The sequence below is a fragment of the Clavelina lepadiformis genome, chromosome 5, assembly GCF_947623445.1.
Source record: "Clavelina lepadiformis chromosome 5, kaClaLepa1.1, whole genome shotgun sequence".
Classification (NCBI taxonomy): Eukaryota; Metazoa; Chordata; class Ascidiacea; order Aplousobranchia; family Clavelinidae; genus Clavelina; species Clavelina lepadiformis.
Genome location: NC_135244.1, coordinates 9,017,995 through 9,289,917, shown reverse-complemented (window position 1 = coordinate 9,289,917; position 271,923 = coordinate 9,017,995). Strand labels below are relative to the sequence as shown.

At 36.5% G+C, this 271,923-nt stretch overlaps 19 protein-coding genes across 31 annotated transcripts; 4 read left to right on the top strand and 15 right to left on the bottom strand.

The window, feature by feature from the left end:
- Window positions 1-3,238: 3,238 nt before the first annotated feature.
- On the bottom strand, window positions 3,239-10,126 carry LOC143459546 (coadhesin-like). Its single transcript, XM_076956758.1, has 15 exons — window positions 10,046-10,126; window positions 7,752-7,985; window positions 7,440-7,601; window positions 7,106-7,261; window positions 6,529-6,684; window positions 6,200-6,355; window positions 5,884-6,049; window positions 5,521-5,712; window positions 5,278-5,414; window positions 4,946-5,162; window positions 4,611-4,819; window positions 4,372-4,530; window positions 4,163-4,244; window positions 3,773-3,907; window positions 3,239-3,663 (listed from the first exon to the last, which is right to left on the bottom strand). Exons 1-15 carry the CDS (start codon window positions 10,124-10,126, stop codon window positions 3,446-3,448), a joined length of 2,460 nt encoding a protein of 819 aa, XP_076812873.1. The 3' UTR covers window positions 3,239-3,445.
- Window positions 10,127-12,843: 2,717 nt separating this feature from the next.
- On the bottom strand, window positions 12,844-61,647 carry LOC143459480 (uncharacterized). Its single transcript, XM_076956662.1, has 151 exons — window positions 61,504-61,647; window positions 61,246-61,398; window positions 60,874-61,023; window positions 60,500-60,630; window positions 60,180-60,349; window positions 59,850-60,016; window positions 59,536-59,743; window positions 59,129-59,399; window positions 58,637-58,851; window positions 58,342-58,541; window positions 58,022-58,202; window positions 57,733-57,931; window positions 57,115-57,266; window positions 56,774-56,986; window positions 56,435-56,597; window positions 56,172-56,320; window positions 55,802-56,029; window positions 55,613-55,706; window positions 55,464-55,496; window positions 55,157-55,287; window positions 54,717-54,968; window positions 54,351-54,525; window positions 54,087-54,226; window positions 53,762-53,932; window positions 53,393-53,548; window positions 53,139-53,291; window positions 52,615-52,770; window positions 52,370-52,525; window positions 52,109-52,282; window positions 51,694-51,849; window positions 51,445-51,600; window positions 51,165-51,320; window positions 50,762-50,917; window positions 50,467-50,622; window positions 50,189-50,341; window positions 49,792-49,950; window positions 49,502-49,657; window positions 49,216-49,374; window positions 48,678-48,833; window positions 47,390-47,545; window positions 47,092-47,247; window positions 46,777-46,932; window positions 46,467-46,622; window positions 46,232-46,387; window positions 45,827-45,982; window positions 45,496-45,651; window positions 45,264-45,422; window positions 45,034-45,189; window positions 44,595-44,750; window positions 44,207-44,362; window positions 43,832-43,978; window positions 43,469-43,627; window positions 43,184-43,339; window positions 42,907-43,068; window positions 42,080-42,238; window positions 41,853-42,011; window positions 41,584-41,739; window positions 41,223-41,378; window positions 40,946-41,101; window positions 40,472-40,627; window positions 40,228-40,383; window positions 39,700-39,858; window positions 39,449-39,604; window positions 39,166-39,321; window positions 38,915-39,064; window positions 38,658-38,813; window positions 38,347-38,496; window positions 38,109-38,264; window positions 37,876-38,028; window positions 37,625-37,780; window positions 37,269-37,418; window positions 36,998-37,153; window positions 36,749-36,904; window positions 36,514-36,669; window positions 36,238-36,393; window positions 35,827-35,970; window positions 35,594-35,752; window positions 35,352-35,507; window positions 35,127-35,273; window positions 34,841-34,996; window positions 34,568-34,708; window positions 34,344-34,499; window positions 34,037-34,183; window positions 33,772-33,927; window positions 33,539-33,694; window positions 33,262-33,420; window positions 32,974-33,129; window positions 32,663-32,818; window positions 32,407-32,562; window positions 32,018-32,176; window positions 31,733-31,888; window positions 31,409-31,564; window positions 31,156-31,311; window positions 30,876-31,031; window positions 30,524-30,679; window positions 30,098-30,409; window positions 29,835-29,990; window positions 29,524-29,679; window positions 29,276-29,431; window positions 28,934-29,089; window positions 28,681-28,836; window positions 28,443-28,595; window positions 28,155-28,310; window positions 27,883-28,038; window positions 27,475-27,633; window positions 26,882-27,037; window positions 26,640-26,795; window positions 26,398-26,553; window positions 26,170-26,325; window positions 25,905-26,060; window positions 25,674-25,817; window positions 25,399-25,554; window positions 25,108-25,263; window positions 24,785-24,940; window positions 24,248-24,403; window positions 24,013-24,168; window positions 23,785-23,940; window positions 23,296-23,451; window positions 22,992-23,147; window positions 22,610-22,756; window positions 22,235-22,390; window positions 21,972-22,127; window positions 21,510-21,659; window positions 21,239-21,394; window positions 20,790-20,945; window positions 20,482-20,643; window positions 20,205-20,360; window positions 19,932-20,087; window positions 19,702-19,857; window positions 19,437-19,592; window positions 19,143-19,289; window positions 18,852-19,007; window positions 18,493-18,648; window positions 18,232-18,390; window positions 17,970-18,125; window positions 17,456-17,611; window positions 17,232-17,387; window positions 16,942-17,097; window positions 16,716-16,874; window positions 16,488-16,643; window positions 16,262-16,420; window positions 16,028-16,183; window positions 15,752-15,914; window positions 15,434-15,625; window positions 15,002-15,138; window positions 14,661-14,877; window positions 14,239-14,450; window positions 13,959-14,123; window positions 13,726-13,807; window positions 13,489-13,623; window positions 12,844-13,381 (listed from the first exon to the last, which is right to left on the bottom strand). Exons 1-151 carry the CDS (start codon window positions 61,512-61,514, stop codon window positions 13,149-13,151), a joined length of 24,009 nt encoding a protein of 8,002 aa, XP_076812777.1. The 5' UTR covers window positions 61,515-61,647; the 3' UTR covers window positions 12,844-13,148.
- Window positions 61,648-62,277: 630 nt separating this feature from the next.
- On the bottom strand, window positions 62,278-66,967 carry LOC143459545 (uncharacterized). Its single transcript, XM_076956757.1, has 8 exons — window positions 66,610-66,967; window positions 64,555-64,683; window positions 63,954-64,424; window positions 63,394-63,504; window positions 63,273-63,298; window positions 63,113-63,175; window positions 62,478-62,608; window positions 62,278-62,398 (listed from the first exon to the last, which is right to left on the bottom strand). Exons 2-8 carry the CDS (start codon window positions 64,676-64,678, stop codon window positions 62,278-62,280), a joined length of 1,047 nt encoding a protein of 348 aa, XP_076812872.1. The 5' UTR covers window positions 64,679-64,683; window positions 66,610-66,967.
- Window positions 66,968-72,659: 5,692 nt separating this feature from the next.
- Window positions 72,660-82,454, bottom strand: LOC143458562 (protein KRI1 homolog). Its single transcript, XM_076955340.1, has 14 exons — window positions 82,318-82,454; window positions 81,951-82,147; window positions 81,412-81,503; window positions 81,007-81,157; window positions 80,685-80,824; window positions 79,796-79,916; window positions 78,859-79,008; window positions 78,599-78,715; window positions 78,028-78,142; window positions 77,903-77,961; window positions 77,548-77,662; window positions 77,306-77,436; window positions 73,794-73,960; window positions 72,660-73,638 (listed from the first exon to the last, which is right to left on the bottom strand). The coding sequence occupies exons 1-14, from the start codon at window positions 82,391-82,393 to the stop codon at window positions 73,314-73,316; spliced, it is 1,956 nt and encodes a 651-aa protein (XP_076811455.1). The 5' UTR covers window positions 82,394-82,454; the 3' UTR covers window positions 72,660-73,313.
- Window positions 82,444-88,998, bottom strand: LOC143458561 (elongator complex protein 1-like). The gene is made up of 2 exons (XM_076955339.1): window positions 84,878-88,998; window positions 82,444-83,369 (listed from the first exon to the last, which is right to left on the bottom strand). The coding sequence occupies exons 1-2, from the start codon at window positions 88,307-88,309 to the stop codon at window positions 82,827-82,829; spliced, it is 3,975 nt and encodes a 1,324-aa protein (XP_076811454.1). The 5' UTR covers window positions 88,310-88,998; the 3' UTR covers window positions 82,444-82,826.
- Window positions 88,999-94,355: 5,357 nt separating this feature from the next.
- On the bottom strand, window positions 94,356-148,531 carry LOC143459460 (uncharacterized). Its single transcript, XM_076956633.1, has 105 exons — window positions 148,432-148,531; window positions 148,241-148,333; window positions 147,846-148,155; window positions 147,570-147,676; window positions 147,193-147,369; window positions 146,798-147,010; window positions 146,135-146,370; window positions 145,685-145,855; window positions 145,341-145,508; window positions 145,066-145,264; window positions 144,275-144,568; window positions 143,941-144,104; window positions 143,541-143,717; window positions 143,036-143,159; window positions 142,807-142,930; window positions 142,429-142,618; window positions 142,131-142,212; window positions 141,786-141,938; window positions 141,611-141,701; window positions 141,296-141,410; window positions 141,061-141,160; window positions 140,777-140,972; window positions 140,376-140,606; window positions 140,096-140,204; window positions 139,799-139,937; window positions 139,422-139,624; window positions 139,096-139,269; window positions 138,423-138,770; window positions 137,923-138,165; window positions 131,963-132,088; window positions 130,714-130,958; window positions 128,348-128,583; window positions 128,196-128,275; window positions 127,545-128,057; window positions 126,679-127,439; window positions 126,041-126,477; window positions 125,617-125,906; window positions 125,206-125,396; window positions 124,871-124,982; window positions 124,591-124,737; window positions 124,355-124,473; window positions 124,082-124,178; window positions 123,726-123,933; window positions 123,321-123,509; window positions 123,102-123,198; window positions 122,909-123,009; window positions 122,693-122,779; window positions 122,101-122,262; window positions 121,814-121,981; window positions 121,572-121,678; window positions 121,137-121,397; window positions 120,739-120,948; window positions 120,471-120,607; window positions 117,404-120,261; window positions 116,996-117,292; window positions 115,848-116,753; window positions 115,316-115,545; window positions 115,079-115,209; window positions 114,740-114,994; window positions 114,228-114,617; window positions 113,896-114,065; window positions 112,933-113,721; window positions 112,582-112,704; window positions 112,192-112,459; window positions 111,851-112,086; window positions 111,504-111,774; window positions 111,319-111,404; window positions 111,007-111,214; window positions 109,515-110,913; window positions 109,323-109,444; window positions 108,803-109,229; window positions 108,417-108,651; window positions 108,149-108,298; window positions 107,945-108,068; window positions 107,618-107,784; window positions 107,397-107,535; window positions 107,162-107,269; window positions 106,365-107,072; window positions 106,180-106,289; window positions 105,705-105,817; window positions 105,554-105,637; window positions 105,321-105,469; window positions 105,058-105,194; window positions 104,596-104,913; window positions 104,223-104,375; window positions 103,917-104,143; window positions 103,574-103,843; window positions 103,220-103,460; window positions 102,778-102,923; window positions 102,069-102,219; window positions 101,724-101,948; window positions 101,355-101,465; window positions 101,026-101,138; window positions 100,730-100,868; window positions 100,442-100,580; window positions 100,141-100,277; window positions 97,127-97,249; window positions 96,864-96,959; window positions 96,411-96,605; window positions 96,101-96,269; window positions 95,770-95,954; window positions 95,450-95,662; window positions 95,230-95,357; window positions 95,007-95,131; window positions 94,356-94,871 (listed from the first exon to the last, which is right to left on the bottom strand). The coding sequence occupies exons 1-105, from the start codon at window positions 148,514-148,516 to the stop codon at window positions 94,535-94,537; spliced, it is 25,428 nt and encodes an 8,475-aa protein (XP_076812748.1). The 5' UTR covers window positions 148,517-148,531; the 3' UTR covers window positions 94,356-94,534.
- LOC143459461 (uncharacterized) lies at window positions 132,103-135,837 on the bottom strand. Its single transcript, XM_076956634.1, has 2 exons — window positions 135,307-135,837; window positions 132,103-135,165 (listed from the first exon to the last, which is right to left on the bottom strand). The coding sequence occupies exons 1-2, from the start codon at window positions 135,790-135,792 to the stop codon at window positions 133,240-133,242; spliced, it is 2,412 nt and encodes an 803-aa protein (XP_076812749.1). The 5' UTR covers window positions 135,793-135,837; the 3' UTR covers window positions 132,103-133,239.
- A 219-nt stretch (window positions 148,532-148,750) lies between the features above and the next one.
- LOC143459457 (uncharacterized) lies at window positions 148,751-161,927 on the bottom strand. 2 transcript variants are annotated; one of them, XM_076956629.1, is made up of 17 exons: window positions 160,947-161,927; window positions 158,280-158,513; window positions 157,698-157,817; window positions 157,492-157,626; window positions 156,514-156,629; window positions 156,195-156,316; window positions 155,892-156,029; window positions 155,721-155,790; window positions 155,551-155,618; window positions 155,189-155,385; window positions 153,579-153,717; window positions 152,521-153,505; window positions 151,940-152,090; window positions 150,341-150,488; window positions 150,073-150,166; window positions 149,684-149,833; window positions 148,751-149,518 (listed from the first exon to the last, which is right to left on the bottom strand). In XM_076956629.1, exons 1-17 carry the CDS (start codon window positions 161,067-161,069, stop codon window positions 149,275-149,277), a joined length of 3,234 nt encoding a protein of 1,077 aa, XP_076812744.1. In that variant the 5' UTR covers window positions 161,070-161,927; the 3' UTR covers window positions 148,751-149,274. The 2 variants fall into 2 exon arrangements, with proteins under 2 accessions (XP_076812744.1, XP_076812743.1); XM_076956628.1 differs by having other exon boundaries at window positions 148,752-149,518; window positions 155,721-155,793; window positions 160,947-161,926.
- A 1,826-nt stretch (window positions 161,928-163,753) lies between these two features.
- Window positions 163,754-168,824, bottom strand: LOC143459459 (somatostatin receptor type 2-like). 2 transcript variants are annotated; one of them, XM_076956630.1, is made up of 10 exons: window positions 168,679-168,824; window positions 168,241-168,376; window positions 167,773-167,925; window positions 167,359-167,582; window positions 167,069-167,147; window positions 166,709-166,744; window positions 166,447-166,613; window positions 166,078-166,270; window positions 165,851-165,985; window positions 163,754-165,119 (listed from the first exon to the last, which is right to left on the bottom strand). In XM_076956630.1, the coding sequence occupies exons 1-10, from the start codon at window positions 168,740-168,742 to the stop codon at window positions 164,972-164,974; spliced, it is 1,335 nt and encodes a 444-aa protein (XP_076812745.1). In that variant the 5' UTR covers window positions 168,743-168,824; the 3' UTR covers window positions 163,754-164,971. The 2 variants fall into 2 exon arrangements, with proteins under 2 accessions (XP_076812745.1, XP_076812746.1); XM_076956631.1 differs by having other exon boundaries at window positions 167,069-167,132.
- A 2,747-nt stretch (window positions 168,825-171,571) lies between these two features.
- On the top strand, window positions 171,572-172,944 carry LOC143459899 (uncharacterized). The gene is made up of 4 exons (XM_076957215.1): window positions 171,572-171,715; window positions 172,035-172,090; window positions 172,293-172,487; window positions 172,635-172,944. The coding sequence occupies exons 1-4, from the start codon at window positions 171,650-171,652 to the stop codon at window positions 172,747-172,749; spliced, it is 432 nt and encodes a 143-aa protein (XP_076813330.1). The 5' UTR covers window positions 171,572-171,649; the 3' UTR covers window positions 172,750-172,944.
- Window positions 172,945-178,124: 5,180 nt separating this feature from the next.
- On the bottom strand, window positions 178,125-182,728 carry LOC143460309 (ADP-dependent glucokinase-like). The gene is made up of 6 exons (XM_076957767.1): window positions 182,480-182,728; window positions 182,081-182,321; window positions 180,875-181,071; window positions 180,315-180,448; window positions 179,645-179,799; window positions 178,125-179,377 (listed from the first exon to the last, which is right to left on the bottom strand). The coding sequence occupies exons 1-6, from the start codon at window positions 182,671-182,673 to the stop codon at window positions 178,805-178,807; spliced, it is 1,494 nt and encodes a 497-aa protein (XP_076813882.1). The 5' UTR covers window positions 182,674-182,728; the 3' UTR covers window positions 178,125-178,804.
- A 17,829-nt stretch (window positions 182,729-200,557) lies between these two features.
- LOC143458791 (uncharacterized) lies at window positions 200,558-214,568 on the top strand. 2 transcript variants are annotated; one of them, XM_076955659.1, is made up of 31 exons: window positions 200,558-200,717; window positions 203,218-203,391; window positions 203,528-203,652; window positions 203,757-203,922; window positions 204,670-204,978; window positions 205,207-205,342; window positions 205,512-205,648; window positions 205,800-205,927; window positions 206,045-206,158; window positions 206,367-206,442; window positions 206,609-206,759; window positions 206,836-207,074; window positions 207,218-207,318; window positions 207,466-207,580; window positions 207,660-207,844; window positions 208,304-208,566; window positions 208,737-208,944; window positions 209,032-209,152; window positions 209,269-209,450; window positions 209,559-209,718; window positions 209,874-210,065; window positions 210,201-210,334; window positions 210,425-210,518; window positions 210,645-210,844; window positions 210,916-211,092; window positions 211,176-211,417; window positions 212,671-212,867; window positions 212,963-213,159; window positions 213,258-213,351; window positions 213,590-213,752; window positions 214,117-214,568. In XM_076955659.1, the coding sequence occupies exons 2-31, from the start codon at window positions 203,235-203,237 to the stop codon at window positions 214,211-214,213; spliced, it is 4,860 nt and encodes a 1,619-aa protein (XP_076811774.1). In that variant the 5' UTR covers window positions 200,558-200,717; window positions 203,218-203,234; the 3' UTR covers window positions 214,214-214,568. The 2 variants fall into 2 exon arrangements, with proteins under 2 accessions (XP_076811774.1, XP_076811775.1); XM_076955660.1 differs by lacking the exon at window positions 204,670-204,978 and adding an exon at window positions 204,417-204,470.
- An 897-nt stretch (window positions 214,569-215,465) lies between these two features.
- On the bottom strand, window positions 215,466-220,494 carry LOC143458792 (eukaryotic translation initiation factor 2A-like). The gene is made up of 12 exons (XM_076955661.1): window positions 220,350-220,494; window positions 220,017-220,086; window positions 218,468-218,542; window positions 218,085-218,203; window positions 217,785-217,967; window positions 217,506-217,699; window positions 217,254-217,395; window positions 217,005-217,168; window positions 216,715-216,919; window positions 216,284-216,477; window positions 215,914-216,153; window positions 215,466-215,775 (listed from the first exon to the last, which is right to left on the bottom strand). Exons 1-12 carry the CDS (start codon window positions 220,366-220,368, stop codon window positions 215,650-215,652), a joined length of 1,731 nt encoding a protein of 576 aa, XP_076811776.1. The 5' UTR covers window positions 220,369-220,494; the 3' UTR covers window positions 215,466-215,649.
- A 3,081-nt stretch (window positions 220,495-223,575) lies between these two features.
- Window positions 223,576-238,264, bottom strand: LOC143460093 (uncharacterized). Of its 4 annotated transcripts, XM_076957478.1 has the most exons (11): window positions 236,621-238,007; window positions 236,421-236,499; window positions 235,006-235,117; window positions 232,517-232,613; window positions 229,290-229,413; window positions 229,152-229,218; window positions 228,468-228,606; window positions 228,066-228,098; window positions 227,294-227,409; window positions 225,922-226,023; window positions 223,576-224,216 (listed from the first exon to the last, which is right to left on the bottom strand). In XM_076957478.1, the coding sequence occupies exons 1-11, from the start codon at window positions 236,742-236,744 to the stop codon at window positions 224,157-224,159; spliced, it is 1,053 nt and encodes a 350-aa protein (XP_076813593.1). In that variant the 5' UTR covers window positions 236,745-238,007; the 3' UTR covers window positions 223,576-224,156. The 4 variants fall into 4 exon arrangements, with proteins under 4 accessions (XP_076813593.1, XP_076813594.1, XP_076813595.1 ...); XM_076957479.1 differs by lacking the exon at window positions 228,066-228,098 and having other exon boundaries at window positions 236,621-238,264; XM_076957480.1 differs by lacking the exons at window positions 236,421-236,499; window positions 236,621-238,007 and adding an exon at window positions 235,238-235,800.
- A 1,148-nt stretch (window positions 238,265-239,412) lies between these two features.
- LOC143459199 (structural maintenance of chromosomes protein 2-like) lies at window positions 239,413-255,462 on the top strand. 2 transcript variants are annotated; one of them, XM_076956235.1, is made up of 24 exons: window positions 239,413-239,635; window positions 246,921-247,058; window positions 247,337-247,486; window positions 247,998-248,132; window positions 248,303-248,509; window positions 249,037-249,108; window positions 249,257-249,406; window positions 249,544-249,666; window positions 249,870-249,980; window positions 250,057-250,216; window positions 250,291-250,408; window positions 251,174-251,259; window positions 251,329-251,477; window positions 251,608-251,754; window positions 251,845-252,006; window positions 252,090-252,270; window positions 252,336-252,529; window positions 252,595-252,738; window positions 252,829-253,023; window positions 253,134-253,334; window positions 253,405-253,521; window positions 253,628-253,788; window positions 254,958-255,105; window positions 255,194-255,462. In XM_076956235.1, exons 1-24 carry the CDS (start codon window positions 239,468-239,470, stop codon window positions 255,356-255,358), a joined length of 3,582 nt encoding a protein of 1,193 aa, XP_076812350.1. In that variant the 5' UTR covers window positions 239,413-239,467; the 3' UTR covers window positions 255,359-255,462. The 2 variants fall into 2 exon arrangements, with proteins under 2 accessions (XP_076812350.1, XP_076812351.1); XM_076956236.1 differs by lacking the exon at window positions 239,413-239,635 and adding an exon at window positions 244,721-244,848.
- Window positions 242,738-246,609, bottom strand: LOC143459201 (uncharacterized). Of its 4 annotated transcripts, none has more exons than XM_076956239.1 (4): window positions 246,045-246,609; window positions 245,718-245,835; window positions 245,372-245,664; window positions 242,738-243,994 (listed from the first exon to the last, which is right to left on the bottom strand). In XM_076956239.1, the coding sequence occupies exons 1-4, from the start codon at window positions 246,469-246,471 to the stop codon at window positions 243,891-243,893; spliced, it is 942 nt and encodes a 313-aa protein (XP_076812354.1). In that variant the 5' UTR covers window positions 246,472-246,609; the 3' UTR covers window positions 242,738-243,890. The 4 variants fall into 4 exon arrangements, with proteins under 4 accessions (XP_076812354.1, XP_076812356.1, XP_076812352.1 ...); XM_076956241.1 differs by having other exon boundaries at window positions 245,372-245,646; window positions 246,045-246,605; XM_076956237.1 differs by having other exon boundaries at window positions 245,718-245,910; window positions 246,045-246,604.
- LOC143459202 (EEF1A lysine methyltransferase 2-like) lies at window positions 255,180-256,811 on the bottom strand. Of its 3 annotated transcripts, none has more exons than XM_076956243.1 (4): window positions 256,330-256,811; window positions 256,092-256,227; window positions 255,806-255,940; window positions 255,180-255,742 (listed from the first exon to the last, which is right to left on the bottom strand). In XM_076956243.1, exons 1-4 carry the CDS (start codon window positions 256,462-256,464, stop codon window positions 255,489-255,491), a joined length of 660 nt encoding a protein of 219 aa, XP_076812358.1. In that variant the 5' UTR covers window positions 256,465-256,811; the 3' UTR covers window positions 255,180-255,488. The 3 variants fall into 3 exon arrangements, with proteins under 3 accessions (XP_076812358.1, XP_076812359.1, XP_076812357.1); XM_076956244.1 differs by having other exon boundaries at window positions 255,180-255,712; window positions 256,330-256,810; XM_076956242.1 differs by having other exon boundaries at window positions 255,180-255,940; window positions 256,330-256,808.
- Window positions 256,812-260,573: 3,762 nt separating this feature from the next.
- Window positions 260,574-263,484, top strand: LOC143459037 (metal cation symporter ZIP14-like). The gene has a single exon (XM_076955997.1). The coding sequence runs from the start codon at window positions 260,592-260,594 to the stop codon at window positions 262,122-262,124; it is 1,533 nt and encodes a 510-aa protein (XP_076812112.1). The 5' UTR covers window positions 260,574-260,591; the 3' UTR covers window positions 262,125-263,484.
- Window positions 263,485-264,925: 1,441 nt separating this feature from the next.
- LOC143459038 (26S proteasome non-ATPase regulatory subunit 14) lies at window positions 264,926-266,441 on the bottom strand. Its single transcript, XM_076955998.1, has one exon. The coding sequence runs from the start codon at window positions 266,364-266,366 to the stop codon at window positions 265,431-265,433; it is 936 nt and encodes a 311-aa protein (XP_076812113.1). The 5' UTR covers window positions 266,367-266,441; the 3' UTR covers window positions 264,926-265,430.
- Between the last annotated feature and the right edge of the window lie 5,482 nt (window positions 266,442-271,923).

Here is a 271,923-nt window from a genome sequence, read left to right as displayed (position 1 = left end):
GGCCAAAACCAAACTGTGCAGGTGTCAACGGGCCGTACAAATTTTCCATTTGCACTTCCGTTTCCTTCACTTTTCATACTGTTGTTAAAATTGGCGAATCAGGGCGTTCTTATCAGATTATCTCCAAATTTAGCTAGGCCTACATGGATTAATCCTAAGAAAAATAGCAACAATTCATAACGAAAGCACCAAGTACTTTTATTGACAGCACAACATTAATGTGATATTTGATGTTGTTTCGTGCTAGAAAGTTTCGGAAGGTCAGGTGGTAGGTTGGATGAGGCGAGAACCATAAAATCTTGCAAGTGGTCATCAGTAAGTTGTGTTCTCAACTTGCTCTTGGCGAGCTTCATTGACAAAAATAGTTGTTCGACTGTATTTGTTATTGTTCTAATTTAATATTGGATTAAATTAGTTGTTTTGAAAATAGTGGTACGTGTTGACAATCTGTGGTGGCTAAGTGGTACGAGAACATAAAAAGGTTGGGAACCCCTGCCCTACGTTATCTGAAGAAAGCACAAAACGTATTTTACGGACTATAAGAATATATGGCGAAGGTTAACGCTGGTGTGTTGTTCGGTTGCTGACTCCTGACTCAGAAGGCTGCTGCTTCAGTTGTATGCTAGCTTCGCTCATATATTGAAAAGAAAAAGACACGACCTTCTTAGTTCAAGGCTTTAATCGAACTCACGTCTTGTGCGCAAGCAGTGCAGAAAGGAATGGATTGGAAAAAAACGGACGCGCAACAAAACAATTACCACGTGCGGGGGAGTATTCTGAGTGCGCCATATAATGAGCATTTTTGTTTAATGAACTTTATACGGTAACCCATACTCCTTAAAATACGTTGCGCTCTATAGCCCGGTGCGCCTATTGTATGAACAAAAAACTATACAAAGCAATTTATTGACAGTGCGCCTTATAATCGGGTGCGCCTTATGGTCCGTAAAATACGGAAATAACTACAATTTGCAAAAATGCTGCGGGCCGGATGATTTTGCTTGGCGGGCCGGATCCGGCCCGCGGGCCGTACGTTGCCGACCCCTGATCTAGGGTGTGCAGCTGCCATGGACCACAGACCGATGTTCGACGGAAAGGCCCTAAATTCAAGTCTGGCTTTAAGCATGATTTCCTGCTCATCAGAAAGTTTGACCAAGTGCAATGAGCATATTGTGCAGATCTGAATTCAATTCGGATTCGCACAAATGTTAAAATTTATTTTCTGTTTTCTCACAAATATAAATCTTTTTCGGTTTGGCACATCCCTAATAGTTTGGTACCTCCAGCAATTTTAAGAACTATTAGTCTTGTTAATCAGTCTTTTGTTAATCTCAATCTCATGACATCAATCTTATCTGTGATGTCATGAGATTGCAGAATATTGTGAATAATAAAAATATTGTGAGAAAAAAGGGGAATCCCTGTTGGTTGGCGTCAGTCAGACGCCAGATCAAAACATCAGAACTACATTCCAGTCTTTAACAAAATTATAATATCTCTATATATACTCGGCTAATCAACTCTAACCAGACAAGCATATGTAAAAAGCCCACCCTGACCCTCCGTGTGACCCATTCTTGCTTGTGCTACAAAGTTTTAACTTGTTTTGAAAACAAGTTTTGGATTAGTTTAGCCATCCAAATATGACATTGCATTGAATTGTTGCAAGAATCAATGCGATCGACCGAAAGAGGAATTTCTACCAAATCCAAAATTGTTAATTTTATTAAAATTGATAAAGTGTGAGCCAAATAGTGAACAAAAACGGAGATAGCCCAATTCAGTTGTGCAATTTTGCATTAGGTGTAAAAATTGGGTTGATTTGAAAGGAGTTAACCTGACATCCGTTTACGAGACATCTATCAGAGTACCTTTTGGAAATGGACTCGAGAAGCACCGATTCGTGCGAACTGCGAACCGATTCTTGGAATTTCAATGAACTCCGCCAATCGGTTGTTAACAAGCGTATGTACAAGCTTATTTTATATCGGTCCCGGGTCAATATGGCATGCTGCTAATGATAGAACCTGATGTTAAAATATATGAATCTCACTACTGCCTATAACGTGTATTAAGGTTCTTTGGTCTCCTTTCCTGCAACAGAATTCAACCGTCTGTGGCGCCAACAAAGGTAGAATGAGTAAGAAACACATCATGATCAGCGATGTTGCCGCGACATGGCTATCAGTGGTTTGATTTCTTTGTTCGCAGCCAAACAAAATACACAAAAAAGATGAAATCGCAGCCAAAGGAATAAAAAAGCAAAACCAGCATAAACTAAGCCGCAGATGGAGGTGCTGGATATTGCGATCCCCGAACTTGCCAAGAGGCAATCTGCCAATTTATTTACTATGTGAGCTACGCACCAACTAACTTCTTCACATTATTGCCTTAAGTCTACATTTGCTTTTTTCAAATTTTATGTGACGTTTAAAAATTGTTATTTCGTAACTTACTAGTCGTAGATTGTATGTTCGTATTGTGTTTATCAGTTACCGTCAAAAGTGAAATCATATCGCTTTCGCTTATATAATTATAGGCCTACGAAAACAAACCACCATCCGCCGCTTCTCTCTGTCATGTCTTCTTATGACCTGGCCACATCAAGATGAAGTTAACTGTTCAATTGTTTACCATCCCGCAATAGCTTAAAACTTTTTCTCGGATAAATTTTAGATGAACTTGGTTTTATAGGAGGGCTAGATTTTTCGGCATGGATTTTTCAGAGTAGATTCACCAGATTAAGCTGGTAAAAGTTTTTAGCAAATTGCATAATAATTTTTGTGCAGTGTTTTTAGAAACACGTCTTTCAGTTTTGCAAACACTCTAAACTAGTTGTGAGTGGTGACTACAACACAGCCAGCTTTACTTATTTGTTTGAATAACTAAAGCTTAAAATTTTGCAGACATTTTACTTCAAAGATGACTTATAACTTATATTAGGAATAAGCTTTGTAAACAAAGCTAAAACTATCTACCACATACACAGATGCTTGCAATTTTCAGGTCAAGTAAATAAATGCATGTCCATGAGAAAAACTGAACAGAAATAGTTCCTTCCTCGATGCTTTTCTGGGCAAACCGTACTTTGTTGGATTGAACATCTTTAACCGAGTTTTAAACTATACAGTACAAAGAAAATATTCTTATGTCGATTTAAGTTGTCAGCTTAATTTTCTTGCTAAAATTCATAAAACCAGTTTGTAGGCTACTTCAACTGCCTGATGTCAAACATGTATAATTCATTAAACATGTGTATTTCACCATGAAAACACCACTGAAAACCGGCACTATATCCGAAAGCGTTCGGTTTCTTTATAAGTTCACATGATACCCTATCAATTCATTACCAAAACATTTCAACATATACGTTAAACAGGCATATGTAGAAGTTGTTCAAGTACATGCGATAAAAATTGTCATCGTCAGTGATAGAAGGGCGGACTTAACCATTACGACTGAGGTAGCAAGCAGTGGAACTGATGCTGTCAACCTGACCAAGGAGGGAAGCAAAATCGTTAACGATGAACACGTTTTGAATGTCTGGATCCGTCGCAATCATATCAAGGTCTTGGATAGCAGCGCCCTTGACACCAACTGCTATCACCTTGGCTTTATTTCTTAAAAGTTGAGCACCACTAAATACGCTATCTTGAGAACGTCCTGAAAAAAATATCTTCACTAAAAATTTGGCAACAGAATGCTAGTAATACACGGGCAAATTTCATAATTGAGTTTGTAAGTCGTTTGACTCCGTGGTACCATGACGTACCATCTGTAATTAATATAGCAATAGCTGGCACCCCCGGTCTCTTTCCTGCTGTAGCGCTTAGAGCATTATTTGCGGCGTACGTGATTGCCTGACCCGTACGAGTTCCTTGTCCTCTGTATGGCACTCGTCGAACGGCTGACAGCAAACAAAAAAGTGGTTGTATAATTTTGAAACTGCACAATATCATTAAACGTCAAATCATTTTAATGCAGTATTTATTCAAACATTCCGGCCCTAAATTTAGTGTATCACAACTATTATTTGCCAAATGGTTTTGGATGCTTTATTAAAAGAATGTTTTCAATGTATGGACCCATACCTACAGACGATAAGTTACAACTACTATAGTCATAAAGGTCATAAAGTTTATAAATCGAATTTATAACCCACCTTCTAAAACGTCTTCGGTGTTATTATATTCTCCTAACTGAAATCTTTCATCAACTACCGCGTTGTAACGGATATACCCGATCTATGTAACAAGAAAAAAAAACTATTCGATATTCTGTATAGTGAATCAACAAAAATCAACAAAAATCAACAGCTTAGGAATCGTTTTTTAGCTAAGTAACATTAGTTACTACAATGAACATATTTACTTGAGTTGTATCGTTTCCAACTTTGAAGACTTCGATTAAACTTATAACAAAGTTTTTCACAATTTCGAAATTCTTTGTTCCAATACTTGACGATCCATCCACGATAAATAACACATCCATAACAGTGCTTGATGAGCAAAGTGTGATATTTTGGCTTCCCTGGAAAAGAAAACATATGAATTTTGATTTATCGTTTAATGAAGCTATTTTTTTCTTCGTATGCTTTTAATACCACATACCTGGCAAAGCCTAATTTGAGAAGCAACCTTGTTAAGATTTTGGTTTAGAGAAGAAAAATCTTCGACAATGGTTGCGAAATCAAGTTTGGGTTCCGAAGCAATTTGACTAATTTGATTAGAGTCCACTCGACCTATTCCGAGCACAACGATAAAGGTGTTGTCTTGCTTCAGCAGTTGAGATGGTGTCACAATATCGTCAAAAGATTTTCCTGCGCAAAGGATGTATCAGATGAATTTTTCGTCGTATTTTTGCAATATAATTACTCTCTATATTACTTGTGTCATGAACTCAACAAGAGTAAAACTATACTGCATACCTACCACAACAATCTTACCGTCCGTAATAACTACCACAACCTTGGCAACACCCCTTCTTCTTCCTGTTTCGGGAAGGAATAGGTTTTCTCTCGTGTAGTTGAGTGCTTTTCCGGTTAGGGTACCAGATCCGTCATACGGAATGTTTTCAATGGCGTTAATAACGTCTTCTGTAGTCGGATTATCTTTCAAATTCCACAGATGATCGACATGTCGATTGTAACGGATTGCGCCGAACTAATATAAATTTGGCGATTATAACAAGACGTTTGGCATTTTTATTCTTGCATTTGAAAATACACATTAAGCAAATATACATCTACTACATTTCGTTTATAAAAATTGTGCTCACTTTGGTAGCATTCATTCCTACTCTAAACTGCTGAACCAATGAAACGAGAAAGCGTTGGATTATTTTAAAGTTGTTACTTCTGATGCTGGAAGAACTATCGATAACAAAGACGACGTCGACCAAGTCAGTGCATTTTGCTGAATTGTGCAAAAGACACAAGCTTCACATGACTTTCTTATGAATGGCGATAAATCTATTAAATTATGACCATAAAATGACTGTTTTTTGAATGTTGACCTATACCTTGGCAGTCTGGCGGTTCTCCATCCCATAGTGCGGTAGTACTATTTTTTTCCAAACATTCCAACTCTGAGCTCCCAACATTAAGGTAACCTGGCTGGCATGTGAAAATGCAGATAGAACCGACTTTGGTCTCGTTCGAACACGCAACAGAACCGAATTGAAATCCTATTTCCTGCTGATTCGGTAAGCACTCTATCACGCAAAACAAAATAAATTGTTTATGAAAATAAAAAACTTTCTAGGTAATGCAGATGTGCAATTTAAAGCAGGTTTTGCAAGAACGAGCATCTAGCTTCCAACATTTAGCCAATTACAGCCTAGTTAACTAATATAGTTCTTGCTGCTGGTAGATTCTGATCTGACCTAAGCATGGTTTAGTTCCACACGGAATTATCTCAGATGTTGAACCTTGGCAACCAGTGCCATCGGAATTGTCATGACGGCATGTTCTATTTCGACTTTGAATTCCACCATTACACGTTGCTGAACATGGGCTATACAGTCCCCATGAGGAAAATTGAGGACATGGCTGTCGGTGGAAAACAGATTGATATGACACTAATAACAAGAATATGACGTACGAAGGAAATAAACCAAACAGGTTGGTGTATAATGAAACATTTCCATCTTGTTTTGTGTTATTTCTAAAACAACTCTATATAAATGAAATGCACCTAACCTTCGTATTACATGTTGAATTTTCAACAGAATTTCCTAAACAGCCACCGTCTCCAATTGATCCATTAATACATTGCCTTAATCTGCTTAGAATTCCATCATCACAAGAAACTGAGCAAGAGGTCCAACTGCTCCAGTCTCCCCATGTTGAGCAATTCTATTCAATAAAAGTAAATATCTAGTATACTGGAGTTGTTGATGGGGATATATAACTTATATATAATTTGCTTGTAATGTCATTATACATACCAACATTCATCGCCACGTAAGCGTTACCACTACATTTTTATAATATTTTGAAATGTACAATGTATTTTGTTAAATCAATACCTTTGTATTGCAATCTTGTTCTTCAAAATCGTTTCCTTCACAACCCACATTCCCAACTTCCCCATCGATGCATTGCCTGCTGTGGGTACGTTTGCCTGATCCACAAGAAAGTGAACATTCCGTCCAAGTCGACCAATAACTCCATCCAGGACATTCCTTGGAAAATGATATGCTATGGCAGGCGTTTTTTCACTTACAAGCCCCAAATTAGTTCAAGTTATGCCACCTTGAGCATATCCGTTTGGTTTTATTTTTAAGACGCGTTTCATTATAGCGCATCGTTTTCTTGCTGTTATCTATTTGTGCTGGGGAAGATAAAGGCCATATGCTTTTTTATATCGTTGTTTACAACATAATAAACCACAAGCTCAGGCATAGCTAACCGACACAAAAAAAACGCAAAACCCGAAGGACTTTGTTCGGGGTGTTTATTAAACGGAAAATTTCTAATGTTATAAGCTGAACTTTCTAAAAACAGAGTCATAAATATCACCACAAAGAAGCTCATGAAACGTCAAAACACTAACTGCATGTTGTATGTTAAAACACTTGATGCCATTTGCCCATTTATTGCTACCTGGGTGTTACATTCTGAAGGTTCTTGGGCACTTCCTTCGCAACCAAGCTCACCAGTGTCACCATTCACACACGACCTTTCTCGTACAACAAATCCTCCGCCACAAGTAACGGAACACAATTTATTTTCGCTCCACTGAGCCCAGTACGTGCAAGGCTAGAAAAAGTGGTTATGTGAAATGGATGACCATGGTAATAAAGAATTAATTACTCACTTCAATACCAATGCTCCCAACTTTTTTCTAACTCAAACTTTGAACTTTTATAAAATAAACTTTGTTTGTACTCAACAATCTTGATAAATGAACATTTAGATAAAACATAAAAATGCCAACCTGTTTATTGCAAGCAAGGGAATCGGTCTCATTGCCGGTACAACCAACGTCACCTGAGGAACCGTTCAAACAAGTTCTTGACCTTATTTTTAACCCACCGGAACACGTAGCAGTACAATCGGACCATTGTTGCCAGGTTGACCACGATTTGCAAGGGCCATTCTAAAAAGTGAAATTACGACGTGTACAATATACAAACTAGAGTGACGTAAAAGTTTTGACTGAAATAAAGCTCTTTACGAGTTTCTCACGGCATCTTTGGTTTGTAAATTATTTGGAAATGCATTGAAGTACGACTGATAGTATTCTTACTTCACTTTCACAAGTTTCTAGTTGAGCGGGGCTGCCCTGACACCCTTTGTCTCCGACGGTTCCATTTATACATTTTCTCACGTGGGACCTCACTCCAACGCCGCAAGTTGCACTGCAAACGCTCCATGACGACCACTCCCCCCAAGATGAACATTCCTGGAAAGAAAGAGATAGATTAAAAATCCAATAAAATATTAATAACTTATAAATCTGATAAACGTGACAAGGGTATAACTCTTATAGCTACTAAACCAAAAATGCCTATTTTTGATCATGAAATTAAAATAAACAAACCAGAATTTGATTATAAAACTCAATATTCGAAACCAAACTTAATGATATTGATATATTGTATTGTACTAATATTGATATAAAACTTTAATAATTGATAAGAAATTTAATTAAATGTTCCAACTGTAGACCAAGTAAGTTGTTAATAATATTTGGTTAAAATATTGAGGTTAATGCCTGAAAAATAAAAAGGTTAAAAATAAAAATACAAAAGGTTAACCTGCAATACACGTTTGGTTAAAGAATAAAAAGATATTGTAATATTATATAGTTTAAATTAAATAAGTATAGTCACAAATTTAGGGTAGGCTTAACTAAGCGCAAGTTAGTTTTAATAAAAAAGTTAAGATAATTATAAATGTAAAAAGTTTCCTCTTCTAAAAAACGAAAAAAATGTTAGCAAAATCATATTGAGTTGCTGTAAGAAATAATAAGAATGGTTAATCAAATAAATATTTAAATAGTACAAAATAAACACTGTTGGTAGAGATAAGATAATAAGATAACAAAGATTAAAAGATAATTATAAATGTAAAAAGTTTCCTCTTCTAAAAAAGGAAAAAAATGTTAGCAAAATCATAATGAGTTGCTGTAAGAAATAATAAGAATGGTTAATCAAATAAATATTTAAATAGTACAAAATAAACACTGTTGGTAGAGATAAGATAATAAGATAACAAAGATTAAAAGATAATTATAAATGTAAAAAGTTTCCTCTTCTAAAAAAGGAAAAAAATGTTAGCAAAATAATAATGAGTTGCTGTAAGAAATAATAAGAATGGTTAATCAAATAAATATTTAAATAGTACAAAATAAACACTGTTGGTTTGCAAAGAAAAACATTACTTGATAATATAGCCTAAACACGTTAGTACAATAAATGCTAAAAATATCCGTATAGAAGTTGAACGTTAATTTAAAAGTGATTAGGTACTGTATGTCTACCAGCAAATGGCAATTAATGATACACTTAGCCAACTGGAAAAAACTGCGACTGCAAAATTATAAATAGGCTAAAAGTAGGATATCTATTAGGTTGCATTTTTACCGCATACTAATATACATCATCAGCGTATATAAAACTTACTGTATGCTTACAAAATATAAAATGAAAAATATTTAATTTAGTCGTTTATAATATCGTTAGTATAGTTGAAATAAAACATATGTGTAATACGTTATATTAAAGTCGCTACCACTATCATTCAAACATCGTAAAGCAAATAAATATGTTAGCTGCTCAAGATTAGCAAATATAACATAGCATGCTGTGAAAACAAAGGTATTAAAGAACATACGTATATAATTCCTAATTCATATATAAAAAAGAATATGGCGAAGCGGTCCAAAATACCTGTAAAATAACCTATGTATTAACAATTTTGTAACCAAAACGTCAAAAACGTTTGATTTTATATGGACCAATAAACTTTATTTGTAACTTGTTTGTAGTTAAAATTAAACCACAAAATATAAACACGATTTATAAAACACACACAAATTCTTGTTCCTATAAACTAAATTATGTGAAATACAAATAAGATGTATGTATGAAAATATGCTATTCTTCTTATAAATCTTTAAGCAGTAATACTTAACACAGCCGTTTTGAGTTTTATTTTTTTGACACCAAACCTTCTCATGTGACGCACCTGTAGTTAGAAGTAGGGATGGGCCGATACGAACCCAAACCCGAATAGATTCGCCGAATATCGCTTTTATATAAGATTCGGGAGAACATGAATACCAACAATGGCGAACCCGAACACAATATTACTTATAAATTTACTGACTTTCGTAAAAAATGATGATCTAGTTTCCCGAAAATGCTAAACTAGAGTCAGCAGTACTTACAATGAAGGTCGTTTTCCTAACGATTTTGCTTTTTCGATCGTTTTTTAAACACTATTTTTCGAAAGAAAGCGATTTGTTTATCGATTACATCATTTTAGAAGCGAGACTTGATAACTTTTGGAGGAAATTTTATTGTTTCGTTCTAATACGAATAGATTCCGGATTCGTTCGGGTCGACCTTCACGATATTCGGGTTCGCACGAACCCGAATAATCTTCCTCACGGCACATCCCTATTTAGAAGCCTTCATCTATAATTCGGAAACTGTTCGTTGCTAAAATGGCTGACTAAGTAAATACAATACTTATTGGGGCAATTTGGTTTGTTCCCAATTATCGCTAAACCTTCAGGAAGATTTCAATTCATCTAGAAGTATACCAACTTTTAATACGAATTTTTCGAGTAGGTAGAAAAAAATGACAACTAATTTTTGTATTTGCTCGTCCACAAAACTGAATACATTAGAAAGTCAATTACTTCTAACAAGCATATAAACAATGCAAACCCCAGAGGCGTCATCGATAAAACAATAAAATGTTGTGATGAGCAAAATAAACTTTCCCGTCAATGTAAGGGGAGTTGACGTAAACCACAACAATCAAAGTAACGCCCATAGGCAGTAGGCACAATACTTGTTGGTGTTACACGATGTTCAGCAAATGTCTTTCTATTACAAATTATAAGATTTATGTTGCATTGTTTCGTTTAAAACCACTTGTCTACTAAAAACCATCAAAATAATTATTCTTTGTCATTTTGGGTGGTTTCATCTGTTAGCAGTATAGAGTTTAGTTGTTTTTTTTATTGAAAAAAGCTAAACACATGCGATACCTCACAAACCCATGTCAAACGATCTTATATATTTAAGGTAATAGCGATTAGTTGGTAACGACTATGTTAAGTTCAGTGTTTTGACTATCTAAATCACGTAGGTGTTCATGTGTTTAGAAGAAACGACATCATGAAAAACCTATGTTATAATATACCGTTATCATTATAAAGCATTATAAGGGTTAAACTTACATACACTTTTGATAATATTCGATTAAAAAAATGTCCCAAACGATGACTTATGAAGTTTCAAGCACGGTAACTTAGTTTAACTTGTTTGACCATCCGCAACGCAAACTTTAGATTTTAAAAAGAAAAAAGTTGATCAAGGATTTAGAGCAGGGGTGTCCAACCCGTGACCCGCGGGAAAGTTCTGAGTGGCCCGAGCGGTATATTTGTCGAAATGACTTGTTTTATATTATCAACAGAATCGCCTACGTGATTCATGGCGAACTTACATTCTGAGAAATTGGCATTTATTGTTTGTTTACTAATTTCTGACAGCCATATGGAAAACTCGCTTCGCATTGCTACATCGTCCATCTCACCGAATATTGCCAAACTTGTTAGAGAAAAACAGTGCCAAACTTCACATTGAAATGTCGATGTGTAGTAAAAACTTTGTTGAATTTACTATATCTTGGTATGTTTATTGTTCTTATAATTGTAAAAGAGGATAACACGTATTTCTAATATTAGAATTTTGGTGTGAGGGTTTTAAGTAGAAATTAGCAGTAAACACTCAAGTGGCCTGCGCAATCATTCGTAAATCGCATGTGGCCCTTTGGCCAAAAAGGTTGGACACCCCTGATTTAGAGTCACTACTGACATACCTTATAATTAGAGGGTAAAGATAAACAAGAACTATAGAATTCAAATACATAACTTAACTAAATGCAGCCACGAATTCTTGTTATCGAATGAAAAAAAGTTAGTGAGACGTAAGAATTGCACTAGGAGCTGGAACTCACTGCAAACTCGAGACAATACATAGCCTATATACAATTGGATTTAGCTTTAGAGAAAAGCTTTCTGAGGTGAAAAGTGCGTTTCGAGATTTACCCTTGTGGCTTTCAGCACCGGACGCCCTTAATACAGTGTAATTAAGATTATTTTACTTAAAACTTTGCAGCACCCGACTGAAGGAATTAATTATTTGTGTTTGTTTGTACCCTTTCTCGTGGTTAAATTGATTTTGAAAATGAAAAATTATAGAATTTGATTCATAAGTTAATTTACAAGGTTGTCACTTGAAACTTGAGATTTTTAATTTATAGTTACATATTTTAATGCGATTACCATCAACTAGTTATAAGTTAATACTAATAACAAAGCTAGTTATAATAGTAGGTTATAAGTTAAATAACGGCCGCTTTCGAAAGAGCTTCTTGCCGAATGGGACCAGTTGATGCACGTCTAAATTTAACCCATTTTGCTGATTGATTTTAAAACAGCAGAATCTTATCTTGTGTGTGCCGACTGCTTAGTGCTCAGCTGACATGATTCATCATTATAAGAAACTCAGAATGACAAAACAACCTAACTTCAATGTTACAACACGGCAACCTAAACCTAACCTTCTAATCTAAATCTTACACCGATAAAACCTTAAATAGCTAAAATCAACATTTTGCATATACCCATTCTCCCAACCTAACGATGAAATAATCTTAATTCTCCCATACGATGAAATAATCACTCTTAAAGTGTTATGGAGTATATAGAGTCTACTGTATAACTATATACTATATAGTTATATACCATCGCGACCTAACTCACTTTTGCACGTGGTAACAGCGATTTCGTTTGGAATGTAAAAACGCAGATCCATCAATGATTTGGATGTGATTATTAAACCTTTGCCTTTACTTCAGTAAGTAGACGTATATTATGTTACAAATGTAAGCCAAAGTCAAAATCGAGTATCGAAGAATTACTTTGTCATACCGCCATGCGTTTGCATGAGAATTCATTCATTAGGTGGTAAGTATAGCACTTTACCCGATTTTGTCAATGAACTCAATTAAACTATGTTCAGCATTACATTATGCTTTCGCATCTCATACGACCAGGAATACAGGATTCGGTATTGTGTTAAAAGTTGATTACATACATATGAGGTTAAAATTTTATTTTAGCAATATTATTTCAAGAAATAATTGGGCATAGGCTTGGCAAAAACATTGATTATACACAAGTTGTCATGGATATGGTTGAATGCAAAGCTCGCGTCTCTAATCGAATGTTTTACAATCACAAAGTGAAAAAAATCATGATGACTAAATAATATTTCATGATTGCGTTTTAAAGCAGGTTAAAAAATGTACAAAATGAACGGCGGCAATTAGCGCAAGTTGCGAAGCAGTATTAAAGCTGAGGTTAAATTAAGCAAACTTAATCACGTTCATTCCATAAAAACAATCAAGGTGAGTCAGCGAATCCTTCACGACCCAAGAAGCAGACTGTCGCGCTAATCATATCGATTAATCCTAGAAGAGCGTCGAAATCGGAAACGTTGAACACATTCTGATCATCCGGGTCAGTTGCAATGACTTGCAGCTCTTCGATGTCAGCACCTTGAACGCCAATTGCGATTACCTGTGCGGCACGTTGCAAAGCCTCGGACCCTGCTACCACATTGTCCTGTGCACGACCTTCAAAACACAAATTAAAATTACGATGTTTATTCTCATTATAACGTCGCGTAAAATAGTCTGCTTAAATTGTTCCGCCTAATATTACTAAGAATTGCTTCACTCACCATCAGTAATTACGATAGCAACAGCCGGTACACCTGGACGCCTGCCGGCACTTGCCCTCAATGCGTTATTTGCCGCAAAAGTGATTGCTGCGCCCGTGCGCGTGCCAGAGCCTTCATAAGGCACTTCTTCAACAGCTGCAGCATAAATAGTTTTGAGATCAAGGTAATACGAAAACTTATTATTTTAAAATTTCACTTTCAGTTTACTGTCATTTCTGTTTTTTGGAATAAATATACCTGCAATGACACTTTGGGCGGTGTTGTAGGTATTGAGTTGGAATCTTTCATCGACATTTCCATTATAACGTATGTATCCGATCTGCATCATAAAAAGTAAATTAATTACATCAATTATTTCCCGATTGAACTGTTAAAGCAAATAAAATTTACTTCATATAAACATATAGATCTATTTACTTTAAGAACACCCAATTTCGGTATAACCATTTTGTATAGCTTTTTTGTTGTACCTGTGTCATGTCTTCTCCAACTTGGAAGCTTTCAATAACTCTAGTTACGAATTGTGTTACTAAATTAAAGTTTTCCCGGCCAATACTAGAAGAACCATCAACAATGAAAATAACATCGATCACCGGTTCATCAGGACAGGTCGTTATGGTAATATTTTGTTCAACCTGACAGCATAAGAGAAAATCAGACACTAAGAAAACTTATCGAACACATTTTTAAAGCGCATTTAGGCTGTTTAGTCATCTTGACCAGATGTAGTTAGTTTCAGAGTAACTTTACCTCCTGACAGAGTCGGATCTGCTGTGTGATGGTTCTTACAATGCGATTAAGAGAGTCAAAATCTGTTACAGTCGTGGCAAAGTCACTGTCTGGATCTGAAGCAATTTCGTTAATTTGATTGATATCGACTCTTCCAATACCGACAGCAACCACTAGAGTATTGTCTTCCTTTAATAATCGAGAAGGTATGACGACATCATCAAAAGCGATACCTGTAAGACAAATGAAATAGGAATTGGAATATGGAAAATTTGATTTTGTTCAAACACAAGAATCAACACAGCACTAATTTTTTCATAATTCTATATAATAATAATGCCATTTGCATTTCACTTCATTTCCAACTTAAACTAACCATTAAAAGAGTCGTAGCAGTTGCTATGATCTATGATATAAGTTACATATGGTATTATGTTGTATACCGTCTGTAAGAACAACCACAATCTTGGCGACTCCTCGGCGTCTTCCGGTTCCAGGCAAAAAGAGATTTTCCCTGGTATAGTTCAAAGCCTGTCCCGTAAGAGTTCCAGCTCCATCGTATCTAACATTTTGAATCGCAATAACCAGTTCATCTTGTGTCGGATAATCGTTCAAATTCCAAAGATGATCGACAAAACGATTGTAACGGATGGCGCCAAACTAAATTGCAAAGAAGAAAGAAATTTTCAACTATAAGGGTATGATTCATATAAGTTATAATTTAATTATTTCATACGGGTTAAAATTGACAAACATTGAATCATTTATAAAAGTGCGTCTCTACCTGCGCGGCATCTGGTCCTACTCTAAAACTCCTGACAAGTGAAACCAAGAAACGTTGTATGGTTACGAAGTTGTCCGCACCGATACTAGAAGAGCTGTCGATAACAAAAACGGCGTCGACCTGATCTGTGCATTTTTCTGTAGAAAACAAGCACGTTTGCAGTTGATACTGATCAATTTTCAAATATCAGTCATTAGCCCAAATGAGATCTTAAACTTTATGTTGAAATTCTTGGAGGTTAGAACTTCTAGTTCCGAATGAGGCATGTTAACAAACATCTTGAATTTCACTTTAGAATGGTAAAAGTGAAAACAGAAATGTTTGCCTACATTTTTCGTATCTATGGCAAATTTGAAGTATGTTTTGCAGATATTATCTAATAGGAAAAGTAATAACGCATTGCAAACCCAATAACAAAATTAATTCACTTACCTTGGCATACAGGAGGTTCCTGGTTCCAAACAGCAGTTCCTGTTCGTCTTTCTTGGCAAGTTATTGTGGAGCGACCAACTATCTGATAATTCGGTCGGCACGAGAACGTGCAACTAGATCCAACATTGTTGTTATCCGAGCATACGACGAAGCCAAACTGAAATCCTGTTTGTTCGTAGTCCGGCGAACATCCTGGAACGAATACAAACAAAATTAAAGCAAACGTTGTTGAATAACAATAACTAGTAATACATTTCCATACTTCATGGCGAATTTAAAAATTCAATCAGCAAGTTATAATCCAATAAGAAGTCTTACGTAGGCATGGGTTTGTTGCGCACACTATCGTCTCCGATGATGTGCCGGGGCAACCGGTGCCGTTTTCATTAAAGAGACAATTTCTTCTTCGAGTCTGAGTACCGCGATTACAAGTTGCAGTGCACGGGCTGTATGGTCCCCATTCTGACCAACGAGCACACGGCTGAAAAACATTAACAATTGTTATGATATCTACCCTAAATCTATACTGCTTTAACCAAATTAAGAAAAGTTTTGGTATCTATACACGCAATGTCAAATGGTGCTTTTAAATACCTCGGTGTTACAGCTACCGAAATCGTCAACGTTTCCATCACAGCCAATGACTCCTGGTACGCCGTTGACGCACTCTCTCGATCTTGACCTCAATCCACCATCACATGATGCTTGACATTCGCTCCAAGAACGCCATTGACTCCAGAAAGGACAATTCTGCAAATTTCAATAAAAGCGTACCTTAACAACAGCAGCTTTTTTCGACCAATGCAAGTATATCGGTTTTGTATTTACCTGCGAATTACAAAGATCAGATTCCGATTCAACGCCTGCACAAACATCCGTTCGTCTCCTTGTATCTCTTATGCAAGTACGTCGTCGCGATCGACGTCCATTACCACAAGTTGAAGAGCAAACCGTCCAACTTTCCCAAGTGTCAAAGAACGGACATAGCTGTTATAAATTTTCTTGTAAATTTTGCGTACAACCAGCTGATACAATCATTAACTTCTTAACATACGAAATCATTGCAAACTCCAACTTCGACAGAATCACCGTCGCAGCCTATTTGTCCCACTTCTCCATTGACACACCCTCGTGTTCTGCTGTAGCTACCGCTACCGCATGATAATGAACAGCCAGTCCACGAAGTCCAGTCAGACCACGATGGACAAGTCTGTAAACAACTTTGATTTAGGATACTGCTCAACATTTGCAAAAAGAGCAAGTATATCGGTTTTGTATTTACCTGCGAATTACAAAGATCAGATTCCGATTCAACGCCTGCACAAACATCCGTTTGTCTCCTTGTATCTCTTATGCAAGTACGACGTCGCGATCGACGTCCATTACCACAAGTTGAAGAGCAAACTGTCCAACTTTCCCAAGTGTCAAAGAACGGACATAGCTGTTATAAATTTTCTTGTAAATTTTGCGTACAACCAGCTGATACAATCATTAACTTCTTAACATACGAAATCATTGCAAACTCCAACTTCGACAGAATCACCGTCGCAGCCTATTTGTCCCACTTCTCCATTGACACACCCTCGTGTTCTGCTGTAGCTACCGCTACCGCATGATAATGAACAGTCAGTCCACGAAGTCCAGTCAGACCACGATGGACAAGTCTGTAAACAACTTTGATTTAGGATACTGCTCAACATTTGCAAAAAGATTGAGCAACGTCGCCAAATAGTCACTATGATTATAATCAGCGTTTGAGGTATGCTCGTTGGTGTAGTTTGGCAATTTTTTAATATACCTGGGTGTTGCAATCTTGTTGCTCCCGAGTGACTCCTTCGCAACCAAATTGACCAACCTCCCCGTTTATACACTGTCGGGTATGGGTTCGTCTTCCACTATTACATGTTGCAGAGCAAACTGTCCAGGGAGTCCAGTCACCCCACCGGGGACAGTTCTTCAAAAAAATTAGCAAGTAAGTGGGGTTGTGAAGGAAACTGGCAAATTTAAATCTTAACAACCAACCTGAGAATTACAAATGACATCCTCAACTTCAGGGCCTTGACACCCAATGTCTCCCACTTCTCCATTAAAGCAAACACGTCTTCTTGAAGACCTTCCGCCACCACAAGTAACTCCGCACGGCGTAAACTGGCTCCATGGTCCAAAGAATGGGCAATCCTGTTTTTTTATCATTTTTTAGTAAAATGTTATGCTGTACATTTTCGTATTGCATTGTTAATTTTTGGGAACTGTCCATGGGAGAACAAAAAATAAAATACTAACCATTACAACGAAACAAAATAACAACTAACAAGTCAAGCAGCAAACAATACGCGCTAAAAAGTAGCAAAGTCCAAAAGGCTTAAAACGTGGAAGAATAATGTAACCAAATAATATAGATGAATGGTGGTTAGTACGGCCACTAAATCAAACATACAAGAAGCAAGTTGAAAAAAATTATAAGTATACATGTGCTTATATAAAATTATTCTTGTGAACAAAACTGTATTTTAAAATTACTTGTGATAAAATTTACCTCAGTATTGCAATCTTGACTTTGCTCTGTTCCGCCAATACAGCCATTCTGTCCAGGTTCGCCGTTATTGCACCTCCTTGTTCGTGTCCTTCTACCGCCGCCACAGGTGTCAGAACAACCTCCCCAGGTTCCCCATTCCGTCCACGATGGACACAGCTAAGAAAAAACGTTCCATTATGTCAAATCATTACATCACAGAAGCAATTTAAAACTGTTGCTGTAAATACAGAAATCTAAAATTAATGAACTCCGATTTACTCACTCCTACAGCACAACTTCCGACTTCACTAGCAGGACCATCGTCGCATCCAGGAACACCAATTGTCCCGCCAATGCATGTCCTTTCACGAACCTGTACGCCGTTTCCGCAACTTGCTGAGCAGTCACCAAACGGGCCCCAAGTTGACCAACGTGGGCAGTTCTAAATGTTTATTTGATTTAAAAGTGTGTTTTTCGACCAGCGTATCCGACCAAGTTTGTATCATAAATATAATAGCAAACACAAACTGTAAGACAAATGTACCTGAGTCTGGCAACTATCTGTTTCAGATGCTTCACCAGTGCAACCGTCTTCTCCTTGAATACCATCAACACAGAAACGTTGTCTTCTCCTGAAGCCTCCGCCACATGTTACTGAACAGCTTGAGTATATTCCCCATGGTGACCATCGCGGGCAGTTCTGTGAAATGATTGCATTTGAAATTACTTTTCATGATGAGTAAAGGAGTTAACGATAAATTTAGTGTTGCTATTTGCTCGTAGTCAATAAAAACATGCAACGTTTGCTTAAAATCATCACGTGTAATAGCTTCCACTGCTTATGTCGCTTCACGTCGCACATTCAATCAAAACCGTTCAGAATATTACATCGAAATCACTTACTTGTGAATTGCAGTCATCACTTTCTCGAATTGGACCAATGCAACCAATCTGACCAACTTCACCTCCAATGCATTGTCTTGTATGTGACCTTACTCCACCACCGCAGGAAACACTGCAAGATCCAAATCCTCCCCAAGGTGACCAGAATGGACAAGACTGGATGAAGCAAAAAAAGGCATTTCACAGCATGTTGTATGACTTTTTTTAAATGTCTAAGATTGTGGATAAACCTCATGAACAATCCAGTTATTAACATTTACCCTGAACTCTCAACAAACAAATAAAATTTACTTGGAAGTTGCATCCTCTTTGTGCACTGTCTTGCCCAATACACGTTCCTTGTTCGCCGTCGCATTCACGTATTCTGGTTTGATTACCACCAGCACATGACACACTGCAAGTTGACCATGGTCCCCAAGGTCCCCAGGTTTGGCATGGCTAGTTGAACATGTATTTTGTTAGTTTACATATGACTTTGTTAATGGAAAATGTTTGAAAAGCCATTTGGAGAATTATTTAAGTTAAGCGTCTGGTTAAAGCAATCACAAGTTATAGCAAACAAAATTACTATTATAACCCACTTACATCTATATTGCAAGGTTCAGTTTCCTCAAGTGGTCCGAAGCATCCAGCGAATCCAGCTGCACCAAACAAGCAAGTTCTTCTGTGCGACCTCCTTCCACCGCCACAAGTGTGAGAGCATGAAGTCCAAGCGCCCCATCCAGCCCAAGTGGGACAATTCTAAAGAGTGGCATCATTACAATTTAAATGTGACATGTATATTCCATTATTCCTACTTTGTTTCTTATTTTCTACAAAAATCATTCAGGATTTCAGCAGAGGTTGGTACCTGAGTATTACAACTTGAGCTTTCACGAATATTTCCTTCACAGCCTGGATCACCAGCTTCTCCGTTGATACAGAAACGTTCTCGCACTGTGCTGCCACCAGCACACGATTCAGAACATCGTCCGTACTTACCCCATGTTGACCAGTAAGCGCATGGCTGTATACATAAATGCAATGTAAAAGACAAAAAAGTCAACCTTTATCTAACCATAAATGAAGTGCTGAATATACCTCGAGCTGGCAAGAAGCCTCTTCTTCAGGATATCCTACGCAACCAAGCTCACCGGCTTCGCCACCGATGCAAACTCGGGTGTGACTGTAGACACCAGGACCGCAGGTTGCACTGCAATCAGTCCAAGATCCCCAAGCTGACCAGGTTGGGCATACCTGAGCAAGAAATGAAATGAATTGCTATTTTTCGATTAAAACGCTAATAGTTAAAAAATAAAACTAAAGGCTGTGATTTTGTCTAATACGCAACAGTACATGTGGTAATTTACTTACTTGTTCATTACAAGTACCGTCTTCTCTTGTATCGCCAATACAACCTTCGTCACCAACCGTGCCATAGGAACATCTTCTGGTTCTATAGAAAGTTCCAGACCCACATGATTTTGTACAAGATGTCCATGGACTCCATTCATCAAAGAATGGACATGCCTAGCAACATCAAAATTTTTAGGAAGGGTTAACATAACGCATATTTCACTTGACAGTGTAACAACTAACAGTATTTTCTTGCACGAAATATCCCTTGTATAATAAATGTAAACTGCCATGCCTGTTCAAAGCAAGCCGTAACAGAAACGGTTTCGCCTTCGCAACCGTCGTCTCCTGGTGAACCATTTAAGCAAGTTCTAGACCTTTGTCTGCTACCACCAGCGCATGTCACACTGCAATCTGTCCACGAACTCCAGCTGGACCAGCTTGGGCACAGACCCTCCTGTAAAAACACGAGAAGCCTCAGATTGAATTAAATGAGCCAGATTGGACTCTACATGACAAATTAAGATAACAAAACACATAACTAGCCAGTTACAAATATAAGCTGGTATAAAATTGTCAAAAAAACAACGTAAGGTGATTGACCTCACTACTACAGGGTTCTTGTTCTCTTGAACCTCCAATACAACCAACGATTCCGATCGGTCCTCCTTGGCAGCTTCTTATTCGACTCCTGACGCCAGTTCCGCAACTTGCACTGCATGAGCTCCAGACTGACCATTCACTCCATGATGGGCATATCTACAAAATGTTTTTGCATAAACGGCTTGCTTTTGTCTGCTAGGTCTGTTGTTAAAACGGAATAGACAGCCATGTAACTCTTGGATCACGGTGTTTGAAAGTTGTTTGAAAAGGTACATTAAACGAATGTTTGTTCATTAAAAAGGCATAGGTCTAGTTTATGTTAGTTTTCATTCGCGAGCAACAAACAGTTGGACTAAAGTTTTGCCAGGCACTGATAAAACACAAATAAATGGAAATGCTAGCAATTATATTGTATATTTATCAGCAAATTCGTAAAGATAATGACTCACCTCATTTCTGCAAGACCCTGTGATAGTAAGGGCTCCTTCGCAGCCTGGATCACCTCGCTCACCATTGATACAGATTCTCTCTCGCGTTCGAGATCCTCCACCGCAAGTGACGTCACACTGAGTCCATAATCCCCAGTCCGACAAATACGGACAGCTCTGTGTGAAAATAATAATTTTAAGCGCATATAGCAACGTGCAAAATTTGATTGACCTTCAAATAGAATTATACTCAACCAAAGCGTTCCTTCAAAATTTGTGGTGTAAATTATACCTTTTCGTTGCAAATATCTTCTTGGTCAGGCAAATTTTCGCAGAGGTTTGAAAGAGGGCCTGTGCAAATCCTTGAACGCAATCGTTTGCCAACATCGCAGGTTCTTGAGCAATCGCTCCATGGCGACCACTCAAATTCAATGATGCAATCCTTAAATAAAAGTGATAATGTGAAGTATGTGTTCTATTTTCTTCATTACTGTAGCTTATAACCAGATATAGTAATGTAATTGCAAAGAACATACTGCGGGGAAAAATAAGCTTGCTTTTAAATACTACAAAGTAACAATGTAACAAAACAATGGCAGTTAAAAACGTATTTTATTAGTTTTTATTAAACGTATTGCATAGTTGCTGACCACTTTCCAATACACTCAAATCAACCCTCTTCCCAGTGTTGATCAAAATTAAATAAAAAAAAAATTTCAAAGTAACAAGATAAATACAAAACGCTTTCACTCACGGGTCCATCACAGGGCGCGCTTTCCTCGGCGTTGCCTTCACAGCCTGGTTGGCCGGGTTCCGCATTGATGCATTCTCTGGTATGGGTTCGAATTCCAGAGCCGCATGCTGCCGTGCAAGGAGTCCATGGTCCCCAAACACTCCAATAAGCACATGGCTGCACAATAAATAAAAATTTATTTCTTACAGACAAGCTCAAAAGTCTAAACTCTAAACAAAGCTCTAAATTATTTTATTACCATATAAATGTTGAAAAAATCTCACCCCTTCCACGCAGGATTGCTCCTCTTCCACGTTACCTATGCAACCAGCATCACCGGGTTCGCCATTAAGACATACTCTAACGTGGGATTGTTTGCCTACGCCGCATGTTTCGCTGCACGAAGACCAAACACCCCAATCGGACCAGGTCGGGCAAGCCTAAGCGACAAATAGAAAGCATATAAACGTTTTAATTTTTACAGAAGGGTGTTTTTGAGGGTTTAAAACATTTCAAAAATATTTTAACAAAAAAAAAACATATTTTTATGTATAAATTTACTGAATATGGAACAGTTTTTAAATTAACAATAAAAATCGGAATGATAAATCTTACTTGCGTCATCAAATTTACGGTTTTATGCAGCAGCCAACACTGACCTGTGTATTACATTCTTCGCTTCTGTCGTAATCTCCTTCACAAGATCCAACGCTTCCAACACAAACCCTCTCTTGAGAACGTATTCCTCCTCCACATGACCTTGAACAACGTGACCAGCTGCCCCATGTTGACCACGTGGAACAAGCCTGCGTAATAATTTGAGAGAAAAATTTTTGGTTAGTATACCTCTATCAAATATTGGTATGTAAATCTTTAAAAGTGTTTTAACTCTCTATGTTTCACCATTTTTTTTTTATAATCAATCTTTAAATCGCGAGAACTTACGAACAAACGCTATACCATTTGTTCATCAATAACTTACTCTTCATATATATTTTCTGTTACAAAAATTTTATTATTAAGTTTTTAAAAAGAACAAACCTCATCATTGCAATCTTCCTCTTCGGCAAAAGATCCTGAACATCCACCGATTCCAGCTCTTCCATATAAGCAGATTCGAGTTCTTGACCTCGTTCCTCCACCACATTCCCTTGAACATTGAACCCATGCTGCCCAGCTCGACCAGAACTCGCAAGTCTAAAAATTAGCAGCACTTGTTAAAGCATCTTGTTAACTCAGTATAATAAGAAATATAAAGGTTTCCAGGTTTGGTGTTCAATCTCTAAGTAATGTTGTTCACAAATTTTTTCTTGAACTCTTAACCTTAATGTTTTGCTTTACTTACGTTTCCGTTGCAATAATTCTCTTCGCTTGAATGTCCATAGCAGCCGAAATCGCCAGGTTCTCCACCGATACAGGTCCTATCTCGGGTCTGCTCACCTCCACCACATGTAACACTGCACGGTGTGTATTCTGACCATTCAGTCCAGGTTGGGCAGGGCTAGGAAGAAAGAAATTCTTGATCAAATTAGTTGCAACATTTCTTTGCGAGCTTGAGTGAAAAATGTGCATATGCATAAACTATAAGTCCACCGTACTTTGGAATAGAGCAAAATGTGAAGTGAAAAAAAAAACACTACCAGTTAACCTAAATGTTGAGATACTGGAACTGCTCTCAAACAAGATTAAATGTAATTTTTTTTGCCTCCTTTTTCCTAGAATACTTAAGACACCTACAGGATAGCAGATATTTTCTGAAAAAAACTTTCGAGTGGGAACATAACTGTGTCGATACCGAAGCAAACAAAAACAACAAAATGTGACGATACTATACCTGGGTAGCACAGCGAACGACCTCTTGGTTGGATCCGGGGCAATCATCACTTCCATCCACATTATTGATACAACGTCTTGTGCGGATGCTACTACCACCGCCACATGAACGATCGCAGCCAGAGAATTCAGAAAATTCTGACCAGAACGCGCAGTTCTGCAAGAAAGTAAAATTCCAAACCAAATGCTTACAGAAATAATGAGGAATAGGAAAACATCACCAACTTACACCAGTTACACATGTCTGTCGCTCCAATACAGGTCCAGTACAGCCGTCGTCTCCAGGTTCACCGTTGTTACATTCCCGGATGCGAGTTGCGGTTCCTCGTCCACACGTTACCGAGCAGGTGGTCCAGGATGACCACACATTCCAAGAAGCACAGGTCTAAAAAAGTGCTCAGGTGTCGTTGATAGAATGCAAAAATAGCAAGGATCGGTCTGTTAAGTTTAAATATCCGTGCTACCTGTGCATTACATGCTTCCATATCGCCAAAAGAACCACCGCATAAGAATGAACGCTGGCGACCAGAAAAGCAAGCTCGATTGCGACGACGTGTTCCTCCTCCACAAGTCCTGGAGCAAACTTCCCAGTTGGTCCAATCGTCAAATCGCGGACAACGCTAAAAGTACCAAAGTGGTTAAAGACAAAGATATACGTTACTGATGGGAGCAATACCCAAGTTTTCGTAAAATCTTATAAAAACAAAATACGTTCATATTTACACACATTTGCAATATTGCATAACGTCTATACGCTTATTATATAGATATAAAACTTAATGACATGTTTTAATTTGTAAGATTGCTTTAAAGATACATGTTTAACTTAATATAGATATTAGATAGGTACCAAAAGTGTATAATACATTTTGTACAATATAAATTAATAGTTCAACATAACTGCAGAATCAGCTTCAAGTAAAATATATTTTCCAAATAGGTACATAACATCAGAAAACTTGATGTCCAAGCCACTATTTTTATGCTTTAAAACACAATACCAAGGTGTTGCAACTTTCCACTTCCTCGTCGTCATCTTCACATCCGGGAACTCCACTGTCACCTCCGATGCACTGACGAGAGCGTGATCTGAGCCCACTTCCACAAGAAGACGAACAAGCACCAAATGCAGACCAAGAACTCCAATATGGACAAATCTGATAAAGAGGAAATTATTATTAATATTAATTACAACTGCCCTTACTGTTAAATTAAGTATGGCGGTTTTTCTATGAAAATTGGCATCAGCTGTATAGCAAAAATGACAAAAACTGCCAATGTTGCCTAACCAGAAATCGTACTTCGGTGTTATGAATGAAATTACCTCTCCGCCACAGAAATCTTCTTCTCTAGAGGGTCCAATGCATCCTCGCTGCCCAATTTCACCTCCAACACATATCCTACTATGGACTCTTGTGCCGCCATCACAGGAAGCCGAGCAACCAGACCAATTACTCCATTCCGACCAGACTTCACAAGCCTATGACGATGGAAGTATTTTATAAATAAGTAAATTGATTGAATTGTTATTGCAAAAATATTCGCTCCACCATCAATTCACAAAATAACTCATTTTAGGTACTTCCATTTACCATATTGTTGATAATTAATTTACCTGCTCGTTGCAGTTTTCCAAATTGAAATCATTTCCATTACAGCCAGGATCACCAGTTACGCCGTTAATACATGACCGGCTTCTAGACCGAACTCCACCCTCACAAGATAGTGAGCATGTTGTCCAAGTTGTCCAATCGTTGAAGAACTCGCATTCCTAAAATGTGAAAATTGCTGTATTGTATTATTAAAGTAATGTAAAGAACAGTTGAAACATATAATTAATCAGCGTTATATTTTACCTATAACAAAATGACTATATAAAATGGAACTTACACCAACGAAGCAGGATTCAAAAGCAATCGCGTCTCCTTCACATTCTCCCTCTAAATTGCACGTCCTTGAGTGGCTTCTGATGCCTCTACCACATGTCGTACTGCAACCAGTCCAAGAATCCCAAGAGCTCCACACGGCACAGACCTAACCAAATGTAGAATTCCAGTTGCGTAAATGATGTTTGTTTCGAATTTCAAAGCATGGGAGAATGATTGGAATGTGTTGTAGCACCTGCTCATTGCAAGCTTCACTCTCACGAGTTTCGCCAACACAGCCGACAAATCCAACTGCTCCATTCAAGCATGCTCTCGTTCGGCTTCTGAAACCTCCGCCGCACGGTATAGAACATCTTGTCCAGCTTCCCCACTCCTCCCAGATTGGACATGGCTAAAAATCCAATTAATATCGGCAATTAGGTGTACAGGTTTGTTAATAGTTATTGATATTTGAATTGGTTTACAAAAATATATGAAATTACACGAAAAGCATTTGTTACCTCAGTATTGCAAACTCTATCTTCTTGCGTTGCTTCATGGCATCCCAGTTGGCCAATGAAACCATCTACGCAGAAGCGCAGTCTGATTGATATACCGACACCGCAGGAACTGCTGCATTGAGACCATCTTCCCCAGTTGGTGAATTGAGGACAAGGCTGCAAAACGTAAGGCGTAAATAAAAGGACTTGTGTTTGGAAAAGGGGAAAATCTATCTGAATTATGCTTACTTGGTCAAAGCAATTTTCTTGGTCCGTTGTACTTCCACTACAACCTCTATCTCCAGGCTCTCCAAACATGCAGAATCTTTCACGAGAACGGGTACCACTACCGCATGAAACTGAGCATGTCGTGAAGTTACCATAATCACTCCAACGAGGGCACGGCTGTATTAAAAACCAACATTAGTAAGTTAAAACTTAGAAAATTTTTTTTTGTAATTGATTACACAAAAGTGATTACTGTATCTTACATTATTTCCGCAGAACTGCACTTCGTTGTCTGAACCTTCGCATCCTGCATCACCAGGCAATCCGTTAAAGCAACGACGAATACGGACTCTGTTGCCACCACCACAGCTTACTCCACATTCGCTCCACACTGACCAGTCGCCCCAGAAAGCGCAATCCTGATGTATAAATACAAACTGATTAATCTGCAGATTAATGTTAACATATAACAGAAGTTAATATTTTGACTTAAAGTCAAACTCACGCCCTGTTCGCAGAATTCGGTAATGACACTTGCTCCCGAACATGCTCCTTGACCGGTAATGCCGTTAATGCAAGCTCGGGTCCTGGACCTCTCTCCTCTGCCGCATTCTTCACTGCACGGTGACCAATTGCTCCAGAATCCCCAGAAATCGCAATCCTTTACAAAAAAGTTGTCACCTGAATCTCTTGCACGTTGGGATTTATAAACTTTAAAGTAAATAAATTCATACATTTCATTTTAGCATCTAAGTTAAATAAAAGGATCAAAACCAGTGATTCCCAAACTGTGTGCCGCCACAGATTCTCAGGTGAGTCGCGAATCTTTTTGGAATTTTGGAAAAGAACTGCATAAATATTTAAAATAAGGCATGCAGACAAGCATATGCGACTTAAAAGCTTTCTAGCTGCTTCAATAGCTGAGAAATAAGCACATGTGACGATGAAACCAATTATGGCATTGTCGATAGAGTAGGGTAATTTTTTATAGCAACATTTCTTCTCTTGTAAGTGTGCCGCGAGCGTTTTCTAATTTTTCTAGTGTGCCACAAGCTGAAAAAGTTTGGGAACCACTGATCAAAGCAGTAATGTACTTACAAAGTCGTTACAAACTCGCTGTTCCCTAAGTCCACCTTCGTGGCATCCAGTTTCACCAATGACGCCATTAATGCAAATCCGGTCACGGTATTGCACCGACCCACCACATCGTGCTCCACATTCACCCCATTGTTGCCAAAAAGTCCATGAAGGACAGTCCTAAACCATCAAACCGGTTAGCAATGAAGACTACAACTGCTTAGTAATTTAAACCTTAACTTGTATAGAGTATATATTATTTCTGAGACTTAAAATGTATACAGTTGTAGGCTAATAACTTTCAACAATATGAACTGCTCAGTGTTAATTAGTTGACTATTCACACAAATAACATTTGCTGTTCTATTGTGTCACATCAAAATTTTATCATCTGAAGCAGATGCAACATCACATCCAGCGAATACGTACCCTTTCAGCGCACGATTCCACTTCTTCTGTTGTTCCAATACAACCAAGCTGACCTCTAAATCCGTTTACACATATTCTAGAACGTGATCTTTGACCGGTGCCGCAAGTTCTTGAACAAGATCTCCATGGCTGCCATGGTAGGAAGTATGGACAGGCCTGTTATCAAGACATATTCTTTAAATTGTTTGACTAGAACATTTAAAGCAAAACCTTAATAACTTACATTAGTGTATGTTACACGAGTCACATCATTAATTTCAGTTGGTTTATACCTCTCCATTACAGAACTCTTGTTCAGTAATAGGACCTTGGCATCCAACATCTCCGGCGTCTCCATCAATACAACTTCTGGTTCGTGAACGAAGGCCTCCTCCGCATGAACGACTACACACGGTGAAATTTCCGTAATCACTCCAGCGTGGGCAAGCCTGCAGTAATCGATGGACAAAGATGTTAAAGAAAATGTAACGATGTCGAACGCAAAAGTTGTAATATTTCAAAAGTCAAATTGTTGTTTAAAAGAGATATAGTGATATACGTTCAAAGTTAACTCATCATACCTGAGGTTGGCAAGACCTTATTTCGCGATTTGGACCTTCACAATCTTCCTCACTTACTCCATTAACACAAACACGGACGTGTGACTGTGTTCCACCACCACACGTCACACTGCATGAAGACCAAGTAGTCCACTCATCATAGAAAGGACAGTTCTACGAAAAATGGTTGATGTGTGATAGCACCCTATTCACAACACTGAAAACACCTTGTTTTGAATTTCATTTAAAATTAACTTACGCCAACAATGCATCTTTTTGTTTCTTCTTCAGGACCATCGCAACCGGCATTGCCTGCTACACCATTAACGCACACACGAACATGTGAACGGCTACCTAAGCCACATGTAGCGCTGCATGCAGTCCACACGCTCCACGAAGTGTAGAATGGACAATCCTGTGAGCATAATCGAATTTGTAAACACGTAACTAGTTAATAAAAAGTTAAGGTAACAAAAAGGTAAAGGGGAAAAAATGACTAATGCTTTATTTACCTGGGTATTGCATGTGACGTGTTCACAAGTCGAGCCTCTGCATCCAAGCATTCCAGGAACGCCATTTACGCACCTTCGGTTCCTACGAGATAAACCAGTGCCACAAGACACGGTACAGGTAGAAAATTCGGACCACTCAGACCAAGTCGGGCATCGCTGGTAAACAAATTAAAAAATATTTGCTAACGAATTGTTACAGGATCAAATCGCAGCTGGTAAATCACAAAAGTGCATTTCCATGACACTGGACACCATGAAATCAAAGTGGAAATATACAAAATATTGGATATTATGAATGATGTTAGTGTTTTACGATCGTGCCTAGATATGACATGTATGTACCTTGGTATTACATGTGACGAAATCATCAAGTCGCTCACTACAATCCAGCACACCCTCAATCCTGTTCAAGCATTCACGTGAGCGAGTTTGACTTCCACCTCCGCAGGTGACAGAGCAGGGCCCAAACAAGGTCCAATCAGACACAATTGGACATGGCTAATGTGAAAGAAAATACATTTTTTAAGTATAATGCCAAGCCTAGACAAAAACACCTTCTACATAAAACTGGGTTGAAAAATCATATTCACCCGATCATAACATCCTCTGCTTTGGGATGGAGGGCCAAAACATCCTGGAGAACCAGGGAAACCGTTGATGCATTCACGACTTCTGTTTGAGCGGCCATAATTGCAAAGAACATCGCAACTTGACCAAGATTCCCATGATGCCCAGAATACACAAAGCTAAGCAAAAGTTAAAAATTTTAAAACATATTATTTTGTTCTGTTGTACGCTCATCACAGTAGCTTATATGTAGGTTAAGTATGTGCAATTGTATAATAATAACAAGCAATGTCAAGCGATTGTAACTGAATAGTAAGTAATTAGTCTCACTCACGTCCAAATTACAAGGCTGGGTGTCGAGTGAATCACCCTCGCAACCTTCTCCTCCTGCTGGACCATTAATGCAACGACGGAAACGACGTTGGATGCCACCTCCACAGCTCAGGGAACATTCCTCGAACAGGGACCACGGAGACCAGAACGCACAGTTCTGCATTTAAAAGTAATTTTTCACTATTCAAGAAATGGCGAAAAAGCGGATTATATTTAATAAGATCAAAATTCGTTGAGTTTCAACTAAGCTGTGTTAAAATTTACCCCTTCAATGCACTCTCCACTGTCCGACGTTTCTCCAATGCAGTCTCCTTCGCCGATTTCTCCATCCAAGCATCCTCTAGTGCGACTATAAGACCCGATCCCGCATGTTACAGAGCACTGGCTCCAATGAGACCAAGCGTCAAACCTTGGACATCGTTGATCGTTGCACCCATCTGCCATGATAACACGTCCCATACAACCTTCGTCGCCGGGAAGTCCGTTGCTGCACACACGTGATCGATAACGCCGTCCACCCCCACATGTACGTGTACATGTTGTCCAAGGTTGCCAGATATCCCAAACTGGACATGGCTTTAAAACAATAAGAATCGTGAACAAAACACTGTAGTATACATAAATATATTTTACATCTTCAAAGTCTTAAATTAAAAATTGTTTTGATAGATTTTATATAAACCAGCTTACATTATTTGCACACTCTCTTGATTCTTCTATATCTCCCACGCAACCTGTATCACCGATATCACCGTTAATACATCTTCTTCTGAATACTTGAACACCTCCGCCACAGGTGGCTGAGCAGTCGCTGAAAACGGTCCATATTGACCAAGATGGACATACCTGACGTAATGCAAAATATCAACGATCGTCACATTCAATTAAAAAGTAAACATGAGTTACCAAAAGCGTTGGCCTTTTTAATCTATAGTTAATTCTGTTGATATCGCATTCTTGGTATTGCTAATATTATATCACTGTGAAAATTTATGCTACATTTCAATGCTTACTCAAGATATCATGTAGCCAGTAAACTTACATGATCATTGCAGAAACCATTGTTTAGACTTCTGCCAACACATCCAGATTCTCCAATTTCACCAAATAGACAGAATCTAGATCTTGAACGGACTCCGCCTCCACATGGTGAGCTGCATTCGGTCCAGTTACCCCAAGCTGACCAACGCGGACATTGCTATCAAATTAACAACATAGTTTCGTTAATTTTTATTGACTGCAACTACCATATAAAGCAAAATACTTCGAAACGTGATTGAAATCATTGGCTATTTAAAATTTTTTTTGGTTAATTTTCTTACATTGATATTACATGCCCTGATGGAAGTGTCACCTTCCTCACAACCAATATCGCCAGGTAATCCATTTACACACTGACGTGTCTGCCGTTGTGTACCTCTACCACATGATAAACTGCAGCTGGACCAAGTTGACCAATCGCCCCAGAAAGCACAATTCTGAGAGATAATGAAATCGAAAAATTACGACTTAAGCAAAGCGCATGTTTTTACATAAGCCATTACAGTACTCAGTTCGTATTATTTCAGAACTTACGCCTCTTGTGCAAGCGATTGACACTGAAGAATCTCCTTCACATCCTCTCTGACCTTCCTCTCCGTTGAGACAGATTCTGCTGCGGGAAGTAACTCCCCTGCCGCAGGTGACAGTGCATTCAGACCATAGAGTCCAGTCGTCCCAAATAGGACAAGACTAATTGGTATAAAAAAAATACACATAGTAGTCACAGATACCAAAAAATATGTCTCCATAAAATGTGAAATGTACTGTTAAAAATGAATATTAAAAATAAGATGTTAATATACTTTAGGATTTATCAACAAGTTTGCCTATTGCAGTTTGCTTAAAAATATATCTTACATCAGTGTTGCAGTCACCAAAATCTTGGGCATCTCCACTACAAGATAATCCACTCAGAGAGACATCTTGACATGAACGAGATCTGTACCTGGTGCCGCCACCACAAGTAGCAGTACAATCTCCCCATTGTCCCCAGCCAGCCCATGAAGGGCATACCTAATAAAATTTTTAAATGTTTGAAAAGGAATAATTTTAACAGCTATTTGCAGATATAGTGATTTTTGGACAAAATTAGGTCATAATATCTTGGTAATGATTACAGTGTGATACGCAAAATATACATACCTGATCGTTACATGTTTGAATTCCAGAGTCTGCGCCAAATTCACAACCATTGTCTCCAATTTCTCCATTTAAGCAAATTCGTGATCTACTCTGGGCACCTCCTCCACACGGTACATTGCACCGAGTCCAAGATAGCCAGAGTGACCAGGAAGGACAGGTCTATGTAGCGAAGACAATATATAAATAAGTAGTCACGTAATCATTTACACCATTCACATTCTAGTATTTTTATTAATGGCAGACAATTAAATTATCTACAACAACCGCAGAAAAATAATTTCAACTGTAGATAGAAGGACCAACTCCTGGCAAAATCTGATGTTGAACAGTCATGTATTGTTAAATTACATTACATTATAAGCCTATTGTCTAACGTTTATGTCACGCACCTGTCCATTGCAGTATTCCTCTCCAATGCTCGCTCCTCTGCATCCGCGGTCTCCTAATTGGCCATTGATGCAAATACGATCACGCGTACGTTTTCCGCCGCTGCATGACTGAGAACATGCTGACCAGTCCGTCCATTGCGACCATTCCGAACATGCCTAAGATATGAACGGTCAAGTTTGTCTCATTTACAATAGCGGTACCACGGAAGGCTGCGAAATCTTAGAAATGTTTTGAAAAAAAAGAATGTAAAATAACCTGGTTGTTGCAAGTCGCCTCTTCTCGTGTATTTCCTGTGCATTCGCCATCTCCTACTTCTCCATTTATGCAGTTTCGGTGGCGCGTAGTTATTCCTCCGCCACATACTTCACTACAACCGGCCCACGGACTATACTCCGAAAAGAATGGACAAACCTGTACATTATATTTCGATTTTAAATCAATACCTTTTACATAAGCGAGGTTTTCGGACAATTTTGACAAACACAAAGAGGGACCAGATTCAAAAAATAAAAAACAAAGTCTGTCAATATCTTATAAACTCCACAAGTATCAAACAGAAGTCTTACTCCGGCAACGCAGGATACTGTTTGCTCATCCAAACCTTCGCAACCAGATTCACCAACGTCACCATTAATGCACCTCCTAAAGTGTGTCCTGAAGCCATTTCCACAACTAACAGAACAACCGGACCATGATCCCCAGCCACTCCAGTAAGGACATTCCTACAAAATGAAACTCTGTGGTTATATGTTGAATAATAAAATATTAAGTAATAAGGAATAAAAGACATTTCAACTGGAATATTACATTTCTGTGTATTTACAGGTTAAATTTCGTAGCAGCAAGATACATACATTGCTATTGCATGAGCGTGATTGGAAAGGATCACCTTCGTGGCAACCAATATCACCAGAAATGCCGTTGATACATCTTCTCTCTCTAGTGCTACTTCCACCTCCACAAGTAACACCGCAAGGTGTCCAAGTAGTCCAACCGTCCCAGATTGGACATGGCTACAAGAGCAAGAAATAGTTAAATTTGTGATGAGGAGTATTTAACTATTTATATTATGTGGAATTGTGGATGTAGATCTAGATATCGTTGATACTTTGATAGCTCATCTGCAATTACCTGACGATTGCAGTCCCTACTTTCACCTTCAGGACCCAAGCAATCTCCTTGACCTACAAATCCGAGGGAACATTCCCTTACTCTGCGTCGAGATCCTCCCCCACAAGTTGCTGAACACACTGTCCAAGGAGTCCAAGGTTCCCAGAAAGCACAGGACTAAAAACATAGTCAAATTTATAAGCAATCCATCAAAATTACAACAGGTTCGAAAATAACTTATTTCAATTACTCACCCTGCCATCGCAAACTTCTGTTTGGAATCTAACGCCAAGACATCCTCTTTGTCCAAAGCGTCCATTAATGCATATCCGCGACTGCGTGCGCACTCCACTACCACATGTTGCATTGCAACTTGACCACGAACCCCAGTGAGACCAGAATGGACAAGCCTATTGTGAAACAACAATTGCTTAAAGAATGAGAAAATATAGCTTCTTCTAACTTAACTAAATAAACTTTAACTTTTAACCGAAAATTCTTTTGTTTTTCCGAAATTACCTGTGCTTCACACGATTCTTGCTCCAGAGAGCGACCTTCACATCCACCTTCATCTACTGAGCATGTTCGACTTCTTGCACGCACTCCACCGTTACATGTTACACTGCACGCTCCCCAATTACTCCATAAAGACCAAGTAGCACACTCCTATGATAAAAAGTGATACTCTTTGTCAATAACTGTCCATAACTAGTTTTTGTTAAGTATCAACAACAAATGGAGCAAATGGATAACATAAAACTATCTAAAAGTTCTTGAAAGATAGCTGTGTCTTTCAATTGGCTTGTATGGTTACAAAATAATTCACCTCTTCATTGCAAGGTCTGGTTTCCGATTCTTCACCTTCGCATCCTCTTTCTCCTGCTTCTCCGTTTATGCAGGTTCTGAAGTGTACTCGAGATCCACCTCCGCAATCGGCTGAACAAGGACCGAAATCGTTCCAAGCAGTCCAATATGGACAAGCCTAAAAAGTATGTGCATTCAAATATCTCATGTTCTTATCACTTGCTTGTTGTTACTCCTCCAAATTACTTGTTCATTGCACGGTTCCTCATTAAATATTGGTCCGCTGCACGAACCAGATGTGCAAGTTCGCTCCTGTCTTCTGATTCCACCACCACAGGTAGCACTGCAACTGCTCCATGGAGCCCAGTCAGATAACACCGGGCAAGGCTATAACACATTTTGTAAAGATTTTTAGGTTGAGTCGCTTATATTTGCTCTTCAATGTTTTACGCATACGGCAAGCCTCAAAGATTACAGATTGCTTCAAGATTTAAAAATTATAAAAAACACAAGACTTACCTCAGGGAAGCATTCATCAACTTGTGATTCTGGTCCTTCGCAGCCTTCGTCACCGGGTTGCCCATTAATGCATATACGACTTCGATTGTAAAAACCAACGTTACAAGAAACACTACATCTACCCCACGAACCCCAATGACTGTAGTAAGCACAGTTCTAGAAAAAAGAACCATGGTCAAAATCAATAACCCCTTTCGATAAATGCATCTTGAAAGCTGGATTAATTTTACCTGATCCATATAGTATTAAAACAACACGAAAAAAGGCAAATTTTAGACTAACTTACTCCTTCTACACAAGCATTTTCTTCCTCAGAAACGCCAACGCAGCCTCCATTTGGTTCAGAGCAGAACCTAACTCTTGTTCGTGTGCCAAGACCGCATGATATTGAACACGATGACCATGGAGCCCACGGACCATATTGCGGGCAAACCTACACAGAAAACGTTAAGCGAAATGCCTAAACTCGTTGTTCCGGCCTATATCTCTGACTTACAAGACGATTTCATACCTCACTATTGCATTGTCGTATCTCAGCCTTTGGTCCGCGGCATCCCAGTACACCTTGAATACCCCGCTCGCATGTTCTTGATCTCCTTTGGTTACCTCCGCCGCAAGTTCTACTACAACCAGTCCAGCTGGTCCATGCAGACCATGAAGGACAGACCTGTTTGTTTATGAAGTACAGTAACATGAAACATAATAATGTATTCAAAGCAATACAAGAAATCCCTTCAGATTAAAATCACCAACCTGTGTGTTACAACGAATGATGTCAATATCGTCACCAGGGCAACCATCTTCGCCAGGTATTCCATCGATACAAGTTCGATTTCTCGATTGAGTTCCACTTGTTCCGCAAGATGCCGAACATTGAGTGTAAGGTGACCATTCGGACCATCTAGGACAAGGCTGTAAAAGCAAGTATACTTTTTTAAAAGTTATTTAAATAAACAACAAACTGTTAATTAGAACCCAATACTGACCCGACGATTGCAAGGGGACTCTTCATCGAGGTGTCCAACGCAAGCACCGAACACAGAACATGTTCGTGAACGAGTTCTAAGACCGCCACCACATGTTGCACTACAGACCGACCAGGGTACCCAAGGACCGATCTCAGGGCATGGCTTTGATAAAAAAAAAGCAAAGTTAGCTTGCTTGTTACTATTTTTAACGTTTATTGTGCATAAAATGTTTTATACAAAGCAATAGGAAACCCGTTTTACATAGGCTTGAAGTTGCTTAAAAATAACCGTTTTTGAGTACAATGTGTTTACACTGTATTTGCATAATGCATTTGTTTTTAAACTAACTTATAACAAGAATGTGGATATAAATATGACATTTTAACTTGAATTTGAATACGCTTTCGATTTAACAACTCCTGTATTTACTGATTCATTGCAGCTTCGTTCTTCTCGGTCAGATCCATTGCAACCTTCTTGTCCAGGTCGTCCATTGACACAAACTCGGGTATGTCTTTGATATCCACCGCCACACGTTCTACTGCAAGAGGTCCATGGAGTCCAATCTTGCCAGAACGGGCATTCCTACATAAAAGTAAACCAAAGCACGATAAACCGAATTCATTGGAGAATATCTACATCACAATAGATTTAATATTTGAACAATGGAAATTACGTAAAAAATATATATGTTTGCAAAATTACCTGATCCGTACATCTGACCCTTTCGGTATTCCTGCCAGTGCAACCTGACTGACCTTCTACACCATTAACACAATTACGGAAACGCTCGCGTTCACCGCCACCACAAGAAAGACTGCAAGAGGACCAGGTAGTCCATGACGACCACGAAGGGCATGCCTGAGAATATATTATAATAAGAAGTAATCCAAAATTAAAAGGTAGATACATGAAAAAGTTAAGTATATACTATATATACCTGTCCTTGGCAGTATTCTTGTACGGTAACTGGTCCGTTACAACCGATATCATTCGGTTCGCCGTTGAAGCAAGTTCTTGAATGAGATCGAAGACCACCACCACAGCTTGCACTGCACTCTGTCCAGTTGCCCCAGGATGACCAACTTGGACACGGCTACATTACGGACAAACAAAAGTTTACAATCTGGACAAAAATCGTTAAAACGCTAAATGGATGTTTCTAGTTTGCATTTCAAACTATACCCACCCGCACTTGACAGGGCCTAGTTTCCGTTGTTCTTCCTTCACATCCATCACCGCCAGCTTGGCCGTTGATGCAGCGACGGGTTATTGTCTGAGTGCCTCCATCGCATGAACGAGAGCAAGAACTGAAGTCAGACCATTCAGACCAGAATGCACAATTCTGGACGAATTGAAGTCGTAGAAGTGTTCAATACATTAATGGAATATTGCCGTCAAATCAAAGTTGTAGGCGAAATTATTAAAAAAAATGAAATAATATGATTATGATTACTTACTCCTGCGGTACAGTCTTCTGATTCAGTGCTCGATCCTTCACAATCGTTATTGTCACCATTGACGCAAGTCCTGCTACGAGATCTGCCGCCACGTCCACAAGTGACGCTGCAAGTCGACCAGTTTTCCCATTCGCTCCAGTATGTGCATAACTAAATCGTACACCTTGATGCTAAAGTTGTCTTTCAGCAGAATAAGTTTACTATGAAATTATCTACTGTGTATAAACAAACGATGGAAAAAGGTGTATAAAAAGCATGATATCAGTTGATAAATCTGAATGAGTGCTTTCTTAAATTCACGACGGTTATTTATCAGAGCAAAAGTTGAAAAGTATCAGGTGTTTTCCAAAACTTACAAATGAGTTGCAAGATTCTTGTTCGGCTGGTACACCATCACAACCATCTTGACCAGGATGTCCATATGAACAGGTTCGTTCTCGTCTACGTGTTCCGCCACCGCAAGGTGCAGTGCATGGAAGCCATTGACTCCAGTCATCCCAGAATGGGCATATCTTCAGAATAGTTTTACCAATAAACTTATTATCAAAAGAGAAAAACGGAAACAAAACTATTCAGATAAATTTTGTTATTTGAAAAAGTTTCCCACCTGATCGTTACAGCCCCTAGATATGACAGGGTCTCCTATACAGCTTGGACTGTCACCTTCGCCGACACATATACGTCTTCTGTTAGTGACGCCACCTCCGCATGTGAGAGAACAGTCTGACCAAGCTCCCCATGTTGACCAAGCATCGCATACCTTTCAGTAAAGTTTATAGTTGATGTCAATGTGCATTTCGATATTATTTGACTCTTACCGAATCGATTATAGTACAACACCTGCGAGTTGCAGAAATCATCTTGCTCTGTTTCTCCTGCGCATCCGATAACACCTGGAAATCCGTTGACACAAGACCGGGACCTTTGACGAATTCCTCCACCACAAATGACTGAACACTGATTCCAAGAACTCCAGGCACTCCAAGATGGGCAGACCTATAAATGCAATATATCGTTAAAATTTAATCACACTCGAGTGAAGATGGACAAGACATTTCCATAATGGTACATAAATTACTTGGTTGTTGCAGGTATCGACTTCTGACGCATCTCCTGAACAAGGGAAAAGTTCGTCATTGACGCAAACACGATCCCTTGTTCGAACACCGCTATTGCATGTTTCTGAGCAACTCGTCCAAGGTGACCAGTCACTCCAGTATGCACAAAACTGCGGATATCACAACAAAATAACTCTTGTAAAACTTTTTTGGTTAGATCAAACAAACTTTTTCTGTGGATCTATTTCGAGACTACAAGAAAAGATTTGCGACTCCCATTGAAAAATACTGCATTTATAATCATATGTCAATAATTCATGTTAAAACATACGCCTCTGATGCAATCTTCAGAAAAGCTTGCCGGTCCTTCACATCCTGGTTGTCCAATTATCCCATTGGTGCAGATTCTACCTCTGTTACGAGTACCACGGCCACAACTTTCGCTGCATTGACCCCACGTTCCCCATTCCGACCAAGTGGGACAATTCTGTTGTAAATATATCAATGTATTAGGATCAGAAAAAAATATTGAACGATTGTAAATCATACTGTGCACAATCAATAAGGAACTAAATCATTACAACATACATCTGTTGCACAATTTCTTCTTTCTTCACGTTCCCCGTCGCATCCAAAACCAACCTCTGAAACACATTCTCGTGTCCTTGTGGAATACCCTCCACCACAACTGTGTGAACAAGTTGACCACTCTCCGAAGTCAGTCCACGATGGGCAAAGCTGTAAGTAAGTTTATGGTTTCACAACTAAGAATATATTTATCATACAGTCAATAATTTGTTTAGATTAAATCTCCTTAATACAAAAATAATTTATATTACCTCTGTTGAGCAGGTCTCAGTATTAGAAGAAGGATCTTCGCATCCAAAATCTCCAACATCTCCATTGATGCAAGTTCTTCTGCGAGTGCGCAATCCAGCACCGCAACTTAAGCTGCAAGCTCCCCAACTACTCCAGTCCGAATAATATGGACAAGCCTGCATTTTTTCATTGTGCACTTTTATAATACAAGCAGTGCCACTATGATTTATAGTAAATTCTGCGTTTAAATCGTTCAACTAAAACTAATTGTTTATAATTCATCCAGAATAAACGTCTTATTACTTCAGGATTACAGTATTCTTCTTCCTCAGGCGTTCCAAGACATCCCTCATCTCCAGGTTCACCGTTAATGCAAAGCCGAGATCTAGATTGAACGCCTCCGTTGCATGGAGCGCTGCATTCGCCCCAAAGAGTCCAGAAAGACCAGAACGGGCATTCCTGAATATCATACATATGTATCATGCTGCTACCGAAATTGCACCATTGCAAACAATCGATAAATATAAATTTTACGTGGTGTGTAAATTCCTTACCAACAGAATACATCTTTCAACTTCTCTATTATCTCCAGGACATCCTGGAGATCCAGCAACTCCGTTAGTGCAGCGCCTCCAGCGGCTCCTTGTGGCATTTCCACCGCAAGATGCACTGCAGCTGGTCCAGACAGTCCAGTCGGTCCAGAAGGCGCATCTCTGTGAAAAATCAATGGACATCTTTTCTGAAACTTTACATTCAAATGAAATTTAAGCTGAAATATTAGTTACTTTAACGTTACGATAGACGTGAATTTGTCCGATAATAATCTAAATTTTCCACCAATATCTTTAACCAAACTTAAAATTTATAAACTCGTTCAAAAAAACACAAAAATCCAATTTTGGTTAATCTTCATTAAGTTTAAACAGTTATCTTTACGGAAAGACCTCGAGTTGCAAACAAGTGATGTAGAGAACAGAGAAAAGTGTTCAACGTAACGATGAGCACTTGAACGTTTATTCAAGTACGCACAAGTTCAAAGTCAAGATAATACAACATGAAAATAAAAAAGACGCCACACTTACTCCTCTAACGCAGTCTTCTGCTTCACTCACTGCACCGTTACAGCCATCTTGTCCGACGGTGCCATCCAAGCAATTTCGAACGTGAGTTCGTCTGCCTTTGCCACATGACACAGAGCATTGAGACCATGGTGTCCAGTCATCGAATCTTGGGCACACCTATTTCGGTACATACATTTTTTAATACATACGATTGAACAGAAAATTTTACCTTTAACTTTTATTGACTTTTTATTTGCATTGTTACCTGAGTATTGCATTCAATTGTATCCTGAAGGCTTTCAGCGCATCCCGCCTGTCCAGCGTAACCACCGATACATTCTCTAGTTCGTCTTGCAAGTCCAGTACCACATGAGGCGCTACAGGCCGAAAATTCAGTCCATGGATCCAAGATTGGACAATCCTGTATAAATAAAATAGTTAGCAAAATAGTTAAAATTAAACTTTACTATAGTAAAATTAAAATTAACATGAGAAAAGAAGGTTTTAAAAATAAACACAACACTTTCGTGTAAAGTGAGTTTTATATTATGCAGTAGTTTGTACAGTAGTTATGAAGTTAATATTATGAAATATAGCATTTTATTATTGTAATAATAAATACAAAAAGAGAAATTAACGGAACAAAAGAAAACGTTGTTGACGTAAAGTTTCTGACAAATATAACATATTAGATAAAAACCAAAGGAAGCGATAATTTTATCCACACAATGATACTGACTTCAATATTGCAGAAGACATCCTCAACACCTGACCCTTCACATCCACTCTCGCCGGCATTTCCATTTACACAAAGCCGTGCTCGCATGCGAGAACCGCCGCCACATGTCACGGTGCATGCTCCGAATTCACTCCACGGCGACCAATATGGGCATGCCTAAAATAGATTCGACTGACTTCATTAACAACGTAATCTAAATTTGGCTATAAACGCACTATTCCTAATTATACAACATTGGCATCAACTGATAAGCGATATAACAGACAACTGGACTCACATCCGCTCCACAAAATTCTTCCTCTTCTGCCGATCCAACACATCCGATTTCATTTTGTTCTCCGTCGATGCAAATTCTGGAGTGAGAACGAGTTCCTCCACCACATGTCGAACTACATGGCGTCCACTGGCTCCATGCAGACCAAGATGGGCATGGCTGTTAATGACATGAAAATTAATCAACTGCTTGATCACAATTACATGTAAAGCGAAAAGCTGCTCAGAAAACTGTAAGCTTATACTTTTATGCTAGTGTTTTAAACAGGTATACCGAAACCTAAAATTGATTAATAAATTCTATTCAGGGTTTTCAACTTTTACTTTGTATTAGATAAAATTAAGAGTTACAAAATGATGTAGACCTCGTTACTGCATGTCCTGGACTCAGTGGCTTCGCCAGGACAGTCTCGTGAGCCAGGCGAGCCGTTAACGCATCTTCTCACTCGTGATTGTTCACCACCAGAGCAGGTTTTGCTGCATTCTCCCCACTGTGACCACTCATCCCAGAAAGAGCAATCCTTTCAATAACAAGCGCAGGATATTGTACAACAGTTAATATATTTACCACTAAATTATCCGATTAGGAAGAAATTGAATGATTTACAACCTAATAAAAAAGAGAATTAAATACCCCTTGGACGCAAGTCTGCCGATCTTGAGAAGGTCCCTCGCATTGATTACGGATTCCTGATAATCCACCAAAGCATGTGCGAATTCGGTTTCGGTCACCCACACCGCAGGATGAACTGCACACCGTCCACGTTCCCCAAGTGGTCCACGTTGCACAGGTCTGCGTAATACTCATAACTTAATACTAATTCCAGTAACAGGAGCAAGTTAGAAAGGTTCAATACGAACATGGTTATTGCACTGTTGGGCTTGGTCGATATTTCCAACACATTCAAGTCGGAATCCTGCCACGGCGTGATCACATATTCTTCTTCTGTTTCTAATACCTCCACCACAAGATCGTGAACAATCAGCCCAGTTAAGCCAAGATGACCAGGACGGACAAGCCTTAATCATATTAAGTCATGAATATGCATTAAACGTTTTAATGCTGTAGGTCTATACCGTGTTTCTTCAAAAATAAGAAAGGGCTTATATTATATTTCGCTTAAAAATATGACACTAGGGCTTGTTTTAGGGGATGTCTTTCATTTTCATTTATTAAAAACAAAGTTGAGAATTATGTTTATTCAAAAATGAACATATCATCGTCCTCTGTAATGTCTTGGATGTCACTAGATTCCAAAGTTACAACGAAGTTTTTATTTTATTGTATTTCCTGCCGAATTTTGGCACCTACTCTTTCGTTTTGAGCAATAAAGGTTCGCGCTATCGACTAGGTCTTATTTTAAAGGTAGGGCTTATATTAAAATCCTTCTCGAAACTCAGGCTAGGTCTTATTTTCGGAGAAACACGGTATATAAAAGCATGTGAATTTATTATAATACTGCAAACACTTGCATTTATTTATGTAACTTGTAACTTCTGGTATTTCAAAAACTAATTATTGTTCCTATACTCTGTTTTGTGTAAATACTTTGAGATGTTAAACGAGATGTTAAATGTTAAAGTTTTGGAAACAGAAAACGCAAAGCCGAAACTAGAAATACAGCAATTCAATAATGGCGGAGCTCTTTGTAAGATATCTGCATGAGCAGAAACTTAATGAAACTTACAAATTGGTTACAGACGGTTGTATCTTCCAAATCCTGGCCACAGGCATTGTTGTCTTGGCCATCTGGAATATTCAAACAGAATCTTCTTCTATTCCTTAAACCTCCACCACATGGCAGCGAACAAAGACTCCATGGACTCCAAGACGATACAAATGGGCAAGCCTGAAAAATATTTGAGCGACTGTTTGAATTTTCAAAGCTTTTGAAATAATGAGGAATGAAATGACGGATAGTAAGTATTATTAAACCCAAAACACTTTTCAAGGCCAATTCTTACGAGGGCATTGCAAAAATCTTGTTCGAAAGATACTCCTTGGCATCGACCCTGGCCCAACTCTCCATTATCACAGCGGCGGCTTCGAACACGTAACCCCCCACCACACGATTGTGAGCAGGTACTCCAGGAACTCCATTCCGCAAATCTTGGGCATGGCTGCAACAAAAGGATGAAAAAGCTTAAAAAAAGTTTTTATAATAACCTCAGACATAGCACTTGGATTTGGTAGGCAAAACCTTGGGTTGGCATTAGTTAACTAAACAAATCTCTAAACGGGCTACTCACTCCGCCACCACAGGTTTCGCTTTGTTCATTTTCATCATCGCATCCATCATCGCCATCTATTCCATTCACACAATAGCGCAGGCGACGTCGAAGACCTTCCTCGTCGCAGGAAGTCGAACAAGAAGACCATTCTCCCCATTCCGAATAGAACGGGCAGTTCTGTGACAAGTTGTAGCCAAAACAGAATTAATAAATAATTTTAATTCCATGTCTAACGTCAACCAAACATTCAGAAAACTAGACTGAAAGCAACTTAATTATCTTTTGGCAAAGAAATTTTGTTAAAAAATAATTAGAAAAACGAAAAATGTTTATGTCAAGTAAAAATCACGTATTTCATAAATATAGTTTAAGAACACTTACTCCACGGATGCAGGAGATCACTTGATTCATGAATTGAGGATCGCAAGCACCAGGGATGCTACACGAGCGACTTCTACTCCGTGTGCCTCTGCCACAAGATACAGTGCATTGCGTGAATCGTGACCATTCACCCCAGGTCGGACATTCCTGTGTATAATTTAAATGTATGGCAAAATGTATTTGTATAAGACAAAAAATTATACCAAACGTACTAACAAGTAGGCTTAACAAGCTGAATTGATCCATAGTTTTGTTAAGTTATCCATCGGTTGATAGCAAACTGTCAATGGGTTTTTATGTCTAGTCGCGTTCGAGCGTTGAGCAGATACTTAGATCATGTGTATTTTCTTTTTAAATGTATCAAAAATATCATACGGGAGTTTGACAGTCCCTTGTCTCTTCATAATCTCCATTACATCCTGCAAGTCCAATTGTTCCTCCTTGGCAGGATCGAGACCGTGAAGAAAATCCTCCACCGCAAGATACCGAACATATTGACCACGTAGCCCATTCCGCCCAGCTGGGACAAGCCTGTGTTGTAATTAGGAGCAAATATTGTAAAAAGTGGATATACATATACGATTGCTATAATTGCATAACAGAAGTGAAACTAAAATGTAAAAGCATTAGTTTATTCTTAAAACGTGAAAAAATTTTCAGATGCTTCAGTATGTGTGATAATATCTAAACCATTCTGAATCAACAACACCTAAAGTGCACATTAACAATATTTACGATCACGATAAAACCGGACTTTTCTTACTTCATCGTTGCAAACGACCGATTCTGCTTGTGATCCTTCGCATCCAGGATCTCCAGCATCTCCATTGAGGCAAACTCGGGTTCTTAACCGTACTCCTCCATCACAAGTGGCGCTGCAGCGTCTGAAAGCATTCCAATTGCTCCACAAAGCACAGCTCTGTTTAAGTATTTTCAAACAGAGTATTTTAGTCAACAATACAGAGTATTTTAGGTACATCAACTGTATTGCTTTAACAAACGCGAGCTGTAACTCTGGTCAGTTTCAAATAGTCATTCCTCTATTACTTTTTCTCATTTTTTTGAGCTTCCTTAAAATTATACTTATAAAGAAAGATAACTAGTTCTTGACTGTAAATAACATTCGTGCAGGTTTCAATTTTACATTAAAATAAGAATTCTACTTTTTCTATTTTACAGATTGAATATTTGAAGTTATTCACCGGAGAGCCACAAGCTCTGTATTCGGACGATGAACCAAAACAACCATCTGAAGGCTCATCATTCAAAAGACAGGTTCTACCTCGAGTTTGAGTTCCACCTCCGCAACTTTGAGAGCAACTTGTCCATTCATTCCATGATGACCAAGATGGACATGCCTGTATTTTTAAGAATGAGGGCTAAGTACAAGCAAAAACATCTTTGCAAGCAAGCTAAGGTGTTGCAAAATTACTCCAGCACTGCAGGGTTCTGTTTCCAGCAATTCTCCATCATCACATCCATCTTCACCGAAGAGTCCGTACAAGCAGCGTCGTACATGGGATCGACTACCAACGCCACAAGTGACGCTACAACCGGTCCAACCACTCCAGTCCGAGAATATTGGGCATGGCTTAAGAGTAACAGAGAAATTGACAAAGCAACCAGTCACACTTGTACATTAAAAATTTGTTGTAGTTGTTTACCTCAACGTTGCAAACATCTGTTTCAGAAACAGACCCTCTGCATCCGACATCACCCGGTTCACCATTTATACAGGTTCGTGTGTGTGTTCTTTCACCTGTTCCACATGATCGACTGCATTCGCTCCATTGGGTCCAGTTGTCCCAGAATGGACAAGACTGAAAAAATGATTCATAATTTTTATACGATAGGTACTACTTGTTTAATTGTATTGAACTTGATATATAACATGATTGCACTTTAGACTAAAGGCCTATATACAATGAATCATATTGATAGGATCTGTGCTTAAAAGAACTAGGTCAAAAGTTTTAAATTCATTGCTTATCTTACCTGTAAAGCGCACTCAACAGTCTGGACATAATCACCGGTGCAGCCTTCATCACCGCGGGCACCGTTGTTGCAATTACGAGTTCGATGTTGTCGGCCTCCTCCACAATTTCTATCACATGGAGTCCAGGTACCCCATTCTGCCCAGGTCGCGCATAACTACAACACACATTTCTTGCTCATACCATACTTGGGGTGTTAACAATCTACACTAGCAGATACACAGAAAAACTTCTTCCCGTACAGAAATAGGTTAAACAAGCATTTTCCAATCTGGCATTGTATTTTGTAAACACTTTTTACTGTTTAAATGGTTCAGCACCAACACTCATTTGTGTTTCTCTGAGAATTTCGTTAAGATTCTGACAGTCTTTAATGCTATTTTTTGTATGCAAAAATATTTTTTACCTCTTCCAAGCAGGAACCGCTTTCAATTGTTTCTCCGACGCAACTTCCCTCACCAATTTCTCCGTACAGGCAAGTTCTCTGGTGAGTTCTACTTCCAGTGCCACATGTTTCCGAACAAGAAGACCACTGTCCCCATCTTGACCAGGTAGGGCAGCGCTGGAAATAAGTCGAAAAAAGGTTAAACTCGAAGCCAAAAAAATACGAGCCTCACACCTTTAAACAAATAACCGCTTACCTGTTCATTACAAATTTCTTCACGGCGTCCCTCGCCATCGCAAGCTGGTGGTTGATCGGGAGATCTTTGACAAGTTCTTTCAAAAACTCGAATACCTCCTCCACAACTTGCACTGCAAGGTGTTGTTTCGGACCAGGTAGTCCAAGAAGGACAGTCCTGTGGGCAACCAAACAAGAAGATAACTTCAAGAAGTTTACGAATCAATCAGAAATATCTTTTTAAGAAATACTTTATATATTTTTGATTTTAAAGGCATTGTCAGCTTATTATTCCAGGGAAATACAAAAAAACGTAAGACGTTTTTACTTACATCAGCATTACAGCTGCCTGCATTAACAGTTAAACCTTCGCAGCCTTCATCACCAATATCGCCGTTAACACAAAAGCGGGTACGAGTTCGTGAACCACCGTCACAAGATTCAGAACATGATGACCACAAACCCCAATCCGACCAGTATGGACAGACCTGTTGCGATAAATGATAGTTGAAAGTTATGCAAAATCCAACTATCTCTTATTAATTTTAAAAACACATTGAACTTGAAAATTGTTATTTCAAAAATAGTTTGAGCTGTTATAACGCACAAGAAATTGTTTCAGATTATTGTATCATGTAAATACTCACTGAACCAAAGCATGTCCCTTCTTCGACAGCTGGCCCTTTGCATTCGGTACTTGGTTGTCCGTTTAGCGTGCAAACCCTAGCACGGCTCTGCCTTCCCAGACCACAAGTAACTGAGCAAGTTGACCACTGCGACCATTCACTGTATGCTGCACATTCCTGGAAAATTTACATCATTAAGTGAAATTCTGTTGCGAAAAAATTTTTCATAAGTATAGAGTCAACACAGATGAAAAAGCAGTTACAGATCAAAATAATAAGAAAAATATTGATCCGATAGATAATTTTAATATTTCAGTACCTCTCCCACACAGGAGATTGTATCATCTGGTAAGCCAAGACATCCCTCATCACCGGGATATCCTCCTACGCAAGTCCTGTTCCTAATTTGATGCCCGGCACCGCATGCAGTACTACACTCACTGTATGGACTCCACAAACTCCATGTAGGACAATCCTAATGAAGTCGCAATAACACAAAAATATCTTAAATTTTTATTAAAAGAGTGTAGAAAGCAACCCTGGATCAACACTTCAAACAGCGGTCAGTATAAAGGAAATTAACGACCACAGGGTCAGTGAGCTACACTACAAGCTAAATAAAAAAAATGAAATCAACCAGAATCGGTTTGCACAGTTGAAACAGAAATATATTTCATCTATATATACTTATAGGCATAATCAGTCTGTCGGAATAAATAAAATAACATAAAAACACGATCATAACCGAAGATATAAAAATTAAAATTGATAAACCAACAAAATAAAACTATAAATAAATAAAATAAACTACACTATTCTCCGTTGGTTAACTAAAAAGCTGTGTCCTGCTCGAAGAAAGGTGGTGAATAAGTCGCGGTAAAATTATTTTATTGATACTAAGGCTCGCTTGAGTAAGGCTTAGCATAATAATCAAATGCATTAACCTTCGGTTCTTCAACAAAAGCAACTTTAAAACACTGAGCAATATCGGGTTTATTTTTCATGCAAGCTTCATATACCATGGCGGAGTATTTCACTATGGCCATTTGTCATTATTGCTATCGATAGTAACCAATTTAAATTTATTCCATACAGCTCTATGGCTAGTCCATCTTTTGGAGAAACTATTCATAGTTTGGCCGACGTATTGAGCAGGGAATGTACAATAGGTGGCCACATAAATACCAAAATGTTTGCAATCAAGGTTCTGTTTGAGTTTAATCGTGGTCTTGTTATCAGTAACGATTTTGTTTCAAACGGACACCACGCTTGCTATGTATACCACACAGCAATGTTCCCTCTAAGCTGCGCGCGTGAGCAACTGCGCACGGCTGACACGGTCTCTGCGCACAAGAAAAAATTCACAAACCTGAATTGAAAATAAAATAAACACATAATAATGGCCACAGTGAGCAAGTCCCCAGATCGCACATTTATTGTACGATCCTGGCCGGCCGGTAGTAGAACCGGTGTCTTTGAGTGTCAGCGTTCGTTAAATGGTAAGGATGTTACCTAATCAGAATTTCTAAAATAGTTTTGTAGTCATGCTTCCAAGTACAGCCCATTTTTTTACATTTTCTCATTAAAACAAACTCCAGTGTAATTACCTGAAGATTACATGGTATGATAACGATGTCATCATCACCGCATTCAGATAAGCCCTCTAGGCCATTAATGCACGTCCTGTTACGACTTCGAACACCTCCAGAGCATGAAATGCTACACGACGTCCAAGAAGACCAACTTGACCAAAACGGACAAGCCTATATAAACGGTTTACAAAAAATGCATTAAAATAACGCGTTACAAATTGCAATGTTCATTCTATAGCAAATGGTATTTTTAGTAGCTGAATGCAAAATTTGTCTTAAACCTTATCTATTTGATATTTTAAAAGCTTCGTTTACTCGGTTACAATCATTTGCATCTCTAAATTAATTTTGATAAGATAATAGCCTTATCTGCTTTTGTGAAAACCCATCAGTGAGAACCAGTGCCTTATGGGCAAGCCAACCCTGCCAACACTGAATGTAAATATTCTTTGACATTTGACAAAAATTTAACAAAAGAAAAAATAACAAAACTGGTTATTGTCACAATTAATTATACATTTCGAGTCCAACATAAATAGAGAAATAAAGTTACCCTCAATGTGCATGCGTCAAATTCTCTATTGTTTCCATGGCAACCGATATCGCCAACATTCCCATTGTTGCAGGATCGAATACGAGTTCTTGTTGCACCTCCCCCACAACTTGCACTGCATGCACCCCAGTTACCCCATTGGGTCCATGTTGGACAAGGCTGAAAGTTACAAAAACAAAACAAACAATAAATATACCCCAATGTCATTGCTACAGCGTGAAACATACACCTCATTTTAAAATAGTTTATTGCAAAGCCAATAGGAAACTATTTGTCTTTGACTTACATCAAAGTTGCATTCCTCGGTGATGGACACTTCACCGATACAACCAGGTTGACCAACAAAACCATTTTGACATGAGCGCCTTTGCCGTCTTATTCCAGTTCCGCAAGAAGCACTGCAGTCAGTCCAAGAAGACCATGACGTAAACATTGGGCAAACCTTTAAAGAACGCAGAAAAAATTGCTAACGATATGAACAATATTATACTATTATCTATTTTCTTTTCAGCGGTGGTATGAATATGATAAGCATTGTAAAGTGCTTTTACATTGTAAAAACTACTTGATACTTACATCTGTATTGCAAATTATCGATTCTTCTGATGAGCCCAAGCAACCGTCATCTACACCTGCTTCTCCGTTGAAGCACTCTCTTGACCTTATACTGATGCCTACACCACAAGTTGCTGAGCAATCATTATATGGTGACCATTCACCCCAAGATGGACATTTCTGAAAGCGAAACGGTACAAATTTATGCCTGCTAACATACGCAGCAGTAGGAAGTAAAATATAAACTAGCTCTATATAAAATGCACAAATATATATAACAAACATATAACTCTAATATATAAGGCAAGAATACCAGAAACTTTAACGTCACAATAAACTAGAATGACATTTTAGACAATAATATAATTTAAAGGAAATTTTACAAGTATACAAGATCTAGTTTACATTATAGTCTTACATGCAGGTTGCAGCTACTGCTTTCTCGGTCTGGACCTAGTCCAGAGCAGTCTGCACCATCCGGTCGACAAACTCTTGTTCGAAACACAGTCCCTCCACCACAGCTCACAGAACAAGCGCTATACTCAGACCATGCGCCGTAGTTTGGACATTCCTATAGAAATAAACAGTTATAAAATAGAAATTGGTTACATTACAAACTGAATCAATAAGTATTCATCATATTATCGAGGCCAAGTCCAATTAATAACATTTCATTTCTAATTCAATTTAACTTACCGGCTGCGTGCAAGAAATTGTTTCCGAGTCAGATCCAAAACAGCCACCAAGTCCACTGGGTCCAGTCCTACATACGCGAGTGCGAGTTACACTGCCATCACCACAAGTTACTGAGCATTCATCAAATTGTGACCATGCTGACCATGTTGGACAGGCCTGCAATAAAAGCGAAACTTGAGTTGAACAATGCGCATGAAATGGGTCATTTTACAACGGTTTGAACACTAATAAGCCTTGAAATATTACATTGCAATATTTAGCTGCAGCGCAAAATTTTAAACACATTTCGCTATACTTCGAAATCACAGGTCGCAGTTTCCGTGCTCGGACCGTCGCATCCTGAAACGCCTTCTCTGGCATTTAGACAAATTCGCCGTCTTGTTTGTGATCCAGTACCGCAAGTGACAACGCAGCCAGTCCATTCTCCCCAAGCAGACCACGACGGGCAGGCCTATTAGAAAAAATACAAAATACAGTAAAGCACATATTTACAAAATGAACAAAAATATCGTTTTTTTTTTAACTATTTTAACGTAAGTCATGAAAACATTTCTTTTTCGACGCCATAATTTTTTGGTTTTATTTCTTTTGGTCGTTGAAATATTAAGCAACATTGTGTAAGTTTAAGAAAATTCTTTCTAATGCCATTTGATTACATAAAAGAAAGCTGAACGAGCAATTAAGAAAAGTTTTAGCACCTGTCCGTTGCAATACTCTTCTTGTTCCGGAAGTCCTCTGCAGCCTCCTTGCCCAATCTCACCGCCGAGACAAACCCTGTTCCTAGTTCGTAAACCGCCGTCGCAAGAATTGGTGCAATCACTCCATTGTGTCCACGATGACCAGGATGGACATGTCTGTAGGTGTTCAGACATTAACATAAACCTCACAAAATAGCAATATTTAACAAACATGTTAAGCAAAATGAATGAAAATTCATTAAGGTTGACAATGAAGTAGATGTCCACGTGTAATACTTACGTTTGAGTTGCAAACTTCAAGATTTTCCGATTCTCCGTCACAATCATTTTGCTCGTCATCGCTGTTGAGGCAGATTCTAAATTGTGATCGGAACCCGCCTCCACAAGTGACTGAACATGAGGACCAGCTATTCCATGACGACCAGATAGAACACTCCTGATAAAGGGTTAACGAATTATACTACATTAGTCTTTATCAACACAAAAAACCGTTAGTCCAATACAAACTTTACAAAAATATCTAACGCACCCTTAAGTTACACAGATCTTCTTGAAAAGATGATCCTAAACAATCGTTTGCTTCTTCTTCGTCTCTTAAGCACTGTCTTGTTCTGAGACGTGTGCCAGCTCCACAGGAGAAGCTGCATGCTCCCCACTGAGACCAATCGGTCCAAGAACTGCAAGGCTGTTAAAAAAAACAATAACCATTACATACATTTACTGATATCATGTATGTCAATTTTAACGTGAGGAGAAGTTAATAATTCAACAGTATTTCACTCCCTTCTGTTGAAATGAACCCATTTTTTCATACCACGATTTTCCTTACAACCCACTGAGATAGTACTTTATATTTCACGACCCTCCAACAGATCAAGAAAAAAACACTAACGCAAGCAATGCAGAAGAAACCTTGCAACATAAGAGAATTTGATTCATCATACCCTGATATTGCAAGGCACCAAACGTGTGGCAGCTCCCACGCACCCAGGATCGCCAGCACTTCCTCCAACACACGTCCGAGTTTGTCGAACAGTTCCACCACCGCAACGTTCGCTGCATTCAGGGTCGTCATCAATGGGCGGTTGGGGCCAAGGCGTCCAGGTCGGGCATAAAGTCTAGTTAAAACAAAAAATAATAAAATATATAATTCTGCATCGCAATGCTTTTGAAAGGGTAAGTGACAAAAGATTAGGCTAATATACCCTCAAAACGCAAGTTTCATTTTCAAACCGGGCTCCGATGCATTGAACTGTACCAGGAGGTGTTACAATACATTCACGGGCTCGCGTTCTAAATCCTTGCGAGCATGTAGTGCTGCAAACAGTCCATGAGCTCCAAGATGTCCAATATTCGCACAACTGTAATATAAGTGATAAATCAAAAGTATAGATAAAAGTGTTTTACAATAGATTATAGCAACATGATTCAGTATCGAACAATAACTTACAAAGTCATTACAAGAGTTGGTTTCAAAACTCAATCCTCGACAACCCGGGCCTCCGGCTTGTCCGTATATGCAAGTTCTCATTCTTGTCGTTCTACCGCCTCCACAGGACATCGAACAGTCAGTCCACGGCGTCCAGTCGTCATAGAAGGCGCAAGGCTATTAATTTGTCAATAGGTATATCTTGCTCAGGAAGGTTTATCTTTGTGTGATCTAATTCTTCTTTATCATCAATAACCGCCTTGGCAACATGCAGCTCTTTCACATGCAAGGCGTACAGTGTCGTATTAATTTGAAACGACTTGCTTGAGTTATGCATACGCTAGATGGAAAGAAATCGGTTTTGGGTTAGTAAAGCTGGTTAGTTTGAAGCTTTGTTAAATATCCGCTCAGCTGGTGTGGAGAAGTAAGTAAGTAAATCTGAAAGAATTTTTTTTTATTTTAAAAATTGTTAGTGAGATGGCTAAAGAGAAAAGAACTGTGCATTTCGTGCATCGCCGGTTGGTTAGTCTTCTTCTTCTCCTAACCTCAGTATTGCAGATGCGGCTTTCTGCAGCATCACCTAAACAACTGGCATCATCATCAGCATTGAGACAAGAGCGTCTCCTGCTAGAAGTGCCACCACCACAAGTTTGGGAGCAATCACTCCAAGAGTTCCAAGGTGACCAAATGGGGCAAAACTGTAAAATTCGGCTGTTAATAGTAGACATCTTCGGTTGGGCACCTACAAATTATCGGATTTTCCAACTGTAGCCATTACTGGCTTATTTTGTGTGCGGACCTGTATATTGCACGGCTCGTCTTCTGCTGACAATCCAGGACAACCCGGTTCACCAGGGTTGCCGCCTATACATGTTCGCAATCGTCTTCTAAAACCTCCACCGCATGAAACATCACAGTTTCCCCAATTTGACCAGTTCGACCAAGTGGCACAGACCTGTCAGTTTCAACAAAAGCTTTGAACATAGCGATCTATAATCTGTCGCTATGAATAAATAAAGAAGGAGCATGGTGGATGTTTTGGACGACTTGAGATGAAACTCTAATTTCTATTCTTCCGATCTTCAGTTAATCCTCATGAAATACTTACCTGTGCTTTCCTGCAAAGGTTGTTATACACTAATTATTGAAATAATACGTAATACTGTACCTGAGCGTTGCAGTTGCGTGTTTCTTCAACAGCTCCTATACAACCAATTTGACCGATCGATCCGTACAGACAAGTTCGAGTTCGCATTTGTGAGCCAGTTCCGCATGAAGTTGTGCAATCTGAATAAGTGCTCCACTCGGACCAAGTTGGACAGCGGTTGGTATTGCATACCTATTAACATTATAGACTAATTAAAACACCAGAAATTTACATTGCTTTTGCCATTTGTCTTTCCACTGTACTCATGCAGAAAGCGTTGGACAGAATCATTGTGAAGCGTTTAGTAATTGCAATTAAGTAGTTTACGATATTGGAGGTACTATACTTCTGTTTCAGACGAAGCTCCTTCGCAATTATTAATATTTCTTCCAAATCCCCCCACACATTCTCTTCTTCGAGTTCGAATGTTTTGAGTTCCGCAAGTTCCGGAACAATCGCCCCAACTACTCCAGTCAGCCCAGGATGCTGCATAAAAATAACGCTTGTATTCAACACACTAATACTGATATAGATTACAATGTTTCAATTTGTAAACTTTCTTTTTTGGCGTTTTTTAAAGCAATTTGACTTTTAATAAACAAATTTTTACCTTGTCCGCAAGCAAACAGGGCGATATTATCAACAATGCTTAACAAAGCACCGAACTCGTCGATGAACAAAGCGTTCATTGAGTCGGGGTCACTTGCAATTGCGTTAATTTGATCCTCATCAATTCTATTGGTGACGGCAATAGCGATGACACGAACACCCTGGGCTTTGAGAAGCTGAAAAGAGACAGGATGTATTGTGGTAAAACCATGGGAATTTCTGGTTATTTGAAGTCAAAGTCTGTTAAATCTAAGCGAAATTGGTATATTTTCACACATCGGCGATGACAGCAGAATATACTTTCGATTAGAATTGAATAGCTAATTGGTATAACAATTATTTTGCAAGTTGCGATGCAATGTCTTACCTCAACAGTTACTTCTGGATTATCTTGAGCTCTTCCATCGGTTAAAACGATTGCCAAATCAGGAACGTCTGGGCGATTACCTTCTCCTTCCGAAAACGTAGTTATTGATGCGTACTCAAGAGCCTGGCCTGTTAAGGTTCCTTCACCATTGTAAATTATGTTGCCAATTCTAAAGAGCAAATCACGTGTCGAGGTCGAGTCAAGGAATGTCCATAGAGGAATAACGTCGCGGTTGTAGCGCAGAGCAGAAATCTGCAGTAAAAATATAAGAAAGCAATTAGCAACTGTTCAAATTTTCAAATTTTTCTGGTTAAAGTTGCTTAGTAGCTTAAATTTTATAACAAAGGACAGCCTATTTAAAAGTTTCAATATAATTGAAAATTAAAATTTCACAGGATTAAATAAAAGACAATTTTGTACAATGCGTTTAAGTTCCTTACTCTAGTTGCATCTAGTCCAACATTTAGTCGGGATATGACTCTTCGCAGAAAATCGCGGACTATCTCAAAATTGTCTGCTCCAATACTGCTACTGGAATCAATGATTATGGCAACATCCAACAAGGTGCAGTCTAAATAAATAGAGCCATTAACTCATTAGTTATGCGAAAAAGACTTATATCGCTTTCGAAAGTTAAAAATCATGCTTTTAGTATTGGTTTAATGTAACGAAAAAGCGAAGTTGTAAAATTTTTGCTTTTACAATAGCCTACAGTACGGTATGCATGTTTATTTCAAATTTACTTACTTTCACGGATCCCGTCTGGCGGATTAACAAAATCTTTAAAAGAAAATAAAGCGGTTATTAAGTATAGTAAGTCGTAGAAAGTGATTAACTCGATAAGCAAGCACCTTGACAACAAAAGTTACGTGAAAAATTTTTAAAAAAGAATTTACCACAAGAAATGGTTTCACAAATTCGGCTTTCCTCCGCATTACCCTCACAAAGAACAGCGCTGGAGTCACCATCAATGCACACCCTGCTCCTCCTCTGTAAAAATATACGTTGCAAATGGTAAAACTATACAAATACTGCATATACATACTTAATAATAACAAAAGTACTTAGTCAGCTAGTATCATTACCGTTACTCCGCCGTCACAGGAAGCGCTGCAGGAAGTCCATTGTGACCAGTCTCGCCACACTGGACAAACATTTGCAACACAACTAACAGCATCTTGGGACGCTCCTTCGCAGCCCTCTGCTCCAGCTAATCCTCCATCACAAATACGTAATCGCTGCTGTGAGCCAGAACCACATGTAACGCTACAGTCTCCAACAACAACCCATTGTGTCCATGACGCACACGAAGGCTGCATAGCAAAGAAGATTGTTGATTAATTATTGACGGACGATGATGTACGAAGACAAGTACGTTTGGCTTGTGTGTGACATCGACTTTGATAAAACAATATAGTTATTTTAGCGGTGTGCAGAGATTTTTATAATACTTACAAGGGCTCCACAATCTCGATTTTCTATAGATGGTCCACTGCAACCTATTACGCCAAATGCACCGTTTACGCAGGTTCTTGTACGGGACATTGTACCAGAGCCACACGTAGCGCTGCATACTCCCCATGTACTCCATTCGCTTTCATATGCTAAGGCAAAGCAAGACTGATTAACAACAAAATATTGTTTGGTTGTGATGGTAAAAATTGTTTATGAGTTGTACATATTCAAGTACACGTGAAACTGATATTATTAAAACTTACGACATTCCTCTGAGTTGCAGGCTCGTGTATTGTCTGTTGTGCCAATGCAGCCAGCTTGTCCAACATTACCGTTTTCGCAACCTCGGTTTCGAGCTTGGTTACCTCCACCACAACTAACGGGACAATTAGACCAGCTGGACCATCCTTGCCAACTTGGACAAGGCTAAAAAACCAATATATATTTGTTTTCCTACCTTTTTTTTCATGACTACAGAGAAGGAACACAAATTAAAAAATACGTAGTTGATACAACCTAAACTATATTAGTAATGCAAACTGAATTTGTAAATATCTTCATTCAAGCGGCAAATCAATATTTCACTCGTCATAAAATCCTACCCTTTCGTTACAAGAACTTTCTTCCAGAGACACGCCGTCGCAACCTATGTCCCCTTGAACACCATTTCTGCATTCTCTTTCTCTTGTCTGAACACCACCTTCACAAGTGGCTGAGCAGGCTGTATATAGAGACCATTCACCCCAAGATGGGCACGCTTGTGTTTGACAAGTTATCGTCTCAGACATCGCGCCTATACAGCCACCTTGGCCAGCCTGGAATGTTATAGGTCAAGTGTAAGTGACATAAGAAATATGTATTATTATCTTTAGGTTTGAAATGTGAAACTAATTTAAAGTATTATTATCAAGTTAATTTATACAAAAAATTGAAAAATACATACTGTTCCTCCAACACAGGTTCTGCGCCTGGTGCGAATCCCGGAACCACAACTATTTGAGCACGAAGAGTAATCGCCCCACTGATCCCAGGAAGAGCAGAGAGCCGTGTTACAATCAAATCTTTCCACTGCTTCACCGATGCATGCGCTCTCAACTGCACACAAAAATATTAAGCTTAAGTTCGATGATTGCCTGCTGACATTTTCTGATTTCCTGTGGGATGACAAATCATCAATATGTGATCGGTTCAATCACATACGTTGTCATCGCACTATGTGGTGGTTACATAGTGCGATGACCAATCACTGCGGTAACAACAACAAGCGGCTGGTACCACGTTTGTTGCATGATGATGTAATACATCTGAATTACTGTGATAATAGGGAGCGAGATGCGGCAAGTTTGGACCAAAATGACACAATAATTCTTATCTAAATCAAGTTTGATTTGTTTGCCTCTCTAATTATGGGTAGATGTGTATTCAATAAATTTCGTTAATTCTTACAATCCTTAACCAATTATTTAAGTTTCTATATCACCGGTACGCAAACCATTTTCTAGACTTTTAAGAGTCCATAAGCACGAAAAGATTAATTTATAGAACATTTCAAAATGTTTACTGGGATCTGCATTTGGAAGCACAACACAGTTTCTTGATCTAAATGTGGTTCCACCGCCGCAGGTTGCATTACAATCACTGAAATCACTCCATGAAGTCCAAGTGCTGCACGCTCTAGAGTTGCAAATACGAGATAAGGTTTGTGGACCGCGGCAACCATCATCATTGACATTGCCAAAAAGACAGGTACGTCTGCGTATCTATTCCAAAAAAATCGAAAAAATATTTTTGCTACGGTTTCCAGGAAGGAAATGGAGTTAGTAAGTCTACTGTTATCAATGTCAACATACTTGATTTCCTCCGTTACAAGGGGCATCGCAAGTGCCGTAATCGCTCCACTCTGACCACGTAGGACAAGGCACGTCGAAGCATACCGTAGATTCAACGGCCAATCCTTCACAACCCTCATCACCCGGCGATCCATTCACACAGATTCTATTCCTAACCTGTGATCCTCCGCCGCAAGTCAAACTACAGATACGCGAGTACATTTACAATAAAACTAATTAGGTTATCACACAGTTAAAACTGAAACTAGACGGACCAAGACAAAGGAAGAGATAAAAAACAAAACCACCAAAGATTGTTTGTAATTCCGCAAAGAACTCACGTGCACGGAGAATAGGAACTCCAATCGCGCCATGCTGGGCAATCACTAAGTTGGCAGTTCCTTACTTCACTTTCAGGTCCCTGACAGCCATTGTCACCAGGCACACCGAATTGACAAACACGTGAACGACGTTCAATACCAGAGCCACAGGTTGCAGAACAACCAGTCCAGAGCTCCCATGGTTGCCAAAATTCGCATTCCTGCAAAGAAGTAACAGGTACTGTAATCTACTTCAAACCTTTGTTATCAATCGAAGAGTTTCAATCAATCAATTTCAACTATATTCAATATTTACCCTTGGGTTACACCCCTCGAATAAAGTGTCATCACCAGGGCAGTCATTAGGCTCGCCATTTTGGCATACTCTCGTTCGAATAGTGGAGCCGAATCCACACGTCACAGAGCAATCGCTAACTGCACCCCATGGTCCCCAGGATGGACAAGGACCTCTGTCGCAAGACACAGTATCTTCTGAGGGTCCGGAGCATCCACCACTGCCAGCAAAACCACCTGACAAAAAAACGTAGAACATTGATTGATTCTGAGCAGTAATTCATGGAGCCAATTTAAAAAACTATAGCAGTATTACTGTCATAATACTGACATTGTATAATACCCAAAACAAGTTTTGTTGTCAAAGAAAGGTAAATCGTGTTAAAATAGATTGTATTGATAAATATGATCAAAATATTTTGATTTAATATCAGTTTGTGTACCAAACTGGCAACGGAAAATTCACTGCGATTCAAATTCAAGTAAGCGTTTTTTTCTTTAAAAAGGCCTTTACCAATACATTGTCGTCTTCGTCGTTGGGATCCTGCGCCACAGGTGCTTGTGCAATCTCCTAAAAAGCTCCATTGTCCATAATAGTCACAAGGAATCTCGGTGTTGCAAATAATAGTTTCGCTGACAGCTCCTCCACAAAGGGAATTTGGTGTGCCTTCTGGCATACACACCCTGGCTCTTTCCTGCACACCTTCCCCACATGTTACGGAACAATCTTTAAACTCGCCCCAGGCCGCCCAGTATGGACATACCGGTGTATTGCAAGAAGTAGCCTACGAAAATTCAAATATGAAAGATTTTGCAAAAGCTAGTATTAAAAATATATACTTTGCTAAAAACGATGCAAACTTCCCTAACCATAAAAATAAAAAGCAAAACGATTTCGAGTTTGTTGATTGAACCTTTTACCTCAATTGGACTTCCACGGCAACCGGCATCACCTGGAGATCCACCAACACATTGCCTTGTACGGGTTTGCTCTCCAGTTCCACACGATTCGCTGCACCGACCATAAGACGACCAGTCAGACCAAGTTTCGCAAGGACTAGGGTTGCATGTGATTGCATTGTTGGCGTCACCCTGGCAATCCACTCCCGCAAAGCCGTTTTGACAAATCCTTAAAGTTTTTAAATCGAGAAATTCAGGAAATCCAAAACCGTAAACAATTTATAGATTTAATGGAAACGTATAAAATTAAGCAAAACAGAAGCATACTGTGGTACCTCGTTCTTGACTGAATGCCTCCGCCGCAAGTTCGTGTACAGCGGCCAAAGTCACTCCACTCTGTCCACCCTGGACAAGGTGAAGTAGTGCAAGTAGCGATTTCTGATGCAGAACCAGGACATCCTAACGAGCCTGCATTTCCGTTGACGCAAATTCGCGTTCGACTCTACAAACGCAACACTTTAACGTGACCTTGCTGATTTTACCTGTTCCATTTCAGTGAGAGTTGTATTATAGGTTTGAAAATTCTTCTTTCAATTATAAGATTGTTTTTCAGTAGCAGCGGGTTGTTATTCAAACTTTGAACGCAAATCTTTAATCGGACTTACTCTAGTTGCACTGCCGCATGATGCCGTGCAATCGTCATAACTTGACCATTCTGTCCAGAATTCGCAATCTCTCACGGCGCAATCCCTTGACATGACTGCTCCGTCAAAAGAATCGCAGCCCGCCTGGCCTACTGTGCCACCATCACACGACCGTGTCCGTGTTTGAAAACCTGAAGTGAAACCAGAAAATTAAGAAAAGCGTGTGATAACTATAATTTATATCAAGTTATGGCTACAATCGTGTAACAATGATTGTAAATGTTCTTATCTTAGTTAAACGTATTCTTAGACTGCAAAGGTTTATTTTTTTGCGTCATTACCTCCTCCACAGGTGACGGGACAGTCCTCATAGGGACTCCATGGTCCCCACGTTGGACATGGTTGTGTGGAACAAGCCTCTGATTGCTGGTTTGATCCTTCGCAGTCGCCGACACTTCCGTTAACGCATGATCTGTTACGAAAACTTTGATAAGAAGCGTTCAAAGAATAATTGCATAAGAAGTGATAAACCTGCTTTAATAAATCCAGTGTATAAGATCATATAACTTTTGGTATAAAAAATTAAAATTAATTTTAAGAGTTGTTAACGTAGCAAGATTTGTGTGGATGAAAAGCCTTAAGCACATGTTATACGTTATCAGTAAAGTGTAAAATGCTATGTATTTGTCTGATATGTCCATTTGTATTTTATCACCTTTCTCTTGACATATTGCCACCACCGCAGGAGACAGAGCAATCACCAAAAGAACTCCATGGTGACCAGTAATAGTCATAACAGACAGTAAAATTACAAGAATCGACTTCAAAGCTATCTCCAACGCAGTCAACACCGGTTTCGCAAACTCTATATTTTGCATGATAGCTTGCGTTACAAATGCGGTCACAAACAACCACGGTCTAACAAAAAAATCTGCCAGATGCGTTTTAATCACCAGTACTATACTCAAACAGATTAAAAACTGGACGCGTCAAGCTGCGCTTATATACTAATAGAATGATCTTGATCGTGTATATTTGTATTGAATTAAAAAGGAAAAAGTCGAACATTAAACGCTTTCTGATAAACCTGAATCGAAATCGAGCAGCGTCTTCACACGTACTACTACAATCACCCCAATCACTCCACTCTGCCCATGCTGGGCAAAGATTTACATTGCAATCTATATCGTCCATTTCGTCGCCCGGACAATTAGAAGATTCTTCAGATCCAATGCATGTCCTTAAATTAAACTTATAAATGAGCATGGGATTTTACATTTTCATCAAAGCTCAGCAAAGTCGTAACGAGTTTTTTTCAAAATGTGTTGTTCTAACTGCTACACACCTCGACCGCATCAACAACCCGCCACCACATGTTACTGAGCAGTCAGTAATTTCAGTCCATTGAGACCACGTCGGACAATCTTCTTCGTTGCAGGTGACAATTTCGATTGCGTTGCCAGAACAGCTTTCTCCATTGGGTACGTCATCGGTACATGTTCTATTTATTTAGCGACACACCTTACTATGAGCTCGATCGCAACAAAACAATCAAGAAATCATTGAAGTTAGTTCAGAACGCAAAGTGTACCGTTAGAAACAAACCAAATCCATATTGCAAGCAATCAATCAAAGAATGCGTGTGATAACAAATCAAATCAACCAACAAACGTAACAATCAGCTAAATCTGCGTAGATTTTGCACTAGCAGCAGACTGATCACAAAAGGGGCTTCTACCGAGATGACTTGATTGACAAGACACGATACAATATCAACTACCCTACCGTGCAAAATGATGTCTCAAATAATTTTTCCATGAGGTTTCCATGAGATTTCTCTCATTCCCATACCACTAGGTTGCCCTTACGTGCAATACGTGGCATAACACCATGCTGGTAATTGATAATGTTTGCAAATGAAGAGGAATTTAAACATACAAGACTGTTAGTTGCTTTAACAGAAAACGATTAAATCATGCGTGAGTGTTGGTGACAAATTCCATCAACGCTCACCGACATTATCTCGTCAAAATATTCTAATCTTGGTTAGTCAGGCTTAAACCATATGAAGGCTTCAGTTAAACAGCTTTTGTTGGGTGCTTGTTATAATTTTAAACAATTAACCTCGTTCTAGTTCGTGTGCCACCATTGCAAGAAGCTGAACAATCGGAGTACGGTCCCCAGTTACCCCACGTCGGAACAACTTCCACTTCACATTCGCGTTCTTGACAAGAGGTGGACTGCAAAATTAAAAGATGAAGTAACGACGCAGAACGAATCCTGTGGAAATCATAACTTGTGTGCATGTATCTCACGTACTTCTCTTCCCACTCCAGGGCATGCTGCTGATCCTGGGGTTGCGTCGTAACATCCACGGAATCTGTACCAAACTCCCTGACCGCACGTTGCAGAACACTCAATCCAACCACTCCATTGTAGCCATCCTCTTCCTGTGGTATAAACATTATAACCAAATCACTGTGGAAATAAGTAAACTGAAAATCACGTCTCGCGTAACTCACGTGCTGAAAAAGTGCGAACAGGAACTGTAGGTGTTGTTGTTATTATTATAGGCCGAGGTGCTGAAAGCTGATTGCAAGTAAAGGAATCTGCGTATAATATACTTCATGTTAATCCGAAAGAAACAAAAGTTACACTTACACATCAATCTATATAGTATGAAAATAGACAAAAGCAAGCAATCAAAGTTATAGCATATAAAAGCATGCATAAACGCTTACCGAGAGGCAGGTAACATTCTTGTCGAAAAGGATCAAAACAACAACCTCTCTGGTGATTGCAGTTTGCTTCGCTCCCGCCAGGTGGACCACAAGCCTCTCTACAGCAATCATTTTGAAACGTCATTTACAAAGCTCCACAAGTGCGACGTGTTTTAAAGTCAATGCAAAAACTCAACGCATTTTAATTAATCTGCTCTGAATTATTGCAAATACTTGCCTGTTTCCTGAAATAATTTGACAGCACAAAGGACGTGGCGCAGGAACCGTTATTGGAGCCTGCAATTGTAACACGATGTTATGAAAAGTTTCATAAAACACAGTCCGGTGTCACCTCAACAAACCATTTATATTAAAAATAGCTAAGGCAGCTCACCTGTGTTACGCCTCTTGTAGGTGGAACTGAAAACAACAAAAAAGTTATTTTTTAAAGATCTTGCAAATCCAAAGAAATCTGCTGCTATGCACAAATTAGTTACGCATATTATCTAACTTACCATTTTCACAGTTTACACCAGTGAAACCCAGCGCACACACACAAATGAAACCACCGGCGCTGCTGGGTTGACACACTCCGTTGTTTAAACAAGATGACGCAGTACACGGATCTGCATGACAAAAATGAAGGTAAAAACGATAAAGATGTGCTTTCAGCGATGCAAAAGTGCGGTTTTACGGGAATATGAAGCATTCGCTATGACTTCGAATTATTATTCAGTCGTTTATGAAAAGCTGAAATTATACATTCGAGGTTTCCTATGATTTTGACTATTTTGACTGATCACTTATATAGCGACATCAATTTGCTGGGTCCGAATAACTGCTGACCTGCTTTGCCTTTTTTCAAAAGTCGGAAGTGCGTTTTAGTGACTCGGCTAACAATTAATGGAAATGAAGACATTACGAGCATTACGAGAGCTTTTAACCAAGTGTCAATAAAGCCAAGTTGATTGTATATTTCAAAAATGTAATTCTTAATATCGATAGATACTGTATATAATATAATATGCTATATATTACTTATTGTAGTTAACGTCCATGACTCGATTAAACGTACCAACAGTTCCCTGACAGATAAAATACTTTCGCAGTTGACACGAGCCATCAAACCAGCGCCCAAGAACGTCGGGAAACCTCGGTAGAATGGAGTCACGTGCGCTGATGTAGAGGCAGTCATGATCGGGGCGAACTCCGTTTGGTTCGCTTGTTCTTCCGTAAGAAAACCAATTTTGATAACCAGTTTGACCAGAACGTGGAATGTTGGATCCATCGAGCCATCTCCAGTTGCCTTCTTGGATAATGTCATTTCCTCCGACCCAGTAACCAGGAGCAAAAGCGTCCTCCCACCTTCCTGTGGGAATACGCCCGATATTTACCCTGAGGTGGCTTACGACGGCGTTCATGACGTCCTCCGAGTTTATCACCAGGAGATTGGAGTTGGCATTGGCACATATCTGCATCGCTTCAGTAAATGTTCTTCTTTCAATATAGTAACTGAAGATCTGATTTCCGTACGGAAAAGTGCGCACTAAAATATAATAAACAATCCAATTTTAAGCAATATTCTGAATTATACAAATCACGTTTTGTATACCTATGTACTTTTTGTTTGCTTGGATCAAGCTAATACAAAACTTTTTCACGAAAAATATTCTTACCGTCCATAACAGATGATAGCTCGGTGGTTTCAAAAATACCAGGAAAGATCGTAGAAAATTGGGCAATTGTTGTTGGAAGGGTTGCCAACGCAATTGTTATCAAAAGATAACATAACGCCTCCATGACCCCTATACGGAAATAAATTATACAGCTACTGTTTTCCATAAAATACAATAAATAAAACAACATTTTAGAAAAATGCTCGAACGTGACATTATTTCATCATCATCGAAGTCAAGATAAAGATAATTAGGCGCGGCGAAGTATTTCTACGCCTGTGCGTACCACCACTATCACCACACTATAGTGATACTCAACCATAACCGCAAAATGTTACTGGCAGTAACATCGCTTCAATTTGGTGCGCCGCAGTAAGTTGGCAGGGCCGCCGCATAGCTTGTCAATGAATTTTACTTCCGCAATGATTGCGATGATATTCAAAATTTTGTAATGAGAGTAGCATTAAATTTTGTTTGGGAACAATTGTATTAACGTATTCTTGGTAAACTAATGCAAAAATTTGAAAAACTAAACCGCAAAATGGTGGTACAGGTCATTGAAATCTTTAATTATTTCAAAGTAAAATATTTTGCATTACGCAAAACCACGAATAAGAGCGGACAAGCCATTAATATCTTTAAATAAAATAAACTTTTAGCGTGGTTTGCTAGAGTTATTCTGGCCTCGGGGCAAGCCAGAATTTTTCTTTAGGCTTGGATATTGCTGTGCCTGATACCGGTTCATATCAATATCGCAGTTGCGCACGTATTGCCAGGACCAAGCCTTGATTAGAGAAATGTTACTCAGCGCGTTCAGGTACATTGGTGCATTTGCGTGCTGTCGGAGACGTGATCTACAAATTACGTTTTAATGGAAAAAATAATGACTATATGGCCACCGGTACAAGGACGGTTGAGCAATATTTAGTTTTCATCCAAAGTAAATTGAGACAGCTCAGTAATATTCTCATGGGGTATCCTGTCCTGCCCCGCGGCGTGTTAATACTACCTTCAGACGACATTCATGTTGGTCATTTCTCTACAGAAGCTATTTTAGTGAAGACAAACAAATGACAAGCAAAACCAAACAAATGCGCTCGACGAAGTCAATGGAAGTTAATCTATATCTGTATGACATTAACATTTTCATGCCTATATCATATTTGCAGTAAAGATGTGCGAATTACGACCAAATTATAACTCGTACCAAAAGTCATATACAAAGCTCAAACTTATCTGCTATATATGACACTGACAGCGCAAGTCACATAGCAATAGTATTTCTGAACGAAGAGGACGCGTTTTATATCAGTAACAAAATAATGTCAGCACCAGAGGTGGGTTCAAAACAGTCTGAATAGTTCCATCAAAGCAATAAGTGCTCGTATCTTTCCTACTCTTAAGTTCTAAAATCGCTGTTGAATTCATTCCATCCATAGTAATGTTTTATTTATATCAATTTTTCATTTAGTTCTCATGTTTATCGTAGACTATTGATAAGATTATTAGCACTTTCTAAGTGAAACAATCGATTTATGACAAATCTGCTTTCACGCACAAGCATTATAATTAAACTTGGTCTTGAAAAGTCGTCAAAGCTTAGCAATTTAAAGACCAATGATCTGTATTAATGTCAGAGCGAAATTTTACGAACAAGATATGACGTTGCATCTGCCGCATAACATCCTGCGACATGCTCTAGAGCACGATAAATTTCAAATAATTATAAACACTTCTTATGTAAATTTTCAACAAACCCTTAATCAAAATTCGTAAAGTTTTTGCATTTCGCAAACTTAATACTGATACTCAATCAAACATGCAATTTTCAACAACTGAACCGCTATTGGGCAATAGGCCGAAAAATAAAAAAAAATATTTTAGTGTAGTGGAAGTTTCGTTGAGATAAGTAATGCTACAGTACTTACATCACTACGGATAAATCTCTTTCATAATATAGTTTCTTCCACACTTAAATGTATTCATATTTAGTCTGTAGCGTACGCTCCAAGCATATCAGTATAAGTTCTATGCATATATATGTTCTATCCTTACCTCGTCGTAGCGCAGGTTCGTTTTAATATTTCGTTCCGGTTCCAGTTCTTTTCTTTCAAACAACAAACACAACTTTTTGATTAAAATTATGTTATCAAGTGAAAGCAGAGTTATAAGCAAATAGCTAACGAACTGGCTCGGCGCTATGTCGCCAAATAACGAAAATCGAAAATGTGCTTGCTAAAAACGGAACACCTTTTTTTCTGGCGAGACTGGTTTGTTACCAACTCCTTTTTACAAAGGCGTAGACCTTCCTCTCAAAATGTTACGATCTCACAGCCCATGTTTATCAATAAAATCAGATAATACTGAAACTGATATTGCAAAAGCACGACTATAAGTTACAGATAACTTTTTGTTCCTATATAACTATATTTTTAGTATAAGTAAAAAAGTCTCCAAAAATACTTTTAAGCTATATTTTAGAATAATTTCTGTGCATTATAACTTAGTTAAATGAAAGTAATTTTACATTATAGACGTAGCACTTATTTACAATTAACAATATTTTGCACATGACAATGAAAGTGTTTTCAAGGTACATTTTTCGCAATATATTTTTGTAACTCATAAAAGAAAATAGAAAAACGGCCTGACTATACAACAATGACCTTAAGTATGTTTGTTTCATTTAAGTACAAGTTAATCGAATTCTGTAAACTTTGGCTGCTTTAGTTTAGTCATTAATGGTTGTTATTGTAGGTAAACAATATAACCAGCACGACTTAGTCGATCTGAAGACGCATGTATTTGCGGTGGCGTTGTTACAGCTGTGAACTTGTAAATTGGTCCCATTATTAACGAGTGGACATTTGGTATAAAATTTGAAATTAAATGAATTTTAGTGACTTTGTTAATTAAATTTGAAATCTTAACACCAAAACCTTATGAATCATAAACTGCATTTAGAGTCTGAATGACGAAGCTGATTTTATTGTAATTTAATAAGTGTTAATGAAATTAGACTCACATTAAAAGTATTTTTTGAGTGTTTAGCTGGTTTTTAAAAACCACGGTAAATTAAAATTCGTCTTTCACGACCTGTATGACAAACCGCGTTGTTTTTCCTACAGTAAAGTTGCTTGACTTAAAGTTTGACAATTTGGCATGAACGAACTCAATAACAGTTCACTTGAATCTCACAAATTTTAAAAATTATTTATATTATGTGTGCAACTTCTACTACTGTACTATTCTGCTCGTTGTTTCTTTCGCAAAGTCATTTTATTCTGTGCGGCAATTTCTGCAATTGAAAATATTGCCCCGTATTAATCTATCCTACGCGGTCGTTGGACTATGCAACTAAGTATTTCTAATAATTTGTTTTTGGATGAACTGGTTTCCACTATTATTAGTTTCAAACAAAAGGCATGACGTCTATCCTTTTTAGAAGGTCCTTTGAAAACCGTGAATTGATTGTTTTTACGAGACAGGAATTCGGCGACTTATCAACGACTTGTTGGGGCGATGTTAAAGTTATATTTTGTTGTCACACAAAAAAAATCGAGAGCAGATTGCTCAAAAATTACCATAAAAGTAAGGGGCAATTGTTAAAACAAATTGACCTGAAAACAGAAAAAAGTTGCATACTGTAGAAATGATTTTCTTATGATATTTAGTGATTAAGCAATTATTGCAAAAAATGTTACGTAAAACACCGCATATTTGGCGCTGATTAGAACTTACATTGAGGCAATCATGGCGTCACAAATAAAATCCATGTGCCTGAATGAATGTTGGGATTAGTTCGAATATAACATTTTGTGAAAGACGAAAGATATAATTGTAGTATAAACTTGCTTTTATGCACATAAGAAATATCTTGCGTGAGTTTGGTATACCCTAACGTAACTTACAGTTCGTGTATTTACGCCAGTGAAGGTAGATGCGAGGATACAGTTCACTGAGCTAAGTCTGACATTTGCCTATTGGCGTAGCCCAGCACCAGCAATTGCCAAAAAGGCACGAATGCCTGCTAATACATGTAGGCTACTGTCATATATGACATTACTATGCTGAAAATAAACATTAACCGCAATTAATCGCCTACCTGCAAAGTCGCATTCTATTCAAAACGTGTTAGCTACAGTAGACTGCTAGCGTAACTAGACTACCACATACTTATTTGCTTCGAACTCCAGCAAGAAAACGTGTTGGTCTTGCATAGTGACGTCACTATGGTTACCACAATTATAATAAGCCTCAGAATGCAATACATTTTCAATTATAGCTGCTTGAAAGTTTATGACCACTAAATATGTCAATAATTTGTTTTATCCAGTATGCTTACGAACAGTACGAGTACTGCTTGTTATCAGTAACATTAAACTGCAGCTGTTGGTCGTATTCAAAAGTTTGTGGAGACACAAAGAACAAAAAAAAAGCATAAACAAAAAAAAAGTTTTTGTGGTAAATATAACCAATTATACCGCTCAAGGCCCGCATCATGGGTTAATCTTTCTGCACAACTATACATTTAAGTCCATAAGCTATTATTTTAGACAAAGAATATGCAATCAAGTATTATATTACATAAGTAAAAAATTTCTCATACGCAAGCTGTTTTAATATTTATACGACATGTTTATTATATTCTACATACAGTAGTATAGCATAGAATTTTATTTTGCCCTATAATTTAAGGCTGAATTTTGCACGAAATTAATAAGCAAAAAGTAATGGTTATAAAAAGACAAACGTTGTGGTACAAATCATGTGTTTTTATAAGCCTAATATGAAATTCAAGGTTTGGATCATTCTTAACAGTCTGCAATTTTGTGACTCAAGTTAGACTTAACTGAACATATACAAATTAATTTATTATTAACGTATACAGAAAGTAAGGATGTATGAAAATATAGAAAGCAATGCATCAACAATAAAATCACAATACTGAAAGAGATGTCAAAACAATTGGCAGATAGATATGTGTATTTGCATATAGATCCTGTTATTGCATGTCAAAAGAAGAAAAACAAAAGAATCAAAAGAAAAACATGTAAAATATTACACGTTTTTATGTACAGCCAGTGGTCCGGTGTAAACCAACTAATCGTGAACATTTTATTTGTTTTCGTGCCGAAGTAAAATTTCAAGGTAACAAGGCAGGCAGTATATATGCACGGCAAAATTACAAGCCAAAAATTAAAATTTTTAGCTTATTTTCGTGCCAAAGGAATGCGTGTTGGTTGTAGTTTGTCATATAAACAGAAAATGATCAGGCTGTGAAATGTGCACAAGACTATGTTATATGCAATAAAATACAGCATTACTCTATTTCCTACAACACACTGTACAGTGTACACTACAAGACCACTTAAAGTTAAAAGACAAGGCATAAGCCAGCGGTTTGTCTGACCACAACCAATTTCATGGTCTTTATTACATAAAAATGAGTATAAGCAATCTTTTTTTACAGCTATTTTCAGTAATTCATAAGAATTTTACTGCAATAGGTTAATCACTAATCGTTGTCTTTCTCCATAACTTCATCTAAAAACAGGCGTATGATGTACTTTACCACAAGAAGAAGAATTTTATGCTATCGGTTATACACGCAACACAATACCGGCAGATTATACTACATTCGTTAGATATAATTTCTTTTTATTTCGATTATCGCAGTCAATATTGGCGATTTAAATTACATTACAAAATCAAATCACACAACAGCGGATAGACCCGCATGGTTTCCTTCGATTAACTTTATGATTTAAACACGCTTCCAGCGTATTTCGATTTCGGCAAGTTATTATAATTAGAATGCGGCGAGAAATTAGTTGAAACCCCTTTGATCTTATCTGGATACGCCGGTTTTTTCGAAATGTCGCTTGACCGATACGTGCCACGGGTTTTAGAACCACTCATCACGCGCGCAGATGCAATAACCCAGTAGTGATAATAACTTTATTGTTTTGTGTCAAATACCTAGCGGAGAATACGTCATCTGATTACGACATAAAGCGACTGTGCATTTCGCATTCTGCGGTTGAGTAAACCGTACGTCTATCTATTCTTGTATCCGATTTTCATCACGAAAAAATTATACCCAAGGGCGCGCCCTGATATATGTAAGGCCATGTACAGGAACGCGGTTTCCTTGATAGTTTTAATTATTTTAGGCTGGATGTTGTAAATTATAAGTTTCTTACAGTACGTTTAACCGCAAAGTTTCCGCCGCCAGGTCGTTGTTCAAAGAAAATCGTGTCACCAGTTTGAACCCTTCTCAACGCGACTATGTTTTTAGATCGTTTGAGACATGCTAATGTAGAAATTGTTTTTCTCAGACATGGCCATGTTCTCGCAAATAGGCCTCTCCTCCCTTGAACTTGTAACAGCTTATATTTCACATTTTGCGTTGTTTTCCGTACTCACGAACGTTTATGGCAAAGGTGCTAGAAATTTGGCAGAGTTTAGTTATAAATCGATGTTTTCACTAGGACTCACTTGTAAAGATCGCCGTATGCGGGCTGCTCTGACAACGCTTGGATATCCAACTATCCAAGTTAAAACCATTTTCTGTAATGTTCCAGGTGCCCTTGCCTATATAGTATATAAATACCGAAGCCTACTACTAATGCCTGGAAAAATCATTTTATATTTTTGGTTGAACAAGAACCGTTCGTCAAGTGAAGTGATAGATCAAAATGATTGATGGAATATAAGTGGATGGAAGATCACGGACAATTGTAACAAAATTCAGATTTTGCTGTTTGACTCAAACTGTTGTGCGCCTGTTTCACACAAACTATAGTGTAAATATATGAATGACCACTTTGTACACTTGTTCCACAAGTTTGGAACTTATTCAGTCCACAATATAGCTTTAATCGTTATCTCAATTTCCATACACTTTCTTGTTACATTTAATTCTATAGCGGGTAACATATCGCTGGGTCAGTTGTAACACCAATTTTTAAAGCTGCTATTCTATCGCAAATTAATTGTATGTAATCTAAATCAGTGTCGGAGTAACAGGTCTGACAAACAAAACGTTTAGAACTCTACTAGCACCACAAGTACCGATACTGAAAAAGTACCACGGTACTGCCCACCTCTGACTGCCAATGCATATCACACAAAGTTTGTCCCCCCAAAGTTTTCCAACAAACTTGGTCTCAGCTTACAGAAAACAAACTTTACAAAGCTTAAGATTCGTCTACAGAATCAAAAAGATTTCTGGGTGATCGACAAGCTGTTATAATTGACCCAAGCATAGGCATTCACCTTGTGACGAAAGTTTCTACTCTTCTGTAAGCCAATTGTACCAATAAAGATTAATTTATAGTAGCTCATATCTCCTATTTCCTCCTTGCTACCACTGAGAATCTGATTTAATTCTTTAGTAGATGCAGACCAAATTACACCGTTTTAAAAAAAATAGCTAACTGTGTAAAAAACAAACCTTGGTTAATATTTCCTTTTGGCTTATATTGTAACCGAGATGATTAGCTTAGTTTACAATGGTTGTAAAGCCGATGTATTGTCTAAAATTTCGACGTTCAATGACGTTGTGAAACATGGAAAAGTTGAGCTGTTACAATTGACCCGTGTTACCTTTGCCCCCGGTCTCCCCTGTATAAAATAGCGCAATTATTTTATGACTTGTCATAAAAGTGAAATTTAGGCAGGGCCATGTTAACCGAACCAAATTTTCGCTATAGGCGTTTTCAAGTCTTCATTACTTTTCGTTTAAAAAATTTTCTAGTTTGCTATACTCCTGATCGGCAATCATACTCCTATACTAAGCAGGCAAACGGCGTTTTAAAATCGTTGCAGCCTATAGGACTAGGGTTGGATTATCCGGATAACGGTTAACCGATTAACCGCAGTTTTTTTTTCCTATCTGATATCTGGATATAATTCTGCCGGTTAACCGGCTAAAAGAGTATCGTTGCTAATGCGTTTTACACTTTTTAGTAAGTTTGGACATTCTTTGTTACGTAGAGGCTGACTCCCGCTGAGCGCAATTAAACCTTTGTTCACACTTCTATTGTCTTATACTTTCAACTACGGTACTCGTAAAATTTACTATCACGTCACAAAGAAAGCATAATGAATGATTCTTTTAATAGAAGACTGCATTCAATTAAATTTGCGTGATTTTTCTCGTATTCGCTCGTACTGCGCGTGTACGTAGATCTACAATAAAACTGTGTAATGATTTTACAATCCATTTTTCATGCAAACCTCGTGAAATCGATTGTCTCACTTAGCAGTTATTATCCGGTTAACCGGTTAGATAAATTCCAAATATACGGATATATCCGTTATCCGGATAGTAAAAACTATTGATATCCGAACTAACCCTATATAGGACGTCTCAAAATTGTGCACCATAAATTGCGGCTATGGTCGTTTAAATATGAAAATACAATTTTTTTAGGCGTAACTCAGCGCTCTGCGCCGTTTCGGTGACGTTAGTAATGCCGGTAATTTAGGTATTGCGTTAAAAAAACTTTGAATCTCTCTCCTCAACGCAATTCTAAACATGCCACCGACCACGTTGGAGCAAACGAGCGAACAAGCGTTTGGTGGCATTACGTGTCCTTCTTTTGGGTGATCAAAATATGGTAACCTTACTTTATAGGATTAAAACAAACCACATGGCACAATAAACAAGATGTGATTTAAGGGGTAATTTAAACCTAACAACATCGGCCATAAAGTACATTTTCTTAAAACCAAAACATTGACAATCGTTATCAGATTTGGTTACCATTACTTAAACCATATTTCGCCTTTTTCAAAACTTTTTTCGGTTTTAAACCATATGCTTCCAAACGACTAGGGTCCAACTGAGCCAGTTTGTGATAGGTATCGTTTTTGATCGGTTGTGACTTTCGTTTTCGTGTTTTGCTATTTTCTGAACTTCTAAGTTCAAGAGCAGGTGTGTTGTTGCTGCGATCTGAAACCAACATTTTCAGACGTCTTTCCCGTTCACGTTTTCTTCTTCGTTGACGAGAATTGAGCTTTCTGATTATCTTAGGCCTCGCTTCATCTTCATTCGATTCCTCCTGATTCTTTGGACTAAAATTGTAAAACAAAACACTTAGCGCGATGAATGGAAATGACAAAACAGTTTTGTTAGCCTGTAATAAGTACAAGATTACATAAAACGATGCTATGGTATAGATAGCGCGACGCGTTATAAAGCTCGTGTATTTTGTCAGAACTGGACTCACTTCTTTTCTAAGTCTTCGTAAAATTTTTCAAAATATTTCTTCTTTTTTACCCGTGATTTACGACCGTACGTTTGACGAAGAAAACTTTCATCTTGATCAGAACGATGCTGTACGACACGCTTCAGTGAACACCAAGAGTTCAAGGTTCGGTTGTCCGCCAGCAAAATCTGTAAGAAATGTTGGAAATATTATTTATGAATGAATTAAACGCAAATGTAATATCACCTAAATACAAAACAATGTACTTGTAAGCTTTTACCCATATCCGGGTTTGTGTAAATAAAATTAAATAAACATATCAAATTTTGAAAGGTTTACAAACTTACACAATTTTTACAAATACAGTTTCTGTCTAAAAGTACGCGTGTTTTTGTAAAACACAAATCAGTAGACAAAGAAGCTTCCAAAGCTAAGACAGCGTCAAAACATAGATTCTCCGTCATCATAAAACCAGTTTAATCCGGTGACTTCTCCGTTGAAGTAGCCGATTGCACCTCTGCTTCGCAATTTCCTTCATGCCCCAATTTAGATTTAAAATAACTTTTGGGATCAAATTATATGCGGTCGAGTTCTTGCTACTCTTTTACAGACAATTACGTTCCCCTAAAAGCTTTTTGCATCTCGTAGATACGGACAACGTTAAACTGCCGACAATCCGACATACTGTAGCGGTCTCTACGGCTGGTACAATATTGAGTAATGACAGGAACATTATGCTTTATCAGTAACAAATAAGAAAAAAACCGTGCTGAATACATTCTAGAAACAGATAAATCTAATCTTTCAATAAACGATCGAGCTTTCAGGTACCTTGTACTTACAACCACGTATATTGAACGTAAGAAAGATTTTGCGGCTTATACGGTATGCATACATCGCATCACTAAAATTGAAAAAAAGTTTAACAATAGACATGGAATTCGAGGTTGCGATATGCTGTAATTTATCCAGAAAAACGATCTCCCTGAAAGATGAACTGGCCAAGGGAAAGGACATGAATGCTTTAGCGCTTGCTGAATCTACATCCTTGTGATGAATGATCATATCTGGTAGCAAGTACCTTCACGTTTTACTCGGCGCGAAAACAAGACAACGCATTTCTCTTTAACAGTTCTGAAATAGTATTGGACAATATTTCTTTTGAAACAGGAAACAGTGAACGCAATGTTCGGAAAATGGTTCTCAAGTTAGTAGGCTACAGTGATACGAATTTAGTGGTTACCAATAAAAATTAGGCGCACATCGTTCGTTACAACCCGTTTAACGCCGACTGTTTGCCATTTCACTTTTCGAAAAATTGTTGAATTACAAAATGATGCATTGAAGTTTTTTGGGCTCAGTGGCGGAGTGGTTAGAGCAACTGACTCTTAAATATGCGACCAGGATTCGATTTTTTGATGTACTGTTGTAATGCCTTTGGGCAAGACATGAACGACGCTTGCTCCTGTTCAGCGGTTCTGGTGAATAGTTCCAAGTTCGAGCAAAAAATGTAATAAAATAAAAAACAAAGATTGTAAAACCATGCCACAAGAAGTTGCACAAAAAATTTGTCTGCTGCAAAGAGGGACGAAGTGATACGTTGTACCATGGTCCCAAGGCGCTCAACCAACCGCAAAATTTAATCAGTTGTTCTTGGCAACATTGCTGAATTATCCAAAAAATCTTATCCAGATCCGTTTATAGTTTAACGAGAAAAGATTAATCAACAAACAAAAAACCTTGAGACCTTGCATCCGACAAAGTGCTTTCTTTGACAGCAGCGATTCCGCGTTATAGCGCTTATTCGAAATTGAAACTTGACAAAACGGCTTGATTGGGCAATTTTGCCGCGTTATTTATGTTCTTAAATGCGTTGATATAGAATTTATCGATGGTGAATTATGATTCATCAGTTTAACATGTGGTGCGTGTTTTAGATAATGCCTGAAAAACCTTACAAAATGCAGCTTGAAAAACGTTGTTTTTGACCTCCACTGCTATTAAATTTCGATGTAGGCTATTTTTCGAATATTGCTTTCATAACATCAATGATGAGCAAAATCAAATTACGGTAGAACGTCACTTCTGTGAAGTCACAGGCAAAATTCTGTCACACGAAGTTTTAAATATCACGTAATGCAAGTTTGGGTATTTGAAATACAAGTCGAACGTACTTCGGACTTGGCAAAATGACGTCATTAATTGATATAGCTACGTGGTCTTTCTGGTTGCGGACGTCGTGACAACGCTGTCTGCCTGACGATTCTTCTCAAAACTTGTAGACTTTCAGTAACTGAGTTCAGCATGTACTAACGTAAAAAATACCACAATAAGTTCAATATATTTAAACAGCTTTAAAACGCGAAATGAAATGTACTGTCATATTTACAATAGCTGCCTATTTATGATTTCCAATTATGAAACGCCGTAGGCCTATACTCGGCAATTGATATATTTTCCATGGGTATAGCCAATAAGTAGTCGTAAATAGAAAATGTGACAAACAAAAAGTAACAGAAAACGTAAAAGTACCGATGACACCAAAAATTTGGTTCGGAAGGGAGGCCATGGCCCAATGCTTGAAAGTAGGCCTAGCCATACTGCATATACGGTGAAATCTACAATAGCCTAATCTACCTTTCAGAACATAAAATCACTCAGTGGATGTGGGTTCGTGTTTTCTAACTTGGCAACAAATAAAACCTATTACACCCTGTGAGTAAGATGCAAAAAATGTTTTAACACAAAATAATTGCTCTGTAGGAAAAGATAAGAACCTACGTCCTAAGTGTAATATGCAACGATCAGCCTATATGTAATTGTAGTTCTAAGCAGGGTTTTGGAGCCGGAGCTGGAGCCCGGAGCCGGGGCCGTGCATTTTCACCGGAGCTCTTCGTGAAATTCAAATGGAGCCGGAGCTGGAGCCAGTTGTTTGAAACATAGCTCCGGCTCCGATGTATTTCATAAGATGCTATGCTACTAGTCTACTACTATTGGCTGAATTCACATAATTTAAGAGCAACCCTTCACAAAATTAAGAATTACTGGGGATTGGATAGCAGAGCAGTCACATGTTCATTGCTGCAACCGATGGTACTGACTACTGACTGACCCATTGAGATAGATATTCCAAATTGAGCGTTCATCCTTAAACGTCAGTTTGTGACGTAATGGAGCCGGAGCCGGAGCTGGAGCTAATTTATGATAAAAGAGAGCTCCGGAGCTGGAGCTGGAGCAATTTAAAATTTACGCCTGCTCCGAAGCCCTGGTTCTTCTAAGACGTTTTAGCAACAAAAAAAAAAGTAAATACAACCCAAAACTATCGTAAACGCAGGGATGACAAGTACCGGGGCCCACCGAGAATTTTCCGGTGGGCCGGAAAACCCCTGGACATAAGTTCGCCCCTGCGCCCCTGAACATAAGTTGACATCAAAATATGGTGTACGACTGCAAAAATAAACGGAAGTGTCCAAAAATGTACAACTTGTATAATATATGTATATATTATACTTTTTAAAATCTTAAGCACTTACATCAGCAGTTGAAAGACCATAATCGTTAGCTGGCACGCTTCTGTACTTGAAGCGACATGGCATATCGCCCAGGACGTCCTCAAAGTTCATGGCGTGATATTCTTCCATGTGTTGTTCAATAGGTTTATCATCTAAAACAATTTTAGCTTGGTGATATTATTATCAATTGCTCATTTAACAGCAGACAAACATAACATAAAAAAAGTCATATCAGAGCTGAAAAGCAAAAACTTTCATCTTACCAACACTGGACTTTCTAACACTCTTAGCTTCATACGATTTCCTTTTCTTTTTCTCAGCCTTTGACAGTTTCTTCTTTTCGGGTTTGAACTGGTTTGACTGGTGATCACAGTCCATCTGGTAGTAAAATCAATTGTGTAATATTAATAAACACAGAAAGGAAAGATAAACAAAGTGTCAGAGTCAATAATATCACCGCCAATTCATGCCAATTTTCACTTTCTAAACAAGAGCATATGCAGTTTTTATACACATTACCTCGTATATTTTCACTAGATTACTAACAGTAGCAAACTGGTAGCTTGCAATTAATCTTAGTTACTAGTATATCTACAGTATCTTGTAGGAAAATCTTACCACAAAATCTGGTTGCTCACAATCTGCCAAGTTTTCGATATATCCTTGGTTATATTCACCTGTAAAGGATTCAATATGTAATTTTGCACACAATGCACTCATGGATATAAGCTAAAAATGCTTACCATAGTCTTCAAAATTATCCCAGTTTGTGTCTTCGCCGAAATCATCTTCACCTATGTCAGAGAAATAGGGCTTCTCCTCTTCTTCAATTGCATAAAAATCTTCATCAAAGAGCTCCTACAAAATGCAAGATCACTTGACAATTTTCAAACATGGGTAAACTTGGCAATAACAATTCCAAGAACGCTAATCATATTTTAAAATGTCGTAACTGAGGAATAAGTGAGAAAATTAATCGTTTTTTCTACTGTAGTTAAGGTAAAACACACATCGTTTGTTTGTTGCACCAGGTGAGCGTGACTTTACTGGAGTCCTGGAGGTTTTCATGCAGGTAAAAGTTACCATTATACTGTAACTGCAACGTCACGATCAGTACACATATAATTTTATTGCTAGTTCAATAAATTTGTTTCAAAACAGCTGAAGTCTTGATGAAATATACAGTAATAACCATTGTCTCTCATGATATTTGCTAGTTTTCTTTATGTACAAAAGAACCATAGTTTAACAAATGCATAACTGTATGTTAAATTCATCCACAAGCAATATACAAGCAAAATATATCAAACTAACCTTCATTCTTTTTTCATGATGTTCAGGATTAAATTCATTCTCAATGTCGTGGTCTGTAAAGTTAATATCATTGTTCCCAGTAGCTGCTCTCAAACGATTAACCTTATCCATGATTTCCTACAATAAAATGTATGTTGAAACAATTAAAGTTTAATAAATTATGAACAAATGCATTAATTAGAAGCTATGTCATACTTAATCAATAGATATCTGAGCACTAGTGATAAAAAACTTAGCTAACGCATGTGATTAGCACTCACTTCGCGTTTCAACTGCTTAAGTCGTTTTAGTTCTTCAACTTTTCTTCTTTTTTCCTCATCTTTTCTTTGCTTTCGATCAACACGTTTTTGCTTGGTTTTCAAGCTGGTCTGTCTCACAGAATCCCCAACAGTCCTCGGATAGCTTTGTATCTGAAACAGCAACATTTTGACAACTTGCAGTTAAAGACAACAAGCCAAGGGCTCTTTCATGCTTTGTGAGTTGTGAGTGAGTGAGTTTGGCAAATTGCACCATTGGCAATTTGGCATTATCATATCAGTAATAAATCTCAATCTTAATGGGATAACCCCACACTACTTGAAAGAGAAATATAAAATTGGTTAAACCTGTAGGTGTACATCATAACAAAAGACTACACCCATCTGGCCATATTTTACATCATACCACATGAATAATGTACATCATGCATTACTATTCTGCATAGGCTTTGTTTTTAGTAGTTTTATCAAGCAAATATAAGTGGAAAGAGTAGGCCAAAGCAAGTGATCTCATAAACCAGTTCTTGGCCTGAAGGAGCCAATTTGAAGACCCCAGTTATGGAAAAAACATGCTTCTATTTGATACTAAGACAGCTTCCTCACTTTATTTCAAGGTCCTTAAAGAAAACGGTATGTATTGGCATTAGAAATGTTTTCAATGTGTGAACAATGTCATTCTTTTTTCCAAATTGGAAAACTATGTGACACATCTGTTTTGAAAGTTGTGCTGGCAATACAGTCAACTGCAATAACACAACTACCCATGCAACCATCTTTAGATTTTGATTTAGGTGACAAACAAACTTGCTCTAATTTCAGTAATAATAAGCAAAAATAATTCTGATCTTTATGACTTGTCATATGGAGAAAGCATGTTTGTGTAGGATGTCAACTTTTAAGGGGTATGGTACTGTAATAGATAAATTAACAAAAAACCTACAAACTTGCTGTCAGGTTCTTGAAAACGAAAATTATATTTGTGTTCAAAGTTTTCTTGTTTCTTCACAAACATCTCATCCTCTGTATCACTGTCCCCTTCTCGATCAGAGTCCGTTAATGAACTGCGCAGTACAATCAAGTTTTAGTCAATGATGTACAAGGGCATGACAAAATACTATACAATAAATCATCACACACCCTATGCTTCAATTTTTAACTTATGATTAAGCCCGTGCTAAAGGAAGGGTATGGATCAAAAACTACGATTTCTACGAAAGTGTTAGGCTCTTTTGGAGGCCTTCAAAACTTGTTTAAACCAATTAGAAGCTTTGTTAATGTTGTCTTTCAGCCATGCTAACATTTGGTAACAGTTGTTACAAACTAACAATGGCCTTCAGACTGTAAATAAAAATTGGCATGAAAATAGGTGAAATGTGTATTTTTAGGCCAAAAATTCTACTCTTGACATTGAACATCTGTAACAGAATTTGAAATATGTGAATTCGGTCATACTTCAGCATGAGGTGCAGAAAGTTCCCCGTGGGATCTTTCAAGTAATTGTAATTTGATAATTTCACTTCATAAAGAAAAAACTGAGTTACTGGCCTTTTTGCTAACCCATGCGTCCCCTAAAGAAGTAACATTAGGATTACTGTATACATATTTAGTATGTCAAGTAGCTTTCTAAGATGTACTAATCACATCCTAAAAATGTTTTCAGTGCTGTAAGTGAAGGCAATCACTGGAAAAACAAGCTAGCAATAACAACAGCATAAAAAATCTAGAAAATACATACCTATGCTGGTACTGAAAGTTTGGGCTTATAAGGCATTATTAAACTAATTTTCCTTTTCTTGTAAGCTTACATAAAAGTAACAAATGCACAAAACCTTTTTTCTTCTACATCAAGATATCTTCGATTCAATATATAATCTCGCAGAAATTTTTCATTCTCATCTAAATTAGGGTTTTGCCAATAACCATCCAAGTCAGACAACTTCATTTCACTGTCATCATTGTCATCTTTCACCTAGAATAAAAAGATTCTTTTTCACTATGAAATAAAAAAATGGTGATGTTGCATTCCATAATGGTCTGTTGAGTAAGCGAAGGAAATAATTGAATACCCAAATCTTAAATTAAATTTAAAAAAAAATTCTTTGAGCAGCTGTCTAATAGCAGCATATATTCTTTGGTAACTTATACAAGCACCTTTTCCTTCTTTGTTAGAAAAGCTCCTTGGTCATCCGATATATCATTTTCATCTACGGCATTTGTGAGACTCTTTTTGATGCTATCTAACTCAGCATAATAACTCCCAGGTATGACTGGCACCTTGTCTTCGTTGTCCTCTTCATAAAGTCTGCAAAATTAAAACACACAGAAATAAAAATCAATAAAAATTCTGCTATATTACCAAAAATATTATTTCAAATCTCAAATATCAATGTCAAATTTCTCAGAACCATTAACAAATTATGATTTCCTACTCCCTAACGACCAAACACTTTAGCCTGACAGATTGACAGACAATATTTTCTTCAATTAAGTACATGGCTAATTTTGAAGTTCAGTTGTGAGCACAAATGCTATTTTGATTATTTGCCACAAACTTACCCTCCACGTTCAAGAACAACTTTACGCTCCATATCTTTTAGATGTAAAGGTTTTTTCTTTTGCTCATTGTTGTCTTCATTACTGTCACAGTCCTACAATTTTACAATTCCATAAAAACCAAACGTTGTTGAAAAGTAGTGAAATATATACAAAAGTACAAATAGTGGAAGCATGATAACAGAACCTTACTTAACTAATACTTCCACATAACTTAAAGCAATGCAATGCGATGCATACCATGATTATGACAACTCTACCCAACTTGACATACTTCAAGCCAAGTTCACAAGGATCTTCAACTTCAAGATTTATGCATATATAGCAAAGGTGGGCAAACTGTGGCTCTCTGACATGTTTTTGTGGCTCTTCGAGCTGAATAGTAACATCCATTTTTGTTCATTATCCATACGTTGTTTACCGTATTTATATTGACCCTACTGATTTTATGGTGCGCTCATGTTTGTAATTTTCCGCATGTGTCTCTGTCATTGAAGAAGTTTGCCCACCCCTGATATATACTAATTTTAAAAGAGTTTGACCTCCAAATCATTTTCTGAGGATGATTCATGAAAGAATTTTTCATCTTTCTTGTACAAAATGGGATCTTTGTTTTTTATTTGCACAAGGGTACGGAAGAAGTCCTTCTCAAGTTTAGAGTTGATAGCCTCAGCTTTGTCATCTTCAGATTCTCCAGAACTGCTGTCAACTTGGTTGACATTCCCATACTTATCTTTCACTGAAACATAAAGAAGATCAATTAAATTTATTTTACTTAACACCGTTACTTCAAAACAGAACATAATCTACTTTATTAGTATATAAAAAACCAAAAAAACTAGCAAAGGTGAAGTTTTTATATGCTTGATGCACTTTATACAAACCAATTAACATTAGAATGTAACTTACATCGCTGAAATTCTTCTGCTTTGCGATATTTGTCATACTTCTTCGCAAAGTCTTTATTTATGGTAAGTTTGTCCATAATCAATCAAGAAATATTTAAAATATTGGCATGCTAAATCGGATATCAAACTAGAAGGAATATGAATTCGGTTATCATCAAGAAAACCACAACATGTCTTGATACAACATGAATTATTCATTGACACTATTCGAAAACAAAAGCATTTCCACCGTGATCTAAATTCTAAACTGTTTACCAAATAACGAGAATTGCAGAGACAGAAAGAAACAAAACAACGGCCTATATCATGTTACAAACAAAAACGAACCGTTTACAGCTATTAATATTCACTCAAATATAAAAAATATGAAAGTTTAAACATTATAAAATTTTAGTCCAAATTTGATCACAAAAAGATTATTAACTTGTAAAATCTCTCCTATAACTTAATCAAAAATAATGCTAAAAATTGCTTGAAAGAACATGCCCTCATATTTCGGAACACAAGCAATTAATTAGTAGAAGCAAAATACAAGTCCATGGAGCATTTAGGTTTTGAACTAAGCTTGGGTGGTATGGCTATTTCTAACTCAGCATGTGTCAAGTTTTCATTGAAGTTCCCAATGCGATTTGCAATAATACTGTTAACAGTAGAATGTGGACCATGTTCATTAACATCTTGGTTTGGAGGGATCCAAATTTTAGTTATTAACTGCGAATACAAATCGTGAGTTAATTTATATAGATGCTGCAAAGAATGCGCATCTTGGTCCATGTGAAAAAGTGACAAGTGGATAATTAATGAGTGCACATCATCATCCATGGAAGCAAATGCCTTAATAATTTCTCCCAATGCTTGTAGTAGACCTTGTTCTTCGAACCTGGACCCTTCCCGAAGAGAGAAACGCTTGCGCTCTTGCTTTCGCCTGCTTTTTGCAGTTCTCTGTGAAGTGCGACTGTTCACGCTACTTAGACTTGAACCAGTAACAGTGCTGCCAAAATCTGAGGCAATATCAGAGTCCAAATCACCTTCACCTTCCCCAGCCAGAAGATTCTACATGGAAATAATGCAATGTAAGCCAACAAGAGCAACTATCATGAATGTGTTTTAACTAATGACACTGTACCACAACAAACCAACTGCTAACAAAGATACCAGAAAACTAAATTTTGTCTCATTATTTTTCTACAGACAAACAGTGTGATGAGAAAAACGTTTACCTAAAAACATCACATGGAATGTAGTTTACATTATTTCTAAAGAATTGATGTAGAGCTAGGGCATAATTGAAAAAAAAATTACAGAACTATGTAACTGCAAATTATTGAATTACGGTTACACACCAACAGTCAATGCTACATAATTATGTAAGTGGTCTAAACTAGTTTATTGAAACATTTTTAACTACGTTCGATCAAAATAGAGTTATTTATCAACATATAAGTAGTATCATACTAATTACGTTTACTAACATTGCTGTGTCAGAAATGGCGCTTGTAACAAAAGTTACTGCAACTCTATCAAGATTGAACTTATACATAAGCAGGTTGGTAACACAGCCCCCAAGACATGTGGTTGGTGGAGAATATATAAAAACTATATTTTATTTGATTGAAGTAAATTGGCGAAGAAAATTGAAATTAGCTTAAAACATTGATTTTGATTATCTTTTAGTAAAACATACGTAACTAGTTTAAAATTAATTTTATATATCATACTGTATATATAATACATCAGAGTAATAGCCACTTACTGGAATCTATCAGACCAAAATGCTGGGGCAACATCCTAATGCGAAAAGGATCGCTTTGAAATGATAACAAAAGTGCAACTATGCTAGCATTATATTATCTCAACAATAACTGGAGAGATGGGGTGCGGAAGTTAAACGGAAAGTGACTTTCATAGTTACCAACGAGGCGCATCAAAATTACAAATTTTTTTTCCTTATACAGTAGTCGCCGCTTTATAAACCCGCAGTTAATAAGCACAATTCAGCACGGTCCCGATTTATTCTTGTAGTAAAATGCTCCGCTTTGTAAGTTTAAAACTAGTAAGCCCATATTCGGAGAGATTTAGAATAATTTGCATGTAAGTACATGGGTGGTGATGGTTTTGCAGTCGTGTACTATTGTAGGCTATGCATTAAATGCAACCAAGCAGCGTATTGTTTCTACAAACTCTCAATCTGGGCAGCAAACAAACGACAGTATCCCATGCAAGTGTTGCATCATAAGCTTGATTGTTGGTCCTTATTAGTCTATAATCGTACTGTGATGTACTGTACTGTTGCCGTGTGTGAAAGATTCGGAATTTTTAAGAACTACAGTAACTACTATACTAATGTGTAAACTTTGCGAAATGTGCAGCCAAAAGTGATCAAGCCAAAGGTGACCAAAAGAAAGCCAAAAGTGACATCATGCTTAATAAGTCCAAAATGGTTTGGTCCCGAAGTGGGCTTATAAAGCGGCGACTACTGTACAAAGTTATGTAACTGAAGATCCCAATTATACCCAGCTCTACATTGATGTCTAGCCAGTAAGCTTAAAAACATTCAATACCCTTTGTCTCCGTTCTTCTTTTATTTCTCTAACTTTGAATATTCTCATGCAGTGCCTCTCAAATTGTTCCTTTGACGCTGTCAGAGTGGATGATACTTCAGAAGCTGTCTCCAACAAAGCTGGAATAAGATGGCTATTTAGAAACAACTCTGATTTCTGTATTTGAATAAGACGGCAAGCTGATGACCACAGATGGCCCTTGCAAAGAATTGTGATGGCAGCTTCAATATCCTTTACTTCCTGTTCCAATATCATTGCAGCATCAAAAAACCTCCGCTTGTCAATAAGATTGTTTGCAAGTGTTCTGGCCAGTTCTTTGTATTCTTTTTCTGGATACTGTAGCGCAATGGCAGACGCAAATGCAAGCTGCCAATTGCATGACACTGTAAAGCATTTTATAGCTTTTTTATGATTTTCACTTCTCGCCAAAATTATTCCGGCTTCTTCATAGAGATGTTTAGCGATTAAATATTCAGCGTACGATAAACTTATTTCACGATGTTGTGATGTGTGCTGACCAAATAATTTCAATGCTTCTCCATAAAGATTTTGTGTTTTTATCAATCCAAGGCAGTCTGAAAAATGATCTGAGGATTTGGAGATGTTTATTAGTGCTCTATGGTATTTTTTCAAATACATATCTATTGTGTATTTCCTAAAGTTTTCCTCCATGCCTTTCAGTTTATTGAGAAACGGTACATACTCTTTTGGATCATTGTGTGACATCTGGACAACAGTAAGGGCTAAATCAAGATCATATGTGGCCAGTGCCTCCTGATATAGCACACGTCCATCTACAAGAACATGCAAGTATTTGAGAGCATCATGAATTTGGTTGTCTTCCATGCTATGGTCATCCTGTGCAACTTTAACAAGCTCTAGTGCTTTTTGAGTTTCACGTTTGTCTTTTCGTACATGGGCAGTTAGAACAGAAAGGAAAAATTTCTTATCTGCATTCTTTAGGTAAGCTAGCACAGCATTGCAGATTTTGTCAACCTTGTGTACTTTGGCAGAAAAGAGAGGCGTTGGCAGTTTATGTTTGGCAGGGTAGTGCTGGTTATACATAGTAACCGTCACATCATCATTGTGTAAATCACTTAAAAATAGATTTAAATAATCGGCAGAATTGAGGTCCTCAATAAAGTGTGGTATATCGCTGTAAAATTTTTCAGGGTTGTGATCATAAAAGAGGTTCATATTGATCCTGTGTTTTCTCATTAATTGGAATGCACATAGATATTTGGCACTGTTCAAGTATTTCTTAACAACTGAAATCACAAGTGCACGAGGATAAATAACCTCCAGGTTTCCACGCGGATGCTGCAAGATCACTTTATGTTCACTTGGTGTTACAGTAACAAGGGAAGCTCCTCTGTCAACAGAACGGACAATTTCAGTGATATGGCAGCCGCTTTGTGTATAGCTAGATCTGTCAAAATGATTTTCTATAGAAGCAACATCCTGGTTTCTACTGAAGCAAATTAATTTGTGAGTAGATGTTGTGAATATAATATACTCATCATGGATGGCAAACGATGTGCATTCGTTGCTAATTATTTTGTTATTTAAAAGAAGTCGTCTCTGAGTAGAAAGTGCAAGCAACCCAAATGTTGTAGAAGAACCGTAAGTGAAAGAACAGTACACCATTTTGTGGTATATGTCATTAAACAAAATTGGTGTATCATTGCTATCCAATAACGGGGTTGTTTCACATTGGGAAATGTTATATTTTAACACATTACCATTATTAAGCTGGACAATGACTTCAGGAGTATTGCCATTATTTACACCAACGCACGTGCCAACAATGTGTCCATCAACTTCAAAAACCTTTTCAATAGACATTTCTTCAGTTCCTTTCTTTAACAGAAAAGTAACAATACAGTCTCGATTTGATCCAGTAATAGCTGCAGTAGCAACTATCTGATCAGTACTTGTCCACAAAAGGTTATGTATGGTACGCCAATCAAATCGATCAGATGTTTTATCAATGGTATACTGCAGACTGAAATTGTATGGCTTAATTTGAGAAGAAAATCCATTGCCTCCTGCAGCCATCACTTGCACTTTATCATCACAATCGCTTTTTTCTGGAACGGATGAAAAGCAAAACAAGTTTCCTCCAGTTGTTAGGGCACACATTTCACTTGTTGTAGTGGCAGATTGCAGAAAAGAAACTTCGTTTACAAATTCATTTAAGTGAACTTGAAATGCACACATGGGTGGTGGAACAACCATGACATAAAATGGTGTTAGTTTGACTTTTGTCCCATCAATGACACCAATATATGATGAATCTGTGCTTTTTACATCATCAGCAATGCTGTGGGATATACTACTATCGTAGATGCAGGTTGCCCACTTGTAACGGTAATATTTTCCTGGTTTAGTTATGACATGAAGAAGTAATGTTTCTTCTGGATCCCAACTAGTGTAAGCAATTTTGTCATCATATATCAAATTTTGTTTCAATGCCCAGTGATAATTAGAAACAGTCCAAAGCTGTAAATAAGTCTGCTTTGATTTAACATCTGTACCTATCATCATTAAAACCGAGGAATCAGAATTCCACTCCAGCTTCTTCACATTCACCTGTTCAGTATCAAAAGGTAGAGTAAACTCACCATGTTGCAAACCGTTCAATTCAAAGAATACAACATCATGACGATGAGCTTTCCGTTGAGTGGATGCAATCAGAGAACCTGACGGTTTCCAAGTAAACGGGCTCTCAAGCCCGGCCATATCTTCACTTGTATATTGTAAGTCACATTCCTGATTCCATACTCTAAATCTCCGTTTACCTTGTTCTACACTGCTGATAGCAAAGTACTGTCCATCTCCTCTCCATGCAATCTTCACTTGATTGTCATCGTGAATAGCATCTGTTGCCTCATGTTTTCTTTCTTTTCCCGAGACATACTTCCCAGCAGATCCTTGAAACTGAGTTTCTTTGCTTCCCCAGCCAACATTTACAAATTTTCCTTCACCAAACCCCTCTGCTGACACCTCAAGTTCAGTGATCGGGTCAAAATCATGGGTCATCACAACAACACTGCCACGATTTGTGACAAAAATAACTATGTCTTGAAATGGGCTCCATGACATCGAAAACAAATCACAATCCACGCTTCCCACACATTCACATTCTCCACTGACGACATTACACAGGACAACATCTCCGTGTCTAAGAGCAATGCAAAGTTGTTCTTCACCATACATATATTGCAGTCCAACTATCTCTATTGGCTTGTCATAAGAAATTGCTTCACTCAAATTGACATGAAGGCATTTTTTGTAATCCTTTGAATTGTAACCAATAATTTGTTTTGAGTAAGCCACAAAAAATTTTGACGTTTCGTTGTCTATAGTAAACCAAATCACATCAGTGGGCAATTCAGTTTCTTCACAAAACAGAAGTTTCAAATTCTTCATTTTATCTGTTAAAAACTAAGCCAACAGAATCTAAATATAAATCTACAAACAATTACAACTTCGTAACAATATTCATAACAATTTTTATGTAACACACTACTTCAATATGAATGTAAAATTAATATCGAAACTGGTCAATCAAATGTTTTACATGAGTGTGGTATTCATGAACATGGCCTTATCACTAAAGCATTAAGTCGGTCGACAATCAGCATAAAGTTTAGTTTTTTAGCAGGTGTAACGAATGCTGCATGTACGAAAAAGCATTTTGGACTATTTTTGCTAACATTTGTGAACTTTGTAACGAGTATATACAACCAACATAAGCAAATTTTAACCTCTTCCTGAACTTCACAGTCTAGCTATGTATTAATAAGGACAACAGAAGGTAGAAAACGTAATTGAGACGTTTAAGTGTGAAAATAATGAATTATAAAGAGTTGATTACACAAGCAGGACCTTATATATTCTTACACGAGCATAATATAATAACTGCAAAACAGTAAACAGTAATTATTTTCGCTTATCAACCTTCTAAACAGTGTAATCAAAAAAGAACAGTTCGTCTTTACCAATTAGCATTGACATTGCAATAAGATATGATAATTTTCCCTTAAAATGGCTAATTGATGTTATTCTACTAATAAAAATTGCTTTATGTTTTAATGTGATAGGTTATCGCCATATCACGCAGTTATTTCTTCAAGAAGTGACTTCGCAATCACCATAATTTCTTCACCTTCGATTTCTTTGTTGTCCCTAACCAAGCCACGTAAAACATCAATTGCATTTGCAAGCCTTTTCGTACAGTCTGGAATCATCATTCGAGATTCATCCAAACATTCAATCCTTTTCTTTATATCATGTTCATCTTTTCCACATGATTTCATATCTTCTACTTGCTTCGCCAAAGTAATTATTTCTTGCTCATATGAAGTTCTTTCTTTGGAAATTCTTTTAACAACACCAGTTTGAATTTTTACTTTCTTCAAAATAGCCTCCATGATAATATCACAATTTTCAACTATGAGTTTTATAAACCAATCAGTTAGAAACTATAGCTGCTGAACAAAACATATATATATATTCATAAAATAAAGGCTATGGTACAAACAGTAATATTCAATTTGGTAAAATTATGTGCAAAAGAAAAGCAAAATGAAAGGTTCAAACCAACACTAGACCTCAAAACCGACTTGAGCGGTTGGGGAAACAGGGAAGTTCAGTTTTTATAGACAAATTGCCAAAATTTTAACATTGAAAGTATGAAGACAGTAGTGGAGTCAGGATTTTAAAATTTAAGGGTCAACAAGAACATTTCTTTGATGACAATATTCTCCCAGTGCCTCCCTCTGCACTCTATGTTCCAGTATGGTAAAATCTCTGACCTTCTGAACTAATGTCAATATCTAAGCAACGACTGAAAAATCCATTTTCCAGATTGCAGAGTTTGGCAAGAACACACTCAATATTGCTTTTCATAAGCATCAATGGTGCAGTTTGAGTGCATATTTTTGCACTTAATGACCGAGACAGAACTTTCACAAGCACTAAATTTTTAGGTCATAAACCAAAGTAGAATGTGTGGCACATGAATGTTGTCGCATGAGATTCATCCACGTGCACGCCTAAATTGTTTATTTTTACGCCAATTTATAATAAATAAACCAAGAAAAGCTGGTTTTTTGAATGCCAATGTACAATAAATAAACAAACAATTGAGGCTTCGGTGCTTGCCATCACGCCAAAATATGTGTCTTTCTGGCGCACAATATCTTGTCAAAAATTGCCGAACTTTCCAATCAGGGTCATTAAGAGACTGAATCACTCAACTTTTTGTGTAATTACTTCAAGTGCTTCTGGGCATTTTTGTACACCCGCACTTGCCAATTTTGGTTGGTTGTCATAATCAAGATTCAGAGCTGGGCAATCGTCCTTGTAAAAAGAGCATTGCTTGTGTTTATGTTTTCCTATAAAGAAAAGAGCGCAATCGTTTTGCTGCTCACGCCCCCACTCTTTTTGGAAATTAAAAAATATTTTCACTCTGGCGCATTTTCGGACACCAATTGCATTCGTATGTTACAAGCATCAAATTCGCATTGTAAAACGTGTGTCTGATTGGAGCTGTAAGTGCTTATCATTATTTGTTGTAAATGTTATAGGAAATTTGATGGAATACAATGCTAAGGAGTTCTGCTTTGGTCACAGTTGCCACGATTAATAGATGACTAGAGTATTAAGAACCTTCTAGAATTGTAGATGACAATGTTCAGCAATTTAATATTCTTTACATTCAAACATTGTTGCATGTATAATCGATAATAATTAAGAAACTTAATTACTGTAATTAATAGCGGATTAAATAATTATGTAATTTCGTAACGTACGTACGCTGTTACGAATGTTTGGTACATATTACATTAGTTCAAATATTTTATGCATACAAAACATCGATGACTATCTTTTTATCTGTATGCATTTGCTGTGTAAACGCAAGCGATATCTGCACTCACATAACCGTTTTCCAAAACCGGGCAATAGCAGATTGAAATGTGACATAATAACAGTCCTTCAATAACTACTGCCAGAACCGTAAATTAGTTACGAAAAGTATGGCAGTGACACTACTAAATTGTCAATTGACAAGTGAAATCAGACTGTATGAAACTCACTAGGCTAGAAATGTTGCTTTCACGTCTTTACTTAACCAAAATCTTTGCAGTAATTGAAAGCCAAACAAAATAATCGCGTCTCGGCCAATTCTGATAGGAAATAATTATAAACCAAAAATTAATATAACAATAGCGATTTTTTTGGTAAAATTTATACACTGGCTACCCGACCCTAGAACTGCTATAGCCTATACCAAAAATTTTCATACGGCAAAGTTTTTGTAGACTATTGTGTAACATGAAATTTTAGAAAAATCAAAACCAGTTTAAAAATCGGACATACAGACATTAGTTTTCGGAGTTACAGTTTATTAAAGCTTAGCCTAAGCTTATCCTTGTTTATCACTAACCGTGTATCCAGACGTGTAAAACACATTAAAACCGCCCGGGTTCAGAACACGTTTCAACGTCTGATTTAGTCTTTAAAACATCAAAAACTTTTCTCAAAACATCAATATGTTGTTATCACAACAAAGTTGATACAGGAAGATTTACAGGAACAGTAGCATGGGAATTCTTGTTCTTGTTTTACCATATAACTGCTACAACTTCATTCTATAGTTTCAAGTTCCAACGTTTACAAGATTCCTCACGCGGTTGGGTACATGTGGTAATTTCCCTATTAATTGTACCACTGATGACGCTCTTGCGCCATTATTTTTTATTTCATGTTGGTTGGAAAAAGGAAGCATGAACTGGTATGATTAAATTGTTTTGATTTGTTTTAAATTGAATTGAAAATATGAATCTTTAGGCCTATTAAATAGATAACAGCAACTACGCTACAGCAAAACCGTCACTATACAAACAATCATTTAAAAGGGGTGCGTCATTTATTTACATTGTACGTGTTTTAAAAAGCCACCAACAACTGCAACTATAAGCTGTTTTTCTATTTCTTTAGATTATTTAACATTGTTTACATAATCTAGTATAGCAAATATAAGCAGGTTAGCATACTCCTTTTGAACGTTGACTGCCGAGTTTTTTTTGCTTTTAATTGTCAGTTTTCATTCATCGGGGCTGCACAAAATTTCGATTCGGATGAAAACATTTCACTATACAAGCTGGCACGACATTTTTACTATCATCGGTCAAATTTAGCATGATTGTCATATCGGATCTCTCTCATTGCTAGCTGTGGTCGTTTTGAAGCGCGGATGTCTTACAAAGATGTTCTTTGGGCAAAATTGACTTGAGACATTGTTTTTTTTCTGTTATTGTGTATTGTAATATGTTATTGTAGCATGTAGTTATCGTAATCACTAGTGTATATACGCCATAGTCGGTGTATCCACTATTTATTACAAATACTGTAGTTGGAGGAAGTACAGAAGCATGATTTCCTAAAGATATTATTATATTATACTTTTCTTTGTACTGTCTATCTTTTAGTGCACTTGTGGGCCTCAATATTGTGTTCTTTTTTAGCAACAGAAACGGGATTCCGGTCCCTAGGATGGAGTTTCTTTTGTGCAGTTTTCTTTAAACACCTATTTCTTGTGCACTTAAGATATTCATTGTCATTTTAATCTAACCATGTCACTTTATATATTTATTTCGGTTATTAATATCCGTGCTTTTAATGTTAGGAAACATGTCCTCTTCATCTTCCAACAGTGTAACTTAGTTGTTTCGTTGTTTTGTGTTATTTTGTCCTTAAATTCGTTAAACTTAGGAATTATTTTGTGGGTTTGGTGGCCATGCTAACCTGCCATCTTATAGCACAGTTGCATTATTGCTATCTTGCATGTTTTAAGCAATTGGGCTTCGCCACTTTTTTCTGTTCCTTAACTGTTTGTGAGCATTTGATTTTATTGTGCTGTAACAATAACGGTTAGCAACGTAACTTTCGCTCCGCACAATAAATGGCGAAAAATAATCAATACAATACAATACAATAAAAAATATTTAAGGCCGTAATTGTTATGCGCGATTATCATGCTTGTTTTTGTTACTTTGTTGTTTTTTTTACTTTTTACCGCACAAATTACGCACGTGACACGCAACTTGCTCTACCGCACTCTAAATCTGCATAGAATCTTTTTCTAACCACCTGTGTGTATTTTACTCAAATTCAATTCAATTCTGACGAGAGATTGACGCGGTCTGAAACATATTTATATAAGTTAAGCAAATTCACAGAAAAACATTTGAGGCCTATATACCTGCATTGTGATAGTAGTAACCGCACTATTTTTTAATATAAAATTCAGAGTAATCCTATTTTCTGATGTTCAAGCTAAGCAGCTTCTGTTATGGGATATTGATGTGAAGTAAATATAAACATAAATAAATCATAACAAGTGGGTTTTTAGCTTAAAGTAAACACTTTAATGTATATATAATATCTCAGTGTATTATAAAAACCCGAACATGGGACAACTCTAGGTTTTAGTATACATTGCTCTCCTCAGTGAATTTTATGTTTTGCTTTTTATTTTACTATATTTTGTTTACAAGACATGCGATGCTCTGATTTTTTGGTCCTGCTATAAGTTATACAGTACTTTTATAGAACCGCTGCATTATTCACACCATATACGTTTTAAGCGCTTGGTGTTTTGTGGTTTTTCCTGTTCGTTGATTGTTTACGAGCTTGTTTTTCCTGTGCCATAAAATATTGGCACGATATTTGTTTTCCCAAAACTCAATGGCCAAAAATAAACGATTTGATTTTGATATAATAGACATCAAACAAAATGTTTGATTGATGTTTGTGTTATGCTAAATGGCTTGTTTGAACACACGTTCTTTGCTCCCATAAGCAAATAATTCCTAACATAGTTCAATAAAAAAGTATCAACCAAAACATTCGATATGTATAAGTTATACATAATATAGCAATAAACAAAGTTATTGGCCTGTGGGCTTATAAAGCCTACTCTTACAAAGGCTTACTTTCGTTAAGTCAAACTTTAGAACAACCAATGTCATCAACTAAGTTATGATTAACGCTACTCATTCATTTGCTGCTGCTTACAACCTATCAGCCCTAACCATCAAAGTGTAACGCTTGCACTGTCGTATAGGTACTGTCACTAGTTAATCCAACAATTTTTAACTTTTGATAAGTAGTCCGTAAGGGATTAATCATTGTAGTTGGAGGAGTGATAAAATTAGCCATATGCTGCAAAATTTCAAATACTAGGCTATCATGCACCTCTATGCGTAAATAGTTTGTTAACAATTATTTTTTTAAATAAAAGTTAGAACTAAGACTGAAGATCCCTCTCTATTTCCCAACTATACCTACAAAAGCAACATTTCTAATTTCGCTATGTAGATCCCTTGCTGCACATTTGCAAGGCTGTGCAGCCAATAGGCTAAATTCTTTTCGGTTTCGTCTTACGCCTAATGCACAAATAATCATGTCATTTGTTCTATTCATTTAATAGAGTAGTGCAAGTAGATTTCCATTAAATACGCTCCTAACAGATGGTTTTTAAAACTAAAACGTTCTATGCAATCAGAAAGTTTTTGTGTAAAGAGATAATTGGTAACCCTGTGCTCAAAATACATTTATATACATATTGTCATCATGTATTTACGTTTAATCCAGTTTCCTACCAAGTTTTCTCATTAGCTTTATCAAGGTAAAGGAAAAAACAAGCCCAAAAATAACACACGATACGGAGATTAGCACGCCGACGAGCGTTGAAAATGTTGGTGGCCTAAGTCTACGTCGTCCAAGACCCATGGAGGTGATTGGGTAGTCAGAAAACGGGCCTTCGTCGCCAAATGATCCATTGCTTTCTTGTAAGGCAAGAAGCAAAATTTCTGGCGCAAGATAATTTGATTCTCTCGTTTCCTGCACTGCCATGCCATTCAGCAAAGAATTTGAATGACAAAAGTAGTTCAAAGGGATCCACTTAGACGTCACCTTCAATCTGAATAAACTCGTAGTGTTATCTTACGCTTTGCAGCATGCAGCTGGCGATTACAGCACATGACGCGTTGGTGCAACTTAAATGGTGTGGCAATGGTATATTTGTAAGAAATATATGCCAGTTGCTACTGCTTACATGATGCCGGTGTAGCCATATCTTGGATAAGATGAAATAACTGGGTCTCTGGCAAGTGCAAAATGTCCTGGCTCAATTTTCTGAGAATCAGCCGGAAGAAAGCCACAACATTTTTCAAAGTGATTCTAAATGACAAACAGGTTATAAATAGACAATACGTTGAACCAAATTTACTCAACTAAACATTTACGGAATGTATTATTCTTTATAAAAACTTGACAACCTGGCAAAACTCATCAACTGCTTCTGTAACCCATAATGTAAGTGGTTGCTGCAATTGAGTTAACCAATCTATCATGCTTGTTGTCCCGAAACCGAGCTCAACGGAATGATATTCCTCTTCGACGACAACTGAAAGATTAGTAGCATAATCATAACCAGAAAAAAATATCTAAAATGCCTTAAACGCAGACCTAAAGTGCGTAAAATTCAACGTGCTTGACCTTTACAGCTACTCGTTGCACAAAGAACCACATTTTCCTTTGTCCCTTCACAAAACGGTCCTCCATTGCTAGGTGGCGGGCTGTCACAAGAACGGTTTCGTATTCGTATACCGTAATCGCAGTCGACTGGACAAGTAGAAAATTTGCCCCAAAGTCCCCATGATCCTCTGTTCTCCAAGCAGGCCAGTCCGTCAAAGTCGGGTAAGTATAAATCTGAAAAAAAATCTTGTTTTAATTCAAATTCTAACATTCATAAAAAGAGTTATATCCCACTAATGGCAACCAGAACTTTTTCTGCAGGCTAAAGACCACTTGATTACCTCCAACACATTCACACAGGAATGATCCCGGGGTATTGACACAATTGCTGTTTTTTCCACACGGCGATTCATTTTTGTATTTGCATTCATCTATATCTTGACACCTGCCACCTTCTTCTGATACAATCTCGAATCCTTGCTGACATAAACATGACGGGGTTGTACCCTCTTCGTCCAAATGACATCTACCAGTAAGCAAAAACGATAAGGTCAGTCAAATTTTTCTACAGTGCTGTAGCAGGCTTGTTGCTTGAAAGAAACTCTTCAGATTAGTTTAAGTCAATCTTAAAAAAAAAGTTTGATCCAGAATCTTCCTTGGATTTGGTTTTACCCGAAATCACAGGATGCGCAAAACTTCTCCAAATCAAAGTCCGACTCAATGCTAGAAATCAGTTGGCTGGTTTTTTCGCATGAAGTAAAATTTCCATCATTTATAGCGTAATATCCATTGGGACATGCACATTCGTGTCCGGGCACGTAATTTATGCACATTGCAAGACCTGTTCGAAGAGAGAAGCCTAAACGTCTCCGTATAAACTGATATATACAGAACTTCTGCCAAAGTAAACGGCAACATGTCTATATTACTACCTCAGATTAAATATCGTGTGGTCCACAAGTTCACGATGACTAAGCTCTACCTGAACAAGAGTTTAAATCCGGCTTGGAACATTCGTTTATATCTCGACAATTCTTCCCATCTTCCTTCAAAAGATATCCCAATGGGCAAGTACATCGGTGAGACCCGTCCAAATTTTCGCAGATGAACTGACATTCGCCGTTATCGTAAGAACATTCGTTGAAGTCAATACATGTTTCGCCATTAATACCAAAGCCTGTAACGTAACATAAGTGCAACGTGGCTAAATATAGTTTGAATCAGGCTTGCAAGACAGTAGCGTATAAGTAACAAGTAAGTAACGTGAGTTATTACATATAACGAGAGATATATGGCTACAACGGCAAAGCTAGATCAAATAATACACTGTGCTCATTGTATAAACTATGTCTTACTCTAATATAGGCCTACTTCGCGACCTTTCACCCAACTACAGTATTACCTTACAAATGTCCATAAATATGTCAATACCTACCTTCCTTACAATGGCATTCAAATGATCCAGGAACATTGATGCAACTCGCGTTGGGATCACAAAGTGAGTTTTGGTGTGATGCGCATTCATCAATATCTAAGGTATAAGTTGGGAGTTGCAATGGAAATTACACTGTGATAAGCTTAGCTAAATCTCAAAACTTTTTGACAAAAATCTTGAACCAGGCGAGCGTATTCAAAATTTATTTCAGTTAAGAATGTAAAAATAACATCGAGTTTTTGTAAGAAAAGGAAACAACAAACCTTCACACTTGGTTCCAAACTCCGTCAGTTTGTAGCCTTCCCAACACCTACAGAGATACGAGCCCACCAAATCTACGCATATGTGTTCACAGCCACCATTTTCCATTTCGCATTCATTAATGTCTGAGAATACACCACATGTCATGAAATAATTTATAATTTAAATGGTAATATTAAGAACAATAATAATAATAATAATAATAATAATAATAATAATAATAATAGCAATAGTATGAAAGATCGTATCGTCCATGTAGAGGTGCTTGACGCGCTCGGCATTCCAGGATTATTAAGGTGTTCTACTAATCAAGATATAGAAACACCTTAGTCCTAGACAATTATCGGGGCGAGTACAGCACAAGCAAGCACACATAAACGCAGTCGTATTGGGAAATGCCTACAAACAAGAAATCTTTAAATTTCCCAGAGAATCGAGGTAGTTTTCCGAGACCAGATCGATAAAAAAGAAAAACAAACATTGTGAAGAAGGAAGCCTAAAATAACAATAATCGACATTTAACACTAGAACGGCCGATGCGGTCAATTTGACCGTTTTGGAATTTGAAAGTGCGATATATTTCTTTACGGAAATCGCATGACTGTGAAATTTTTTAAGTTTTCCTAAGTAATAAGCAGAAATGCTCATGCCAAGTTTCAAGCGGAAAACTGCTTTCAGACAAATTTTAGAGGGTGGTTTACCTCCAACGGCCGTTAGCGGTCATTTTGACCGCTAAACAAAAATATCGTTTCTAGGCCTTTTGTTGTACTCAAACTTTGTCTTTATATTTACTAACATACAGCCCGCTTTCTCAGGCAGAAAACGCAGCGTAGCACACAGGCAATTTGCCTTTATCCTAAGTTATTCGATCATTACTTTTTGTAATAAAAGAGTTGAGAACATGCCCAGTTTGTGTTGACCTATTTTGGTTCCACAGTTGAAATGAGCTTGAGTAAAAAAAAGCATAGTCAAATTTATTACATCATGTCTGAAAGACGAAAGCGCTTCACTGCCCAACAAGCTTCTGCTATGCTCAGATCCATAGCTGCGGATGATTCTGGAGGGGAAAGGGAATTTGTTGAAGGCGACGTGTTAGATTGGGAACTCTGCTCCTCAGATGAGATGGACCACGATGAAGAAACTGAGCAACTTAGTGATACACAACAAACCATTGTTCATGAAAGTGATTCACAATCTGCTGATACTAACGTTGAATCCCATTCCACTACATTGTGTGATGGTGATTCTTGTTTGGGTGCTGCTGAAAGTTTGATCAAAAACGAGACAGCAAGAGATGGCACAAAATGAGAATTTATGGAATTCGGCGTAGAAGCACGAGGAAAGCGTGCAGCTCAGAATGTTCTAACAGAGCAATCAGGTCTATCACGCTTTGCCGTTAGAATGGCAGACTCGCCCGTTGGTGCTTTTCAAGCTCTATTTGATAACCATATGCTCAAACACATTCAACAGTGTACCAATGTGGAACATCGAAGGGTCTTAGAAAATGAAGACTGGGTGGTATCACTTTGTGAGCTGAATGCTTTTATAGCATTGCTATATGTATGAGGAGCGTATGGTGGCAAAAACTTCCCCTTTATAATTTTCGGAATAAAGAATGGGGCGTATCAGTTTTTCAACAAACCATGTCGAGAAATCGTTGTCGTGAGATTATGCGTTTTCTACGCTTCGACTTGCGCAGCACAAGGTCAGCACGCTTGCAAACTAACAAATTTGTTCTTATCTCGGATATTTGGAATAGGTTTGTAAACAATAGTATCAGTTGTTACAAACCAGCAGAAAATATTACGATTGATGAACAACTTTTTCCAGCTAAAGCTCGTTGTAGATTCACCCAGTATATACCAAACAAATCAGACAAGTTTGGCATAAAGTTCTGGCTGGCGGTTGATTCGGAATCGAAGTACATCCTAAATGCCATTCTATATCTGGGCAAAGATGAGTCACGTCCACCCACCCAAAGGCTTAGTGATAACGTTGTCATGAATCTCATGCAACCATTTATGGGTAAAGGCAGAAATGTTACAACCCACAACTTTTTCACATCGTTTTTACTTGCCTTAGTTCTCTGCATCAGTTTGTTGAACTTGGCACAGTGACAAAAAGAAACCAGAGACAATGGAATTTTATAACAAGACCAAATGTGGTGTTGACGTGGCTGATCAAATGGCCAGGCAGTATTCAGTGAAAGCAGGTACACATCGTTGGCCCGCTGCTGTTTTCTATAACATGTTGGATTTAGCAGGCATCAATGCTTATGTGCTGTATAATAAAGGAACAGGTGACAAGGTTTCAAGACGATTTTTCATTTTTAAGCTTGCTAAAGAACTACGTGAAGACTACATCGTTGAAAGATCAAGCAGCAACGCTTCGATTGCAAGACCTCAAACACTGCCGAATGCTCGTGAAAAAAGAATTGCCAAGACAAGTAAACAGTGTGAAATAGCTGCAAACAAAACAAAACCAAGAATCGATGTTTCAAATGTAACAAAACCGTATGTGGTAAGTGTACCGCTATGGAGCTTTTAGAATGTATTAGATGTGCGACAACGCAAATGTGAAAAATTTTCCAATTTTGTGACCAGATTTTTGCCCATTCCTTGAAATAAAAATCTTTTTGGTGGATAGATTGTTGGAATTATGTGACTTAAATATTAATTCAATAATTAGGTTGCAAACACGGAAAGCAATTCCTAGAAAAAACGTATTTTCGGAAAAGCGGTCAAAATGACCGCTAGCGGCCGTTGACGGCTTATCGCAACTCTGGCCGTTCTAGTGTTAATAGTAATGTGTTGGAGTTCTTTAGAGCTTTTTGAAGCTATAAATGAAATGTTTTGATTACATTTTGCATTTTTATTTAACAAAACGGTCGATGAACAAAGATAAACAAAAGAAAACATGATCAAAAGAAATTCGGGTGTAAGCAGTACATGCTATATAAAATGAGACTCTATCAATTACAGTGGCTACAAAACACGGTGTGAACGAGTGTACTTACTTGTGCATCCACCAGCTCCGTCTACCGGCTCATATCCAATACGACATTCGCAGACGAAATCTCCGTCAATGTCTTGGCAAACAGAATTATTACGGCAAAGATCGGAAGTTACCGCGCATTCATCGATGTTTTCACAACTGGGCCGTAACAATTTAAAGCTTAAAACTAATTCGGTTTGACACAATATTCTCATTCAATATAGTTGTACATTTCGTGATGTTATTATTTTTTTTAAATATCAATAATGGGTAGTCACTATATCACTGCATTATTTTATTAAAAAATAAGTAAAGAAACAGACCTTCTTTTAAAAAACGACGACTTCAGGGAATATCCATGTTTGCAACCGCAAGTTGGTCCGACGGGTTCGCCCATAGAACAAAGCGCGTTTTCAAATCCGCAATGCGTTTCGGTAGTGTGTTCGTCGCAGAGATTTTCCGCTGGTTGTAATATGTATCATAAAATAGTTCAATTCAGTATAGATACAAATCAGTATTCTTTGGCGTAAACGTAAATATGTTCACCCATTTACCGACGAAGTTTACCTAACAAATAATTCAGAATACAGTGCATCATAATTCAAGCTTACGTATACACGTTCTTCGATCGTCATCAAGTACGAAGCCCCTATTGCAAGAACACAGATAATGGCCAATCTCGTTATGGCAATTTTGTGTGCACAGATGACCAACTTCACATTCATCAACGTCAGTGCAGTTTTCTCCCACCTAACAAAATTATGTGGAAAGTGTCATCACATATACCGGATGGTAGTTACGGAGTTGTACGATCAAATGCAAGGCAGTACTGTAGGGCAAAGTTCAGTATATCAATTTCCACCCTCTTGGACTTAGAAAGATTTCAAACCGTAAAAAGAGAACTTACGAGAACGAATCCGCTTGTACACTCGCAAGAGAAGCTTCCAACAGTATTTTCACATATCACCTGGCAGTCTCCGTTGTTTTTGAGACATTCATCGTCATCAACGCAAATGGAATCTGTGAACAAATATGACATGAAGCAAAGTTTTATTACATGTCGAAAAATAAATTTGTCTCAAAGTAATACATTTTATGGCCTGAAAGGACATGTAGATTGCAAGCAGTTTCCCCAAAGGATACCAAAGCGACTAATTTACCTTTCCTACATCGGCATGTATACGTATAAAGCTGTCAGGTTAAAATAAAAATATAAGCATGAGCTTAAATACGCACTTTGCTCGACGAATCCGGCTTGGCACAAACAATAAAATCCTCCTGGCGTATTAACACATTCGGAATAAGGTTGCGCGCATACAGATGTAATTTCTTCACATTCATTGACATCTTGTTAAAATGATTTAAGTATTATTTCAAAAGCAAGTTCTCAAATACAAACTAAGTTTCATGACTAAAAATTCTTTTGCAAAGAAGAAACATCCGCTTTTGTCCGATATAAAAACTTGGTGACTTTAACAAGCCTAAAGTTAATTTAAGATTATTAACAGAATTTAAGCAAAAAGTTCCAATACAGCATTCTGTTATTACAGGGAGTATTTTGGAAACAAGCTAAGACCACCACTAACTTATATGACAAACATATACCATTGCATGTAAATCCATCGCCATCTAAAATCCAACCATCATAACACGAACAAGTGGGGACACCATCCCGCAGGAAACAGCTATGGTCGCAGTGTGTCTGATTTTCCTGAACAAGGTTATCACACGATATTGAGTAACAGTCTACTCCATCACCGGTCATTCCATCGGGACATATTCCACAGGAATAACCGGTAGAATCATCAGGATTGCTCACGCATTGCACATCTGTAGATTCAAAATTATTCGATGTCTGCTCTGTGCTATTTGTTCAACTCAAGCTTACGTGCAACAACGTGCAAAAGTAACAAGTTTAGCGATAGTTCACAAACTAAACCGATAACTTACCGGCGAAACAAACATGATAGTCACAGGGATCCAACATATATTGACATAATGTACCGTAACTCCAAGCCGAACAACTACACTTTGCATTTCGTAACCAATTTCCATCTTTCAACAGGGCGTTAGTAGATGTCGGATCGCCCATAGCATAACTCTGTGATAGACAAGCAGGATTGTTGCAACAATTAAGCTCTGCATCAAAATTTTTCTATAGGCAAGCTAAATACACAAGGTTTTCCAAGGAACACTTTTCCTGTCTGATTAACATCTTATCCCCTGGAAGTTTCTATGTGACTATTACAACGTACATAGGCCTAATATCATATCTCATGTACAGTCTCTAGGTCGAACGCCGTCGCATATGCACATATAATGATTAAAAGTTTGAAAGACACCTGCTTTGTAATGTTAGAGCCACGTACTGTATACAGCCTCCGTTATGAGACAATAATATTAAACATTCATAACTTCGGGGCAAAAAAGGCGATTAAATCTTAACAGAATTTTCTGTCTAAAAAGTTGTTTTTATACTAAAAATAAACGTCCATGGGATACAGGATAAATTCAGTGTCCACTGTCCCATGCCGAAATATCCCATAGGACAAACGCCAAGGGAATAACATTCCGAAGACCAACCCTGTATATGCATCAACTGATGCTATTAACATTGCTTTTCTATACAAAATTTTTAGAAAACATTTTTGTCCCTTACGTCTTGATAAAGGCACTGCGTTTCGTTCAAACACAAACATAACACCAACGACTGAATATAAGTCCCAACAACCGTTACCGTTGAAGGTAACAGAATGCTAGAGTTTGCATTTCCAGCATCAAGAGTGTCGCCGACAGTATCATTGCCTGCAAGTAATAGGACTTATTCTCATGTTGCATTTACATTTTAATCAAAACGAATACCAAATAGTAGTATAGATTATAGAAGATTGTTAGAAACGTTTAATCCAGCTTTGAGATATAGTTTGATCTCTTATTGTTAGAAATTACCAAAACGTTACGCAATACCAAAGTAAAATGATTTTAAACAGATAATTTTAATTTTAAAAATTACTTCTAATCAAACTTCTTTTATTTGCCTAGTCAGTTTTGTATGCCATGCGAAACAAACATAGCAACAACAAAACAAGCATCACACACACCTTCAGCAGCATCTATAAGAATCTCCAAAACTATCGGTGTTTGCAGCATTTCCGGTAGAAGTGAAATATCGGGTAATGGTTGATCATCTCCTGATTCAAGCAAACTTTTTTCACTGATTGTTTCGCCGCTCAAATCAAGGAAAAAGTCGTAAACAGAAGAACCTTTTGAGACTGATTTCGGTAAAAGTGTGCCAGCTGAATTTTCCGCAACACGCAAGTAAGGTCGCTTGAAGTTATTAGTCTAAACAAAATCAATTACCTATAAACATTATAGGTATTCAATAAGCAAATATTTTTATAAACGTATAGCATCTTCTTGAGACATAGCTAACTCTCATGTAAACATTTTCTTACCTGGACCGTACATTCCATTTGGACGACAGTTCCCAAACGAATGTACAAGCTGTCTTGACAGTATGCATTTGTCTGCAAAACACCATCCATATTCACGGATGGTGCATATTGAAGTTTGAGCAAAGTATTTACAACAGCTGTGGAAAAGTTGTTGCTTCCACTTCCATCATAAGATTTCTCGCAAACCGCTTGAAAAAAGTTGTCCGAGGTGATGTTATCACAGACGTTTTCAGACCCATAAAAAGAGTCTTCTTTTCGCTCCATAGATACCTTGGAAATAAGGTAGAGTAAGAAAAGTATACATAACTCACAATTCACAAAACATTGTTAACAGGTTACCAACCGTGCTCACAAACTGGTAGATATCCATCAACAAAGAAATGTTGCTCTCTTTTATTCCCATATTATGAGCAACAACATGCAACATCCAGGATCTTGCCAACTGATCTTCCAGTTGGCTAGTTTCTAAACGAACAAGTGGCTTGCCTGCATCTTCAGAATCTTCATAAGAAGGCAAACGGAGGCCAGTTGAGGTAATAAAGTCATTAGTGTCATCATCGTCATAATTTCCTGGTGATAAAATGATGGTATCATAGAATTGCGATGATAAAGGGTTCGATTGTAATTATAGGCCATGTAGCCCACTCACCAAGAAGCCCAGACGTTTTTCCTTTGAAGCTGTGGGGCAGTCGAAGTGAAAAGGCTAAGGAATTTTTTACATCTCTCACAGAAATTATGATCATTTCTTTCAAAGTGAAGTCTATTTCTGAGTACACAACTGTGCCGTGTACAACGTTACCGCCTGTTATATAAAAATGCTTTACACAACCGAAAAAGGCGTTGGGTTTTTACGAAACAAAAGTTAAAAATATTTTCTTAAGTATCAAACGTTTATGAAAACCAAAATTGAATTTAGCCTATTGCTTTAAGTTTGAACGAGGCTATGGGATAAGTTTAAAGTATGGTTACTTTAAGGTAAGGTTATACGATCAGCAAACTACGTAAAACACTTCAACCTTTACCCTGATACTCAAATCCAACGTTTCCAGATTGAAAGTTCTCATGCCCAGCCACAAGGCTAAGATAACCTTGCTCATCAAGCTGAACTTCAATCGGTGTTGTCATAAACTGATCTTTGAAAGCTAATCGAGTAAAAACTACCGAAACTAAATTTTCATCTAACAATCGATAATCGACTGTAGCTTGGATGATTAGCGGAACACTTTGCAGCAAAACGTAGTTTCCGGGAAGGTTCATGTGCAAGAGGGCGCCATCTAGTGTCATTAAAGTTGGATCACCACCGCCTAGAGCCAACGACGTTAAGGTGTGAATTTCAGAAGCTAAGGAGAAAAGAAGTTTTAAATTTCCGTTTTATAACAACACAAAATGCGTGATGAGCACTGTACAGAATTAGGACTAAAAAGATTAACGACTTGAGCGAAATTCCAAGTAGTTGATCTCAGAAACCCAGTTTCACAACTTACTGGCAATAGGACGTTTCTGGGTAAATAACAGACATGTTCTCACATCGCTTGACTCCTGACTACTTGGCAAAGCACAACAATCCAGCATTGGTAGCAAATCCTCATCCATGTATTGCATGCTATTTTTGTCGTTGTATCTTCAAACGCAAATGGAACAAAAATAATATAAAAAGGTTTTTCTTGTAAAGTTGTAAAAATCTGTAAAATTTCTTTCCTGTTACTGTAAATTAAGTAGTGTAGTACACTAAAATGCACTGTTTTACCGTCTGGCAAATCCTGAAAAATGCCATCGATTGCTATCAGACAGCAGGATGCCATTGAGATAACAGCAATCAACATTCCAACCGTTTGCGTCAGGTACAACTTGGGTGTAACATTTCAAGGTAAAATTTTGGACAATTTCTTTCCATTGCTAAAAAAGTAAATGAAATAGAATAATGCGATGCATAGTCAGAAGATCAATTACTGTAAGCCAACATAAACATTTCAATTATACCAGTAAAACCGATGCTTCTTCTGGTAACATGCGGGTTATAATTTTCATAAAGGCTTCGGTTTCAGACCAGTGTTGTGTAGATTTCTATACAGCGGAAACAACAAAAGCTTAATTTCGCGTCAGGTTCTTCACTGAGTGTATTACTACTTACCCATACAAGCGATTCGAGCAGAACAGCACTTTCTTTCGGAGGACACGTTTTAGAAATTTCAATGTTATTCGTCAGAACTTCCTCTGAGTTCCAACGCAAGCATGTAAAAGCTCCTAAAATGGAGATTTCACACATGTGGAAGACATATTTACAACGCGTGATGCATTAGCATATGCTCGAAGAGAGTACTGGGGTTAAAAACCTTACCCATTTGCTGATAAACTGCATGAGCTTATAAAATAACAGGCAATTTATGTATCATGGCACCACGCGATACCTTCCATGTACGTTTTTTTCTACTAACGCCAATACGATGGTATAATGAAGATGGGTGTGTTACATAATAATAAAACATACTGAAATAAAAGAAACATGTTCTAGCTACGTTCCAGGGCTTGGATAAGCTCCACGCTATTGCGAAATTGCCACAATGAGCTGTAAAACAGCTTTTGCGCACGGTAAATACCATATTTACCTGAAGCCGAAACATTAAAGAGCATAACAGGCAACTGAGTATCTTGAAGTTTGCTGATATTGAAGATTGGATGTACATTGTACAAAATCGCATCATCTAGCACGGCGTAACTGAAAAATGATAACATACAAATTCAAATAGAAAAAGGACAATGTTATTTCGATACAGATTGGTCGGCAACTTACAACTTGTTGGTTCCGAGCTCATTGGCCTTCACGATATATCCATTAAATACACTTGGCCCAAGCGAAACATCTGATTCTGCTTTTGACACGACTGAATTTACTCGGAGGTCTCCATAATTAGTAATGGAGTACGTGCGGACAAAATCAGAAGCAATTGTTACCTGGAATGACAGCGATTCACCACTGCTACCGTCCTTCCATTTTGGTGTTATTCCTTTCCACGTAATTATCACCATAAGTAGAGTCTGAAATCGTTCTGTGCTGTGCCTTCTGATTATTTGGTCTGCTTGTGCCAGTGTAGCCCTATTGACATTGCCTCCAAAGCGGTCAAAAGATTCCAAGCATACGCTGGATCCAGTCAAGGATGATAAGCTTGATCGCATCCACAGCGGCAATAAAACGGTCTCAAACTCGTCTAGAAATCTGAACTGGAATATGTGGCTTGGATTTTGGAGCAATTGAGCAGTGGAATGAGGTAGATTTGTTTGTGACATCACTGCAACTCCGTTTTCGGCTGCGTACAAGTACCGTGCACTGGCGACCCCTAGGTTACTTTTGCGAACTGGAATAGGATATGGTAACCGTAGCTCCAGAAACTTGCTGCTCTTTGATCCAGTCGCAGACGTATCTCCGCGCCGACATATTGCGCCGTCGTTGTGAGGAAACCATAACGATTCCAATGCTGGTTGATCAGAACTGAGGTCTGGTCTAAATAAAGTAATTTTTATAATTATTTTTTCATGTTAGAATTCTCAAGAACGCATATTTATAAAGACAATGAATGTTTCTCAGCTTACTCGATGTTGACATGGGTGTCCTCCTTTCCTTGCAAAATTATTCTTTCACAGCGTTTCAGGTTTCCATTTCCGTAAAACGTGGGAATATAACCTTCTTTACACGTACAGCTGCAAAAAAGCGCAAAAGAGTCGTTTGTCTTGTCAAAGAGTTAAATACAAATCGTAGGCTACTTAAACGGTTCACTTTCAAGAACAATCGAAAACAATTTAATATAGTTTCCATATCATGAAGTACTTGTAGCTGTCCAATGATATACGGTGACATATTCCTCTTCCACGAAGTTGATCGCATCTGTCGCTAATATCGGAGCAAAAGTCAATGTGTGTATTAGGGCAAGCTTCCACTACGCACGGGATACTATCAGTTGATGGACCTAAAGACGATCGTTTGCAAAACTAAATTCTAAATAACGAAGAACTTAAATAAGCGGTGACTGAAATGAAAATAATCCCGACCCGAACAGTAAGAAGCGTCTTTCTCGACGGCTGCTAACATGCAACTTCTCATTCTTTGTCTTAAACCGGTGCCACAGACAGATGAGCACTGACTGAAGTTAGACCATGAGCTCCACGCCGGTAAATCGCCACCACAAGCTGTGGAAGATGTTTTGTTGCATATGCATCTGTGATACAGATTAAAACACGGTTTTTAACGTTTTAACTCAAAAGTGTAGAAAAATTTGTTCATTCCGATGTCAGAAAAAAAACTTCTTTCTACTAACTGTACCGATGAAATGAGTTGATTTTTATCATCTAGGATTCTAGGTCATAGTAATTTTGCACCTGATTCCTGGCGTAATCTCTTCGCAAACTTCATGTTTGCATGTTTCAGACGAACAATTAGTGGCGTCGTAGCACAATTTTCCATCACCGTTAAAACCAAGTTTGCAAGCGCAAGAATAAGAGCCTACAGGTACAAAAAATTTCATAGAATTAAACTTTACATTATACATTATCAAAAGAAGAAGAAAGCTTGAGTACAATCACCTGGCGTATTTGTGCATGTTGCATGTTCATGACATTGATTTGGGTCCATTCCGCATTCATCGATATCAATACAACTTCCAGTTTGATAAAGAAAACCTTGGTCACACTCCACTACGCATAAATGGCGAAGATCGTGTGGCACAAACAAATCTGCAACAAAAGGTATATGTACTTCAATTAGGGATGATTTATCAGAAAAAATTGTACAAATTGTATAACATGTGGTAAATCCAAGCTATTCCGTCTTGTAAGCTATCGTAAAACTTACTGTTCAAGAAAGGAAACTGGCACATAGATATGTTTGCGCAATTGCCATTTTGATCAATAACCTCATCTTTTGACTGGCAGACGCACTTATATCCAACAAACAAATCCTGACAATGAGCTGAAACGGAACAATGATGCAAATTTCTCGAACATTCATCCATGACCCTGGGTCCACAGTCATAGAAGAAAGATGTGGTGGCAAGGTTGTGTTGAAGATCGATTAGCTGGTTTCCATCCTAAATTACCGAATAATTATTCAGTAACAATTTTGAGAATACCCATTTACTTAACTACTCATATAACAACACAACAAAACTACAAATTAATTTGATTTACTCTATCGCACATTCGTGCACAAATCACTTTGTGAATTCCAATAGTTTTTACCTGTGCGGAAGTAGTGAGGTCACTATATACCAGCACATAAATCGTAGTTAATTTCCAGCAAAAGTTATACATCCCAGAATTGAGCGGTAACTCAAAACCGCTTTCTAAATCACTGAGGTCCATGCTTTGAGTTCTCTCATATAACGAAAACAAAAAACTTTGACTTTGCTCTTCGGTACGGGAAGGTTCAACAACCGAGCACCCAGGTATACTTTCCATTTTATCCAGGTAGTGAGGTAGTGTAATTTTTTCCGGATTAGAGTCAAAAGACACTGGTTCATGGCAAATATGAAAACTCATTTCAACGGCGGCTTCATCTACAATAGGACCGCTGTTATATACGGTGGCTTGCAATCGGTATGGTGCATAGACCGGAACCATGGCAACATCGCTTAAGCCGAGTAGGCTGAATTCATCTATGTGTAATCTGTGCACATATACAGCGGAAAGGTTATTTTGAAGTTTGGTGGTACAAAGAAGATTTTGTATTCCAAAAATTCACATAAATTTTCCATAATACCTTGTATCTTTGGGACAATTTTCGATCAAAATGTCGTTCAACTGATATACGTTGTTTAGCATATTAACTTCATTCAAAAGTAAATATTCGTTCTGATTCGAGTTCACAAGGTGAATTGATGTCTATAAAGGCAGTGTTTGGTGAATTTACTGCAAGCATTTTACAATGTAAAGGCAATATGCTTTTGCTTACCTGAAGAGTAACTCGTTGAAAACTGGAAAAACAAAGAAAAAATAAGTCCTGCTCGCTGAAGATAATGTCTTCTAGGACGTAAGAAGCAGAGTACATTATTTGATCGGACGAATAAAGCACACCATATGCAGTAACATCTTCAAAATGCACCTGCTTCTTGAATACTGCTTCTACTGGAGCAGAAGCATCACCACTCTCAATGCGCACCACTATTACTATATAGATGACTTCCTTTAGCTTGTACCCGTTACATATTACACTGCTTAAAGTTTTATTCAAGACTCCAGACACGGCCACTTCTTTTTCAAAAATCTCTTCATAATTTTCAACCTGGCACAATCGAGTCCTGGACCTCATATCTAATAAGCGCATCAAGAATTGCAAATTGATGGTCAAAGGTTGATCATATTGAATGTTCTGCTCATTGTAAGTAAATGGAGGCACAATGATTAAGCGGCTATCCGTATCGGAATTCGAAAAAACAATGTCCAATTCACCGCCGCAAACAACATCAGTGGTCAAGGAAAAGCGATTGTTGTAATCCACCAAATCAGTAAGCGAGGTATCGGCAAACCTTACAGCAATCGTCCAGGAGACATTACGAGCAACCAAGCCCATATTCACATCGAGATTTAGAATTCCGTGGTTGGACAGCACATCACACCAATAGGATAAGGCTTGATGCCTAAATGCAACTTCTACCAAAGCGGTGTTCTTTGAATCGGTACCCAAAATGTCATCTCTGCTGTTCACTTTCGAGGGTAGTATTGAAGACGGTTCATTTACCGGTACTATGTAAATAAACTTATCCTGGGTAAAGTCGATTACGTTAAGAATAAAAACCGCTTCCTCAGGAAATAACTCAACCAAGGAAAATTCCTCTGAGCAAATGTTAATTTCAGATTTTAGAGTAAAGTTGGTGGCAAAAGCCAAGCTTAAAGGACGAGGTTTTGGATCTTTTGGTTCCATGATTACAGGATCACTAATTTTCAGTGGAGATGTTACCGAATCATATGTGGGTAAAGTCCAGAAATGTACAACGGGATTAGCAAATGAAATTACGTCATTGGGACAGGCTAAAACTTTTGACACGGTCCTCATATTGTCACTTCGCACGATATCGTTGAAAGTATTCGCTTCATCAAGGACAGCTAGTATCGAAATTTTGCCACAAATATGCCGATCGATGTTTGCTAAATGACCCGGCACAGATAAGACTCCATTCAATTGTAGCTGTGATAAAAGAAGGTTATTTATTTTTTCAAAGTCTTGAGCCGAAGCAAACTGCTCAATTGAACTTTTGATGACGAGAAACTTCTTTTCCACATCTTGCATGGACTTGATGTAAAGAGTAAGAATAATATTCTTCATATCGATGTTGTTTCGCAAAGAAAAAGCACTGTAAAACAAAATCGATAATAACAAATCCGTTCACAAACTTTTCCACATATTCAAGCCTCCAGCAGAACGTTCTTTATTTTGCAAGATTCACCTTGCTTTGTTGAAGTTCATCATCAACGAAAAGGAATAATTTGTTTGCAAATCAAGCCAAGCTGAAGATATAACATTAAACGATGTAATGGAAAGTTCCAAGTCGTTTCCTAAATCTGCATCACATTTTATTAGATTGTTGACATGAGTGGCTAGTGGTATGTAATTGTTATTAAGCAGAAGCTCTTCTTCCATTACGGCAGGAGACCCTGTTAAAAAACAAATCACAAAATATCAGCACAGAATATATGATATAAAATGACCTGACAGCACAGTTTAGCTCTTAAGTTATAGGCTTACTTAGCTTTTTTACCTTGTATGAGGAATATTAGATACAAAGGTGCGAAGTTACAGATTGATTGAGAAGGTTTGATACTTGCTTTTACAGCTATCCTGATGCTAGAAAAAAAAACAGTTAGAAACTACAAGCGTAAAGTAAATCGAATTTTTTCCGGTTTCTTGATGAGTGTTCTAGGGATTTGGATATTTCTCATGTACCTGCGATCGGAAACGTGCTTTCCTGAAAACAAGCTCACATTGATCTTAGCTTCTTCGTCTTCCAAAAGACTTAATATTGGATCATTCGAAAGGAAAAAACGAAGGGAAGCAAGAAATTTGTTATTTACATAAAAATAATCTTTAACGTTTGAACTACTTTTTGCGCTTTTGATATTAAACGTCATTAAAATTTCTTGTTCGATATCAGGATAGAGATGCATGCTAGGGAAAACTGGTTGCAATTCAAACGAAGTCACAATCATAAAGTCGTCTGCAAAAAATAATATAGGCATTGCAGATTCATTTAAAGATGTATATATGATCTGCATTACTCAAGAAACGTTTACTTTTGCAATCAAGTGTTAGAGGATGTACTGCGAGGTTGTTCATAGGCTGAACATCAATCATAGACCCTTCGGATGCCTCAACTTCGGCAATTATGAATGCCCGACCACAATAAAGGCTGTTCCAGCCGAAATTCGACTGAAAGGGCAATGTACTGGTAATGATAAGTGAACCGTCACTTTCTTGCGTGTGGTGTTCAACTTCCGGTATCATTGCCACCACTTCGGCTGACGTCACTCTGCATTAAGCCATTGGTTAGTAGGACTTAATTGGTTACTGATCTAAAATATTTTAACATGGTGCGTCATGAAATTCAGTGAGCAGATTCTTCTCTATTGCTTACATAGGAATACGTGTAATTTCCTGCAACGACAGCCAATATCTAAGCCTGAAACTGCTCCCGAAAAGAGAAGTAATCGATTTTGCCATCAAATTTTCGTCATACGCTTGATACTTGATCAATACTGACAAATGATTCTCCTCATTCTCTACGATGTCACTCATTGAGCTAATCCAGCTAACGTCAAAATCGACTAAATGAACAGCATTTGAGCAGGAAAGCAGAGCTTTGTCAATAGGTTCTAGTCGAAAAACCTCCACTTTTGTTGACCCTAAGAAGTTGTATTAATAATATACAACTTCAGTAATAGCCTATCTAGAAGATGTTAGGTGCATTTTAGAACACTTAACAAATTAAAAAAAAAGTTTCAGATCAGAGGCCTATTTTCTATACCTTCTGCTTTGATAGTAGTTACAAAGCACGGCTCGTAGTTTTCTGCGCATACATCGTCTGGTACGTACAACTGTAGTTCACAAGTTTCGAACCATTGCATCACCTGGTTTGTCGAAACTCGATCTAGAAGTGTCGTATACATAGCTTATTTAAAGTAATATGTGGTTGACGTAATTAAAAAGATATAAGCGAAGGGCGCTGATGCAAAACTAAGTATAACTAAGCTACAACAAACAATGTGCATTGAATATACACCTAACTATTTTTCTATGTACAATGCTAAAAAGTAATAAGCATTGTCACAGCAGCCAGCGATTATATTATTTCAAATGCTAACAGGAAACTACTTACCAGTATGGTTTAATCTGCATGACACTGAACTTTCGTTGGATTGGACGATATTTTGCCCTGCTTCATTGCAGCGCTGAATGTACACTTCCATGTTGTAAATAAGTTTCTCCACTTCGTGTTCAAAATTTTGTCCAAATTGAAAATCAAATACGACTGTCATCTTCGTACCGGGAATATATCGTACAGGAGAAACCACCAATTGTTGAGCGTAAAGAGCTAAATTAGTAGCAGGACAAACAATAAAAACATTCTCAGTTAAGTGAGTCGATGATGTCATTTTGCCGTCAGCGTAGACAGATGTAATGGTGGACGACATTTTCCAAGGCCTTCCGCACAAAGCGCCATCAGTGGGGAAATTGGGCAGCAATTTTGGAAAGCAACTATCAAAGTAAACGTCATTGGATGGTCTACAGCGGGTTTGTCTTTGAAGCCAGAGTGCGTTGGATGTTTCTATTCTTGATAAGGTTTCAAATTTATTCGTTATCATGAGAAGATCAACAATGGTGTGCATCTCTGTCCCATTACTTATAACACATTCATTTTGTGGATGCAGGTGAATGGATAAGTATAACTCAGGGATAACAGCTGTATTTTCGTCCGCTGGTATTTGTATGAAGTCAGTTACCACGAGATGAAAACTCGTGGATGATTCACTGGGAATTATAGAACCTCCAGACATTTGGAAAGAATCTATCTGGTTGGAAAATCGACTGACTCCATCGTCGCATGTACCGGCGTCAATGGCTTCCGTGACGTAGTTGTTGCTTTCGTCAATTTCGTCGTATTTACCTGTTTGCGGTATATCATAGTTAAGCGAGATCATGAATATAACCTCCGTGAATTTGCAAAACTTTATATGCAATATATTATTAGTAAATTATAAACTATATAGAATTATACAATCATACTACATAATGTTGCAAATGTAATATGTACACAAATGTTTATAGTATATTTTCCTACCTTTTACATTTCCACCGTTTGAATACGGGCTATCAACTTCTAAAGTGATATAAAAATGGGAAACGTTTGAAGCCGCAAGAAGAGCACAAACTTTTGATTTAAGTTCCGCCGACCACACCATCGACCCGCTTACATCCATTTTTGTATTGTAAGGCAAAGAACCTCCAATACTAAAATATAAAGGAAATAGTAACTCACATATTGACGTACGTGAATAGAACATCCCATCTAACGTTAAGATTTATTTAAGTATGAACAATGTTAAGAATGAATCGTCTTGGTTGGGTTATATAAACATTTGCATTATAATAAAATAGCTGTACAGTTGATACCTCAAAGTTTGGAAATTTCGGTTTATCTCCTCGTAATTAACCTCAATATCATCACTGGAATACTTCTTATCAAGTGATAAGAACAATCTGTACTGAATTTTGTTGGGATTTTCGGTTGTAATTTCCCAAATAGATCTTTCGCCGTATTCATACATTGTTGAGATTCCGACGGATGCTGAAAAGGGAATTGCAGAAACGTGCAAGATATTGGTTTCAAGTTCCGTTCTTAAGGCTAAAGCCACAATATCTATTGCCGGAGCGACGCCTTTGCGCGATGGAGCCAAATAGCAAGGCAAATCTAATCTTGTCCAAGTCGTTCCGAACGACGTTGCCCGAGTCAAATCATTCACAGCATCACTGTTGCCACGTAGAACTTCTACTCCCAGAGATCTGCAGAAACGCGTTAAACATTGCAAGAGCAAACGATGCCACCAAAATATAAACTGATGTAGCCTACTCAAATGTGGAAAAGCAAAGGTATTATGCAGAAATATATTTCCGTGGTTTTATACCTGACATTGATACAAGGCATTGTTGACTCGTGCACCAATACAAATCCTTCAAGTACATATCGATTGACTAAGCTGGGTTCGCTAAAACCTTCCCTAAATTTATTTGGAGGTTCTGTTACATCCAGTCTTGGTACAATGGTTGGCCACGTGCTTTGACTTTCTTCACCTATGCTATCAGCCGTAGTCACTTCATTTGGTAGAGGTTGAACTCTCTGACCGTCCCCATTGAAAGAATTGCTCAGCCACAAGCGTAAACTATGAAAGTGAGGGCAAGATAATGTTATTCTTTAAGAACCTAACCTAACACAACCTAGCACAAAATCCTTTCCAATCGCTCACCTGAAATGTTCTTCAAAGATCTTTGCCTCCTTAAGATTCTTGCAGTCATAGGATTTAGAACAGGCAACGTAAATCTCAATACGTAACGGAAAACCAAATTCATACCAAACGTAAGGTTGCATGATAAAAGCCTGCAGCAAAAAAATGTTCAAAAGTTGACAATTGTGCAAAATATTTCAAACACTTATGGCAAGTGAAGTCTAGCAATATGCAAAAAGCAGTAAATAAAATACATACATGCAGTTCAACGACGTTAAAAAGCTCGACATTGTCGCAATTGAAGCCCGTTGGAGAATCGACAGAACGGGACGCAAAGACTTGATCTTCCCCATCCAAATCCAAAGTAGCTAGACTGAGAACAGAATTAAATGCGCAGATCGTTTCATTTGCTGATTCCGGGATAACTAATTCACCGCGCACAAGGTAATCGTAGAAGTGATATCCTCCTCGAGCTGATTTTGATGATTCTGCGCATATACAAAGGTTAACACAGAAGTATTTATCTGAAATGGGACTAACTGATTAAGTAAAACGAAAAGCTAGCAGTCCACTGCAGCTCAGAGAAAATAAACAAGAAAAGAAAAAAGATCCCTGGAAAAAAGCATTTGAGAAAAAAATTGACCAGTTCTTGTATAATATGGTCACGTATAATGAGTGGCCAGGTCATAATCCCCCCACAATTCCAACCACAAATAGCATGCTATATACAAGAACCCCAATATATACTGCATGCAGCTAACAGCGCAAACTCTTTTATTAAGCAACTTACCTGGTTGTACAACCACATTATTGGAATAGAGCTCAATACCTCCTGTGGAAGCTACGTTTTGTGAAGTACTGGCAGTTGCAAACGTTTCTATGTTAAGTCCATTTTCAACATCCACAGTCTTTTCCACGTACTGTGGAACAGCTACACGCAGCTTAATTTCAAACGTAATTATTGTTCTTCCAAAACTTTCCCATGTTCTTAAAAGCAGATTGTCTGAAGAAGAACCACCTATTGTAAAATCTTCTATTAATAACAACGTGCCTGTAATCGTACAATCCAACGCCATAGGAAAGCTTGCAACATTATTGGACAATGCAAGTTCCCCGTCGATTCCGGCCACACCTAACAGTAAAAATAAACGAGGCTCGCAATTCTTCCGTTTTTCGAATAAAGGTTTTAGCTGTTGCGGATCCGGAATCCTTATCTCGGCGGTTAAAAATACAACTATTGTCCTTTGCATTTGCACGATCGATGGTGTTGCTACTGCGACGAGGTCCAAGGAAATGTCTTTGGAGTCTAGTTTCCTATCAAGGGATACTGCAGCCATCCAGTTCAGATCTTTTTCCTTTATAAATTCTGTAATAGGATATTCGGTGTTTTGTTCGAACAAGTTAAACCACCCTTCAAAACGCACAATTTGTCGAGGAATGACGAGAGGAGGCAGTTGAGTTTCAACAAATGGCAGTTGAGGAGTAGGGTGAAACCTTGTATTTAACACAGGGCTCATAACGTAATCCAAAGCCTCCAAATCAATGATGTCAAAAACACAATCTATTTGAATAGTGACAGCCTTGAAATTTGTTTGAGCATTTTCCAGAGTCACGAAAGACTTCTGAAAGATGGAAGAACTTTGTGCAATTACAGCCATCCCCACGACAAGTGGGCCGCATGAAGTGGCAGGAAGCTCTGTCAAAACAACAAAATATGACATAATCAAGCTCAAAAGAGCAATCTGTTCTTAGTCTACGATCAAAATTACCACAATGTTTATAGTAAGAGTAAGATACAATGCGATTTTTAATCGTAAATAGTATACCAGTATATAGAATCATTTCTTTCTTTTTTTCAGTTTAAAAAATCAGGAAATACTAAAAACTATAAACAGAGATTTCCAGAAATAAATTATTTTAAGAAAATTGACAACTTACTTAAACCTATAGTGATATCGCTAAGCACAATAGTATCATGCTCATGCAAGGACGCTTGCAGTGACGCTTGTTGTGCTTTGGTCAGTTCTACTTCTTTCACTTCAATTAGATCTTCTTTCTGGCCTTCAAAACTATTCTGGCCAACTACGTAATAGATAATCCCAGCATGGTACAAGTTATTAGAAAGTGACGGTAAATCGTTTCCTCTATATTCTACTTCAAGAAAATATTGCTCGCGCAGGTCCAACGTCTTGAGGTTCGATTCGGTGAGATAAGGATAATAGTCTACCCCAAAGTCTGAAATAATATTTAGAAATTGGCTTATTTCAAAGATAAAGTTTTTAAAAGCTCAGAAAATTTCATGTTAATTTTGTAACTGATACGCCATTAAAATATAACATAACTAACCGTACGATGTTCTCTTAATAACTGGACCGCGAAGAAACTGAAAGTTTTTTACAACGAATGCGCTGTTGGAACCGAACAACGAATACGAGTCTCTCTTGATCTTTTGCGTAAAATGTATGGTTATCCAGCCAGCGAAAGTTCCTTGGTTGTAATCACAATGTACAAAAAGTGGAAATTCAGCTTTTTGCCGAGTATTTTCATTCTCGCTTAAGAAAGTTGCGTTGATATTCCCTCCCATTTGAAGATTATAATGGAAACCAGTTTTCCTTCCCAGCCTGCTATGACGAGGAATTAGGCGAGCTAGAATTTGTGGCTGAGTCACACCAACCCACATTCCGTCAGGTAAGAGAGTATCGTGGCAAATGGCATCCTCACATAAGCTCAATGAAAACTGCATGCTTGAGTTACAGGATTGAGGATATGTTATTAGTACACTGGCTTCCAAATTGAAATTTATGGAACAGTTGCTTGAAATCTTTGGAAGTGCTGTGTTTGGTTTGATCTGCCGAAAATTGGTTGCAGATGGTTTACCGGGTCGGCACAGAATAAATACAGTTTGGACTTCGGTAGGGCAATTTGCAAGTTTTTGAGTAAACTGCAACACACGTTCTTGTGAAGACTTTATGTCATACAGAATGGATAATAACAACCAGCCACAAACCGGCGCAGAAGTGATGGGGAAAAAACTTCGCAGTGTCCGCTTGGGAATAGACTCACCAAGTATTTCGCTTGCGTTATATCTGTAACTAATTGTACCAAATAGAAACTGAGAACAAGGTGGTTTAAGGCACTGACTGTCAGTGATGATCAGCGTCGCAGTCACTACGACGGAATGCTTGCCTACGAGGGTACGTTGATACAGATCTAATAAACTACGGCCAGGTTCAATCCTATCAATTTCTAACTCAGTAACGATTATATTTTGATATATACCATCTGCAATAAAAGTATCATCCGAGTACAGAATATGGGTGGAAAACTTCAATGGCACGTTTCGCACTTGAAGTAAACGGTTTAGTAGGATATTGGATGGTGTCTTACAAAGTTTAACCTCAGAACTAATTTCAATTTCTTGAGCATTGTTTGTAACAGTTGCTTCTTCTATCTCTTGATATGGGCTCGAAAAGCGAGCAGTTACTAACCACTTTGAAAGCTTAAAGCAAGCAATGTCAGATATTTCGGTTGTGGTAGAAAAAAATCGCACACGCAAGGTTACGGTTTGACCGGGAAACAACTTTTCGTCCTTGAAATGCGAAGATACCACGCCACAGTTTTCTGTAGCAGAACCCAATCTCAGTATTGTTGCGGATGTTTCTGTTTTTCCGTTTACCATAGACAGTATATTAACACTGTCCAAGCGTATGTCTCCAAAGTACAAATTTACAACAAAAAACTCTTCAAGAAAATCGACTTCAATGACGTAACTTCCGGTATACAGCGCAGCAAATTCAACTTCGACTGCCAGCAAATCATTTTCAAGGTACTCGAAATAGGCTGTGGAAGTCAAGATCTGAATAACATCCGCTTGGCCAGTAACAAGATATTCGCTTGTAAATACGTTATTACTCAAATCAGATTCATTGCTACCAAAAGGTTGTACCATTCTTGCAATGAGAGAATAAGCTCCGTGCGTTGGATAAGCATTCTGTTGATCATCTTTGTCTCCAAAGTATAAATGCCCACTTAAATACGTTGTGATGCTCACTTCTTCGCAGCTACTACTTTCAATTATTTCTGCAGGTTTCCTGGAATATTCCAGAAGGCGTTCTTTGGTTATGTCATATCTTCTAACTAAGAATTGAGTACTGTCCCAACTTTCAGAAACATGGTTTGCGAATGTGGTAAAGTCTAAATTAGTACTCATGTATCTACTGTGTTCTATTCCGTTGTTATAAGAGTAGGTACGTCGTACTATAACGCTAAAATTTATGCCTTTGCTTGTTAATTCATCGGATGTAAATAGATAGTTTCCCAAATTAAAGTTCTCAATGGAATAGTCAGTTCCAGTGCAAGAGCAATGTAGCTGGTCGGGATGAATTAAAACACTCTCCAAAGCAGTCGAATCGGTACAAGTTGCGTTTAAATCAGACATATCTTTGCCAATATAAACACCGAGCCATAGATACTCCAGAGAAGAACATAAGTTGGGTTCAAGGTGTGTTAGTGCCACTTGCACATTTGTGAGAACCAGTCGATCACCCGGTTCAACCAATGATTGGTCAGTTAAATCTAAAACAGTAAAATTTGACCATGGGACGACTGCAGTGCTGTTGGTAGTGTTCACAGAAGGAACTTCATGTTGTGACGCAAAAAGCCGGATGAAAACCTCGGAACGATGAATGGCAACTGACGGTCCGTTGTTTAGTAATGTCGCATTGATCAGCACTACTGAGTCTTTCAAGCCAAACAGTTTATCAGATTTAAGCGGTCTCCATTGAAAAGTCTTGTCTAATAAGCCAATGTCACCTTTGCAGATTTTAAAAATGCCCTTTCTATCAAGGTCATTGTTCACATTCTCTATCAAACAAACTGTTCCGCCTTCCACGTTGCTACAATGTTTAATATTTCCAGTGTTATTTTTCGCCAGTTGCCCATCATCTTCAAAGATTTCCACACAAAGACTGGTGTTGAGAAAGATCGGAGAAACACGAGGAAGTACACAAATATGAGTTAGGGATCGGCAGATGTGCGTTGCAAGACTGAAGGATGCGGACACGTCGTAGACCGTCAGTCCAGCGTTGTTCACGTAAGGTTTGCCATTTCTTTTATCTCGAAATGTCAGCGTAGTATTCAAAATTGAATACGTACACGAAATCTCGTCTGTGCTGAAAGTGATCGGCTCCAAGTAACAAGAATGTCTGTGTTAAATGTATAATACATAGCGTTGTGTGAAAATGATTACATATATACAGTGTAATGCCGGGAAAAGCCTTAGATAAATTACATAGTTAATGAGCAGTAATGGTAGTAAGGTGAAAAGGTTATCTTTCAAAGTACGATATCATAGAATTGATATAGTAGTAGTAAATAATAGATAGTATTAGCTAACCATGTTTTGTTAACCCACACTGGTAAATCCTCGTTTTTAGAAATCGCAACTGCAACAACATAGAAATCATCTTTGATATCGTCGAAATAAGGTAATTCAGAAAGCTCATTGACGGTGTTATTCAGGAGAAAACTGATCTCCAGCTGAGATGACGTCTGTCATGCCACACAATTTTAACTTACATCAGAATTGGCATTCAAAGTGATACTTGCGCGAGAACTGTTATTTCCATATAATTTGAAAAACCACTTCAAAACGAAAACTCTTTTTCAAAACTTCTTAATACCTTTGCAAAAACCTGTTGTGTTGTTGACAGGCCAACTTGGATAGCAAATTGATTGCGTAATTGGTCGGAACAGGATATTACGATCGGCCGCCACGAAAGATTATCTGACCAATCGCCATTGTCAACGTCCTTGCCAGCATTTCTTCCAGGTAGCAAGAGCGAACCAATGTAGAGCTCTTTGTCACAAAAATGCGTCATCGATGGGGTAAGCTGAAAAGAGTTAACAAAAAGAGATTATAAAATCTGGTTCGTTCGTCGACATCACGATTTGATGTTTTCAATAACAAACATTATTTTGTGTCGACAGTGGACAACACGACATTGTTCAAAACAAACAGATGAAACAATTGCTTTTTCTCGGATATACATCAATGGAACTCCTCTTGTTCTGACCATACCTGCAAATACAGGTTTCCGCTCAGATTAACCCTTTCTTTTACTGCTTTGCCGGGTGAACTTGAAATGTAATCTTTTCGCAAAATATAGTCGAGAGTTGGATCAAAGACACGAGAAATTTGGTATACTCCCTGGACGATTTCCTTGGGGGTAGAAATTTCAGCCGTTGGATCTAAAACAGGCACCAGTGTGGAGGCATTGTGGATTCTATCAGCAATCAACATCATCAAGTTTATGTTGTGGGCAAGGCTATTGAAGTAAATCTACAATTAAGAAATAGATGGTTACCCGTTATGTTACATTAATTACCCGTTAGCTGTACAGATTCCTGTTGTCCTGAAAGTTCCCTGGCCAGAGATGGGAACAATCAATGAAGATTAGCCCGTTATGCACATGCGGTTAAGCCTCGGTTCCTGTATAGTAATTACTTTTCTTACATTTGCAGTGTAAATGAAGTCGGCCAACAAGGTGTAACTCAACAGTGATTCCCTTTTGACAATATCGGACTGAAAATTCCATTCCACAATCCTCAAGTCAGATGTCACTAAATCAAACAAAAAAATTGATTGCTCTGTTATCTGTGGGACTTGAAAAATTACATCTTATTTTTAACAACGAAACTCATCAAACAATCCGAACAGTGCTAGACACAAATACCACAATGCCATATATTTTTCACCTCCGCAAAGCTGGCTATCAGTAAGTAGTATTTGTGCATGCAGAGAGGTTTCAACACCTTCCCTACAACCAGCGACATTTTCTATTGTGGACGTTATGTACGCATTGTAATGGCCACAAAACTCGATCATGTACTTTGGAATTACTTTAATAGTTTTTCGTAAATCACCTGCAAATATCAACAATACGACAACTTTATATTCAATAACCAATACATGGCAACGTTGTTCGACACAATTACGACTTATAGCTAGTACAGTACAGTACAGTACAGCTCAGCCGACTTACTCGTCATTGGCCCTTGACATAAAGGCTGAGACGAAGTATCACAAAACCTGGTAGCAAATCGTATGTCTGGGTTTTGGAGATATTGCAGAATCAAAGCGCAGTCGCGGGTATCAGATAAATAATTCTCTGGCTCCCCTGCCCACCACACTTCAAGAACATTTTCTGCTCAAATCAAAGCATCAAACTAATTTGTTGAAAATGTAAGAATAAAATTTTTTCCATTAGCAGTCAAAAACACAATAAAACCGATTTCCCTGCAACTGAACCTCAACACAAATGCACCCATGTACAATTTTCATAAACACTCAACTTTAACTTTGATAAGAAATCATAATTAATCAGCCATAATTATAGCAATAAATCATAATTAATTAGTTAGATTAAGAAACGTTTGCCTTGTTTAGCTATACTATTTCACCCTGAGTGGTGGTGGCATGGCATTTTTAAAAATTTAAACAACGCGATAATCAAACCTGAATCTTATAACATTGCTTGACTTTAAGCACTCGGATATGGGCTCTCATAAAAAGAGGTATCGCACTACAAATTTTGCCCATGGGTGATATTCGTTTGGTTTCAAATAAAAACTTGCCTTCTCTAATCCAATGAGGCCTAGGGATATATGCAGTGGTTCCATCGATCCATTTCCAGTCTCCTTCTCTTTCATAATCTTGCAAACCTTGTACAAAGATGCGTCGTGTCAACGAGCCATAGGCTTATTCACAAAAATGTCCAGGTCAAAAGAGTAAAGCCACTTAATGAATAGCAATGAACTTCTACTTAACTTATACCAATGAAATATCAATACCTATCCACAAATTGTCGCTGATTCCGTAACGTGAAAACGCGGTTCCGAGAAAGCTCTGTAGTTCAGGGTCTTTCAGCACGGCTAAGCGGTAATTTACATCACTGCATAATGAATCAAAAAATAGTAATTTTTTCTTCAATAAACAAAAACTATAAAAGCACTGCACTATTCCAAACAATAGATAGAAGCCAACCTGCACGCGTATGAAGCATCCCAAAATGTGGAGTGTGACTGTAGCATGTTGTAATAATATCCGCCATAATAACTATCGAACAGTGAATTTTCTAGCCCTGTTAACGCGTACATATTGAGTACTATTGGACAAACATTATAACATTAATGCGGTTGGCGTTTAATTCACAAAAACAGTTTTCAATGATAACACAAATTACAATGAAAAAAGAAAACTCACCTGAATGAAAGGAATGAAGTGAAAGTGACTGACGACTAATTTCAACTCCAGGCTCCAGAAGATCGTGAGTCATCCGAAAAACCATCTGACCAACTTCCTCATGTTCGCTGAGGTGAGTATTCAAGAGAATATCATCGTCACGTATGACGTCAAGGCTAACGTCAATATCAAAAACATTCGTGTCTGTTGCTGAGTAGTAGAAATATTAAAGGAATCAGTTTAAAAACTGCACAGCTTTCTTAAGCTAACAATGACCATAACATCACCATAGTCACTTTATGTTTTGTCTTGGTTATTAATACCGTATTTGTATTTTAACTTTAAGATTAAGTCAAATATTATAATGATATTATAGTAAGAAAAGCTAGATAAATTACAATAAAAACAGTAAAAAATAATTAATACTTTGTTCTGTAACAGAGAGCGTTTGATGCGAAAACCAAATTCCTAGGTTGTGGGGTGCGACTTTATTGCAAATTTTATCAATAAGGTCTGGAGGTATTTGTGATGTGAAGCGATTGTTTTCAGTGAGTTCTTCATTTGAAGATTGGTCAATAAGGATTCCCGTCACGTAGCCAAACTTTTGGTCGCACAACGTTTCAGAAAAATAAATCTGAAATGGAATCCAGATATACTTTTGCTCACGGTTTTTGAAAAAAAGTTCGTAAAACTGATGACGACACGGTATTGGGATCTTAAAAGTAATGTTCCACAAAGCTTATGACCTGAGAAAGGGGGTAAAAAAATCAACACAAACTTACCCTCAAAGGAACGTTGATGATCTTAGATGTAGAAGGCAAGTGTTTGCTTACTAGAATGCTCGCCTGTCTGGTTGAGTTCACAGTAAGAAGAAAATCACTGCAAAAAGCTCATACGAGTGAAAACAGTGATAACAAAATTCCATAACTATCCAACTGTTTTCAAGAACACAATAATGATCATAAACCAGTCTATGTGTAAATATTCGAAATGGCCTAGAAACCATTATTAAGTGATAAATGTAGAGAACGTAACAAGTGTAGTCAACAAAGAACCTGTAAGTTTTGGGAGGTATTTGCCAATCAATGGATGTGTCCAACATTTTTGTCTGATGCATGTAATACACAAAGTGTATACGTGGATCTTCAATCAAGGTACTTTGGACGTTAGTAACCTGCGCAAGTATAAGACGTAAGCTTTGTGTTATTATGCAGACTTCAGCACTGTTACAAAAATGTACCCTATTGGCCTGTTGATAGAATCGCGAGTAATTTTGCAGAATTTAATTTACCTTTAGTTCAAAATTCACTTGCAAAGCATTAGCTGAGCTAAGATCGAGAGTGGGTTGACTTGGGAATCCTCGACTGCATGGAAGAATTTCCAGAAATGAAGACAAAACCTGGACATTGTAGACGTCGCTATCGCAGTGAGTTAGAACCTATATATTGCAAATTCGGTTTGTTTTATGACAGCTCTAAAGTATGCAAATGTCCCATGAATACGCAAAGAAAGAAAATTGCTGTTTTTGTATGGTTCTTTGTAAAGGTGTATGTTTAATTTTTCGCAATTACCGGTATCGTTAAAACATTATTCAATTCGTTAAATTCTTCAATGACGTCAAAAGCATCGAGCTTATATTCAAGATGAACTAGTCCACAAAAATCGGAAGCCAGCAAAGCAACCCTGCAGAGGAAGATATATGTATTAATTATCTTGGTGATGGTGATTACTATATAGTTTATTCGTTCGAAATAAAATCATATACGAAATTTCCTCCAATGCTATATCGGTAAATCTGTTATTTCTTTATATATTTGAACTTTTTTCTTTATTCTGGCTGTATTACTTAATAAATCCATAAATCACTATTATTTAAAACAATCTTTTTCATTCAGTTATATAGTACCTCAGCGACAGATGAATGTCAGTGAAGTATTCGACGAAATCCTCAACCAATCCTTCCCTATTATAATCCTTGAGAAAAGTGATTTTCCGAGAATCTATTTCGATGGACACCATTTTCTCCTTGTTAACTAAGGAAGTTGTGAGATCAGCAAAATTCCTAAGTTGGTTAGACGACGATTCCCAAAATGCAACCTAAATGCAAATAATCTATATATAACTATACAAAATCCATGGTTTAAAAATACACGATACATGTATCACAACCTTAAATTATTACACACCTTCTTTTAATGTAAAAACAAACCGCATTGAAAAGTCTTTTTTCACTTCGCAAACATAATGACGTAACACAACACCATAGATAGGTCAGTGTAAAAAATATGCACATCACAAAACAGAACCATACTTGTACCTTCAAGGTAATATTCAATGGAAGTCCAGGTTCGAGATCTATATGTCGGGGTAGTTCGTGAACTTTGCTAAATGCGAGATCCCTAGGCTGGCATTGACAAGTGATTGGTAACAGGCCAAAATCGTTATCAGGCAGAGAGTCTTCGGGATATGAGAGGTTTTTCCACATAATGGAAGGCTCGACGGAAGCAAACAAAAAGTGCGAATCGCAACATTTCGTGATACTAATAGCTTCAAAATTGAATGATACGTCTAACCTCAAAATGTGAACACCTTGCTCATACTCTTCACCTGATGAAAAAAATGGTCGGATATTTGATTACAATAGTGGTAGTGCAAGGATAATATCCACCACGTTGTAGGCTACACGAACACAATTCTACAGTGTTTGGTAAATCTTAAATCGAATAAGAAAGTTAATATACCTTCAATCAAAGTAGCGCTGCTTTGCGTTTCAGACAACAGAAAATTGGCACCAGTCTTCCATAATCCGTCTTCAGATAAATATGCTTTAAAAGAAAGAACCGACAATATCTTGTCATACGACTCGCTTGCGTTTAAGAACACTGCCAATGTTAAACCAACGTGTACGTTATCCATTCGCTGTTGGGAGTAAAGCATCGGCTGGCTTTCAGGCATCAAAAAAATCTCCTGCACAGAAATCACATCCCCAAAACACTTCGGAAAGATAGACATAGACTTAACGTTATTGGTTGGATTGATATCCAAGTAAACATGTTCGTCATGATACACATCTTGTTGTCGAAAAGTGGCATTAGTTGAAAAAGACACAAAACGTCCACACATTTCACCCATGCTGAACCGTCTTTCTGGTAAGCTTATTGCAAACATGTGATTTTGCCTGGAAAAAATACATGTACAATTTGATTATACAGCATTAATAAATTAACTATTAACATTTATCACAAAAGTTTTACACGAATTTCTACACAACAAACCATATGTAGACCACTATAGCATGTCATGTCGACCATTTTCTGTTGAATAGTTTATTCTATACTGTAAATATAAAATACAACTAATACAAATAATTTTCACCCACTCATAAAAGTCGCTGTCAACAGGTCGGTTCCAACTGACAGATTTGGACAGGTCAGCTGCATGAAGTTCTAAAATATATCCTTTGTTTTGTAAAGCGTTTGTCATTAAGAAGAACCTGTACGACACAGGTGGGTAGAGAGAAGCATCACTGACGGTGTATTCGTCAGGCAAACCTTCTACTAATATCGTCTGCAAACTTGCAGATATTTGTAGATAAAACGTCGACTTGCCAACGTCCCAAACAAATTGCTGAGTTGGTCTCTCGCACGTAGGACTGCTACTACTATTGCTCATACACCACAGACCAGGTTGGATATCGCAAGGATGAACAACAAACGCCGCACTTGGTAATACTGGGGACAGAAGGCAATCAACATGCACAACTAGGTCCTTCACAGAAGGTTTGTATCCCAGTAAAGAAGGAAGCTTCATGGTGACTGGACGCAAGGCAAATCGTAAAGTCATTTCTCTTAAAAGGTTATCTCCGTCGCAAACACACTCATCTACAGTTAAACCGAAGTCGAAAGTAACATCTATGTAGGACTGAGGCCCAATTGTACTGTTTGTAAAATACCAGATACTAGAGTCATCCGACACGTTCCAACCGCAAGTATCGTCATCAGTGAAGGCTATGACAGAATATGAATAAGAAGCGAAATCAATGGGGTATAGGCCATGGTTGAATAATTTTCCATGTGCAGTAACAAAATATGAAAATAAGGGGTTGTATTTTGGAATTTCATCATTTGCAGAAGATGTAATCTGGAAAGGTAAAACGTGTTAAACAGAAAGAATTGAAAAGTGTCTACTGTATAACGGGACAACTTACCACTGCTGATAGAAATAGAAATTAGACCACACCCTTACCTTGAAATCATCCAACTTCAGTGTGTTGCCCAGACATCTAACATAAACCTCAGTGTCCTTGCTCGATTCTAGTGGCATTCCGTTAACCACAAATGATATGACCATACGGAATGTAAGTGTGCGATCACAATACTCTGCTTTCCATGGAAAATTTTTGTTGTACAGTGTTCTTTCACTAATCAACTGACCAGATGTAGTCTCGAGGCCAACAACGAAGTCAAATGAATGAAGTTCTTCAAAGTCCAAATAGCTCGAATTGGCATTCACGTTGATCGTGCCCTTGCAGGAAATACTTGTAGAATGTTCTCCGTTTGATAATGGCAATGCAATAAGAACGCTAAAGGATGCAGATACGTTGGTTCGACCGGGTGAGAGGTATAAGTGATTTAAACCTTTTGCGTCCGTGATGTAAAACTCTTCCACGGACGAAAAAACTGGAAATGAGTCACAAAAGGTTTGTTCCAATTTCAGTGGTACTGACTGAAAATTGTTAGACTCATCTTTTTCTGCAACCTGTCATGTATGGTTATCTTATTAATTGCTGTTTTTATTTTGACTATGGACAGTACATTAGAATTTTTACCTAAAACTGATATATTCAGTCAAAAGAACTGTAGTAATTGTTTCACTCAAGCTAATATATTCTATTACCTGTCCATTAAAGCCTTTCATCAAAGATCCGATGGAACTATCCACCCAAACAGCAAAGTAACAAGTACCACGTTTGGAACCTATAGAGGAGTTGCAAATGTTTAGTGCAGCAGACGATAATGTGTCTTACTGATGAACAACGGTCAACATACCAAGGCAGCACTGGCGAAATGCATCTTTTCTATTAATGACAACCTCTCCTCGGAAATTAAGAATTTCTCCGTTACGTTCAACCGATTGCTTAAGCCGTGCAATGTCTTCAACTGATTTCTCGTATTCTACCATCACACCTTTCATAGGATCGGAGACAATGTTCTCACAAAGACAGAAGCGAAAGTCAAAATTGAGCTTGTCTTCTGCAACGCTTAGAAGCGACGGTAAAGCTAGACTGCAGAAAAAGACAGAATACAACTTCATAAGCCTTTTACAACATAGATAACACTGGTCAACAAATTTTTTTTTTTTTTTTGTTGCATGAGATTTTTTAACTGATTCTACACAATCTTGGGATGCTGATTTCAAATCTGCAATCAGTTTCTTTATGCATGCTCTAGTTTTTATGCAATCGAAAATTCAAATTTTTTCGTTTCTGGCTCATATTTAGTGTGCGCTGTCTGTATGGTACAGTACCAGTGTTTCAGATAGAAGCTTTCAGCTCTTTTAAGTTGTAGCCTATTGCTGTTTAAGGGCGTTTGAAGAAGCTAAGCAGTTTGATTATAGTGAGGTATTGCGGACAGATGCTGTAGGATAGGTTATAAGCTCCATTTTACACTCGTAAATGCAAAAATAAACCTGATTCATTTTGTTATATCAGTGTTGTGTACACGCTTTTTTCGTCAAAGATGAAATATAACATCGTTCGTGAAGCCTGCCTACAGAGCTTACTTTGGCATCCATCTTGGCGATCAAGATAAGAAATGGTCTCCACATATTGTGTGCCATAATTGCGAACAAATGCTCAGAGACTGAACAAAAGGAAAGCGGAAGAGTCTGCCTTTTTGCATTCCAATGGTGTGGCGTGATGAACCCCAAGATCACACGACTGACTGCTACTTTTGCATGGTAAATATGAAAGGTGTTGGCAGGAAGAGCCGACTAATGCTTTCTTATCCAAGTATACCATCAGCTATACGACCTGTTCCGCACTCTGATAGATTCCCTCCTCCAGTCTTTAGTGGTTTTACATTTTCTGAAGATGAAGAAACTGAATCGGAAAGGGAAGAGGTTATGGAAATGGAGTATAAAAGAACAGATACAGAATCTGAACACTCTTCTGGTGAAACCAGAGTAGCTGTTCAGCAGTTTAATCAATCAGAACTGAATGACTTAGTACGTGATTTAGATTTTTCCAAGCAAGAGGCTCAGCTCTTAGTCTCCAGACTCAAGGAAAAGCAGGTTCTAGAATAATCTGTAAAGGTTTCCTTTTTTCGAAAAAGAGAAGAACTCTTTCTTCCCTATTTTTCAGAGGAAAATATGCTGGTATATTGTAACGATATACATGGTCTTCTCGAACAACTGGGTATCTCCTCGTATGATACAGAACAATGGCGATTGTTTTTGGACAGTTCCAAGCGCAGCATCAAGTGTGTCCTTTTACACAATGGAAATGTTTATGAAGCTGTTCCAGTTGGTCACTCCACTGTCTTAAAGAAACGGCATGATGACATCAGAATTGTTATGGATTTGCTCAGATAACATGAGCACAACTGGATCATTTGTGTTAACCTCAAAATGGTTAGTTTTCTGCTAGGTCAGCAAAAAGGATACACTAAATTTCTATGTTATCTATGCATGTGGGACAGCAGAGCACGTGAAAAACATTGGACACAGAAGGAGCGGCCCTTACGTGAAACATTTCAAGTTGGCATGCCTAATGTAACACACAACCCAATCGTAAGCAGAGACAAAATTGTTTTTCCGCCCTTGCACATCAAACTAGGTCTCATAACACAGTTTGTTAAAGTTCTAAATCCTGACAACGAGTCCTTTCCTTTCATCATCTTCTTTACACTTTCCCTGCTTTATGCAAATGATAAAATTAAAGCAGCAAACTCAAAAAACGTACAAACTCAGAAGTTATTGGATTGCCATCATTCTTTTTAATGTCATTTTGCAAAAAAAAAATCGCTTATTACATGTATTTTACCAGCAAAAATGTTCTTTGTTACATTTTTTCAAACATTTGGTGCCTAATTGTCTGTAAATACAAATGCTAGTGGTAACACAATAATTTCTGGGAACCTATTTTTGTTTTGAGGTTGGTTATTCGACTATATGCAAGAACGTCATTTGACAAATCATGTAATTTTCAGAAAATTTGAATTGAGTAAATAAAAAATAAAAAATCGCAATTTGCAAAAAATCTAGACCTTGCAGAAAAAAACTAAGGTCAGATTCGGATTCAGCGCCCCCAAATTAGGTAAGAACAAGTGTTGGTAGAAATGCAACAAAAATTTTGTTGACCAGTGTAATGTTTGTCAAATGACGAACAAAACTAAACACATTACTAAACCCTTACTCTGAATGGGTGAAAACCACGGCGACTTCAAGATTAAATGTAGCCATTATGTCAGCAGAAGTCTCGCCATCTATTTGAGCAATCTCCTTAAAAATTGCTCTCAAGGTTGGTTGAAGGTCAATGTAATGTGGAAGATTGCAATTCACCCTCAACGGCTTAGTAGCGCGGTTGTTTTCGGTAATAGTGAGTTGAAACTTTGATATTTCTTTGCTTTCCCCTTGGACCAATTGGAAATGGATATAACGCTATCAGATAAAATATTTGATTTGCGTTTGTTCAGAAAGCTTATAGCATGCATATTTTGCACTAAAGGTATATAGGCCAATAGTTATTGAATGTTGTTCTACTAAGACTAGTTTTCAGGGACGGCATGCGGAGTTCTCCCTAGTGCCTAGAGCCAAACCAACCTAGAAGCCAAACTTAGCCAATAGCTGCCGTTAATTAATTCTACTAAACATTCACATTTTTACAATCAAACTTTGGTATATGATTTACCGTATTTATTTGGTGTTTAAGAACCAGAGTACTATTGGCCATTAAAAGCAGCGTGTAGCATTTTATAACAAAATCTTTCAATAGGCTTTCCGCATTTGAAATCCTATTAAGTGCGCTGTAAGTATAGCGAAGAATGTGGCACCAGCAAGGTAAATTCGTTAATGTTTCCGCCAAATTTCAATTAGCGCCGATTTATAAGAAACAAAATAAAGTAGGTTGTTTGAGCGCCAATATATCATAAACAAACATATAGAATCGACGCTTCAGTGCACGCTAAATTTTGCGTCTTCGGAGGCACGATATCTCGTTGAAAACTGCCATATTTTTCTGTTGGAGTTACAGCTATATTAAAAATACTATATAAAAAAAAATCAAAAAGACAGAATAAACAATGTGTGACAATCGGAACTCACACAAAGGCTAGCTCGGTAACCGGGGCTCAAAAGATCAGAAATCATTGCAGGGTTTAAGTCGTGCAAAGATTCTCCTCAGTCCGAGGTTAACGATTATAATTAATCGATATCAACGATTATAACGATATATGATAATTATCATGCCATACCATACCACCATAGTTTGTTATGCTTAGTCTATTCGGACTACCGACCGCTATCATGACTACTAGTTTGCGCTACTAGTGGGAACTTTGCATATAGCCCCAGACCACTTACCTTTGTTAAACAATAATTGCTAACATGACTGTTAAAATTACAATCTTGCATTTATAGTGGCGAAAATTTGTTGTGAATTGTACCTGCAACAAGCAAATTTCATTTTCAGGTATTATGATGTATCCACGCGTATCGTAAGTCAGAATATCTCGACCTTTGTCAAATCCTGTAGACAACGGAGGAGATGTTGTCCACCATTGATCGATTTCCTGAAAACGAACAATAACAATGTGGTTTTTAGAGAAGGTAAAGGGATAAGAGACGAGGTGAAAAATGCAAGAAAATTTTGGTTGAAGCAGCTATAACAAAAAACAATCCATGAGCTATATTTGACAAATTTGGAAAAAAAATTTTTTTCAACACGATGTACCAACAATTAATACAACTTGCGCGCTTCAAACATTAGTCAAAAAGTCTGACCTAAAACTTAATTTTGGCGGTCAGTGCGTAGCACAGCCCGAGAAATTCTCGCATAACCACGAATTTATTCTCCGCGAGACTTTCTCGGGAGAATAGTGTCCAATATCCTTGCTGCAAATGGCCTACCTGCGATCCGCCTGTGTTTAGTTGGCACTATACAAAATTGCTGTAAATTTTTAAGCGTTACAGGTACATATAATAAAAACGTATGCCTCCCAAAAGTTGTTGCCACATTTGCGAAAAGTTGTTCCCGTACGCAGGCTAATGTATAAAGACAACGTACAGCGTTGTCTGCATATATCCCACAATACAAGGGACTCACGTAAGCGATTTATCCGTAAGTTGAAGGATTATGTTCTTCAGTTTTATTATAAACTGCATAACATGTCAGCACAAACCAAATTGGGAAAAATTGCCTGGTAGTGTGTCTTTATTCTTTCCATATATCTCGCTCTTATATATAGACAGCACTCCATAATCAAATCCATCATGAGTTTATCATGTTTGGAACAATATAAGCTTACACAGCAGCAGCAACAAATTATGTGCCTGAATATATCCCACAACGTACACCTGAAACCTCGAAAACGACTGTAAGTTCCAGCAAAATCTAAAAAATTATGTACAGGAATTTGGCGACGGAATAGCGAAAAAGTGACAAATAGGCCTAGTATAAATATATGATAAAGGAACTTGTGCAGAACCTAAAAATGTGGATGAAAAAGCAAGCACAAGTTACATATAACCATGCATTCAGCCGAAAAAACGTAACTGCACATAACTGGATTTATCAAAAATCCCGCCATTATTAATAAAAAATACGGCTTGTACAATTTTTTCGTTTACCACAGTTTTCTTTTCTGCTTTGAAATACAACATATTTCGTTCCCAACAGTTACAAGAAATGCTACATCACAATTTTTATGTTGGAAATTAGTTATCATAGCAAGAACTGAGCCATGACAGGATAATGATCTGATGCAGATCCAGTCTCCTTTAGAACGGTGGACGGCTTGGCTAACGTTAATCCCCGAAAGAATATATAGTCAATCACCAGGCATTCCTTATTGTTGGTCAGTGTAGACACACACTTGCTGCTATTCGCCGAGAATGCGTTGGTCACCCCTTGATCATATATGACTTCCAAATTTGGATCCGACGGAGATAGATTAAAGTCTCCCATGAGGATGAGAGGATCTGGCGTTTCACGGATCACCTCTGCAATTCTCTCTAGGTGCGGTTTCGTCAACATCCACGCGTTTTTGGAGATATTACTAAAAACCGTGTGTACTGACACTACCCATAAAATTCGTTCCATTGAGCTGTTCAGTGAAGGAATTTTCACTGCTATTTTGCTCAAGTCGTAATTGTAAACGTGAATGTTGGATGAGGGTAATATTTCACTGTGCCGCTCAATTATGGGCCATTTCGACAACAGCGAGACGTCTCCACCGCCAAAATCTCGAGTATTTACTCCATAGTGAGCATGCAGGCCAAGTTTAGTTGACAAATAGTGAGCGTAATTGAAGCCGTAAAGAAAAACGGGATTAGTGTAGGATTCTTGCAAAGCTATGACATCTATTTTGTGAAATTGAATAAGATGTTTGGTTTTAAAGACGTTCAATCGTTCGCTGAACGCCATACCTTGCAAAACGTTCCAAGTCATAACGCGAAATTCGGTTCTGTTCTCGCTATCAACTTTCCCAGAATCGTTTATGTTGAAACTATAGAGAGTACACGCAGTGACAGTCAACAAAAGTAAGGTCAATGAAAGGTTTTGGGCTCGTTGACTTTCATACACGGTTTTGCGATTTCGCAAAACCAATCTTTGATCGTTTCTATTTTTGAAGCCACCAGCAAGCATTTCGTTATTTTTACGGCGACAGCACGTGATATTCAGTAAGACTATCACAAAATGCGGAGCCAAGATAAATAATATTGCAATCCAAAAGACTGCACGATGTTGATTCCACAACCAAGGCACCATATGCGGAAGAACGGAAAATATACTGGCTGCGGTTAAAACTGTTGTTACGCAACCGGCTTGTAACATTAAACCGCTTAGTTTCCAATGTCTTCGTCTGGTGGCATGACGCCTAACAGCTTTTAGCAAACGTAAGGTAATAACCCAAGTAACTGGAAGGCATGCTAGCATCAAGCATCCACCAATTACTGCAAGTGTCTGTTCTTTATAAAATAGGCAATAGACGGAGAGCACCCACAGTAGGATAACAAAAAATGATAAAAATCCATCGTTGCTCAAGTCACCTGCATATTTCCACAGTGACCTCGCCTCGTGCTCTAATGACTTCCACGTTGCAGCAGTGCACCCTAAAGTCAAACTCCAGGCGAACAGCAAACCAGATGTTAATGGATTACCAGATCCACACCATCTGGTCAACTGAGCAGGAGTGAGGGCAAAGAAAATCGAAATCCAAGTTAAAGAACCGACCGATAAAGCCGAAAGTATTAGAACAAGCTGACGGCATATTCTGTAAAAAGCATGGAGTTTTTCGGAGTGATTACGATTATTATCGTTTTCGGCAAATAAGGTTGACACTTGTATTTCGTTTGGCACATGAACAAAGCTTCCAATTTTCAGTGGCGTATTTGATGTTATGGTCTCACGGCTTTGTGGACATACAGCAACGTAACTGTTCTTATTATTATCACCAATTTGTCGATCTGAATGTTGTTTTTGAAAACTTTCGTGTAATGCCGACAAAAAATTGAGAAAAAATGTTGCAAATGACAGTGCAAAGCCTCCAGCAAAGGTCTGATGGAAAACTCCTAGCGTCAACGAAGCACAGCGTACAGACATCATCACTGCAAGAGATACAGGTATGTCGATGGCAGAAAAGCGTTTCTGTAAAATCGCAAAAACATCTGATATTATGAAATACTGTCAACTTGTATTTAAGCAAATTCGTAAAATCTTATGGGTAAAAGCATACAATTTGTTGTACCTATAATAAAAACAAAAACACGTATTAAAACAGTAACTTACGTCCACTAAGGCCAGGCGGATGTAAAAAGGAACAAGAAGAGCTCCAAAAGTGAGTAGGAAAAACCTCAACTTCGGATTGATTTCCAGGAAAGCATAGCACGAAAAAAACAAGACAAGAGACGACATAGTTGTGAGTACTACCTTGGTAAAAGCTTTAGGACTAAAGGAGAATTTACAACGTCCTGTGCAACGTTGTCTATCTGGATTTTTCTTTTCTGTCTTTTTCACAATTGGTGTACGTTTTCCAGATCGGTTACTCCACTTTTGTTTCGGCAAATTAGCCAATTCAACAATGACGCAGAATATGCAAGGAACCCACATTAGTACGTACAGTATAGCCGCCGTTGTATCCAGGCCAAGATAATGCTGACGCATATTCGCCTGCAAAGCAGCCTCCAAAAGTGTCCAGTTAAGCATTATTATTGTGAGCCTGGCAAGAAAGTGTATGCAGACAACAAGAAGCGTTTCTTTGGGTAAGTCAGACATGTTCCCAAAGAAAGGCAAAAATTACTTTTGAACTACAGGTATACCTTTAAAATTCGGGCAAAAACATAATTTAATCTACGCTTTTCACTGTTGCACTCAACATAAAGCTAAAATGTGGCATTGCCGTTATGATATTCGAAAAAATCCAATCCTGTCGTAACAATTTAAATATAATTTCAGACAAAAACAGTTTATTTTATTCCAGATCAGTTAAATATATGTGTTTTATTGTACTTTATCTACATATATATATATATCTATATATCTATATGGATGTCACTATTTCAATGGAAAAAATCGTCCGTTGAAAGCGATTTTTTATGGTTTCTTGTTAAGCTAATTATAATGTTACAACATAGTAACCAAAATCTTCCTTCTAGTCTCAATCTAACTTCAATTAAAACCCTAAATAGCTTAAATCAACTTCTTGCATACTTATTCTCCTAAGCTAACCGCCTGTCTTTAACAATGGGCAGCGTGACCTACTTACAGTGAAACAGTCACTTTGTATCTTTATTTATATCGCTGCGATTTTCTCAGTCACTGTCAGTCCAGTTGGGGAAAGGTTTTTAAAGGCGGGGTCTCCAGGGGAAAAATTTTTACAGTAGATACAGCCCGATATTGGACGTGCAGTGACGCCCTTTCATTTAAATCCGCAAGGGGAGCGCGCTAGGGGCGATAAACCGTCCCAGGACACTTCTCTTCCGCCACGTTTCAGAGAAAACGCAAGAAAAAACAGTCTCCACACATGCAACAGAACCATCGAAAGTTGGCCGAAATTTGATTTACTTTTTATAATTACTCGACGTACGCTGGGTCAATTTCCACAATTAAAACATTTCTAAAAAGACACAAACTCGGTTAATTTAAACTTATGTTTGAAGGTTGAGCATTATTTTTTATGATGTGTTACTTAGCAGATAAATGGGCCAATACTCGTAGTTAAATTGTAATCAAATTCTGCTCAGTGTATACGTAAAATTCATATGACTCAAGGAAAGAAAAACCTTACATCCTGTATATTCTTACTTCGAGTAGCTTGCGGTCATACATGCAGTTTCTCAATTTTACTATAATTTCTTAGAACGCAGTTTCCTGTTCAGTCTAATATTCTATTACAGTATATATCTACCAGCCTTCACACTAATCCTTCCTTCAATTCACTTCTGTTTTATTCATTATAACTCGATGCTTTGAACGTTATGGTATTTAAGCTTCCACCTTGCAATTTATTTTAATCTTTATTGGAACTGGAATGAATTGCGACAACAATAAAATGAACATTTATATGGACAAGTCTTGGCGAATTAAAAATAAGTGAAATGCTTTGAAACCGTAACTGCGAAAGATTTTCTGGCTGATATGAGACTTATTTAATGCAGCTAGAACTCCACAAGTTATAACCTTATAACCACAACTTTAGTCAACTGCGCAATGCGCTTTAAAACATCAGCAACAAAAACTAAAAGTGGTCACAAATTCCATCGGAAAAGACTTATACAAATTCACAGGTCAGTCACCAGAATGAGTAAAACCGTAGACTAGATATTAGATATCACGGCCTGTCTGAACAAATGTAAGTGATTCGATACGACATGGTGGATAGACATTTCCGATACTTAGTCATCCTTAGGAAATAAATTGCAATGCGGCAAGTTAACAGAGCGAAAGCTAAGAGTCACGCTTTGAATATCTACCATCTCATCTGAACAGTATCCGTTCCAGTTGACACGTCACTGTACCTGCCTATCGAATATCTCCACAGGATGTTTTCACTTAATCCACAAAATAATGAAGGATTTTACGAAAGAATGCACAGTTGCAAACTCACTCTTTCATTAAAAGAAAAAATTTGTAACATCCGGCAGACTGCATATAGCGAAATGGTAAGTAATTTTAAGATGTGAACTTGTTTGCTTTCAAGCCCTGGCAAAATCTACACGTGATGAGTATATTCGCTTCTGCATGCGAACGGTGGTATAACATGGCAGTAGGCTAAATTCTATCAGGCTTCCATTTATTCATCATAATATTCACAGTTTTTAAAAGTTTAATTCAGCCAATTTTTTCCCTATGATGCGATCTTGGAAAATTTCGTTTTCTACAGTACAAGGACAAAGACAAACTCACAGTTATACGCAAGACGTCTTCGGTCCCGGAAAAATCTGAAGATGAAGTTACTAAAAACTTGATGTTCGGAGTACCATCAAATGCATCCGATATGTCTCGACTGATATCAGGGGCCAGGGATGCGACACTGACTTGTAAGGAGAGACGCGTAGATACTCCGGCTTGAACCGGGTACTGAAACCAGGATATGTTGACTGAGCGGTCGACGATTTGCAGAATGTCATTAAAGCAATTATAATCGAACTGCAAATTCATTAAAAACAGTTAAGGTTACATGTTGGAAGTATTTTCAGATTGGTTTCGTATTACACAAGTTAAACTGTTGATCAAATAGCAATGTTGCAAACAAAACAGCGACAATTTAAAAGGGTTTGTATTCAAAATATTTCATGGTAATAAAACAAAATCTTAGCATTATAAATCACATTGTATGGGAACATCGAAAAAAACCTACATATTGTATGCTCGGGAAATAGTTTGATAATAACCGTAAAAATCACCTTCACAAGTTGAATTTGGTTTGAGGGGTCGGCATCTTGCTCATCGTAGGTATCAAGTTGAGCGATCAAGTAAATGAAACCGCAATAGTTCACGTCAATGGTGGTGGCAGTAATGTGAAATGTGTTTTCCACTACCAGCGTATTGCGCTGCATTAACCAGGTTGAGGCAACCGACGTCGAGACGATGGGTGAGAGCTGGCGGGATTTGAACACAATATTTCCGGCGATCGTTGAAGACAGGAGTTGGTGATCGTTGTTCTTTCCGTTATTTTTGCTATCTAAGCTGGTATCAGTGGACAAGTAAAATCGAATTGATGGCAAACTGAGCGAAGGAATGTTTTTCAAAGCCTAAAAGTAAACTGTATATCGTTACAGGGCAGCCTAAAAAATCCGTTAAGTTTAAATGTCTAATCAACCACGTTGAGTAAATTAATTATTATTCACTACACAATTAATTCACTAAAAAAATTTACAGAAATCAAACATATCAAAACACAACCTACATTTCAATATTTTATAATTATATATATTCATTGAATTAAAGTCGAGGAAACAAAACAGGATATCATATAGTAATGGGCATTGACGATACTTTAGTTCAAGACCTATACCTTAAAGTTGTTGAGGAAGAGGGTATATTATTACTCATAAGCGTTATACATAAGGCGCTTACAATAGGCGAGGAATCTTGGGAAAATACCGAGCGTCTAATTTCAGATATGCAAGTGATGTTGATGTCTCCATACTCTACAAGTTGCTCCCCGTCTTCTCCTATCGTAGCGGTTACGTTGCCTATGGAAACAAGGTCAGTCAAGGCGTGATCAACCATGTCAGGAAAGCAATTAATCTGGTAAATAATGCAAACGTGGTTAGATCAAAAAGTATCAAAAAAATCAAAACCGACCGAATTTAATAGGTAATGATAACGGTGCAAATGTATGAAAAAGTTGAAAAACTCCAGAGCATTTATAGTTGAAAATCTTTAGAAAAACAACACACCTTAACTGGAAATCGGGCCGTAGAGTCGTGTAGGGCATTTTCTTCTTGTTTCCAAGACGTTATCTTTCCAAACAGATAAACAAAGTTTCCTTCGCACATCTGGTTGGGTATGTGAACAGCGAGACTTGCAGTAGTAAACTGATAGACAGATCCACCGCTGAGAGTAGAAAGACGGAAAAGATCTTCCGGACTAAACTGAATGGCTACAAAAAAGTCCAGGTCTTATAATCCTTTACCATTTTGCAGGTGGTAAAACTAAAACCACAGAATATGGTGACACGCAAACTACAAGAGAGTGGTTGTCGCAATATCACATCGAATGCTCTATAAAAGGTGTCGAAATGAAAAAAACAAATAATTTAAGAAATGTCTTTCACCAGACGGTACTTCAAGAGCAAGGTTTTCGTTCAAATACTTTTCCTTGGAAAGGTAAAATTGAAACTTGAAATTAGGTTTCCCGTCGATCGCTTTCAAAATGAACGCTTCTCTGCCAGCATTTCTGATCGCACCAGACACCTAGAACCATATCGAAGTTTATAACAAATCACATCACTGACTCTTTTCCTTTAATAATTAATTAGTATTAGAGTAACAATAAAAACAAAACATATAAAATCTATTTGATGACCAAGTTACCAACAGGCAATAAAGCAGTTAGTAGTCTACCAGTTTACCTCAACAGAATGTGTAATTCCGGCACTCAAACCGGATTCTTTAAACGTCAGCTGGAAGGAAGCAAAAACCAAGAACTTTGTTGGGCATTCAATGACAACTTTACTGCACCTAATAACAGTGAATGACAGTGGTTACTATCGGCAATTAGCAACATTAGTTATGTTATAGTCTGAAACGATGGCAGTTAAGCAAGACAAAGTTACACCTGCTTTGGGTTACGTAGAATATAAAGTACAAAATTTGCATATATACGCAAAGATATTGTTTCTGTGAACTTACTTTATAGTTCCATCATCTGCTATTTCACTACCAGTAACATCCACCCAGTTCCCGGTGGTGATGCAGAGCTCAGACCCTGATCCGCAATAATGCTCTGCAGCTTCCGCATCCAGGAAGACCCCATCCCGATCTCGCACTGTGACTTGTAACTTTTTTATATTTTCAGAAGTCGTCATCTTGTTATGTAAAACTTTCGCTCCGAATGATGAATATGACAACCACGTCATATTGCTATGGAAACACGGGAAAGGACGGGGGTATAGGTTTATCAATTCTCTAAATTTCAAGTTAACTCGGACACCATTGTAAAAATTGCTCGATGGAAGAGAAAAATTAGCACTTTTTCCAGCAGGCTTGCCATATACACAAACTAATCTGTACTGTGACTACAAAACACAAACCTGTCAAGTGCAATTTCATTTATGCGTCTGGCTATAAACATTCTGAGCTGAAGAATCTTGACCGCGTCAGAAGCATAAGAAACGAGATCACTATCGATCGTTGTGAAATCAGCAAGCAGATTAAACGGGCAATGGGTGCCAACCATCCAGTTATTACATGAGGCAGCAAAGTTAACGATATGACTTGTTACGATGTCTACGTCAAGAAATCAAATATCACCGGTTGATAAGCGAGTAACAATACAGTAAACAGCATTACAAAAGGGACTAAAAATGTAACTTGCCGGTACTACATAAAACGGTATTTGATTGTAGAGCGAAGTGAGCAATATCGTTGTGCACGTTATCATCGGATGACAGTGCTGTTCCAGGTCGAACCACAACCTTAGAAATAAAACAAAAGCATTCATACAATTAAGCCTTTCAAACTACGGACAGATTAGTACAGTATATTACAAAAAGTTTCGAGTTCAAATTTTAGACTTCGAGAAAAAGGTTTTGCCTTTGGAGACAACTTACTCGCAGATAATTAGGAGTTGAATCACATGAAAGCTGAGAGGCTGAAATAGGTGCCAACACATAGCGAAAATATATTTTCACCGAATTGTCGTGTTCGTGGGATCCAAACGACTTCCTAAAAGCATATTCGAATGACGCAAGAAAAATTATGCTCTGTGTGTGTGTGTGTGTGTGGTGTTAACATATTATGTAATAAATATATACAGAAAAGTTCTCAACTAATCAGATTTCACGGTGGTAAAAATGAGTCTGGCATCGCTGATGGGAGAAAAACACAAAAACCTGTGTATGACCGTTTCAATATACAACTCTTACCTTTGGTTTGGAAGAATGACGGATGAAGTCTCAGCATAGGTCGAGTAATATGAGTCGCTGGAATCTGTTTTCCGTCCAAGATACAGTTGAACTAGAAATATGCTTGTCAATGTAGCTGCTGGAATTTAAACAAAAAATGCTACTAGTTAAACACCTATGCCTATATCCTACATACATTCATAGTTGCCGCTTTCGTCAGATGCAGTTGATATGTAGCATTTCGGGTACATGCTGCAGGTTAAAGTCAAGGACATAGTTATTGTTGTGGGAAAACGGTATGCAAAATGCCCAACTGAAAGTCGTGCTAAATCGCTCACAGCAAAAATATCTGCAAAAGTTACAAATATACACATTTGTGTTAGTTTACATTAAAAAGAGAAAGTTATATCAGTCAACAACATTTGTACTAGCATCGTTTATCAACAACGGGTAGATTAATTAAAATCCCTATAAGAAGCGTTTCTTAATTATTAGAATGTTTGTGGTTAGCAAATCTACCGAAAACACATTTTATACTTACCCTTTGTACAACTTCGCGTGACTTTCTGGATCATATAGTTGTTGTTGGTGTCAATTTCTCCAACAGAAGTGACAAGTTGTGCCTGTATTTGCAAGATAAAATAAGTTAGATCTAACATCAACTTATAAAATTAAATTTTCCAACTGCAGTTAAAAGTGCAGATTTTTGTAGCTTAAAAGCTTGGAAAATGTTTTTAAACGGTCTGTGTTTTTAAACTACTACACATAGAAATAAGGTAGAAAACGATAAAACCCAGTGGCAAAATTAAACAAAACGTAGAAATGCTGAAAACACCAACTTTTAAAATGGCGTAAATCGGACCGCAGTAATCGACAAGATTGGACATGACTGGAATCGAATAAGTGTCGTCAATCACATGACGACCGATATTACCACCAGAGACCGTATTTCCGACCGAAGATAGATAGAGACCGGAAAATTCGCTATATGCTGTTGGATCGTCCGATTGGGCATACCAAAGGGTCAAACTGAAATTGGGCACATCAATAACTGATAAAAGCAGCAAATAGAAATTCGTGGGGAGTAGTGTTAAACAAAATACAAATCTATAGCTATGTTATAGAAACATGAATCATTTGAATGCAATTTAAATTTTTTAAACCTTGTTATATGGTTAAGTTTCGTTAAAATAATTCATTTTGTTGAAATTTGCAACCTGTAAGATATAACTTCGATGTCACCATCTGGGGGTGATTTTACGAGAATGTGTGACGTCACGTGAGCTCTTTCTCCAAGTATAGGTGAAATTGAAAAGTAAGACACTTCTATATCCTTGATATCTGAACAAAAGATTGATATTTTTCAAAAGTCTTGTTGAAGTTTTTGTTCAAAAGTATTTGTACAAAATACGTTCTACACAAATCATTATAAAACATCCATCAAACCTTCACTTCGTAAACTTCGTAACAAATGTGCCACGGAGTAACTAAACCAATCATAATATGCCACGTCACTCGAACGTTCATCACAAGGCTGAAAAGAGATGTGAAGGTACGAACCACCTTGTTCCTTGAAAGCAATAAAAGTGAAATGCAAAGTTTATAACAAAAACAAATCATATCGTCAAAATAGTTTTTGTTACAGAAAAAAAACATCAGCAGAAAAGATCAAACATGTTTAATATGTGTTGATTAGTGTTCTTCCAAAGTTGATACTGTTAAGGATGTCTTGAGATTAAATAAAGTTTTTGCAACAATTTTCTGTTACTGAGTATAACCTCTGAGTATGGAGCCGACAGCTACTAATGCTATTTATAACTAAAAGAAATGGCATAAGTCTCACAAAATTTAGTCAATGTTAAAAATCAACAGAAAGCACTTATGTTATTGTTTATAAGCACCTGCGTTGGATACTAACAACAGCATAATATATGAAATTGTGTGCAGTTACTTGTAAGAATGCGACTTTCTCGAAATCTAACGTCAATTTTGCGTTCGTAATGGAAAGATTGTGAGCTTGTTTCAACGAACGAAAACGAACACTCTCCGGTAATAAAAATGTTTTGGTGACGTCATTGTTCTTAAGATCACTTTCGTTCGGGCTGCTAGAGCTCGACGTTAAATAGGCCTTTAAAAAAAGAAACCAATATTATTCGAAAGACTGGCTAAATGTATTTATAACAATTGGCTACCTAACTATATTGCAGTGCTGAACATTTCTACTCCGAATACACCTAATCATACGTCATAGACATCCAGAAATAAGCCTTGAAATCAGAATAAAAAGTAAAAAATAGGCTGTAAATAAAAATTCTCATGAATAATGATAATAAAAAAGGAATTGTCAGGACCTTTACAACCACGGATGTTTCAATCCCAAAAAAATCAAAATCGTATAAGTTTGTAATGGTAAAGTCCAAGTATAAATTGGTGTCGATGTTGGTCCAGATTGCGTCTGTATAACGTACGTAGTCTCTAGGATACCTAATCTTAAACAATGGAATATCCAGGAAATCTGAAACAAACACTGCTAGTTTTGCGTCTGAATAAATCCAACAGTTCATCAACAACACAATAAAAACTTCAAAATATTCAAAACAAGCAAATAATATAAACACGTTCTTTTCTCTTTCAGTAACACTAAACGATAAAGTATTACCGGCTAAAACACATTATTTGCAATACCTTTGTTGCAAAACACGGTGGCAAATGTACTTTGTGTTGCGAGTAATCGTCGTTCGTTGAAATCACCGCATGGTGATGCTAAAGTTACAGCATTCGAAAACAGCAGGTCACTCGACGAAGGAACGTGTTTAAGCGACCACAGGATAACATCAGGTGGTTGCACATAGCGTGAGTCACAACTAGCAGTCATGGCATTTATTGCGTCATCACTTAGTGGTTTCGACCACGTGCTTAGATCGTTGATGTACCAGGTTATTTCAGAAAGTTTCTCTCCGATAGTCAGGTAATCGCCTTCTGTAAAATGTTGTCTGACATTATACGCTAGACTTGGAAGTAAAATAAAACTGACGCTACCAATGAACTTAACATAGCTTCTTACACGTTTAGTTATGTTATGTAAAGCTTTGCCTAATTAAACAAAATTCCTATAATTTTTTATATAAAATTCAATACAGATTTTACAGTAAATAATACTCAAAGTGACTGCAAAAGCAAAAGGTTAAAATTACATAACCTGATATTAAAAAGTATCTTTGACTTATACAATTATATTTCTCTTTTTATTGCTTGAATTAGTTTAATAAAACTAATTTTTAATTTCCTTTAGGCTAATATAATCTCTAGTCATTAGTTACTCTATGGAATGATATGGGCATTTTTATCCTCGGTCTCGGGGAAGTCTTAGCACGAAACTCAGCTATGATTTCTCATCGGTCAAGCCCAGTTGCCAAGCTTAATATTGTAGATTGTCCAATTATGGTACTTTTTATGTTTTTTTAGTTTTCTACTACCTGGCCATAATAATGAACTTGCTCCTTCTGTGGTGAAACGAAATGCTCCGTTGACGTATGTCGATAAATAGTCGCCCGACTTGACAAAACAGATGTGGTTCCAAGTTGTGGTTGGTAGGGTGATTGAAACCTGCACGGTGGCATCGTTTTGGTCGTCTTTGAGATTGCTTCCAACTCCCGTAAAAACTAATGCAAAATTCTAATAACCAATGACAAAAGATGAATCGGACGTCAGTAACATGCAAAGCTAATATTTGAAAAACAATGACACTTACGTCGCTGGTAAGGTAAGTTGCAGTTAAAGTTATATACTCGAACTCGTCAGTGATGAGATCCTGATTCCAAACATAAGGCACATGTAATCGGACGCAGATGCTCCAAGCATCAAAGCGTCTGCTGTCCAGGCGGTTCATTCGGAACGACAGACCAGGGCTTACAGTTGCCTGTAAAAATAGTAAGTTGGAAAGTCTACAACATGATCAACGAAGCAATAAAATGTAATATCCAACAAAATTGCTGTCTCAGTGCAATTTGCGTACAAACAAATAGTAATGAAAGGTACTGCCTTTAGTTTGTTGCTATACATTCAATCTTTAAAAACCCTAAAGTTCATAGCTACCGTGAACTGGCGTAAGTCAAGTGGTCGCAGATTGGCCACAACATCTGCGCCCGAACCGCATAGGTAGATATTTTTCTGGACTTCATCGAACAGATTTTTATTCACTTTAACGGAGATCCTTTGATGATGACGACCCAATCCACAAACTGGTTCCAGAATTGCACGGCCAAGCTTTAAAAAATAGCTTATTGTCGTAGGCGAACTTATTTCAGTTTAAGGTGTTTATAGGTTTATGTTTACTTGAAAAAGTCGAGGTTCATTGCTGAGGAATCGACATTAATATAATGAAATAAAAACGATATTCTAAAAAACGCGAAACATAAGAGCAAAGGCAATTGTAATGCAATTCATTTGCATATTACAGTATGTAGCCAATTTATTTTTGAAAAATATCAATTTAAACTTGGTCTCTAAAATTTTCAAGAAACACCGGTAAGGCAAACAAGGTACCTGCACAAGGACATGTTTCCGTTGAAGGATGAAATCTACAAAGTAGCTTTGTGCTGGCGCATATGGAATGTTTGGCATATCGAAGTCGAGTGATACCACAGCATCAACAAATAGAGAATCGTTTGAATAAGGAATAACGTTAGCAGTGCTCACAACAAAGGGGCGCGCTAGAGTAGACTTTTTCAGTACGACATTTTCAATTGAAGCAATGAAGTCAAGATTGTCCGATGGGTTATCTATACAATCAGCCCAATAAAGGTTTTAGCTCAGTAAACGTGCTTCAACTCCTTACGCCAGTGGTTCCTAAACGGTGCGTCAGTTGACCGATCCAGAGGGTCGCATGCTTCCAATACGTATTGCTGATTGTGCTTTACAAGTACAGCATTTCTACTTAATAAATCATGTGCATTCTTGCGTATAAAGGTCGAAAACTATACGTACGTAGGGTGTCACTTATATGGGTGACCCACTGTTCAACATGAGGTTTCGGTCAAGTATAGAATTGCTAGTTTACAAAGTTTGAGAACCACTGCTTTACATAAACTAACAAATATGCAAAACATATTTAGTAATAATGCAATAAATATACACGTTGTGTACATTTATTAACAAACGTATGTTTGTTCAAACAGTAAACGGTATGCAGCTATGATTTATACGCACCAGTCTGGCAAAGAAACGCAGAGATAGTTTTGTTGCACTGAACAGGTTGCCATGCGGTAGAAAAATGTAATGTAACACACAAATTGTTCTGCGGTGGACTAGGTGGCAGACTAGAATGTAAGTAATTTAAATTTTCATTTGTCAAGCTTTTCCACAAAGTAGCACCTTCTTCTTCGTCAAACTGGCTCCACACATTGAGCCAAACATGAGGAACTGCCAGGAAAACAGTAAATTTTATCAAGTATGCAGAAACGCAGGTCTCGTTACCAGCTTACATTCGCAAGGCGTCAAAAATTAGCCAGTTGCACGGGAGTAGGATTTCATATAATTAAATGTAACTAATCCAAAACTGACAGAACATGGTTTGTAAGCAATTTGAAGGAAATAAAACATACTTCGCCATTTTTCCAAGTAGGCGGCTGCGTTTTCCACCTGGAGCGCATTCGTAGGTAGAAAAACTTGGCTTTTTAACTGATTTTCGCATATATCGCTGGCAGTCGCAACAGCATTCTCCATTGTAGTCCCTCTATGGTACACTAAGCGTATGTATGTAGAACCCACTTGCACCCAATCTGAAGTGAAACATATAGGAGTGTGCAAGTGTTTTTATCATCATTCATGTATTTCAACTTATGCTTCGGTTGCTGAGAGCTCAGATAGACTAAATATAAGTAAGTTAACTTAACAAGAGTGTTTCTTGTATTTCACATTACTAGTACCAACTACCAATCTTACTATTATTATGATAAGCGATTTCACAGTTATATTGTACCGTGAATGCTGATGTCTGGTTCGTCCCTTTTCAAGCGAAATGAACTCTCAATCCTCTGGGCAACGCTTACTGCTTTGTTAACGCGGAAGTTCGACAGCACAGGAACTCTAAAAACACAATTGCGGTAGTTAATATTCGCTAAAGTCGTACACATAGAAACTACTGCGATTATTAGTATGTAAGTTTCGATTTTCGTTTTGTCATAATTAAAGTGCAAGTTACAATTAAAGTTCTGCAAGAACCAGAATGCAGTGAAAAAAATTGTAAAAAGCTTACTGCTGTATGTACTCCAGTGAAGAATCGATCGTAGTAACACCGAACACTACAGTATTGGGATACCACTTGTCTCTGATCATCTTAAAGCAGCAGGACGTATTTGCAAATTTAAATCCATCCGGATGATGAATTCCGTCACCAACTGCCAGTCGTCCAATAGTCAGGCTTCCGTCCACATCCTGACAGACAAGCAAACGCTCAACTAAATTTCCAGTCCACCAGTAATGAGGTAAATAGCGGATGGACACTTGTCCTGCAAACGATGAGTGATCTTCTGCATATGGACATGCTTCGAAACGAAACTGGGAACCTGCAAATTGACATTATTTTATTAATTCAAATTTAAAATTTTCTATGATGGAGTAACTGTTAACATAGAAGATGATAAGACCAACCTGTTGGCTGATTTAAGCTGAAGACGCTACTCTGTTGGTAGCCTACATTCCATTTCCAATCCTCGTTCTCCATGGAAAGTATTTGCCATATATCTGAATCATTTAAGTAACTAGACTATTGAAAGCAAATTAAAGCTGATTTATACTAAGTAAGCATGAAATATATGAAATACTGAAAAACTTCATCTTACCTTGGTCAAGGCAAAAATTTCCACATGAAAAACAAACCCTGAAAACAATTAAAAACAGACAAACTAGGAAAAAATTGCTAGCCATTTTTAAAAGGAAAATTCAAGCAAACTCCATTCCAACAGCGAACTAAAACCCAAAAACCTTTATCTTGATGTTAGAATAACGTGTTAGTTAAAAATATGAGAGAAAAACGCTGAAATGGAAGCCAAATGTAAAAGGCCAAAATAATTGTGTTTTCAGGTTTGGGTATAATAAAAATCAATTATTTATTCATGAAGTTATCTACAGTACAGTATAATTATGTGTTAAGTAATTCATAAAAGCCAGTTAATAAAGGGGTTAGGTTGTCATTATCGTCATATCCAAAACAAAACAAAACTTGTCAGGGGTGAACACAGCATCAATTACACGTTGTATCACACAATTGGTTTTTGTGTTCATTCTTTCTTGTAGCTTGGTCATTTCATCGTTCCATGTCCAGCTAGAAAAATTCTATCTCACAAACACAAGGTGATAATAAACATTTTTATTTCTGCCTCACAGCATCACACTACCTTATTCTAGAATTCTATCAGGAAGTTATTTAGGTTGTGTATATCCAAAATAAACTTCAAGAAACCACTATCCTGCATTCCACCTAATTCAACATTACCTTAACCAAATGCATTTTAATAATTACCAAAAAAGTGGTGTTAGTTCACAGAGAAAGCAGAAAAATCATCTTTGCAAGCAAATTCATAATTAAATTAGGACAGTAGCAAACAGGTTAAAAAACAATGGACTTAGACAGTATCACATGAACAAAACATTAAAAAAACTAGCAATGGTTACAAGAAATGTTTCTAATCATTAAGTTTGGTTTTTTTGGTCTTCCTGCCTTTGTTTTTTTTCTTCTTTTTTTTCGTAGAAGGCACTTCGGTCTGTTGATCGGTATTTGCAATATCAAAAGTCAATGGTATTCGACTGAGTTTCATTTGCCAAGGTAACTGCTTGATGGGATCTAACGTCATCCAAGGTAAAGCATTTGGTGTGGATGGCACAAAGCGTCCAGGTTGGGAGTATTCTTGATGTAAATCATACAAGACCCTGTAACAAAATTGACATCATGCATTACCTGCAAGTCAATTATTCACAAAATTCATCACTATTTCTATTAATTCTAATTCAGATTGGACATTACTGTAGTTACTTCAAGACTAACCTTCACAATACACAGTAAAGCAAGAGCATTATGCTATATGTGTTACATACTGTTTTCCTGTAGGTGCTCCAGTTGCCTTCCTGGTAGTAATCTCAGATGATTTGCTTTTATGAGAGATGATGTATGAACCAGGAGAAAACATAACTGAATCAGTAAGCTTCTGGAAGAGCATCGTGAGCAATTTTGTCATTCTCATTTTGCTGCGAAAAGATGTTATGCGTGAAGTTTTGAATGAAAAATTATGTAACTAGTCTAGCAGGTACTTATTAACAATGCATATCACAGATAAATATCTTTCATCTCAGAAGTATTCCATAGTTTTTTATTGTAACTCGAAGAGTATTCACGATTTTTTTACCGTAATACAAGTTCACGTCACTAATGTTATAATTTATTGCCTGTTTTTAGAACAAACAGTATTCAATCTGAGTGCACATACTTAAATCCAGCACTTTCATAATGAAGGTAAGATGAGCTGTTAGGGAAGACAAAGTCAGCGCAAACAATCTCTTCGGTTTTAGGATTTACACGATCTGCAAAATTTGTACATTATCTATTGCATAACTTTAAGCCCAATTATTTTATATAGCTATAAGATAAACTAGTGTACTGTATACACCACACTCGTACAGCTTATGCATCAAAGAATGTAATAACATTGTAAATACATTTTACTCTGTAAACTTTAAAACAAAAATATGACTCACATCTTACTACACTGCTTGGTTTTGGCCGAAAATTTAGGTCCATCCATTCTGAACATGCTTCAGCGTATGACAACTGTTCAAAACCTAGTTCTGTCTGATACTCTAACTTGGTATGTAAAGTTGCGTAGCATTCAGGACTCAGGGATTTCTATAGTATGTACCCATTTGCAACACAGCTTTTAGAGGTTTGTACATGTATAAAACACAGCATAGCATATTTTCCATTACAATACTAAGCAATTATATATCTATTAATTATCATACGTATCATCTATTTTAGTTATGAGTTGACTAAAAGTTTTACATGAGTATGCAATAAAGTTTCGTACAATATTGATTTTAAGAAGTTTCAAGATGAAAATTGAATCAATAGTTCAGTTAATTCAACCATATAATTCAAGTGTAAACTCAGCAACAATCATGCAGTTGTATTCCATGTTGGTACATGAGGCACCATCAGAAACGCATCACATGATGTGTTGTTTCGTAAAAAAAGGTAAAGATTTCATGAAATATACCGATAAGATGGTATAGCTTCAATGTGGGCGTACACATTAATCACATCACATTTTCTTGTAAATGAAATTATAAATGTTTGAACAAAACTATTACAAAATAAAATAAACCCAAACTGTTTAAAATTAATTATAAAAAAGATATTAGAATTTATCAATTTGATGAAAGTATTTGAAACCAATTTGTGGTTATTCTGGTGGTATTATTGTGTTATTAATATAAGAATGCATCGTGTTTAATCCAGAATATCAATATTCTTCTTATATTTTGTGATAAGCGGTATGCATCACAAAACTTGTGCAGTCACTGTAATGTTTAAACAATATAAGCTCTTCATAGAACCAAACATTAGCCAAGCATAACATGAGAATATGGTTTTAAAATGAATCAGACCCGCGTACTATAAACAAATTAAACGTGCACTCATGCAATGTGAACCAAAAGTAAGGCAGCTCATTATACCTATTAGATATTGCCGGAATGCTAAACTTTTTAGTTCATGTTATTTATTAATTTAGTTAGCAAAAAAACAATTGGTAAGCAGAAATAAAAATTTTTCGTTATGTTAAAAACTTTAAATCACCGATTTGACAAATCTGCCTTAAATAATCCACATATGAGTAAAGTACGGCAAATTTCATGCTCTATTTTGTACTACTGTTGCACGTTTGCACACTATATTCCTGCTTTCTCTTGCTAACAAGAGTAAATTAAAAGCAATTTAGCATTTTTGCCTTGCAAGTACCACCCTTGCAAAGTCACAATTATATTGATTAAATTTTACATTGGTTCTTAGCTTTATCCCTAGAATTTTTAGTTACTCTTTGAGTCATTATCTGAAAACAAACGAATAGGAAAATAATCAACGCCAGTAAAAATATTGGTTAGAATATTCGTCTTGACAAACTTGACGACTTTTTCATTGCCTTTACATTTTGTTTGCATTTGTCTTCAATGTTCAGATATAGTGAAATGGGTACAGAAAAAAAAAAACCTTGAAAACAGCTGATCTAAGTAATCAAATGTAACATTTAATTTAGTTTGCCATCAAACAAATAAAACTGACATTCATCGAACACTTGCCTGTGTTTTTACGTTGGTCTTGGTCTTAAGTTTTCCATGTAAATTTCCTCTCAGTAAAACCCTAGTTTTTCCAAAAGACCAAAGATTATAAAATAAGTCAGAACTTTCATCCATTTCACCCAAAGAATGAACTTCTAGCAAGTCGTCAAAACTGTTAAATAAACATAACAATCATGATAACACAGATGTATATATCTTTATTGTTGTCAACATCCTAGAACCTAGATAATTCAAAACATAATTTGAATCAGTACATAACATATCAGTAGTGGTACCGAATATACTTGATTAAAATGGGTCCTAAATTAGAAGGTATACAAAATGATGCTACAAAAACTTCCGAGACTAAAATAGTCTCTTGGAAGTGTTTCACAAGTTTCATGTTCTCTTATCAACAAAGGAGATTCGAAGAAGTGAAATTAACATATCGATGTAACTACAGGATTAGCAGTACAGTAATTTTACTGCTGCATAAAATGCTTTCAAAAAATAGAAACTAAGTCGCGATTTCCATTCGAGCAAATACAGTAGTTATATGATGTGGTAATATTTTCTAATCAAAGAATCAGTCAACATTTCACCTTATGTCATCCAACTTCTGATTTTCAACACTAGTTTTATTGGTTATTTTTATCTCAGCTTGGTCCTTTATTAAGCGTTTGCTGCTTTGCTTCTGCATACCCATTATCTGGCCCAATACGTCAGACTTGTCGGCTGAGTTTTCTTGTGTATTGGTATGGGTAAATGGGAAACTTCTTTTAGAAGCATCTTTGATGGAAGTTTTTCTGTTTTTATGAGCTTTTGCGTTTGTGACAGAAGAAGCCTGAATTTCAGCACTGCTAATTCTGTTAGTTGTTTCAGTGAGCTTTGATGGTGTTGAAACTTTAGCTTTTGCTACCAGAAATTTAGATGAGAGTTTTACACCTGACTTGGATGATTTTGTCGAAAAAGCGGATGCAGAACAGTCATCTGATGAAGGCTGCTCTTCCTTTATGGGCGTAACAAACTTATTCCTTGTAAGCTGAGCTAGAGGCAAATCATCCTCATCACTTGAGATGCAAATTAAAGCTGTTTCTTTGGACTTTTTCACTTTGGTACGACTTTGAATGCACACTTTCACTGGTGATGTTTTCGTTTTAGATTTAGTCCTACTTGGTTTTGTTTGTGAAATTTTCCGATTTTGCAAAGCAGTTTGTTCTTCAATTTGCATTTCACATGGCTCCTCTATGCCTGCTGTTGCGTCATGGTCATGTGATGTCTTGCTTTTCTCAGAGGGAAATACTGAATATGTCAGTGCAACATCAGATGGTTCATATGAAACTTTGTTCTTTTTGTCACTTTCAGTAATGTTCATTGGAGCAGTAGAAGCCTTGAATGTCACTTGACCTGGGCTACTGCCTTTATCATCATCAACATCAATAACCAGCCCTTTATCTGTGTCATCTGAACTACCATCAGCAACTTCTTGTTGTTCATTCCTGATTTGGCTTACATTTGAATTGTCATCTTTTATCATAGACTCTAATGGCAAACTCGGATCGACGGGTTCATCTTTAACAATGGTATCTGTAAGTTATTGAGAAAATACATTGTTGATAAAATTTTAATTACTTCAGATCAGCTCAGTTCAAAATACAACCTTTTTTAGCCCAAGACTGAAAAGTTGAGGAAGAAGTAGAACCCAATGGCAACCTAGATCTGAAGGAATCTGCATAAGATGTTTTTGGTGTGAGAAAACTTGTTTGCCACGCAGAAGCATTAACAACCTGAGGTCGTTTCTAGTAAAGTAAATACAATTTATATGTTAAACCCTGTATAACTGTGTTTTGAAGATTTGGAGAATTGTGCTTATTTTACACGCAGTAAAATATTTTTCTATTTCCATATTGATAACATGTTACAGAAGCATTTTGAAGAAAATGCGCGAGAATGTTACAAATTTTAAAAGAAAATCCAATCCAACCATAAATGACTAAAGCAAAGTCTAATATTCTTAACAATATTTATAATACAGTGAAAGCTCATGTCCTTAACTCGACTTCAATTAATTGGAAACTTCGGATTACTGAAAAAAAATTCACTGGTCCTAATGAATCTCCTATCAAGCCATGTCAATGGCTATTCCTTTAACCGATTGTTTGCAATGAAATCAAATGTCTATAATTCAGTTGGTCAATAAATTAACAACCGAGATTTAATGACTTGATCAACTTACTTTCCAAGACTCGAGTCAAGTCAAGTCATTTCAAGCATTGACTTGAGTCAAATTACTGATTGGATCAAGTCAAGTCAAGTCAAGTTAAAATATAATGCAAGTCAAATCAAGCCATGTCAATGGCTATACCTTTAACCGATCGTTTGAATGAAATCAAATGTCTATAATTCAGTTGGTCAATAAATTAACAACCAAGATTTAATGAATTGATCAACTTACTTTCCAAGACTCGAGTCAAGTCAAGTCATTTCAAGCATTGACTTGAGTCAAATTACTGATTGGATCAAGTCAAGTCAAGTCAAGTTAAAATATAATGCAAGTCAAATTAAGCCATGTCAATGGCTATACCTTTAACCGATCGTTTGAATGAAATCAAATGTCTATAATTCAGTTGGTCAATAAATTAAAAACCAAGATTTAATGAATTGATCAACTTACTTTCCGAGACTCGAGTCAAGTTAAGTCATTTCAAGCATCGACTTGAGTCAAGTCAAGTAATTTAAAAATGTGACTCGAGTCATTACAACACTAATAATGATATGCGCAAATGTAGAAACAAAAACCGCAAAGCAAACAATTGACATAAAAGCAACAAAAAAGTGACATAAAAGCAGGTAGACAAGAATAAGGTGACCCAAGAAAAGTTACACTATCTTATGACAACTTAGTAGGGTAGTCTATGCAAAGGCAGGAGTACTAGGCTGAAACAGATACAAGAGTCCGATGTTACAGGCGCAACGTTTAATACCAGTACTACTTTAAATCAGACACATTTTTATCTTACCAAAAAAAGGATCTACAAAAAAATGCGAGTTGGGCCCCAATTAATTGGTAAAAATGCATAGTTATGATCAATTCATACTTTTGTGGTTACTTGCCAGCAATGTTACCAACTTTGGATAACACAAAACAATTTGACCTTCAAGTCTGAGTTAAAGGAGCTTCCACTGTAATTAAATACAGTATATCCATTTCAAAAATTGTAAATGAAAATAAAGTTTTTAGGCAGTTTTTTTCTTTGTAAAAGCACAGACCTCAGGAGCAGATTTAGTTCTTGTATTTCTTCTTGGAGCAACTGCAGGTAATGTGGAAGCATGGGAGCCTCGTCTAGGCTTTGGGTTAGACTTTTTTTTGTCATTTGCCCCATCTACTTGAGGGATACATATGTCTGATGCTTCATCAGTCAATAATGAGCTATCTTCCAAACTTTCATAGTGTATTTCGAAATTCTCTGACGATTGGTAAATATTTATGTGACATTTAGTCAGAAACATCAAGCAATAAAATACAAACAAAGATATACTAATTTTTTTGCAAGCTTGTCCAATGTATCAAGTGGAAACCGGATAATTTCAATGATCAATCTTATTCATGACACATGCACTAATTTGTTTACCTGGTTCGGTGTCATCACCTTGATTAACATCTGCTTTATCACGTAGATCAACACTAGCATCCATCACTCTATAAAACCTTATTCTTAACTTTCTTAATCTAAAAACGTTTGCATTAAACAGAACAAACAATCAAAATTTAAAAAGCAATTTATTAGCCAAAGAAAGAAACCTTGCTCTATCCATGCTCTTTTCAGTAACACCAACATTTGAAGTGTGGATAGGTTCATGTGTTTCATCAGCTGCTATATTAATAATTAAAATAAAATTAATAAAGTCATGTAACTATTATAAATTAAGATCTATATATATGCTGTAAAGGTAGCATAAGGTACTGTCTTACCAAGCATTGTTGTTTGTGATGTAAGAACGAATTGCTTTACAGCTTTTTTAAAATATTTTGAGCAACTTTCTCGGCCATTAAGACTTTTAGAGGGTAAAGCCTTGTCAATGAAAACTACCAGTTTTTTAGTTGAACCATCTTAAAAACAAACAAGGTTTGCATAACAAAGATCTAAAATAGTACCACTATATGCAATAATAAATATGATATAGCCTTGCGTTTTTGGTAAAACTTTCTTCAGGCAATTATATAATATATCTTCCAAGAAAATTAAAAATTAATAGATTTGATATTACTAAAAACCTTCAATTTTCTGTACAATCATCGGCATTTCCCACTCATCAGAAAAAGATCCATAATTTTTGCCAAGAGTTCTAATAGCACTCATCGAGATTACAATATCAGCTTTCCATCGTTGAGCTAATCTGCAATAAGCATAAAAGACCTAGCAAATAAAGTAGTAGCCAGACATCATTATTGCAAATATTGATTCCATGTCAAATATAACACTACCAATTTTCAAACTATTTGGTTTAAAGGTACAACTAATCCGCCAAAATATTTCAATAGTCAATATAATATAGCTTTGGTCTAAAAATAATTAGGTACTGTATTTCTATACCTTTTTGCTTGTGGGTCCTGTGAAATCGGAGATCTATGTTTAGAAATCGATTTACTTGGATCATAAACTGGCACTTTACAAGGCAGCTTTAACTGCGGAACCCATGACGAACAACCCTGTGCAAAAGTTAAAGTGTTGTTGACACTACGTAAGACTTTGAGGATAGCATAGCACAACAACATTTATGTATGGCTTACATGAAGTATTCAAAAGAATATGAAAACATCGCTTACTTCAAGAGAGAGTAATTTATATTCTTAAATTGCCTTCACAGAAAATTATAAATGTGGGCACAGTAATCACAGTTAACAATCCCATGACATAATGCGCCATTTAAAGTATATAGTACAGTTAAGTATAGAGCAACAAAGTCATACGATAGTGTGATATATCAGATTTTTATCTTAAGACCGACGATTAAAACCTAGAAAAAAATCCTTCTGCCAAATATGAATAACTTCAACTTTATGGAAATCAGTTGAGTATTTTTCAAGATAGAGTTGTTTTTTGAAATCCACTTCTTACTCAATCATTTTTTGCTATAAGGTACATTGCAAAATGCAAATGTAATTACTTAAATTTTTTTGAGTACTTTCATTTAATACCTCTAATAGATGATTTTTTGGATTTAGGCATTAGACCTGTTTAACTTGTTCCTTACAATAACATGAGGTCTTGCGCAAATTTGCAGCTTTTTACTATAAACTGTTAATAAGAGTAAAATTTGTTCGTGCGGTTCCCAGGAGCGTTACTCAATAGCGTGGTGCTGCTTGGTTTCAAACTTGGATTTTGGATTTCGTACTTGCAAGTAATTGAGTCCACCATTCTAGCAAGTTACCATTCCACAAGCCAATTAGTGGGCTGTGAAGACTTAATCAGATAAAATACTTTTGTAACAATGGCACCAGTATTCTCTTTCTTCTGTTCCTTTGATACTTATAGCAGCAACTATAAATGTTAGTAAATTTCATTACTCACCATTACAGCTGATAACTTTACAAACTTTGGAAGATGATCCTTATCATGATGAAACACACTGATTTGGATCGGCTTGTGTTGAACATAGTATCTAAAATACTTTGAAATCCTCTTTACTTCATGTGCAAGGTATGTCTAAAAAGTAAATGTATAAAATATCTTCGCAGCAAGTAGCAACAACAGACATAAAAATGCTTTCAACCCACCTTTATATATTCCTTAGCATAATGCGATACATTATTGTAATCAGAGATTTGAGCAAGAGCAGTTTGGAATGCATAATTAAGAAATTCCCGTTGTTCTTTCATCACAATATCACGCAAAATCTAAAGAGCCAACATACAGATCAGTGAGACATGCGTTTGCATTTTTTTGTATGTGGACATTAAGGTTGTCCATATTTAGGTCATGTTCAAAAACTTCAGGTTACAGAAACCTACAATAGTTGAATTTGGATTCATGTTAATAATTAATTAACCGTTACAAAATTACAGTATCGGTAAAACACTGTATATGAAATAAAATAAAAATATCGCAACACATTGATATAAAATTGATTGATATAAAACTCAACCAAAATTTTGATTTATTGTCCATAAGCGAGCAAATTCTGATTACAAACACCAATTTAACTTTCAATAAAAGTAACTTTCTTCGCACCATAAATAATAAAACTTTGATCAAAGTCATGAAAAGCATATCACTTCCAAAGCAAAATATGATAATTCAAAATAGAAATATTTATTGGTCCTTTATGGTTGCATATTCATATAATAAGCAATAATTACCGTGAATTCATTCCACATTGCCCTGCTGCAGTCAAGGGTCTTTGGATTAGATGATTTAGTCAAGGTTTGAAAGTCAGGAAACTTTCTTAATCCTTGTAAAAATTTGACATGGGTTCTTGCAGATAAACTTGACTTTTTTGGCTGAGGTAATAAAGGTTCAGGTTTTGTTACTTTGGGAGCATTGGATCCTGGACTGGTCAACTCCATTAAAACGGAAACATTATCATATCCAATCTATAAAAATTATAACAAGAACAAAGGTTTGATTAAAATCTGGATCAGAAAACTTCACAGCATCAGCTAGTAAGTAACAAGCGATCACTGCATCGGCTAAATCAAGTCTGTTGACTTGCTGTTGAAAATCATGAACGTCGATATACCAGTAATTGAGATGTTTTTCGGTTGATATTTAAACTCCGTTATCAACGGCTTTGCATTCTTGGCCTACTTTTATGTTAGGTTGTATTACATTAAGAATATTCATGAAAGTTATTGCAACTACGGCATTTAACATCAAAATCTTTATACGAAAAGAATAAGATGAATGTTATGGTTTACCATTGACACTTTGAAGTATTAATTAAGTATTAGTTAATTTGTCAAGCATGTTTGAAAACAATTGCTTTAATACAAACAATACCTCAACGAGGATGCGATCAAATTTTTCACCAGGCACAGCGTCTCCGCTGCTCTTGTTGGCAACAAGGGGCTACATATACATTTACTACACCATTTCGCTAAAGACTTTTAAGGAAAAAAGGCGAATACAATGCAATATATAGCGATAATGGAAGACTGTGACATGTACATAACTCTCAGACTAAAGTGATAATACTGTGAAGCATAAAGATTTACAACTGTGTAAAAAACACAGTCGAAATAAGACTGGTTGCGATAATTCGTTATTTGACACAAAGATATCTAGTTCGTGTTTATCATCTTCATTATAATACTACGTGTGTCAGCGCAACTTGCGAGTGTGGCCCACAGCCTACATTTGATTGACAAGTAGTGGATTCCTGTGCAAAAGCTCAATTGTCTAAATATCTGTGGCAAACTTTGTCACCTTCTCTATGATGCATAACGTTTGTTGCAGGAGAAAAACGCAAGGGGAGCTTATAAGCCAGGTATACATTAAAAACATATTTTTGGCTTGAAAAACTGGGAGGGGGCTTTATGTGAGAGGGGCTTATAAGCCGGTATATACTGTAATATACTTATTTTTAGACTTAAGCAGAGGTATAAATACCCTTAAATGTGGTAGCAAATGGTTCCAAAACATTTGGTAAACCAGAACAAATGTCATTCATTGTTTAGAAAACTAATAACTTAAGTGGATCTCAGAAATGCATCACCATCTTTGACTGGACAGAGGTGTGAAATTGATTTTATTTGGTATATTTAAAAGTATACTGCAATGTAAACTCTACTTATAAAATATTCAGGAACTAAGGACTTGTTATATCAGGCTCTTTTCAAGTGATTTTGTTTATGTTTATCAGTTTCTAAGCGTGTACAATTACATGCATTCATTTTACTTGGGCTACCTAACCTATTAAACTGCATGTACAGAACAGGTTTTATAGAATTTAAATCATTGGAACAGTTAAAATTTTTTGCATCTTAATACAGGGCAAAAAATATACCGATATATGAATGTTCAACTGCCTGTCTGGGCAAGGAACATATGTGCAATTGTACATATGGCCAAAGCAACAAAACATGAATGTTTGCAACAAAACGAAAATGTTTCCCAATATTTGTAAAAGCAATAGAAAAACAAACAGTCTGTGCATTTTACTGCAAACAAACAACATTTCAGTGGTATTATGACATCATAACCATATGCTGGTACAAATAATACATTACACTTAGGATTCGCCAAATTATTGCATTTTTTGTGTGAATGTGATTAACTTCTTCAAAAGTTGTTTTTAAAATACACTCTTTAGTTTGGATTGATCTGTGAGAGTTCTGATACATAAGTTCAGTTAACAAAAGGCGACATCTTTTGCAAAGCTGGAACTAATAAGATAAATAATTAATGAGTATATAGAAGTTCTTTTCTTGTTTTCCAAACAAAATAAGTACCAGCGGACTCATCTATCTGCAAGATTGAAAATGTTAACAAAAAAGAAAAGCAGCGCATTTAACTCATTCCTTAATAAGATTTATAACAGCAGATTGTAGGCACAAGCTGAAGTGCAACTTTGGTTACAAAGTTTTTTATTTAAAGCTGAATCCACAAAAAAGTGCAGATGTCAGAAAAAATACATTAAACACTTTAAAGTATTGAAAGGTACATTAAACATTATAATGAAAGCATTTTTGTATAACCATTAATACAACTTAATTTTGTGAAAGGAACACTAAAACCAAACTCCATATAGTAAGTTATCTGTTCATTTCACCTATAGCCAGAGATTGGGTTAGTCACAGTTGTTTGTTCTCTGTGTGTCTGTACAAAAAAACTTTAACCTTATATTAAGCATTTTGTCCACTTTTTTGCAAGACTAAGCTATTAACTATTAAGCTGTTCTAATACAGTTATTCCATAAACACTTCTGCTTTACTGGCTGGCAACATGTATATATAAAATAATAGTTTTGAAACGTTTTTTCAGGTCCATGATACCTAGCAAAATGGAACATACAGATTAATGCTTACCTGAGATAAAATGTCAAAATGGGCAACATGCGGTGTATTTGAATTGGGTATAACTGGAGTACTGTCCCACTGGAATTCATCGAATGCTTTTTTAATTTCAGGTTCCCATTCAAAGTTTTCCATTTTGCAAAACACATTTATTATGCCTGCCTTAAAGTGCTGTCCAGGTGCAAGAAATATATAATGGCATGTAAAAACTGTATGTGCAGTACTATACCAGCACTTCAACCACTATCAAATACCTTCAAAATCCTTCACCAAAGACGTTTTTAGTTTTTAAATACTACAATTAAAATAATGTAAAAAATACAAAATACAAAAATACCTGCACCTAGCAGTATATCTTAAACAGTGTAGTCTACAAATAACAAAATCAAATGACACTAAATTCGGAATCACTGGGAGGTAGTGGGAAAAGGTCTGCAGTCTCAAAATTTTTCAGGTCTTTTTCCTTTTGCTTCTCTGTTAAAAACAAAAACTGATTCCTTTACAGTTTATAGCCTTCTTGACTTGTTGACCTTCTGGCCTTCTTGATAGCCAGTAGCAAGATACTTAAATCATAAAATGCTAAAAGTTGGAAGGTCTTAAACGTTTTTCTGGGATAGTTGGTAAAACTCGGAGGTCCGTGTTTTCCAAAGATGAGGTTACTTAGATATTCAGATAATCGCGTTTCACAGAGTATAGCCTACGATATGTGCCAGATTGGAAAGTTTGCTACGTGACAGGGAGATGCAAATTAATTGCGCATGTAATGGCTATTGTTTCATCTTGTTGCGCGGGGCTTTTCTCAACCAAAAACAACAAACTTTCTAATCTGGGGTATGCATATACCTTCGACTGGAAAGTATGGTAGTTTTTGATAAAAAATCGTGCGTGCAAACACACAAATTTCAGAATTTTGGCATGATTGCATGCACTGAAACCTCAACTCTTTGTTTATTTATCATTAATTGTCGTTCAAACAACCAGATTTTTTGTTTGTTCATTATAAATCGGCGTGACGATAAAAAAGTTCGGTGTGCACGTTGATGAGTCTTGTGCGTTCAGGTGCCAAACATTCCACTCTGGCATATATATGCCTAAGTTTTGCGTAATTAACAGGATCAGGTGTATGGAAAACTGAAAGAACTTCAAGGCTCCCATTACTGCAACTTTTGTGATGTGTCCAAATAGCACCAGAATCGTGATCTGCAGTTACAGCTTCTCTTTACTTTACCTTCGCTGCACGAATTCGGATCTTGGAAATTCAATAATGAATCAGTGCAGTCTACCACAAACTGGTAAATAGTTAACAAATTTTTTATGTTCTATTTCTTTTGCATCATATTGTTATTGATTTTTGATTTGGTTAAAAAAATATTCTGCTGTTGGTTCTGTGGTGTGTCCCTGTTTTTGTATTGCAGTGTTGTTTTAATGAATTGAATTTCATTTTTTTTTATCTGTTTTAATTGCTTTTCTTTGCAATCGAATCTGTGGCAGATGACCTAGATGACCATGAGGTCTTTTTGCTGCCTCACACCAATCAATTATGTTACGATCCTTTTCAGTTTTTTAAATGGTGAGATAAACTCTCTCTCTGTTATTCCTATAATTACTAGAATTACTGGAATTCTTATTGCACCATCTACAATTTTCTGAAAAGTTGAAAAAGCAAGCAAAGCTCCCTCCGCCAGATCCGGTTCTCCGGGTTTTACTACCCACCTTATTCTGGAATTTACTTTCATTTCATAAAGAACCAAAGTTGCGAAGCCGGGGTTTTCCCCGTGTAGGTATACTGGATCTTTGCTTTTGTGAAAAGGTTTTGGTCTAACTTACACATAGCGGCATAAAAACGTCCATTCGGGGTAGGCTAATACATTATTAATGTACATTTTATCCCATAAAGAAATAAAATACCCTCTTCTCCTCTTGAGATTCACATTGCAGAGCACAGAGTTACAGTAGCGGCCTCGCCGTATATCACCTAACTGTAGACTAAGTTGACTAGCTAGGGCGCTAGGCAGTTACGAGCAAGGAATGCACTGTTTTAGACGTATCTCAAAGTTTGAAACGAATTTGTATGGACAAATATAATCAATTTATTGTTTTAAGATTTGTTCTTGCTATGAGATTGTTTATGTTTATTGTTTGTGTCGTCTCTTCAAACGTATCACAAAGCCTTTTTGCTGCCAGACGACTCCAGCCATGGTTGAATTGATTGGTGCAATAAGGATCTACTTTTAATTCCAAAACTATTGGATGTTGATCAAATGCTTTCTATTTGAATACAATTCACCGCCATTTTTCACAATAATATTTCATCGCTCAGGTAACAAAATGTAGCCTGCATGTTTGCTGAAAGGGACAATGAGTGATAGTGATATTTGCAAACTTAAAGTTGTTGAAATTCGTATAATTAAGTTATAGTTTATGTTTTTTTTTTCATTGGAAACCTTTCTTCAATAACTTCGTTAAATGAAATTGTTATAGGCAGGCCAGTGTAGAAGCGGGATCAGGCTGGACATGTGGCCCAGGCTTCCGACTTTTATTGGGATGTAGCCTATTGTTTAATTTGCAAACCACAATCTTTGTAAAACCTCCATAAACGAAGCAAGTTTAACACAAAAGTTGAAAGGTATTTGCAACAAATTCGAATATCTATGTCGTTATCGAGTACGGCATATTCCAACAATACCGTAGTAAAGCATACGTTTATGCCCATGTGGCAGAGATATAACCCCTCAAATTATGTCTTGCTTTACATCTAAACTCTCAATCTACTGCGTAGCTTATAAAGAGCATAAACTTTTAAAACACAACACAACCAACACATTTTAAAATGTTTACTCTGTTTACAGTTGTTTACAGTTCTACATCGCCACAACTTTCTTCAAACAAGATACAGAGCAGAATGTATAGGCTAAATGGTAATTGTTTTTTCAACATTTTAGAAGTAGGTACTCATCAAAAATGCCCCATGTTTTGCTATAATAAGTGAAAACTTATTGAAAGCTTATACAAATTATTTTTTGTTTATCATCATATTCATGTGAGATTTCTTGATGACATATTATACAGCATTAGCCCATCATGCGACCCAAAATAGAGGCTTACATAATTTTTGCAGAGGGTGAAGTTTACTTTCTAACCCGGGCCCTCATTGCGCTCTATAGGCTACACTGCCTTGCTACAATTTGCGTATAGAATACACCGTTTTTGACTCACAAAAATATCAAGAACTTTCATTTCAAAAACGCTCATAGAAAGAATCATATATTGTCTGAGTAAAGAAGATTCGTATAAAAGCTTCAAAACAGGAAAATTATTAAACAATTTAAAATAAAATAAATCCGATTTACTCTCTACCAAAAAAAATCACTTTATCGTTTTGCAAATTGGTTCTTCCAGCACGGCTATCACTAACTTAGCGTATTTAGACAAGATTATTTGTGCTTGACCCGCCCCGAGAAGCCCAAATTTTGGGTGCCATAGCCACTGGTGTTGTTTTCTTGTTTACTTACTGCCATGAGCTATAACTTAATAAGCGTGTTACACGGCGATTCAAAATTGTACTTGATAAATATCCAGGTATAAGACTTATTACACGTTTATATAAATACCAAAATATATTTCACTTCAAGTCGTTTTAAAGCTTTTTGGGGTGTTTAAACTCACAATGGAGCGAAACGTGGGAATTTTAGATTTTTCTTTTAAAAAATTTGGTCTCTTTAAAGTTTCAACAAAATTTGAAATGCGCTAATGCAGGCTATGCCCTATTTCAACTATAAGTAGTTATGTAGCAGACTAGCAGTACGTGTTAGATACATTACTGCGTTTCTCAGAAAAACTCCGCGTTATTGAATAGGCCTACATTCAATAAAGTTTCCAATTATTTCCGTTTGAAGCTGGTGTTGCGAAATTGTATTGTAAAAGTTGTATATCCTGCTTCAAAATGCTTACTTCGTCCACACTTTGTAAGCTTAAACGTGGCATGAACACAATCCAGCATCCTCCATTCGACCTTTTCTGGTGAACTGACTGCCGTTTTACAAGTGACACGTTTCACCGTCCCCTGGTTTAATCGCAAGATTGTTCATCGGGATGACTGTGTGTTTGGTGACGTTGGATTGGCTAAGGGTATCGTCTGTTGGAGTTTTATTGTTACCATTCAAAGAAATTTTTGAAGATTTTCGCCTAGAAAGTAACGATGTTTTAGAATGCTGTAAAAGAATTATTTGCAATGTTGGATAATTTCACCTTTGTTATGGTTTTATAATAGGCTATATCATATCATGGTTTGTCGGGTCGCTTCAAAATTCAATTTTAATGACGAATAACACGGAAAATGACCTAATCTCAACAAATAGAAATACCCCAAAAAATAACCATGCCTTTATAAATAGGCAAAGGAAATTTGCCGAAATAGAAGTAAAACAATTCGGTAGAAGGCAAATTTTAAAAAAAATTTTCGAAATAAAATGTAACGTAAACTAAATCAAATCAGCTCTCTTAAATTTCCATTTTATTAAATTCATTACATGCTGATAAACTGAATTCTTAAACAGTTCCCTCTCTTTGGATATCAGGTTTTCCTCAATCTCAGTTGGGATTTAAGTTATTTTGTTTCCCTTTTGGTAAACGTTAAGAGAGCCCGTTAAGGGTTTGCCGTAGTTTTTTGTATCGTTTATTTTTCGCAATTGAATGTGAGGAGTTAAAACGTGGTGTAAACCTTGTTACGTCATACTAAAACAATAACATTCTCACAAACAATCAATGAACGGGAAAAAGCGGCAAATCTCCGAAGGCTTAAAATTTGCAGACTGTTAACCAAACTGTGGTGCAATAGTGTTGTAAGGTTAGCTCGGCTATCAAACCCAAAAAGATATAGGTTTAAACAAACATTGTATTCTATGCAAATAACAAACCGCTTAGCCTGTCCTTGTGTGTAATCGCTCTTGCTTCCGAAGCTTGGACGGAACGAGCGAGTTCTTCCGACAGCTGAACTCCAACGTTTTCGGAAATTTGTGCCCACAAACGTGTACAAAAACGGGTTGAGTGCGCTGTGAAGCAGAGCAGAAAAAATGGGTCATATGAATGTCATCACAGCTTGCTTTTAACTTATAACTACAAACAATAGTTCTATGCAACTAACCTGCTTAAATAGGCGAAAATTAGTGTAAAATGTTGTAATGCAGTGCACGCATTTGCAGTCAACTGGCTGTCGTTCACCCGGGATAGATTGAAAGCATGATAGGGCAACCAGCAGGTTACGAAAACTGTTACAAGGGCGGTAACCATGTAAGTTACACGTTTTCGAGTTTTGTTTGACCTGCTAGACTTGGATCCTGTAAAAGAACAAAACTATTTAAAATCATATCATGTTTACAAATGACATACTAAAGTTATCCATCGTGCGACATGCTATGCTGTGGTATATGCTACTCATGATCAATCTGAAAACACTCTGTCCTATTCTGCAAAAAGCTTATGTTTGAAGTAACAAACAACAGCATTCACGTACCGACGGCCATCGGTTGGGATATCTTTCGTAGTATCTGGGCATAGCACACGCAAATAATTACAAGAGGAAGAATGAATGCCAAAAAGAAGTTGCATATGAACCATAAACTGAGTTCTTTATCTTCTTTGATACTACAAAATCCCTTCACTGAGTTTACAATATTCAAGCTGAGAACAAATAAAAAACATTTCAAATATAAGCATTTATATAAATATACAAAATTGTCAAAAAGTTAAAATAAAAAAGCCCAAAAAATACTTACTCAAAATCCTCGTAGTTGAAATAGTAGTCGTCAGTCCTGAAATCAAAAATAAAAACGTTTTTGCTGTATAGCCTATACTCCATATCCCACATCTGTCGACAAGCAAAGCATGGTTACCACAAAATGCTGTCATAAATTCTTACCACAGAAATAATTTCATCACCAGCAGTCTGGTATATAATATATAAAATATACTATACTTGAAGCTTGTTGCGGTATATAAGCAATGAAAGGGTTGTTACAAAACTTCTAATGTTTTACAAATCAATAAAATATAGGGTTCATACGACCGGTAAATTTTTATGCACTTTACAAAGTCTGTATCGATAAGGGTTTGAAAACGAAAGATGTTTTACTTACATATTACTTTCAGTGTTGTTATAATCAACTTCATAGGTCAAGTTGTCGTAGTTGTAACTTTCACCTGAAGCATGGTGGTCTGTTTAACATACCTTCTTTATTTTTTGTTAGAAAATCTGCTATATTTTTATTGCTCGTTTTCATGGTTTTGGATTATCTTGACTATTAGATAAACCATCTTTGACAATTTAAACGAATTACTTAAGAGCATGATTGAAACGGTATACTCTTATTTAGAAAACAATTAAACGCAATCATTTTTGTTAAACTTTTATTCACCAAGCCCTTACCTTCGTGGAACACAATAACGCAATCGCAGTTCACCACATGAGCTTTCACCATGATGACGACCACAGAAAGAAAACTGAGCATCCACACTATGACGCTGATGGTTGCTGTAGCACGTCTTGTGCGCAGCCGGGAGATTTTGGGGTTTAAGGCGTAGTTGATGGCCAGAAACCGATCAATTGACATCACCGTCAGAAAGAGGATAGACGAGTAATAATTCAACATTCTTTATAAGCAAAACACAGAAATCGGATTAAACAAACAAGAATAAAAAATATTGTTTCTGTCATAATTTTTCATGTCAACCTTTTCTTTATGAATTCATTTGTGTTTTTAGACGAAATACATCTAGATGCACTCACTATGTTTCTGCGAGCACTAAAAGTAACTTATTATTCCGCGCGTATATGGCTTACCTTATACTTTCAGTAACTTTACACCAGCCCTCTCCATAATCCCACCTTCCGAATAAGAGCGTCCTGGCTTGAAAGGGCAGTACGAAAAGGAAAAGGAAATCGGCAAGAGCCAATTGAACCACATAAATATTGGTGACAGTTTTAAGGTATTCTCTGCAAGAGAAATAATAAAAGAATTATCAGAAGATTGTTTTTAAAACGTGAAACATTAAAGATTTAAATAAATATGTTTGATACTCTAACTAAAGCGTTGGTTTTGTCAAGAGCTTACAGAGTCTTGTATTCTGTATATGAAGCAAACTATTGAAAACGAGTAATGTTAAAGAAAGATCAACTTCCATTTACATCTTTGTCGCAGGATTTGTTCGTACAAATGTGTTGAAAGAAGTTATCTGACACCCTACAGATGTTCATAACGAGACGCAATTCGGCGCTTTAGAAACCTTAATTCAAAATGACTTCACCCACTTCAGAATGATGATGATGTAAATGACGACGGCGTTGGCGGCCAATCCGACTGTAGCGATGACAAGGAACAACACAGGGATGATTGTGTGTACGTGAGGTACGCATACAAGTGCTAAATCGTAGTCCGTCGAATTATCTATTTCGAGCAAGTGTCATAATGTATTACAAGGAAACAATCAAAAAATCAAATCATAGATTTTACATAAAATCGTTCCTCTCTTTGAAAAGTTGTTTATCATCTCTTGATTGAAGATTATTTACGCAAACCTTTTTAGTTATATACTATTAAAGAAGAGATTTTTATTTGATTTACTATTCAATAAATTATGATCTTACGCAGTCGTATAGTTGCTATATCTACAGTGTTATCTATTATACTGTTGTATTTAGTGCAACTACCAGACCGTTTTAGTGTAGATTACAAGTAAAATGACTCACTTTCGGTGATGGTCGTATTAGTCGCGTAATCATATCCGGAGTAGTCGACAGGTTCGCCGGCCATCACTATTTCACACTTTGTGTTGACAACTTACAGAGAAAAGTTTTTATCACAAACTAACTCACTAACTTTTCTCAAAAACACAGATGCTGTAAAATAACAGTCAAACTTGATTGACAGTGGCTTGGTCAATAATGATATTTTTATGTCAAGAAAATTAGTGGTAATAGGCAGAAATCTTTATCGTATATTAGAAAAAAATACCAGGAAAATAACCGGTAATAAGCGCATAATTGAGCTGACACACCAGGAGTCTGTTATGTCGACAAAAAATCTGATTAAATGCGGTTATTATTTCACAAAGATTTGCGGTTACGGACCGTTAGTCCAAAATATTTCCTTTTGAGCATGACGAACAAAATTAGCTGAAATAGCGGGGCGCCAGCAAACTCCCTGTCGAGTGGCGGACCACATAGGTTGCCGTGGTTCCGGTCTTTGGAATCAAAACCCATTTTATCTTTCTATTAAAGGCACTATTACGAGAAGTTTAGATTAAGCAGTTAGCTACAAAATAAAACTTATAGCTTTTCATATTTTGAGATACGTTGTACACTCCTTTTTTGCTCAAACGCGATTTGTTAACAAAACGTTTGAGATAAATTCCGTTAAAATATAGAATCAGCAACAACCAGTAAAAAATACAATTAAAATCAGGGATAATGAAATTGCCTGTTAAAATTACCAAATCAAATTATGTTTATTGACCCTACTGCCAAAAACTGGTGGCAATTTTACAGAATAAATCTACTTAACGATAACACCAATACGCATTACCAGCTGCACGTAACTCCTAAAAAATACCTTGCCTCGAGATTAATTGCTTATCTTTTTTATACCTAAATAAACTTCCGCCAGCTTCACCGAAAAAAGGCAATGATAGGACCTATATACGAACCCACGATATACGTTATATCATAGTTTTCTTTACGACAAATTTATGCGTGATTACGTATGACTTCCACCTAACTAGTTCTTCAGTTAATGTAAACAACGAAAGATTAAAACACATAATTTTTCCTATTGAATACTTACACAGTCTATAGGTTATACCTGTTTGTTTTCAGCATGACCTTCTAGACAACTGATGTGTTTTTTTAACATAAATCTATCGTCTGTTGAAAATAAACTGAACTAATGCCACTATCCACAAACCTTCAAATATTAGGTACATATAGTAAAAAACGCAGCGTGCTACTTTACTATAGTCAAAGAAATTATGAGCAATAAAGCAGTTACAACAGGATAGGTTCAACTTACTTTGTACCTAACATTTACACAGTCCCAAGCCGTCAGATCTAATTTTGCGAAACAGAAAAAAAGCAAAAAACACCACTAAATTTGAAGCGTTAACGAACTCAGCATAAAATGACGACGACATAAGAGAAATCTGTTGACGATCTTTTTTAAATCTTTGACGGGTTCAAAAGAAGAAGTATACTCGATGAATCGTAAACTACTGTGACATTAAATACATACAGTAAATGCGTAAGTATACCGGATATCCGAGTGTTTATGTAACTTAAAATACTTGTCAGTGAGTTAAAGTTTATAGCTTGTGTTATGTTGTCAGCAACGTTAGCTTGCGTCATCACATTCACAAGACATCCTACTTGAGATATGCATTGGGGAACGCATTATACGCTCCTTGTATACAAATGTACCTTGAAAAAGAAACCAGTTCGATTCAATTTAACGCTTACCAATTTCCTGTAAACAACGTGGAACGTAGGCTGTATGTTGAAATCAAGTCAAGATGATTTTTACCTTACAATATGAATAAGACGGAATTGCAGTAATGGTAAACCAAAATGTACTTGTCTATATGCTTTTGCTTTATCGTTTTTGGGTTAAGTTCGTATCAATCATTTACCTTAATTAAAAATATTTGAATCTCTAACAACGCATCCTTTTGCTATATAGCGACCACATACAAATTTGCAAGTAAAATGTGTAGCATATAGCACCTATATCTATATATTCAGTTTTCAATCGTCGAAGCTTCTGATTTGACCAGGTTCAGAAACGCTGGTTTAGAACAGAATAAGGTTGACACGAAAAGTTGTTTAAGGAGGAAAATGTAAAACGTAAACAAAAATTTTCTTAGTAACAGTAAATTGATAAATATTTTCCGTTTTGTACCAAATACCAAAGTCCTACAAGTGTGTCATATGCAACACCACATCAAAGAAGACCAACATTATAAAACGGTTGAAAAACAACTGATACCTATAGAGACATATACAGTATGTATAGGATATTCTACGACAGAAACGATTCATAAGCATGACTGATTTAATACAAGAATTATTTTTTCCTTAACTTCTTTGCTGAGAATTTGAATTTTCTATGTTTATCTATTTAAGTATGTGCGTTGTTGACATTGTATTTCTTAACTGACTATAAGTTGCCCCGTAAAAATGTTCCGATGCATGAAACCTGTAAATGTCAACGTTTTCTGCGCCCGTTTATCTCCTTAACCCAGGGATGTCCAACCTGCGGCCCGCCTGAGATTTTTGTGCGGCCCGTTAGTCATTTTCACTCCAAAAGTATGTACTTTATGTACCCATTTTTCTTGAAATTTAATAGGTTCTGCGGCCCAGTGAATTATTTCAGGTGACAATGCGGCCCACTTTAATAAAAGGTTGGACATCCCTGCCTTAACCTATCCTATGCCATACTTAGCTACGTGTGTAAACACTGGAACTTTCAATAAATATTTGCGGTAAACTTTTCCTTTAAACATTTCTCTTTTGCAGAAACTGCTTATAGAAGTAAAGAAACTCGACGCCAATGAGTTTACATTGTTGAATCATAACCAGACTAATTAATTTGTTGTTTGCACTTACCTCTTTATAAAGGGACCGACTTTTTCCAGATCGATAGACTCGCTTATCCAGTTCAAAGGGTAAAATGCTTTTCAAAATGTTGGTACTGTTTTTGGGAATTTATCCTTTTGTCCTCCAATCTTTCGTTACTGTAAGTATATGCATAACTTAAATTGCTTTTCTGTTTTTGCCAGTGTTTTTCGTTACAAAAATTTTTAAAATCACGGCGCGATGGATGTAAAAATGTCTAACTAATTGTATTAAAAGTTATTGTAATATTAAAAAAAAGAAATATGTCAGACTCTTGTAACCGTACAGTATGAGGTAAACTTCATAAAAGGTACTTATACTGGAACCTATACGGTACTGTATATATGCCATATTGGTATAGGCCTATAGGCTATGCTATCTAAAGCTCAAAATTTGTCAAAGCATCATTACAAAGTTCTTATTTTCTTTAACTTTAAAAGGCCCTACCTACGCCGCAAAATCAGCAAAAACTCCAAGAAGCAAGCGTCGGGTCAAGGTGAGTTAGTTAGTAAGCTATTATAAATATTGAAATAATAGAGTTATTGTTGTGATAAGTGGAACGTCTTATTTGACAATGAGGCAATGCAAAGTTATCCACTTCAATACTATTAACCTGAAAGCATTTTGAAAAGCACTAAAAATAGTCACTTTAAAACAGATTTTTTAAGAGCGGTTACATCTTTCATCATATTTTTAAGCAATATTCTGTCTTCTGCGTGGAATGAAATGATTATGCTGCAAAAACGCCCAGAGTTTTTAGGAATTATACCGGATGATGTAGAAATAAGAACTCCAAGCGCAAAGACCAAAGTACACAACTCAAAATGCACGGATATTGGCGAAACCTGTTCGACCTCTGCTGAGTGTTGCAGTTATCCTTCTGTTGTCTGCGTGTGAGTGCATTGGCCGAGCTTAGTCGCTGATAGTTTTATCGGTATAGGTATAGCTTTATCGTGAGCTTGAATAGAGCTCTTTGATAAACACGGATTTTTGTAATTTGTTTATACGGCCAGTGTGTTAACCCCGACGGTTTGTTTCAGGGTATACGTTAGTGGGTCAAGTTGGGGAACCTTTTGCTCACCTCGTTGGATGGTGAATCTACTAGAGCATAAAGGTGATTTGATGGAGGATTCAGACAAAAGGACGGGTTTTTAAACTGACAACTGACTTGGCAACTAAACTCATTGGAGTTTCTCGCAGTTAGCTGTATAAGATTAACTAATGATATGTTGCACAATGTACATACCCACTGCAGCAGCACTTTCTCCTAAGCGACTGGAAAGATATTGGCTTAAATTATATAGCTTTTTCATTTGAGTTGTTAATATAAATATTGATTTCAAACACCGACTCTGTTTGCTTATTAATCTTAGCGCAAAATATGGAATTTTCTATTTGGTGTGTCAATAAAAATTCCACCGGTGTCATTTGAGCAAACGCGTCCCGATCCCACCTGCTTTATCTCACGATTATAAAGATAATTATTACATTACATTCTATGAGAAATCGAGCAACCTATGTATAACAAGACGCTTATAGACACGCACATTATTGCATTTTATACTAATTGACTTTAAGCTAAATTTCTGCTGTCTAAAAGGAGTCTTTCAATGCCACGCCCATAATGTCATCATATGTAAAAATTGCGAAAGTGTACACCGCGTGTAAAGACAAGTTACCTTCAGCATTTTATGATATAAATTTACGGTTATGAAGTATTTTTGAGGTTACGACAAAACGTAAGCATTAAAGAAGTAAAAGTGGCAAGTGCTGTGTACGGGCCTCGCATTGACATCTCAACTTTTTCAGTAAACCCTTCATTTTTGACAGTTTGTTATTCACATGAAGTGTAGTTTAAAGATTTAACCCATGGCTATATTGCCTTTGATCATTTAACGTTGTAAGATTGGTGAAATATCGGAAAAATGTGTTTCTTCTTTAACAACTCAATGTTTTTGCCAATAACGAAGACAACCGTAAAAGTCACACGCTAATTTTAGGTTTTATTGCTGAGTTTCCTATCTTTTTCGGTTCGTGGTAAAAGCTCAATCAAATGTTTTACGTTTGTGCACAACGGCATTAGAAATGCCAAAAAATGCTGCCTGAGACAGAAGAAAAAGCCATCGTGCGGTTAGGTGGTGATAAAAAATTATTTATTTTATTATTCTACTTTGATTTAAAAACAAGTAAGTTTGCTTGCTTCTTCCACACTTGTATCAAGAGACAAGTGGAGTCATAATGGAGTTAGGAGCATGCGAAGAGTAATTTCTTTATGTCTTATGTATTTCGATTTTTTAAATTAATTTAATTTTTAAAAACCTTTTATAATTAACATGAAATAAAAGAAATGTTTTTGTTTTTTTAAGATCCCCTTAACGAAACATAATAAGTCTATGGGTTGTGTTGAGTACCTGTATTTCGAATTGTTTGTACGCTTGTGACTACCATTACAAATCAAAATCATCTCTTGAACATTTGTTCCGCCCGTCTTTATTTTCCTATATACGCACATGCAGCGACGAGAACAAACAGTATATCCGATTTGCCAGCTCGAGGCCCTTATCCTTTTTTTCGCTCGAGATCGACTGGGCTGATGCAGCACATTGGACCTTCTTTGACCTGCAATTATACCTCAACAGTTTCCTAAATCGTATATACCGTAATTTTCCTGCCAGTTTCGTCTGGTCGCAATACTGATCGCAACTTTGCCAAACGTTTTTATAAGAAGTTTCAATGGTTTTTTTTTTGCGTTTTTCTGCCAACTTAAACATTAGTTTGATCAATTGTTTTCATGGATGAGTTTTGATAATTTTTTTACCTTCTCTCAAAATATATGCCCTATATCGGTTGAAAAACGTCATCACTATGCCGCTATAATTGCAATGCGCATAGTTAGTAGAAATAAAAGACATAACGACACTAAAAGTTTTAGTCTGCGCTTGATATAGCTGCTATATTATATAGTATATGAGCACAGCTTCTTTTTAGCAAACCAACGTTCCAAAACTGAACAAAAAAATGAATAGCGAAATAAGAAATTCTAACACGGTGAAAGGTTTGTGGTAACGTTTCGAAATATCCGTTGTTGAATGGAGAAGTTTTCTCACGACATGCAATTGACGGTGAAACCCAACGGCTTGAGCTTCGCTCATCGAGCTTTTTTGTGTGCATTGTCCAGTTATTCTGTTTTTTTTATTTGTCTTTTATGTTTATTTTGTCGCCTTGGCCAAATCTTGGAATTGTTTACAAGAATCACGGAACAGGAGGAGCAGGCGCTGGATAATTGCTGGAAATTATAATTTCTTATATAAGTATTGCTATATATAAGTATTGCGTCCTTATACCACATCGACACACGACGTTCTTGCAATACACACAGTATTTTTTGTTGGTACTATGACACCTTATCGAAAGACACTTTATCGAAAGACACTTTATCGAACGACACCTGATCGAAACGACAGATGATCGAAAGACACTTTATCGAACGACAGTTAATCGAGCCGACAGTTGATCGAACGACACTTTATCGAACCGACAGCTGATCGAACGACACTTTATCGAACCGACAGTTGATCAAAACGACAGTTGATCGAACGACATTTTATCGAACCGCCAGTTCAAGCAAGATTTTTGCGTGTTTCTCAAACATTGAAAGAATGAGCCATTGTGATGTGCGGTCTTTGTAATGGTGTGCATTAATGAATTGTGATGTATATATCATAAAGTTGACGATTTATATTTTATATCTATATTTTATATTTGTATCATAAAGTGTACGATTTCGCATGGCGGCCGGCCCGCCCACATATTAATAAGATATCACAAGAATACGCACGAGAATTACTAAGTACGAGAGTAACCTAGAAACCTATGCGTCGTAGACTGATGAGATTATTACAGGTTAGTAGAAACATCATCTGGCTTCCTGTATACATCATAATTGTAAAACTAAAGAAAGTGAATTTAGTGTAAATTAGGTATTTCTAAAAGTGACACATTTCTATAAATTCTTCTTGTTACGCCGCGCCCCCGCTGTGAAAAGAGAACGAAAAAGAATAGTTAGTCAAGTTATTGGTGCGTAAATGAGTAATACGCTTCAATGCGGAGAGAGAGCAAAATTATATAAATATCACAATATCTCAAAAATTACAAAATCCAACTTTATCAAACAAACATGGACAGATAGCTGAACATTTTTTATGAAAAGTCACCAAATTTTGATTTTCTACAGCAAACAATGCAACGGTACGCCACGTTTTACTATGACTGTGTGCGGGAGAAGCAACAGTCGATTCGATCAACTGTCGCTTTGATCAGCTGTCGGTTCGATAAAGTGTCGTTTGATCAACTGTCGGTTCGATAAAGTGTCGTTCGATCAACTGTCGTTTCGATCAGGTGTCGTTTCGATCAGCTGTCGTTCGATTAAGTGTCTTTCGATAAACTGTCGTTCGATTAAGTGTCGTTCGATAAAGTGTCTTTCGATCAGGTGTCGCGTCACGTTTTTTGTTACGTCTTCGGTGCTGTCAAAACTAATATGCATAACCTCTCCTACTACATGGCATATACCACATTTGCATTATACATACAAGCGAATCAAAAAAATTCTCATTTTTAACTAATCTGTCTCCTACTAAAGTAGTATAGTACTTAATACAGTCTGTTACTAGGGCCGGGTTTAGGACGATTTCACCGATTTTTTGAAGTTGGGCTCCGCGCCATAAGCGGTCTCACCCACTGACTCAAGCATAAAATAAAACTTGGTTGATCCTTATCTTAATCTTAAATCTTAACTTGCCCTTTTTATCAGAAAACTTGGTTGATCCTTATAAATCACGTGATAAGCGAGCAATATGGCGTGGCAAAGTTGTTGTATAAATGGCGTTTTAAGATTGTATGCAATAAATTGGAAACCTTCTTGTCTGGCTTGTTCAAATGAAGCAGATTTTGGTTTCATTTTATGAAGCTATTTGTTTGAAACCTGGTAAAGTATAGGATCAGGATGTGTCACTTACATTAATTCATTATGTTAATTTAATAAACATTGGATTAAGTCATCCTTTAACACAAACTGGCCAGGTCGTCATCATCGTGACCTAACAAAGCGATGTTATTCCACTTATTCTAGATATGTAATGGCATGAAGAGTAAATACTATGGCAAATCAACACGCCAAGTGCCAACGGAGTGGGCTGCTGTATTCCATTGGCAGAGAAAAGTAGCTTATCAAGTCTACCGATTTCATTTCAATAAAAAACTTCATTTCGAGTCGTTTATAAGCAGTTTTTGGGGCGTGAAATCAGAAAATCTTCGAACTTCTCTGCTCAACCTAATCCAAGCTAAAGTTTCACTAAATTATAGTAAGAATAAAACAAAACGCACGCCAAGTTTTGTTTATTATGAGGAGTGGCTAAGGGCCCCGCTAGCAGCTGCGAATTAGCGCCCCTTAGTATGTATAGCACCGGTCTTGGCAAATTACTACTAAACACGGAATCCATAGCGTTGAACCAAAGATGCAAGTCAAGCCGGATTTAATACGGGAACTAAGTTTTTGAAAAATCTCAGGATGAATTTAGGTCCACACACAAATAATTTTTACAATATTAGACTAAGTGTAAGAATTCATTTTTTCTTCAACAACAAAAATAATTAATCAATTGTGATATTTTAGCCGTGTTTTATTTTATTTCAACAACCAACGATTTTGATTTAACAATAAATTTTGCGTTTGGTCTGAAATTGGGCTTCAGAAGTGGGATGCAGGTCCGGGCGTGTATTTTCGAGTTCGTGTCAAGCACATTGGGCTCCCTCCCGTTTCTTTTTGAAACAACCGCACTCACTAGGTTTTACTTGATTTACTAATTGCAGTCATTATGATATTTTATTTTGTAAATAAGACATTTTTTAAACAATCATTTATAGCTCATAATACAGCCCGGGAAATATGATTTCTGAGTCGTTCTATAATTAAAGGTAACATCAGTGGTTGGTTCGTTTCTAAACTTTTTGTAATGTTATTAATTTGTTTCATTGTGACATAACTCAGGCTTTTAAATCAATGCTTCTCTTTTTTTGTTTTAAGGTTGAAAAAACGCATTCATCGTTCTTTTGAAAGCTTTACGCAACTGAGTGAATGGCGTTCCCTAATTCGTTATTTTTAAAGGGCCCATTGACGCTGTGAGCCCTTATGCATTTGCTTAAGATAAGACGTAGTGTAGTTACACCATTGGCTGTATATAGATATATCACTTATCAAATACAGCAATTATAAACAGTGGTATTTTGAATTATATTTAGGGTAGGATTCAAATTAATAAAGAATTATAATTCAAGCTACAACCTTACAGGTCTCTTAATACGACCCTGGCATTGTCAACGAGAACATACTCGTACATTTGTTTGAACCCAAGCACGTTTCAAAAATCACAATACGCTAGCGTTCCCCGGAAAAGTATCGGCATCGCTTTAGCAGTACGTTGATCAAATATGACCTACTGTATTTTTTGATTTAATCACTTATCACTAGCGCAGACGTTCCAAAAATTTACTACTCCGTCAAATAAAAAAATGAAACTGAAACTATGAAGCAGTTAAGGTTACGAATTTCGACCTTATTACCAGTCACATGAGAAATTTCGTAGACAAAATGAAAACACCAAAAATCGAGTGCATATAAAAAGAAATATGATTTTTAATCTTTTTCATTCTAGTATAACATAAAAACAAAAATAAAGTTTGATTGCTGGCTTTTAAAGAAATTATGGTATGATGAAGGTTAGCAACGTGTACATAACAGTGTAACAATGTATTAAACACATGAATTGTGTATCTGAGCATCCAGCACAAAGTATGTCCCCACTCAAGCGAAGTTAATTCTTCACGCAATGGGAGGTAAAAATTGAGTGCAACAAGCCTAATAAAATTGAGGAACATCAAACAGTATATAGTACGCTGATCATGAGCGTGTCTTAAACTGCATTAACAACCGGCGGACAGGCCATCCCAGTCAGCATTTAGCGCAATTCAAAAATGTTTGTTAAAAGTTGAAATTAATTTTATAGAAACAATAATGATGTTAAAGCTGAATTACATACTTATCCGTCTTTTTATATATTGCACTACTGTTATAAAACGCAATAAATATTTTAACTGCAAACTATATTTTAAGGCTAAGCAAAGCTAAAATATTGCCTAATTGGGATGCGATTATCTACTGATTGTCCGTTGTTCCTAGTGAGTACCCGGAGTAGAGTAAGCCGGCCGCTGATATTGCATCTCCAAGGCCAACAGTTTTTATAGGTTTCCGACATATCAAAACAGGGCTCATAAAAAATAAAAAGTCTGAGCTTTGCCATGAAATGATGGGATTATCTGGGTCAAAGTCTTGAGCATTGTTTTTGGTGTTCGTTCCTTTTAAAGCAGATAACATTATGTTACCCTGTACTCTTAGTTGAACTTTATCAGCTTGCACCGTTATATCATCACATGCCTGAGTCGACGCTATCCTTGTACCAGCAGCGACAGCAGAAGCTTGATTTTGCCAGGGGGATGATTGCAAAACAACAATGACATGATAAAGCAAAGTATGAAAATGAACTCTACTAAGACGAGAATTTGGATTACTGGAGAATGTTTTTAACATCCATTCCAAGATGTCGGCAGTTTTGGGGATCGCAGGTGGGCCATTGAGATTGTTGTCAAGGCAGTGGGGTCCACCTGCTGATTGACAAACCAACCATAATTCCTGTTCATTCAATCCAATTGAATCAACTAATGGAAATATCTGTAAAAGAAATGTTGTACCACAATAAAATACACCTTGAAATAAAATGTTGAAAGTCTCAGAATTGGCTAATTTTAGTTATACTGTAATTCCATCTATTTTTCGAAATAGATTACAACTAGTAATCTCATTGTAGACCTTCTTTACATCACCAACAAGATAACCCAAAAAACTTTCCTTCAAGTTTACAATTTATGCCATATTATACAAAAATGTCCTTGACCATCACATTGCAATGCTTTAGTGTTACTGAAATTCTTATTTCACCTGCTTGATAATATGCAGCATGCAAGCCTTGTTGTACATGCTAGCAAGTTCCACATGAATTGGTATTTTTTTCGACAACGTTTTAAGTAACTTGGAAATCTCTACAATTCTTTCCATCCAGAAGGACCTTGGTTGAGATTCCAACAGATGAAAACCTGAATGTAAAGCCTGGAGTATTAAGATTACAAAATCTAACTGAATTGATATCAATATATTTCTGAAAATATGTAGCAGCCAGTATTCTCCAACCCTTTTTGTCCCACATGCAACAAACCACTTCTAAACCTATCATGATTCACAAGTGATTGAAGGCCTCTGGACAACCGTAGTGTGAGAATGCATAAGTTTTTCATCCACCAAAATTCAGGCAAAAAAAGTTAAGAAATAAACAATAAATTTATAAGGGCGTATTGCCAATCATATTGTATGTGAATACAGTTGTGTCTTTGTGCTGCTTACTCCTGTTCAATTTGAAAGTGATCACAAATCAATTTATTTAATGTAAACATAAACCCAAATGTCCCATCAAAATGTTACAGTACCAATGTTGGGAAACATTGATATAACAACTCAAGTTATCTGTTTACCCCCTTACAATCTCACTCCAAGTCCAAGAAAATGTTGCAAGTACAGAAATTCCGATTTGGGGAAATGCACCAGACAAACATACCTGACAAAACTACCAAATCTGGTTCAAATGACGACAAGCTGGCTATAAATCCCTCAAAAGACATCATTCTGGAATTATTTATGTCATGGGAAAATATGAACCGGCTAGCTATGGGACAAGTCCGACCATTCCAACTACAAAATAGAACGTAATCATTATTACTTTGAAACCACATGAAAAAAATGTTTTAAAATCTTATGGAACAACTGCAATGGGTGCGCTGCAGCTAGCAGTTGTAGCCTAATATCACCAGAAAGGATTGAATAGAGTCTTGCAAGGAAACATACTTTAAGCCACATTAACCAGAGAAACATAACACTCTATACAATATTTGCTGGACTAATTAACATTCACTAGTTAAATTAAAATAGTTTTAACATTTGCAGCACCATATTTCCAGGTTGGTGGCATATGAAATACGGCATTGTCAACTTTTGCTATACTCTTTCATAATCAATAATATGGATGATTTTTTAGAATTCCTTATCACCATAAAACTACCACACTATAAAATCCTTAAATCTTAAACACAAGTAGAAACTGAATTCAAAGAATGAAACCTTTCACCAAAGCTGTATTCCAAGATCATATGGTATTCATCCTGCTTTACAAAAAGTGACTCCACAGTTTCAAGTTGAGCATGTAAAAGAGGTTTAAGAACAGGGCCAACAGGACAGCCCAGAAACACTCTTCCTCCACTTGGTATCATGGCAGCAAGCTTCTGAGCCATCAAAGCAGCATTTCCACCAATGAAATACTAACCAAAATGTTAAATGTTGCAATAATTAACAAAGAAGCATAAGTTATACGTACTTTATAACTTATTTTCAGTATTCAATTATAAGCACACATCAATGAATCAATTGTAATACTACAGTGCTGCAACCAAGTCATTTTTTTAAGACTCGGGTCAAGTCAAGTCATTTGGGAAGTTGACTTAAGTCAAGTCGAGTCAAATTACTAATTTGTTCAAGTCAAGTCAAGTCATGCTAAAATATAACGCAAGTCAAATCAAGTCGTACAGAGAAGAAGGCAGTGGTATTACCACCCAACGTAAACGTTACAACACAAAAACCTAAATTTACCTTTTAATCTAAAACTCAGTTTAATTAAACCCTAAATGACTAAAATCACTTGCATTATATGTTCACTTTCTTCAACTACTGACCAAACCCCCTATGTCTAGGAATGAATAAATGAATGACAGTAAATTGAACGCGTCATAGACTACCCACACCGTACTACTGATAAGATGACTGCAACATTGCTATCCCATGTTTTGCAAGCTCCAGCATTGCACACACACAGATGTAGGATGTGCATCATAACGGTACATTTTTGATCGCCAAAAATAGAACATAAACAACTAAACACTCTTGGTGAGGTGGCATCACATAGAAGTATCGTTGACTATTCGTTTAACTGATCCTTCGGAAAGAAATCAAATGTTTTTAAGTCAGTTGGTCAATAAATTAACAACTAAGATTTAATGACTTGCGTCAAGTTACTTTCCAGAGACTCGAGTCAAGTCAAGTAATTTAAAAACGTGATTCGAGTCATTACAACACTGTAATACTACTTCATAAATTTACTAAAGTCTAAAGGTACACAAAATATGTATTCCAGCAACTATACAATTTACAAATGTCACATAAATCAATTAAGGTCTAGCTAAATCAGTTTAATTTTAATTCTATTAAATACGCAGTGCAGAATGACAACAGTTTTCGTAGAAACGTAACATAAATCAATGATATTTTCAAGACCTCTGTATCAGAAATGGATGTGGCACTTGTCAAAATAACTTGGAAGTCCTCATCATTTTCCATATGTCTCTCACCACCTGCACCTTTTGCATGAAAATATGCAAATGTTTGCTGTAAGTCTTTCAAACTCTGTAATTTACTGTGATCAATAAGATCCTCTATTGCTGAGCAATTTGAAGACGGATCCAAGAGTTTCATTAATTTCGTGCCTTTCACAATTAAATCAACATTTCCATTAACCCTGGTCAAAAACAGAAATTTTTGATATTGAAGCAAAATAAACAAAAAAACATGATTATATATTAATTCACAACTGTATGCATAAATATGTATATCAAAACATTAGCTTTAATAGAATTTTTTAAATCCTGTAGTACCGTTACATATTTTTACACATACCCGACAGCTATCTGTTGAAAAGGACTCTCTGGCCTAACAATAAGCCTTTCCCACGACTTCGCAATTATAGCTTCTATTGGCTTATCAATCGTTTGCACGCCCCGGAAATATGGCAGATGATCCCATGATAAATAGGAAAGTGTGGCAGCAATAGTTACAACTCCAACAGAAGCAAATGAAAATAAGTAAGTCATTATCTAATAGTATGGAGGTCAATTAACCTGATTGAAAAGATACAGTTTATCACAATGAATTCAGCTTTCGTTTTAATAATTTCACAAATATTTTATTCACTATTGCAAATATTCTTTAACTATTAAGGTAGATTTTACATTGTAGAAAGACTTATGTGGCAATATAGCTTGCTAAAAATCTGCTGACTTTACAGTAAATCATATAAATAAAAACTAGAACGTTTCACTGTTGATATTTTGAGAAATAAATAACTTGTTCCCAACTTGCTTGCAAGATTCGGATACATGGGATTGGTGGAAATAACAAAAACTACCAACATTGGTGCACAATATTCAAATTCATGCTTGATACGGCACACTTATATTTTCCATATCTCCCACCAATCAATCACATGTGTAAAAATTTGATGATTGCCCTGGAAAGGTTTCAGAATGGGCTTGTGGACTATGCCTACTTGTCAGAAGAGTAAGCTGGATTTTAACACAACCACAGTTTACAGCATTGTCAACTAAACACTAAACTTAAGCTTGATTTGCAGGAAGTTTACTGCCAAACAGAACAACAGCATCTGCAACTGCTTCATTGATTTCTGCAAACATGTAACAGTACTGTGATGCTCAACTAGTCTATTAACGATTAAAGAATACGCAAATCATCGGAGTCAGATTTACAAACAATCAACAATTATGACTGAAAGTTTGAAACAGTGTAATTGGCATACCCTTCATATATAAAAGAAACTGTAAGTTATCCAGGTTTCAGCAGCAAAAAGCAGAAGAGTGCTACTCGAGCAATCACAGTTGCGGTTTCTTACATCACGAACACCAGCTTGTCAATTACAGAACAGCTACCAACAGTAGGATGTTCCTCGAGCATTGATAGTGTGCTGTTCACTATAGAGTATAGATGAACAGTCTGTTTTATGAGCACATTTGTAGCCTAGTTACCGCAATGCCTTAGTATCCAGCTTAAACCTTGTATGACTTATTACATAATGTATGTGTTTGTAAGAATTGTTTTGCCGTTGTAAGTTTTTTAACTTATTTATTACATTTTGGGTTTAGTGGCCGTGCTATAGCTATTAGTCATCTTTATCATTTGGTTTCATTATTTTTGCATGCTTTACGCCTTTGGGCTTGGCTGCTTTTCCCCGCTCTTTGTTTGCTGATGGAATTGTTAATTGTTAATTTTGTTATTTTATCACGCTATAATGGTTAGCAGTTTACTTTTCGTTCCTCCACTGACAATTACTAAAAATAAAAATTACAATGCAACACGACCCTATCCCTCTAGTCTACAAGACTACTGTAATTATCAAGTATGTGACGTCACCAATAGCAGGGTGCTATACCGATCAGCAACCACGTGACGTCACCATTTGTGGCCCGCAGGATACTACGGTACATTAAAACAGCAGGTTGCAATTGATGACATCAGGAAAACATTTTAACATGTTCTCAGTTAAAGCTGGTATTTCTGAAGGGCGAGTGAACAGCAAAACAAAAATAAAAAGAGAGAGCAGAAGGAAGAGGAGAAAAAGAGAAATCTTGCACTGGAGCCATTGTTGAAAAAGCGTCTTGAGACCGAGACTATTGAAGTTGTATATCCCAGGGTTGTCCAAGCCCTGTCACGCGGGCCACAGTGGCGATAAGCTGCGATAAGTCGCATATCTTTGAAGTGCAAGTCAATATGTTTTTATTGTTAGGCTTTGGGGTGATAATGCCTTTTTACGGCTAACATCGCATCATTGACACACACATATATGCAATGATTTTAACTTTTTGTTGCAAGCACAGTCGCAAACAAGTAGAAAGCATTAAGGAGTGCGTTATTAGTCGTGCAGCAAATGTATCAAGTTGATTAGAACAGTAAACTCACCCTTTGCTAGCATTATAGCCTAGAGTTTCTTTATTTGCGGCCCGCAATGTTTTCCTTAAACTTTGATTTGGTCCTTCATACTCGCAATCTGGTCTGGTATGGAAGTGCACAACCACCTCAAATTTACCAAATTATGACGTCATCGTATTGTGGGGTTAAAATAAGTGACGTCACAGAAAATTTACATCTTACGTCATCAACTTCCGGGGTATACTTTAAGAAACAAAAACGTAAAATTTTATGACGTAGAAATGACTTCATGACCTTAATCTTCAACCTGCCAAAAAATGTACACCCTAACACATAGGTGTCAAACTCCCGGCCCGCGGGCCACATCCGGCCCGCTTTACAATAAAACTTGGCCCGCAATGCTATTTTATACATTGAACTATTTCCGGCCCGCGAGATCATTGTACAGTATAACTTACTTTTTTCAAGCAAGAAACAAGATTATAACAAATCGCACAATACAGCAGCACAACAGTTGCCTCATCATACGATAGAATAAATCGATTTATTCCCAGCCAAAACCGTCAAAAAAAACAAAAATTTGGTGCTGTTTCGCTGACTGTTCCAATTCATATACTCGTGTCACGAAACGTTCAATCAAGTTTTATCCTTACGGCCCGCGGCGTTAAATAAGTTTTGAGTTTTGGCCCCTGGTGCGATTGAGTTTGACACCTCTGCCCTAACATAACCCCAACACCCTCAAAATGAGACTGAAATGTAATCACCTCCTGGGGCTGAGAAAATCGTCCGAAAAAAGAAGGGGAATCAATCAATCATTAAATCAATCATTTTATTTTTCGCCAAAAGCGCGGTGAAGCATGGGAAAAAAACCAACCGTAAGAGAAACCCCATCCTGGGCAAGAGCCCGGTTTCTGGTGGTCGTAGCACTGAGAAAGGGCGTTGTTGATTAGCCCGAGTTTGTAGGCTACAGCAAGAATGCACACCAATGATTATCTTTGGAAGATGTGATGACAATACTGCTCGTTGCAAGATGGAAATTTCTCCGGTACATCGGCAATGATGTACGGAAAAACATGCCAATACTGTGAAATAGATGGTAGTGCTGAAAGGTAACCCCTCTTGGTCCAAAGCTGAAGACTTGAGTGGCGCAGAAAGATAAAGCAAGTGAACATGTTTTTAAAAATTCAGTTAAACCTCGTCAATATAATCACAGTTCCAGTATTACTAAATGTTGCCTACACTCAATAACAGAGTGTGACTTAAAGCCAGTAAACATCCATTAGTGAAATTCATTTGAAAATATATAGCCCACACAATAAAGAAAAAAACAGGTGCTGGAGTACAAATTTACACAATGCATAATTACAATTGTCACATAGTGTCAAGTAAGTATGATGATGAAACAAAATAAATTCTTTATTTTTTATAAAAAAATGTCTTATTTCCCAAAAGTTTCAAATCATTAGGCAGAGAATTCCAAATTTTTGGTCCCATATCTCGAATATTTTAATCCGAATTTAGTGGCAATTTCCAACAAACTCCACGATTAAAAATGCAATTCAAACGCTCGTTCAAAGTGACATATCTCAATCAATACTCAACTAATGACAATCAAAACATACAGACATAAAGCAAAAATCCCGCCCCTCGGTTGTTGTCAGATGAAAATTGCGTCACCAAGGAGCGAGATATTATGTCCAAAACTCAGGACAATTTTCGCAATCGGTAGATGGCGCTGTGTTGGATTTTGTCAAAATAAATATCATCCACGGCGAGATGAGTTCTTTCCAATTCCAACAATCTCAAGTTTGTTTCCTACGGTAAAGAATCCGGGGAGTTGTACACCATTTCTTTTACGTCTTGTTTTATATTACATTGTGTTTAGCTACTTATGTTCTACGTATCTAGTTATTAATATAAATAAAATTAAATACCACTAATGCTTTTGCATAGCACAAAAATCAAAGAGTTTGACGTGCTATAAAATTTTGCTTTGCAGCTGTAGCATTCCTTTTGTTGCTACAGCTATCTCACTGGAACCTTAAACCGAAAGGTTAACAGTTTCTACACCAACGTAATTATACAATTTATATACAAAATTATACAACTTAACAAAGTTATTTTGGATCGCAATAAATCCACGGAACGTAGTACCGAAACAATCATCAGGGACCAGTAACTCTTCGTATATATACAAACTAAAAATTTAAAAATTAAAAAGCAATAAAAATGCAAAAGTATTATAACTCTTTCAAAAAAAATTGCAAAATTAACAAAAAACTTACGCATCACCTCTGTAGTAGTTTAACAATAAAAATCTGTAAAATATTTTTCCAATGTAAAACAGTAAAGAGTCGAATAGTAAATATTATTGTTGTAAATGCCATACACTCGTTGATTAGCATACAATTTCTAAGTTAGAACACATTCTAAACCGTCTAGATTTGTTCTATAACGCTTTAAAAGCAATTAACCCAAAGCTACATAATGCGTCGTCAAATGCTTTACGCTTCATACATAGCTCCAGTGCATCAGTGAACACAGATAGAAAGAAAGAAAACAGTGCAAGTCATCATGAAGAGCAACTGTTCAATGAACACAGATAACTTAAAGAAAAAGACTGGCTACTCTATATAGGTACATATCATGTCTTCACTATTACCATAGAATACTAACAACATAATTTGTGGTTATGTAAATTTCTATGATCATATCGGCCCTTAGTTTCTTTCTAGAATCACTGACACATTCCAACGACACGTAACTATGCCATAGGGAAGTACGATGCGCAAAGACCAAGTTGTCCACGATGTTCTACGAAAGTTTGGATAAGATACATACATAACGCTATAAACGGTAGTGTGAAACAACCAGATATGATTTTTTATTTTGTGTTCAAGTTTCTGCATGAGGTATCCCACCAGACAAAAATCAGACACAAAATTTGGGTAGTAAATCCATGTGGTGTCGCTGTGCAACAGTAATGTTATCGAAGATCATATACACTATCAACTGTTCAATAATATTTGCTTCAGGGCAAACACTGCTATGCATATAACTTATAACATTCAAGTTGAAGTCATAAAGATTGCCGTATAGCCACGCAAAGCCATTTGCTTGCTGTTACATCTGCTACAGCCTAAATATTAAATTTTGCCGTTTGAAGTAAAACTGTTTCAAACCATTTTGATCGTTACCATATAGCACCCATACAAACGTATAACACACAATGCAGCGGTATAAGAGCTATTAAAATCACACATATTTGGATTAATTCTTATAATGTGCTTATAAACTCGATATTTGTGAAAATGCTAGTAAGTTGTTAAATATAAATAAAATATAAGCTAGTAAGTTATTAAAAGTAAAAATTGCTAGTTTCAAAATATGGCAAAGCGGTTTCCAACAAAAAACTGTTGCGCATAAGTCTATGATAAATTTTGCGGATTTACGCCTACATACGCAAACATTTCCTCAGCTCAAGTTGTATTCATACATATTTTGTATTCTCTGCATACCCTGCGTACCTGGACTCAGCACTTATGCCCACAAGGCGAATCATTAATTTTGTTCGTGCCAATTAGCCAAAACCGGTCATGTATGTATTCTTTGCCATGTTTTAAAGATTGCATTTTTAGCAATGGTTTCGACGCCTGGGTATTGCCGCTTATATACAAACTTCTTGCCTAAAACAGATATGGTACAAATTGCAACCATAAGCTCCATAAAACGTTCTTTTGAAAGAAATTACCAACTACCCTTTGTTAAACGTTTCAGTTTATAGCTTACTAGAAAGTAATAAAATCATAAGGTATTTCATGAGATCATTCGGATACATATTACTATGGACACTTTGATACGCTTTATGCTATTTGGATGAAGTCAAAATGCTCATTAAAATGCTTCGTTTACATAAAAAATAGTTATTTTCTTGTAAAGCTCATCAAATAGTATAAGCCTATGCTGTAGTATGTTGAAATATTGTTTGGTCAGGCATTCAGCCAACAATCAACAAAAGGCATTCACCATTTTTCCTTTAGCATAACCAAAACGTCAAGCAGAGAACGACATTAATTTTTCCACTACGTTAGATTTTGTTTCGTTTTGACCGACTGCTTTAACTGAGAAATTTAATTTCTTTTACATTGTGTTTAGTCGTATACATAAATATTTATGAAAAGAACTTTATTTGACTCAGCTGACCTTGCCTCATTAGTATATAATCATGACATATAGTGTCAAACCTGTTACGTTGTTGCTTATTATTTGACCCAGATTTGTTACTAAATAGAAGCATAGGCTTCATGCAATGGTTTGATTTCACTATACGTCGCATATACGTTGTAGCTATACAGTATATATATAATATACAACACAATGTGTAAAAAAGACACTGAAGATAAAGGTGACAAAATGATTACAAAATGATTACAAAAAGGAAAACTAAGCAGTTTTTAGGCCATAGATCATCTTATATGATCCCATAAATAATAAGAAAGCTCCAACACCACAAACACACGGCTATAGAGTATAATCAATACTTTAAAACTATGAATAGCGGTTGAAATGTATTAAAACCATTCGGATCAAATTTTTTATCCCTTATGTATGGTTATCTTTCGTACGTATATGCCGATATCAGGTAGGCTTATATATGCGAGGTCTACTGCTGGAATAAGAATAATGAAAATTGTTACTTGTAAAAGTGAATTAGCCTTATAGTTGTTCCAATTAAAATTGATAAAAATGGGTAATCGTAAAACATACCCCAAACTTTGCACATCACATAGATTTGGGATCGCGGGAAATCCCAGGAATTTAACAGTTTTTTTATTAATCCCGATCCTAGGATTAATCTTGTTAAACCCTTGGTTTTTAAGAATGTATCTGTGAACGGTGGAAGTGGGTATTTTCTCGATTTCATTTATTTTTATTTTAGAGTAGTTTTGCAATATGAACCATCTGCCTTGGGAATAAAGGCTTGTCACAAGCTTGTCACGGCTTGACATTCCTGTGTAGGCATGGCCGTTTGGAACGAGCGATCGCCGGTATCCAAGATGTTGTTGCCCATGTTGAGCGACGACTCCTACTATGAAGCAGTAATCATTGAGAATATCGCATTTTGTAATGAAATTGAGGAGTACTCTGAAAAAAAACTTTCGGTAACAAGATAGCCAAGGAAGGTTAACATGTCTAAAAGAAATCAGCAACAAATAACGTGGCCTTCTGATATCACGTCATGATGCGGTGTTTGCTTTATCTTGTTGTTTACCTTATAATTAAAAGCAGTCGAGGGCTTCGTTCAAACGCTAAGTACAAGGCTATGCGCTTTTCTGCAATTAGTGAAGTGCAAATGGCATTGGTCACTGATATACCGTACAAATTTTTTGAAATTGCTATAAATTGTTCAAACACGATTAGACCAGGCACAACTCCCATCGTCTCAAATAATACGTAACTTTTCATTTTGAGATTAAAGTGGTGCACGCATGGGTTTGAGAAACAGGTTTACGCGCAACTTAAAAGTTTATACTTTTTAAGCTTTACCGCTAACTTTCAGTGCACATTGTTTATTAGTTAGGTACAAACCGCTTTCTTAAGTTCAAAGTGTAGCTAGGACCGATAATAGCCGCGCAGTCGTTTTTATCTGAAGTAATTAATCCTTAGTTCATTTGCCCATTAATAGAACACAACAAAAACTTGTAAAGCAGAGAAGCCTAAACTATAGATAGCATAAGCCTAACTCTATCAAACTTGCCCTTTCTAGCTTATCAGCTACTGTATATGCTTATCATAGGCTTGGGCTCTAAAGTAGAACTCTCATTTGACATTCATGACTACTATTAAACGTGTTGATAATTTGTTGTCGTATACGGCGCATTTGGTTTACTTCAATCCAGATCATGCTCACATTTGACGTCATTTTGTACGATTTCGTAGGCATTGCGCTTGAATCTTTGCAAACGTTTATAGAAACTAATTTGTTAAAGAACCAACAAATCTTTCAGTTGGCGTTTTTGCAGCAGTCACTGTTGTTGTTTACATTGTAGCAAAATGTGCAAATTGAATAACAAAAGAGATCGTTTTAGAAAATGTTTGACATAAACATCTGCATCAATAAAACCAAGCTTAATACACGCAGTAGTATGTCACAAGAAACACCGAGCAAGTGCGTAAACGGCTCGCTTGACTCCGACAAAGGTTAACGCCTGCTAAAAACTTCATGGTCAAGCCTGCAATATTTTGCTACTGAAATCAGGAACTGCTTTAATGTTAACACTTTTGATTCGTTCCTGTTTTTGCGTCAGTATTATAAGAAATAAATGAATGGATGCAGTTTATGTTGGCACTTTTTTCGATTTTGCAGATCCCCAAAATCCTGAGATTTTTACTTTGGTTCCGAAATTCCGAACCTTATCACTTCTCAATTGTCTCTCAAAGAAAGAGAGGTGAGGAGGAAGGGCTTAGAACCGTCGCACGCACCAATCCTTAAATTACTTAAAATTATCTAATCGAAACAGATTTGATCAAGTAGCTCATACCGCTAGCAGAAATATACGCAACTTACATAAATTGTTTGACAAGATAACATCGATGACATATAGTGGTTTAGTAGTTCGTACCCCATCCGTTCAACAAAAGAAGATAAACTTCGAGATAAATTTTTTTCCTATATATAGCGAATATTTTACCTTAATACTTAGTTTGTTTAACTTGTGGTATAAATTTTATAAAGCGAATTATTTTTTCATAAAACTGGAAAGTTTTTTTATGGATGGAAATAATTAGTCAAAGCGAAATGTTGTTTACAAAACTTTATGCCTGTGTATATGATGATTTTTATCCAAAGTATGACGTAATTAAGGTGTTTGATCGAACTTGAACTAAATTTGAGAATGCGAATTTTAGATTTACCTGAAAAAGACTCAGAAATTTGTTTGGATAATGTTTGTGTCGAATTATAAATATGTCGTGTTGTCTCCGTGCAACACGTATTTCCGTTTACAAAGCATGTGATTGTTTGTAAGTTATAAACTCTTGATTAAAAAAACCATGTCTTCTAGTTCACATTTAACGGAGGATGTAGTGTGGATTTCAGGAAGTTATATGTTGTTCTTAAACCACTGTACTTATTTGCGCTTAGCCTCATACTACTACCCAAGAAAGATCACATAATTATCGATCTCACTTATTTCAAAATCCACACAGTGCATGTGTTACGGACTTTGTTCCTCACATGTTGTGTTGTTACTTATCATCGTGTTTTCGTTTGAAGCGTTTTTACCAATTAGCACCTTTTACGCGTTTGTTAACTACTTTAATCACGTGATTTGGCACCCTTGTTATATAAAGATTGTGCGCTTTTTGGGGAGGTTGTCTTTTAGCCGGTGTCCGGCTGTGAGCGATTAAATAGGGCCTTTCGAAGATCATCGGTATGTTTTATTAGCGTGATAACGCTACACTGCATACAGTTAAGGGTGTTGCGTTTCACCGTAAATGTGAAGTTAAGCCTGGCTACAAGAACGAGAAAATAGTCGTTACACAAGGAATGTACATACCGGTGGCGAATGTACATACCGGTGACCTCACGTGGCAGTTTTGAGCACTTTGAGTTGTTACACCTTAATTTATCGTATACAGTGTTTGTTTACACTCCGTAATTTATCATTTTGTATGTTTCTTTGTTACATCATGAGTTCGATTTGTGTACACGTTTTGTATCTTACGTATGTTCTACACCTTTGTGGTATAATTTGTTTATTTTGCCTTGGTTCGTAACCTTTTGTTATTGTTTCGATCACATTTGTCACCCGCACCGAAATGCCGCCAGCTTCCTCAACTGATTGCTAAATTCTCGCCGGTGTTCTTGTTGACACGTTTGAGAAAAATCAAATCAGTTCGGTTATAGTAAGTGCTGGTGATACGACGTTTTCTGTACTCTTTTTTTACAGCAACTTTCCCTCGTGAGTTTTAACTTTAAGCCAACGCCTGTTTTGTGTGTCGTTTTTATAAATATCACCAACACCGACACAAAAAACTGGCTAAGACATTTATTTATCATTTAACATAAAGAAGAGTTGTCAGTAAGTATGCCATACAGATGAAAGATTAATATTTTTTTGGTTAATTTAGTCTATAATATTTAGTACCTGTTGGAGCAGTGAAAATTTGAGTTGTACTGTTTTACATACAGGGCACGACAAATGAAGACCGGTGCCCATCTACTCACCCCACTTAAATTATCTCATTTTACCCACATTTCAAGTACCCAATGACTGCTAGGCCAACAGGAGATTATTCAGGCTTCTGATTCCAACCAGCGACCTTCTGCTTTGTAAGCGCTGTGATAATCACTTGATCAAGCTAAGAAAGATAATTGCCAAAATATAGGATTAAACCATACATAAGATTTACACCAAAATAACAAACACAGAAATAGAAATTGTATACTTCATACACCAACATCTTTTATTGCCAGTACATTAATGAATCAAAAATTGCAAATAAAATAAGTGAACAAATAAATATAAAAATAAGAAATGAAACAATATATAATAAATAGTTTGAAATAAATCTTTACCCTGAAACTAATAATTATGTCAATGATTATATCTTTTCCTACTCCCCATTAACCCATTTATTAGTCACTTTTGATTAGGCTATTATGGAGTTCCCTTCTTTCCTTATGCCGAAAAAAAGAAACCACGCAGAGATGGAAACAAGCCGAATGTTTGTGGCCCGAACCTGAAAATGCACGCCTAAACCCGACATTTTAGGCCCAAAAAACACTCTAATCAAGCATGTGAGATTAAAAACAAGTATTTGCAACCTTTAAACCGAGATACTCACTTAACCGGAAATTGATTACATATAAAGATATAGAAAAAAAAATTAGGCATCGGATAAAAGAGGTCACTTCATCGAAGCAGATAATCAGGTAAAACCAATAAATAAAGCAGGTTACAACTGACAGCTTATGGTTTATGCATTAATAATATTTGCAAAATGTCATTAAAGCATAATAACATTTTCACATTCTTTCAAGCGAACACAGCAAATTTCAGATATATATTTAAACCCACCAATTTGGCTCAGTTGGTTGATTACTATGCTATGACATACTAATTAATTCATATAGCAGAAAATCTAATACGAAGATAGATGGATAATTCGTTCTGTAACTTTTCCGAAATTATAATGGCGAGTCAATGTTTTCGCAAAACGATCAAACAATACCAACATAAACTTTAAAAATATTATTTTATTCAGTTACTTTTTTACAGATGAAGTTATAGTTACATACTACATATAGTTATAGTTGATAAATACATTCATCATAATTATTCTTAAACAAAAGATATTTATCGATTTTGAAAAAGTAACTGAAAAAACACCCAGAAAACCGGTAACCACTTTCAGGCCGATTTTAATGTACGGTTATGTAATTTAGGTTACGCACCTTGTTCACCTCGTAAATTATGCGTAATATATTAAAGTTTCCTTGCAATTTTCAACTTTTCGGTAATAACACAAAGATTTCAGGCTAACTTTGTTGTAACCGTTTCATTTCATATTCATGAACCCAAATAAGTTGTGAAAGATTTTCGGCCGGCCATGCTGACTCCCCATAGATTTGTGTGCGTAGTTAATATTCGTGCGAGGTTCGATAAACCATTTTCCTTATATAACCACGACCAAAAATATAATGGCTGATTGTTTCAACTTTTTTTGTAACGTCAATTAATAATTTTAGCATAACCCGTTCCTTATATCGATTATTTGGTGCAAGCTTTTTGTTTGTATAAATTATATATAATATCAATTTTAAATGAACTAGTGCAATTAAGTTTGGATTTATATTAATATACTAGTTTTTTTATTAGCCCATATTTCAGTTTTTTAAACATTTTTAATTTTGTTGTAAATTAAATTTATTTGAATTTATCTTCATTTCTTAAAATTTCTTCAATTTTTGGAAAATATTTTTTTAATCAATACGAAATTAAACGAATCCAATTAAATTGATATAAATCTATTTGAATTTAATTTTTAGGATTTTATTTTAAATCATGGGCTTAAAACAGGTAGCAAGTAATTTTATGAGTAAACCATGCGAATAAGTAACTGCATAAGTAACCAGTGTACCGGTAACCAGCTTCACGCCAGTCAAACAGACAACGTATAAAGAAACTGTAACAAAAGTGATAGGTGTGAACTGTTTTGCCACTTTCTCATCAACTTCTCTCTCGATATACGCTGTTCTGAATCTGTAACCAAAAAAACTCGTTGATAATTTCAACGAAGCAGAAACCGGTTTATTTATAGGCGGCAGTTTTATAATGCAATTTTGACCATGAAATAATTATGTAAGCTTTGTTATTGTCCTTGATACCACTTCGGGGTAAACCTTTTACTGCACGAATACAACAAAGCATTATAAATTAAAGGTTTTTAATCAGGTAACAAAAGAACGAGTGAGTTGACACCAGCAATGTTATTAATGTAAGCAAAACGTTGTGTACAACCCACACGTTTGAAACACCTATACGCAATCGCTGGGTAAGGAAAGCGATGCAACTTTTGAAACATGCAAAACTTACTTCAAACATGCTGCATTATCTTTGTAACTATATTCAAAATATATTATAAAAGTAATCTGTACAAGATCAAGAACATAAAGGTCGTTCAAAAAATACATTACGAAAGGTCTTTGTGTGTTTATTAAGTTCTATTTCCTATACACAAAATGGTATGGTATGGGATCTGGTATGGGCAGGGTTGTCCAGGGGAAACTTTTTCTGTCCCATTATCATATTATGGCAGTTTGTATACCTGTCTCATTTTGTTTTTGTTACGAGACGTCAATAATAATAAATATGGAGCAAAATGCAAATGTACCGTAGCAAAGTTTTCTAATTCAAGGGTGTTATTACGTAAAAACAAACTGTCCAGCATGGAACATGGCACAAATCCCATGTTAGAATTCCTTGGACAACCCTGTGTATCGGAGTATTTACCCTTGGACTGATGGTTCGTCGAAATATACTTTGTGTGTTATTCCACTAATACCTTTTTATTTGATTTCTTGAACTGTTATTGTGTTGTTGCATGACATGGAAACTGTTTATTTTAACCAGTAAATAGGAATGAACGTCGTTAATACCTTGCCCAAGACCGTTGCATGGTTTCGTGGCTGACGTTTTTAACCCTGACGACACTTCATTTCTTTCAACTGTTTGTTTTATAAAGTCATGTACAAACAAATATATTGCATTTGACATAAGTAATATTTTTTGCAAAAATAGCTATAGATGATAAATCGCCCACTTATGAATTGAAGAGCTACGTAATAGCCTATCTCAATACAATCATAGTTTTCGAGTTGACATATTTTTATGACAACTATGATTATCACAAAATATGGGACAGAGACAAATGTACTATTTAACCCTGCGCCTTTTCCCATATCGCATCCGTGATCACAAAACTACAGAAAATATCTCGTGTAGAAAAAAATCATTTTTAAACCTCAGTCATGTGCTTCGGCAATTTTATTTTATCAGATACTTGTTGCAAGACAGGATGCATATGCATGACCTATGTATTATTATTGCTGCTATGGTATACTTATCTTGACTTTATAGTTTAAATCTACCAAGTCACGCCGAAATAGCATTAGGGCATTAGCCATCTCAAGATATAGCGCGATAAAATATTCCCAAATGATATGGGACATATGATTTATGAGCTTCTGAACACGCAAATACATAATACACAATAATTTCTTAAAATGAAAAACTTATTTACAGCAAGTTATACTCTTCGGGTTTGTTGACAGTTATTCAGCGTTATTTTGATGCTTCCAGTAGTTATATTACATAATTTTTCGTATTATTTTGTAATGTTTTACAAATTGTTTTATCGTAGTATTTATTTGTCCGATAAGTTTTATTTGTACTGTGTGATTTTGTTTCCACTTTTTCCATTTTTTTGAGCCTAAGGCTTCGTTCCACTTTATTCCAATTCCCCTCTGTTCCATAATTGATTTTGTGTTTCGTGGAGTGACGTAATAATTGTGGAGCGCATGGCGAGTTTTTGTTTGAAATATGATTTATTCTATACTTGGCCAGCTGGGGGACAGTTGTTGTTTTATCTTTTGACTGAAAAGTAAGTACTTTTAGTGAACCTCCAGCTAGTTTTGATTTGGTTTATATTTTACTGCTTTTCAATATATAAAACGTCCGGAAAGTTTGTGCGAGTCTTCGATTTGTAGCCATAATTTAGTCAACCCGGTTGGTTCGGCAACCGTTATCTCTAGAGCCTGGTAATAGATGACAAACTTATTTGTCTCACTTACAAAAAGCAAAAAACGTAATATGAAAGTTGTCTTTATACCATATTTGGTTATGGTTATGACTTTTGTTATATAGTAAAATATCACAAAACACTCATTAAAAAATTGCGACAAAACTTAGTCTTCCTTGAAAACAGAATTCCTGTATTTTATGATTCATTTAATCATTAATCATTACTCATTACTCATTAATGGCTTACGCGTAAGTCGGCAGCGCTCTCAAGAGAAAAAGTTGTGATCCTAATATTAAGATCAAAAGAAAACAAAATAAAAGCGATAGCCGTGAGCTGTTTCACGACATCCTCGTTTACTTTTTTCTTTCACGCACTTTTTTTTCAATCCGCACACAATAAAACATGTAGTTAATTTCAACAAAGCAGAAACCAGTTTACCCATACAGTCTTATGTTTCATACAGCTTCCTTATATAGAAAATCCATCCATTTGATGGCAAAACATTGTCGATTGTTTCAACTTTGTTTATTACATTAGTTTATTGCCTATAACTACAATGGAGACTTTATATACTGTGGTTTCCTGATTGAATTCACATTCTAAACTTAATATAGCCCATATACCATTTCATGCATTCGAGATATCGTCCCAATTTTCTCCATAAACGCAGCAATTTTACGTGAATATCAGTTTTGAAGTGGTATGGTAAGATATTATCTTTCGTTATGCACTAATGGGGGGTATGACGTTAATTCTGTAGTTGTACAGTTCTCGGGCCAATCGCACTTGTGTTTAAAATGGTTCAGCTAATTGCCTACTTTGCAAATTAAATATTATTAAGTATTTGGAACCCTCAACTTATAGAAAACTTTTATGAAGATTGTGATCTCGATTAAATCTAGTGTTACTAAATTAAGCAAAACGTCGTATACATTCCATGCGTTCGAAACTCCCACGCAATTGCTGCAAAAATAGATGCAAAAAAGATACAAGATTGAGAACATTGGTTACCTGAAAAGCGTATTATAAAAAAATTGTTTTAAAATAATATGTGGAGATCCTATACACGCAAAGTGGGATGGTATATATGGTATCGAAATATTTATTTTCGAACTGAGGGAAATCTTTGCATGACTAAAACTTAGCCACGATTCTTCATCGCTTGACCTCCGATTATAGAGTTTATTTGTTTGCATGCATTATTCGAGAAATAAATTTTTATTTGTGTTTTTGGTTTAGATGGTAGTTTCTCTCAAATTGGCAACTCTTTACCAAGACCACTTAAAAGGGAGCAAGCGCCTTTGCAATGCATTAGTAAGGACATTGCATGTTTTTACAGTTGAAATATTTTTACCCTGGCATTATACCATTTCTTTTTACTGTTTATTTTACAACGTCTCAAAGTGTTATGGAGAAACGTATTGTATAAAAGAAAAAATCTTATAATGTATTTTTCGACAATAGCAAGACAATAAATCGTGCTTTTATAAGGTGGGTTTCGTTTCTGCAAGGAATTGCTGGTACTCAACCTTCTATTCCAATGCGGTACAAGGCACTGAAACTGCGCGTGCAAAACACAGTTGACCGTTATCTGTCAAGCGAGATTTTAGTCTATCTTCGTGCAATTGCTTACATTTCCCATGCATAACATTGCTGTAAATTGTAAATGTAAATAAACATTGTAAATGTGTGATTAAATGTCGCGTGATTAAATGTCCTAGTGATTATGTGTCGCGTGATTAAATGTCCTAGTGATTATGTGTCGGTGATTAAGCGTCGCGTGATTAAGTGTCGCGTGATTAAGTGTCGCGTGATTAAGTGTCACCAAACCGGGTTGCTTCACCCATATAACTTAGTTTTCAACTTGACAATTTTCTGCTGCATTTTGGGCCGAATATACATCAAGACAAATTGTAATAAATCGTATAACATTACATATAATGACAAAATTGCAGAAAAAACTATACAGAAAATATTCCTATATTCCTTTTAACCCGCTATAATTTCGATTTTCGGACAATTTTGTTTATCGCATTTTGCAAGACGTTATTTATACCGTTAATGCGGTAATAATTGACTTGCAAGAGATAAATTGAATAATATAAGTATAGTTCAAAACCAATCACCAAGAAATTGAAGTGCGGCGTTTGACATTTTAAAAGTACAGCAAGCTGAAATATTTTTAAAGGATACTTGAAATCAAGACCAACTGTAGAAAAATATCATATCTGCTATATATGTAGTTTTGGAGGGCGAGCTTTTCGTTACACTTTAAATAGTTACACAAAAATCGCCAAAAACGTGAAACAGAATCCCTCATTTTTAAATCGTTTGTTACCCTACACACAAATACGCCAGGGTACCAAGATAAATGCAATAAAGTGTGGTTGAAATTGCTTAATAGTTAATTTAATCTCAAATAAAATATATTAAAAAAATTATCCGGAAAACAAATAATTCAGATAAAGAAGCCTTATCCAAAGAGGCAGCTGTTAATGGTGTAGGCAGTTTTAAATTACGTTTTATTTTTCTATCTTTGCACGAAGTATAGCCAGGTTTACAGTCGTTTGGTGCAATGTGGTTTTATTTATCATGGAAAGATTTGACGAACTTTGTTAAGGTCTTTAATCCACTTTGAAGTAAAAACGTTTCATTGTTTGTACAACAAACCATTTTAAAATTTCTGAATCCACGTATAGACAAATAAACAATGTGTAGAAAGATGTGCTTTTCGTCAAAATAAAGTGACGAAAACAAAAAACAATTTGCTATTAATGTGAAAACAATTTCACACTTGCTGCTGCGTGCTATATAAAAAGCGAGGTCATGTAAGGTTGTTCCTTATAAAATCCTTAATTAAGCGAAGTGTTGTATTCATTTGGCCTCACAAAGTGAGTACTTTGAAAGACCTGGCAGCTCGGCAGGTTTGTACATACGTTGTCTTTTGATTTACGCCATTATAGTTTCTGGAAGATCATTTCAAGTCTTTACAGCTGTTATATGTATTTACGACAGCAATAAAATTTCTTACTATATTTAACACGTTTAAAGTCATAAATTGAAGAGCTCAAATCACCTTTTAAACTCGCACACATCTCTCAAGACAATTCATTTTACGCTTTCCCGTTGGTGGATAGTTACAGTTTGCTGCTCAACTTACCTTTCAAGTATCCTTTCACAGCTCGAAGCCAGTACGTTTGTATATAAAAACTTGACCGGTGGCTATATGTGAAAAAGTGGTCATTTTTACAACCATTTTTAAACTCTTATATATAGCAACATAGAAAAGCTTGTGTTGATTACACTGAAAGATAAATTCAAGTGATTACGCTAAAAAAACTACAGAAGAAAATTTGCGATTCTACAGTAAATATAGGCTATATGCGTAAGCTATAAAAATCGTGTCGAGTCATTAGCGTGTTATGTGTATTTCTTTTAAGATATATCATCTTTTTCGATGTAACAAATTCGATTATCAAGTTTAGAAGATTTGTTTATTGTAGTAATAACTCGACACAAGTATGGATCCTGTCATAAATGAATTTAATGTGTTGCACGACATCGGAACAAATACCAAACACTTATTTTGCGCGGAAAAAAGTAAAGAAAATTTTTTGAAGAAGTGACTGGTACCGGAATGACTGCCGCAGGGCAAATACCAGTTAGCATGATATATAAACAAGCACATATACGCTCGTCTGAGCCGATCTGTGCAAAAGTCAGGGTTGAGTTATGGCCTGTGGGTAAAAAGTAACTTGCGTTTGTTTTCTTTCTTGTTTTGTGTCTATAACTACAGTTTAGGGCCTTGCGATTGCGTTGCTTGCCCAAAACGCAGATAACTCTTCCTGCTTTGCTGTTAAGAAACAAAAACTGAAACGTTTGAAGGGTAAGTTTTTTCTCGATTTTATAGTTATTTCGAATGTGTTATCTTAGAATATACAGAAGCATTTTATATATTTAATTAAAATTACTCTAAAATTATTCATAATTCAATTCGTAATTTACAAGTAAATTTGCAGTCTATGAATATTGCTAATGATAATAAAAAATATTGCTGCTTTCACCAAGTTAAGTCTTTTAATAACCGAAAAAAATAGCACTTCGCTTTTACTTCTATATGTTTTATAATTTCTGTCATATCAAAAGCGCTAACATGATAAAAGGCTAATAAAAAGTCTGAAAAAAAAACGGCAAATCAAAAACACATTTGACAGCTGAAAAATATCTTTCTGTTTTAATCGGAGCATCCATACCAACAAAAATTATCAAAACAGAATGACCATGAAAAATCAATTTCTTAAAGGCTTATCAAAAATATCGCACCAACAAAAATTGTCTATCAGATCAAACTTGATTTTTCATCGGGAAAGGCAAGCGGAGTTGATGTCAAGGTAAAATTTGGCCAAAAACAACGACTTCTTTGGATGCAAAGTCGTTTGCAAAGGACGCAAAATAAAGATTACAACGAATAATTAATAGGTAACTTTATATGTCTACGATAAAAGAGTTGTTTCTAAACTTGATACCAGATAATCTTGGGTTGATAAACGCCTTGAGGGCTTTTGGTCGAAGTTTGGCCTTAAAAATGTTTCAAGATAGACAAGATACAGGTACCCGCTTGTACCTGCTATCAGAGACTGAATCCGATGTAAGAGGACCGCAGCTTTGGGAGAAAAAAATTGTAAAACGGCGATTAAACTGCAGCTCCTGCCAAATAAGTGAAGGCACAGTTACACTACTTAATTTGCACGACAGATTTAATTACTATAGTGAAAATATGTTGGTTATATTAGTTAAACGAACGTCATACTGGGCGTTTCAACGTTATCACTTGACTCGGTATGTTATTTAAGCTAATATAATCACGTTGTTAGAAAGTCACTGGCAACAAAAATGAAAATGACGTGGAAAGGCGATTTCGACGATGTCCTATAGCACACAGTCTGATTGCGATTACACATCCGGCGATTACATACGCAAGGGTTTTTCCCCTTCAAAACATGTACCTTCTAAAGGCGCGCAGTAGTGCGTGTTATATGCAACGTATACATACGCGTTTCACAGGGTAGTAAACACCACGTGTAGTACCGCGCTGAATGTGAAATATTTTGAACAGAATTTGTTTAATTGTTCTTTAAAAGTGCATAAAGAGCGTAAAGTGTAAAAGTGTCCCTGCGGCTATCCCAAGATCTTCTGATTTCTTTGCTTCCGTTTGCGTGAGCAGCGGCTGCCAGAAAAACGCACGAAATCACATCTATTTTCGTACTATCTTGGTCATCAATCTTTTATAACATAGCGGTATCATCAGATTTAAACTATCTTGCTAAGGCCGATAAGTACTCGCAAATAATTGTTTTATGATTAGGAAGAGGTATTTAACGGTAAATTCCACCACGACAAAAACCTTACTGGGAAACAGTAGGAAATTAAAATTATGTATATTTAGTTCTCTAAAATGTTTGTGCAGACAAAAAATTTTAATTATAGAAAAAACATTTCAACAACTAGTGTCCGAACCAGTTGGGCAAGACTGTATAGCCTTCAGTCCAGTTTGACCTTGCTTTTCTAGTAATTTTTATAATGATAAATAAGTTTGGTTTTGGCGACTGATCAACTTTGTGTTTAGATTTTAGTATTAAATTTTTTGAAAACAAAACTTGCCTGTGGCTTCATAACTAACACGGTCATAAATTCAACATAGGTAACAAGTTTTTTTCGAAAAAATTTATCTGTTAGACCCAGCCCGTTAAAAGTAAAACTACCCCCTAAGGGCGAGCGAAGTTTCTTCGTACGGCAAGGCGCGGTCCCAAAAAAGGATGGCGATGTCGCTTACATCCTGTACCAAATAACGCCTTGTGGTCATATTTGAAAGTTCTAGAGTAATAACCGTGTTGGGACCGGTGGACCTGGAACAGGCCGACAATCAGTTTGCTTAGTTGAGAACAGAAGCGTATTGTGAGACAAAGTTTGGCATGAAAGTATGCCGCATGAAAATAACATGTAAGAGCCGAATATACGAAATGAGGCCTATACAGTATAAGTTTCGGGACAGCTTAATTTTTCAAGATGTTATTGAAATTTGCGATTATACAATCTGCAAGGTTACACTGACGGATCAAAAGCTATTTTTAAGGAATTACGTTTCTGACATAACGTCCCCCTTGCCTCTACAATTATACGATTGGCATAAACAAGAAATCCATTGCAAATGTGACGTCATCAACAAAAGATTTTTATGACTAAACTTAGGACGCGAGTTGACAAGCATCACTTTGCTTTTAACTGTAGCTTGTGGGAGGGAAGGATTATCTCCGTCATACACATGTGAGAATATTACGAGCACGCTATGTTTTTAAATTAACTATGCTTTAAATTCTGTGTTCAAGGTTTTGCGATCCTAGAAATGTGTTCAATCAAAACCGCACTTTTTGGTGCTACGGTTCTAGCATTGCTGGGTTCGGTAGTGGCAGAAGACGATCCAAATGAAAATGTAAACTCAAACAGCACACTGTCTCTCCCCGATTTCGTACAACTGCAACAAATCTACGAATTCGCTATGCGTAAGTAATTTTGATAAAGTAAATATTTCTTAAAATATTCAAAAGCAAACATAGAAAGTTAAATTTTGTTGATGTTTAAAATAATCAAACATCCAATATTTTAAATAAATTCGAATCTGATGTGTTTTTTATTTAGGAGCGGCATGCCAACCAGATATCATTGATGGCAATTATCAAGAGCCAACTCCTTGTTTTAATGACGAGGATGTGTCGGAAGAAAAATGTTCTAATAAAGGATGTTGCTATTTGAAAGATGAAGAGGTTTGGCAAAAAGTGTAATGTTTGTTGCCTTTTCTTTCATATAAGTCGGAACCACTTTATGTAGCAATTTAAATGAAATATTGATGAAATTTTTTAATTTTTAGACAGAAGAAACTACTTGCATAAAAATGCAGTCTCAATCATACATTTTGTCGAGGCTAGACGAAATTGAGATTGAGTCCACAAGCGGAGTTAATAAAAAACAACTTGGTACTTTTTTCGCAAGTCTGGTCCAGTGCATTGTACAAGGCGGTGGTTCCAATTGCGCATGTAAGTTTAAGCAAATTTTGAAACGAAGGTATTGTGCTGTGTACAAATGAAAACAATACATTTGTTTAATCAATAGAAGTAGTTAATTCTATACAAATCTGACTGCAATTTATTGATTTCGCTCATTCTTGCCGAAAAATCTTCTCTTTTTCTGTTAACAATTTCTATAGCATTCTAAACAGGCTAATATATGACAAAAGACAGTAAAAACACTAACAAAGTATTTCGTTACAGAGTCCAATGGTTAATACACTTTATCATATTCAGCATAACTTTATAACAAGCATATACTTACTAGCAAACATTAAGTAGTGAAATTATGCTTTTTTATTACTTAATCAACACATTTCTGAATTTAATTTTATCAATAAAACCAGTTCTGTTTTGGTGTTTTTATAACAATAAGTTTTATTGCCACTTTGTTTACGCTGCAATAATTCTACTAATTACTTCTACTATAACTAACTCTCACATCCTCTAATTGCACTAAAAAGCATTCGATTTTCGTGCCACTACCTCTATTCCCGCTACTTCATCGCCTAAACCAAGTAAGTACTTCGCATTTGACGCCTCAGATTGCATGATGACGTGGTGGCACGATTTGTGAGGCATGAGTTGGTGACCAGTTTCAGGTCTCCCTTTACCCTGGTCAACTTTCTTCACCTGTAACTAATTCCAGTCTTTCTCCCTTCCATGGAGAAACTTGGGGCATGGTGAAAAAAGAAGTTAACCGCGGTTTATTAACAGTGAACAACAATCAACTGGCGCAATTGGGAGACGTTGTCAGCAGAGCTATCAACGGTGATCCAAGTGCTATACAAACCATCAGAATTGGAGGAATATCGGTTGTGCGCTATTTATTGCAAGCTGGACTAATTAACAACAATGAGTACAACCAACTTCTGCTGATCGTAACGCCGACTCAATCTTCACCTGTGGTGGCCACCCGTCCACCCGTGGTGGCCACACGTCCACCTGTGGTGGCCACACGTCCACCTGTGGTGGCCACACGTCCACCCGTGGTTCCTATATTTCTGCCTATTCAACCGACCCGCAGTGAGTGGACCAAATAGCCATTCAGATAACAATAAATGTTTGAAGCACTATACAGGATGATGTGGTGTCTGGTGGAAAATATTTTGTATTTTTAAAAACTCTGAAAATGTTTGTGTGTTCTTGCAGCATAAAAAATATTAGTACAGTATTTTTAATGCTATACTTTTTACTATGGTCTATTTTTGGTCTTACATAAAATAACGGCGTAACCTTTCGTTGTGCAAATAGATTGTTTCTGGTATCCTTGGGGAGGATGGAGCAGATGTCAAGGTGTTTGTGGCGCCGGTGTTCAGCAAAGAATTAGACGTTGCCAAGGATGTGTGCCAGGAACCGGAGCCTGTCAGGGATCTTGCACTGTGAAAAGGTCTTTGCAGCGACGATAATTTTATGAGATTAAAAAAGTGGATCATAAATTTGTAATTTATAATTTATGTAATTCCTAGAGTTATTGCTATAGTGACATCATTACAAGTAATTTTTAAATTCTTGGTTTAGAAATTTCATTTGTACGAAAATTTTACTCTACTTTACAGGGCTTGTGCCAATCCTGTTGGCCAAATATGTGCGTACTGGAGCGGATGGACACCATTTAGCGACTGCAGTGATACCTGCGGTATTGGACAAAGAACAAGAACCCGTGAATGTTATGGAGGAAATATTGGTGTTTTTGGTAAGCGACTAAGGAAGAAGAAAATGCGTCGGCTATTGATAGCAATCGTCAGCTATCGTTAACTATCAACTTTTTGATAGAAGAGAATATGGAAACATGTTTTCTGGCTTAAAAATGTAACGCTCAGTAATAATACACAATGTCTTTGCAGGTTGCGACGGTCCGTCTACAGATGCCATACCTTGCAACACTGTTCGAAACCGTGGCCGATATTTGGCTTGGACTACTTGGTCCACTTGTCCAGTAACATGTGGAACAGGACAACAGAGAAGAGCTAGGGTAAAGTTTTTACTCAGACTATTTAAGGATAAATTAATTGCGCAATAAAAGGAGTTGTTTTAAATATCATTCAATATTAGACTTTTGTACACAACGCTTTATGTCTTTCTTTTGCAGAGTCACACTTGCGACTTGCCTCGGGATGAGGAAACCAGAAACTGCGCAACTGCAAGATGTTGTGGTAGGTTCCCGTGGTCAGGATGGACTCCATGCAGCGCAACTTGCGGCCGTGTAAGCAAAGATTAGCAGCAATCAAAGTTTGATTGAACATAACTAATTTACTGCAGTAGATGTGATCTCTTTTCTTTTAAGTTTTACAGTCTAAACATATACGGACGTACCATTTATTAAGCATTGTTTGCTAGCCGTATAAAATTTGTGTCGTTCCCTTATTCTATAAAGGGCAATGCATGATCATCTAACCAAAGGAACTTTTTAGGGTACTAGAGAACGAAGACGATCAGACATCTGTACCGATATTCCAGATGATGTAGAAACAATCGCATGCAACGCAGGTAGCTTATAACATCAGTGGTCAACGATTGCATGGAGTTGATATAATAGCTATGAAGTACTATTAGTCGCAGGAAACAAAATAAAATCTGACGTTTCGACAGGCAGTAACAAGGATTGAAAAGTAACTATTTGTGAAAATAATCTTTTGTCTCGCGCACTGTCCAGGTCTTGGCAACTTTGGCGATTGGTCACCATGGGGACAGTGCAGCCAGAGCTGTACCGGAGGAACCCGACGAAGACAACGCGCGCATTCCTGTCGAGCGAACTTAGACTTCCAAACAGAGACTTGCGGGTTTGCAGGAGGTTTTGGACCCTGGTAAAAACCTTTTATCTTTTCTTGCTGCCAACTAATTTTTTCATTGCAGGAATATTTAATGCGTTTTTGAAATTAGGACTGGATTTGGTGCTTGTTCGGCTTCTTGCCCAGGAGGACAGCAATCACGCACAAGGCGTCATCAGTGCACAAATCAAATCCAGACTGATTCGCAGGAGTGTGGTGTTTTAGGAGATTATAGCGCGTGGAATAGCTGGACTTCGTGCAGCACAAGCTGTACTGGTGTCAGGGTAAGAAGGCAAAGTCACCCTTGTGGCTTGCAACCTTTGCAAGATGAAGAAGTCTGTGGAACAATTGGTATGTATAGTCGCTCACTACTTACAAGTAAAATTAATTTCAACGTAAACTACATCACCCGAATATTATGGAAATAAATGTGTTGCAAAATACATTTTTATGTAGAATTTATGCAGTAATAACATTTATGGCTAATGATGTAGGTGATTTCGGGCCTTGGTCTCAATGGGCGCCGTGTTCACAAAGTTGTTTTGGTGGAAGTCGCATTAGACAACGAGTAAACCCGTGTTCAAATCAAGCAGAGGTAACACACCGTATCTTAGGAGCAATCAGAAAGCCAAATCTAAAATAAAATGTCGCGTAGTTGTGGTTACATTGTGATACACTAAATTGTACACATGTTAATACACTAAATTGTGCATACGATTACGATGGATGTTTTAACTATTAGACGGACACTCAACAATGCGGTGCTCCAGGTTCATGGGGACTCTACTCATCTTGGACAGCGTGTAACCAAACTTGTGGTGGAGGAGTCCAATTTCGAACGCGTGTACATTCTTGCCGTAAGCAAAAACTTTGCAGTTTGAAAGAGAAAATTTAGTCATTTGAAACAAATGCCAAAATCTTACCTAAACTTTACAGCTCTTCTTCTTCCAAGTCCCCAAAGCAGTCCACAGCCTGAAACAAGGCTATGTAACAGACAAAGATGCTGCTCGTTTAACAACTGGGGCTCATGGTCTGATTGTTCCACTACATGTGGTTATGGTAGATCAAACAGAGTTCAAACAAACATCTGCGAGAACATAGAAGCCCGACAACAATCCAGGGTAACTTGCAAAACCTTTTGGTGTTGTAACTTGTATGGTAATCACTACCCAACTTCAAGGACTGCGGAAAGTTTTTGCGCGATTTCAACTCGGTGATGGTTCCTTACCAGTCATACTCCGAGCTTGTTTGTGTGCATTTATTCAGAGGTGTATATTTTAGTTGTTTGTTTTTTTGTCGTATGAAACCTGATTTTCAAGTTATTCATCAAAACCACTTAATGAGAGCAAGCGTCGTTACTGCATTGCAAAATTGTTGTCTAAGGACATTGCAGTACAGCCGTAGCGCTACTCGACATCGAACACACCATTGTAAGCCCAACACTTTAACCGTTCTTCTCACGAACAGACATCATATGACACATGATCAAGACTATAGTTATCATAGGTTTTACTTTTCTTTTGTAAGATTTGTGTTGTTTTCATGCAAATTACTCACACTTACTTCCTCCTGTGTTACAGTTTTGTCTAATTAGTTTTGGATCGTGGGGCATTTGGAACAACTGGGGTGATTGTAGCCAAGTTTGTCCTGGAGGGCGAAGAAGAAGATCTAGGATTCAAAGCTGCTCACGGGCTGTCCAAAACGTGGAACAGTTTTGTGGGGTAGATCAGGGCTACAGACCGTGGAGTGAATATGGCTCCTGCTCCAGAACTTGTGGTGGAGGATTCCGTCTCCGAACTAGAGATCATATTTGTGGAACGACTGCTTCAGAGCGAGATGTTCAGTACGACATTTATAGTTAGAGTTAAATGCCGTTTTAACTGACTAGTTTTGAATAGAAGTGATTTAAACTGAAAACAAAGCTGTGAAATAACACGATTGAGATTAATTATCTGTTTCAAACAAAATAGAAAAATTTAATTGTAAAAAATATTTTATTTTCTATCATTTTAGACCATGTAACACGGATCCTGGAATATATGAAAATTGGAGCGTTTGGAGTTCTTGTTCTAGTACCTGCACTGGCGGCTTTCAATCTCGCGTTGCTCGTCACACATGTGACATGCCTCCCAGATCTGAAAGACGGGCTTGCGGTGGCCCTGGAGGTTTTGGTGACTGGTCCAACTGGGGTCAGTGTCCATCTACTTGTACTGGACAAAGGGTATGATACTTTTTTCGTTTTGCTATTTCTTGAAAACAAAATTAACTTAAATATATCCAACATGCAACAGTCAAATTCAATGTACAGATAAGAAGTCAAACACATCGTTGTACAAATCAAGTCAACAGGGAAACACAACAATGCGGTTCAGGTGGCTTTTACGGAAATTGGCAATCCTGGGGACGTTGTTCTCAAAGATGCGCTGGAGGTGTGTAAATTTATATCAAGTACCGGAAAAATCTGTGAAATTGGGTGGTAGAAGAATTAAATGCTTTGTATTTAGAATAATACTTTTTACTTACACTTTTATAATTTACTCACCAGGTACCAGAAGTCGACTTCGTTTCCATAATTGCGGGCTTGCCCCGGAAAGCGAGGATGAACAATGTGGAAGTCCCCCGTTCTATGGTGATTGGCAACCATGGGGTAGTTGCTCCAGAACATGTGGTGGTGGGAGACAATCAAGAACAAGACAAGGATTTTGCGGATTTAGCCTTGATACACAAGTATGTTTATTTATTTATTCGAGTTTAAGAGATAAGTATTTCATACGGATTAAGTTTTGAATAAATATAGAATTAAATGTTTTTTTTATTTATTCCCTTCATTTGCAGACTCAAGTTTGCGGCATTTCATTGTGTTGTGTTGTTATGGACTGGACTAACTGGTCTCCATGCCCTGTATCTTGTGGTTTGGGAAGGCAGTCTCGTCAACGGTTTAGCAACTGTTCTTCTAATCCAGTCGACAGTGGCATCAGAGAGTGCAACGCTGGATGTAAGGCCGATTTTAGTGGTAGTTAAACGTACCAGTGTGGTATTATTACTGGGGTTGTAAAATATACAGTTATTATTTTTTGAAACATAGACTTTTTAAACATGTAGTTGATGTATAGTGTAGTTTCTTTTGGTTCATGGTTTTCTTTGTTTCAGCTGGTATTACGTCAAGTTGGACCGTTTGGAGTAATTGTCCTGTAACGTGCGGTGGCTCCACCTGGCAACGAAGCCGACGAAACACCTGTCAAGATCAGGCCGAGATACAAACAGCTCCTTGCGGACGAGGCAGATGCCCTTTCTGGTCTGGTTGGTCTATATGGTCCGACTGCAGTACAACGTGCTTCCAAGGTATGGTGTTGATCCATAATACATAACTTATTTTAATATATTTTTATCTATCGACAATATGCTCCTAGAAATATCTTTCCAATTATCTGCTAAGACACAAGTTTTAACGTTTTGTTTTAATTCATTTCTGTTTAGGAACTCGGGTTCGTCGCAGAGAGTGCATTTTAGGTGAAGTTGGTGTAGACTGCCTTGGAGAAGATGAACAACAAGAGTCTTGTACTGTAAGTCAAGGAAGATACACAGTATGGACCGCTTGGACAGTTTGCAGCGTAAGTATGCTTTGAGCTATACTTTTTTTAATCGAAATTTGGTCAAGGCTTTCCCCTTTCCTGCGCCTTTAACACGGTTGGGTTTTTTAGGCTTCATGTGGCGGAGGTACATACTCTCGTGTTCGACAGCACACATGTGGACTACCCAGACAGGACGAAACGGCACCTTGTAACACACAGCTAGGTATGATAGATGTAAGCAGCGATGACAAAACAAAACCTAAAATTTTATATGTATTTTAAAGTCCAATCTGAAAGTGTAAATTGAGTTGGGAAAAATTAAATATTATTCAACTTGGCCAATTCTAAGGCGGCTTTGGACCATGGACATTTTGGAGTCGGTGTACAGCGACATGTGGCGGAGGGCTTCAAACTCGCCAAAGAACACACTCATGTACTGGTGTCGTTGATGCAATAACACAACCTTGCAACACAGATCCAGGCACCTACACAGGGTGGACGGCATGGAGCACATGTACAGCAACATGTGGTGGTGGATCTTACGAAAGGGTGTGTTTTGAAATATCACCATAGTTCTGCATTTTTCTAAGGAAAAAACTAAAGCGATATCATTTGTGTAGAGACGATCTCATACTTGCGGTCTTGATGACGAAGTACAAGTTGCTCCTTGCAACACATTTTCTGGAGATTTTACGGGTTGGACAACATGGTCACCTTGTACCGCAACGTGCGAGGCTGGAACTAGAACACGAAGGCGATCCCACACTTGTGGACTTGATGACGACGTAGACCTTGATGTACAAAACACATATTACTAAATTGACGTTTTTGCTCAATTTATAAATTTGCAGCCAAATTTTTTATCTTATCTTCTTTAAAGAACTGCAATACCAACCCTTGCCCCTATTGGTCTGGATGGACAGAATGGAGTGGTTGCTCACGTACTTGCGGTGAAGGAAGACGAACAAGAATGAGAGATTGCCAAGGAGGAGTCATAGGCCAGCGGGGTTGCCAGGGAGAATTTAATCAAGCTGAACAATGCAACGCAGGTCCCGGATTCTACAATCCCTGGAGTAACTTTACCCCATGCAGTGTCACATGTAACGGTGGAACTCAATCTCGGTACATTTTAAATTTTGTATTCTATTGTTTTGATAACACTTGCTGCAGTTCAGAAGAATGTTTATACCTGGGGGAAGGTGGGTAAAAATACACAATTTATACACAAGCCACAACAATGAATTTTATAATGAAAACACTATGATTAAGGCTATTTTTAATGGGTCGCGCGAAATATTATTTATCTTTAGAGTAAAGGTTGAAAAAGTTGCAACATCGCACCAACATGACACGTAAAAATGATTGCCATATGATGTAAAGCGTTTCAGATAACTTATTATCTGAAATACGTAATTTAAATTAATTAACGTAATTAATTTAAGCCACAACAATGAATTGTATAATGAAAACATGCTAGGCTACTACAGCATAGCTACAACAGAAAACAATTTGCTATTTTCAACATGCTTATATCTAAGGGAGTCACTTGGTTATTCCAACTTTGGCAATACGTTTCAGTCATAAAATTAATATTTCATCGTTTAAATCAGGGGTGTCAAACTCAATCGCACCAGGGGCCAAAACTCAAAACTTATTTAACGCCGCGGGCCGTAAGGATAAAACTTGATTGAACGTTTCGTGACACGAGTATATGAATTGGAACAGTCAGCGAAACAGCACCAAATTTTTGTTTTTTTTGACGGTTTTGGCTGGGAATAAATCGATTTATTCTATCGTATGATGAGGCAACTGTTGTGCTGCTGTATTGTGCGATTTGTTATAATCTTGTTTCTTGCTTGAAAAAAGTAAGTTATACTGCACAATGATCTCGCGGGCCGGAAATAGTTCAATGTATAAAATAGCATTGCGGGCCAAGTTTTATTGTAAAGCGGGCCGGATGTGGCCCGCGGGCCGGGAGTTTGACACCTATGGTTTAAATCAGGGATGTCCAACCTTTTATTATAGTGGGCCGCATTGTCACTTGAAATAATTGAATGGGCCGCAAAACCTATTAAATTTCAAGAAAAATGGGTACATGAAGTACATATACTTTTGGAGTGAAAATGACTAGCGGGCCGCACAAAAACCTCAGGCGGGCCGCACTGTGGCCCGCGGGCCGCAGGTTGGACATCCCTGGTTTAAATAAACAACCTTAAGACGTCTTTTTAGAGAAGCGTGTGTTTGTTTAAAGAGCTATATACAGCTTGCAACTCGGGTTTGGTCACCTTTAGTTTGTGCTCAAAATTTTCTTTTGTACAACGTTCTTCCAAATATATTAAATTATGATTAGGTTTCAATGGTGTTTGTAACATTAGAACAAGAACGCATAACTGTGGACTCCGTCCCGAACTACAAACAATTCCTTGCAACACGGATCCCGGCCAATGGAACAACTGGCAATCGTGGACTGCTTGCCCTGTCTCTTGCGGTGGTGGTCAAATAGTTCGACGTCGCTCACACACCTGTAATCTTGATGATCAGTTTGAGACTGCCCAATGTAACACTGATCCAGGTTTGCCGGATGGACTTTTTGAATAAGATACCATATCTTACTACATTTCGAATGTACTTTGATTGGCAGTTATGTGTGTGAACTTTATTCTTTAGGATCGTGGACGGCTTGGAGTATATGGACGACCTGTTCGGCTAACTGTGGTGATGGAACTCAAACACGTAACCGAAGACAAACTTGCACTGGACAAACAGAACAAGAAACACGAGTCTGCAATACCGTCCCGTGTGCTATTTGGGGAGGATGGTCAACCTGGGGCCCGTGTAGTTCCTCCTGTGGTCCAGGATCTGAAGTAAGCAAAGCAAAAAATTATCGTAAATAAGTAATAAATAGCCTTGAAAATGAACAATCACATCATTTCTTCACTCAACGTACACGTTTTTATTGTAGACTCGTCTCCGTACTTGCCAAGGAGGCCGACCCGGAGAAGGATTTTGCTTTACGGCAATTGTTGGACGGTTGGACAGGAGAGCATGTGACTCAGGTTTGTGTTGAAATGCGCATAAAATGTATTACTTAATGTCGTGAAAGTTGGTGCAGATTAAATTTATGCAAGTTGCATTGATTTCATATTCGATAGCTCTTCGTTATTTAAAAGCGATGTTTAAAACAGATAATTGACACTATAGGCCTACAGACCTACATTAGGCTATTCCTAAACCATTTTAGAAATTTTAAAACTACAGTTGTGTAAAGAGGTGCATTTGTTCATGACGTAATAGGTCCTTGCTGTGATTTTGACTGGAGTGGATGGAGTGCCTGTTGCAGAGCAACAAATCCAGTTGAAAACATTCAGTTTCGATACCTTGGAAACGGATGTGGTCAGCCTTGGCAGACTTTTAACCGTACCTGTCCTCTAGGAGTGCGTGTCGTAGATGTTCCTTGGTGAGATGTAGCTTTTTAGAAAATGCATACACGCTCAATTGCGCCCATTTTAAACTAACTTACACGTTTAAAACTATTCATTAACTACATGTTTCTAAAACACCGTTTTAAAAGCAAATGCTAATCAAGTGTATTAAATAAAGACCAAGTACTGGTAAAACGGGTGAAAAGAGTTCCCGCAATTATGCGCAATGTCGTAAGCCCTAACCATCGTGAATTACCACTAGAATTTAAATCAATAGGAGTGCCTTATTTACCTTTTGTTAACAGCATGAGCATTTTCTTTCACATAATCTTTGTTGACCAGCACCGGGTCTTTATGCTACAATGTTGATGTAAACTTATTTGAATTTTTTCTGTTTAGTTCCAATCAAGAAGAACTTTTCCAAACGGCTGATACCTTTCGTGGAGATCCCGAACGCCGTCGACGTCGCCGTTCAGTTGAAACGCTCTTGCCATAAACTAACTTCAATATTTTGCTAAACCTAACGATATTCATTGCCACGTAACACATAACATTTTATTAACAGTAAATACTTTTGTGGTCATATAATGTTGCCAAATGAGTAATGTTTTCTTGATATCTTTATTACTCGATATCTCTTATGTTTTTCATAACTAATTAAGTGTTGTTATTAGAATTTTAAATCTGATAATGCAAGCCGATATGAGAACATTGCTCTTTTATGTAAAAAACGTGTCACTGCCTTTGTGTAAGCTATCTATGAGTATGTTAATAGCAAATACATGTATTTCCGCAATAAGACCAGTGTATGTATTTTCAAGCCATTATAATAAACTGCGCTCTAACATCAATGACGCAGTTGTGGATTCAAAACAAGTTCAACCTAAAAGTGAGTTATAATGAGATATTTGTGTTGCTGCTCAACATCATCTAAGTTGGGGGTATGCCATTATAATCTTTACCCACGGGTTGGAAAGTCTTTTCACGACTTAAACTCGGCGGTGATTCCTCACAACTCGAGCCCCGGTTACTGAACTTGCCTTTTGTGCAAGCTTCGATGGATAAACATTTTTTATATGTTTTTTGTTGTGTCACCCGAATTTCGATCTGTTCACCAGGACCGCTAAATGAAAGTATTGATTAGGCCTACCAAACGAAAGAGCTAGGAATGTCGCACAGCCTTATAACACGCTAGCACGAGGCCGTCAAACACCAAAAAATGCCATAAAATTCTTGTTTGTTTTATTATACATTGAATTTAATTAAAAACTGATTACTCGAAAAATCTTCCATGAGTCTCTCAGAAATTTTGCATGACACATTGGACTATCATTCCATAAAATGACATCAAAAAACTATGATTCAAACTTTTTTAACAGAGGCACAAAATCGATACTAGAATTTTTAACCTAATTCTGCACACGACCAACGACATTGAAGCACGCCAACTACTAGGTTGATTCCCAGGCTAGAAAACAACACCAACCATGCTGCCTTTTGATTGATCTAAATAGTTTTCTAAAGCCCTACGTAAGAGTCCAATAAAATCATAGAGATCTTAGTTTTAAGTGTTTGACGGCCTCTTAGTTACAACGCACCAAGCACACTTTCTACAACGATTTACTAGATGTTTAGATGTGTTCCAGTAGTCAGCATTTTACTTCAAACTACTTATACACAAGAAACATAATTGAGAAAAATTCCGCCCTTTGGCCGCTAAGTGACAGTTGCAATGTACTTTCACCAGGTCACCTCATCATTTTATTGAGTCCTTAGCGGACTGTAAAATTGCTGTCATAAAAACAGGAACAGGTAAACTGATCTAATTCTAATCCAATTACGCATGAAGCTCTTTTCACCGTCCACTGGAGAAAGTGCGAGTTATCCATCATGGTAGATTTTCTTCTACAGTATGATTTATAGCAGCGTGTGCTAAAGTTCCAACTTTTTTAATTCTTCTAAAAGTGCGTATTCAGTGTTTAATTTTTCTATTTGGTTTTTCTCAAGCTGTTTCCCTTGATTTTGCTGCATCTTCAGCTTTTCAATAGCCTGCAGTTTCTAAAAAGAAACATTGCGCAATTTGATATCTCAACCGACACAATAAGGAGCAGAAAGCAGGTGATATAAAACACTAACCAGTAACAACACCAGTGGAAATAGTCAGAGGTAAAAGTGTTTGGAAATATTGGAACTTGCCTTTTTAAGAGCCTTGATTTTTTTCTCTGTTTCATTTAAATCGGAAGCTATGGATTGACTTTGGGCTGAATCATTTAAGAGATATTTAGCCATCTGTATGGCGTCCTTCTGCTCAGAGCTCATATTAGATTGATCCATCATCTGTTTGCTTTTCTTCATTTCCCTTTTTTTCTTGTTCTTCTGGGCAGACTTGGAAAGCTGTTCTGGTTCAGTCACCAAAGACCCGTCATCTTGTTTACACTTAAAATTACATATTCAAGTACTTAACTAAAATACAATAAAGCATAAATTTATAGTATGAAAACTTCTTCGAAGTCAAGGCTGTAGTGGCTTTATAGATACACAGTTAACATAACATATAAACTCATACTATTGTTGCATTATAATTAGGGTTTCCTCTGGCATGTGGTGGTACGTATGCAGCTGGCTTGGAATCTTTTAAAGTATCTTTGATTTTCTTATTTGTAACTGTAATAACTGGAGGAGGGAATGTTTCATCTGGTACTGGCTGCCATTTGACTTCGTAGAGATCACCAGCTGATTGTTGTTCGTAACAGACACCTCCTACATTTTAGTTACATATTTTCAACTGCTGGGTTATTCAATAGTTGCACTTGTAGACAATGTCACTTAAACATAACAACTGACAAGTGCAAAAAAGTTCAACGCATTCCCTTTATCACCTAGGTCATTCAATGCTTGAAAGAAAATGATAACTGAAACATTACTATAATTCCAGCAACTCAAGAGAACAGAACTCAAGTCACACCAATAAAATCCTACTTAAAGCAAGAAACAAACCCGCATAATGCCATAATTTGTAACCATTTCCGACTCTCAGACGGGGTGAAGTTGTGGCTGTGATGAAATGAGTGCCGTTGGCGCACCACTCAAAGTAAGTGGTGTCTGGTGAAGTATACTGTGAAATTTGCGTTTTCCTTTCAAAATCCCATATCTCAATGTTTCCTCTTAAATTCCCAAAGCCAGCCAAAGCAAGTAAATTGCCCTGGTCATACAAACACAAAAATTTGTCTTCATCTTAAAAGAGTTTACAACATATCTTGAGATGTGTAGATAAAAACTACTGATACCTGGGGGTTAAAATAACATTCGTTTTTTGGCGTAGCTCCAAACTCAAAAAGTTGATTGCACTTAAGGTTAAAAATGCAAGCCTTCGCGGGCATGAAGCCAAATACAACACAAAACTGGGTGGAATTGGGAGCCCAAGCAGCATCATAAATAGGCCCTTTCTTTGCTAAAGGACAAAAAGAGTCAAACAGTAACACACCTGACAAACAAAAAGTCAAAAGCTTAGCGACATAGTGAGGACCAGTACTTACAAAGTTGAACAATAGATGTTTCACCACTGCATGATATAAAATGAAGTGATTGTTCGCCATAGTAAGACTCTCCTGTAGTGTCAACATCAACTGTAGCTTTCACCAAAAGAGCGTTCCCTTTTGGATTCCACATCATTTTTACCTTAACCACAAAACAAAATTCTGAGACCATAATTGTGCTTTGTTGATTATTTGTTTATTTTGCAGGCAAATATTACATCCATGTCATGTGTAAAACTTTTTACTACTCACAGAGTCTGCTTTGAAAAAACTTTTGTTTGCTATCACATCATCAGGTTTGAGTTTTGGGTACTGAAATACCCGAACAGATGACGGAGCACCCTTGGAGCCACGAATAAAGCAGGATAAATGAAATGGAGGTTGTTCATTTGGAGAAAACTCAAATGAATCAAGCTTCTCTATGTGTAATTTTTCAATTGGCTCAGCTGAAAAAGTTTGTGTTTGGTTAATATTTCTAGCAAACAGAACCAACAAGTACAAGAACTACATCAATCCTCTAACCAAACTTACCGAAATTGTCATCATTAAAAAAATAGACACTGCTTCCAACTAGTTTTGCACAAACGTTGGTTCGATTTAACCATTTGTATTCCCAGCCATTCATATTTTTTTGAACCGTTACATGTAAACGCTTTTTAAGGGGTATACTCCAGACCTGGAGATTTTGAATTCCATTGGGATGCTGCTTTGTGACTAAAACAAATAGCAACTGTGTCAGGATGTTAAAAGGAACAGAGTTGTATAAAATATACTCGCTGATAGCTACATATTGTAAAATTATTGTGCACATTTTAAGAGATGAATACTTACCAGTATAAGGTTCCCACACACAGAAAAGATTTTCATTTGGTGAAAATTTCATAGCATAGGCACGACCTACATCAAGAGATAGTAAGACATTTCTTGAATTCAAGTCAAAAATCACCACTCTAAAGACAAACATTGTAAGACTTAACCTGTAATAAGTGTATCAATAATTACATGTAATGTTATACTTTATAGCAATAATTAGGGCAAGTCTTTTCAATAAAACCAATTTTCTTGTTCGCTTTAACAAATAGACTCAAGAATCAGTAAATTATTTAAATCAATAAAAACATGCCCTAGTAACAAGAATTAAAGTTCAATGAGCAAGTCAAAAACGAAAATTGTTAATTATAAAATATACAAACTAAACTTATACAATGAATTACTTAGACCCATCACACCAAGCTATCCTCTTGCCATTTTTTGACAGCTTGACAATTCTGCATTGACCATCAGTAAGTCTAAATCAGAAGCACATTTGATATTATTAGTTTATTACTCACAATCAAAATAACTTTAAACAGTGGCATACCATAAAAGGTAAAAAACTGAACAACAAGTTACAAGTCTTACAGGTAAACGGCTTTTAAGCTGGGTAAAGCACAGATAAACCCATATCAATAACTAGGCAAACATCACACAGCAATTTAATCCTAATCATTGCATCAATTCTTACCCTTTTTGTAATAATATGATTATAAAAGAAACAGCTCTAATTTAAATGAACCAACAGTCAACTAAACACATTTCATATTTTCATGGATACTGATGACTAGCTAGTACAGACAGTTGTCAGCAAACATTTATCACAATAGCCCTAACTCTCTTTTCAGTAATAATTGAAGGCCCAGCATCAGATGTTAAACATAGATACACACTATAGTACGGTTAATAAGTCTATGTGCTTTTCTCGTTTTTGCAACAGAAATTGGTTGTTTAAAGTTTTTAAAATTTAACTTTGATCAACTTTTAATCTAATTATGTACTTTCTACAAGTTTGCTTGTGGAACCAGCAAACGTGGTTGGAAATTGGAATATTATTAGCAGTCAGTTTTTTTCCTACCCTTAATCTAAATAATTATGATTATAGTGTAATTATGAGCTTTAGAGTGTAGATTAATTTTTTAAATGATATTGAAAATCATGGCACCATTGATAGTGATAAAATAAAGGTTGGAACCTTTCATGTTTACGCTGACTTGCATAAACTATTGTCCCAGTCATAATGATTAAAGAAAGGTGGAGAAACAAAAAAGCCTTTTTATCAAAATTATGCTTGGATTCTTAATGTGACCAAAGAATTAATGTCATGTATGTCGAAGGTTACTAAAGGGTTATTTCGATGTAATTGATTATTATAGCTGTACACAACCACTGAAATTAACATGAAAAAAAAACATTAAGCGGCCCAGGCACAATGGCGGTTCAACTCGAAATGGCTACTTAAGTGGCCGCCAAGCCGGGGTGTCACTGGAACTGGAAAGAACACTGTTCGTATCACGCAGCCCATAATTTGCTAACCACTACGCCGGGGGTGTTCAAATGGCGGATCTCGATCCGGATCTTTTCAACTTTTTGTGTGGATCATTTTTCTCACTGAAACAATCTTACAGATGTAGCACACTTCACTTTTGACTTTTACAAAGTTATTAATATGTTGTAGGTCCTACAATGTAGGGTACATTTACAGAAATAAAGCACCATAAAAATTAAAGCATGTCCAATATATTTACTATTCGTATTTAGTGGATCATCATGTTGTCAGGTTTGATTGTGGCGGATCATGGCAGAAATCATTTGAACACCCCTGCACTACGCTATTCAATTAATAGTTTAATGCAGTTGCAATCTTTACAGAACGTTTTTACTTCTATATATAGTTATATACATTTGCCACTGCCAAAAATACCCAAGCATAAAACTTTAAACACTCACTTCTGTTTTTGACAATCCACTTGCTGGGCAACATTCCATTGCAAAAATGATAAATCTTCAGAAGATCGCACTGAAATTTGAATAAATTACTGGTATGTTATTATATAAAAACCATTCTAATTTCATAAAATTTTAAATTATTATGACAATATAATTAAGTGAGTAGTTTTCAATCTATTTAGCGTTTATGGCACATTAACAGAATCTATTGTTTGCAGTTCTGCAACTTATAATGTACAGCATTTAATGAAAGGTTATGCTAGTTTTGGCACCGTAATGGCCGGCTGTATGTCATTTTGGTTGGACACAGCTTATTAAAAAAATATTGCTTACCTGCAAGGAGTGGTAACATGGCAATCACTTTGAAGAAAATAAATCAATTGAATTTTTGTGTTTATACAATTAAGCCCATTATCAAATAAAACAGTAAAAGATTTATACTCCCTCAACTGTTAACCTATAAAGCAGTTAAGGGTTTAGGCTCAGTTTGAATGTAGGAAAATAAGTATATACAGTAGTTGCCGCTTGTTGGATCCAACCGCTTATTGGGGCAGAATCCTGTGGAAAGGAATTTCTACATACTAACATAGTGCAAAATACTTCGCTTGGTGGATCCATTCTCAACATCTGGCCTCATGGTAAAATGCTAAAATGTAGTAAAAAACCTAGCAAAATGCTTTCCCGAGATGTTGTAACGTCTCTTTTCACCTTATCGGCCCTGACGAGTGAGCCGTTGTGATGTAATAGACACTGTAGTTTGTGTATGCTTTGAAAACATGTCTTGACTATCCAGTAAGACTTGAACTGTAAAAGATTATTTTGTATCTGTGAGAATTGCGTTGGAATAAAGAAGGAAAGAAAACTGGAGGAAGTGAATAAGCCTACTGGCAGTGACAGAAAAATTGACTGTCGTAGTGATCCCTAGAAGCAACAGAGACAAGTAACTCTAGATAGATTTTTTTAATGTTTTCTTTGTGTTTTTTGAGTGATTTATGTGTTTTTTTGTGATCTTTCAGTTATTTCCAATGTTTATATGCATTACATGATGGGCACACTGAGCCTGTTGAGTCATATGGAGAACTTAAGTAGATCCACTGTTTATTAGGATCCATTTCTCCTGGAACAGAGATGGATCTTATAAGTGGTGACTACTGTAGTCCAAGTGCCTTACAAACTGACATGTGATTAAATTAAATTAATTAAAAGTCAGACTAAGAGGTTAAAGGCACAATACTTTTCTCATAGTGCTCGATGTTGCATGCTACACTAGTGTTAGTTATCGTTGCAAGACCTTTTGGCACGACATTAACATTTCTGGGTCTAGTATACAAGTGCACAACCAGATGACGTCACAATTTGAGTAGCTGGGATCTAGTATACAAAGGCATTGTGTGGTTGTGCACTTGTATACTAGACCCGACTATTCCACTATTAAGTACTGCACACCTGTTTGGTGTCACAGTGCACACAGCAACATATCAACGCTGTAATAAACAGTGCCTAACATATCGTGACTAGATGTCTGCATCCCACACGACTGAAAAACTTTATCATTTGCCTGACTTCTTGTGGTAAATATCATCGCTATTGTTTAGCTTAGCCTATGTTTGCGACCAGGTGTGTGAGCAAAATTTTTTGTCCCGTTTCGTTTGACTGTGGTTCAAAGCGAAAATTAAATTAATGAAACAAAAATGAATTAAATCATCCTTGCAGGCATTCACCATCGAAATTATTTTTAAAACTTGCTAAAACGGCATCAATAACACAAACTGACAAGATTTTGTCTAGATATTGGACAGCAAAACGTTGCTTCGTGATTAATGGTTTTTACATTAGTATCGTGTCGTTTATTTTTCGTCATGGTCAGTGGGGGGACTAAAAATAAAATGCTAACAATTAAAACGTAGAAAAATCATAATTAATATAAAATTTGTAGTGCAAAGTATAAAAATTAGTATATAAGAAAATTAATATAAGATAAAAAATCAATGATTCCATCTTACTGTATGTTGGAATCAACGGAAATGGGCTTTCATATCAAGAAAAGAATAATGTCATCACCAGGAAACGTTCAAAAAGGCCTGAAATTCCCTCAAAGTTAGTTTTCATACCTTTTCAATGCATTACTAAATGGGACTCTTATATTTTTGCACTCTGAAGGTCTGAATGAGAAGGAGTTATGACTTATGATGTATAGAAAAGAAATAATGACATAATAATTCCTATACTTGATCCTGATATGGGAGTGCAAAAGTAAAAGAGACCCGATAAAGAAAGGAAATATGGTCGTGGTTTTATGATAGCCGGTGATAATCTTATCTCTTATTGCAATATTTTTGGTTTTGTGACGTTATACCTTTGATGAAATTAATATAAGTATTAGCCATTTACGTGATTGGCCCTAATGAAAAATTTGTAGAATTTCTCGGGCGTAGAAAGTTCGCTTCTACGCCAATTTTCTGGCCGTTTGCCGTTTCGCCCTATATTCTATGTTAGGCTGTATAATCAATAAACTTTACTGATTCCAATCTAACATAAAAAACGGGTTATTTGGCGTTACGAAAATTGTTGTTTACGAAGTTATAAAATCGTCTCCAACAAATAGCCAGCTACTATTCGCATGAATTTGAAAATACGATTTATTTCTAGGCGTTTTAAAGTTTTTTGAGGCGTAAAATGGTAAGATTTTAACGTTTCGCGCATTTTGGGTGGTATTGGCATTGGCGTTGGCCGATATTTCAGAACGGGCTTTCGAAATTTTCAAACCCCTCAACACAATACAAAAGGCAACTAGTCAAATGGTAAATATGTGGAGCACAACACATTTATATCATTAGGTTACTGGCATATTACTGTGTACAGTAATATGAAATATGCACCATGGCGTTTATAATCGATGCAACACCATGACGACGATCCCGTATATGCTTTTAAAAAGGCTTAAATTCTTTGTTTATTTTATTATAAAGTTACATTACAAAAAAATACAATTAATCGAAAAATCGCGCATGGTGGCTCCCTGAAATTTGGTATGTCACGGTAGTACGCCTTAGGCTATTATTTCATGAAATAAATCTTAATAAAGTCACATACCAAATCTCTAACTCTTGCGATAGAATGTTGAAGTCAAAACTGAATTTTTGGGCCAAAAGGTCAAATTTCGTCAATTTTCATCTACAATTTCGGCTAAACTAAACATACATGACCTGGAAATTCTTAACACTCCGTTTTGCTACGGTAATTCCCTCACTGATTAACAGCAAGGGCCATGTTGGAATCAGATTGGTCTAACACACTTTTTTAATCATTACGTAAAACGCCTAACAAAACCTTGGAAATCGAGAAGTTATAGCATATAGGGCATAGGCCTACTGTGCCTTTGACTTTTAAAAAGTAGCAACAAAGTGAATCTGGTTATGTCAGCTTAATGAGCTCAGATTATCTTTTAGGCTATTACTGATAGTAAAGAGTGCATGGTTATACCCTACCTCTGGAGTTCTCGTCTTAACGTGTGATTTGTGAACTAACATTAGATACTGTTTCAAAAAGCAGCCCAAACTGGAGTTTGATTGAAATTTTTGTGAGATGAAAATACGTGCAACACACAAAAACAACATTCCCAGCTACAAAGAAGTAGCACTATATGAAGCAATCATTTTTATGGCAAAAGTGCACCAAAAACAAATATGAAAGGAATTCAAGCGAAAATTGAGCACATGAAGTAGCACATTACAGAAAATTGCAGATGATTATATATAGGCCTACGGCTAGGTAAAATCTCACAATAAACATGAAATTATAGATTACCAGTTTGAACAATATTTCAGTCTAAATTGTTGAAGTCAAAAAAACAGAAAATATGTGCACACAATAAACTAAACTTTTGTTGAGATGACCAAAATGATATTTAAACATGCACACAATAGAAGCACATACTATATTTCATAAAAAGCACCGCTAGCAACAACAACATAAATAATACACCTCACATTTTCAGTAAACGTACTAATATACTGACTTTGTTGAAAAAGTTATTACTAACAAAAAAAACATAAAAACAAAATGAGAAGGTTAACAATGAAATGTATAATGCACATAATATTTTGATGCAGATCGGAATTGAAATTGATGTCATTGGAATTACCAATTATCCAAAAATTCAAAGCCTGACTTTCGTACAAGAAGTTGACTGTTTCCATCCTATACAAATTAGATACAAATTAAAGTCAGAAAACAAAAATAAAGATTTCGAAAACAGAAAATACTATAAGAAAATAGCTCTCTAACAATTAATGAACAGAAAAATAGGACAAAGACCCGGGAGCCGGATCCTAACCCTAAACCTACAACAAAAATTAATTTGCAACAAAAACAATCTAAATTAAAAATTGAAAAAAAATACCCATTTAGGCACACCGGTATATTAGAAACTTAGTAGCCCGCTCAATTATTTTCGATTACTGCATAATTGGTACTCACTCAAGTTTACTTTTTCTCGAGCAAAGTAACTCTGGTTATAACGATGGAAGGTTGCAATGGCCACCAAACCAAGAAATGGTTAACGTTAACAAAAGTAAAAATTAAACAAAAGAAAAAATGAAAATCCGGCAGTACCGTGCATGTAGTAAGATCAACCTTCGAGGACACGCCAAAATAAATTTACTGACGAAAGAACAATACGATGCGAACACGAGCTCATTTTGGGATTACTTCTTGCATGGCTTAACAGTTGTTATGATGCACAGCAGTATGAAATTTAGTATGCAATATTTACAAGTATAGCCAGTTTAAAGCCACTTAGAATAATGTAAAAGAAGAATTGAGTAAGGGCGTTTTATGTCAAGTTCTTTTTCCGTTGCCTTTGCTCTTGTTCTCAAGGTTGTCTATGAGTTCATTTAGGTTGGTTAGTTGCGTTATCATAGCTCTTGGACCTTACAAACAGGAACGGTTTTTACATAAGCCATAAGTTCCATTCTATGCGTCTTATCGTGAGGCAAAAAAGCTAATGGAATAGCGTTTAGAGGCCCGCGAGTGCCCTTAACCGAGGCAAGAAAACTGGGCTGTGGCCTAATATTGTTAAATAATTAGTCTAATTAAGTAAAATACTATAACAATAAAAAAGTTTGCGCGTTTTACAATGAACAAATAGCGTCTTGACGTCTTCAGTGGCATTATGATAACACAATATAAAATTTAAACTCAACGGGGTGACAAATTAAATTTCTCACGCTCGCCAAACAATTTTCTTTTTTTATTACCTTTTGTTTTGTTTTCAGAATTTAAAATAATTAATGGCCTTGTTACTAATAATAACTCTTTGTTCAAAGGTTAACTAAAAAACCATCGTATGCCGCATGAAATAGTTATAAGCACATGTCAAAGAACGTCGATTTAAGAAGGAACATGTCAACAATTACAATGGCAAAACATTACGTTGAAACGATTTTATTTTGTGGAAGTGATTTCTAAACCTTATTCTACGTGATATGTTGGTACATCGGTCGGTACACAACAGTTTCAATTGTAGTACTAGCTATTTCTCAACTTGCCAGCAAGATGCTGTTCTAATACAGCTAACCCTCAAATATTTCGTTTTCACTGGCTGGCCACAGCTATATTGGAAAGATTAATTTTGTACTGATATCCCATGCTAAAAACAATTTAGTTATATATGAAAATGGGTTTTATACGTGATGCGGCTTGTGCACTAGTGAAATATATATTATCATACTGCAACCCGCACCCCTAACGATTTTGAAAAGTCGGCGACTGTGCCAGAATTTGTATGTTATGATAATTTCATCACTGGAGGATTAATCGGCCAAAATGCTGAAAACGCCGATTAACAATTAGTGATTATTTGTTGATTTATCTGTGCAACCTTAAACATATGCTGTACAACAACCTCTGATGTTTCATCCTGCTCTTTCGATCGATCCAGTAATGGTAAACCATCAGAGTTCTTCAAAACTTCATCTGAGTTTAAATTCGGGTCTTCAATAGAATTCTAAATATAAAAAATAAGCAACCGGTTTTCAATCACCATCTGAGACATTACCCACCCTGATTTACATTTTATTTTCAACATATCATTGAAAATCAAGCAACCTATAAACAGTTTTAACTTCAAACTCTAAATGTTACTAAATGGTAACATGAAAATTAACGTTTAATTATTTTGGCAAAAAGGTTGTACCAATGTACCTACGTGGAAAGCCGATCTTAATTCTAATTTAAAACAATAGCTTTCAACGCACGATATTTTCGGTGAAATATGGAAGCAGCCCTATTAGTGACAGCATCACATGTTTTATAACCTTCTTGCAATCAGCATGGGAGGTTTTCAGTGCAAGTCAACATCCGATGATAAATATTAAATATCGCCAGCAGCATCAGAGATGTAGTCTTGCCATTTTTATAGACCCTGCTGCCCTTACTTGCTTAACTCAGCAATTCCTAACCCAGAATAATCGTATTTCTGTGGGTATGAAATTGATTAATCATACTCAAAATTGTCTATCAGCAAGCACGCTTATCATGAAACAAACAAAGCACAATAGGCACGAGTCTGGGGTTGCAATGATGAGATTTTAAAGACAGCATGGATGCAGAATATGTGCTATTAGTTTTCTATCAGCACTTCACGACCCAGGTTAAATTGCTGGAAGAGCCATAGTTTGTAGTTTACCCTCGACTTCTACAGAGAATAAATACGAAGTAAAACCTTTCGCAGTTGCCCTGATTATGACAAACGGCACACCAGGGAACTACTTAGTTAATGACATGACATGATGATGATACTAATAATGACACAATACTAAAATGGCAGCTTGTCCTCACAAATAAGATATCATTGAACTGAAAGAAACATGTTAACTACAACTTCAAAGATACAGAATGTTATGAAAAAAGTGCTGTAATGATTTGGAGCAAACCGCCTGTGGGGAATACAGTACATCACTGATAATAACTCACTGAGATACATCATTAATACATCACTGATAATAAACAAGCGCTCAACAATTGCATATTAAATTTTGCTGTATAACATTTGTTGCTGCTAGAAAGACACACCAGAAATAAAATACTGAACGTCTTCATGTAAACCATAAAACATAGAGGCCAACAAACTAAGAATGCTTTCAGCAAAAACATGAAATGTCTGCTGCATTATAGAAATGTATGTATCCGGGCACTCAAATATATTGTTATTAGCTATTCTGTTTTGCTAAGTATGTGTAAAATATTTGACATATTCAGACAAAAATTTATGATACCTTGACTGGTTTCTCTGTTTCTTCCTTCTTTGAGACAGGAATCCGCCTATTAATATGGGCTTTTTCTCTTGCTTCTTGTTCTTCTTTCATAGCGACCTCCAAATTGCGAATAGCACCTAAAGGCGTAAAAATACATCTTTATATGGTGGTGTTACAATATTGATGCAGAATATAACCTCATACACACAAGCTAAGTTGAAGTGGTTGAAAAGCATAAATCTTTTATTATGTAGTCAACCAATTTTTACTGTAACAACAAATTTGTTTTACAGTGTTAGAGAGTGGAGATGTTTTTTCAAAATTTTTTGAAAAGTTTGGTAATTGAATTATATTAATCATGACTATACCAGTAAAGGTGAGTTTGAACAGTATTAGATGATTTAATATTCTATGTCAAAAAAGAAATACCTAACAGCCGATAGCTACTAGTATGATAAGATCAAAACACTGTGGTGTTACAATACGAATGAGCTATATATTTTTATACATAAATAGCAATAAGTCAACTAAAGTAATTTAGGCTTTGTGGACTGCATCATTGCATGGTTTAATTGAAGTGCAAGCAAAATAAAACAAAAATCATACTAAAGTTGCATATATCAAAAATATCAATTAGATATGTTGATTAAAAGCTCAAACAAGAAATCTACCAAACACCATCAGAAAGAAACTGCAGCGAAACGGCACCATAATTGATAAAAGCAGCTGAAAAGCAGAAATTTTCACAACAGCTTTGTTGTTAAAGCATGCGCAAAAATGCCAAAAGCAATACCTGTGTCATCTTCAAGTGTAAGTGACTCTGTGTCTAACAATTTTGTGGTAAAAGCTTATTTTTAGAAATTCATTAAAGATCTCATCAAAATCAAACACAATAAATACAAATATAATCAGTAACATTTTTGATCATTAAAAGCATGATTTAGTCATGCAGTATCTTACAAACATATTGACTATACATGCAGTGTCCAGAGTCACGAAGTTTCACATTATAATGTAATCCAACTTATCCTGATTTATTTGATTAGACCATTCATCTATTTTTAAAATTTAACTAGCTTTTAGATAAAAGTCTAACATTGATTCCTTGTCCTAAATTAAAGAAGTTTCCACTTTACAGCAAAGAAAACAATATCACAAATCTTTGAAAATGAAATGACAAAGTTTAACTTCATACCATCCAGTGTGAGAGAAACTCGTGGATTAATTCTGCTTGATGAAGATTTAGGTTTCTGATCAACAGGTCGCCTTTGGTCTTTATTGGGTAGGCTGTACATTGGACGATCTTTGTTTTTACTTTCGTTGCATAATCTTTGCTGAGAAGATTAAAATTTTGCTTTAGAGTAATTATTCAAATAGTACTGAACCAAATGTCAAACTACAAAACCTATAAATTTATTTAAACATTGCATTTGAGAGAAGAAATTCAAAAAAATGTGCCATAACATACAAGATGCACCTCAACCTCAGTATCAGTAGAGTATGCATATTTAAGAAGGGGAATTGGTATGCTTGCGAATCTACTGTCTACAGCAAGCTATCCAGTTAAACATAAAGCAAGAAACTATGGATGTGTGTATGGAATTATGTAATTCATTTTGTATTAACACTTAACAATTTAGTGAAAAGGCTTCAAATTTATTGTGACAAAATAGCAAAGCAACCGACAGCACTTAAATACACACATCAGTAAAGAAATTTAACAACGACATAGGTTTGCTTGTAGGGGGCTCTAACTTCACACCTTGAAGGCGTGGACTAACTTTTTGAGCCCTGGTAAAGTTCTACCTTAGTTTTGTTATGTCACCGAAATTAACACCCATGTATTAAAATAAGACAATGAAATAAGAAACGTTTATACCTGATTGGCGGACTTTGGCTGTAAAACAACAACTTTTACTTCCTCTGCCAGTATTATTTTTTCTTGTCTACAACAAATAAAACTGTATTAAAGAAAGTACATTGACAATGCACTTTTATTAATGCTAAAATAACTTACTGTGTCTGTTTTTTAATTTTGTTTTTAGAATTCCGTTGGCCATTTGTTCTTTCCTTCATACCGTTTTGAAGAACTGGGTTTAATAAAGCTGTTGATGACGATCTTTTTTCATCTTTATTTTTACCTTAAAAGTAGTTTTACTTATAAAAATTACTCAATTAATAAATATTACCAAATCTGTAGCATTTGTTGAAATAAGTGACAAGCCATAAAGCCTGTGGAGTTTGGCAAACGTTTTGAAGTGAGTTTTTGATCAAAACCAAAACATTTTGCACAAACATAGCTTAACACCGGATCTTTCGATTTTCATAGGTGCTTGGCAGTCCACTGGTCAAGTGTAACAGTTATAAACTGCAGTTATGATTCCTATATTACATTGTATAGTTTGAGGTAATACAGCTCTGAACCAATACAAACTCTTTAAATAAAGCTTTATTTCCTTTGCTATTTAATCATCTATGATCCATTTCCTAATTATAGCATCAACTTTTGCTGATTGATTAAGTTTGTTAAGAAATTCTAAACATATACATCATTGATAAGTGTTTTGTAGGGTACTTTCAGAAAATGTCTGCAAGCACAAGAACCTTTCATGTAAGCATGTTAAAACTTTATTATCAAAAAAAAGACATGGCTCAAACCAAGAACTTTTTTGATTGGAAGAAGTGCCTTTTCAGACAGGTAGCATCTCATGAGATTATGTAGTGTTCACTGGAATTTGTGAAAAACGTTTTAACACAATTGTGTTCTTTTATCTGTGATCACAATTGTGTGGATGATATCGGTATGCAGACACGGAAGACTCTGTCTGGAAATTCAATAGGTGTACAAAAATCAGCATTTTATACATAGGTCATACAATTGAATTTAACAGAAATTTCCTATCCGGCTGAAACTTGCAAAGACTACAATTAATAGTGATTTGTCTGATGACATTCATTGTAAAGCTATTGCCAAGCAAATCCAATGACAGCTTCTTAAGAGATTCTCGGGTAAATAGTATGGTTATCATAATTGGTGGTTTACAAAATCGTTAAAAGTGCATATCTGAAAATAATTGATGGCTGGTCAAAGTACCAAGGATAGACAAGTGGTTTAGTACAGTTTAACTTAGCATCTACTAGAACCGTAGACTCATTCTCCACACATCTTTAAAACAAAGCACACTCACCAATCATCACACACTAGTTCACTGCATAGAGCACATCTAAATGGAATAAACATTTTAATATTTCGTCTTAAAAGCTTAGAACGAAATAACACCATTCATTTTCAAACCTGGAACACATACAAGTTCAAGTTCTGCAATTGGTCCCAGACATTTGACTAAGGACTAGCAACATCGACCTTCAAAACTGAAACATGGAGGCCTGAAAGAATTCTTCTCCCTCAACAAACCAGTCATTTCTTGTCACAAAATGAAAAATTGCACTTATGTATCCAATTGTGAGGCATTCATGACAAAAATTGGAGATGTAAACTCTGTAGTAGTTGTACCAACATGATGAGGTAAAAAAGGACCTTGTCATGCAAAAGGAAAGACCCATAGATCTCATCACTCGGTAGTCAACAGCATTACTTTTAGTGTTCCAAAATTGGTTTTTATTGTTTTTTTTTTCATTATTTTAAAAATAACTGATAAATAAGCAAAGCTGAAAAAAGGTTTTTTCGAATTTCGAAAATTAGGCTCCTGAAAGCCCGTATTCAAGGAACTGTTTGTATTTGTGATTTGGTATGCTTATGTTTTCAATATGAGTACAGTATACAGTAAACCTCACATATGACGATAACCACTTACATCGGATCAGAAGTCAGATTTGGATTGTTTCCTATATTTTAATTTTTAATGCATTCAACTTTGCTGGTAACGGATCCTTTATCGTATATAATGGATAACTTCTACACTCCCTTTGAGACATATTGTAAAATACCTCGTATATGACGGATCCGTTAATACTGCAGAGAAATTGACTGTTGACACTTGGCGGTACGGTTGGTAACTTACTTCTATATGTAGGCTAAGATGGTTTTTCTAAAAGCAAGTGATGGCATCCTGGCGCAGAGCCCACAATTGTTGTGATACCTAATTACCTATTGCAGAATGTGAATCCATATGCAGTGCCTGTATGATGTCATAGATGAAAATAAACAAATAGCTGGCAGCGTTGTCAGCATCTGTGTAGTAGATCAGTGCGGTTAGTTTTCTTTATGATTTCCAATTTTAGTATAGCAATGGTTTCCTTCTGTTGTTTTTGAAAGGATGCGTTTCTTTTTAATACTCTACACTAGTCTATACCATCATATCTATCGATCATTGAAGGCTTGGTTCATTAACATTGTGTATCATTCACCTCAACATGTTTTCAACACACTGGGGGGGAGGAACGGTAAAAAATGATTTTAACTGTTTTTTTAAATAAGGCTCTTTGAAAACTGGTTTTAAAAATTCTGATTATTTAGCAACCCTAATTACTATGTCATGCAAAAGGTTAGCAGGTGAGCCATTGCTGGACCAATTGTTGTTTTACTCCTTTGTATTGCCATCTCCAATTACCCCTTTAGAATTGTGAGGCAATGTGAACAGCAATGCCACAGGCATCACAGTGTGCTAAAGAGTGGCTACAATTTGGAGAAATTACAAATTTGTAATTTCGACATGCAACAGAGGAAATTACAAATTCGTTAAGGCAGAAGTCCTTGCACAGCATGGTGGAAGTAAAGAGAAAACTGCTGTGAATTTATGATTAATGATATGTTTAATGATTGATAAGTATTATTCCAAGTTGTCTACTGTTTTCATTTAAAAGAGTGTGTTAGCAAGCAGTACTTTTAATGGAAATAACCTATTATATAAACAAGATAGATAACAACGAACACTAAAATTTTCACTACAATAATGTCATGCTTCTGTACATAACACTTTAGCTCATGTTAGCAATCATTTTGAAAAAAGTAAAAATGGTCATCATACTGGAAATATATAAAATGGGTCTTCGTGATTTTTTAAAAAATCTGCAACTATCTTTTAAAATTATAAAAAAATTTATCTATTAAAATTTTTTTTAAATTTTGATCTGTAACTATCTTTGCATAACATTTCACGACTTTAACATAAAACTTGTAAAGGTTAGATAAATATGCTAGATTTTATAAGCCCAGAAAAAATCATGGTTAAATCAAACATAACATGGCACTAAAAGTATTCTAGAGATAGTTGCTGTATTTACCTGGATTGTTTTGACTTATGCTCTTTGGCATGGACATATTCATTTGACTACGTGTTTCCCAAGCAAATGGACTTGAATGTTCATCTCTCCAGGATTCCTTTGAAGTTAAAATGGTAACACATAAAAATTTGTCCATGCCTTGCTATAATTTGTACGATAGTTTGTGTATCTTGTCATACTCTACAAATTACATACCATGTTTTGTGCAGTTTTTTGTTGGGTAATGTGTTTTAATTTGTAATACTGTCTTATTTCATGTCAACTTTAGGAGCAGTGATTGCATATCCACTATCAGGTACTCTTACGGAACATCGTGCATATTCAAACAGTGGGCCATAAAACACCAATATGATAGTGGATATTTGAAGAAGATAAAAAAACAACACACATCCATAAGCAAGCTATCTTCGATTGCCATGCAATTGTTTCCCTCCACTAGCCTGGGGTTGTGCCTTGAGCAAGTCCTAGTAATTCCATGCTCACATGTGACAGCAATGGCAAAAATCTGAATGGCATCTGGAAGAACAGGCAGCCAAAGTGGAAAGCCTTCCACTCAACAGCTGTAAGGAGGCAAAAAATGGGATCATACCTCAAAAGGAATATATGCTGAGGGCAGACAATTTAACATCAGCTACATTCTAGCCAGAAGCTGCAGCCGGCTTAATTCTGAACAAAACATATCACCACTTAATTTTTCGGATACAAGCTGGGAAAACCAAGAAAGGAGCTTTGGTCTTGGGCAAGCGTGGGTCTCCTTACATTTGCCCAGGTGTTTACATCATACAGAACAGAACACTTTTGTTAGGTCTTATTGACTCGTAAATAAACACAGAGAGTGAAAGTTTTCATCCTGTGAGCAGAAAAGGATTGTTTCAGCAGTTGAAGAAAAGGTGTCATGATTTGGGGTGTCTTTCAAATCATGAAATCTTTGCTACATAAACAGATAATGAGAACAATCTGCTTGCAAGATTCTCAATGGGGTTAAGCAGGGCTGCGTCTTTGCACCCAAACAGTTCCTCACATTTTTCTTGATGCCTCTCCTTGTTGCTTTTAGAAGGAATTCCCCTACCTTCACTCATGATCTGACGGCAGACTTCTCAATATTTAAACGTTAGGTGTTAAGATCAAGTCTCTGCTTTTGCAACAGCGGTTTTTTTGTACATGACACTGCATTCCTGGTGCAGAGTAAACAAGAACTTCAGAAACTAATATTATATTTTGCCAGTGCATGTCGCGAGTTTGGTCTCACCACCAACCAAAAGAAGACAGTGTTGTGGCACAGGGAATAACTTTAACTCCTTCAATAACTTTGGACAGCCTGACATTGGACGTAGTTCCTTGTTTCAACTACATTGGGTAAATAAAATCAGATGACCTACAGCTTTTCAAAGAGCTTGATACAAGACATAGAAGTGTCAGCTATCATCTTTGGACGACTGAGCAAACGTGTGTAAAAAAACAAGATGTTGACAGCATGTGTTGTTACTTGTTAGTACTCTCCTGTATGGTAACAAAGCCTGGACAACATACAGGAGATATGAAACACGCTTAAACTTTCTACATGAGGTGGATGAGGTGAATTTTTGGAATTATCTGGCAAGATAAAATTTCCAACAAAGAAATACTGGAAAGAATCCACTGTGAGAGCATGTTTGCCTTACTTTTCCTGCAACCCCATCTGACATTAACATAAATGATGTAGGATCATTAACATTAATGAGCAGAGACAAATATATATACAAAACCCATTATTAATAGCAATACATCCAAACAGAAATAACTATTAAAAACCAATTCAATTTGGAATGCTTTGTAAAATTCATAGACCATGAACTATTTTACAATTTCATTTGCAATCCACAGTTGCCCAAGTTTTGTTTAATATGTGCACTGTGCAGTCCTGTGAAATGTCAAAAAGGACAGGATATCAAACAAAATCTGATCATGATTGCACACTGTTTTTTGTAAACATGCTTCTGTTACCAAATTATGCTCTGCTGTGTACCATGGGAATATTTGCCAAATAATAAAATAAAATTGCTTAGAAACCAAAAGTGGCCCACATTTTTGCAGTAGGATCACACTGTTATATATTAAATCAACAGCATGTAATTTCTATTGTGAGTGTACTACCATCTTTTAATCCACTAAGTGCCAACAGCATGGTATGATGGCGCAAAGTTACTGGTGTTGAAAAAAAGTGTAAGGGAAAGCGAACATTTTAAAGTGAAATTTCCGTGTCTTTGCATTAGTCATGTATACCATGAGTTAAACATGCTTAAAGCCAATGAAAAGTGCACCATAACCAGTTGCATGTATACACCATGCCCAGTTGCTCATACTATTAAATGTTATATTACAATAATCATATTGACTAGCTATCTTTGACTAACAATAAATGCAAGTACAGCAAAGCTTACTTAAAAGCCTGTACCCAAGTATCATACGTTATAATTTGGAAGATTTTTAACTCTCTTAGCACCACCAACCTTATCCTTTGAATCATCAAGACATTTGACATAAGACTGACCAGTTTCCATAACAAGTCTTGGAAATAGTCTTTCACAATTTGGTATTGGCTCCGTCTTTGTCATTCGATACCTGAAAATGAAATAATTTCATTGATGGCAACTATTAGCAAACTTGTTCTGATATAAATACCATGAGTCAAGGTTGAAATAGTGTTGCACACAACTGATTATAAATAGCAAACTTACTTACAGAGCTGGGCAACAGCTCTTTAAAAAATAGCTCCCACTCTCGTTCATCAATGAAGAGAAAGTGCTGCTGTTCTATAAAAGAGCGCGCCCGTTTTGTTGCTCATGCTCCTGTTCTTTTTAACAACTAAAAATATTTTCACCCCAGCCTGTTTTCGACCACCAATTGCATTCTTATGTTGCAAACTTGAATTGTAAAACGTGTGTCTAACTGCAACAGCAATTTATACACTTATGCCATAATGCCAACATCTCCGTAATTCCAATTGTATAGCTAAAGAAAAATCCTCCAAAACAAATAACCCTTAAAAAGGAGCACAATTGTGGTTCCATTCCGATGTTGAAAAAAGAGCGTCACTCTCAAAATCGCTTTGGAATAAAGGAGCATGCTCGTGCCCACCTCTGCATACTTAGATAGGCCAACATAATTGAGCTCTACAGTAGTTACAAACACTTGCAGAAATTACGGTAAGACATAACAGGTCTTTTCACATTTCACTTCTAACAAACCTTTCAAGCATTATTTGAAAATCAATAATTGCCCGACTGCGTAGAAAAAAATTAATCAATTAAGATCTTGCTACAAAAATTACTGTTATTGTTTGAAGTATGTGTTCTCCATACAAGTGAAAGTGTTCTAAATGCGTTGTCACCATGGACTCTTCTACGAAAAGTCTATCATGGAAAAAACAAATTAATACAGTTGAATATCATAATGCATTAAGCAAACAAGAAACGCTGAATTTTCTTAACCCAATACTGTTTTGCAGTTAAGACAGTTAATGATATGCAATTAGGTTGGAGAAAATGTATGGTGGAAGTGATGATAGCAATAAATAACGTATTAATGTTTTACTTTACGTTTAATTGTTCGGTCAGAATGTTTTAAACAGACAATTTACCTAATTACTTAAGTTATTGTAGCTTGTAAATTTTGAAATTATATAATAAGTTGTGTGCAACAGTATGTAGGATTCAATTTTTTGTTATGATTAAAGTATTTTTGATTTTTGCCAAGTAATAAATGATTATACAACTAGCTTAAGATTAAATCTCCAAACAAAATATGCATATATATATATAAAGTGATACAATATATGAACCACCGTCTTTTACAAATATATTGACAGCTTTGTTTCTTAATAAAACAAACTGACAGAACGTGTTTTTCAAATATGTCTTATGACCTGGCAGTTGCGTCAGGTGTGATAATATACTTGTTGATTGCTTCCTCCTGTTCAGCAACTGACATTCTTTTCCAATCATCTAAAATAAGGTTACCGTTCCATTATTACATGGTATCAATGTTCAACCCCATAGTATATATTAAAATGAAACACTTCTAAAACAATATTTGGTTGAAAAAAAACAGTTCGCCAACAAGTACCTTTTGAATAAGAGTGCTTGATCCTTGACTTTGCTTCGATAATTTTTGCAGCCATTGGATTAAGGCTGGCAAAATACTTGTGAACTATTTTGGCCTTTACAGGGTCACTAGTCCACAATGCCATGATTTTCAGTTTCCTGCAATCGATATCACTGTGAAAATTTAAAGAAACATAGAGGAAGAATTAATATGCAAGTGTGTGAAAAAATAGATCTCTCTTGTTTGTTTAGTAAGATATTACAGTTTTTGAACTGGACATCGAAATTTCATTTTAGGCTTGAAAATCAGGTTCTTCTGAGTTCTTTTGTCAAGATCTCAGGGGGTGCAGAAGCAAAATTCCGGGGTGACGGTAAGTGAGAAAGCAGCTGTTATGACTTGTGGTCCAAGGCTACCCGTTGTTTGTGGTGCAGCCTTATATGATAGAAATAGAGGGAAAAATCAATGTTTCCCATTCTTTGAAAACTTAAACTGATGATCCTTGCAATTATGTAATTTAACATGCGCTCACACAGAGCATGCAAACACGACGGCCAATTCAATCAAATGACCTCATAAAGTAATCAGAATGACAAAGGTACGACACAAAATTAAAGGGAATGATAATTAAATTTAATAATAGTAATTAACGGTAAATGAAGTTAATCATACTGTTTCTCATTAGGTGGTGTGCCAGTTAGGAATGAATGAACTAACAATTTCATTGGTCAACAGTTTCATGAATAAAATAACAATTTCATTCAAGCATTATCTCGGTGTGTATTGCCATTTTAGAAAAAAATCTTGGGTGTGATCTTGTCATACTCTGCAGTCTGGGGTGAGTTTTACGTGATGGAACTTAAGAAGTATTGTAAGTAGAGACTTCAAGTTTGGTATATAGTTAGAAGAATCTTGCTAACTACCTGCAAAAACTCCATTAAAATTGGACCAAAAATTAATATCAAAATACCGACTATTTTGGTAAAATTCTGACACTTGGTACTTTCGCAGACAGGCTGCCCAACCTTAATGCAAATTCTAGCTTTCGCTGACCTTTTCTGATTTACAAACGTCTAGTAAAGTTGTACGGAATGAGGTAACTTACATTTTTACCTAAAGTAACCTATATAATCGGGCCATACTGCATTAAGGCAAAAATTGCACTTGCATCAGGATTCGTTATACCCAGGGTTGCCATGCCGTCCTCATTTCTAATATTTGTCCTTATTTTAAAGGTCCGTGTCTTAGAAAATATGTTTGTCCTTTTTTCAAAGAAATGTCCTTATTTTCACTTTCGTCCTTATTTTGGGCATTTTGTCACCTTTACGATACCATTTTGTACCAAAGAGATACCAAAATTATGAACATGCAGATAGTGTCTTGTTTTTTTTTTAGGAACATTGGTTGCTTTCTCTTGTTGTACACTGTTTAAGGTGGTATTCCTCGTTCATTTTCTAGTCGTCCTTATCTTTGAGTTGAGAAAGATGGCAACCCTGGTTATACCCTATGAGTAGCCTACTGGTACCGAGAGTCTATTACTTTCTTAAAACAGCACTGAATATCCTATTGGACAGTCGATACATTTTTACCAAGCGCCAGAACGGTTACCGACGGTACTAATTACCGATTGCCCAGTGCCTATAGGCCTACCACGGCTTAATATGCACTGACTGCCGATTCGGGCAAACTGGGTTTTAACAAAACATATTTTTTTTGCATCAGGTGGTAGGGACATATTTTTATTTATTGAGGTGGGGTATTCCCCTTATGAATTAATTATTATTTATTACATTATTTGTTTTCTTGAGTTTGGGTTTAAAATTTTTGTATAAAAACTGTTAAAAAACTATCATATTGAAAAGTATATCATTCTTATGATTAAAAATTCAATTGTTTTGATTTGTCTGAATGTAATCGTTTTCATTAAACACGATACAAATCACAAATATGTTTTCATTAGTTTGAAAAAGCGTTTCATTATTTATAATTTGCACATTTCTGGTATACATATGTGATGATCTGTAAATATTTTCGTGCCATCGGTACGACTCCATCTAAAAACGTGTTTTTGGAGTAAGTAGATGTTTGTACAATGTCAATGATACAAATTTTATGAAATCGAAGGATGTCTATGAAAGAAAAAAGTGGCGCGAACACAGAGAAAAACACTGAAAGGAAACTGAAGCAAACAGTTGCAATCTGATCTTATCTGCTGGTGAAACTTTGTGTAAAACAGTTGGACCTCAAAAGAAGGTACATGCCTACCAAGCCGAAGAGAAAAACGACCAAGTGCGTCAATTGACGCATAATACACATAAAATACAAATCGTTCATTTATTTAGTAAGAAAAACTTCTTTGAAGTACAGCCTTCTCTGTCTTTTCTCCCTCTAAATGTATGAAGGACAGAAGGCATGTAGGCTATGTATCACGTTGTAATGATTCTGCAGACTGGAATCAAACCTTTGGTAGACTTAGTGTGAAATTTTAAGCTATGTTCGTCAATTGACACGCTTTGTCGTTCGAGGTAGACATATGATTAAATTTGCCGTTTTATTCATTAAACCTCCAAAAGTCAGACATATTGAGCGTTAAATTTGTTATCATATTGTCACGGTTGTCTCCAAATAGCCTAACTGGTTGATATTTTTTTCAGAGAAGTGTTCTTTTTCTGAAAAATATTAGATTTTATTATATCCACTTTTTACCGTAGCATCTGTTACGTATCCCAGGGCCATTGATACTGGCTTGCGAAAATGCTGAGCTCGAGTTATATCTTTCAAACTTATATCTCATTCCGAATGTACTAAATTACTGTTGCAATTTATTTTTACAGTATTTTAAGTCATATTTACAAAGTATGTTCTAAGAGCATGCACATAAAAGGTATCACCATAGATGGATTTAAATCGTATGCACAGCGTACAGAAATAAATGGATTTGATGTTCAGTTCAATGCTATAACTGGATTAAATGGAAGTGGAAAATCAAATATTTTGGATGCAATATGTTTTCTGCTCGGCATAACAAACTTATCACAGGTTTGTTGTTGCTGTTGGCTGAAGTGATAATAATAATACATGCTTGACTGTGAATGCATACTGTGAATTGTAAATAATTTTGAATACCGGTAGTATGATACTTACCCTTGGTTAGTAGTAGTACCCAAACTAATTCTATCGAGGGTCAGAATACGGTCATCTTGTGAGCAAGATTGTCACTACTAAACTAAAATGCCTTAAACCAAGTTTTGTGAAAAACCGGTTTAAAGTTTTATAATGAACATATTTGTTTCAGAAACAGAGTTTTCTAACCTCTTAATCTTTGTTGAAGTAGCTTTTAGGCACATGCAATATGTAACTACACAGTTTTAACGCGTACATAATTTTAACACCATTGTAGAGGTGAACATGTCCTTTTAACCCCCATTGTGGGCATAAGGTTGTTAAGTTTCAAATATTATATTCTTTGGTTATTGACATCAGCAAGGAATTTTTTAAAGAATTTGAAGGATGCTAGTAATTTAAACATATTTTAGCAAGTTGATAGTTTACTTAAAGTGAGGGGCAATTCCAAAGACACATTGGCTTAAATCAAAAGAATAATTTCCTGCCATTATATTGAATAAAGGATTTTTAATGAAATGGTTTAACCTCAGTTCACATTCAAGACAGGATTTCTAACCAAAAATCAGAGATGCAAACTCAAAAAACTCATCATTTGGACTAACTTAACCTCAAAGTTGAAAAATGTTAAATTTGAGTTTAAAAATGTAAACTCAAATTTTATGTCTTATGTATTAAATACAACTATAATTTGTTTTTAGATTTTATATACAGTATAATATAAAATCATATCATGGCATATATCCATGTTTTAGTGCTTTTTTATTACCATTGCAATAAAAATTTCTTAATTTTTTTACAGCCTGCATTACAATGAACTTGAGATTGATCAGAGAAACTTCATATTTAGTTTAACTCGATCATGTACTAAATAACAAATAGTTAAATAGGCTACCCCAGGGCATCTGAAACTTTTTTCCTGTGACCCATTTTAAAAAAGAAACTTCTGTGCCACCCTTTTATGGATAGCCCACACATTAACACTAGAACGGCCGGAAAACAAGTTTACCTCTAACGGCCGGTGGTGTCGAAAACGACACCATCCTTAAAAATGAATATATATACTTTTTGATTTAATTTAGCGAAAAACTCAAAACTAAATACTTCCATAATGAATTTAGGATGTATTTTGTTTGTTCAGTAGAGAAAAAAAACTAACATTGCTACAGCAATTCTACTTTTGATGACGTTGCACACATTTGTAAGAAACGAAAAAGAAAAAAATTTATGAGTTGAAACATAAACAATCATTATTCTGATGGTAGGTATCTTAACAAAACGCTAACTATTGCAGAAAAAGCTCATATGTTTCTCACACACAATGTGATAAGTCTTTAGAGTTTACAGCAGGACCCATGTTGATCTATTTACGTCGTGCAGTTTTTGCATTCTGTAAGTTTCCAGCCGCCGTTACCACACAATCCGCAAGTTGGCCTGCTACAGTGACTTCAAACTAACTATATAATTTTACGACTTTCTTCCGCACATTTCCTTCGCTTTCCAGATGGTCTTCTCTGCGCTGGGTTCACTTCTCTTTGGACCACCTGCTTCCGCTTCACCGTGTAAGCATCCCTCAACCCCTGCGTAAGCTGGAGTATGAAGCTTCGTCGGCTGATTTTGCTACCGAAACATTTTCTGTGCAGAATCCAGGAATTTAGCTCTACTATGTCCAGTAGTTTTGTCCAAACAGCCAAAGGTCATCGTCTACTTGCTGCATGAGTTGTGTATTTTCTCGCCGTTTGGTCGAAAACTTCCACGCCTACCTTGTTTTGTTTTAGCCTACTGTACAGTTTAAAGCCTAGCTCTGCTAATAGCGTATGGCATACAATCCATACGTTGCACAAAAACTGTCGTGTGCATTTTACAGTTCGCCTTCGCTGCAAAGCAAGTTTGTATTGTGCAAATGTACATGGACAAAGTACGTTTAGGATGTCACTCTCCGTAAAAGCTGTAACTAAATGAGATAAACAATCACTTGAAAAGATAAAAACTGGGCTAATCTCAAGTATATATATGTTAGTTGCAAGTGCAATCGTGCAAAGTAAAAAGATGTTGTAGTCTACTGAAAGTCTAAAATCATCTTGGTGTCGATTTCGACACCTCGGCCGTTGAAGATATAACAGGTTGTAAAAAATAAATCGAAAGTCAAATTTCGGTAAATGTTACTTATCCATACCCTTTCAAGAAAGTTAGGAAGCTACTGAAAATTTTATATATCGTTGCAACTGCTTTTACTAAAAAAAATATACATCAAAATTCAAAAAGTGTCGATTTCGACACCTCGGCTGTTCTAGTGTTAATAATAATTAATAATAGGTGCTATCACAAATCTCGAGTGGTATTTTTGTCTATGGCGAAAATCATACAAATGCACACAATCTACAAAAGTAACTGTACAGTAATAAAAGAACCGCATAATGGAAACAACAAAGTGAATGAAATATTTAAAAAAAAACAATTCAATTTATAAAAGTTGAATTTGTTTTGCAAACCCAAAATAACGTATTTGCGCCATAACCCATAGTTTGAGAAGCCCTGGGCTAAGCTTGCTGTGACTCAACCGTTATGAACTTGAACTTAAAAACAGTTCGTGGTGTTCAGTACCTATATAATTATTGGCATTGCCTAAATTAATAATTTTGTCAATCTGAAAGTTATTTTCGGGGAATCCCCCAAAGTAGGAAATTAACTAAAAACAACAAGGTGTTTATTGTTTTTTGTGTTAATTAACTATTATATATACTGTACATAAACGTATCTTATGTACTTTGAATTGAATCTGGTCAACTCCACTTTGTGTGCATGCTCTACTATCGTGCATTTGTTTGCACCTTATTTTCACCCAAAAAATTGGGTACTAATTGACTTCACCTTCACGAGAGATTATAATTAAAATCTTCTTTGAGTTGTTTCTTTAATTACATCCAAACATTTATAAATTCAAAACAGAAGTTTGTTTTAACGAATTATTAGTATTTACTTGACCCAAATGACTGCTAATTTTGCAAACTGGCCACACGAAATACCATATGTTGTATTTAAATCAAAACAAAGAACAGTTTGGTATTGATAAGGAAACGATTCATTTTCAAACACCGTTTAATTGTTTATGGCCTATATATTGACACTGTATCATATGTACTTTTATTAAAGCTAAATGCATACTGTACATATATAACAAATAAGTGCAATGTAATGATGCAGATTAGAAAAATATAATAAATTCACTTTCATTTGATTTGAAGCTTGGTTTAATGCAACACTAAGTTGAATGTAAGTTGTTTTCATTTCCTGTGTAATATATTTGCGAGAGGTAACACTACAGAATTTTGAAAGACAAAAATCACAAGAATGCAGTTAGTATCATATCTTCCATATATATATATATATACAGTAGAATTCGCCTATAGTGACTTCGGCTATAGTGACACTTTGCCTATAGTGACACCTGTTGCAAAGTCTCGTTTGCAAACCATATGTTTTACATAGAAATGACTTCGCCTATAGTGACTTCGTGTATAAGAACACTTTGCTTATAGTGACACCACATTTCTGTCCCTTGGGCTCAAAAATTTCCGTATAAGGACACTCGTTAGTTTGTGATGCAATAATATATACTTTATCCATGCGCAAGCAAGATGATAGAAAAGGTTTATGAGCAGGCTTCATAATTGTGATGTAATAAAAGCGTAGGCTACTGTGGCTGCTAGCCTTGTTCCAGGCTTTTGTTCTTGTGAGTTGTGATCAGGTTGATTGTCATTGTATAGTTTGTCGATCTAGCAACAATCGCTATGTACAATAGAACTTGCATATAATGGACACGTGTATCACGAATAACCGTATACAACGGACTAATTCTCCAGTCCCTTTGAGGAAAACAATGTAAAATACCTCGTATATAACGGATATCGCATATAACGGACAAATTTCGCTGGTCCCGACTGGTCCGTTATATGCGAGTTCTACTGTAGTCATCTGCGGCCATTTTACCTTGACTTTGTCTATAGTGACACTTCGCTTATAGTGACACTTTTTCCGCGGTCTCTTCAGGTGTCACTATAGGCGAATTCTACTGTACCATATATGCTTGCTTAAAGGCCCAATAATTACACAATACCGTCAAAAAAAGGGGCTTATACGCCAGTATATATGGTATATATATCCATTTTTTTTACAATCTTTGATTGCGCGCTTTGCTTGATGTACTGTAGATATCAACATAAGTTTCTTCAACTTGATTTGAATTTGAAGGTGGTTTTTGATGTGTTTCATTATCTGCAAAAACATAATCTCTATTAATATACGTGTGATTTGCTTACTTCTTCAGTCACAGTCCAGGGCTTTCACTGAAAGTAGGAATTCTTATCGGTTTAATTATACTGCCCTTCAGTTTTCAATAAACCCCCTTAAGAGTTTTTACTCAAGTTGAGAAAAGAGACTCGGGCCCTTTCTATTTTCCAAAGAAAATGGGTAAAAAGCACATGTAGACATGGGAAAGGTAGCTTGAAAGTAGTTTAAGTTTTTACTATTACTCAAGATAGGTGTGGTCAGTTGCAACTCTAACAAAATATTGTAACATTGCAAAATTGACTTCGCTGAGATTTTTCTAAACTCAACACCTTCTAATCATCATATTATCCTCGTAATAAGCCGGACATTGCAGAATGCTACAATGTGATGTTCTTAGTGAAACCTCAATGAAAACACTGGTCGTTGAACTGTGTTAACCCAGTGCAGCATACTATAATGAAATAAAAAAGCAGTACATTGGATAGCAATCCACCATTAACTTTTATTTTTAATTTCTCTACATCATAATTTCTGATGTGAAACATGTAAGAAGCTGAATTCCGTATAATTTACAGAATGCTTTAAAAGAAAGATAGAATCACAGGGGCAAGTGCTGCAAGAGAGTTAGCTGCAAAATGCTGTATTCCTAACTAAACAATTCAAGTTTATCTACGAACAGAGCATTAAACAAAACCGTTTATGGGATCTAGGATTTGAGGAAACAAAGGTTTCAGTGAGTTAGGAAATAAAATGAAAAGACTTTGTTGACGTGATATTTTACTCCGCTCTTGTGGCCTGTGTCAGGACAAACAAGATCTTTGAACCGATATTTGAATGAGGTTTGTTGTTATGACTTCATAATATACTGTACATGTACATTACAATAGGTATCGTTGTATTGAAGCGAGTGTTGTTTAGTGCAAAAAATTATTGCATGATAATGAATTGGTTGTGAAAACTATGGGTAATTTGGTTAAGCAAAAAGAAAGTTCATTTCTTTCATTGACCAATAAGACGACAGGTTTGATTCTCTTGCTCTTAAGTTGCTTTGATTTAACGAAATGAGCAAAGTTAAAAGATTCAAATTTGCAAAAGCTTCAAAATTTATTATTCATATTCTCAAGAAACTGAACGTTTTTAAATTCTACATTTTGTATACCTGCCTGCTATACCATTCTACTTACTGAAAGTGATTCTTCATCACTAATCTGATGATATATCAATATAGAATACTTGTCTGTACATTATATTATACAATACTAGTTGACGATTTATTGATGCATTTTTATTATTATCTAGCAATTATGTATGTGCAATGCACATTGTGCATATGTAAGATTACTGTTTGCTAATACCTCTTACCATTCCTGTAATTCACATACTGTGAACGTTGTTTATCGAATTGAACCATTTCATAGTTGGGATTGGCAATACTTCCAGGAATATGGTGGCCGTTTTCATTTTGACACTTAATACTTTGGTATTTTGGGCTATTTACATATCCAGCTTCAACTGATACATTGTTATTGGAAGAGGTACTTTCTAGTACTGGCCGAGGAGCAGTAACTACGGAATGAGTTACAGGGATTTCAGTTGATCGGTCTGTTGCCATGGCTGACCATTTAACTTGCTGTCTTCTGCAATAATAATTGTGTCTGGTTTATTTTGTTGCCAAGCTATCTGCTAGTAATGTTATACTCCTTATTACCGTTTTTTGTAAACACACACAGCTGCTATTATGATCACCAACAAGATAAGAGCAACTGCTATAGGTGCCACAACTTGTGCAACTGGAAATTGGCTTTGTGGAGCTGCAGTTGCTTTGCCTGTTGTTGATAAAACAGTGGTAACCGACTTATATGTTGTGTCTGATCCACTGGTTGAAGTTGTAGTAGTTAATTCTAAAAAATGATGCAGCACCACAGTAGTTTTAAGATAGTTTTATTTTGTTTAACACCAAAGTTAAACATACATTTACTTTCACTTCTTGTGCAGTTATCTTAAATTATATCCTGACCAATTGATCATCACTCACCAGCTACATCTCTCTGGCAAACGTATCCGTAGTCATTAGTTTCACAATGATTGTCATACCATCGAAACTTGTCCACTGAGAATATAGATACACAATTTTCAGTGTCGTTGGAAGGTTCTGATGTACTCCATTTGCTGTAGTTAACTGTTGAGTTGTCCTGCCACAGCCATGGAGCATTTATTCCTGATGCTCGATGTGCTCCTATCCAGTAGAATCTTGTTAGACTGCTATTAGCTCGTGGCTGTGGTATGATTCTTTCTAGAAACAGCTGAGTTGCGTTATCATTAACGGATGCTAAAATGCTTTGAAATTTCTCGCAGGCAAGCTTTGCTGCTTGATATGTTGTAGCATTTGCTTTGTTTGCTTCAACGTAATATTCAAGGGAAGTATTTGGCTGCCGCATCCAAGTATTAATGTTGTTTTCCATGTCTATCTGCTGTCAGTTTTGCAATTATTAAGTAGACCTGATTGATCACATTATTCATTGGCTGTGTCTTTATATTCTTCATGAGATGAATGGACAGAGTATGTTGCAGAGAGGGTTTAGTCACACAGGCCAAATGGGCAACCAAATAAGATATCATTCGTGCTGATGATTCATTGTACGTCATTGTTACTTCGTCAATGATAACAGTTGCATGCCTAAGTGTGTATTATTTTCATCTATGTACAAAAATAGTGTCACTACTAGTTATGGTTTTATACTGAACAAAATATAACATTGGACTTCATTGAAATTACGAAGTAGGTATATTTTGTGCAATAATTTCTTAAGTTGCATTTGTTAAAAATGTCCAAAGCATAAGCATGTTGGCATCTTGAAAATAAAACCGAATATTGCATGTTCATGTATTTACATTCTTGCTTTTGGTCCAGGTTCGAGCTACTAATCTGCAAGATCTTGTTTACAAAAATGGGCAGGCTGGAATCAACAAAGCCACCGTATCAATCACATTTGACAACAGCAACAAAGAACAAAGTCCTATTGGAATGGAAGCTCACAATGAAATCACAGTAATTTATAGTTTTGGCAGTTGATGGATAAATTAGTTAGCCACCAAGACCGAACTATATAATCTTCATTATACAAATACTCCTATTGATTTAACGACATAATTGATTTGTTGTATATATTTATATGCAAGACTGAAATACACTTAAAAGAATGGAAAACTATCTAAACTAGACGTTTTATTTGTTATTCATTATACTGTATATATATATCTGTATATATATCTATCACTGTATGTGAGGTCTAGTGTACTTGACCTTATACGGTTTGTTTTATGTAGATTACCAGACAAATTGTTATTGGTGGGAGAAATAAGTACCTCATAAATGGAGTCAATGCTCAAAATGTTCGGGTGTCTGACCTTTTTCGCTCAGTAGGACTCAACGTCAATAATCCCCACTTCCTAATTATGCAAGGGAGAGTGACAAAGGTGAAAATATTCCTAAATTGTATGTATGTGTGTAACTATTGTTCCTAATTCAAATACTTGCCCTGATTTGATACAACTAAACTTACTGATATTCAGCAGGTAGAAATGATTAATAGTTTTTCATGGGCCTTTATTTAGTCATTGGAATGGGCTTATGTAATTGCAGATGATTTTTACTTCCTGACTAATATCCTGTTGGTTAGGATTCTGCAGACGCCATTGAATGCTTTGATAAGCTTCATCATGAAATAATTAAATGACACCATATATTTTTTTAATGACTTACCTTTTTTGACAGCTTAATTTCTTTGAACATGGAAACAAATACATAAAAAAAATTTGAACTTACAAGAAAATCATGTTTTTTAATAACTTATAAGTCTTTTGTAGTTACATTGTATGTATATATATGTCGTTCAGAGGATTTATCATGTGTTTCTTTTCATACTTTTAACACCTATTTTGATGGTCTGCACTACCCTATAATTATGTTCATGTTTATCAACCTCAGGTTATGAACATGAAACCTCCAGAAATATTGTCTATGATAGAAGAAGCGACTGGCACGAGCATGTATGAGTCAAAGAAAGAGTCAGCACAACGGATGATAGAGAAGAAAGAAAACAAACTTACGCACATAAACAGGGTTAAAAGTTTGAAATTGTGGAAGTTCTTAAATTGTCATTTGTTTCTTTTCCACAAAGTTATATAAGAAGTTTCAACTGATGTTCAGTTTTACACTGAACTGTTGTACGACTTGTACCAGTGTATTTTCAGGTACTTTTTGTTCTTTCTAAGTTTGTACCTTTTACGCAGACATTAAATGAAGAGATTACACCAACCTTGCAAAAATTACGAGATGAGCGATCCTCTTATTTAGAGTATCAGAAGATTCAACGTGAAGTTGAACGGTTTTCAAGGTTGCGGATTGCACATCAGTTCTTGGTTGCTGATCAGATTGCCAGCTCTGCCTCCGATGAAATTGAAAAGATGAATGAAAAAAAGGCCAAAATCGAGAATGAGGTCGCTTATTTACTGACCAGTTAAATGTTTCATTACACGTATATTTACTAGGGGTGTACAGAATCGTGTTTTTTGGATTCGGTTCAAAACCGTATTGTGGAAAAAGTAACCAAATTATTTCGGCCGAATCCTGCAATCCAGTATTGCAAGTATTCCTATGACAAAAAAGAACAAAAAAATGCCCATACACTACAATTTATATAATTGAAGAAATACAATATATACTTTAATCAAAGTATCATTTACTCAGTTGTAACTTGCAACGGAAATATACGTAAATTTCCTGTTACGTGCAAAAACAACTTTATCTACTGTTGTTATAGTTTTTTTGCAATGAAGTAATTTTCAGGCATGTTTTTAGAAGTACCTTAATATTCGATTTTTGAATTTATTTTTATATTCAGCTTGCCATATATTCGGTGGACCTGTAATATATACTAGTAGTTGTATAAAAGTAATTTTTTAATGTTATTATCGTTGGGTGAGCATAGAATACAATAGATGCAATGAAATTTTTGCTGTTACAGCAAGATGAATTGCAAGTGAGATATGAGGTCATGGGCAAGGAGATTGCTGAATTGGAAAATAGTTTGGATAATGTAAGTGATTGTAGTTAACAATTCAAAATTTATATCATTTAATTTTGTTGTTAACATAATCACTTTAACATAGAATGAAGTATATATATTTTTGTTCTCATAGTGGTCCCAGTGATTTTTTAAATTTTATTGTTGTTTATTTGCTTAGGAAGCTGGTAACAAGTTAAAAGATTTGGAAAATGTTCTTGGAGATAAAGAAAAGGTTGATGCTAAGGCACATGCAAACTTACGTAATCAGAAAGAGATAATCAATGAACAAAATAAAGCGTTGAAGAATCTGGAGAAAAATAAAGCAGAAGTGAGTTTAGCCATTACTGACTTGTTTTCAAATTCTCACCAATATTTTTCAAAACATTCACAGCATACAACTGATGGTCTACAACTAAATTAAAATTATTAAGGAATAAAATTACATCACACACATTTTGTTCTTAGTGCCAGACCACTGTTGCAGCCAACAAACAGAAATGCATCAAAACAGAAGAAGAATGCAAAGTTGCTGAACAGGAAAGCACAAAGCACACTAATGAATTTTCATCTGCTCAGAAACATTTTGAAGTAATGTTTTAAATTTTCCTATGCTGATCGTTACTTACTAAGTTTACAGGGTCCTGTTGGAGATGCCAAACAGTTGACTTATTTGAGTCATACATCAGGCACCAATTAATAACATAAGCAACCTTGCCTGTACCCCCTTAAGCCAGCATTGGGCACCAAAAAAAATATATCACTTTATGTGCCATACTACAATTGTGTTTAAGGCTGTTACCGCTGGACTTGCAAATGCTGACAATGGTCAAGAGTCATCATGGAATGCTCAGCTCTTACAAGCTAAAAAAGATATCAGTCAGCTTCAGACAGACAAGAAGCAGGTAAATGCATCATGTTTTGCATAAATTTATCAAGTTTGAAATTTATTTTTCAAATTTTTTTGTAAATTTTTTTTAGAGTGAAATGAAATTAAAGCATATCAAAAACGAACTGAAGTCCAAGCAGTCTGAACTAAAAAAGACAGATGCTACGTACAAAGTTGATGAAGATGTACTGAAAAAAGCTCAAGGTGTTCATTCAGAATTATTGGCGGAACTGCAAAAACTTAATTATGAAGGTATTTCAGCTTTTATGCTTTGCTGTCATTTAGTTATCTTTTTCTGGGTTTTCTTTCACCGCTGCAATGTACAGAGGGTCTGAAGGAAGAACTGAATAAGCGAAAACGAGACTTGGCTAATAAAATTGCTCATCTGCGAAAAGAAGTTCAAAATGTTTATAACAAATTTCCAAGTCTGCAATTTCATTACAAGTGAGTAAAACGGAGTTGACAACCAATATCTCTAGTAGGATGTTTCATTTTTTCACCATTTTGGAATTTAAAAAAGCTTGGGGTCTCCCTAGGCGGTATTTTGAGCACAATGAAAGAATCTAAATTTTTTTTTGATTTATGACGTCATTTTGAGGTTGCACCCCCTTGTTGAAGTTTCAGTGGAGGTGCATTGTTCTAATTTGGCGATATCTTGGTAACCGATTGAGCTAGGGCCATTATCAACGTGTCAAAAGATGCAGAATGGTTGGTTTCCTATAACCACTCAATACATTTTAGTTGCATTTTCGCTCTAGAAAAAAAGTTATTTGAGAAAAACCTAAGTTTTGACATATTTTGTATGCAAATCACAATGTAGTTCCCAACATACAAAATATGTCAAAACTTAGGTTTTTCTCAAATAACTTTTTTTCTAGAGCGAAAATGCAATTAAAATGAATTGAGTGGTTATAGGAAACCAGCCATTCTGCATCTTTTGACACCTTGATAATGGCCCTAGCTCAATCGGTTACCAAGATATCGCCAAATTAGAACAATGCACCTCCACTGAAACTTCAACAAGGGGTTGCAACCTCAAAATGACGTCATAAATCAAAAAAAAGTTTAGATTCTTTCATTGTGCCCAAAATACCGCCTAGGGAGACCCCAAGCTTTTTTAAATTACAAAATGGTGAAAAAATGAAACATCCTAATCTCTAGTCTCTACTAGAATATTGTTTTTGGTATCATTGTCATTCGATTTCTTAGAGATCCTGAGAAGAACTGGGACCGTAATAGAATAAAGGGTATGGTAGCTGAGTTGCTTGACATTGAAGACCCAAAGTATGCAACAGGTTGTATGCCACTTGCATAAACTACAGATTGCGTAGCGTGTTTTTAAACAAACCCTTTATGTTTTTTAGCATTGGAGATCGTTGCTGGTAGAAGACTCTACAACGTTGTTGTAGATAATCATGTAACTGGTTCAATGCTTTTGAAGCAAGGGCAGCTGAGACGAAGGGTCACTATTATTCCTTTAAATAAAGTTGCTGCACGGTCACTGACTACTGAGGTAATTAAGCACTGTACACCCATTCCACCAGACTCGAGTTTTCTGTGTTAACCATTGTTATATCTTGTATATAACAATGATACAATTAAATATTTTTGTGAACTTTCTGCAATGTTTTTCTTTAATCCAGAAAATAAACCATGCCAAGGCCTTGGTTGGGAAAGACAATGCTCACTTAGCTCTCTCGCTGGTGTCTGGAGGCAAGGAAATCAGCAAAGCTTTAGAATATGTCTTTGGAACCACGATTGTTTGTAATAATATGGACTGTGCCAAGAAGGTAATTAATTTGGAAGAATATTTTTTATAATTATGGTGAAGATTTATGTGGAAAAACTTCAATTTTGAAAAAATGGCTTTCTTAAATTAGGTGGCGTTTGATCCAAAGATAAAAGCAAGAACAGTCACTTTGGCAGGGGAACTATTTGATCCTTCTGGTACCTTATCTGGCGGGTCGCGACCTAGGAATAATTCTGTTCTGGCTGAATTAAAGAAAACTAAATCTTGCAAAGAAGAATTAACACAAGCAGAGGTGCAGTACATGTTAAAGTTCTTTACAGGTTTTTTTTAAACACTTCTTTTTAACTTGGTGATTTTATTTTTTATCAATTGCAGATGGACTTGAGAAAATTGGAAGTAAAACTTTCAAATGAATCTAACAAAGCAGAACGATACCGGGAGTTAAGAAACCAGGTTGATTTAAAAGAAAGAGAAATAAAAATGCTGCAACAGAGGTTAGCCGCTTGTACTCATGGCCAAATTCTGGAGCAAATTAATTCTTTGGAGACCACAAAAGGTAATAGGATACATGGCTGTTAATTGTACTATATAACTGAAAAAGTTATCTTTAATCTCTGTTAGCTTCGTGTGAGGAAACTCTATCCACCTTCCAGGAAAAGATGGCAAATTATCAAACCCAGGTTAAAGAATTAGAAAGAAAACTTGCTGATGCTCCAGCTGAGAGGGAAAGAGAATTGAAGAAGGCTCAAACTGAAATGAATAAAGCTGGAAAACAAGCTGAAAAAAGCAATCAGGCTGCTGAAGCAAAGCGTGAAGTTAGTGATATTTTTTAATTGATTTTGGAGTTAAAGGTTTATCTTTAATGGTGTATGTTGTATAGGAATTAAACACGTTGAAAATGGAAATTGACGAATTAGAAGAAGAATTTAAACAATACGAGAACCAGATTACAAATGCAGATGAGAAAATCAAACATGCTAAAGAAGTCTTTGAAACCCTTAATGAAACTGCAAAAGTTTCTTCAGTATGTTAACCACCTTTGACTGTTTCTCAGTTTAGCAATATTTTATATTATTATATACTGATTTCCTTGACTTTATGAATTTTATGTCAGGAATCAGTGAAATCAGCAAAAAAAGATCTTCAAAAACAACGTGACTATGTACAAAGTGCAAACAGAGACATTAAACGACGTGTAAAAGAGAGGGCACTCATTCTGGGTGAGGTTGGCAGTTGTCAAAAACGACTTGAGCATCAGGAATCTGCTATCACAAAACATATCCGAGATAGCAAAGATGCCACCAACAAAGTATGACATCTTTTTCAGTTTGCTATAAAAAGGTTAAGGTGTCAATGTTGTCATGATAGTGTGCTTTGACTTCTTTTTCTGGTAATACAATACCGTATGAATTTCGTCAGGTAGCTGCAATGCTGGAGGAATATGAATGGATAGAAAATGAGAAAAGTTTATTTGGAAAGTCTGGCTCTCCATACGATTTTCAAGCCAATCCCCCAAAAGAAGTTTCCAGAAGGTTGGAGAAATTGGAAGAGACATTGGAAAAGCTAAAGAATTCTGTTAACATGCGGGCAATGAGTTTGCTTGGGAAAGCTGAAGAAAAGGTACAATACGTGTTTAAAAGTTACTTTTGTTTGAATTAGCACCTAACTATAAAAATCTTGAATTCTGCAGTATAATGAACTGATTAAAAAGAAGAAAATAGTTGAAAATGACAAAGCAAAAATTCAGAAAACTATCGAAGAGCTTGACCAAATGAAAAACGAAGCTGTGACAAAGGCATATGCTCAGGTGATTTCCAACAAGATTTTAAGTTAGTTGTTTCAAATTATCCAGTTAACTCAAAATATTTAAACAGGAACTTTAGTGCTTTATTTTTTTATTTATCTGCCTGCAGGTTAATAAAAACTTTGGTACAATCTTTTCAACATTACTGCCTGGAGCAACCGCAAAGCTGGCACCAACAGAGGGTAGCAACGTTCTTGCTGGTCTTGAATTTCAAGTTGGCTTTGGCGACGTGTGGAAGACAAACCTAAATGAACTTAGTGGTGGGCAAAGGTATAAAGCTTTATTCATTCTGCTGTTGTTTGATTTTCAGACAGGTCACACTAGTGTTCCAAAAAGTTTTCAAAGGGATTCTGTGAGCTTTAGGGAGCATGATATATCACTACTAAACTTTGTAATTTCATCCCCAATGCAATTTCTCGTCTCACCAGTCTTTCTAAGGTTTTTCTAAAACCTTAAAATCTTGTTAGTGAATGTGGATCTAGGCTTACAATGCTTTTGCAATGTTTAAACGATGCATCAGTCTGTCACAATGCCTTATTTGGAAACGTCTGCCCTAATCGATTTGATTTAACTATGAACAGATTTTCTGCTATTGGTACTGCAATCGGTCTTATTTATACAGCATGTGTTGCTGAACCTTGTTTTTTTTAGTTTTTGTTTACAGTAAATTTTTGTTGTTCATATAAGGCAGAGGTGACGAATATGCGGATCGGTTTGAACAATCGCTCTTGCATGGCGAAGTATTCCAGGAGACCAGCAGTCATGAATTTTCTTTGACATGTTTCTAATCTTTGCGCAACGCGATATAGCACGATTGAGTTGCTGCAGTATATGTCTTCAATAGATTTATTGATAGTTGTGCGGTCCGCATACTCAGCTGTTACTGACAGTGGCTAACTAAGTGGCCCGCAACAACGAATAGGTTCGTCATCCCTGATATAAGGTATAAAATACACAGTGAATGATAACTGATAAGCTTATCGTACTTGCTGGTTGGGCTGGAGCTTGCTCAGTTGAAAGAACTTGTGACGATCATTTCATAAATGATTTGTTGTGGCATATTTCTATGCTTTGCAAAGGAGAGAAACAGGATAAGACAATGGTAAAAACATGATTTGTTTATCAAGAAATTCACTCCCTGATGATGTTTGGCTAACAGGAAGCATGTACCAGTGAAATGACTTCTATTCTTGTTATTAGCTTATTCCAGTGTATCGCTTGAACATTATAAGCCCAATCATTGATCTTAGTCTAATGACAGAACCTTCTTTCGCACACGCTGCACTTGTCTAACATTCTTTTATAAATTTTTATTATGAATCACTTCATAACTTTCTCTCAAGACTACTGAGGGATCTATGTTGTAAAAAAATTCAAGGGGCATTGACAAATCTTAACATTAACAGTTTAGTAAAAGTGAATATGTTTATTGTTTATAGGTCGTTGGTTGCTTTGTCACTTATACTAGCAATGCTTCTTTTGAAACCAGCTCCAATCTATATCCTTGATGAGGTTGATGCTGCATTAGATCTTTCACACACACAAAACATCGGTGGAATGTTGCGCGAACATTTTAAGCACTCACAAGTATGTGTCATACATTTTGATCATGATATTGTTAATTTTATAGTACGACTGTAACTGGGGCTACAGTTTAAACGTCATTTATTTACAGTTTATTGTTGTGTCTCTGAAAGATGGTATGTTCAACAACGCAAATGTACTGTTTCGAACAAGATTTCTGGATGGAGTGTCCACTGTTTCACGTTACACACAGTCAAGTTCAAACAAAACTTCGTCAAACACTTTACAACTTAACAATAAACAGAAGAAAAAGTGATATTTTACATATTCTTCCCCCTTGTCACTGCCATAGTTTTAAAACCCAACCATTTTTGTTTTTAACTATATAAGTTGTGTAGCATAATAAAACACTGAAACAAAGTGCTTGCCTTTTGATCCACATTTATTTACGCCAACAGCTTAAAAACACAACTGGAAACTGTTTTTCCAGTCTTTCCACCAAATGTAAAAGTAGGTGCAGGAAGTTCCTCAAGCAGTTTAAAGTCCATAAAGTGACTTAGCAATTCAGCAGTGGTCCAGTTACAGGATGTTATGAGCAAAATTCCAGAGCGTTTAGAAAGAAATTGTTTGACTTGCTCAATATAACATGCGCGCTTGTAAACGGCATCATCTGGGCAAAGACTGATTGCATCATATGTTCCTTTATCAAGGCACAGGTCAAATGCGTATGGTTGACAACCGAGCTCTTTAAGCTTTGACTTACTACAAACTTTCATGATCGCTGGTTCATTCTCAGATTCCACGATTGTTTGATTCGTGATATCAAGCTCCAACCATGTTGCAACATCTTCAGGTATTTTTTCATGATTAAAAATATTCTTGGCCAACTTCAGTGCTCCTGAATCAAACCAGTTATTTATGCATAGTAAAGTGCTGTTCTAAGTGCTGTGCATAATGTTAATCTTATATTGTAAAGAATATATTTTCAGGCTCTATAACCAATTTTAAAATTCTTTGTTACCACCAAGTAAATTAATTTGTAATCCAACCTTTGCTATAGTCCACTCCACATAGGTTTGTGTATCCAAGTTTGGCAAGCTCCAAAAGTAGGAGACCATTGCCACATCCAATATCAATGATTGTAGATTCTTTTGATAATATATTGCTCTCTTTTACCCACTTAACCTGCCAAAAATTACAAGTTACCATGCAGGCCATTAAGTGTATAATATCAGTTATCTACTAAAAATTTGAAAAGTTAAGGTATATTCTGCTTGGGAGGCTTACTATACGTTTTGCAACATTGTGTCCAAACCACTCTGTACCAGGGTCTTCATTGTCACGAAAATCTTCCAATTCTTTTTGATAAATACCATCCCAGTAACCAAGTGTCCCAAGAACAGATGGACCAAAGTCACTCATGCTTACACCAAATAGAGAGTTCTCTTAGTACAGGTGAATTTTTCAAATAAGATACCCGACTATTATTTCCTAACCACAATCTTAACCTATCTACATACATATTCCAGAAAATGATGTAGATTATATTTTTTGAATATGTGTGGACAGAGCTAAGCTCACCTTAATAAGTTAGAAATACAAACTGGTCATGTTCAATAATGTGCATAACAGTTGATTTGCCGATTGCTGAACTGATTTAGCACAACTGCTGTGGAACAAATACTGCCAAATCTCGACGATGAAGATTTTCTTACCATAACCCAGGCAAGCTAACCGCCATCAGGCTGACAAATGCTGTCAAGTAAATATTATTACATCCTTGGTTAACATTTACACTGGGCACATGCACAGTTGCGCACACCTTTTTTGGCAGCGACACTTAATGAATTAATTAATTAACTTTAATGAATGAAGAAGACGGAAACCACAAGTGTGCTATTCTTTTGCACAAGCAACGATACAAACACAAAAATGCATTTTTGCACAATTTTCGCTCTGCAAGTTAAACTGCAAAGTCTGCAAAAAATATTTTCTATAAATTATGTAGAAATGCATAAAAACTGTATCCACAATGGATCAATTAATGCAAAATTCAGCTAAATGCGCATAATTGTGCTCATTAACGTACCTGAAGAGCGCTACTGGATATAATTATATGAAATGACTATTTCACCATATGTAGGTCATGCAGAATATTAAACATTGGCATATTGAAAATTGTGCCAAATTGAAAATAAATGTTAAAAATTTGGATAACCTAATCATAACAACTGCGTAAGTGGTTAAGCTTATACTCAATAGTCAAACAAATAGATACAAATAAGCTTAAAGTAACAAACAACTATATTTTACTCCAGCACTCTATAATACCCATCAAAACTTTTATGTTGTCTGAAAGAACTTTTGAGATCCCAGGGTTTAAAAGAAATTGAGGACGGTGTTCAATATCTCAACTGCGCTAGCCGCCAGTCAGGTTACACCTCCTTTTCTGCTGAGCTGGATTTGAATACATGACATCACAACGAGAGAAGGTTTTGGACAGGTGACAGGTTTTGGCACTACACAGGATTAAATTCAGGGAAAATCCAAGGAAACCAAAACATTTAATGGAACCGAAAAATTTCCTGCTTATTAATTGTTTGTGAGCGTATTTCTTGTGTAACCATCCTACAACAAGGTTAGCACGAAACGTTTTATTCCCAGTCAATGGCGAAAAATTAACCTTACGATGACTGATGCTGCCATGAACAAATAAAAAAAGAATCGTTGAAGTTGTATTTTGTGTAAGGGGTTTTCCCTTACTAGAGATAGCGTTTGTTAAATTAGGTTTAGTGGTTTTAGTATACTATGACATGTTACAATAATTATAATTTAATAAACTTTTCCAAACCAAAGACCGTAGAAATCCCAAGAAAATAAAGGTTAATGTAAATACATTTTTCCAATCAGCGCAATAGCATTTTTAATTGAACACATGTTAAACTTTTCTCCCGATGTCATCGATTGCAGCCTACCGTTTTTAGTAGCTCCCTGCGATTGATGATGTCTTATGGTTGCTGATTAGTGAATTAGAGAGGCAAGGTCATATTATATTGTTTATTTTTCGTCATTGTTTGTTGGAAACGAAAAATATATGGCTAACCAATAGGCCTATAACGTGTTAAAAGATTCCACCAATAAACAATGAGCAGGAAAAGCCAAAGCCAAAAGGCTTAAAATGTACAAGAATAATAATGTAACCAAATGATAAAGATGAATAATTAATAGTTTGCATGACCACTCAACCCAACATACAATAAGTAAGTTAAAATATACAACAGCAAAACCGCGTTCATAAACGTATGTAACAAGTTATATAAAATTCGATACTGATGCAATGCGGTAACTAAACTACAAATAAGCTGATAAACAGACATCTAAAGATTAAAAATGTACACTTTTCTTGAAAAAAGTCTGTAGTGGCTTGGGAGCCACACCCAGTACCATTATATCAATTGTGGAAACATATGCGCCAGTTAAACATTGTTCATTGATAAACCTACAGCTAGCATTTAATATTTGCAATGCAGATGCAATTCGGCTGCAATCGCATCATTTACAAACTGCAATCATTATGCAACATTGGAAACTTGCACTAAATAACTTTATGTGAAAGCGCCGTTTAGTACGTTACCAGGTGATTTCATAACATCCGAGCTTTAACTGTAAATAATTCCCATTGCCAACGCTTTGTGCTTATCGTTTGCGCGTTTTGAAATGTTCGTGTATATGGTGTTGAATATTTCCGTTCACAGCGCTCTACGCTGATATAAGATTAAACTTCTGTGCGTGTAAGCGCCCAGACAGAGAGATATCGAATCGTACGAACGTATTACGTCAGTCGTGTTAAAATGTAATTCGTTAGACTTGTTTTAATTGGTGAATGCTAAGTTTGTGCTTGTGTCATAATAATCGGAACCTGTACAGTTCCTACAATAAAGGATTGTTTCTGATAAACTGTATCTGTTAATCGTAATAGCTTTCGGCTAGTAACAGTAGTAACACGTTAAGGTTAGAGATTTCTAACCGCACGCAACCACGGAGTCAGATCATTAATTCGGCAGGTAACCTAAGTCCGAATAGCTAGTTAAATCAACCAGCGACCCCCGCAAGTCCACGTCAGCTATTCACTCTGTTGAAAAACTTAAATGCTATTGGAACTTCACGTACAGCGCAGTATGTCAGTCACAGAGCAACAAGCAATAGCAGGATGCTATAGGAAAACAACAGTCTGCAGCAGCCGCCTTTTGGTTACGACCCAGCCTCAAACAATGATCTTGCAGGTCACGCACGGGTGCGCACAAATTATATTCATTCATCATTTGCCACGGATTACAATTTCCTGTTTATCTGCTCCAAATCCGACTGCAAGATAGACCGTTTTTTTGTTTTCCTGACCAACCAGATTTACGAGGTTATAGCCTAGCTTACGGATGGTCGTATGATGTGGTAATTGCTCAGTGCTAGGTTTTGACTAGGCAGTACAAAAATACAGGAGCGCTAGATTGACGAAATGCTATTGCTGGTAACCATAGTATTGCATATGCTATAATCACAGACATCGTATGGCATTGTTGTAATGAGTTGAGTCATTGATTTAAATTGAGCGAAACGTCCCTTGAGTCATGCTATGACAATGGTAGTGGCAATGAATGAAGCTTATGAAGGTAGCTAACAAAATCGGGGTCTCGTGCACAACCGAAACAGTGATGTCACAACCTATACCTACACAGTGATGTATTTGTATTCTAGGTTCTAGTCTAGAACCCTGCTGCTCAATGACGTCCGCTTCTGCCTGTCTGGACAAGACTTTAAAATCAAAAATTTTTTAAAACTTACCCTTCTCTGAAAAAAATACCAACCAGGATAATCTGAAGACAGTTATGACTTCGTGCTAGGCCTAACCAAGATGTTTGGAAAACTAGGTTAAACGAGTTGAATCGACTTGAGTCAGAAAAAATTGGTGTTAGGACAATACAATTCTGCAGGTTTATCATTTCAGTCGCAGACTTGGTACTGGGGAGTAATCATGAAACTTTCCAATTGGAAGCATTACATTCAGTTTTTTGTTGACTGATATACTAGTAATGGTTTTTATATTTTATTTGACTGTAATTCAATTGATGGTTTTGGTCAGGGAGTCTGAGTGGCCCAACTTAATCCAACCAGGGGCCATAAATGAGAATGTGCTAACATTCAAAGGCCATGTGTCGAAATATGGCTGAGTTTTTGATCAATGCTTAAAGCCCAAACAGAGTTAAATGTTGTTAGTAAATCTACTAATCTGGTTAAAAAAAACAACAAACCTAAAACAATTATGCATTTAATTATAACATTTAATCAAATGGGTATAAACCGGTGTAAGCCATGGCTTAATTTTATGTATTTTTGTTTTTTATGGTGTTATTAATCAAGACCTAATGGTATTAGTTTAGGAAATCTAAGTTTAACTTACATAAATGATTTCCCGATTCCAAAGATAATAAAGATTGCTTTAAGTAGGTTCCTCACATTTAAATTTTTCAGAAACATCAGAAATAATAGGAAATATGAAACTTCTATATCCAATTGTGTTGTTTGTTTTGCACAAAGTTTGCAGTGCCACCGTCAACTACATGGATGAATTCAGTTTATATGATGAACTTTGTGTTTCATTTTCTGCCGAGGTTTCAATGAATAATTCATATACATACTTTGTTGAAAAATATGGCAACAACACTTCACACACATTCAGTGTTATCCAATTGCAAACCATGCTGCAGACATTGTTGCAACGTATTTTAGTTACCGGTGATGAGTTTTCTGATGACGCAGTTAAGTGCTTAACTGTAAACATTATGAAACAGTTAGAAGATCAAAAAAATCCAGGTTCAGTTGATATCAGACAGTTTTATTACCTGTGTCCCACTGTCTTGCAAGTCCTTGACCATCATATGTCTGAAGGTGAACGTCATCATGAAGTTAGTGCAGCTGACATGTCTCTGTCTAGGAGTGCGATTTGGGGATTTAGTATTTTATCTGTGACTATTATTAGCCTTTGTTCTCTTGTTGGAATCAGCTTTTTGCCGCTGATGAAATCAAAAGTTTATGACAAAATATTACTCTACCTTGTGACTCTAGCTGTGGGTGTACTTTCCAGTAATTCTATATTCCAATTGATCCCTGAAGGTTTTGGCATTGATGGTGACCCAATGACTGTTTGGCGGTCAGCAGTTATTTTTGGTGGGTTTTATTTGTTTTATCTCACTGAAAATATTTTGGAGAAGATTTTTGATACTTCTCATAACCATGGTTCAGATGAAAGTCATGAAAAATCTGTTGCATACATTTCTACTTCTGAAGAATCTCATTCACAATTAAAGTTCCATGATGATGTCGTTGTGCAGGTAGTCAACAGTGAAAATGTTGGACAATTTAAGAACTGTAACAATGTATCTTCTGACTGCAGTCACGACACTTTGCTTCATCGAATATCAGGTAAATGTGATGATTGTGAAGAAGACCAAGGTTTACCGTCACATTCATTGCATCGTGAGAGTGTGACGTCCATAAAAAAAAAGAAAAAGACTTGCTGGATATTTAGAAACTATAAATCTATAAAGACAGTTGCGTGGCTTATAACAATTGCTGATGGAATCCATAATATGATTGATGGTTTGGCAATTGGGGCATCCTATTCAACATCAGCATTGCAAGGTTTGAGCACATCTATTGCAATCTTTTGTGAAGAATTTCCACACGAGCTTGGTGACTTTGCTATATTAGTTAGTGCTGGAATGACCATTAAGCAAGCTGCCTTTTACAATTTTACATCAGCCTGCTGCTGTTATATTGGCATGGTTGTTGGAATTCTTGTTGGCCACGATGTATCTGCTGCAAGGTGGATATTTGCCTTAGCTGGTGGTGTTTTTTTATACATTTCTCTTGCCGGAATGTTACCTGAAGCACAAGCTCAGGCAGAGAGTAAGAAGCTTCGTCAAACACCATGGTTGTGTCTGTTCATAAAAAACTTTGGATTGTTATCTGGATTTTTAGTTATGTTTTTGCTGACTTTATTTAAAGACAGAATAAGGTTTGGATAATATATGCCTATACATCGGTAATGTATGAATTGCTTGTGCTGTTTGTTCTTTTTAAAAATCATGTGTGAAAATGTTTAAAAAATTTGTCGCACAGGTGCATCGTTTAATGTTTGAATTTTATCTAACACTTGTTGATAAAAGGGCTTTTCAAAATTTTCCATCTGCAATGCTTTTGTTGGTATATCTGGAAATGTTGCATGTTGTACTCTACCCTCTTTTAAAATCTTGTAGCATAAAACTATTAGCACGCATTACCAATTGGCACAGAAAAGAGCGCGAGCGATGATAGTATTCCATATATTCTAAGCAGTAGTTTAATAATTATTTAAAAATGCTTCTAGCATCATTACCACATATACTTGCCACATACGTAGCATGTACTAGTACTTGCACTGCTGCAAAAATACAGCCCCCAAAATAGTCCTTATTTAATATGCATTGCTTCACGTTTGATTTAAATTATCATGAAATTTGTCTATTTGATTGAACTGTGAATGTCAGATATGTTGCCAATAGACATATTCTTTACGTCAACGTCTATAATAGTGAGATTGCTTAATATAAATTTCATGTTTAAATCTTTATAGTTTATTGCTCTGAAGCCACCAACTTTTAGGTGTTTGTATAGAATGTTTATAAAGAGGTCAATACCTACATAATTCATTCTGTTTTAGTTTTCCATCTTTGAAGTAATGTGGTACTTTGTATTGTTTTCCTGTGTGCAAAGAACAGAATACCACTTTTGATCCTGACGACTATATATCACTGTACCCTTAACAACTCCAAACATTTTTGCTGCATAGCTTGTTGTATGTTATTTATACGTATTGTACAATTGTAATGTACATATTTCAGTGAGTTTTTGTAGATGTTGCATTATGTATATAGAACTGTACGGTACGTGTATACCCAGTATGTATAAAGAAGTGTATTGATAATGTCCATAAGGAGATATTGTACTTGCATACACAAATTATGGATACCAACTTATTCAATTTTTATGTTTTGTGTAATTTTAATAATTGCATGAGCATAGTATGAGCTCAGTTTATCATTTATGTATTTTGCTAATCCTTCGTCATTTTTTGAAAAACTTTCTCACCAACATTTGGTTCACCAAATGACATCGACATTTGCATTGTATAAACTATGAGCCATGCTCCAGAAGCACTAAAGCACCGGATTATTATGTTATCTTTTCTTTCACTGTTGCAATAACAACCTAGTAATGTTTTGCCAGTGTCTTCATTATATTTATTATGACTATACCATTTTGGATGAGAGATTTTTTCCTACAGTTCTATTTTTATCTATTTATTTTATTGTATAAGGGTCAGAAATAAATTGGTTTCATCATAAAGTTTAACCGAGAATAATGATCCTCATTTCCATGTAAGTTAAGCTTGTATCAACCTGTTCTCATCTACAGCGAAGGCAGTTTTATAAAATGGGCTATTTGCTGACTTTTGTCACATTTTTGGCCGTTTTTGTTGTTTTTCCTTTTCTCTTAGCTTTGTTTCTTGCTATATTACGCTACACTACACTTGCTACAAAATTTTTCATTGTTTGAAAATAGTATCAAATGTACGAGGTCTGTCGAAAAAGTATCCAATCGTACCCCCTCCCACTAAAAGATAATGATGCTAAAGAAAGTAATGCTGACCTGTTTCTTTGTTTTTTGTGGAATTGTGCATCACAGGTATGTAAGCAAACAATCAACAAAGAGTGTTACTTGGAATTTTCACATCACTTTCTTTTGTGATAATGTGCAAAGCAGCCAGACATATGGACAGGGAAGAACTGGCAATGCTCCTGCTCATTTCGCCCATGTGATCCTAGGGTTTCTGGCAAAGAATGACGGCACTTGTGTGACAGCCTCCTTATTCTCCTAATTTGGCACCATGCAACTTCTGGTTGTTGCCAAGCTCAATACCACACTAAAAGGGAATCGATTTCAAACACAAGAAGACATTATGGAAAGTCGACATTGAGCTTTGCAAAAGCAGAAGAGCATTATGAAGGACATTAATAAAAATTTCTGAAATTTATTGTGTTACGTTTTTACACTCAAGTCCAATACTTTTTGGGCAGACCTTGTATATCAAGGGTATGAAACTGGGCAGTGCCTAGTAATGTTTTGCCGTCTCTCATCAAACCCTAATTCTACTTGGACATTCAGCTGAAGTGCATCATACATGGCCATACCAGCACTGTTCATGTGTGGGACAGTTATGTATAGTTGTCCACAAGTTTTACAATAGGTGCTTTGAGACGTTCAGATATGAGCTAAGTTGAAATAAAAAGCTTTCACAGAAGTAATTAATCTTTATGAAGACACTTACGATTCACATTACTTTTTATTATGACACTACCTCAATATTTGTGCACAACAATAAAAAGCTGTGTCCTTTTACTTTACTAAAGTGCCACATAACAATGCTAAATGAGCTCGTATGTACTTGCGCCTGTGAGCACTGATTTTGACTAACATACTGTAGTACAGAAGAATTTTAGGGAAATTTTGTTTCCTGCTTAGATACCCTCTTAATCTTAACTCTATACACCAGTAGCAGTATGTAATGAGACTTTAAGAGTCATTGTTGTACATATTTTTTAATACTGTGGTCACAAAAGATGTTGACTGCCTGCAGATATTATCTTCAAAATAATATTTTATAAATTTATTGAACCAACTATTGTGCCAATTGATAAACTAATGCTGGGTTATGTGGATTAGTTAACTGAATCATGTTTTCTTCACTCCCTTTGACGTGCTTATCTTGTTGAAGCACAATATTGGATGACACTCTATAATAATTTATTGCTTCTAATACACTTTTGTCTGGTAAGTCGTAATTCAAGTAAGGAGGACCAAAACCTTTTTATGTATCAAAGGGCAACATTCCAAAGAGCATCATATAGTTTTATAGTTATATATTTCATTAATCGTTGAAAAATTCTGTCATCCTTAAACGTTTAATGTCTTAAAGAGTTTTATAGTAACTGTTAAAACTTGGATTGGATGACTATACAGCAATTATTAAGAAGGTGAGTTGCCCTTAGCAAGCCAACACTGTTGCAATACATTTTCCCAAATATTTAATCATAAAATATCCTAATATTAAAGGTGAATCCATATGCACTATGTGATAAAAAGCACTAAGTAACAATGCATGGGCAAACGAAATTTGGATCTTTTTAACGAACACAGCCATATTGAACAGGAATGCCAAAAAGGTACAAAAATGGCATTATACATTCACAAACCACTATTTTGCTATGGAGGTGCTGGAGCCTCAGAAAGAATTACTTGAAAACAACAGTATCAATCATAGCACCAAGACATTGAACTATGTTTGATGTCATCAAGCTATCTACTTTTTCTTCGAGGTGTCTTTTTGGGTCTTGCTTTCCTACATTTTTTATTGCCAACTGTTGTGGAGTCATTTTTTCCTCCTCTTCCAAAGCTTTCTTGTAGTTTTTTGCCAATTGCAGCATGTTTTGACTTGTCTTTTCATTCATTTTGCAGTGCTCTGAGTAATCTCCCAGTGTGAGGTTGTCAATCCAGCTCTGCTTGTGTAAGTTGAGCAACATTTTTTGTTCGAGTTCATTCTTACGGTGGTTGATTGCAATTGAATAATAATGCCTGTTTAAGCCATGAATTAAAGCCTGTATAGATGGCTTCTGCAAATGACCTAGATTTGATGTTGTTTGCCGAGGCTCCTGTCCAAGGACCATTGTGTTAGGGTTAATCAATCGAAAAGCATCAATTACAACTTTTCCCTTTACACTTTGAATTGGATCAACTACAACTGCAACTGCTCTCTCTGACAAAGCTTCGAAGCTTTGCTGTGTGTTTATATCAACACCAGACAACCAGCATCCAAATCCAGGATGAGAGTGGTACCAGCCAACAACCATTTCTGGTCTGCCAGTTTGTTTGAGCATGTCAAGCATTTTTGCTTGGAAAACAGGATCAACAGCCTCCACACTCACACCAGTACCAGACTGTGGCATTGCAAAGACATCGATCACACGTACTGTGTAGTCGTCAACAAACTCTCCAAGCATAAGACCCATGACTTCCATTGGAACGCCAGCTCGCCCATGCTTTAACATTTTCAAAAGAGCAAGTGATGATATGTAAACCTGCTCAGCTGTGTCAACCATCGGTGCATCTGCTGCTTGCGCTTGGCCTAAACCTCCTAAACCACTACCACCCATTCGGAGTAATCTTTCCATTTTTCTGTGGGTTATGTTATGTATAATAGGACTAAATTTTAGTGTGTATCTGTGGAGAAACAAATAGATTTGATATTAAAATGTTCAACAGTAGAATACGATTTCCCATCGCTTCAAGTATGATCTCTATTTCCTTCTTATGTATTTAGTAGTTAGACTAAATTTTTTTTACAGTTTATTATGGAGTGTGAAAATTAACACGTCAAGATTTCTAATCAGTACTGTGTATGATTGGTTCAAAATATTTCACCAATGGATAAATAGATAAACAAGTAATCACTAACCAGCTATTTATACAAGTTGACATACTGACACTTGCATGAAAAAACTGTCCTTACTCCCTTTTTCATATTACAGTAAACAATGTTGATCAATAAATTTATGATTAGAGGCAGTTTACATACATTGCAATTAGCAAGTTAAAGTTTGCGCAGAATTAATTATCATAAAACCCAAGATTGTGTTATTCGTAATTACATTATTTATTCGTTTGTCATGCCCAAAATTTTAGGGGTGGGTATACAAAACCAAATTACCATAAGAATTGTCTGGCATCTTTTTTGACAAGTATTGCAACCGATTTAAAACAACAGCTGATAAACTATGTTTAAGACTGCGTGTTTTGTAATTGTTTTCATTTTTTAAACATAGCGACTGTTTCACCACAAGTAGGTTACACAACCCATCGTTAAACATAGGCATCTAGGTTAGAAGAATGGGGATGCAAAAATTGATTTAAGCTATTTAGGATTTAATTGAAGTTAAATTTAAATTAGAAGGAAGATTTACGTTACTATGTTATAAATTAAAGTTAGGTTAACAAAAATCCATAAAAATAGCTTTAAACGTATGCCTTTTTCTGGTTATATAGTGATGGCCTTTTTTATATTGTATATTTTAAGTATGTACACAAAATAAAAAAAATTTTAATAACATTTAACCTAAAACTTCCAACAAAAACTGCCATATTTTCAGTTTTAACTGAGCACATGCTAAAAGTTTTTTCATGACATCACCAATTGCAGCGTGCTGTTTTTAAGTAGCACCCTGCAATTGGTGGTGTCATGTACTTGCTGATTAGTAGGGCCCGCAAAAGTCAATAAAGTCAAAAATTTTTAAGGACCTCGTCTGACCACGAATCAAAGAATAAAGTTGTTTTCAGCACCTAGGGGATTGTTTCTAAGAAGTTTATAGGTCAAAATAAAGTCAAAATTTACAATAAAGTCAAAATTTGTCAAAATATGGCTTTTTACAAAGTTTTTGTGTTTCTTGAGAGTAATTCTTGTAAAAATCCTCGTGGAAGCATTGTAAATCAGGAACTGCGACACAATTAAACCATATTAACCCATAAAAGCAGGAAATAAGTCACAATGCCCACTTGGATCAGCAGTAACTTTTATCGCAAATTGTCCATTGTTTATTCATTGTTACGTATTTAAATAATTCTTATAAAACACTTCCTCTTCATAAACGTGGTATTTTCGAAGATCAACAGTTTGGATTTTAGGAATAGCCTACTGACATTCTGTAATACAAAAATGCCCAAGCAAGCTAAATCGTCTTCAGCAAAAGTTAGACAGATTTGTCGAGAACTCCCGGGAGTGATTTAAGGTGCAATTTTTGCGAGGTTATAGTGAAGTGCGATAAAAAGTATTTTGTTGAAAGCCACAGGAAAAGTAAACGCCATCAAGCTGGATTGGAGCAACAACAAGCATTCCCTGTTTAATTTGCTGTTTATTAGAATTTACCATGCGGAGAAAATCGAGGCAAAGTGCCCTTTTCACAAGGACAAAATAACACAAGCTACCTAAATCTATCGCCAAAAAACACGACGCACTTTTTATAATCCATAAAACACCTTGACTTTTCAACAAAATATTACGTTTAGGTCTGAAATTGACAAAATATTATGTTTGGGTAACTGGAGGAAGAACTGTGGCCTCTACAAATAAGCAATTTCGTTAGGTCAAAATAAAGTCAAAATTTGATAAAAATAAAGTCAAAAAAAAATTTTTTTAGGTCAAAATAAAAATGGCCCTACTGATTAGTAATTTGAAGAGGCGGGGTCATTATCATAAGAACGGCTGTTATTGTTGTACAGCAGCTGGCTGTTTTCAAATAACACCCTGCTTTTGACTGCTTACTGCTCAGTAAATAACATGCTGCTGTTCATGACGTAATGAACAGCAGACTGCCATTGCTCGATTAGCATTCTGCTGTTGTTGGCTGGCGAAAACTTCACAGCTCACTGTTTATCAAAGGTATCAAGACGTAATCATAATTTACGTTATCCTCACCCACACAACCAATCTTTAAATATATCGTAAGTATTTAAATATATGAAACAAACAATAACACAATATTCTTTTCTAAAAATTAATGTACAGTTTTCTTGGAAAAAATCCACATCAGCCGCACACTTTGTTGAAAAACTAGGCGTAGCCTGCTACTGATTACAAAGAGCAGCCTGTATGTCACTGTGTTAGCAAGCAGTAGCACGGTGCTAGCTATTGGAAAAACAGCAGGCAGCTATTTAACAACATCCGTACTTTTGGTTACGACCAGGTGCCTCCAAAATACAGGTTCGCTAGGACTGTTTGGATCGCCTAGACCGCATAAACGGTAAAATCGAATTAAAATTTTTTTGAAACTATGCATTTATTTAGATGATTCTATAGTATTTTAAACATATTTTTTAAAACTTGCTACAAATGAAGCGCAAATTTTCATGTTAATGTTTAATAGGCAAATGATTTGGTTTTACATTATTATGGTCGTTTTCACACCATAATCACATAAAACAACACACAACGACTAAAAAGAGGGCAAGTATTACAAAGTTATAATTGTTGATAAATTACAAATGGTAAGCATATATATGGTGAAGCACAATTTAATGTAAGGAAGTTACAATGACTACGTCAGATCAACTATGATGCAAGATTAGTTTCGCAAACAGCTGCGAAACAGGCGCTACGATGTTAACATGTTGAACAAGTTATGAGATAATACAAAAAATTATGACATAATAATGTGTCAATAAAGTACTTAATCCTGATAGAAGAATGCAAAGCAATGGAGACCAATCTGTACTTTTCTATAGGTTTACTATTAGCTTAAGTGCAAAAACACGAATTATTAAACCGAGCCCATTCTAAAAATTTTCCGTTGTCAAAATTTGGGGGAAAGGCAAAGGTGTCCTCTCGTCTCCATAGCTACGCTTCTACAGTTACCGAAATACATTATCGTATTAAATGCCCTTTCACCATAATGTGTCAGTATAGTAACTAATAGTGAAAACATCAACATATTATCACTGCAACAAAATGCTTGTATTTCCTGTACGTTTGAAGGCAAGAAACGGACATAAATCATAAACAGTGACACGCAATATACAGTAGAATTCGCAAATAAACAGATAACCGTATATATCAGATGAAAAGTCTAGTCTGGATGATTTCCTATTCTTTTTAATGTATTTCAACTCGCTTAAAACAGATCCGTTATCAAATAAAGCGAATACATTCTCCAGTCCCTTTGAAAAAAAAATGTAAAAGACTTCCCATATAACGGATCGATTCATCATTGCAAAAAAATCGATTGTTGACAGTACAATTGCTATTGTCACAAAAAACTCGTGCCTTATTTTTCATACTTGATTCGATCTTTCACTTGTATTGCGTTGTACTGTATTGTATTAACCATTATGCTAAACATTTTCTTTCACATTGAAATAGTCCACAGAAAAAAATAGAGTACAGTATGTTGTTTCTGACTCAAAAAAATCTTGTAATTAACTCTGGTGTGAGCCTGCCTGGTGTGCCGAGGGTCAATTTAATATATAACGGAAAACAGAAATAAACGGATAAATACCGCTGGTCCTGACTTGTCCGTTATATGCGCGTTATATTGTATTACATATTTTTGTTCTATCCAATAAGATTATCGTGTTTAATCTTATGTGTGTGAAACCTTTGCAGTCTGGCTGAAAGCCGTTCGCGAACTGGTTGGGGACGCTATTTTAGAATACGAAAAGTGCCATCTTGGACATACATGCAAAGCCAAGATTGAACAACACTCAGGTCTATTAAACATTGATGTGAAAATTTGTGCTTTATTGGCAGCATCTTTTCATGTTTAAAATATTGTAAAATCACCTAACTAAATGCACGATTTCAAAATATTTCAATTCAATTTTACAGTCCAAGTCAACATCTATATTTTGGAGACAACCATTTCAACCTTGCCTCCAAATTTCAATGAGAATCAATGAAAACTTATCGAGCACACAGGATTTTGTGATAAGGAGTCATGTTAGGATAGATAAATTTACAGTTTTAACAATAAGTATTAGCCTGGCAGGCTGGATATGAACTGAAGGAAGATTGAATAGGTGCATCCTTGACTAGCTGTGTCTGCACACACGGAATGTTGGCGAATCCTGTGGCCATAAAATACAGACCGGCCTCACTGTACCCTAAATGTGCTTATTGTATGGTATAGCGGATAGCCTATTGAACAAAGAAAATTCGGCCCGCGGTCGTCAGTTCTCGTGCTTATCTATAGCCCTTTGTGAAAAACGTTTGGTAACGCCTGCCCTGTCTATACACTCTACAAATCTACAGTAGGCCTATGGCCTTAACTGACAGACTGATGGCAGGATGCGAGTCAGGCTGTCATGGGTATCACAACGGTCAGAGGATTGTGCTATGGGTATAGGTCTAGTACAGACTTGGCCTCAACCAGTAAACGCTTTGCCGCTCATCGAAATAGGAGAATACAGTAAAAATTTAGAACTGAAAAAAAAATTCTCATACCATCAAATCTGATATTGTGAAACCACAAAAGCGGCATCTGAGTGATCTGACTTCGCCTTTCTGAGTTATCAAAAATGCTTAGACATCGCATAGAAAACTTATTTACAAAAAATTTTCCACCACAGGCAGAATGTTTATACACATTCATCTTATTTTTTGTCTTCAATGTGGTAGACGAAAAATTGTGTTGATGCAGGTAGTCACAAACATATTAACAGTTATTTACAGTAATTTCCACAATTTGGACAAGTAAATGTGACAAAGACTCGAGGGCAAAAACGTGCATTACGGACCAATAAGAGAATGTAAAAACGTTATCAGCGCCAGTACGCCATTAAACCCAAATTACAAACACATTACTTAAACTAAAATTAACACAAAAACTCGTAATTTAAGCACATTTAATATGAAACAATTGTTACGCTGATAGTTTAGCAGGACATAAACGTTGTGCCACGGTCAAGATGGAGCTGACGCTGTGTGTCTGGATGGAAGAAGAAAAACCCCACCATTTGTTCGGAGTCCCGTTCTGGTGGTCTGTGTACGCCAGGGGTGTCAAACTCAATCGCACCAGGGGCCAAATCTCAAAATTTATTTAACGCCGCGGGCTGTAAGGATGATAACTGATTGAACGTTTCGTAACTTGACGTGACTTGATTGAACGTTTCGCGACACAAGTACATGAATTGGAACAGGCAGCAAAACAACACCAAATTTTTTATGTTTAAAGCTCGGTTTAT

Bases quoted from the DNA above. Each gene is read 5' to 3' on its own strand.
- LOC143458791 (XM_076955659.1), top strand. From the start codon at position 203,235: ATGTGTTCAATCAAAACCGCACTTTTTGGTGCTACGGTTCTAGCATTG. The intron at 209,719-209,873 runs GTAAGGCCGATT...TCTTTGTTTCAG, and splicing joins CAGAGAGTGCAACGCTGGAT to CTGGTATTACGTCAAGTTGG. The intron at 213,160-213,257 runs GTAAGCAAAGCA...TTTTTATTGTAG, and splicing joins CCTGTGGTCCAGGATCTGAA to ACTCGTCTCCGTACTTGCCA.
- LOC143459201 (XM_076956237.1), bottom strand. From the start codon at position 246,471: ATGGAAAACAACATTAATACTTGGATGCGGCAGCCAAATACTTCCCTT. The intron at 245,665-245,717 runs GTAATAAGGAGT...AAAATAAACCAG, and splicing joins GTGTGTGTTTACAAAAAACG to ACACAATTATTATTGCAGAA. The intron at 243,995-245,371 runs GTAAGAGGTATT...ATGTTTTTGCAG, and splicing joins GTATGTGAATTACAGGAATG to ATAATGAAACACATCAAAAA.
- LOC143459459 (XM_076956630.1), bottom strand. From the start codon at position 168,742: ATGGCCGGCGAACCTGTCGACTACTCCGGATATGATTACGCGACTAAT. The intron at 168,377-168,678 runs GTGAGTCATTTT...TGCTCGAAATAG, and splicing joins TAATACGACCATCACCGAAA to ATAATTCGACGGACTACGAT. The intron at 166,745-167,068 runs GTAAGTAAAACA...TTTTGATTTCAG, and splicing joins AACAACACTGAAAGTAATAT to GACTGACGACTACTATTTCA.
- LOC143460093 (XM_076957478.1), bottom strand. From the start codon at position 236,744: ATGGCATTGTGGACTAGTGACCCTGTAAAGGCCAAAATAGTTCACAAG. The intron at 228,607-229,151 runs GTATAAACGTTT...TAATCTTCTCAG, and splicing joins AGCCAAAGTCCGCCAATCAG to CAAAGATTATGCAACGAAAG. The intron at 224,217-225,921 runs GTTGTTGTACAG...TAATTTGTATAG, and splicing joins AGCAGGATGAAACATCAGAG to GATGGAAACAGTCAACTTCT.
- LOC143459457 (XM_076956628.1), bottom strand. From the start codon at position 161,069: ATGGAAAACTTTGAATGGGAACCTGAAATTAAAAAAGCATTCGATGAA. The intron at 155,794-155,891 runs GTAAGACAGTAC...TTATTAATATAG, and splicing joins ATCACAAACAACAATGCTTG to CAGCTGATGAAACACATGAA. The intron at 150,489-151,939 runs GCAAGTGTTCGA...TACATACTATAG, and splicing joins AGACCAACGTAAAAACACAG to AAATCCCTGAGTCCTGAATG.
- LOC143459546 (XM_076956758.1), bottom strand. From the start codon at position 10,126: ATGTGCCGTGAGGAAGATTATTCGGGTTCGTGCGAACCCGAATATCGT. The intron at 3,908-4,162 runs GTGGGTTATAAA...GTTTGCTGTCAG, and splicing joins CACCGAAGACGTTTTAGAAG to CCGTTCGACGAGTGCCATAC. The intron at 3,664-3,772 runs GTACGTCATGGT...TATTTTTTTCAG, and splicing joins TGCTATATTAATTACAGATG to GACGTTCTCAAGATAGCGTA.
- LOC143459037 (XM_076955997.1), top strand. From the start codon at position 260,592: ATGAAACTTCTATATCCAATTGTGTTGTTTGTTTTGCACAAAGTTTGC.
- LOC143459461 (XM_076956634.1), bottom strand. From the start codon at position 135,792: ATGTCTGACTTACCCAAAGAAACGCTTCTTGTTGTCTGCATACACTTT. The intron at 135,166-135,306 runs GTAAGTTACTGT...GCGATTTTACAG, and splicing joins TCCGCCTGGCCTTAGTGGAC to AAACGCTTTTCTGCCATCGA.
- LOC143459038 (XM_076955998.1), bottom strand. From the start codon at position 266,366: ATGGAAAGATTACTCCGAATGGGTGGTAGTGGTTTAGGAGGTTTAGGC.
- LOC143458561 (XM_076955339.1), bottom strand. From the start codon at position 88,309: ATGAAGAATTTGAAACTTCTGTTTTGTGAAGAAACTGAATTGCCCACT. The intron at 83,370-84,877 runs GTATTGAATGTT...ATTTCCATGTAG, and splicing joins AAGAAGAACGGAGACAAAGG to AATCTTCTGGCTGGGGAAGG.
- LOC143458562 (XM_076955340.1), bottom strand. From the start codon at position 82,393: ATGGACAAACTTACCATAAATAAAGACTTTGCGAAGAAGTATGACAAA. The intron at 81,504-81,950 runs GTCAAACTCTTT...GTAAAATTGTAG, and splicing joins CCTCAGAAAATGATTTGGAG to GACTGTGACAGTAATGAAGA. The intron at 81,158-81,411 runs GTAAGTTTGTGG...TTAATTTTGCAG, and splicing joins GTTGTTCTTGAACGTGGAGG to ACTTTATGAAGAGGACAACG.
- LOC143459899 (XM_076957215.1), top strand. From the start codon at position 171,650: ATGCTTTTCAAAATGTTGGTACTGTTTTTGGGAATTTATCCTTTTGTC. The intron at 171,716-172,034 runs GTAAGTATATGC...TAACTTTAAAAG, and splicing joins TCCTCCAATCTTTCGTTACT to GCCCTACCTACGCCGCAAAA. The intron at 172,488-172,634 runs GTGAGTGCATTG...GGTTTGTTTCAG, and splicing joins TATCCTTCTGTTGTCTGCGT to GGTATACGTTAGTGGGTCAA.
- LOC143458792 (XM_076955661.1), bottom strand. The intron at 218,204-218,467 runs GTAATTCATTGT...GTTTGTCTTTAG, and splicing joins GCTTGGTGTGATGGGTCTAA to AGTGGTGATTTTTGACTTGA. The intron at 217,396-217,505 runs GTGAGTAGTAAA...TTTGTGGTTAAG, and splicing joins GTTTTTTCAAAGCAGACTCT to GTAAAAATGATGTGGAATCC.
- LOC143459199 (XM_076956235.1), top strand. From the start codon at position 239,468: ATGCACATAAAAGGTATCACCATAGATGGATTTAAATCGTATGCACAG. The intron at 247,059-247,336 runs GTAATTTATAGT...TGTTTTATGTAG, and splicing joins AAGCTCACAATGAAATCACA to ATTACCAGACAAATTGTTAT. The intron at 253,789-254,957 runs GTATAAAGCTTT...TATTGTTTATAG, and splicing joins GAACTTAGTGGTGGGCAAAG to GTCGTTGGTTGCTTTGTCAC.
- LOC143459480 (XM_076956662.1), bottom strand. The intron at 42,239-42,906 runs GTAAGTTTCATT...AATATGATTAAG, and splicing joins CAACCGTCTGTAACCAATTT to GCTTGTCCGTCCTGGTCATC. The intron at 20,088-20,204 runs GTAAGTAAATTA...TTTCTTGCTCAG, and splicing joins ACGGTACTTGTAATGAACAA to GTATGCCCAACCTGGTCAGC.
- LOC143459545 (XM_076956757.1), bottom strand. From the start codon at position 64,678: ATGGAGGCGTTATGTTATCTTTTGATAACAATTGCGTTGGCAACCCTT. The intron at 64,425-64,554 runs GTAAGAATATTT...ATTATATTTTAG, and splicing joins GCTATCATCTGTTATGGACG to TGCGCACTTTTCCGTACGGA. The intron at 63,505-63,953 runs GTACGTTTAATC...TTTGTCATGCAG, and splicing joins TATCTGTCAGGGAACTGTTG to ATCCGTGTACTGCGTCATCT.
- LOC143459460 (XM_076956633.1), bottom strand. From the start codon at position 148,516: ATGGCTAGCAATTTTTTCCTAGTTTGTCTGTTTTTAATTGTTTTCAGG. The intron at 140,205-140,375 runs GTAAGTTCACAG...CACTGTTATTAG, and splicing joins GCAGATGATGGAACTATAAA to GTGCAGTAAAGTTGTCATTG. The intron at 114,066-114,227 runs GTATCAACTGTA...TTTATATTTTAG, and splicing joins CGAAATTTCCAAACTTTGAG to TATTGGAGGTTCTTTGCCTT.
- LOC143460309 (XM_076957767.1), bottom strand. From the start codon at position 182,673: ATGACTTACTTATTTTCATTTGCTTCTGTTGGAGTTGTAACTATTGCT. The intron at 181,072-182,080 runs GTCTTGAAAATA...CATTTTGGTTAG, and splicing joins CATCCATTTCTGATACAGAG to TATTTCATTGGTGGAAATGC. The intron at 179,378-179,644 runs GTGAAATAAGAA...TTTCTTTTACAG, and splicing joins TGCTGCATATTATCAAGCAG to ATATTTCCATTAGTTGATTC.
- LOC143459202 (XM_076956242.1), bottom strand. From the start codon at position 256,464: ATGAGTGACTTTGGTCCATCTGTTCTTGGGACACTTGGTTACTGGGAT. The intron at 256,228-256,329 runs GTAAGCCTCCCA...AATTTTTGGCAG, and splicing joins ACAATGTTGCAAAACGTATA to GTTAAGTGGGTAAAAGAGAG. The intron at 255,941-256,091 runs GTTGGATTACAA...GGTTTGATTCAG, and splicing joins TGGAGTGGACTATAGCAAAG to GAGCACTGAAGTTGGCCAAG.